The 212,917-nt window shown below is 32.2% G+C and overlaps 10 protein-coding genes and 1 long non-coding RNA gene across 19 annotated transcripts; 6 read left to right on the forward strand and 5 right to left on the reverse strand.

Moving 5' to 3' along the window:
- Window positions 1-3,331: 3,331 nt before the first annotated feature.
- Window positions 3,332-15,830, reverse strand: LOC108079886 (myogenesis-regulating glycosidase). Of its 4 annotated transcripts, none has more exons than XM_017174406.3 (7): window positions 15,388-15,830; window positions 11,539-11,708; window positions 7,307-7,475; window positions 7,129-7,224; window positions 6,290-6,793; window positions 3,758-5,099; window positions 3,332-3,694 (listed from the first exon to the last, which is right to left on the reverse strand). In XM_017174406.3, exons 1-7 carry the CDS (start codon window positions 15,784-15,786, stop codon window positions 3,558-3,560), a joined length of 2,817 nt encoding a protein of 938 aa, XP_017029895.1. In that variant the 5' UTR covers window positions 15,787-15,830; the 3' UTR covers window positions 3,332-3,557. The 4 variants fall into 4 exon arrangements, with proteins under 4 accessions (XP_017029895.1, XP_017029896.1, XP_017029897.1 ...); XM_017174407.3 differs by lacking the exon at window positions 15,388-15,830 and adding an exon at window positions 12,003-12,186; XM_017174408.3 differs by lacking the exon at window positions 15,388-15,830 and adding an exon at window positions 11,999-12,081.
- A 3,644-nt stretch (window positions 15,831-19,474) lies between these two features.
- Window positions 19,475-21,864, forward strand: LOC108079717 (uncharacterized). Its single transcript, XM_017174126.3, has 2 exons — window positions 19,475-19,870; window positions 20,400-21,864. The coding sequence occupies exons 1-2, from the start codon at window positions 19,702-19,704 to the stop codon at window positions 21,287-21,289; spliced, it is 1,059 nt and encodes a 352-aa protein (XP_017029615.1). The 5' UTR covers window positions 19,475-19,701; the 3' UTR covers window positions 21,290-21,864.
- Window positions 21,865-22,140: 276 nt separating this feature from the next.
- Window positions 22,141-24,943, forward strand: Flad1 (Flavin adenine dinucleotide synthetase 1). Of its 3 annotated transcripts, none has more exons than XM_017174426.3 (3): window positions 22,141-22,372; window positions 22,753-23,430; window positions 24,468-24,943. In XM_017174426.3, the coding sequence occupies exons 1-3, from the start codon at window positions 22,355-22,357 to the stop codon at window positions 24,768-24,770; spliced, it is 999 nt and encodes a 332-aa protein (XP_017029915.1). In that variant the 5' UTR covers window positions 22,141-22,354; the 3' UTR covers window positions 24,771-24,943. The 3 variants fall into 3 exon arrangements, with proteins under 3 accessions (XP_017029915.1, XP_017029916.1, XP_017029917.1); XM_017174427.3 differs by having other exon boundaries at window positions 22,142-22,382; XM_017174428.3 differs by lacking the exon at window positions 22,141-22,372 and adding an exon at window positions 22,526-22,678.
- A 1,191-nt stretch (window positions 24,944-26,134) lies between these two features.
- Coq8 (ubiquinone biosynthesis protein COQ8, mitochondrial) lies at window positions 26,135-29,281 on the forward strand. The gene is made up of 2 exons (XM_017174429.3): window positions 26,135-27,848; window positions 28,504-29,281. The coding sequence occupies exons 1-2, from the start codon at window positions 26,383-26,385 to the stop codon at window positions 29,054-29,056; spliced, it is 2,019 nt and encodes a 672-aa protein (XP_017029918.1). The 5' UTR covers window positions 26,135-26,382; the 3' UTR covers window positions 29,057-29,281.
- Window positions 29,282-31,193: 1,912 nt separating this feature from the next.
- Window positions 31,194-168,190, forward strand: Pde9 (phosphodiesterase 9). Its single transcript, XM_070288729.1, has 11 exons — window positions 31,194-31,947; window positions 44,931-45,032; window positions 62,309-62,351; window positions 113,066-116,062; window positions 140,737-141,077; window positions 147,923-148,074; window positions 148,729-148,836; window positions 164,033-164,159; window positions 165,946-166,241; window positions 166,342-166,780; window positions 166,889-168,190. Exons 4-11 carry the CDS (start codon window positions 113,884-113,886, stop codon window positions 168,188-168,190), a joined length of 4,944 nt encoding a protein of 1,647 aa, XP_070144830.1. The 5' UTR covers window positions 31,194-31,947; window positions 44,931-45,032; window positions 62,309-62,351; window positions 113,066-113,883.
- On the reverse strand, window positions 79,427-81,531 carry LOC138929179 (uncharacterized). 2 transcript variants are annotated; one of them, XR_011445625.1, is made up of 3 exons: window positions 81,331-81,531; window positions 81,092-81,226; window positions 79,427-79,913 (listed from the first exon to the last, which is right to left on the reverse strand). It is a non-coding gene; the product is annotated as an uncharacterized lncRNA (long non-coding RNA). The 2 variants fall into 2 exon arrangements; XR_011445624.1 differs by lacking the exon at window positions 79,427-79,913 and adding an exon at window positions 80,919-81,027.
- On the reverse strand, window positions 152,758-155,055 carry Nep6 (Neprilysin 6). Its single transcript, XM_017174444.3, has one exon. The coding sequence runs from the start codon at window positions 155,002-155,004 to the stop codon at window positions 152,896-152,898; it is 2,109 nt and encodes a 702-aa protein (XP_017029933.1). The 5' UTR covers window positions 155,005-155,055; the 3' UTR covers window positions 152,758-152,895.
- An 8,726-nt stretch (window positions 168,191-176,916) lies between the features above and the next one.
- On the reverse strand, window positions 176,917-178,670 carry LOC108080542 (mitochondrial adenyl nucleotide antiporter SLC25A24-B-like). The gene has a single exon (XM_017175345.3). The coding sequence runs from the start codon at window positions 178,628-178,630 to the stop codon at window positions 177,008-177,010; it is 1,623 nt and encodes a 540-aa protein (XP_017030834.1). The 5' UTR covers window positions 178,631-178,670; the 3' UTR covers window positions 176,917-177,007.
- Window positions 178,671-180,801: 2,131 nt separating this feature from the next.
- Window positions 180,802-196,854, forward strand: LOC108080543 (uncharacterized). 2 transcript variants are annotated; one of them, XM_017175346.3, is made up of 6 exons: window positions 180,804-180,933; window positions 181,232-181,306; window positions 182,746-183,278; window positions 192,223-192,371; window positions 193,835-193,915; window positions 193,980-196,854. In XM_017175346.3, the coding sequence occupies exons 3-6, from the start codon at window positions 182,876-182,878 to the stop codon at window positions 194,103-194,105; spliced, it is 759 nt and encodes a 252-aa protein (XP_017030835.1). In that variant the 5' UTR covers window positions 180,804-180,933; window positions 181,232-181,306; window positions 182,746-182,875; the 3' UTR covers window positions 194,106-196,854. The 2 variants fall into 2 exon arrangements, with proteins under 2 accessions (XP_017030836.1, XP_017030835.1); XM_017175347.3 differs by lacking the exon at window positions 181,232-181,306 and having other exon boundaries at window positions 180,802-180,933.
- Window positions 196,855-198,602: 1,748 nt separating this feature from the next.
- On the reverse strand, window positions 198,603-206,203 carry Agpat1 (1-Acylglycerol-3-phosphate O-acyltransferase 1). Of its 2 annotated transcripts, none has more exons than XM_017175356.3 (4): window positions 206,064-206,203; window positions 204,298-204,678; window positions 200,082-200,215; window positions 198,603-199,935 (listed from the first exon to the last, which is right to left on the reverse strand). In XM_017175356.3, exons 2-4 carry the CDS (start codon window positions 204,477-204,479, stop codon window positions 199,262-199,264), a joined length of 990 nt encoding a protein of 329 aa, XP_017030845.1. In that variant the 5' UTR covers window positions 204,480-204,678; window positions 206,064-206,203; the 3' UTR covers window positions 198,603-199,261. The 2 variants fall into 2 exon arrangements, with proteins under 2 accessions (XP_017030845.1, XP_070144598.1); XM_070288497.1 differs by lacking the exon at window positions 206,064-206,203 and adding an exon at window positions 205,582-205,597.
- A 1,227-nt stretch (window positions 206,204-207,430) lies between these two features.
- Window positions 207,431-210,643, forward strand: Paics (PAICS bifunctional enzyme). The gene is made up of 5 exons (XM_017175354.3): window positions 207,431-207,655; window positions 207,780-207,983; window positions 208,845-208,989; window positions 209,322-209,434; window positions 209,495-210,643. The coding sequence occupies exons 1-5, from the start codon at window positions 207,628-207,630 to the stop codon at window positions 210,295-210,297; spliced, it is 1,293 nt and encodes a 430-aa protein (XP_017030843.1). The 5' UTR covers window positions 207,431-207,627; the 3' UTR covers window positions 210,298-210,643.
- The last annotated feature ends 2,274 nt before the right edge of the window (window positions 210,644-212,917 follow it).

Genomic DNA, 212,917 nt, shown 5'->3' on the forward strand with positions numbered 1-212,917 from the left:
TAAATAGCAAAATAGCTAGATGAGCATCACTGGCAGCTAGTGAGATGCCTATAATTTATAAAAAAGCCCCATAACTCGGCCAAATATGCATGAAATTCAATTTTGAAAGCTGTTCTGAGTTGCCCTTTCTAAGCTTAACAAAACTGCATACTAGGTTTTGAGTTTCATGCATTTTTGGCCGAGTTGTGTGTTTCACATTTTTATAGGTAAGGAATTTAGCAAAACTGAGTATGCAGTTTTGTTAAGCTTAGAAAGGGCAACTCAGAACAGCTTTCCGAATTGAATTTCATGCATATTTGGCCGAGTTATGAGGGTTTTTGTAATTTTTTGCTTATATTTTTAATAAATTATAGGTAAGTATTTTAGCAAAACTGAGTATGCAGTTTTGTTAAGCTTAGAAATGGCAACTCAGAACAGCTTTCCGAATTGAATTTCATGCGTTTTTGGCCGAGTTATGAGGGTTTTTGTAATTTTTTGCTTATATTTTTAATAAATTATAGGTAAGTATTTTAGCAAAACTGAGTATGCAGTTTTGTTAAGCTTAGAAAGGGCAACTCAGAACAGCTTTCCGAATTGAATTTCATGCGTTTTTGGCCGAGTTATGAGGGTTTTTGTAATTTTTTGCTTATATTTTTAATAAATTATAGGTAAGTATTTTAGCAAAACTGAGTATGCAGTTTTGTTAAGCTTAGAAAGGGCAACTCAGAACAGCTTTCCGAATTGAATTTCATGCGTTTTTGGCCGAGTTATGAGCTAAATAGCAAAATAGCTAGATGAGCATCACTGGCAGCTAGTGAGATGCCTATAATTTATAAAAAAGCCCCATAACTCGGCCAAATATGCATGAAATTCAATTTTGAAAGCTGTTCTGAGTTGCCCTTTCTAAGCTTAACAAAACTGCATACTAGGTTTTGAGTTTCATGCATTTTTGGCCGAGTTGTGTGTTTCACATTTTTATAGGTAAGGAATTTAGCAAAACTGAGTATGCAGTTTTGTTAAGCTTAGAAAGGGCAACTCAGAACAGCTTTCCGAATTGAATTTCATGCATATTTGGCCGAGTTATGAGGGTTTTTGTAATTTTTTGCTTATATTTTTAATAAATTATAGGTAAGTATTTTAGCAAAACTGAGTATGCAGTTTTGTTAAGCTTAGAAATGGCAACTCAGAACAGCTTTCCGAATTGAATTTCATGCGTTTTTGGCCGAGTTATGAGGGTTTTTGTAATTTTTTGCTTATATTTTTAATAAATTATAGGTAAGTATTTTAGCAAAACTGAGTATGCAGTTTTGTTAAGCTTAGAAAGGGCAACTCAGAACAGCTTTCCGAATTGAATTTCATGCGTTTTTGGCCGAGTTATGAGCTAAATAGCAAAATAGCTAGATGAGCATCACTGGCAGCTAGTGAGATGCCTATAATTTATAAAAAAGCCCCATAACTCGGCCAAATATGCATGAAATTCAATTTTGAAAGCTGTTCTGAGTTGCCCTTTCTAAGCTTAACAAAACTGCATACTAGGTTTTGAGTTTCATGCATTTTTGGCCGAGTTGTGTGTTTCACATTTTTATAGGTAAGGAATTTAGCAAAACTGAGTATGCAGTTTTGTTAAGCTTAGAAAGGGCAACTCAGAACAGCTTTCCGAATTGAATTTCATGCATATTTGGCCGAGTTATGAGGGTTTTTGTAATTTTTTGCTTATATTTTTAATAAATTATAGGTAAGTATTTTAGCAAAACTGAGTATGCAGTTTTGTTAAGCTTAGAAATGGCAACTCAGAACAGCTTTCCGAATTGAATTTCATGCGTTTTTGGCCGAGTTATGAGGGTTTTTGTAATTTTTTGCTTATATTTTTAATAAATTATAGGTAAGTATTTTAGCAAAACTGAGTATGCAGTTTTGTTAAGCTTAGAAAGGGCAACTCAGAACAGCTTTCCGAATTGAATTTCATGCGTTTTTGGCCGAGTTATGAGCTAAATAGCAAAATAGCTAGATGAGCATCACTGGCAGCTAGTGAGATGCCTATAATTTATAAAAAAGCCCCATAACTCGGCCAAATATGCATGAAATTCAATTTTGAAAGCTGTTCTGAGTTGCCCTTTCTAAGCTTAACAAAACTGCATACTAGGTTTTGAGTTTCATGCATTTTTGGCCGAGTTGTGTGTTTCACATTTTTATAGGTAAGGAATTTAGCAAAACTGAGTATGCAGTTTTGTTAAGCTTAGAAAGGGCAACTCAGAACAGCTTTCCGAATTGAATTTCATGCATATTTGGCCGAGTTATGAGGGTTTTTGTAATTTTTTGCTTATATTTTTAATAAATTATAGGTAAGTATTTTAGCAAAACTGAGTATGCAGTTTTGTTAAGCTTAGAAATGGCAACTCAGAACAGCTTTCCGAATTGAATTTCATGCGTTTTTGGCCGAGTTATGAGGGTTTTTGTAATTTTTTGCTTACATTTTTAATAAATTATAGGTAAGTATTTTAGCAAAACTGAGTATGCAGTTTTGTTAAGCTTAGAAAGGGCAACTCAGAACAGCTTTCCGAATTGAATTTCATGCGTTTTTGGCCGAGTTATGAGCTAAATAGCAAAATAGCTAGATGAGCATCACTGGCAGCTAGTGAGATGCCTATAATTTATAAAAAAGCCCCATAACTCGGCCAAATATGCATGAAATTCAATTTTGAAAGCTGTTCTGAGTTGCCCTTTCTAAGCTTAACGAAACTGCATACTAGGTTTTGAGTTTCATGCATTTTTGGCCGAGTTGTGTGTTTCACATTTTTATAGGTAAGGAATTTAGCAAAACTGAGTATGCAGTTTTGTTAAGCTTAGAAATGGCAACTCAGAACAGCTTTCCGAATTGAATTTCATGCGTTTTTGGCCGAGTTATGAGGGTTTTTGTAATTTTTTGCTTATATTTTTAATAAATTATAGGTAAGTATTTTAGCAAAACTGAGTATGCAGTTTTGTTAAGCTTAGAAAGGGCAACTCAGAACAGCTTTCCGAATTGAATTTCATGCATACTTGGCCGAGTTATGAGGGTTTTTGTAATTTTTTGCTTATATTTTTAATAAATTATAGGTAAGTATTTTAGCAAAACTGAGTATGCAGTTTTGTTAAGCTTAGAAAGGGCAACTCAGATCAGCTTTCCGAATTCAATTTCATGCGTTTTTGGCCGAGTTATGAGGGTTTTTGATAAATTATAGGCATCTCACTAGCTGGCAGTGATGCTCATCTGACTATATTGCAATATTGGGACAAAATGGCATCTTACTACATGCCAGTGATGCCCACCTAGCTACTTTCCACTGTTACCCCCAATTTTAAGGCATAAACAAAGGATTTCATATTCTTTCTTTATTTTAATAAATATTTGTTGATCGTACAGAAGTTCTACATATTTTTTATTGAGCAAATTAACTAATCTAACAAAAAAAAAAAAAAAGAAAAAAAAGGCTAATGTCTTAGAAATTACATAATATAGATGGATTAAATGAGGAATGATGGTCTCTCTCTCTCTCGCCCGTTCATATCACATGGGAGAATGGTGGATGCAGTGCCTCCTAGAAGCGGGTATTATCCGGCATTTTACGGAAATAGGCAATCTTATCCTTGGGCACGCGGTAGCCGTGCATCCAGCGGCTGCCTTTGCGCAGGGAGCCATCGATGCCATCCTTCCACACGCCCTGCGGCAGGTAAACTAAAAAAATAAAAGTAAATTAATAATAAAATATTACATAAATACAAAATAAAGACGCCTTACCCTCTCTCTCTTCGCGACCAGCATGCAGGATGGGAGCCACTATGAGCTCCTCGCCCACGGAGAACTCATCGCTGACAATAAGGCAGGCAGGATCGTGGGGGTCCATCATCCACAGGGGACGGACCAGCGGCAGGCCCTCGTTCATCGACGGATTGAGATACTTCTTGAGCAGGGCTATCACCACCGTTTGGCGCACATCCTTCAGCTCCTGGGCCACTCGGGTGACCAAATCATTGCGATACTCCGATGGCAAATGGCTAAACTGCATGGCCGGCATAAAGGTGGCCAGCTGGAGCCAGCGGATGAAGAGCTCCGGATCCGGCAGCGGCGGTTGACCCAGCGAATAGAACGAAACCATTTTGGAGAGCGGCCGCTGCAGCAAATAATCACCGCCAATGACACCAGGCAGCACGAAAGGATATCCAATGACTCCATAATTTAGCACCGCAGCCAGGGTCTCCCTCAATCCCTCCCAGGTGGCATTCGCCGGCGGTGTGCTCAAGAAAGTTGGTGGCTTGGGAACCACACTTGCCGTGGACACGGCCATTAGGCCGGCACCCTCCAAACTCTCGGTGAAGAGCCGGGCATAGGTATCCGGGTTATCCAAAGTCTGACGGCACTGATAGTAATGCGGCAGATTGTAGCCAGTGCCCAGATCCAAGTAGAAACTCTGCACTCCGTACTCATCTCGCAGGCGCTGCAGCTTCTCGAGGAGCCACGGCACTGAGGCATTATTGGTTATGTCCAGGACACCGGCACTGGAGCTGCTCTTGTAGCGCGTCAATGCTGGTATGCTGCGCTCCGAATGCCGCTCGTAAATCAGCAGCTTGCGACGCACTGCATCCTTAAAGTTGGCACTATCCGTGCTGATGAACGGCTGAATGGTGAGCACCACCTTGAAACCGCGTCGATGCAGCACATCGATGGTGTCCTTCATGGTGGGAAACCGGGTCTTGTCCACCGTAAAATCACCAATATTCTCCTGCCAGAATTCGTTGATCAGGATGTGGCCAAGACCCATGGCAATGGCACTCTCCGAGTAATCACAAATGGCTGATTCATTCAGGGATTCGGGGGTCTCGGCGTGCGGTATCCGCCACACTGGCTCCTCGAGCAGCGAATGGAGAACTTTGAACTCCTGCTCCTTGAGGCCGTCCCACAGGCTTTGCTGGGTCATCAGCATGTGCAGGCTGCGCATGTCCTCCGTCGTACAGATGCGGTAGTCTAGCTGCGGCAGGGGGGTGAGGCGGTTCACGAAGGTGAACTCATCGTTGGCCGCTCGCAGGCAGAAGCGATTTTCGGTGCGGTTAACGCCCAGCTGGAGAGGCGTCCGTTCGTTTACCTGTAAGAGGGGGAGAGAGAGAGTGTTTAAATTGGGGCATATAATTTCAGTCAGAAGCTAAAAACTAATGGAAGGAGTCATTTCCGACCCTATAAACCATATATATTCTTGATCAGCACAATCAGGCGGGTAATTTTAGCCATTTTTTGAAAAAAAAAAAAAATTTGGCCATTTTTCGAAATTTTGATAAGGGGTTACATCATTAAAATCTTGAAAAATTGAAAAAATTTTAATTTTTTTAAATTTAAAATTAAGTATGCAGATTTGTTAACAGCATAAAAACTAAGATAAACCCGCTTTCCGAATGAAATTTAATGCATTTTTAGCTTAGTTATGAATTTTTAAAGTTTTGCTTTTTGTCCCAAAAAATAATCAACCAAAAATGTAACCTTTTTTTTCAATTTTTAAAAATTTACAGAGAATAAATTATTAAAAACCTTAAATTTAGTATGCAAGTTTTTAAAAAAACACAAAAATGTTTTTCGTATTAAAATTAAAGTTTTTGACTTAGTTATGGGTTTTTTTAAATTTTAAATTGTTAAAAAATTTAAACAAAAAATAAAGACAAATATTTATTTAAAGAATTCAATTATTTCTGGTCTTATTTGAGGGTATTTTAGTTATAGTTCGTCAAGAAGTCATTTCCGACCCCATAAATCAACAGGCGACGCGATCTAGCATGGCATATAAGAAAAACAATTTTTTTCAAAAAAATCAAAATTTTATAAGGGGTTACATCATTAAAATCTTGAAAAATCAAAAAAATTTTAATTTCTTTAATTTTTAAATTTAATATGCAGACTTGTTAACTTGCTAAAAACTAACTTAATGCAGTTTTCCAAATTGAAATTAATTAATTTTTGGCCAAGTTATGAAAATTTTAAGTTTATAATATTTAAGTATTAGAAATAATAATAAAAAAAATAAATAAAATAAATATCTTTAAACACTGTGTTTGATAGGGCCTTAAAATATTTAAAAAATATATTTATATATTTAATATATATTATAAATATATTGCTTCATGATCAGCATCAATTTATTTATTTATAATTTTATTTGTTTTAATTTTTTTTATTTATTTATAGTTATATTTTTTATAATTTTATTTTATTTTTTATAATTTAATTTGATTTATTTTATAAATTCATTTGATTTATTTATTATTCTACTCCTCTCCCTCCACTCACCTGCATGGCCACTCCAATGGAGTTGATAAAATACCGCTTCACTCCATTCCCAAACTGATGCACCTTGCTGTCCCCGGAGGCATACGGTGCAAAATCAAAATTGGCATAGCTGAGGGACCACTCCTGCCCCTTGGTCACTCCCCCGCCGAACCACAGGCCATTGTCCCGCTTGAGTTCATAGCAATCGGTGGGCAGGAGACCCGGGGTAAGGGCCTGCCACTGGAGTGTGTAGCACCGGAAGACGCCCTTGTCCTCGAAATTCAAATGCAGCCGGGCAATGCCATTCCATTCGATGCACACGCTGCCATCGGAGCGACGCTGCTCCTCCAGGCAATGAAATGGTGCCGTATCGAAGCCCAAAGTGACGCCCAGTTGCCCGGATATCACCTCCTTATCCTCGTGGCTCAGTATCCGGAAGATGCGATCGTGTGAATTGAATTTGATCTTCTGGAAGTAACTACGAGTGAGCACCTGCTGGTGGTAGGCCACATAGGCGTAGCCAATCTGGAAGGTGGAAGAGGGGAGATTTAATAAAATATATATATTTTTTACTATCTTTAAAATAAGAATTCCTCTAGACAAAACTATCTTATCTTTTAAGAAAAATAAACCTAGGTTTAAAATGCCAAAAAAATATTTGTTTGACATGTTTGAAGGCTTTTTTTAAGGGAAAGATGAAGACAGAAAAGTTGAAGACCGAAAAAAATAAAGACATTTGATAAGCAAACTCAAAAAACCAACTCAAGGCCTCCAAACTTAACAAAGAATTATGTCAACTTTAACTATTAATTATAGACCTTATAATCTACTTAATATTATAAAACTTAGCATACACTCACCAGAAAAATGATAATGAAAAACATAATGATAACAAAGATCTTGATCTTATAGTCCTTGGTCTCGCGCTTCTTTTTTCTTATCAGCTGGGGAAAGGCCTGCAAAAGAGAAGAAATATTATTATTATATATTTAAATATTATAAAATATTGAAATATATTTATTTATATATCTTAATCACCTGCATCTTCTCCCTCAGTAAGCTGGCCAAGGAGTTGACACTGGTTATGGATGCCTGATTGGAGGCCAGACTGTGGCTATCAAAGTCGCTGGCCAACATCTCCTTGCTGTTGAGCCGCAGAGCAGGCAGAGGGGCAATTGAGGCGCGTCTTCGACTTCGAAAGCGATCGCTATGGGGAAAATACATAAATATTTAAATTAAAATTTACAAAAATTAAGATTTCATTTGAATAAATAGGAAAATTTATAACAAATTAAATTAATTAAATATAAAAACATTAGAATTAAATTTTAATAAATAGGAAATTATATAAATAATAAAATTAATTAAATATACAAGAATTAAGTTTTAATTTTAGTGAATATATATATTTAATAAAATTAATATTTTTCTATTAATTTATTTTAATTAAAAATATATATTTATTATTATTATTATTTATATTTATTTATTATGATATTTATTTATTAATTTATTTTAAATCACAATAATATATATTTATTGTTATTATTTATATTTTTCTAAATTATAATATTTATTTTTATTTATTTATTTTATATTTATTTGATATATGGGAATATAATAAAAATTATACAAGCTGAGCAGACAAAACATCATTTATGAGCTGGATGATAAGCAGGGTTTTCGGTCTATGTGTGTATATTCATATATATATATACTGCTCTAAAGTCAGCTGATGAAAAAATATAGGAATCACTTAGAAAACAAAATGTATTTACACTTTAAAAATTATGTGAAAGTTGAGACATTTTTTTAAATATTAAAAATATATATTAAATAATAAAACGATTCTTAAACTGTCTTTGTTACAGACTAAAAATATTTAAAAAATATTTTAAAAATACTTTATATATCAAAAATCAAACCAAAAAATATTAAAATATTTTAAATGAATTTTAACCATAAAGACTCCACTAGAAAATCCCCCCGTGAACTTGCATTGCCTTCAGGGCCAGCTTATCGCATCTTATCGAAGCGGAAGACCCCCTTTCAGAGCTTTGTTTACATAACACACTTAGTTATTTTCCCTTCTCTCAAAATGCAAATCACAGAGCCAAAAAATAATATTATTTATAAAAACAAAAAACCTTAAAAAACTCAAATCTCAGCATTGCCACTCTCTATAATTATATGGGACTTGTACTTGCTTGGCCTGATTTATTTGCTAAAGTTGATAAGCCTCGACACGGCTGGTAAACACGCCTATATAGCCGATATATATATACGTATATTTGTGGGTTTATATTGTAACTGAAGTGTTATTATTGGTATCTTGTACGGGTTACACGTTACACGTTGCTGGGGATGTGCTATCACGCCTAATCACGACCATCAACTGAAAGCTGTAGAGGTCCGTTTATGTGGCACTCGCACTTACTCCCAGATTCAGATACAGATGCTCAGATACAGATACAAATACAGCTACGGATACATATAGCCCCAGATCTCCTCCTCCTCCTCCTCCTCCTCCTCCTCCTACGAAAATTAACTTATCAGATTGGAGACCCCGCCGACGTACTGCCTCTGTAATTCCCTTAAGCAGTTAAATTGCTCCGATCGCGTGTGTGTTATGTGTTGTGTGTGTGTTTTTGTCGCTGCTATCTGTATGGTACGGAGTTTTTTTTTTTTTTGAGTAATCTGAGAGATATCAAAGGGGATTAAAATATCTGATGGGTTGATGTCCTGAGAAAAAAATTAATAACAGGGTTTAAGATCTCTGAAATTAGGGAGGTCGTGGTTTAACTTCTCATTAATTTTGCTTTGTAAAATATTTTAATGTGACCTTATTTTCTATTTAATTTTTAAATTTATAAACAAATCAAAAGCCCAATTATTTCCTTTTAAATTGTATTAATACCTGGGTTTTTTTATTTATTTAATTGTTTATTTAAATTCCAACAATCAAGGTTTTAAGCATTTTAATCTGACCATATTATTTATATATAAAAACATATATATGTATTCTTTTTTAAATAAATGTTATTTAATAAAAAATATGAACAAAAACCCCAAAATGTTCTATTAAATTTTTATTTATTCTTAAATTTACTTTAAATTATTTCAAATCCAATCTTTAAATACATTTTGAAATTTTAATATTTAAAACGAAATATACTTATATTTTAAGATAGCTAGTGTGAATCAAGCATAATTGACACGAAACTTAGGCTTTCGCTTATGCGTAGATCACACTTACAACAATTCTGAGAAAAAAAAACATAATTTAAATAAAATGAGCGGCTAAAGAATCTAACTTGAAGTTGCTATGCATTTTTTACAATAATAAAAACAATAAAACAAACTGATAACACAAGGGTTCCTGAAAATAGCTGGTTTTAACCAGCTTTAGGTGCTATCGGAAGCGGTTAGTTTGTTTATAGTTTGAGTAGGTTTTAATTGTTAATTTATAAAATATGTTGTAGTTACTTAGTTATATACATTTAGTATTAATTTATTTTCTATTTTAAATATTAATTTTCCATATTATTATTATTAAATTTAAAAGAATATTTTAAATTAATTATTTGATTTTTTTTAATTTTTTATTTAATTATTCTAATTTTTTAAATTTCTTGCAATATAAAAAATATACAAAATAAATGTTTAACGATAAATATTGTCTATAGCCTTTATAATATATAAATAAATAATTTGTTTTTTAATAATAATATAAAAAAATAATTAAAATTCTTTAATAAGTTTTTTAAATATTTTTTTTTTCTCTAAAATATAAATAATTAATATTTTTAAATATATTTTTACTGAAATTCTTTACTTATTCCAACAATCTTTGTTAAAAACACCTATTTAATTATACAAAAATATATTTAACATTTAAATAAATACCTAAAACCACTATTTAATATTTAAATATTTGTAAAGACAATTAATATATAATTTAATTTGGGTTTTTCTCTATATGGTCAAGTGTTTTGGTCGCTACCCCCACGAGATTGTGTGCCGTAAATTACGTTTATTGAGCCAACACTTTCCCGATTCCATACAAGTTGTGTGCCAGGTGGAGGCGGGGTAGAACAAATAAAAAATTGAATGAAAAATCACAATAAAATTAGCATTGGGCGGCAGTAACTGTAACTGATAAATCCCGGCTGGCGGGGAGGGGCTTATCACGGGGCGTGGAATGTGGCGGGAAAATAACGAATAGCACGTATAGCCCCCCCAGAAAGTAGAAGCGCCGACACATTACAATTAAATTACTGTCAGAGCAGAGCAGAGCGACTTTCAATTAATTAATCTAATTGCTCCGATGAATCAAGAATTCAAGAATTTTTCATTAAACAAGATCCTGTCGGTGAGTGTTTGAACTTTAAGGAATCAAAAGATTGACTTTAATGGGGCTTTTCAGTAAATTAATAATACAAATAATGGGGAAATATTAGTCATTAAAGAATTGTTTGTGAATATTTAATTTTGGGAAATTATATTTAAATTAAATAATAAATTATATTAAATAAAAAAAAAATAGTAAAAGGGAATTATTATTATTAGATTATAGGAAATTATTTTTTAATTATATTATATCGAATATTTAAATTATAGATAAATTATATTAATTAAAAAAATAAATAAATAAATAAAAAATAATTATAATAGTGGGGAATTATTATTATTTGATTTAAGGAAATTATTTAAAATTATTATATTATTATATCTAATATTTATAATAATTTATATAATAATTTTAATAATAATAAATGTATTTAAAATTAAAGAATTATTTTTCAAAAATTTTTGTTTAAGGAAATTATTAAAGGAGAAGTTATTTTTAATATTTTATATTATAATATATATTTTTTTATAAACTAAAATATATTTTTTAAATTTCTTTTAAAATTTTTAAATTATGTTTTATATTGGTTTGCATATTTTATATAATTTATTATCTTTTTTATATATTTAAAAATATTGTATAATTTAATGTTGCCAAAAAGCTTTTAAAATTTTGATAGAGTTTTTAAAGATAAGATTTAAAATTAAAGAATATTTTTAACATTTTTAAAATTATTAATTAATTAAATTAAGGTTGATCTTTAATTTTACATGAAAATATTTGTTTGCTTTTGTAAAATATAAAATAAAAAAATATTTTAAAATACCCATATATCTTAATAATTTATAGATTTCTTTCTATTATACAATTTTTTTGTATTATTACTTTAAATGCTAATTAAATTTTCTAAAAAACTCACCGATGAACTGGTCGCCTGGCATTCCCAAACTCATCGTCGCTGTCATCGTTGGCACTTGCATTGGCATTGGCGAAATTGATGGAACTGCTGGCCTTATCCGGCGTATTCAGCGCCGTGGTTGTGGCCGTTGGCGTCGGTGTGCCCAGGCTGGAGGCCCCATCATCGACTATCTGGGGGAAAAAAAGAATAAGCAACACTTACATTATTATTGTTATTATATATTATACACTATATATACTATAGGGATTTTAGCGCCTTTAGCAAATTGATAAAGCAAACAGCAAACAATTGTAACTGAGCTGCGGACTCTGGTCTGCTTTTGGCACCTGCCAACAAGGTAAAGGTGAGTGCAATTAGCGCAAAAGCGTCACTCGAGCCAAGGTTCCACTTGGCTCTCCATAAACCGCAAATCGGTGTATATATTATATATAATATATAATATCAAACCGTTAAGTAGTACCTGCCTTATCCTTATCCAAATCCTCACTGATATCCACAATTATATCGGTGTCAAAGTCTACATTTTGGGGGGTTTTTTCGGGGGAGGGAAGAGGATCAGCTTTGGGGACACTCGACAGGATAAAGCGACTGCCGTTGGGTGAACTCATTTTTGTTTTTATTTAATTTTTAAAATAATTTTTTTAAAATAATTTTTTATAATTTTATATTTATTTTTTATATTTAAACTTTGGTTTTTAATATCACAGGTTTTTTTTTAAACTAAAAAATAATAAGAGTAAATATAGAAATTATTTGGAAGGGAAAGCTTCAAGCTTAATTATATTAAAGGGGAATTATTTAATTAAAATATTAAAATATTTATTATTATTTTTTATTATTAAAAAAAAACTTTGTTATGTAAAATATAACAGGGTATCAAGAAAATCCACAGATTCACAAATAAATTAACTTTTAAAGTCAATAAATCACTTGTTACACTGTCCTGGTTTTTGCCATAAATATTAAACAATTTTTTTAAAAAAATTATACAGGGTATCAGGGAATAAACACAGAGAGAAAGAGAGAGAGAGCGAGACAGGGACTGACGCTTGACACCACCGCGATCGCACTGTTTAACCGTCGATAATTGCCGGATCGCTATTGCCGGAATATTGTTTTTGAAGCCGCAATTTATGCGTTTTAATCGCAACGCTCTCTCTGTGCCGTCGTCTCTGCCTCAGTCGACGCTGGCAGCAGCAGAGCGAGCACACTCGAAGAAATAAACAAGTAGGAAAGTTGTGGAAATAAAAAGAGATATCAGAACGAAAACAAAGCAAAGAGTCGCTCTCTATCTCTCTTTAGCTGTGGGAATATCATTTTGATTTAGATTCGGATGGAGATTGTGATTGTGATAGAATTACCCGACAGTCGTAAATTAATTGTAGCTGCCCCTTGCTGACCCCCCCCCCCCCCCACTCCCCTTGATTGGTTGGGTTTTCTTTGAGGCTTTACGCGATTTTTTCCCCGCTTAAATTAGGGTTTAATGGTGACTAAAAATATTTATGCATGCAATTTAAATATATAAAAATTTTAATATTTTATATAAACATTTTAAAAATTAAATACAAAATATCTATTTATTTTTAAATAATGTAACACTTTTTTAAATTTGGAAAAATTAGTAAACTATTGTTAAAAATTTTAAAAACTAAGTCAAAATATCATCAAACTAAAAATTTAATAACTCGGTCAAAAATTAATGAATTTTAATTTGGAAAGCAGTTCTGTGTTTGTTTTTAACAAGTTAACAAGTCTGCATATTATATTTAAAAATTTAAGAAATAAAATTTTTTTGATTTTTCAAGATTTTAATGATGTAACCCCTTATAAAATTTTGAATTTTTGGAAAAATTTTTTTTTCTTATATGCCATGCTAGATCGATTGGCTTGTTGATGCTGATCAAGAATATATATGATTTATGGGGTCGGAAATGACTTCTTGACGAACTATAACTAAAATACCCTCAAATATAACCAGAAATAAATGAATTTGAATTTGTTTAATTTTTTGAACAAATTAAAAATATTTAAAAACCCATAACTAAGTCAAAAATATATTAATTTAAAAACATTTCTAGACTATTTTTTATAGGGTTAAATAACTGCAACGATTGAGTTAAGTGCTCTTTCCTTTTAATACAGAAAATATTCATGCATAGCATACTTTTAGGCTGCTGACCATATAAGACCACACTGCGTATGTGTGTTATTTTAGCGCGACAGCTTGGCAAAATCACACATACGCCGCATTGGCCGCCCGCCGTCTTATTTGCAGCTCTATAATTAGCGCAAGTCATACACTTATTTCACTTCATCTTTCTTTTTTTCTTATTTGATTAATTTGCTCACCAGCCGTCACACTGACAATGATGTTTGACTAGTTACAAAATAATAGATAGAATCTCCCACGCGTGGCTGAGATGCGATAATACCTGATGCGAATTGGTGGCCCATGAATAATGTAAATTTATATATGTATATATAGTACATATATACCTGGAATCAATCACTCTATAGCTTAAAAAGATCTTGCTCTCTGAGGCATATTTATTCACAATTGTTAACATATTTTATTTGCAGTCTTGTCAGAAAACCAGTTTTAGGCTTTAAGTGGTTTTTGAACTCAAATTAATTAAGTTATTTAAAATGATAACACAATTTGTTGGCATAAATATGCATAATGTTAAAATGATACAGAAGCTTATAAATTGAATTTAGAGCATTTTAAATGGGAATTTTTAATGAAAATTTATAAGATTATAAATTTTTAAAAATTAAAAAAGAAGCTGTACTTTCTAACTTTTTATTAAAATTTTTATTAAATATAAATTTGTATCATCTACTTCAAGGAATTAAAAGTCATAAATCTGTTCTAAATTCATTATTTTTATCGTTTTATTTTTTACCCATTTAATATTTTTATTAACTCAACAAAATTAATTAAATGTGCTAAAATTATGGGAACCTTTCTGTACCTATAACATCATCATCATGTGATGGCACTGTTTTTGGGGTTTTGTGTCACATGTGAAGTGTTTGCAAGCGTACTATAATTAAGGCTCAATTAACGGTTGAATATATGAATATTTATATATATTTTGGTGATTTTTTTTTGCTGTAAGAGAGAGAGAGCAAGACTAGACGCTACGTTTAAGTACACATTGTATTTTAATTTCGAAACTGGTTTGCTGCAATTATTAAATATATATATGTATATATTTATAGCTCAAAAAAACATTAAGAACACGTGCTGTAGGTGAATGCCCCGACCTTTACCTCAGCCTGTTGCATACAGGAAGTATTTTTGAGATGAACTTAAGCCTATATATCTAAAAAAAATTCCTATTAAATATTTTTAAAAAACTTGTAAAGCTTCTAAAATTATTTATTTCTAATAAACAAAATTATGGTATATTTAATTTCCATAAAAGTGTACCATTAATTCCCTTTAAATTTCCTATTAATTTCATATTAATTCACTATTAATTCTCTATTTTTTTTATATTAATTCCCAATAAAATCCTTATAAATTCAGTATATATTTTTTAGAAGTTCCTTAATGATTTCCCATTAATTCCTTATTAGTTCTTAAATTATTTCTTATTAATTTTCTATTTATTCTGTATAAACTCCCTTCATGTTCCCTAAAAATTTCCCATTAATTCCCCAATAATTTCCTATAAATTCCCCAATAATTCCCTTAAAAATTCCCAATAATTCCTTATAAATTCCCTATTAGTTCCCTATAAATATCTCATTAATTTCCTTTAAATTCCCCAAGAATTCCCTATATATTCCCTTTAAATTGTGTCCAGTTTAACCCCCTTAAAAAAAAAGCAAAGAACTCACAATCTCCTCGTGCAGGGCATCCTGTGGCTGCATCTGATGCCTGAGACGCAGTGCCTCCAAATCCAGGGCATTAATGCCCGATGGCATTGATATGGAATTGCGTCGCAGTCCCGGGGCAAAGGCCTCCGAAGGTGACGGTGTACCTTTGTCCACAGGTGAACTCCTTTCCTCCGGCGTTCGTTCATTGATCATCCGCAGGTGCGGCAACTCCACATTCCTTCGCTCGCTGAGAGAGAGCTTTCTGTCCAGCAGCTGACGCTGCTCGGGTAGCTGCTGTTCCTGCTGGGCTCCTGGCAGTTCATCCTCCGAGTCGGCATCCGCGTAGGTCAGCTCCGGATGCTGGCCATTGAGCGCCTGCGCGGCGGCGCCCGAACTAGAACCGGGATGTGCCGATGACATTCCCTAAACAAATTATCCGCTTAACGGCCGCGAACCTGACGCGATCGCGCTCCACTGGCGAATGAGAAAGGGTTTGAAGCGTCGCCGCGAAACCCAAAATCGAGAAATCGAAATGGAAATCGGCGGTGAAGGGGAGGATGGAGGCAGGAGGGGAGGTTCGATTGCCATCGCTGTTTGCTTTTAATCAGCGCTTATCATCGCGGACCAACGATAATCGCACACCGGGGCGAAAAAAGCGAGTAATTAATATAGGGTTGATCGATCATTTCAGGCTTACATAAAGTGTTGTTTTTATATAGTTAGTATATATAATATTTAGTTTATATATTTTGTTTTTCATGTAAGGTCTGGTTTTTATTTTTATGTATTATTATATATATTTTTTACCTTATATATTTTGTTTTTCTTATTTGTAAATGGGGTTTGATTTTATTTTCTATTTGTAGAGAAGGGGGGAAGTGCTTTTTTTTCGAAATTTAGATTACAAATTCATCTTTAGTTTTTTTTTTAAATGTATATATATTGAGCTACATATTGTGCTTATAAATATATTAATATATAATGTTAATATCATTTTATGATTGATAATCTAAAAAAATGATTTTACTGGAAAAATCACTAAAATGAATACTAGAAAATACATATCTATTTTTTCTAAATTTTTAATTTTTTTTTCTAAAATTTTAAGTGTTGGTTTAAAATTAAGACAGAAATATCAATTGAGATTTCTCTTGTTAAATAGAATAGAATAGCAAATTTATCATTTTTTGTATGCTTTCTTTTTTAATATAAAAAAAAACAAACAGAAAATGGATAATATTTTAATTTCGGCGGAAAATCCATTCAAATTGAAAAAACTATTTGTGTAAATTAAAAATTTATTTTACCCATAACATAACATAACATAAAAAAAAACATTTAAAATACGTTTTCTGTAAATTTATTTAATTTTATTATTTAATTTTATTTTATTATTTTATTTTATTATTCTTTTATTATTTTCTATTTGTTTTATTAATTTATTATTATTTACTTAATTATTTATTTATTTCTTATTTTTTATTCATTTATTTTGGTTTATTTACCCCTTAAATCAATTTAAAACTCTTTTTCAGAGTGTATTTATTTATTTTCAAGCCTTTAGCTCACTGTTATGATTACGCAGATATTTTCTGATATTTTGGATCCGCAAAAATCCCTTTCTTCTGCCGCCGTTTGAACTCTGCGCCAGCCCTGCTCTCAGCCACTCCTATTGATTCAGTTAATTAAATTCGTTTTTTAGCCGCAAACAAAATCCGTTGATCGCATTTGTTTGCCCAGCTAATTAGGCGCAATCTCTGGCTCTCTCCTCTCCCATTCTCGCTCTCAGTCCCAATCTTCCCTACAATTCTCGACCTTGTTTCAGCAATGAGCATACAGTAAATATATATACAAATAAAATTAATCAACTGACAAGAGTCAAGAGCTAAAAACTTGTTCGTCTGCCGATCCGATCGATTCCAGCGACACAACAACAACCGGGAACAAGCAGCAAGCGGTTTTTAATAATTACATATGTTACCTGATAAGGTAAACAGAAAACCCAAACAATTCCACCCACCCACCTTTCCCATGCCCCACAATCTTCCAGTCCCCATCACGGGGCTGAATAATAAAACTAATTCGCAATATTGTTTAACAAATTGCACTCATAAAAACTCTCTCAAAGTGGGCAAATATTTGACGATACGATGGCAATATTTATGATTAACGCAACAGGAATAGGAAGAAGAGGCGGCAAGTGTTTGGTACTGGAATAGCTGGAATAAGTGAACGCTTCCGGCTAAACGTTGGAAAAAAAACAAAATAAATAAAACGAATGGAGGGGGGAGGCCTGGAAAAAGTGAATACTTCCCGGTTGGAGTAGGAAAATACAAAATAAACTATTAATAATATTAATGACTAATAAATAAACTAAACTAAAACTTATGGAAGAATGGCACTAAGTGTTTAAAAGGTTAATAAATCTGCATACTAATTTTATAAAATAGCACCTCCCAAAATTTAATAAATTTGTATATAATATTTCTTAGCTTCATAAACCAGTATCTACTGTACCCGAAACAATCAGACTGAATCACATATAATAAAACGATTTAATGAAACCGGCATAACCATTCAACATTTACGAGCTACTGATAAAAATCCACTACAGTAATGTTAAAAATAAAATCTAATCAGTCAAATCGAAAGGAGATACTCTAGTTTTTGCCTGAATTAATCTAAAAATCTATAAAAATATAAAGATTTTAAATGAATTAAAATCGAAATTTATGTAAATAAATATTTTAAAATTCAATTTTGATCACTGAAATTAGCAATCCAGAAAACGATGTAAAATCGGATTTCGATTGCGAATAAAAACAAATAATAATTTGTAAGCCAGGCACGAATCGTGGCCAAAGTCGATAGCCAAAGTTGGTCAACTCTCTGAACATGATATTATTATAATGCGTCTTGATATGGACAGCAGATACAACCATTATATATATTATTTATATTTATATAAATATATTTAATATATATATAAATAATATTTAAAATAAATATATTTAATATATATATAAATAATATTTATAAATAATATTTTTTAAAAATACTATTTAACCTGAAAACTTTTTAAGACAAATTCAGCCTTATTGCCTATCGAATTTTTCATAATTTCCCAATTTTATTTTTTGAATACTTTTACAATAATTAAATGTTCCCTTAAAAAATATTTAACATTTTTAAAATATTTTATTAACAATGATAAATGCTCTCCAAAAGTATACTATAAAATTTCACATACAAAATGCAGCAAAAAAGCTGTCGTTGCTGAGATACTTTTGTGCTTTTGCCTTTGTAACCTCTCGGCTTTGTCTTTATTTGTCTTTGCTTTGGCTTTGCTTGCTTTCTATCGCATGCAACAAATGCAGCCTGTGACGTCATCGCCGACAAAATGCAAAAGCTTTTGTATTGCAAACACACACACACATATATATGGAAGCACATGTACAATCGCGTTGCAAATGCTGCATTTGAATAGCATAGCTTATACAATTTTTATTGCAATTTTTGCTGCAGCTGTTGTGTTTGCTGTTGATTTTTCTTTTTGCGATACCCTGTATGCGACAATCGGTTGGGTAAACGGGGTGTATAGGGATTTTAAATCAATGGTTTTTTAATAATAATAAAAAAAAAATAATACAAAGTAATAATAAAAATATATATAATAAAAAAAGAATACTAATACAAATATATGTAAAAATAAACTTATTTAAATGAAAAAGGACTTATAATAGAAGGTAACAAGTACAAAAGTACACAAGTCATAGCATACTTTTTCTACATATTTTGTATTATATTATTTATTATTTTATTTATAAAAAATATATTTAAATATCTAAAGAGATTTATATTTAATATAGTTTTCCATTTTCCAAATCATAAATATTTCTAAATCATTTTTTTGTATTTTTTATTATTACAGGGTAACAATTAGTCATCACACCCTGCTCAAAACCCACCGCCACTTGTTGTTGCTGCTGCCTGCAGTACGCTTAGCTGACTGGCGTGCCAGCATAAAGTGTTTGCGCTGCAGCTTTTGTTGCTATTTGCTATTTGCAATTGGCAATTTGCGCGCAGTTGGTTTTTCACGCTCAGTTTTCGTTGCGCGGCCGCTGCGAGCAGTAGTAGTTTATTGCTGTTGCAGTGCATTATCCTACACATTTTTTTTTTTTCATTACCCCCGTTTTGCGACGCCTCTTTTGCCTTGGACTCACGTACCCGTGCCGCTCCTGTGCTGTGATTTACCGTTGCATCAAGACAGATCGCGACAGAAGGGCTTAGTAAGAGAAAAATAAAGAGAGAGAGTGAAGCACTCTCTCGAAAGGCATGTGCTGGGCCGCAATGGCCCGCAAGGACGATCCCGTTTTCAATGTGCGCTTCGTTCAGTTCGTCGAAGGCGAACCTTGCCTGTGGAATTACACACACCCCGGCTACAGCAAGAAGGAGGAGGTTCAGCGTGCCTGGCAGCAGGTGGCCAATGAGATCAAGGACACGGGTAATAATGGGGAAAGCTCTCTACCTTACCGCAGAAACTCTCCCTCCAATCGTTTCCTCTGCTTCCTACACGCTTCCAAATTGCGTGCTCATTTTGTGTTTTGTGTGTGTTTGAGTGTGTGCGTCTATGATGCAAGCTTTTGTGCATTTGTGACTGTAATTTTTTGACGTCTCTTTTTCAACGTTTTTCTTAGTAGCTGTGTGTGTGTGTGTATGTGTCACTGTGTCGCGCAGCCTTTGCTTTTGCATTTTGCATTTGCCGCAGTCAATTAAGTTTTCAGCAATTGCTGCACTTGGCAAATACACTGTAAAGAAAAACATGAGCAAAAACAACTAAGAAAACTGTTTTTAGCCCAGTCTCAAACCAGCAAGGGAGAGATGGATGAACGACTGAAACTTCTTTTTTTAATAACTCCCATGTTTATCAAGGAATTATCTTAAAATTTAAGGAAAACCTTCGTAATTAACTAGTAATAATTAAAATAATCCATTTTTTTAAATCAATATTTTTTTGTTATAAAATTTTCTAGTACGCAACTGCCGCGAACGATGGCGCACTATCCGTAGCAGTTTCCTGCGATCCCTGAAGCTGGCTCGCACACAAACTGGTCGCGGCAAGCGCAAGTACTACCTGTCCAAGTATCTGCAGTTCCTCATACCCTACACCAAGTCCCGATCGTGTCACAAGCAATTGACACCCACCTCCCTGACCACCACTGGCTCGGCTGCTGGGATGGTGCTCCGGAAGCCAGGTAGCAATCCGTTTCCCTTGCCGGCGGACCAGCTGGAGGATAACGAGGAGGAGGAGGAAGAGGAGACCAAAGAAAGCGGGGACGAAATGCCATTGGATGTGCAGGTTTCCGAGGAGGAAGAGGAGGTGGCAGTCAACCAGTCTAGGGAGGAGCATCATCAGCAGCAGCAGCAGCAGGAGGATCAGCAGCATCGTGCCCCTCCCACCGCCTGTTTGCCACTGCGCCTGCAAGCCATCAAAGTGGAGCAGCCCTCGCTGCACCCCCCACCCAATCCCAATGCAAATCCCCAGCTGGACAAGATCGTGGCCCATCAGTCGCTGGTCACTGTGCCTGCTGCTGCTTTGGGCAGCCACATGGACTGGCAGGATCTGACGCATTGGCTTAAGGGCAGCACCACTGCCGTGGGCAATCACCATCATCAGCATCACCATAAGATATCCACGCCAACGCCACCACCACCGCCGCCAGTGACGCCAGCACAGGGAGGACTGCCACCGGGTTCTATGCCCATGGCCATGCCCATGTCTATTCCCTCGCCCGACGCCGACTACTCCTTTCTGATCAGCCTGCATCCGTACCTCAAGGAGATGAGCGGCAAGCAGAATCGGCGCTTTCGCCAGAAGGTCGTGGGTCTCATCGACAATGTCCTGGACAACATTGATGTCTAGGGATTTTAGAGGGAACCAGGAGAGCACAGAGGATAAACGTTTAAAAATTGGCTTATGTGAAAAATTAATACGCTTTAAAGGGAAAAGTTAATTATTATTTAAAATGTTAACTAAAATCAGCAACAAATTGCTTTAAAAAAATAGATATGTGTATATATATTTAAATATATATATATATATATATATTTAAATATGTATATTTTTAAAATAATTTAATTAATATTTATTGGAATGCAAAATTAATTAAAATTTTTTTAAATATGCCATAAAAGAAAATTGCTTGTGAAAATATGCCCAATTTAATTAAGTGTTCCCTCTGCAAAAATAATAAAAAATAAGAAATTAAAAAAAAATAAATAAATAAAAATATTTAATAAAAAAAATTATTAAAAAAAATAATTTAAAAAAAGAAAAACACACCCAGAATAACGCCAACAGTGCCCATTTGTTATATGTATGTATGTATGTCTAGTATGTAAATTTGTATTGTGCTATTTGTTGTTAATTAACAAACAATAAACACAAAATTGTTAAATGTAAAATAAAATTATTAAAAAATTAAGTAGCAAGTTAAATTATTTGAAAATGGTTGTTTTAAGAATTATTTTTCTTTTTAATTTTATAGCTGTTTTTATTTGCTTTAATTTTTAAAATATTTTTTAAATATTAAAAATTTTTATATTTAATATATTTCATTTATTAATTTCCCTCTTATTTTACGTATATTTTAAATTAATATTTAATATATTCCCACGATAAGCTTTTGGCTATTTCTTTTTTCTGTTCAACTCTAGCTTTTTACCCGCTGCCCGCTAGTGCTATCGATAGGCGATAACCGTGCACAGCTGATGACCGATAGCCAAACGGCGAACATTCGAGCATTTGTTTTTGCGGCTATCCCTTTTTCGAAGGAAAAAAACACACAAAACAAAAACAACAAAAGACAGTCACACGGAATTGGAATACTTAATAGCAAAAATGGAATAATTATAATTAAAGCTGGCAGCAGACAACAACAACAACAAACAAGAAGAGTTAAATGTGTCAATAATTGCACATATACATATGCAACTTCGCGGTTGGGTGAGTCGATGTGAGTGGTTGCCATGTGCTCGACGTGCGTGTGCGTGTGAGTGCTTGTTGGGTTTTTGTTTTTGCTTTTGTTTTTTTTTTTTGTTGTTGTTTTTGGCTTATTTCTTTGCTACGAACGTGATGTAATTTCGGCTCGCGCTGATAAGCCGCAAGTCAGTTGAACGGCGACTGCTGTGCCAGTAGCAACGCCAAATTACAAACTTTAATTTTGATTTTTGGTTACATAAAACAAACACACACTAAGACACACACGCACACACACGGTTTCCTGCATTTCTTTTTGGAGATTTATTTTAGGTGAAAGTTCTCCCCCCCAGTTGAGTTTTTTCAGTGATTAATTGTAGACCTTTTTCCCCCAATCTCAACCACAGGTTGTGACGTCTTCGTCGCTGCTTCTGCTGGCCCGGACCCGGCCGCATCGTAACACTCGCCTTTCCACAAGCACAATGAACCAATGCCAACGCCAGCTAACAACAACAACAGCAACACCTGCCTCAGTTGTTGTTCCCACGAAGAAATCGCCACATCTGTTTACTCTCAAAAAGAAGAGCATGTCGAGCAAGTGTCCAGAGGATTCATCGGATAAGAAGGATGAGGAGCATCCCCAGGAGCATCCTAAGGAGCATCCCCAGCATCATTCCAAATCGTTGCCCTTGGAGGTTAGACAACGCATCGAGGAGCGTCAACGACAGGCCTTCGAGTTCTTCTCACAGACCCTGCAAATCTATGGCGTGGAGGAGCTCATCTTTTGCTTTAACGGCGGCAAGGATTGCACTGTTCTCCTGGATCTGTTGATGAGGTATCTCCGCCAGGAGGGCATCTCTAGTGGTGACATTCCCATGCTGTACATCAAGTCCGGTGATTCGTTTGTGGAAATTGATGATTTTGTGGAACGCTGCGTGACCAGCTACCGGGTGAAGTTGGTGGAGTACGAAGGATCGCTGAAGGAGGCGCTCACCCATATGGCGGCGGATATGCCGCGGATCAAGGCGGTGTTTGTGGGCAGCAGGAATACGGATCCATATTGTGAAAATCTGGCGCCCATGCAGGTGAATATGAAGTACTAAAGGGGGACATGGAGAGGTCCAAGTCTGCTTTGAGGTATCGATTGAGGTTTTTTTTTTTATAGAAAATATTGTAAAGGTATCGATAAATATGCGATGTTATTTTATTTAATTTTCTGTTATTTCATACGGTAAATATCTTAAAGAGAATATCTTTTAATTGCTCATTTTTAAACCTCAACGTTATAATATTGATTTGTATGCAGACTTTCGAATCAAATATCGATATGGTATCGATATATATAGGTTTTTTTTTGTTATTTCTAAAAAGTACTTGCATTGTGTAGAAAGTAAACGGTTTTTCTATGATGAAATGAAAATTCAGCTTTTATAAAAATCTGCAGTATGCAAGACGCACTATTCGCATGCATTGCTCTAGAATTCTCAACTGGTTCTAGTCGTAGCTTTGCTAAAAAGGCATATACTGATGAAGAAAGGATGTCTTCCTTTCACTTTCTTTCTTAATTTTAGGTAAGTAATAATATTAAACCCTATTTTTTTATGGATAAAAAATAATTAAATAATAAGTAAACTGAGGTAGGTAGTGTAGGGTAGGTACAATAGGCCCTCCAATCAAAGTCATATCTCTATGAATCAATGTCCAAGCATGAAAGTATAATTTTTTTATATTTTATAATCATCATACTGATATTGCTTTTTGTCAATGTCACGTTGGTATGCCACAGATAACACCTTATTATACGAAAATGGTTTTTATTTTGATTATCTAACCACGCTTAAAAACTTACAAGTATAATTAACCACAATGTGAGCAAAAGTGTAATTATTATTATGATTTTTTAAATTATGAAAGTTGAGTTATATTACGAGGTATATTAGGTGTATTAGTTTTAAGAATTATTGGGGGTAAAATATTAAATTAAATTACTAAATTTAATTAAATAAATCCTTATATTATTTCTTTACTTTAAGTATTTAAATGAGTAGAAATTCCTTCCTATAAACCTTCAATTTCTGAACTTTTTTTTACTATTTCCCTCTCACTCTTTGCCATTTTGCAGCCCACGGACAACGACTGGCCACCGATGATGCGTCTGAATCCGCTCTTGGAGTGGAGCTACCACGACGTCTGGCACTATATTCATCTGAACGATGTACCCTACTGCAGCCTGTACGATAAGGGCTATACCTCCGTGGGCAATCGCTCCAACACGATTCCCAATCCTCATCTGCGACGTGATGATAACTGTGATTGCAACACCGTCGTCAGCGACTGTGATTTGGTTGAAACGGTCGGCTATAGGCCCGCCTGGGAACTGGAGGATCCCACCCTAGAGCGTGCCGGTCGCCTGCCCAGGAAATAGTAGAGTGTCTGTGAAATCTCCTCCAGAAAAAAGAAAAAAAAAAAAAAACACTAATAGAAACCCCCCTGTGCCTGTCGCGTGGCTGTAGCGCAATTGTTTGTATAGCTTAAATTCTAGTTAGTCACAAATTTTGTATATATACGTACTAAATAGAAGGTTTTTTATAAATATAACGATGACTTGATGGAAAAAAGTGCTTAAATTCGTGGGAAACCAAGATGTAATTTCGTTATTCCTCACTCTGTACTTAAGTGCGCTTTAATTTAACTAAATTAACTGATAATTTCATCATTCATATGTAAAATTAACGTATCCCAAATATGAAACTATTGTGGTGTTATCTATCGGAATATAAATTCATTACTGAAATGTGTACAAGTTCGTAAATACTTGTGGTTTTTATTTCATTTTAACACTATTTAATTTGTATTGTATTAACGGTACAATAGCTTTTTTGAAGAGTTTTTTTTATTATTTTTATTCATTTTAAACAAATAAAATATAATTTATAATAAAAATATTGATGGAAAAATAAAATCATGTATTTTATTTATTAAAGGTTTGTTAAAAAGTTATTTTAATAAAATCTTAACCACATTTTTTGAGCTTTAATTAATTATAAATCTAAAAATCCCGCTAAATCTTAATTTTATAAATCTAAAACTCCCGCTAAATCATGATCACTCCCAATTTTCTAGGATAACTCACAAAAATATAACGTTTTAGAAAGAAGAATTGATATATTTAAATTTTGAATTAACTAAAACTTGATTGAAATATAGCTACAAAAAATTATAAATTATAAATAAAACAAAACTTGATGAAAATATAACTAAAAAACAAAAGTACGTGCTTATAAAATATATGTATAATATATATTTATATTTATTTCAGCAAAATTTCGAAAAATTATATATAAATAATTTGAATAAATCTTTTTTTTTTTCAGTTCCATTATAGAAACTATAAATTTCTTAAAAAAAAATATAGTTATTAATTATTTAAAAATTATATTTTTACAAATGTTTTTATTTATTTATTTTTCTTTTTAATACAATTTTTAAATTTTAATTTTTTGGAAATTTTTAATAATTTTAACAAAAAATGTTGAAAAGAATAGGTACATTTTTTTCTAGCAGACTTGGCTAGATTAATTAGGCTGCTGATCAATAATATTTATCATTTATAGGGTCGGCAATGAATATTAAAAAAATAAAACCCACAAAAAACATAAAAACAAGCTATAAAATAGCTCACAAATAACAGACACTAAAAAAATAGCCAAAAACCGTCGATGTGGCATCACTAAGGTGGCATCACTGACCGGCCTGAACAGCTGATTTTGCCGCTTGCACGTAAAGAAGAAGAGGAAGAAGACAAAAACAACACTGGGGAGCAGCAGCAGCGGCAGCGACGTTTCCTCAAAGTCGTAACATTTTTCACTCCGCTCGACGCTATATTTTCTGTACGAGAGAGATTCCCGGGATTTACGTAACCCCAAGCAGACGGAGGCTGATCTCAGCGAAGACATCATCGAGTTTCGAGTGATTCACCCACGCCGAGCAGCAGCAGCAGCAGCGTCGTGGTGGTGCAGAAACCGGAACACAAAGCAATGTCGCGATCCGCTCAAGACATAGCAGCGCTGCTGCGCGGCCTGCGTCTGGTGGCGGAGGCATGTGGGCGCGATCAGCTCGCCCACGGTCGTCACCTTTGGAGCAATTCGAGCATACGCGACCTGATCGTTGAGAATGCCACACAGACGGCGGATTCATTACGCAAAACTGGCCAAAATCCTACCGAGGAGCTAAAGAAACTACAACAAGCTGTGCTGGAAACTGGAGAGCGTGGCTACGTGGTGGCCAAGGGATTGTGTTCGCTGTTGGAAACCCAAGTGAAGATGTCGCAAAGTGAGAGAAGCAATGAAAATCATCAGAAATCAACATCATCATCACCAATAGCTTCATCTGTAACTGGAAAATCTGTCACACGCTCCGATTGGGATGCTGCCAACCTGGATATATCCTCCATAACCCTTCAAGAGTTCGAGGAGATCCTCCAACGACGCCACAAGGATCGGAATGTGAGTCTACGCACTCCCACCACCAAAATCAGTCAGAGTCAAGCTCTTAAAACCCACGAGGAAGTCCCAAAGGAGTCTTTGAAGAAACCCAGCGAAGGACTCATTGAAGAGGACACTCAATATGTGGACAATGTCTTGCGATTTGTGGCGGGAGCTCAACCCAAAACCAAGGGAGAGACCTCTCCTAAAACCCAGACAGAACCCATTGATGTGCCCGAACTTAGCAAAGTGGCCAAGCAACGCAAAGTTCCTTCGTCCCGCCTGGGTCGCATGGCCTCTTTTGGTGGCCTGTTTGCTGGCCTTGGTATTGGCACCCTCAACGAGCTGACCAAGGGTGCTTTGGGTTTGGGTGGCTCCACCAGCATGCGTGAAGCTTTACTAAGTCCCGCCAATGCTGAACGCATTGTGGACACTCTGTGTAAGGTGCGAGGAGCTGCTCTAAAGATTGGACAAATCCTAAGCATCCAGGACTCTAGTGTGGTCTCGCCACAACTGGCCAAAGCCTTTGAGAGGGTACGCCAGGCGGCTGACTATATGCCCGATTGGCAGGTGGAACGTGTGATGAACACCCAGCTGGGTCCCGAGTGGCGTCAGCGTTTGAGTCAGTTTGAGGATAAACCCTTTGCCGCCGCCTCCATTGGACAAGTGCATCGGGCCACCTTGGCTGGCAATGGCATGGATGTGGCCATTAAAATACAATATCCTGGCGTGGCCCAGAGCATTGAGAGTGATATTGATAATCTGGTGGGCATGCTCAAGGTGTGGGATGTCTTTCCGCAGGGTTTCTTCATCGACAATGTGGTGCGAGTGGCCAAAAGGGAGCTGCAGTGGGAGGTGGACTACGATCGTGAGGCGGAATATACGGAAAAGTTTCGGGAGATGATTGCGCCGTATCCGGAGTACTATGTGCCGCAGGTGATACGCGATTTGACCACATCGAGTGTCCTCACCACTGAACTGGTGCCGGGCGTTCCCCTTGACAAGTGCTTTGACCTCAGGTGAGTGCAAGGTGGATGGAAAAAGCCTGCTTAAAATAGGTTTCTCCTCTGTTTTTTGGCAAAGTAAATACTAGGGATCGCAAATAAGAGTTATAAGTGAAAAAATGAGCTGGAAAGATGACAAATTTTAGGTATATCTTATTTTTTGAAGGAGTTTTCAAAAATAAGTTAAACTTTTATTAACAATTTGTATTTGTTATTTAAAATTTTAATTTTTAATATTTCGAATAATTATTATACTTTTTGTGTAAAAAAAGTTTTAAAAAAATATATATTTTTTTTAATTTTTATGACTTTAATTTTTAAAATAATAATTAAATATATGTTTTATTTGAAAATAAAAATTGACAAATACCTGAAATTTTGAATTTTTGTAAGTACAAAATTCAGAATTATATTTATTTTTAATTATTAAATAAATAAATAATTTAAAATATTTGTCCAATTTTTATTTAAAAAATTTGAGAATTATTTTAATTTATTTGTTTAATAACAATAATTAAATTCAATTTTATTTTATATGATAAGAAACTAACTCTTATCATATTTTTATTTAAAAAAAATTATAACTGTTACGATCCCTGGTAAAAACCATCTAGAGGAACCTCTCTACCCTATTTATGTCTTAAAAAAAATTCTTTTAATTTTCCCCCAGCTATGAACATCGCTCCCACATCGCCGCCTCTGTCCTGAAGCTGTGCCTACGCGAGCTCTTCGAGATCGAGTGCATGCAAACGGATCCCAATTGGTCCAACTTCCTCTACGATGCTCCCAGTCGACGGCTAATGCTCATTGACTTTGGTTCAACGCGGTTTTATCGGCACGAGTTTATACGCAATTATCGCCAGGTGATCATGAGTGCCGCCGATGACAACAGACAGGGCGTCTTGGAGATGTCCCGCCAGATGGGCTTCCTCACGGGCTATGAGACCAAGCAAATGGAGCAGGCCCATGTGGATGCAGTGATGATTCTGGGCGAGATCTTTCGATATGATGGGGAATTTGATTTTGGAAAGCAGAATACCACCGAGAGGCTGGCCGCTTTGGTGCCCACCATGGTGGCCCATCGTCTGTGTCCGCCGCCCGAGGAGATCTACTCCATACACCGGAAGCTTTCGGGGATCTTTCTGCTGTGCGCCAGGCTGAATGTTCGCCTCAACTGTGTGCCCTTCTACAAGGATATCGTGCTGGGCAAGTTTAAGGACTAACGTTGGGGGAGATGAATATATTGCTGAACAAAAAATTGTTAACCTTTGTTTTATTTTCCTAATTTTTTTTTTTACTTAATAAAAACATTGAAAATGTAATGATGGAACTGGTTAAGGGAGACCTAAGTGCCTTGTTTTTTGTATTAAATATTAAATAGTTAATCCTTGCAAATATTGTTAAACAAAGACAGGTTAATAAAAATTGTTTAAAGTATTTTATGTATATATGTATTAATTTTTTGTTGGGTTTGTTTATATTTCTATATCTATTTCTATATATATATTCTATATTTGTTTATACGGTTGTTAAAATTTGGTTTTTTTTCGCTTTTCGAAAAGAAAAAATAATATATGGAAAATGGCTTTCAGGCTTTATTAATTTTAATAATTCTATAAAAACTAATCAATTATTAAGAAATAAAAAATTAAATTAAAAAGAAAACGTAGACTTTGTTGACAGACGAAACAAACTCTACATCACAATAAGGTTTTGTTAATTGATATTAAATAAATAATAATTAGAATTTAAATCAAAGTTTAAGAAAAAAAAACTCAAAATATAAAATGCCTTTCAATAATTTTTCTTTTCTTTCTTTCTTTCTTTTCTTTCTTTTTTGTTAAAAAATTAAATCATAGTTAAAAAATGTAATAAAAATAATATCAAAGCAAACGCCTTCAAGAAAAAAGAGAACAAGGAATACCCTTACCCTGTTAGTCTGTTTGAGGACACTAAATTTTACGGGCTTTTAAATTTTATAGTTAAAAAAATAAAAATAAATCAAATCAAGGTTAAAAATAAAATAAAACGTAAAAAAAAACAAATCAATAAAAAACTTCCAAAGCAGAGACATAAATATAAGTTGAGTTCGTGGGGACTGCGAACGAGAAACTGAACTTCAACTTGGACAATTGACAGGATCTAGACACTAAATTCTAGAGCTGCAACAATATCGATAATTCAGTCGTTGTTATCAATATTCGATGTTTACGCTTTATGGGAATTTTTCTCTACTTTTCTAGTAGGCATTGAAAAAACCCTCAAATTTATTCATTTCTTTTGAGCCATTTCTTTTCCTTTTTATGAGTCCTTGGTTATTCCCTTTAAATTTAGCCAAGTTTATTAGGTCGAATTAGCTACTGATTAAAATTATAAATACCCTGTAAGGTTATAAGAAAAACTTAACCTAAATATCCCCAAGTTCCCTCTAAGCCGCCTTGAGCATAATCCAGAAATTGAATTTATTTCAATTAAAATTCTGTCTTGGCTTGGCCCTGACACTTGACACTGAATAGGACGACGACGAGCGGCAAGGTCAAAGGCAATGAATGACACAGGATATTGAAAGTCAAGTTCATATTTAATTTCCGGATTTTTTCCATCTTTGCTGCAAACTACTTGCAGTCAATTTTTAAATATTTAAAATATAAATATTAAGTTGTATACATCTACATTTTACATATATAAAATTTACATATTAAATTTTAAATATCTAAAATTTACATTCAATTTTAAATATTTAAAATGTACAGAGCAGAGAATCCTTAAAATTAAATTCTTGGAACAAAAAGCGAGTCTTTAAATTTAAATATTGGAAATGGAATGTGAAAATAAATATATGTAAATATTTATGAGATATTTTTTGGATAAGACAAGAGAATCGGGTCCTTAAAATGAGATTAAAAGGTAAGCTGCTTTATTGAGACTACGGGGACTTTTTGACCTTTTTATCAAAATTTGTATTAGGAATTGTTTATTTATTTATTTTTTAATAATAATTTTAGTGCATAATTTAATAATAACGTTAGTGCACCTTTCGTTCTTTGGGGTTCACCTAAGAGTAAGCCGTTGTTAACCCAAGCCGAAGAGAGGGCGTGGAGGCGTGCAAGAGACACAGAGAGAGGGAACGCATGAGAGAGCGCATTAGCCAGATCGGAAGAGTGCAAAGTGGAATCAGCAATAGTGCTGACAGAATTTCAATAGCTAGAAAAGTTAAACCCACAAATAGCTTTAAAAAAATAAAGAAAATTTTTAAAAGACTTAAAAAAAATTATAAAAACCTTAAAATATGTAATACTTTTTAGAGTGCCAATTAGGTGATTCTCTAAACATATTTCTTTCAAGTACTGATGTTTTCAACTAGCCAGGTCTGGCAATAAAATATCCAGATTACCAACACTGATCAGCAAAACCAAATTGAACGCACGCTTCATTTTCATTTTAATTTTCATTTTCATTCTGTGTTGGTGTTTTGCAGCGTGAATATCACACCGGAGTCGAACCAAAAAAAAGAATAAGAAACGAAAAGTAAAAAAACAAAACTAAGCCACAGAACATAAAATGCAAAACAAGTAAATGATTAAAAAAAAAAAATCGGCAAAATGACACAAAAAACAAAACGTGAATGTGAATTAATTTTAAATTAAATAATCTAGTGACCGCCATTAAAAACGGATTAATTAATCAATTAATTTTGTTTTTTTTTTCATATTTTTTTTATAAATTAATTAAATAATTAACAATAGTTAATTCTTTGTGCTAGTTTCATGTACATTGTACATTTTATAAAATTATTATTATTTTTTAAAATCAATTGACTTTGTTGTGTGTGTTCCTGTTTTTTTTTTTGTTGTATTTTGTGTTCCGTTGTTTTTGTTGAGAGTGCAACTGCCTGTGCGGGGCGTAGAAAGAGAGCAGTGCCTGTGTGTGTTTGTGAGGAAGTTATAGTTTAATGTTTTTAGCTTCAATTGTCGGCCAACAACAAATAAGAAGAATAAATAAATAAATAAAATTAAAATCAGCCGCAGCAGTAGCAGTGACAACAACAACAACAAAGCGATGCTGATTGATGTCACACACACACGCGCACACTTACGCACCCAGCGAGAATAAAGTAAGTAAAGTAGCTGACAATTGGATTTGCATGGCGAAGATTTAGAAGAGAGAGAGAGAGTGAGACACTCAGCAGCAGCAGAAAGAGAGCCGCCCGAGTTTATCAATGAAAGTGAACTTTTTCCAGTGGGAGTTGTTCACATTTTCCGAAATGTGCAAATGTATGTGCAAGGGGCTCGGGCTCGGGGGGGTCACAAGGGGTCAAAAGTTCTTCATTTTCACCTCACACCTGTTTTCGTTTCCATTTCAGTTTTATATTTTGTTTTCTTTCTTTAAAAATCTAATTTTTTTTTGTAATAAATATTTCTTAAAGAAAAATGTAAGTTTTTAGAGTTTAAAATTCATTAAAAAAAAATGTTACAAAATTGGTATTAAATTTGTAAATACGCTTATAGTACTGGCTTTTTTGCTTCCTTTTTTTCTGATAATATTTTTCTTACAAAATATATTAAAATTATTATTTATAAAGTTTGCCTTTAATCGAGGAAATTTCATTTAAAATACCTTTGTTTATTTTTCCACATTTTAGTTAAAGTTTATTCTTCTTAAATTTAAATAAAATTAATTTTTTTTGTTTAATTTCTTTGTCACCCAAAAAGGTAGCATAAAATATTAAGCAATAAAAACCCCTTTTTTTTTTTAATAAAAACACAAAAACTACGCCAGTGGCTTTGTGTTGCATTAGAGATGCTCCCATGATTGAGGAGGGGGGGATGCTGCACGCCCTGGGCCAGGGGAGAAGGGAAACGTGGAAAAAGTAGAGGAAAAAAGTAATGGGGAATAATGAGCGGGAATAATAATGATAACAAAATTCTGGGAAGCCGGATAGCCTGACCTTTGTTATCCAACCAGAGAAACCCAATTGAGTGTTTGAGTGTGTGTGTGTGTGTTTGTTCACTAATCGAAACTTTCCAGGAAAATAAATTAATTTAGGATTTCCAAAAAGAATAAGGTTATTCAAATTTATTTTATGCAAATTTAAATGAAGAATTTAAAAAAAATAACAAATAAATCCATTTTTTTCAAGAATTTTTTAAAGTTTTTATTTAATAATGAATGAGTAAAACATGAATTGACTTTTATGCATTCATATTTACTTATTTATTTCATTATTTTGTTGTTTGTTTTCGATATTTGTTATTGTTTTGTGGCCTGCTATCACAAAGCACGTTGGAAATGTCTTAAAAATACATACATATATATGTATTGGATGAATAAACTGTTCCAAATTCATATGTATCGATGCGGGGCTATGTGCGTATATATGCTTATATATATATATATATATATATATATATATATATATATATATATATATATATATATGTACATATATGTACATATATATATAACGAGAAATGCCGTTGCCAGCAGCCGCAGCAGCAGCAGCAGCAGCAACAACAACAATATACAAGAAACCTTTTGATAATCATATCACGCAGAGTCCACTGATAATTCGCATTGTATTTGTTTTGCTATTGTTGTTGTTGTTGTTGCTGCTGCTGCTTTATCAGCAAGCACACTCTCTCCCTCTCTTTGTGTACGTCTTTGGCCCCGCTCTTAATCTCTTTAAGCATTCTCTTAAGCTGGACGATCGACATTTAGCGGTTGTGGGAGGGGAGACTCTCTTTCGCACAATAATAATAAATAAATAAAAGCGGGCATATAATATATATATATAAATTTCGACTACAGTAAACCCACTCTATCGGTAATTTTTTAAAAATATTTTCTAGTTTTCCGTAATAATTGATCTCGGGGATAGCATATAGTTTTATTAATTTCCCTTGCCCAGAGCATTATATTTCGCCGTTATCTCCGATCGGCCGGACTAATGGAAAGTTTCCAGACTGTGTGTGTGTTTACATCGCGACTGGAGGGTATAGAGGGACGTGGGTGGGGGGTAGCGGGAATTATGATTTTTAGATCAAGCTGAAATTCAAGAATCGAAAAGTTTTGAATTCGCTCCCGATTATCTATCGACTGTTAATTCGATATTATTGTTATCTATTTTGTAAACCGATTCGGTTAATGAAATTTGAAGATAGCTTTAATTTATTTCCAGAACTCTACGATTATTTATTGTCTGATAATTCGATTAATACAAAAAATTCTGCTGATGTTGTTGGTTCTCTCCGATCCCACGGGAATCGGTAATTGTTTATAAAGTTTGAGTCCCCTTCTTTTTTTGTTTGTTTATTTTGTGGTTTGGCGCCGCCAAAGAAATTCAAGGGAAAATCTTAGATTTGGCTTCAAGGGAAATCTGAGATCAGCTTTTATATTGTTTATAAGCTGATTTAGGCTTAAGGTTCTCAGGGAAATTTGAGATCTTTTAGCTATTTTTCACTGATAAATAAATATAGCTCTTGTATGGGACTGGATCCCACCTTGTTTATAGCTTTATTATTCAATAATAATAAATATAATTTAAATAATAATAAACAAATTGAGGAATCGGAAGGAATTATGGTTGTGGTGTTGAGCATAAAAATATTTTGTAAATATTGAGGGAATTTTAAAGCAAACTTGGAGATTCCTCACAAAATATGAACCTTTGTTGATATTTTAATAAACTCTTTATTATTTTTTCTTTTAATTCATTGATAATTGCCATAATCTTAAGTATTTTCGAATCCAAAAACCTCTATAAAACATTACATGTTCATAATTAATATTTCCACTTTAAAAATTAGCTAAAAAGGATAAGAATTGTTTAAAAAAGAAAAGGAAATAAGAATAATAAGCTAAGAACACAAAAAAAAAGATAGAGAGAGAGCGAGAGAGAAGAAAAAAAAGTGATTCGAAACTATTGTGTAATTTACATTAACGAGCGGATGTCGTTGGCTTCTACTATATAATGAACCAATTACCCAGTTTGTCTCTTGATTCGATTGCTCTGCAGCCGCACAGATACACAGACACAGATACAGATACATGAACAGAGATACAGGTACACCAGAGCACTGAGAGCTGCTGTATCTGAATCTCTGGATATGTATCTGTATCTGTGCTGGTCTCGGATTCTGTACGATTCTGTTCTGTTTAGTGCTTTTTTTTCGCAAAGTGACTGAACGAGATTTTTGTGTGGCCGCCACTAGCTGCTGCTGCTGCTGCTACTGCTGCTCTTCCAATTCCGATTCCAATTCCATTTCATTCATGTTGAAGACACCCACTTGAATGATTATGAGGCACTGCAGATGCTCGCTGCGAGATACAGCTACAGCTATAGCCACAGATACAGATACAGATACAGATACAGATACGGTATTCAGAACTCAGAACTCATATTTGGCCATCGTCAAGTGACGCTTCCGCATTTGCCGGTCGGTCGGTCACCCACGTGCCAAATGCCTCAAGATACGCCATAAATTCCATTCAATTCGTAGTCCATATACCAGATATATGTATATATATATACCAGATTCAAGATTCCAAATCTTAGATCTACAAAAAATAAGCGATCATTGCTCTTCAAGTGGCTGAGAAGAATGCTATTCGCGGGCAACTTCAATCGGTTATATTAGTTTTTTTTGTTAAATGTTTAATATATTAATGCAGAACCTGCACAGCAAGTACAGTGAAAACAAACTAAATAGAACCTTTAAATTTAAATAAGATGCTTAAAAATATTTATCATATTAAATGTGTTCATTTTTAGCTTAAGTTTTGGGTGCTCATTTTGAAATGAATTAGTTATTAATTTAAAAAATGCATTAAAATTCAATCAATAAAAAAATTTTAATTTTAAAAATGAATTCAATTTTAATTAGGACACACATAAAAATATTTATCCTATTAAATGTGTTAATTTTTAACTCAAGTTCATCTTAAAATGAATAAAATTTTAATGTTAAACATTAATTACAATTCAATAAAAACTTGAAAAATTAATTAAAATTTAATTTTAAAAATTAATTAAAATTTAATTTTAAAAATTAATAAAAACTTTAATTAAAATGCCTAAAAATATGTGTCCTATTAATTATGTTTATTTTTTTCTCAAGTTTTGGATGTTCATCTTAAAATGAATGAATACCATTCCAAAACAACTTCTTTGGAATTATTTTGCAAAGTTTTCACTGCAGTTCGAATCTTTTATTTATTCTCAGTCAAAGACATAATAAAAGCAGCCATTATCGTACTGTGATTCGATCCCATCTGATGTGTAATTGTGCATATATCTTTGGGATATAATTGCCCAGCCTTAGTGGGCAATTTTCAATTGAAAATCTCAGCCAGCAATAACAACAACATCGCGCGTTGCCCAGACTGCATCCTTGGGACTAGTATTGGTTTATGATTGGAAAGAAAAACCAACTCTCTGGCTGCAATTTTCCTCTTGCATATTCATGAGGACGGGAAAATGATACACAGCACACACACGCACACACACACATCGTGTGCTTGTAGGCTTGTAATTTTTTAATAACACTTAACAAACGCCTTGGACTTGGCATGTAAATTGTTGATAAATTATGTTTTTAATAGTGCCGCAGTTTGCTGCCTGATGATGTTGTTGTTGTTCTTATTATTATTGTAGTTGTTGTAGTCAATGTTGTTGTTGTTGCTGGCTTATGTGGTCAGATAACTGGCGCCAAAGATACGAAAAAAAAATAGATATATGTACATATGTATGAACTATTTCAATGAGAACTCGAATTGCGCAAAATTGGCGCCCATTTGAATACCTCTTAAAAGCATAGTAATAATTGGTTAATAACTTTAACAATACAATCTAGTAAATAATTAATTCATAAAATACTAATCTTATTGGTTTAAAAAAATAAAGAAATATTTTAAATATTTGAAGATTGGTTAATAAGGCCTTATTAAATTATTTTTAAATTCCGAGAGGCCCTTAGATTACTTTTTATTTATAATAAATTTAAATAGTTTTTAAAAATTAATAAAATAACATTAATTTATAAAAAACTTTCATTGTATTATTTTAAAGATTTTTTAATTGTCAAAAAAATTGATTCTAAATACAGAATTGATTAATATTTATATTAATTTATATGTTGTATTAAATTTGAATAATAAATATTTAATTCTTATACTTCATAATACTGAATACTGTATTTAAGAATATATATATAATTTTATATAATTTTTTTTTTATATATAAACTAAAATAATAATATAATATAATAATAATAATAACACCAAAAAGATTACATCCACTTAACATATGCTATCTAAATTTTACAATTTAATTCCCATAAATATATATATATATGTATATGTATACATATATGTATATCTGCTATCTGCTGATGTGTGCTGGTTTAAATGGTAAATAAAAATTCATGTTTTGTTTGCTTTTAACCGCACAATGCTGGCCACCAAGAAAAACAAACAAAAACCTGGCGGCTAAAAACAAAACAAAAGCTCGAAATTATTCTCAAAATATTACTTAGTAATACTAATAACAATAAATTGTTTTTTGTTACGTTTTTGTTTTGTATTTATGTACATATATGTATGTATTTTTTAGTTATTGGTGCCGCTGTTGTTATTGTTTTTGTTGTTATATTTTTGTTAACTGCACAAAACAAAACAAAACAAAAAAAAAAATAAAAAAAAAATTTATGTATAAACAATGAAGCACTCTTAAAAAAAAAATATATATATATATATATATATATATATTGGGCAAATATAAAAGAATTCGCCACAGGCACGTAGGCTAAAAATCATCTGTTTGATTGGGACGCCCCACTTCTATATATATATATATTTTTGTTCTTAGTCATCCAGAGAACTCTCAACTTGAGTCAAAAATTTTGGAGTAGGCTTCTTACCTTACTATATTTGTAGTTAATTAGGAATCAATAAACAAACATATATAGGGGCACAAATAAGTGTGATATTCAATGTGTTCATTTAGGTGTTCATTCTGAAATGAATGAATACAAATTAATCTTGGTTTATAAAAGGTTATTTTGTTTTCTATTACCTAAATATATCAGCAAAACATATCTTATTTTTTATTAAATATGTTTACTTTTTATTACAGTTTTAAGGGTTCATTCTGGTATAAATGAACACCCGTGGAAGCTGTGTTCATTCAACATTTTTTTTAAATTAAACTCTAGAAAACAATTGCAAATTTTATGATTAAATTTCTCAAGAAAAGTCAAGTTCAAATGTATAGCTTTTCGAATCACCATAATGATCATTGTGTTCCTCTATATTAAAGTACTGCCTAGAGCAGTGATCTTTCTCAACCTAAACCTGATTTCCCGCCTCTATGTACTTGGCTTAATAGACTGTATTAGCCTCAAAGAGAGACAGAGCACACAACAACAGATGGCACACACATTACATTCAGTCCACATACCACCACCATATCCTTCGATCCACACCTCGATCCTCCTCCTCCTCCTCCTCCTCCTCCTCCAGCTCCTGGCCGATCTTGGATGAACTTGAGCGCATTGCAATGTGCTCACATATATTTTGTTTTTTGTTTTTTTTTTCTGGAAACTCGTTTCTTCGCGCATTCGGTGCATTCTTCGGCCGGCCGGCGTCATCGATGATGCCTGAGATAGTGCTGATGGCGATAATGATGTTAATGACGATGACGATGATGATCAATATAATAATGAGCATGATCATAATAATAATAAAGATGATCATCATTGCGATCAACGCATTGCCAAAGCTGTTGTGCCGGTTGCTAGCCAGTTTTTTTACTTCTTGTATTTCCTTATATATATATTTTTTTATTTTTATTTTTACTTTTTTTTTTTGTTTTTAGTTTTTTTCTTGTGTTTGTCCGAGTCTTGTCTCCGGGGTTCCGTTCTACAGACGACCTTAAGAGGGGTGAATAGAGGAGGGTGCGTAAATGAAGGAGGAGGTGGGTCTGGAATGGAAGATGGGGCCAGTTTTCGTTGGGACTGGAGCAAAGCTTGTTGTTTTTCTTATGTTTTGTGTGTTCCCCAATGCACCGGGGGGAAAAGTCAGGGAAAATGGTTTTTTCTTAATTAATTAAATAATTAATTTATTAATTCATATAAATAATAATAGGCTCTTACATGGCTTTAATTTAATATTAATAATATTTTTCTAAGGATTTTTTCAGATTTCTCTTGAAATTATGTTTATTAGTATTAATAAGTAATTAATAATATTTTCTTTATAACCTATTATTATAATTATTATTATATTTTTATAAAAAAGAAAATTTTATTAAATGTATACATACATAAAAAACAAAGAACATTGTTTGTTAATTAAATTAATATGAAACAAAGAACTTATTTATCTTAAAAAGCAAAAACAATGTCATTGTATCTATATTTCTCTCTCTGTAATTGTTGCTTTTGAATTGCCAAGCTCCGCATTACAGACGGGACCTGTTGCCGCATAGTTTCATTATAATTTTTTTTTTATTTATTTTTTTTTTAATTTTTTTGTTGCTTTTCCTTTTTTCCTTTTGGTCCAACCGGTTCGGTTTGGATCGGTTTTTGGTTGGTTGCTATTTTCGAGGCTCTGGATCGGTTCAGTACCCGCTGGAAAGGCGGGACTTACAACAAGTGAATTCCAATTAACACCAAAAACCATTTCCATAATTTTAAAATTAAATGAAAATGATTAAACAAATAAATGAATAAAGAAATATATTAAATATATAAATAAGTACATAAATTAATAAAATAAATAGATTACAAATAAAATATAAAAACTGTCGAGACAATACATTATAATTATTATTTTCCAAATATAAAAAATATAATAAATAATACAATAAAATAATATAATAAAATAATATAATAAAATAATATAATAAAATATTATAATAAAATATTATAATAAAATAAATATAAAAAATATATTAATTAAAATTTTTAAAAATAGTTTTTTATGATGGAAATCAAAATATGTTTAAATTTAATTGACTATAATTTAAAAAATTAATTAAACAACACAAAAACTTGGGAAAATGTTTTGAATTCCTAGAATTTTAGTATTTATTTTTTTTTTTAGCTTTTTGTAAGTTTAAAGAATGAACTTGTTTAATTGTTAAATGGTTCGTTTTTATAGATATTTTATTTATAATATAAATTAGTGATGACAAAGTGTAAAATCTTCGATGAACTTTAGCATCAATCGATGGACTTTGCCCTAGCTAAGCGAGAACACCAAACAAGTCTGCCTGGTCATGCCCATAAAAGAGCATTTCTTTCTCTTTCCAAAGAGAGTCAGAGATGGAGACGCAGATCCAGAGAATTCCCCAGAGAAATCCGGCTGCAAGTGCAAGTTGCACGTGCTGCCAAAATTAAGTCAAAGAAGAGACAAGCTGACTTAAAAAAACAGTAAATACCAATTTTTGGGTGTGAAAAATAAAAATAAAATTAAAGTAACGCTTCGATGAACTGACAAAAAATGAATTCTAAATTTAGAACTAAACTCTACGAGGCCGCAGGGTGTCATTCGAGTGTCAGAGACCCCAAAAGTGCGATAACGTTTTATCAAACAATTGTCGTTGTCGTCGTCTTCATGGCTGTTGGCCCTGTTTGCGAATTAAATTTGAACTGGATATAAGTTTAGTCCACAAACAAAATAGATTTGCGTCGTAAAATGTCTGGAGATTTGGTTAATTTAATTTCTATATTTTATATTCCTAGTTGCATGCTTAAAAAATAAGCATTAATCATTTTATCACCGCCATAAAGTGAAACATAAATCCAGTTTCGTTTTACGAGTCATCATTAATATTAATGATCAATTAAGGTGTCAATAAATATTAATTAATACGTTAAATGATCAATTCTAAGGCAATTAAAAAAGTAGATGAATGATCTTTGAAGACAATATAAAATTTAGAAGTTAAATTAACAATTTTAAGGCAATAAATAAATTTAAAAAGTAGATAAATGATCTTTATATCCATTGAACAATTTTTAAGTTAAGTAATTTATTTCTAAATAAATTTAACATTTAATCTTAAAGATCTTTAAATGCAATAAACCATTCTCAGCATTTCTTTGTTTAAAAAAAATATATTAAAATAATAATAAACATATTCCCTAGATCCAAAATTTGACCGAAATGAAGGTGTAAATATTTACCGAATGTCACGAATTGTTGAAAATGAGTTAAATGAAGATGAGGAGGACTTTGTTTATTGTTCTTTTCAATGTTTACCCCTTTGGCTTCAAAGCCGCCGACACGGAGACTCTTCTTGGCCCAAGTGCAGGCTAAAGATACAGATACTAGATACGGATCTCAGATATACGGTTAATGTGGGAGGTGGCAACAGGTGATCTGCCTCCCTCTCCTTCTCTCTCTCTGGCATTCTTGGGCCATGTTGTTGGCGCTATTTGCCCGATGGCAACAAGTTGTCAACAGCTTTTGAATAACAGGTTCTATATGTCGGTTCTGTTTGAACAGAACTTAATTTGGGCCAAATGCCATGCCATGGGGATCTTATATTTCTTTTTATTTCGCGCATTGTTTGTGCCACACAAACAGCCCGAAAAAAAAAAACTAAGCAAACAGATAATGGTTTCGGCTGAAAGAGATCCGTGCCCCGATCGGTATTACTCAATATATATCGACGTCTCTTTAACTAACCAATTAGCACTTGGCCAAAACGATTTTGTCGCCAACAAAATATAATTATTATCAAATATTTGCACTGAGAGAATAATAAGTGAATATTAATCAAAAAATATATAGTAATAAGTAAATATTTTATAATAAAAAAATATTTAATAAAAAATAAATTAATTATTCATTTTTATTAAATGGGAAACTAATTTGAATCTTAAGGTTAGGAGTTTTTAAGAATATGACATTTTATAAATTAATAAAAATATATAACATATAAATATATAAAATATAAATATATAAAATATAAATATACTAAATTAAAAAAAAAAGATTTAACAATTTTTAATAATTATAAACAGTTAAAAAAACAGACAGAAAAGTTTAACAAAAAGTAATTTAGTTTTGACAAATTAAAAATTTTAAAATAACTAAAAATTTATTAAATTAATTAATTTCTCACAGTGTAAAACCCAGAAGTCGTCTGGCACATGTATAAGATGGATCACACATGCGGACGCTGAATTTATTGTGATCATTAACAATGAAAAACACACGGGAATTCGGCTGAGACGAAAAAAAAAAAAGTAATAAAATAAAGAAGCTAACACCTCAACGCTTGCTTTATCATTTCGGCTCAATTTGTCAACGGCTGAAAAAAATAAATAAATAAATAGCAGACAGTTGACGTCGCTACATGACTGGCATTTTGCAGTGAAATAACTCGCTCGATTTTTGGTCTTTTTTTTTAAATTGTATATTCAAATGCGCAGGCGCAAAGTCACAAAGTCGCGTGCCGCTCTCGGATCGGAGTTGTATAATACCTATATACCGAATATAATTCCGAATCTCCAGAGCTTTAAAATGCACAACATGGACAGACAACACAAGTGCCTTGGCACGAAAATTGCCAAGTGTGACATCGAGACGCCTCATTGCCGTTAAAAAAATAAAAAATAAAACAACTAATTAAATCAAATAAGATTAAGTAGAAGCAACTTAAAACAGATAAAAATAAATTCAAAATAAATTAATTACTATACAAATTGTTTATATATTTTTTAAAATTATTTTGTGTAATTTAGTATTTTCTATTAACTATTTAAAATTCAAAAACAGCTAAAACTATATTAAAAAAATCTTTACAACATAAAACCATATTTATGTTTTACCTACCAATTATAATTAATAATTATATTATATTAAATTTAAATTTAAAACCAACTAAACAAAATTTAAAATAATATTTAAAACATGAATTAATAATTTTTAAAATCATTTAGCTTGTTTTAAAGTAATTTTATTCTTTTAAAGAAATATATTTAACTATATCACCCAATTATTTGAAAATAAATTCCATTAACATTTAATTATATTATTTGGATCTTTATAAATTCCAGAAACATTTAATTATTTCACCCAATTATTCATAAACCTTTTCAAGTTAATTTTACCCAAACATGCTTAGCTCTAAATTACAGTTTCTGTTTGATAATCGGAATCCTTTTGCTTGGCAACGCCTTTGAATTAACCTAATATCCCCACAATTTGCACTGCCCGGTTATAAATACATATATATATATATTTATATATGCGATAAGCTCTGCCAATAACAACGACCAGAAGCAGAACCAAATGATGATAGTAATTATGGAAAATGAAAACGAGTTCGCATGCCATTCGACTCCTCTTCTTTGGCCACAACAACAGGATACCAACGTACAATGGCATGTCCTTCCTTTCGAAAAGTTTATTTTTCCTTCCTGTCTGTGTATGTCAGTGTGTGTATGTCTGGTTATAGAGTGTGCCAGTGTGTGTGTGTGTGTGTGTTGCGGTTTGTTGTTGCAGTCCGGAAATGGCAAGTGAAAACATCCAGCTCAATTTGCTAGCCTCGGGGATGCGATTGAGGTCTGGGGCTGGTACCCAAAGACAAGGATCCTAATATTCCTCTCCTCTGCCTGTTCTACACTGTCAAAAAATGGGGGTGCTTTAATATCCACACAACAGAAGCTGGAAAACTTTGGAAGCAGGGAATGTAGCTATCTTTTAAGGGAAAATTATTTAATTTCATATCGAAAATCTTGAAAAATATCGAATTTTACGATAAAATATAGATATTATCATACCATATGGATTTTTCGCACGAATCACAATTTTGAATACCATTTTTATGGATAACTAAATTTTATTTGCAAGTTTTACTTTTCGATATACATAAGAAATACAGTAAGTCTTATGTATATCGGAAAATTTGCAAATAAAATTGCAATTTATATCGGTTATATTTAAAATTAATTTATTATATATATATATCTATTTTTTATATTAATTTTTTATATTAAATTATTCTATTTTTCTTTAATTTCCTGTTAAAATTAAATGGTTTTAAATATAACTAAATTTTTTTAGCAAATTTAATAGAGCTTTTTCCAAGTGCATTATAGTTACCAACTCGACGACTATTTTGCTATTTACCTTGGTTTGTTGGAAGTGAGACAAACATTATGATCTGGCCTGGCATTTTGTTCGTTGTAATTCCAACTCTTAAACTCCCTCGATTTCTGTGGAAAGTGCAACTCACAAAAGGAACAATTTTGCCATTTACAATAAACCCTTTTGTGTGCTCTCCCTCAATGCTCAGGTTAGTTCAGTTATTTCGAGTTAATTGAACTGAAATATTTAGGTTTGATGATATCTGTACAAAAATTGTACTTTAGAGAACTCCCTGGCCTGGGGCTTACTGTATTTTTCAAAGGGGGAATTTTTTTTTGGGGTTTTTTATCGATCCTGAACTGGCGCTGCTGGCGTCCCCCATTATATTCCTCATATAAAACCCACAGTATCTCTATGGGCTGGGCCCATATAAATTTATGTACAATAGATATAGATACCTGAACGCTGGAGTGAGGCCACAACAATTAACAATTGAAATTGAAATTGATAAGAATTTTTTTTTTTTTTAATTACGCCGGCGAGTGCCACGATACTCGCCTGCTATGAGTTTGTTTTTCTCTACTCTTTTCTCTTCTTCTCTTTATATTTCTCTCTAATTTTTCTCTATATATTTTTCTTTTTTTTTTTTGTATATTTTTTTTTATATATATTTTGTTTTTAATGTTTTTTAGGCTTATTGTTTCTGCTCCCTGCTTTTGTTTAGTATTATCTACACAACCATAATAGAGGCCTTGCCATTTACATTTCCCATTTTCCCCGATCACCTGCACCAGACACCCCCATAACATATATGTATATGTATTTGTTATATATGCACATATCGAAGCGCGATAATCAGGCTGTTAACATATTGTTTACATTTTCGATTGGCTGTAACAATTAATCAAACAGAATCGATACCAATTTGCACACACTTGTTGCCGCCTGTTGTAATCTCTTTTTGTATACATATATTTTTTTTTTATTTTGTTTCAGCTCTATCACCTTGAGGGGGACGCTTATCAATTATTATTTCTTTTTTTTTTTTTTGTCAGCGAACAGAAAAAGATGTTATCTTGGCAAACAACAACTTGAAGGGTGAGTCAGAGTCAACTATTTGTTTACAGTTTACAAGAGAGATTTAATGGCTATTGTGGAATATATAATATATGAGATATGATAATATAAAATATATAAATTTTTCATTTTTCAGAGTAAGTGAAGACATTTTTATTTTAAATTTTAAAAAAACTTGTACGTATAAATAGTTTAAATTTGCTTTTTAAATATTTGTAAAATCTTATTTTAAAGAATTTTAGGATTTATTTTTATTTTAAGTATTATTTTTTTTATGCTTATGAATTAATTTAAATTTAAATTAATAAATTTCAATTGTATTATTTTATTTGAATTTAATTTATTAATTTAAATTTAAATTAATTCATGATAATACAACAATATTTAAAATAGATAATAATAAAATAAAAAATGTTTCACCTGCAATATTCACCCCTTTGATATATATTAATATTATATCGAAAATATTGTTATTGTTAAGTTGGATATAGAAATTTAAAAATTTGTTTAATACAAAATATAAAACATAATATACCATTTTATATATATTAATATTTTATTTCTATTTTGGATCATCTTTTTTTCTGTATTTATTGCTTTTACATACAAATATTTGTAAAGATTTTTTAAGTCACTTCTTTTTGTTTATTTTATGATTCTCCTGATTTTTCCACCTGTGCTTAATTTTAAATACACTCAAATACACAAATCGAACTCTAATATCTGCCAGAAAGTCTTTCTTAAAGCCAAGTTTCTGGCGTCAAAGTCGTCTTCGGGTTGACGGTTCACCGCCAGCATTTCGACCAGCAGTTAAATTGAGTTTTGCGGTTAAACACCTCTCACTCACTTTCTCCATCTCTCTCTCCCTCTCTTTCTTCCTATATCTCGCCGTTTCCCTCTTCGAACTGATTCTGTGTAATTGCTCGCCGACAGAGTCGGTAAGTAATTAATTAAGTTCAGCTAATGCATACGTTAAGTAAGTAAAACCAGCGTTTGACATATTTGTTGCGACAATAACAGGCAGGCGGGGCAGGGTGTTAATGCACCTTAATAATACCCATTTATCAAGGGCGTTTTCGAATATATACGCGTCTGATTAAGTCTTCAGTCCTCCTTTTGACAATGAGAGATGACAATCTTGATTTAGATAAAGTTGGAATGTGTCTAAACAATTATTTAAATTGAAAATAAACACAAAGGTAATGGTAAACAATTTGAGTATAAAAAAAAAATACACTATAATATTATTATTATTATTTGATATTTAAACTCAAGTATTTCAGTTTTGTTTAATTTTGTTTAAAATTTCAAGCTTAAAATCTTATTTTCTACATTATTAATTTTAAATTTTAATTTATTAATTAATAGTTATTTTATAAATTTTATATATTAATTTATTTGTCTAGCAAAATTTAAAATTTAATATTTACATTTTTTTTAAATTCTATCTTGATAAGTTTGAATTTATTCATATTTTTTATTTTTATTTGTTAAGGAAGTTTATTTAAATTTTTTTAATTAAACTTTTAATTTAGCCATTATTGGGCATTATTGAATAATCTCTAATTACGACAAATCAATGCTTAAAAAAATTATATTTAAATTTATCAATTTCTCTGTGTCTTCTAATTATTGTTTTTCTTGTAAGCTTAAGTTTAATAATTTTAAAATAAAACCCTTTTTGCCACAATTCGAGGCCAAAAATATTCAAATTTATTTAATAAGTTTAAATACTCCTACAAAATATATTATTACATTTTAAATATTTTGGCCCCATTAATTATTGATTTCCCTGAAAATCCAGAACTTCTTATCATTTGTTCTAAAGTGTTTTTCTTGTTTTATTTTTTTTAATTATTTCAAAGCCAGAGAAAAAGGGAACTCCGAGTAGTTGAAGTTTTCGTCAAGTTTTGCTAAAGGTAAACGAGGGAGAACTTTAAGCGAAACTGGCATTGTTTTGTTGTTATTTTTCCCCTATTTTTATTTTTTTTTTTATTTTGTTGTTTCCTTTTTTTACCCCAGTATTTAATCATTTGTCATAGCATTGCACTGAAGTTTTGCGCCATTGTGTTGTCGTTGTCTTTTGTACAATGTTGCTGTTGTTCTCTCGGCGCCCTGTGTCTGTTGCATTGTTGTTCGGGGTTTGCGTGTTCATTGACGTCACAGCCAACTGTTGTTGGTCGAAAGAGGGGGGGCGTTGCAGGAGTGCAGAATGATGGGGTGTTGCATGTTGCACGCACACAAACAAGCACAAACAGTGGCCCCCACTTTGTGTCCAAGCACTCAAGTAAGCAGGTCAGCGGTTCCTGCGGTTTAACTCACTTCGAATGCACCACCAACACCCCCCTACTCAGTCCACCTGAAAAGCAGCACCACCCACCTGGGCAACGCCCGCCGCCGCCTCCCAGCTGAGGACCACCCGCACTCCAACTCGGTTAGCTTGCGGTTTTACTTCAAGTTTTCCCAAACCCAAAGGTTTCCACCCGAAAAGTACAGGCCCCTTTCAAAGTCGCAGCGCGATTTTCAGCTTTAGCTTTACAATGTTTCAATTAGAGATGGCCTAAATATATCGATAGATATTATAGAAATTGAATTGATATCAAATGGACATCGATAAATGGGATATCTATCAAAATACTAGTATACCTATATTCAATTTTAGTTAATATTTTATAATTATTTATATATAAAAGTAACCGAATTTAATTGTTTAATACCATATCTTTTGTCTTAAATTAAATATATTTAAAAAAGTGGAATTTTAAGCATATATTAACAACTAAAATGCGTAAATATCGATATTTTTCATTAAACTTTTTACCCAAAAAATATTTAAGATTTTTTTTTTTGCTATCAACCGTTACACAAGGACCTTTCTTCCCTTATCTCCTTTTAAAGAAATATTATGCACTTTAGCTTTACAGTTAGCTAAAAATTGAAATTGATTTTTATGAGAGTCTCAGTCTCTGTCCAGGTGTTGCTCCCCCGCCCACACATATATATGTACATACATACATATCACTGCCCCCAAAAAGCGAGAAATCAATTTCAATTAACCGAATACATATGCCAGGGAGAGCTGAGTGAGCGAGAAAGCGATATAAATAAACAAATAAATAAATAAAGAAATAAATATGCATGAAACAGGAGCTGCACATGAAACCGTAGAGAGCTCCGGATGAATGAGAATCTGAATCAGGATTGTTGGTTGCTATTCATAATTTTTTTTAGCAATCGCGAGAATGTTTTGAAAAATAGCAAAGAAATATGAAATATACCATTTAAATGATATATGAAGGCTCATTAAAAATTATATTTCCCAATAACTTGCTTTGCTATAAAAGCTTTTATAGGCCTTGATCAAAATACATTCAATATACAAATTTTATTGTTTGTTCACTTACCTGTTTTGCTTATTTCCGTTTCCTTCTGTATATTCGTCTCTCTCACAAACAATACGCCAATGATCTCTGCCATATTTAATAGGCATTGCCCTTATATATTCGCTTGATTTTATACACGCACTTTAAAACACTTTTTATTTACAGTTATTACTTTAATAACGGTTTGTAGCAGCAGCAGCTCGTCACAGTTTTACATTTTGGCGAAATTCTCCGATCTCCTTCTTCTATTCTGTTTCGCAGCTCTCTCTGCCACAGGAGCAGTTTCTGCACATCCATACATACACGAATACGCATTGACTCCTACACATACATACACGCATGTGTACAGTTGCTGCAGCGTCTGTCCGCGGGAGTCTCAGTTTTTTATTCTTGACCCCGGGAGTCTCAGCTTTTTATATCAGTTTTGGTGGCTTTATTTATATATTAAACTTGAGAACTGTTTTAAAAATGTCTTATTTTTAGGACGGATAAAGTTATTTATTAATTTCACTTCGAAATTTGTACAATTTACTGTTTTTCGCATTCCGTTTCCCACTTTCGTAGTTCCAATTGCCGGGAGAAGCTTCGCTCAGTTCACATTTCTATAAATCTGTTCAAAATTCACTTTTTCAATGCGTTTTTCATTGTTGATCTATAAAACGGAGTTAGTTTAACTGTTTTAACTGTTTGTTAGGTATTGTTCAGCGTTTTTTTCCAACTAAAAACGTTATTTTCAGCAGCAGCAGCACGGCACAACTTTTCACTCCGCCATCTTCTTCTTCTTCTCTTTCATCCTCGCTCTCTCTCGCTTCGCCACTGGAAATCGTTCAGATCTTGGCTTGCACCACGCGCTCTCCGCTCACCGCTCTCCGCTCTCTACGCCAGTAAAAATCTGGGCCAATGGCAGCGCCGAAGAAAGAAGAGCGAAGGTAAAAGGAACAGAAGAAAAACCATTTTGGCGGAGTGAAAAGTTGAGCCGCGCTGCTGCTGCTGAAAAACATCGTTTCTAGTCGGGAAAAAACATATAATTATACCTCAAAAACAAATAAATCAGTTAAACTAGCTCCGTTTTATGGATCAACAATGAAAAACACATAAAAAAAGTGCATTTTGAACAGATTTATAGAAATGTGAAGTGAGCGGAGCTTCTGCCGGCAATTGGAACTACGAAAGTGGGAAACGGAATGCGAAAAAATCATTATTTGAACAAATTTCGAAGTGAAATTAATAAATAACTTTATCCGTCCTAAAAATAAGACATTTTTAAAACAGTTCTCAAGTTTAATATATAAATAAAGCCACCAAAACTGATATAAAACAACTGAGACTCCTGGGGGCAAGAAAAAAAACTGAGACTCCCGTGGACAGACGCTGCAGCAACTGTACACATGCGTGTATGTATGTGTAGGAGTCAAAGCGTATTTGTGCATGTATGGATGTGCAACAACTGCTCCTGTAGCAGAGAGAGAGCTGCGAAACAGAATAGAAAAAGGAGATCGGAGAATTTCGCCAAAAAGTAAAACTGTGACGAGCTGCTGCTGCCACAACTGCGTGTGCGTGTAAAAAATCAAGCGAATATATAAGGGCAATGCCTATTAATTATGGCAGAGATCATTGGCGTATTGTTTGTGTATGTAATTTTTTTATTAAGTAAAAGAAGGAAAAGAAAGGAAAGAAGTAAATTCGTGAGTGTTATTTTTAATTTCCGAATCAACACGAAAATGACGAAGATGGAGAAAAAAACGGAGATAAGAAAAAAGGTAAGTGAAAAAGCAATAGAATTTTTATATTGAATGTATTTCGATCGAGGTCCATTAAAGCTAGCAAAGAGCTGCTGATGGGTATCCCGTATCCCACTCCCGTTTCTCCCGGTGTGTGGGTGTGTGTGTGTGTGGCTTGTTGACTTGCCCCGCTAATAATTGCCAAGACCGCGCGAACGAGGAAAGGCAAACAAATTTATAAAACTGGCAGCCCCTTTCGCCGAGTCACTCTCTCTCTCTCTCTCTCCCTCTCTTTCTATCCGTCTCTGTGTCCGTCTCCCTGTCCGCCGTAGTCAGCAAGTCTGGCAGTTAGCGCCTCAGTCGACGGCTCGGGGAAAAGTCACGTTTTGCATTTTGGTTTTGCGACAGGGTTCCCCCCCCCCTGACTGCCGTGGCTCCCCTCTCTACCTCCTTCTCTCTGTACTTTCACTGATTTTCCGCCGTTGATTCTTGCCAGCAAAATGACAGATGATATTCAAGGGGAATTTATAAGTGTGTGTGGGTGTTGTGAATATCTTGTGTTTATATTGAAAGTACAAATATTATACTAACTACATAATTGAAGAGAATAAAAATATAAATATAATTTAGTTGTTATATATTTTCTTAGTTTTTTTTGTGGTGTTTACGTTTTTGAGATTTTTATATATTTTTATACCAAATATATTTGGATTATTATTTAACATTCTTAATTATTTTTTATTATGAATAATATTAACTTTGAATATTATTTAACATTTTTAATTATTATTTTTTATGAATAATATTAAATGTTTAATAAATTATTTTTAAATTTAACTACTGGCTATCTCCCCGTCGTAACCAATTTTCTTTTAGTTTCCTTTCCTGTTGTGTGTTTACCTTTTTGAGATGTCTGTGCATTCTGTTCTTCTTTTTTTTCGTGTGTTCGTTTGGCGTTGATTTTTCCTCAAAATATTTTATTGCACAGTTGGTTTGTTTTTACTGCTTTTTATTCTCTGTTCTTTTGTTGTTGTTTCTCTGTGCCCGCTCATCATGAACAATTGAAATGCATAAATGTATACTACGGTTTGTGTGTGTGTGTGCACTGTTGATAGCTATCTCTGCCGGTGACACAACATTGCGTATGCGCAATTTTTGTGCCACATAGAGAGATGCAATCTCTCTATCATCATCCGGCCATTTGATTGTGAATAATGCTGCTACAGCTGCAAAACAAACAAAAAAATAATAAAACACTAAAAAATGGAGCCAGAGAGAAGAGCAAAAAAGGGAAAGCGTAGGCGGAGAAATTTCCAAGGGGGCTAAAAGGAAAATGCAGAATGCAGCAAATATGTGAGTGTGTGTGTGTGCCTTTGACTTTTGTTTACTTAACCGTGTGTGTGTAACTAGGGGAGTATTTTTTTTTTTTTTTTTTTTTGGTTTTTGGGACTGGAAATGAGAAATTTCTATGGCAATTTCTGGGGAAAATATTTATCAAAGGAGCAGCAAGTTCTGATTTCCACTTTATTTCATAGTTGTGCTTACATATTTTTGGTTTCATTCTAAATTAAATATAATAGGGCTGCAGCACACACGGTGTATACGTGGTTTTTGCTCAACTTTTGTGATTGTTTCTGTGTTTTTTCATACATTTTAATTAAATAACAAAGCATATTATTGTTTATTTAATATACCTAATTTTTGCTTGATTTTCACTTGATTTTCACTTGATTTTCTCTATCCTTTTTGTGCCTTATATTAATTTTATTTTAGGTAAAGCCTCTTTGTGGCCTTTGTTGGTCATTTGTTGTGTCAGGTGAAACACAAGTGACAGCATTAATTGCGGACACACTTTAACACACAGGACTAATTCCGACACATTCAAGGATATAGTAGCCCCGGTTCTGGTTAATTTTTGCCATGTCCTGGCTGGACATGCAGAAAAGGTATTTTAATACATGTCAAAGTGTGTGTTCTGTGTGGCAGCAGCTCCTGGCCATGTTTGTTTGTTAATTGAGTTTATGTTATCAAAGATTTTCTGCTGCTGCTGCTGCTGCTCTGTTGTGGTTTTGACAGCGAGAATGTATGCTATATAAAATATATAAAAAATATATATATATCATAGTTGAATAGCAAAACAAAGAGTTGAACATAATTGTTTCTTGCGTCGCTGGGAGCGAGAAAAACGGTTTACCTTTGGGGGGAAAATGCAGCTAAGTTATTGTTTTATTTTGCAGATTATTTTTTATTTTTTAGAAAATTTATAAAATATACAGTTTTTAATATTTAATATTTTCTGCTTTAAAAACGCTGCGTAAACGTGTTTTTTTTTTTAATAAAACTAGTTTTTATACAGTTTTTAGTCGTTTCTTTTTTGCAACTTATAATTTATTTTTAATGGCTCCTTTTAGGATTTTTTCTCCAGCTCCCTAGGAAAAATTTTCCTACCCTTTAACATTTTCATTTTCAGACATGGACATTTTCATAATGAATAATATTTTGTTTGGCTTTTGTTTTTCGGTTTTTTCGTTTTTTTTTTTTGGCGCTTGACATGGGTAAACATTTGGCCAAGTCAAACATTTGTGTGGGGTTTAAAGTTCATTGCATTGTGTCAGGGTTGCTGCCTTAGGAGCGCTTACCCCGGATTCTTCCTTAGTTTTTCCCACACACACACACACACACACACAGAAAGTGGCCTTGTTTTTTGCCTTCTCCTTTTTTTTTTATTTATTCCTTTTTTTTTTTTTGGCCCTTGCCTTGCCTTACCTTAGTCTCTCTGCTATATGTATCTGACCCACTCGACGGCGGTGGAAACACTCACATGTAATGCATTTTTAAATTTGCATATATGCTGCTCCAACAGGCCCAGGACCCGGACAAACCGTTAGTCATAGGGTCTAACTAGTTAGTTAGTGCCACATTGAAGATCAGGCTAGGCCAAGCAGGGCCTTTAAAAGACTGTGGAAATCGGTTAAAAAGGGGGTGATAATTATACTAAATTATTGGTATTAAAAAAATATTGGATTTAATTATTGGTTTTTAAAGGAATGATTTTATTATGTAATTTACATTTTTTAATGCTTGGTTATTTGTTTCACTATTTTTTTATTTATTATAAATTTAATTAATAATTTTTTCATACTGCCAAATAATTATTTTTTATTTATTACCATTTTAATAGGTTTAGAAGCGTTTTGTTTTATAATTATTAATTAAAGTTCTTTTACAAATTGAATATTTGTTATTAATTTTGTTTTTATATACTCCCAAATTCTATATATTTTTTCAATTAATTTTCTTTAAATATATTAAGGTTTGTCTTTGACATATTCCATATATTTCTGTCGTTTGTTTTTGTGAATTAAAACTTGAAGTTTTCCTTGATTTTCCATCCATAAGTCCGCGGTGACATTATGCATAGCAAAAAGGAAGGGGAGGGGAGAGGGAAAGGAAGGAGAAAAGGCAAGGAAAAGCTAAGAGAGAAGCATTTAGGATGGCGAAAAGGGACTTACTTTCCTTTGTCTGTCTTATGCATTTGCTGTCATTTGCAACCACTGTGTGGGAGTGGGGTGTGGTGTGTAGGTTGTGTAGGGTGTGCGGGGTATGTGGTGCATATAGGGCTGGTTTTTGGGGGTGGTTGTTGCTGGTGGCAGCGATTGCATTTGTTACAGCCAGGCAGAGGCAGCAGCAACAACATTGCACTTTGACTTTAACGCTGTTGCATTTTACTAGGTCAAAAGCAACGTCACCGCGTGCAAAGGTTGTCCTCTCTCTCTCTATGTGTGTGTGTGTGTGTGTGTGTTGTGCCAAACATAAATATGGCGCAAAGGTGAAACTGTGGCACCTTTTTTAGCTCCTTTTTTTCAGCTCCTTTTCTGCTCCTCTGAGTCCTTGTTGGGGCATAAATCGGTATCTCCCTGTGTAGTATATGTGGCGTGCTAAATTTCACACAATTCCCCTGGAAACACACAACAAACCACACACCATACACCTTACACCTTACACACACACACACACCCTCACAAGTGCAAGCAAATAGCTAACTATTTCTAATTGGAGGTCGTTGCGGTGCTTGTCTGCGCCAACTTGACTTGTTGACTCCAATTGGCATCGCATTGCCTAGGTCCTTGCTATCGTTGTCCTTATTAAGTGTGTGCCAAGCTCCATTTTCGTTTTTGTAATTAAATTGTGCATTTCCTAGGTGGAGAATATTATGTGTGAAATTTTTTGGGAGGCAGCACAGGTCCTTGCCTACTTTTAAGCGCAATTCTCAGTTTATTAATTATTTATTTATGTAATATTTTTATTTATTATTTCATAGTTGTACATTATTTTATTTCTTTCTGTATTTATATTTATTTTATTATTTTTTTTTTATGAAATAAACCTAATCTTAAAGGTTTGATTTAACATTTGAAGTCTTTACCAATTTTATATTTAATTAAAGTATTGGAATATAATATTTTTATATTAAATATTTTGTTTTATTTTATTTTTTTTTAATTCTTTTCTATTTTTTATTTATTTAAAGCCAAACATTATTTTAAAATATTTTTTAATTGCAATTTTAAATTTCGTTGCTAAGTTAATTGTATTTTTAATAATTTGGTAATTATCATTTTATATGTATTTCATTTTTCATTAATAAAAATGTAAAATTTGTAGTTTGGAGCTTTAATTTTGTATTTATTTCTTAAACATTCTCTGGGAAAATCCATCATTATTAACACTTTACATACTTATTTAGCCATTTGTGTTAGTTTATAGGCTTGTTTTACATTCCAAGTATATAATAAATTATATTAATGGGTTAAATGTATTTTCTAAAATATTTTAAAAATCATTATTAGTATATTTTTTTATATTTTCATAATAAACTACTGCTTTTCCACAAACTTGAATCATAAATTAAAGGACAAACCTAGCCTGTTGGTTCATCTACGCATTTCGCATGCGGCTTGCGGTTGCCTGACTCGATACGGCGGCTTTTCCATTACAGATTCCAGAAATCGAAGGTGGCTATAGGCTTGGCAGTTGCATTCAGATTAGCATTCAGAACCAGTGTGTCCAGTGACCAACATCCGGAATTTGGATTGCCAAATTTCGAATGAGAAATGTATGTATGGAATTGGAAGAGAGAGAGAGATGATGATGATGATGATGATGAAGAAGATACGCACTTATGCCACCTGTTGTGCCGATGGGCCTGCTCTTGGATTCATTTTGTGGCCGGGAATTGATTCCCGAGCCGGCAAGGCCATTTCCATTACCACTACTGCACCTGGGCTTAATTCATGGCCATATCTCCCACACCCACTCTCAGCCACCTCCCTCTACCTGCAGTGCTTGCTCTTGACCAAGGCTTACCTTGAGAGTCTGGAGCGCTAACTGTTTGTAGGTCGAGCATTAAATACCTATTTTTTTTGTTATATACTAAAACAATAAATTATTACTTATAGTATTTAAATTACATAAATATTCCAATAAACCTTGCCTTAAAATATTTTTCATATTTACCATATATTTTCAACCAATTTTTTTCCCTCGAAAATACTGATCGCAATCCAATTACTTTACTTTGTGTATCGTCAGCTGCCTCTGTTCGATATTCGCGATATATCCCTTTGCCACCCCCTCCTCTCTCTCTCTCTCTCTCTCTCTCTTTAATTAAATCGAAAATGCACTCATGTAAAATTCAATAATTTCCGCCGACTAACTTAATTAAGCCGCCATTAAAGTTGCAAGAGTTGTTGCAACGGTATCTGACCATCATCAATATCAGCCAAAAGGACTCTCCTCTCTCTATCGAAAAAATAAAAAAAAAGAAAATAAAACCGTACCATATAGGTGATGTGTGTGTCCTGCATCCCCATTTGGTCCGGTCCTGGCATGTGACACTGAATATAAACGTAAAAGGTCAAAGGCGATATGCCACACGGATATGAGAGCATAAAAGCTTCCTTTTGCATTCAGTTCAGAGTTTTTCCCCCAAGTTTTTCCCTGAGTTTTTCCCCGAGTTTTTCCATGAATTCTTCCCCCCCCCCCAAGTTTCTTCTTTTCTCTACTTTTCCATATGTTGTTGTCCTGCTGCAAGTGAAGTAAGAAAAATGTTCATGGAAATTCTAGTTGCTAGTTGTGTGTTTGCGGCTCTATATTCTTATGAAATGAAGATGACAGGGACTTTTCTTTGATATATCATAAACAAGCAAATGGCGAAAACAAGCTCTAAAAAGTAATATATATTAAATTTATATATTGCCTAGAGAGAGAGAAGAATATCTTTAAATATAACCTAGGGGTTTTCTAAAGCAAATTGGAAAATATTAACAGTATAATATATATATCTTTTAAGATCAGGTATATAAATATAACATAACTTTCTTCTTAATTTCTATTTTATTTTTATTTCATGCCCTTTAAATATTTATGTTTGATTGTTATTTATTTATTTTTACATTTTTTTTTTCTACCCATTTCAACTTTCCATCTCCCACTAATCCGATTTCCTTTGGCGCGGGGATTTTTCTATTTGTTTAGGCCAGTGAGAGTCGCCTAGAGAAAGGGTGGGCAGAAGCACAGGGAAACCCAAAATAGAAGCTGGCAAGGCATCAGGAATTCAAAGCCAACATACCCTTGAATTTTTCAAAATTTCACCTAAAACAGAAAAACAATAATAATTATAAATAAATAAAAAATAAAATAAATAAAAAATAAAATAAATAAAAAATAAAATAAATAAAAAATAAAATAAATAAAAAATAAAATAAATAAAAAATAAAATAAATAAAAAATAAAATAAATAAAAAATAAAATAAATAAAAAATAAAATAAAATAAATAATAAATCGTTATTTTAACGTTGCTTTATATCTGAGATATGTGGATATTTTAACGTTTCTACATATCGATAAATAAATATTTTCTCTGAAATATCACTAAAAAAATATTTAAACATGTTTTTAAAATTAATTTGTTCTTAAAAAATTTGTTTGGCTATTTTTAAAAATATATATATTTATGTTATTTATAATATCGATATTAAGCGATAATTGTGATACTTTTCGATTATTTATTGTTTTGATATATTAAATTTTAAATAAATTATAAGGCCTACTAATATTATATTTTTCCTCTAAATATTTTAAAGTTTAATGCAAAATCTGTCGATACTTAATATTTCGATATATCAAAATAATCGATATTTTTAATGTAATATAAAAAGCGATAATATTTTAGTTTCAAATTTTTCCTCTAGACATTCATACTCTAAGAGTAGTTTCCTTTAAATCAAACATTCTAGATCGTTTTGTCTGGTGTTAATTGAGGCCTGCTGCCAACCCCTAGTCTAAAATGCCCTACAAAAAGGGATATAAAAAAAATGGAGAATAAAATGGAGTGAGTCACGATGTGTCACCAATCATTTGTCATATCAAAACTGCCGCATATGTGTTATGTAGGCGGTCTCTCTCGGTGTGTGGGTGGGTGAGTGGGTGTTGTGGTGTGGTGTGGTGTGGTGTGGTGTGTGTTGAAAGGAAGACATGATAAAATGGCCGCTTAGGCACTGTCAGCGCGGTACAAATGCAAATACAAACTCGCACACACGAACCCAGGACTGACTGACAAATGAGACAGTGACGAGCAACAATGTTGTCATGTAAATGTCTTCATTTTTTGCGCTTTTCCTCCTTTCCTCTTTTCGCCTCTACCAGTTTTCCCCTTTTTTTTTCCTCTCTCTATCGCTTTCTCTGTGTGTTTGTCGGTTTATTTTCAGGCCTATCAATCATATGCAAATAATAGCGATTTAAGCCAAAAGCTTCTCCTTCTAATTGCCATCGATTAGTTTTCACAAGCGACTTGCTAATTGTCCTGTCATTTTGCATTTTTGATTTTGAGTTTTGCATTTTGATTTACATTCAATTTAATTTACAATCTTACAATTATGTGTAGTTCTTAATTGAAATGCTGGGCTTTTTCATAAATATTGAATGGGTTTCATTGTTTGTTTTCTGTGTGGGATATATGGAGGATGATATAGGCTTGAGTTTTTGATATATAAACAAGAAAAGTTAGCTTTTTGTAAAGCGGAATTTTGTATACCCTTGATGTTTATAAATCATTTATAAGTTTGTTAAAAATGGTTTCATTTAAATTTGGAAAGCACTTTTATGTTCATTTTTATTATTTTAATAAATTAAAATTTTTAATTTATATAATATAATATGAATTAATTCTAAAAGAATTTGGAATTGTTTTTTTCATTCCCAAATGGTTAGAAAAACTCACCTGTTGATTCTAAATAATATTATATATTTCAATTTTTTTATTATTTATTTTTTATATTTTAAAATTTTCAAAAATTTGCAAACATTTTAAAATTTTTAATTTTAAATTAAATGCAGATTTAAATTATATGCAGATTTTTCAAACTAATAAATACTAAAATAGAACATCTTTCCATAGTGAAATTCAGGCATTTTTTGGTTTAGTTAAGTTAAGTTTCTAATTTAAACTTAATGTTAAATATATATATTTTTATATATAAAAAAGGGTATAAAATCTTTAGTTTGCTTTCTTGTTATATATATTTTTAATACGTAATTTTTTTTTAATACGTTTTACATATTTTCTCAGCTCATTAAATCAACTTGAGCTTAATTATTATTTGCCATTATTGACTTTGATTTGTTTTCGTTGCGATTTGATTGATTTATCGCCTGGCGCTTACCCTTAGCCGATAAGACCTACCTCTCCCCTCTCCTCTCTCTTCTCTCTTCGCGATGTCTTAAGTTTTGTATTTTGCTTTGATTTTGCTTCGATTTGATTGCATTTGGCGATAAGCCGATTGACAATTGACAACAACGTGATTAACAACACCTTTTTACAAGCTTTTATATATATATTTTTTTTATATTATTTGTTTTAGTTTATTTTTTGTATATTTTTTGTTTTAATATTATTTTATTTCCTAGTGGTATCTAAGGGTCCCCCCTTTTGATCGTCGGCGGTGGCTACTGTGGGTTTTGATGGAGTGCCCAACATCGTTGGGACATTTATTGATGACACTACTTAGATAGCAACTTGTCGGCATTTGTTGTTTGGCAATTGCGTAATTTTCGCAGTCGTCGTTTGATTGCCGTTGATTAATTGCCGTCGCCGTTGCCTGATATCAGTGGAATCAGATCGCTGGAGAGTGATGGAAGGGAGGTGCCTCCTGTAATTTCGAGTTTAAATTCCAGATCTCGCTAATTGCCAACGCACCAGCGGGCACATCATCATCGTCGTCGTCGGTCGGTTGGGGCATTCATCTTGCCACAATTTCCACACAGCTTCCATGGGTTTTCCTCTCACACACACACACCACACACAGTTTCCGCCATTTGCCAGCACTTTCCCCCCTCTCTTTCTCTTTCACTTCCGTTACCCGCTTTCTTTCTTCTCCGCTTTATTGACATTGCCAGCGTGCAAATATTTGGGATGAGCGCTAAAGGTGTCGACCACAAAACACTTGGGGGAAACCCAGCGGATGGGCGGGGGGGTTGGCTCCGAAAAATAGGGAATCGTTATGAATTTAATAATACCGTGTAAATTATTTACTGAATATTTTAATAAATTCAAACAATTTTAAACAAATACATAGGGAATTTAAGAGTTCATATCAAGTTCATAAATTTATAATCAAGTTTCACATCTTTCAACAATTTTTAGCTAAATTGGTTCTATTATTATATTTTTTATTATTATGTATATTTTAATTACTATGTATATTTTTATTACTATGTATTTTTTTTTTATTATTATGTATTTGTTTTTATTATTTTACTATAATTATTTGTACTTATTATAATATTTTATTTATTCTTTTGTTATATTTAATATTATGTGTTATTATTATAATATTTTATTTTTTTTTAAATTTTTTTATTTATTTTTTTTAATTTTTTTATTATTTTTTTTTAATTTTTTATATTTTTTTTTAATTTTTTATTTTTTTTTTTAATTTTTTATTTTTTTTTCTATTATTTATTATTAAAATTTGTTATAATTATTATATAAAATATTTTTTGTTGTATATTTTATTTAATTTTTATTTATTTTGTATTACTTTGCTGCTAAATTCATACTTGGGAATTATATAGCTAAGTTTGTTAGTGTTTACTTAATTTAAAACATTTTTTTTTACTTATTAATTGCTTCTATTTATTATTATTTATTTTTTTTATTATACATTTCCCATGCATATACCTCGCTTTTATTAGTCAAATTTCAGAGGAAAAGAAACCAAAATGCGGGGCAAGTGAATGTGTTAAGTATTTGCCAAATACACACACACACACACACATATACAGCACACACTTGTCCGTATGTGTATGCGTCTTGTGTGTGTGTGTGTGTGTGTACGTAAGCAAGGGAATCCAGTCAATGAAGCTTAGAGGGGAGCAACGCTTTTTACGGTTTCATAATCCAAAAAGGAAACGCTTGAAGTTGTAACTAGACCGCGATATTTCACGACATAGTTGATACCTTTTTCTGTTTTCCTTTTTCCTTTATTTTTGAGGTGGAGAAAGAAGGTGAGAAGGTTTTCCCGCGAGGGTGAAAATTTCCGTTTGCCGCTTTTGCGGGGGAGACCCCAAAATGCCATTTGACATTTTTGTCAAATGCGTTTCGCGTTTCGTTTCGTTTCGTTCTTTCCTTTTGGCCTTCTGTGATTTGCCTTTTTGTCACATTAAATCTTGTTTATGAAGCTTACGAACTTTATTTCCACTCGATTAAATGGCCATAATGGTGGATTTTCTCTTTGTTTTATTTTATTTGGTGGGGCTTTTTGGATGCTTGCTGGAAAATTAGCTGTAATAATTGGTAATTAAAAGGTGGAACTTAATTTGTTTAGTTACATTTTTTTGCTAAATGACTTTAGTTTTTAGTTGTTATTTTTGCTTTTAGTTTTTGTTTACTATATCTGCTTTCAATTTTTGCTTAAACTTTTTGCCCCCAAAGGAGTCTAGGGGAATCTAGGCAGACATTTTGGCATCATAATAATTGGCTGAAGTGCAAATGTATTGGCATGTTTTAATTAAACGAAATTGCTTGTATCGCATTGATGGCTTAATACGGGTCACATGTATGCCTATCGGTGTCCTGCCTGCCAACAAAGTGGCATTGTGTGTGATCCAGAGAGATGAGAGAGCTGTGTCTGGAATATTCACTTAAGTGGACAAGAGGACATGATGAAAGCCAGGAGCAGGCAGGAGCAGGCAGGAGCAAGTAGGAGCAAGCAGGAGCAGGCACAAGCAAGTAGCAGCAAGCAGGAGCAGGCACAAGCAAGTAGCAGCAAGTAGGAGCAGGCAGGATCTGGCCAATTAATTTGCTGACAATGGGAGACAAAAAGCTGAAGCATCAGATGCAAAAGCAAAAGTAGCACAAGCAAAAGCAGAAACCAAGAACAGAAAGCACAATCAAACCAATAGCGGTCACGACAATATAACGAATTGCCAAAATCAACAACAACAGCAAAACCCTTCGACCAAAACTAGACTTCAGACACTCAACTAAATTAGTCAATCATAATCAATAAACATATAAACATGCACAAGATAATATACACATATAAATGCATTTATTCAACTTAACAAATAATAGAATTATGCTGAAAATTTATGCATGAAAGCATATTATCAAATTCGATTATTAGTAAATTAGAAGTGGCATTTAATAAAGTTAAATGGGTTTCTAAATATGTGAGTATGGGTGAGTTTTGTTTTAATATTTTGTTATTTTAAATCTTTAATTAAATATAGAGATTTTGCTAGAAAACCAGAGAAAAAGAGAGAGAGAGAGAGAGAGAGATTTATATTCAGGTGTGATTTATGCATCTATTTCCTATAATTATTTAATATTATTAACAATGAAAGGTGTAGGCAATAATTATTGAAAAGTTTTAAAATTAAATTACAAATTTAACTGGTTTTTATTTGGACTTTTTTAAAAATTGAAACAGAAAAATAAATAAATAATTTAAAATTATTAGCCTCATATATTATTCAAATTGTTTTTTGTTAATGTTTAGCTAAACTCTAATAAACTATTAAGATTTAATTAAGATTTCCATACACGTAATTAATAATTTTATTAATTATTTCCTTAAAAAACGTACTATTATACCTAATTATTACTCATTTTCCCTATTTTTATTACAGAAAATTCCTGTAAAAATGCTGTCTTACTTTGCCAAGGATTCAGGTGAGTTCTTCTTAGTTTTTAGAAGCTACAATATCAACACAAACAATGGCCCTGGCCCATTTATAAATTATGCATTTACAACAAATAAATGTACATATATATATACATCCCAACGATTTCCCAGGCAGCCTCCCGATTTTCCGGCGGAGAGGAGAGGAGCCTGCGATGATAAGATAAACTTCTACACTCGCCCGGGCGTTGCTTTTGTTGTGCGTGTGTATTGTACTTGGGGCATTGTTGTAATGCCATAACAATCAAGTGAAATTACGCTAAATGACACGCTCATTACGGGTGGTTACCGGGGAGTGAGGGTGGGGTGTTGAGGGTTTTGGGTACTGCCAAGTGCTGGTTACTAGCTGGCCCGGCCAGCGATGACACACAAAAGTATCGAAATTTTTACTAAAACTTGGGAGTTTATTAATTATACTTGAAACATAAATTCGATAAATTTATATCGATATTTAGAAGTTGAAAATAATTTTTTAACAATTGCATAATGTTTTATTATGTGAATATATCGATAAGTTGTGCCTTTTTCTTTTTTTTTTTTTATTTTCCAACCCGTTAAGTTTTGCCTAATTAATATAGATTCGATATTTTATCGATAACTTGACTGGGAAAACGATTGCATATTGTATTTTTATCTTACGAATGTAATAATTATTTTTCGATCTTATATCGATATTTTGATAATGAAGAAGATTTTAATTCGATATTTTCGATAAACATATCTTTATCACCACACATCACTAGGAGGCTTGTGTGGGTTCTCTTCCTTTTTTTTTATATTATTTTTTGATTTTTTTTTAACAACAAAGCAAAAATCATTGCCTACTTATGAGCGCCGCCGATGAAAGGAAAGACATGAGAGAAAGAGGGAGTTATAGAGAGGACAAAAAGGAGAGAGAGAAAGGGATATGGCGAGCATGGGAGAGGTGAGCCCATTTATTATTTAAATGAAAACATACAAATAAGCGCTTGAAAAACACTTTTATAACACAGCATACGAGAAGCAGCCACATTATTTGCATATAAAAATGCTTATTAGGTTTTGTCAAATGAACAATAAATGTCTTTTAGCTCTTTTACTTTTTTATTCTCCTTTATATATATATATTTTTTTTTTAATATTTTTTTTTTTTATTTTGTATATATTTAGCCTCCTTATTGTTTGTCTGCGAATCAAAGTTGGCCAAGAGAGACAAGAGGCAACAGGGAGTAGAGTCTGTGACAACGCTTTAAACGGTTTTATTGTCTTTTCCAAATTGGCCAAAGGCCAAGAATATTGTACACAAAATAATAATAATAATAATAATAATAAAAAAAAAACGAAAAAAGAGTGTAGAGAGAGAGAGGGGGGGAAATAAGAAGAAAAACAGGAGCAGCGCGCAAAATTTATATTACGCAAAATATGCCAAGACGGACAAACTTTGCTTTGACCAGAAGCTTTTGAAGTTTTTCTCACCAAACTCGCCCTAGTCTCTGGTCCTACCTCTCCTTCTACCTCCAACCATTTCATTTCCCGATTTTCCTCCGATTTTCCCCCAGCTACCTTCAATTGGGGGTTGGGGGGATGGCTCCTGTTGCTGGCAAGTGAAAGTGGAAGTGAAAGTAAAGTGTAATTAGGTTTGTTTTGCGTGGCTGTCTGCAAATGAAATGCCTGATGGAGAGAGCAGCGTAGATTATTGTTATTTATATTAGTATTATTATTATTATAATAATTATTCTTATAATTATTCTACTTACGTTTATAACTTTTATGCTTGCAAATTTAAATTGAACTTGGCCTAAATAACTCAAGTTTATGAAACAAATGCCAAACACCATTAGGGCTTGAGAATTTCATGTATTTCCTTAAGGGTTTGAGACTAATAAACATCAAAAAAGTGTTTATTTTGAATATAAATTAGGTTATTTGAAGGTTCATTTAATTATTCACTTGTTAAAGGTGATTATTTAAATAATATAGTTTTTTTATATGAAAGAAATTCAGAAAATAAAAAAATATAATATATACTCAACATATATTAAGTATACATTGAGTATATATTGAGTATATATTGTGTATATATTGTGTATATATTGATTATATATTGAGTATATATTGAATATATATTGAGTATATATTAAGTATAAATTGAGTATAAATTGAGAATATATTGAGTATATATTGAGTATAAATTGAGTATAAATTGAGAATATATTGAGTATATATTAAGTATAAATTTGAGTATAAATTGAGTATATATTGAGTAAAAATTGAGTTTAAATTTAGTATAAATTCAGTAAATAATGAGTATAAATTGAGAATAAATTGAGTAAAAATTGAGTATAAATTGAGTAAAAATTGGGTAAATATTGAGTATAAATTGGATATAAATTGGATATAAATTGAGTAAATATTCACTATAAATTTGAATATAAATTGAATATATAGTTGAAGTATTTATTGAGAATATATTGATTATATAATGTTTATATAATGAGTATATATTAAGCATAAATTAAATAATCCTTTTTTTTTCTAACCTGTTAAGTGCGATTAGTTTCTCCTTTAACTTTCCCTGAATTTTCCGCCTCCACTTTCTACGTTTTTTTCTAGTTAGTAGCTCCTTTGAATACCTCCCTAGACTCAACTTGTTTTGCTATTTTTTCCACGGGCGCTTTTCATTTGCCCTTTTCTTGTTTTTTTTTGTTCATCCCATTTCGATGCAGCAGGTATCTCCTCCATTCAGAGTTCTTTTCCAGAAACTACTTAACAGAGTGTATTCTTCAATAGTTTTTCTTTGAAATTGGTATTTAAAACGTCAAGGCTTCTAAGAAATATTGCTAGTGTTTTTATTTTCCAAGTATAAGCTATTAGTTTGAATAGATAATTCGTTATGAATAAATATATTTTTTATATAAAAAACTTTAGGAAAAGGGTTTATAACTAAATTCTTTAAGTGGAATAAATTGGTATGGGGTCTACTGTTGCCTGGGCTGTACAATATACAATATATCCCCCTGCAAAGGCTTTAACAAATATTGAAATCCAACGTTTGTTGTCTGATGGCCAAGTGTCGGCAACTGTTATCGCCCCATAAATATAAATAAATATATATATATAAATATGAATACAAGTGAGCCCAAAGTGCTTATCGATACCATCCAAAAAGGGTATTAAAATCCCCCCAAGCACAAGTTCCAAGACAATGACGCCTGTCTACGCGGAATATCAAGAGGGGGGGGGAAAAGCCATACCCAACCCCTCTTCAAGGCAAAGTCAGTCAGTCAGTAAATATTGAGTGAGCATATAATCTGTTAATAAGCATTTTATATGCCAAAATAATTTGATTTGCATGTTGGGATGTCGATTTCTGTCGTTCCTATTCTTTGTCACGTGGCAGTAGGGGTGGGGTTTTTGTGGAAAATGGAGGATTGAGGGTGGCAAGTGCCTTTTTTGGGGGGGGTGGAGGAGTGAGACACTCGGGTGTCATGCTCGAGTTCATGTAATTAACACGGATACCAAATTTACGGTCGGGATGATCACAAATTTTCTTATGGTGACGCCGCTGCCTTATTACCGTATAACACTTACTTTCATGGTGTTACATGGTTAACGTCTATTATAGAGTGTTACGTACAAAGTTAAACTGTGTTTAAGTGATAAACAAACAAAAAAATGGTGAAAGTAGTAACAGAAAGGTTAGGAAAATTCTTGATTTTATGGTTAACTTGGTTTTTATAGTCTTGGTCAGTAATTTATTGTGTATTTAGTAATATCTAAATTTTAAAAATTTCTTTTCGCTTAAAAATGTGTCTAAAATGATGCTTTAAAATATGAAAGCATTTGCATTAAGTGCTTACAATTTTTGTGGCAATCTTTTGGACTGCCTTTTAAGAGATTTTATATTCAAAGCCAAATCTGTGTTATTTTTAAATACATTTTTAAATAATAATTAAAAATAAATATTATATAAAATAATTATTAAATAATAAATTAATAAATAAATTATTAATTATATTAAAAATTTAATATATTTGCATGATTATTTAATTTCTAACTATTAAAAATAATTATTTACTATTTTTAATAATTATTAATTATATAAAATATTTATTTATTACTAATATTAAGTTTTATACACAATAATTATTTAAGAACCACCTTAATTCTATGCGAAAATTATCATCATGATATCACTTAATGCTTATAATATACAAAAAAGGTCTAAAAGTATGCTAAACATTTTTTATGGCATACTTTTGTGCCGAATCTTAAGTGATTTTATATCCTTATGTATATTTTTAGTTTCTTTTCTCAATTAAAATCCAACTTGGCTTGAGCTTTCAAATGTTGCCAGGCAATCGAAAGATTGTTGAAAATTCCCCCAAATATGATTGCTTTATTAACCAGCAAAGTGGAATTGATTAAATGGGCACTCACAAAACAACCTGTCTCATATGTTAGGCTCAGCAATTTTCAATGGAGAGCTACTTTTATTTGAAAGTTAAGCCGAAGCTACAAATACTGAACTGACAAAACTGAATTGACCGTCCGAGGGTCCACAAAGACCGTTGGGATTGTCATCTGCATGCCAAAAAAAAATAAAATAAAAACTGACCCAACTGGCTTACTAACTGACTGAATGAATGACTGACTGACTGGCGAACTGACTGACTGAATAACTGACGAACTGACGAACTGACGAACTGACGAACTGACTGACTCGCTGGATGACTAACTCACCAACTGAGTGAGTACTTAAAGCAATGGCAAACATTAGCATAAAGCTGGGGCTATCATTTCTAAGTGCGTTGCTTGTCGTTGTTGTTGTTGTTGTTGTTGCCATGTCTAGTGTTTCTCCTTCAGCGCTTTTCCCTTTCTCAATTTTCCATTTTCTTGGCCCGCTGTGTGCGCTGTGGGAAATAAGGTAAATATCAGCTGGCACACGAGGACAGCTCCCAGCTCCCAGCACCCAGTACCCAGCAAGCAGCAGCAAAACCAGCTCCAAAGCCGAAGCGGTGTCCTCGCTCGGAGGCGTCCTCGCTAAATCACAGGTGTGCAACAATGGCCACAGAAGCGCCGACAACAAAACCGCCAACAAAAATGCCAGCAACAAAATCAAAAGCAAGAAAAGCTTTAAGCTAAAACAACGAAAGTTGATATACACTAACTTTAGTTGAAAGAAAATTATAAATATTATTCGAAAATTTCTTATTATTATTATAAATTTGAATTATGGAATTAAAATTATTCGAAATTTTCTTATAATTGATATGAATTCGAATTATGGAATTCAAATTAATTAAATTATTAAAAATTTTAAATAGTTAAAATATATTATTGTTTTCTCAGTTAATTTTTTTCTTTAATATTTAATTGGTTTTATTAATAAAATTATATCAAAAGGAACCGCTAATCTGCTTGAAAGTATGCTAAGAAATATCTGTGAGAATTATCAATATCCTTTTGTAGCCTACTTCTCTGCAGCATTTTAAATGTTTTTAAAAACTCGAATAGCCTTGGCCAAAAGGGTATTTCAACGGCTACAACATATCAGGAGCATAAGGAGCACAACGTGTGAAATATAAGCAGGCCTGCACCCCTCTCGCTGTCCCTGTCTCTCCCCGCATCCACTCTCTCTTTCGTTCGCGCAGTCGCCCAGAGAGAGAAGGAGAGCGGGAAAAGCTTTTCCGAATTTTCCGAAAATATATTTCTTTTTTCTTGCACATTTTCAGTTTCGGCTAGTTTCTTTGCAAAAGGCAAGAATATTTTTTTTTCTTATTTTAATTTATTTTATTTTATTTTTTTTTAATTTTTATGCATTCAATTTCCATTTTCCGCTTTCCCTTGGCGCCCTCGGCCAGCCTTGAAAGCACAGGATAAGTAAGCTTTCGCTCTCGGCCAACTCAGCTGATGGCCAAAACCGTTATACGCTGGCTTTTTGCAATTTTGGAAAACGTTCGGCTCGGTCAGTTGTTGCTTCACTTCAGTTCCGTTCAGTTCGGTGTTGTGGGAGTTCTGGGAAAGAGAGCACAAAGTTTCCACAAAATATTGTTTAAGGTTTAAAAAAAGAAAACAAACCAAACGTTTTGGCAGTTTGAGCGGGTGTGTGGGAGAAATAGTTGCAAAATAATTAGGAATTTACCACAATTAAAAATAAATTTTATTTAAATAAGTTGCTCATTTTTATTAAATTCTTTAGATTATAGAAATTGTTTGTTATTTTAAAAGTTAAAAAGAAAGTTAAAAAGTAACAATTAAAAAAAAAAACAATAGTTACATCTGAGGCTGGTCTTCTTTTAATTTCAAATCTTGTTGCGTCCAAGGCAACTGTTCTAATGCATTAAAACTGTACTAAACCTAAAAAACTAAACAAATTCACGAATTTATAACAAAAGTAATGATTAAGAACATTTTTTCTTTAATTTTAAATAATGAAAATACAATCAAAAACTTTAAAATATTTTTGAAACTAGAAAACAATGTTCCAAACTGTGCTAAATAATTTTATTATGACGCCTATGGGGGACACTAGAAAATGCAACTAAAAAATTATACATTTTTTTTTAATAAAAAAGTTTTAATATATAATATATTTTTTAAATGTAAACAAAACAAAACATAAACAATAAATATAAAAATAAACTAAACACTTTAAAAAGCTTATCAATTAAATTCTGAGAATATTTTATTTTGTATAACACTTTTTAACCGCTTTTCAAGCCTCTTGAAAAAAACTCAACATTTTTAAAAGCTAACCAAACGCAAACAATTAAATTGAAACATTTTAAATTTTAATATTTTATTTTGTATAACACTTTTAAGGCTGCTTTTCAAAACTGTTAGCTCGTTAGAAAACATGTAATTTCAAAAAAACGAACATTAGAAATCCATTTGCTTGTGAAAGCTTTTCGCACAGTCTCCTGATGTCTTCATTTATGACACTTTCACTTCCGGCACCTTGGTGCTTTCCCCGACTCGCCTTTGGCTCTGAGTTCGGCTTTTAGCTTCGGCTTTCGGCACAACCGATAGGACTTCGGATTTGAAATCGGGAGTCGTGTCGGTTGTGTCGGTTCAGTCTGTACGTTTTTGGGGTATGCAAACTCATTTTAGCTTTTGAACTCATTCAGTTCAAATTTACCAGCGGATTTGTGCGGATTACAGCAACTATTTCGTCTTCACACACGCACACACACACCAACGTACATATATAAATAAATATATATATGTATGTATATATTAGAAGGAGGAAGGGGATTGGTGGAAATCGTAAAACGTAAAACGAAGTCGAACAAAAACAAATCGTCGGCAAAGCCATGATAATGATAATAATAATGCCATATAATAAGCGTGGCAGTCGAAATTCTGTCTAAAGTCGCGGGCATATTTCAATTGTTGATTGTTAAACGCTGGTCGTTAATTGCGGTTACAAGTTTTTTTATATATATTTTTTTGCGAATTATTTTCTGGTGCAACCACAGTGCGTATGTGTAATATTTGAAAGCAAAAAAAAAAAGATAGAAAGAAAGAGCGGAGAGTGTGAGTGTTGATCGCTGGCGAGAAAGAGAGAGAAGAGAGAGAACGTGAGAGAGAGAGAGACAGAGATCAAGAGAGAGACGCAAACAGGACGAGGACAAGGATCAAGTCAAGGCAAGTGACCACACTGCGTATGAGTAATATATATGAATAAAACTGCATATGTGCACATTTCATTCACTTTTCACTCATCCTTTACGTTTTTTTTTTGTTTTTTCTTCACCTCCTTTTGGCTTTTACTTTTCTCTGTCCTGTTTTTTTTTGTTTTCCCTTTTTTTTGTTCGTTTTTTTTTTTTGGCTTTTTGTTTTGCTCGTCGCTTTGTTTGTTGGGGTTAAAGGCAAACAACAGAAATTAACAAAAGGCAAGGAGGGGCGCAAACACAAAAAGCAAACAAGAACGAGAACAAGAAATTCAAGTCAAGTGCTGCGGCAGTTCCAGATTAAGTATAAATGTATATATATATATTCTGTACTATATATGACAGTAAATGCAAGAAAAACTAGATCTAGAAAAGGATACAAGCTGGGAGCAGAAAATTGAGCAAGAAAAGGAAAGGGAAAATAAGCAATATTTCAATGAAAAAATTACAAAAATATAAGAGAATTATATTTCACTACTTAAATTTATAGCTTATAATTTATACTTGATTTATTTTATAATATTTCCTTAAAAGAAATGTTAGTTTTCTTTTTTTTTCATAATTTATTTATTAATTTATGCTTATTTATTTGATTTTAACCTTAAAATAAATATTAGTTCCCTTTGTATAAATTATTTAATAATTTATTTGATATTATTCCCTTGAAAATAAATACTAGTTCCTTTTTTTTTAGCTGAACAATTATTATTGGAAGCTAAAAACATTTATAAATAATTACCATTTTGACGAGTAGACTCCCCTTTTTTTATGGAAATATTTTTGATGACTTCTTCAAACTTTTTTCTTAATATATATATATATTTTTTAATGGTTTTTCCACACTCTTGTGCTGGCACTGACAGGTCAAATGAATTTATATAAAAAAGTTTTGTACAAAATTGATTTAATCAGAGAAAAAAACGGAATCTATTATGTCTGCTTTACCGCGCTTTTCCTCATCGCAATTTTCTATTGTGTTCCGGGGAAAGTGTGCAATGCATGGCGCATGAAAGGCTATGATTACGTTCTTAAATCCATCAGGCAAAAAAAAAAAAAAAGAATTACAAGGAAAAACGGAGGAAAAGTGGTGAGGAAAAAGTGTTGAAAAGGGGGACACTTTGAGCCTTGTGTGTGTGTGTGTGTGAGGGTGCTATTAAAGGCCGCAAATTGTACATTAAAATACACATCATCATTACACACGTTTTGGTTCATATTATTTTTTTTGCCTTGTTTTTTTTTTTTTTGCATTTTTTGTTATATTTTTTTTTGGGGTCAGCGCTGTCAAGAGCAATCAGAGACAGAGGCTTGGCTTGGCCACTAAATAATCAGAGCACACTGGGAAAAAATATATGTAAAATATATAAAATATATAAAATATATAAAATATATAAAATATATAAAATATATAAAATATATAAAATATATAAAATATATAAAATATATAAAATATATAAAATATATAAAATATATAAAATATATAAAATATATAAAATATATAAAATATATAAAATATATAAAATATATAAAATATATAAAATATATAAAATATATAAAATATATACATTTTTTTTTATAATTTTCATCAATTTCTGGCCAAGCTCCCCCTTTGTGAAACATCCCCCTCTTTTTTCTCCTACTGAAACCCCTTTTTTTCGTCCTTTTTGGACAAGAACAAGAAGCTTTTTGGCAGGCATGTCATTTAATGTGCGCCTAAGTGTAGGCTATAAATTTTTTATATGCATTTTAACGTATTTCAAGTTATGATTTTCCATCGCACACACACACATACGTTAATGCATAAATGATATAAATATGTAAAATATGTCCCAAGTGTATGTGTGCTCTATATTTAGTCTAAAGCTTAGTTTTAGTTAAGTTTTAGCTTAATTTTAGCTTAGCTTCCCCTTTTGTTTCCCTTTTGATTGGCTAGAAAAATGTTAAAATTGAAATGACACAATTGCCAGGCGGCCCAGAAATGTCAAAAATGCTATTAAAAATTCGAATAGCAATTTGACGATACTTAAAACACACATTTGATGTGGATTTTCTGTTTTACTAATGCAAGTAATTGTAAAATGTCAACAGGAGAGCCTCTAAACTATTTTAATTTTTTATTTAAAGAACTTAATTATAAATAAATACAAAAATAAGCTAAAGTTAAAGGTTTGTTAGGGATTAATATATAAAATTCCTTTACTTTGGTTTTTTTTTTTAAATTTATTTTTATATTTAAATAAAAAGCTTGATTTATACATTTGATAAGAACTTGGCTTAAACCCTAAATTGGGTCCTTGGAAAATCTATAAAAAGAATTTAATGAGATCGTAAAGTTATAGTATATATAGTATCAGTGGAAACAGGTATATATAGGATGTTATATATATATATATAATACTATTTGCCGCTCTGATCTGACTGCCCTGATACCACTTACTCTTTCTACTAGTAGTTCCTGGCTTAAACTAAACTCTCTGTATATATATAGGGATTTTTAGGGTGATTTTCGGGGGGGATTTTCGGTGGGGATATAGCTGAACATATTATACATATGTACTGATGCTTACTTTAGCACCTATAAATTTTTATGCATAAATATTAAAAGTGAAAGCGAGAGGTGAGAGTGTTGTCCCGAAAATTCCACTTTACGGCCACTGCGTGTGTGTGTGTGTGTGTGTGTATGTGTATGGGTTTTCCTGGGGTTTTCCCTGGTAGCTGGCTTGTACTCTTGTCAAGCTCATAAAATTATGGAAATTTTCTTGCCCTTTTCCGGCCATTATCATTCCACACGAGGGGGCAAGGGGGGGTAAGAGAAACCTGAGGCAGCTGACTGACCATTGAAATTGAGTAACTTTGCTAGGCATTTAATGTTATGCCCTTCGTGGGTGTCACTTTTCCCAGGCTGTAAACCCAAATGGAATTGGATGGTGTGGAGTGTCTGGGTTATATTTATATATATATGAGGGAATCGACGTCTTTCCTTTTTTTCTGTTACCTTTTTTTCACATGCACCCGTCTAAAGTTGCGGTCGGGGTCCAAAAACTTTTACAAAAAAATAAAAGAAAAACAAAAAAAAAAACAAAGGCAACTGCCAATCAAAAGTTTTGCATTTGTTTCCACTTTGCGGCTCACTTCGATTCGCCACTAAAAAAAAAAAACAATAAAAACTAGAAATGTATGGGTTGTAAATAAAAAATAAAGAAAACACTGAGCAGAAAAAATAATAATAAATAATTCTAATTAAAAAGGCTATTTTTAAAATATTTTAAATAAAAATTAAAAAAAATGTATAAAATAAATAATACGAATTAATAAAATAGTCTTAATAATTTCTGGTTATAAATATTAATTTAATGTTTCAAAATTAATTTTATATTAAAAAAGATTTTTAATATTTATTTTTTAATATTTTACAAATTTTTTAACTTTTAAAATCAAGGAAACTAAATTTCTAAATATTTAAAAGAATACAAAATTTTTCTTTTGATAATAATTAAAATACATTAAATAATAATTAATAAATAAATAATTATGAAATGTTTTCTATTTTAAAAATATAGAATTTCTTGATAGGCTTACATTTTGATGAATTACAATTTCATAATACTTAAAGTCTAGCTTTTTTTTTTCGCTCTGTGCACTTGTATGATTATTGCACTGACAGGTGGGCGTCACCGGGAGGCGTGTCAGACTAGGTGGGTGCTGAGTAGCATTGTCATAAAGTTTCATCGCCCGATTGGTTGGTTGAATGCAAGCGACTTTGGTCCTTCGGTCCTTTGCCTGTCAAGCGTGAATTTTCATGCCAAAGATGATAAATGACAAAGCCAATAAGCAAAATGAACTTAAAAAAAATATATAAATTTATAGAAATATATATCTTGAAATATTAAATATAAAAAATAATAGTAAAAATAACAAAAATCAATGAATAACACATTTTATTTATTTTCAAAAATATAAAGATTATGGAAACCCCTTCGTGTATCAGTAACCTAATTTCCACACATCCAAAACCCATTGGGAATTCTAACTGAAACCTAACTAGGACACATTTCTGCATTCAAATCAAGTCCATTTCTTAGGCACACATCGCCTTAACGGTAATATTTTCTCTTTCAAATGACAAGGACATGCGAGTCCTGCATATATAGCTTATATACACACACAACGTATCGTCAACGTTCTCAGTCTCTCACATCAGCATAGATCTGCATAAGTAGAAGGCGAAGACCCGCTTCAAGTTAATTACATGCATCAAAAAACAAAAAAAAAAAAAAAAAATCAACAAAAAGAAAAAGAAACACAACAACAAATGTGGACTCTGTGGGAGCAACATGCAAATTTTCATGACAACACACACACACACACAGGGAGGTAGGGTGTGTGAGAAGCGTCATGCTTACATTAATTTGTTGATAAATTGCGCAAAAATGGGAAAATAGGTTAAAAGCTCTCAACTGACGGCGACGACGACGACCAAACCATAAGTTTTCCTTTAAAAAAAAAATTAAGCCGCCAAAAAATAGACAAAAAAAAAATATATATGTATAAAGCGGAAGCAAGAAACCTAAATCCAGTGCAAGTCTTTCAGTAGATACTCTATAATTGGGAATTTTCTGCTAGCTCTTAAAATTGATTAAATAATTTCTAAATTAAACCAGGATTGCTTATAAATATATGTATATATTAAAAAATGTATATAAATGATAATGAATAAATAAAATAAATAAAGGGAGAAAGGAAGAGGAAAAGAGAGAAAGAAAAGATCAGTGTGACCAACGATTACTCGCATTCAATTTCCTGTTCACTATGGGCCGTAGGCATTTAAATATTCATTCATATTTAAAAAGAAAATAAACATAATAATGAATAAATAAAATAGATAAAGGAAGAAAGGAATAGAAAAAGAGAGAAAGAAAGAAAGAAAGAAAAGAGCAGCTGTTTGACCAGTGTGACCCACGTTTACATGAATACAATTTCCTGTTCAGTGCGGCCGTAGGCATTTAAATACTCATTTATTTATTTAAAGTCTTTGGTAAATATTTCAATGTAGATTTTTTATTAAAATAAATATACAATGTGTTCTTTTTATAATTTTTTCATCACCTTTTTTACGGCTGCTTGATATTAGTGTGTTCTTTCATTTGGCTTTAACTCTAAGCCTTAGTCTTTCTTAACCAACATGGCTGCCGGCTAGGGCTATGTTTATCTTTTTTTTTTAACCCCCCCCGCTGTTGTGTTGATGTTGGATTTTTTGTTTGTGTGCGTGTGTGTGTTATTATTATTATTTTTTTTTTACTTGTTTTTATAATGCGCGAAATTAGCAAAATAATAAAAATGGCACAAAACAAGGTCGCGCATAAATAATGGGAAAACAGCGCAAGTTGTTCGCTTCGCTGGCTCTCCATGTGGTTGGTTGGTTGTTAAGAGAGAGAGAGGGAGCTGGGTCACCGGCAATGGCGGGTTAAGGGTGGGTGGCAGTAGTATATGTACATAGGATGGATTTGTGCACTCGCATGAATTTATGTTGATTGTGGATTAGGCACTGCCATTGTTTATGGCTCTGATCTGTGTTAATTGTGAGTTTGAATTCCACTGAGAGAGACAGTTTTGTCTGAACTCTTTTCGTTTCTAATTATTAGCAAAATTTTTAATCAATAAAGTGTGTTTCCTTATATTTATATTTAAATAAAGACCAATAAATATTAAATTTAAATGTTGTATATTTTATAAATAATTAAAGTGAATTTTTAAAATTTAAGAAATTTATCTGATAATTAAATAAAATTCATAAATTAAGAAATTTGTATAAATATTTAAAATTTAAAAAATTTTCTGATAATTAAATAAAATTCATAAGTTAAGAAATGTTATACTAAATTAAATTTAAATATTTAACAGTGTCACAAGTAGCCCATTTTTATTTTTTTACATTGTAAGGTTATTAATTAAATTTAAATATAAATAAATAGTGGAAGAAAAATATGGCTTATCTTTTCAATTTAATAAAAAATTCCCTAAAAGCTTAAATAAATTGTGGTAATTATTTTGAATGAGCCGTAAAAATGCAAATAAATTAATAGATAAATATGATAAACATATTTTTAAAGCCAAGTTAATTTCTCTTATTTTTGATTGTTAATTATTAAACTTAACATCAAGAGGAGGTAAGAAAAAATAAATAATAATAAAAATGTAAAATGCAAAATGCAAAAGGCAAAATGTGAAAATGGAAAAAGGGAAAATGGGTAAGGCAAATGGCATTGCATACTTAGCGGCGCTGCTGTTCCTGTTCCATTTCCACAGCAATCCCATTCCATTCCATGTTCCTTAATGCTAATAACATTTTCATATTTTACGCTAAGAGCATTTTTGCAGAAACACAAAAAGAACAAAAGGAACAGAGGGGACCTAGGGGGGTAGTTGTAGATAGAGGTCTTTATTTAAAATGTCATTAGCTCTGGCGAATGGCAGCCATGTTTGCCATTTTAGCCATTCTGTAAATAACGTACGAAACGTAACCAACATGCAAATGTTAAAACCGCATTTGCATTTGTCACACACACACATACAGAAAGTTGTCTTGTAAGTTGTATATAATTGTTATATATATATATATATTATTATATATATATATATTAATATATATATATATATTATTATTTCTTTTGACATATATATCAATAAAACCATTTTTATTCGTCACAAGCTTAATATATGGTTTAAAATGAAAGATATTAACTATTCTTAAATAAATAAATATTCAAAAATTATTTAATTTTAATTTTTAATACCTAATATTATTTTTTAATTACTTTAAACTATATATATATTTCAAAAATTTATTTATTTATTTATAAAAATATTTAATATTTATTTTATTTATTTATTTATTTTTATTTTATTTATTTATTTTTATTTTATTTATTTATTTTTTTATTTATTTTATTTATTTATTTTTTTATTTATTTTATTTATTTATTTATTTATTTTATTTTTTTTTTTTATTTTATTTATTTATTAATTTTATTTATTTATTATTATTTTTATTTATTTATTTATTAATTTGTAAAAATAATATTAATTTTTAATATTCAATATTATTTTTTAATTACTTAAAAAAAATTGTTGTTTTCAAACACGACTCCTGCCTTTGCTGTAAATCATTCTTTATGTGTGACGAATGGCAAGTAACTCTACTCGAATGTGTAAAATCCAATGCCCATCTATAGGTACTATATATCCCTCTTGGGTATATGGAAAATGTGTGTAAGAACATTTTGAGTTTTCAGCAGAAGCACCTGCTCCTGCTCCTGCATCCTCCTCCTCCACCTGCATCCTTCTCCACCTGAAGAAGTGCATTAAATTCGTATGCACACACACCGCAACGCAACGCAACGCAACGCACAGTGCATAATGGCATTGATTCTGAGGCGAGAGAGCATCTCTGGCTCACGTTCGTACATTTGCACATGTGTTTCTTCAACGTCTCTGTTTCTGTTTCTGCTTCTGCTCGGCTTCTAAATTATTAAGCACCTTGGACGTATGCATGACAGAGGAGCCAAGTCGCCACGCAAGAAACACTCAAATTGAAAGCCATATAAACCCCGGACTCAATGAAGGCCAAATGGGCCAAGACGAGCTGGTGTAATGGAGCTTAGGAGCTGTAAGAAAATAGTAGAAAGAAAAATATATAGAGTAGAGGAAAATACTTGAGCTTTATTAGGAAAATTATTATTGAAAAACAAAGAGTTTTCTTGAAGAAATTAAAGCATAAATTTTGGTTCTTTTTAGGGTTTATTTTTAGATGAAAATATAAATAAATAGTTTAAGAAAAATGTGGGTTTTTTAAGGGAATTTTTATGCCAAAAAGTGCTTTTATTTAGACTAAAAATGATCAAAAATGTATTTATTTATTTAGATATTTAGGTATTTAAATATTTTTATATTATTATTATTTAAGGGGGGATATACATGTAAACCAAAATTTTTTGGGCAAATTTTTTTTTTTTGTTTAAAAAATAGTTTATTATTTAAAGAATATAGTGTGTAAGTTTCATTATCGAATTCCAACTCTAAGTGCCTCAAATCAAGTATGCACGCAAGGTTCACAAGTGTTAACGTGGGCGCATCAAAAACTTTAAACGTCTTTTTCTCAGCTTCTAATTTTTGCATTTCTACCTATGCTATGGACACGATTCACAAAAAACTACGTAACATATCGGAGTGAATCAAAAATTATTATGATCAGCATGAAATTATCTTCTATTTGAACCTACATGGTTGTTATAAAACTGAGTATTACTATTTTTTAAGAGGGTGGGAAGTGAAAGCTGATCACCTGAAAATGACATTTTTTCCTTCAAATCAAAATGTATATTTTTTGTCTTGATTTCTTTTTGGTTTTTTAGGTTCAAATAGAAGATATAGGTGTAATGAATACAAAAAAATTTAGTTTACGGATTTCGGACAGGAATTACGAGCTCTATCGTGTCCATAGCACGGCAACTTAAAGCTCGAGGCGCTACGGCATATTTTCCATAAGTCCGCCATTTTGTAAAATATTGTTTATATCTAATTTTTTTAATCATCTCTGATTCTACTTTTAACTATATCCAAAGTTTCACGACGATTGCTTGACTACTTCTTATAAAAACAAAATTCACGAAAAATGGCCAAATTTTGACCGCTTACATGTATATCCCCCCTTAAATATTTGTATATTATTATTATTTATATATTTATTTAATTATTTATATATTTATTTAATTATTTGTATATTTAATTAATTGTGTTATTATTTTTAAAACTATTTATTTTTTTATTTTATTATTTATTTTTTTATTTTATTATTTATTTTATTATTTTATTATTTATTTTTTTATTTTATTATTTATTTTTTTATTTTATTATTTATTTTTTTATTTTATTATTTATTTTTTTATTTTATTATTTATTTTTTTATTTTATTATTTATTTTTTTATATTATTATTTATTTTTTTTATTTTATTATTTATTTTTTTTATTTTATTATTTATTTTTTTATTTTATTATTTATTTAATTATTTTCATATTTATTTATTTATTATTATTTTTTTTGTATGTATTTAGTTATTTATTATTAATTATTAATTTAATTTCATGTTCATTTTTTATTTTTGAATATTTATTTATTTGTTTCACTTGAAAAATTCCCATTCTTAAAATAATTCCTTCCGTTTCCTCTTACCTTTTTGTTCCTTGTCCAAATCAATTGATTTGATCCTTGATAGTTTCCACATAGACAGGCCTCAATTAAGGGAATAATTAGACCTTTATTCATAAACATAAACACACACATTCACATTCACAATTACAAACACAAATACAATTACATAAATATTACATATTCAGTGCAGTTCAACGCCTTCCCTTTATTTTTATATATTTATTTTTTGTTTCCGTTTCCGTTTCGGTTTCGGTTTTAGTGTCCATATCCATATCCTTGTCCGCCTTCTTGTCTTGTTCAAATAAGCAATCAATGTTCATTATTTATAAATGTTTGTTTACCTTAGCATTTTACGATATTTTTCCGCCCCTTTTGCTTTATTCCCTTATCCTTGTGCTCCTTTTCTCTGTTTTCTGTGTGTTTCTCTTTGGGGTTTGGTTCCTGGTTTCCTGGTTTTCCCCTTTTTGTTTTGTTTTCACACTATTAGCCCTGGCCCAGTGTTTGCCTTTGGGGCTAAGGGCTAAGGCTAAGGCGAAGGCTAAGGGAATGTCCATGGAATTCACTCGAAAAGGATTGGCTTGAAACCTTTTGGGGGCTTAGCAACAGTTTACTCCTTTTAATGGGGTAACTTCCCTCAAGTACACAGATATCTTTTATATATTTAAGGAGCAATAAAGATGATAAAAAATAACTGAAAAGATATATACAATTTAACAACAAGTTGATATATAAATAAATATATATTTAATATCCTGTTAAAAGTCTGTTTTTAAAAGTTAATTGCTTATTTATTTGTTATATTATTTTTCCAGCTCAATTAGTAAACAAACAAATGACAATTCGAATGCCAAAAACTCTTTCGATTTTATTTATATATATATATAAATATTTTTATTATGATTATTTTTGTGTAAATTATGGTTTTATAATTGCCATCGGTATGCATCTACTATCTCTCCTCTATGCAAATGTGTAATTTAATTAATTTTATAATGGCCAGAATGCCAGTTACACACACACACACACACCGAAACCAAAGTCAAATAGTATTGAACATTTGAACATTTTCGTTTAGCCACGTTTTAATGAGTTTTTCCCCAGTTTTCCACAGTTTTTTTTTCCCCCCTATCTCTCTCTCTCATATAAAATAAAATCAACGAAATCTCGCATTTTCCAGCTCATTTGTTTTGGTTGGCTTTTAGTCAAAGGGAAAACTAGATATTTTATTGTAAATAAAAGCAAATAATAAATGGGAATTAATACTTATGTGCGGGCATGACTTTTCGGTTTAAAAAGTTAATTAAAATCTTGTTGAAATTTATGAGATAAATGTACAAAACAAATAAATTTAATTGGGGTTTTTTAATAAATATTATTAATTATTAGGTAGTATTTTGTTTTTTTTTTATTTAGTTTTTAAGGATCTACATAGATTTATATTTATAAATACATATTTGTTTATATATTTTATTTATAATGATCACTATTTATATTTAATATTATTTATTTATATTTATATTTTGTATATTTTTTAATAATTTTTTTTTATTGTTTTTTATATTTATATATATTTTTTTATATTAATATATATTTTTTATATATACATATTTTTTATATTTATATTTTGTTCCTGTAAATATATATATATATATATAATAAACTTTATTCATTAATTGTATTATTTTTGTTGCTGGTTTTTCCTATTTTTTCGTTTGTTTTATTTCCTTCATTAACAAAGTTAAGGTTAATTGCTGACCAGCAAAGTTAAGCCAACTTTTTGGCCAAGTTGATTGATTACTCGGGGCCTAATCCAATTTTGAAACAATAAAATAAGTTATTTGACAGCGGTAATGATTGGCTTTAACTCACCTTCACTTAGGAATCCTTTCTCTGTATTTTTTTCTATATCTTTTTTGCAACATTAACTAAGCCGGAATGCAAATTGACTTGTTTCCGTTGCCGTCGCGCTCTCGTCTCTTTTTTCAGACCTTTCCTTTGGCCCATCTATTATGTAGACAAAAAAAAAAAAGAAGAAAAAATAAGCAAAAAAGGGAAAACAAAAGGGGGCTTCTCGTCTGGTCTCGTGGCTTTGATTTTCCCTATTCTACCTTCACTTTTCTCCTGCTTCCCCTTTTGGTTCTGCTTCCTTTTGCCATTTTGTTTTTCCTCTTTTTGTGCCCCAGCATTTGGCTTAAGTTTTGCAATTTTGAGCTAATTCCTGCGACGAAGAAGCCGCCGTTACCGCCGAGTTTTCCTTGATTTTCCTTTCCCTACACTCCTCGTTTTGTATATCGTTCAGTTTCAGAGCATTTTAGTACACTGAAAGAGAAATAGTAGCTTACTGATGAAATGCAAAACGAAATACAAGAACAAGAAAGTATGCCTTACTTTTTGCTCTTTATTTTACTTTTTAGCTTGTTTTCGTAATACTTTTTTGTTTTTTATTTAAATTGTTAATGGCTTTATTTTTCCCAGTGTTGTTTAGCTCATACCTTCCTTGGATATTTCTAGAGAAATGCAAAAGGACAGACGGCAGATTTATGCATTGCCATGGTGCTCCTTCTCCTCACCTCGCCTCGCCTCTCATCTCCTCCTGGCTTCCTCCTCCTCCTGGATACCCTCTCCCCCTGGCTTCCCCTTCCTCCTGGATACCCTCACCCCCTGGCTTCCCCTTTCTCCTGGATACCCTCTCCTCCTGGCTACCCATCTGCCATTGCAATTTAAATCGGAACCGAATGGACGGATTCCCCTATATTGAGATTTATTGTCTCCCCCTGTCTCTTGCTCTTTCTCCCACTCTAATTACAATAAGGAATAGGCAGTGCCTACCACTGTGCGATTTCCCAGGACTATGCCAAGTCCCGATCCTGATCCCCGCGGCGTTGCGTCTGAGAAATTCAATTTAAATTACTTTTTAATGGGCGCTTTCTTTTCTCTCTTGCCTCTCTCCTGCCTCTCTTTTTCCTCTCTCCTCTCTCTTTTCCCTCTCTCCGTTCTCTCTGTGTGTGTTTGTGGATAAAACTGTTTGAAATTGCACTTAATTGGGGTCAAACGTTGTCCTTTTTAACGGGAATTCTGACCAGAAGCCAATGGGGTTTAATCAAAGAAAACTGATGGAATATAATATATATGTAATATAAAATATTTATATTTAATTTATTTTTTTAAATATATATTTTTAAATATTTATCAAAAATTCCAGTAGGCCTTGCCTTCTTTGTTTTCCCTCCTGTCAGTAGTAAATTATTTCCTTTCCTAACCGGTCTGGAACCCAATTTTTTTTTTCCTCTCTCTCAAAACGGAAATGGATCCAAAGTCCGGACAAAGCCCCAAGTCCAAAGTGGTATCCCTGGCTAGTACAATTGTCTCTGAAAAATCGGAAGCGAGGACTCCTACTTCGATACGATTACTTCCGGTTCGTGGCAATCGAACAGCATATAAACGCATCCAAATGGCCCATAGTTCTTCACCATCGATGGTCGATTCTGTACTGGATATGAGTTGGTGTCGATTGCCTTTAGTGCCGGAACCAAAGTTACCCGAAAAGAGGCTTAAGAAGCTGCATTTCCTGTGCAGCGATCAACAGGTGATCACCGTATCCTGCCTACTAATGTTTCGCTATACGGAGGAGTTGCGACCGTTTCGGGAAGAGGATATGCCCATTAAATTGCCGTCCATACATTCCGAGACGCTCCTTCGGGCGATTAGCTGGATGCGACAGCATAAGCTGGATGAGGCCGCAGGATATTGTGCCAATATTTATAGCCGATGGGAGGAGGATCTGCTCGAGGGTACGGGCGATCTCTGCCAGCTAATGGATCTCATTATGGCCGCCCTTCATCTAGGCCTGAATGTCCTTGCGCGGCATGCCTCCGACTATATGCAGGAGCGGTTAGCCGCAAAAACCGAGTCAGAGATGCGTCTCATGACTCAAATAAGCAACAGATTGGCCTCGGACTAGGTGGAGCTTTATCCGTTTGTCGGTTGACACCATTTCTTCCACCGTCTCCCATTCAACTTTTCCTTAATCTTCGTATATATCGTACATGACTTACCTTTTGGCCGATAAGAAAAAACCGAAGTAAAAAAAAAAAATGAAAATAAAGTGGAAAAGGACGAATCTCTAGGGCTCTGGTCAAGGCAGCTTTAGAGGACGATCCGATTTTTTTTTATATATATATATGTAAATCAAGGATATAATAAATGTACTTAGATTTTTACAAAAGCACATTACTTCTACAAAGTTATTGGAATTTCTGTCGAATAATTAAAACAAAAAAAATATAAGTTTAAAGGCAAAGCTAACTTGGGCTTGGGTAATTTTTAATTTAAATTAAAAGGAAGACATGAAGCTTCTGATATCTTTACAGGTTTGGTAGTCAGATCGATAAGGTTTAATTTAAATACAATGCGTAAATATCGGTATATTAATATATATAATAAAAAGCGATATAAAATACTATTTCAACTTTTAGAAAGACAGGGGAGAAATTCTGTATAATCGATAATTAAATATCGATAGTTGTACTCATTTACAAATTGATTGTTTCAAGTTTAGCAATGGCATGAAAAGGGAGTTACTATATTTATAAAAAATACTATATTAATGGGTTATGGGTTTACTATCGATAAGAAATGTACTTAAAACATTCACAAATATGTGTTTCGAAGCTTAGAGATTAAAAATATGGATAAAACTTACCATTTGACCGATATTTACCTATCATATTTATAAAAATTTTTGTATATCGATATTTATCGATTAAAATAAGTTTAATAATAAGGCTAGTACCATTTATTATAATTTTGTATATATTTATTTTATTATTATTATTTTTATACCCTTGCAGGGTATTATAATTTCAGTCTGAAGTTTGCAACGCAGTGAAGGACTCATTTCCGACCCTATAAATCATATATATTCTAGATCAGCATTAAAAACAGAATCGATCTAGACATGTTTGCAAGAAAATTAAAAATTTTAATTTTTTTTTTAAATTTTATGTTTAATTTTATTGTTTAAGGAGGTAAAGAAAAATCGAAAAATTTTAAATTGGTTAAATTTGTAATCTTTATATGCAGATTTATTAACCATAAAAAAACTAACTCAGAACAGCTTTCCAAATTGATTTAAATGCATTTTTGGCTTAGTTATTGAATTTTTAAGCCCAAAAATGATCATATAAAATTATGAATAAATATTTAAAATGTATTACACCTTAAGGAGTATAATAATTTCAGTCCGAAGCCCAAATATCAGTGAAGGACTCATTTCCGACCCTATAAATCATATATATTCTAGATCAGCATTAAAAACAGAATCGATCTAGACATGTTTGCAAGAAAATTAAAAATTTTAATTTTTTTTTTAAATTTTATGTTTAATTTTATTGTTTAAGGAGGTAAAGAAAAATCGAAAATTTTTAAATTGGTTAAATTTGTAAACATTATATGCAGATTTATTAACCTTGAAAATACTAACTCAAAACAGCTTTCCAAATTGAATTTAATGCATTTTTGGCTTAGTTATTGAATTTTTAAGCCCAAAAATGATCATATAAAATTATGAATAAATATTTAAAAATTAATACACCTTAAGGAGTACAATAATTTCAGTCCGAAGCCCAAAATTCAGTGAAGGACTCATTTCCGACCCTATAAATCATATATATTCTTGATCAGCATTAAAAACAGAATCGATCTAGACATGTTTGCAAGAAAATTAAAAATTTTAATTTTTTTTTTAAATTTTATGTTTAATTTTATTGTTTAAGGAGGTAAAGGAAAATCGAAAAATTTTAAATTTGTTAAATTTGTAATCTTTATATGCAGATTTATTAACCATAAAAAAACTAACTCAGAACAGCTTTCCAAATTGAATTTAATGCATTTTTGGCTTAGTTATTGAATTTTTAAGCCCAAAAATGATCATATAAAATTATGAATAAATATTTAAAATGTATTACACCTTAAGGAGTATAATAATTTCAGTCCGAAGCCCAAATATCAGTGAAGGACTCATTTCCGACCCTATAAATCATATATATTCTAGATCAGCATTAAAAACAGAATCGATCTAGACATGTTTGCAAGAAAATTAAAAATTTTAATTTTTTTTTTAAATTTTATGTTTAATTTTATTGTTTAAGGAGGTAAAGAAAAATCGAAAATTTTTAAATTGGTTAAATTTGTAAACATTATATGCAGATTTATTAACCTTGAAAATACTAACTCAAAACAGCTTTCCAAATTGAATTTAATGCATTTTTGGCTTAGTTATTGAATTTTTAAGCCCAAAAATGATCATATAAAATTATGAATAAATATTTAAAAATTAATACACCTTAAGGAGTACAATAATTTCAGTCCGAAGCCCAAAATTCAGTGAAGGACTCATTTCCGACCCTATAAATCATATATATTCTTGATCAGCATTAAAAACAGAATCGATCTAGGCAAGTTTGCAAGAAAATTAAAAATTTTAATTTTTTTTTTAAATTTTATGTTTAATTTTATTGTTTAAGGAGGTAAAGAAAAATCGAAAAATTTTAAATTGGTTAAATTTGTAATCTTTATATGCAGATTTATTAACCATAAAAAAACTAACTCAAAAAAGCTTTCCAAATTGAATTTAATGCATTTTTGGCTTAGTTATTGAATTTTTAAGCCCAAAAATGATCATATAAAATTATGAATAAATATTTAAAAATTAATACATCTTAAGGAGTATAATAATTTCAGTCTGAAGCCCAAAAATCAGTGAAGGACTCATTTCCGACCCTATAAATCATATATATTCTAGATCAGCATTAAAAACAGAATCGATCTAGACATGTTTGCAAGAAAATTAAAAATTTTAATTTTTTTTTTAAATTTTATGTTTAATTTTATTGTTTAAGGAGGTAAAGGAAAATCGAAAAATTTTAAATTGGTTAAATTTGTAAACTTTATATGCAGATTTATTAACCTTGAAAATACTAACTCAGAACAGCTTTCCGAATCGAATTTAATGCATTTTTGGCTAAGTTATTGAATTTTTAAGCCCAAAAATGATCATATAAAATTATGAATAAATATTTAAAATGTATTACACCTTAAGGAGTATAATAATTTCAGTCCGAAGCCCAAAAATCAGTGAAGGACTCATTTCCGACCCTATAAATCATATATATTCTAGATCAGCATTAAAAACAGAATCGATCTAGACATGTTTGCAAGAAAATTAAAAATTTTAATTTTTTTTTTAAATTTTATGTTTAATTTTATTGTTTAAGGAGGTAAAGAAAAATCGAAAAATTTTAAATTGGTTAAATTTGTAATCTTTATAAGCAGATTTATTAACCATAAAAAAACTTACTCAAAAAAGCTTTCCAAATTGAATTTAATGCATTTTTGGCTTAGTTAACACAAAACTGCTTTCCGAATCGAAATTAATGCATTTTTGGCTTAGTTATGATATATTTTAATTGTTACCTGCAAGGGTATACAAACTTTGGCTGGCCAAAGTTAGCATTCTTCCTTGTTTTTTTGTGTTTTAACTTTTAACTATCGTATATATAGTATTTTTTTTTTTCGATATTTTTCCACATTCAAAACTTAATTATTTCAAGTGCAACATGGCCATAATTAAGCCAACGAAGCTTCTGGCTAAGTAATAGTTGGACAAAGGGGCCCAGGTGAATGATGTTGACTGGGCAATAGCCACTCCTGCACCCACACACACACACACACACACTCAGAGACATACACCTGTGCCCACACAGCAATTAAGCGATAAAATATGCAACAAGCCAATTATACGCACATTAAATGGCCAGCAACCTGGACCAGAACCAAGAGCAAGCTGATCAATGGGCTCAGGTAGAGAGCCTTAGAGCCACTCATTTGTTTTCGCTTTGCTACCTGGCACCTCCACCCTTTGGCAAAAAACTTTTCGTACAAGTACAAGTTGTTTGGCTTTCGCTGAAAAGGTCATGCCGCATTAATTTTAGATGGTGGCATTGCCTGGTGCCGCCGAGTTTTCAAGTTTTCCAGCGACTTTGGCACATAAGCCGTTAAGTAGGAAAAGGAGCGACAGGACATTGCTTAGAGGAGAGTTGGTTGAAATAAAGAGAAAGGAAGAGGGAGACAAAGAGAGGGAGAGACAGTAAGAAGAAGAGAGGTAGGTAGGAAGAGAGGGGTAGAGGAAAATAACTAATATTTTCCTGTGGAAAATGTAGAAAACTTTTCTTTTCTGTCTATTTAAGTGTTTTCTCTTTTTTACTCGCACTTTTCCTTGATTCTTGTTAGCATTTATGGCCTTTGTTGACTTAAAGTTGTTTTTCAAATATTTCTAGGTTATATAGAAAATATTTAAAATGAAATAAATGTATAAGATTTATAACAAAATTTAATAAATAATATTTTAAGCAACTTTTAATACCAAATTAAAATTAAAAAGAAAAAAACGCTATATAAAAACCACAACAAAGCCAAATTTAATAGACCTAAAGACGCCTTTGTAATGAAGCTATGGCTGACACACACACTCTCCTACACACACAAATACCCCTAGACACACGCGTCTTTTTAAGCAGCCATTTTTATTTTTGTAACACGCATACGCCCCTTTGGTCTGAGGTGTTTCTTCTTTTTCTTTATTTTATTTTTCCTTATTTTCCCCCCGTCCAAATTTTTGGCTCGTCTGCTGACGAATCGCGTGATCAGCTTAAATGCTATAAATTTATTTGTATGACCCGCAGCAAAACTAAAGCATGAACTTCGATTACTTTTTAGGGGGAGGCAACAGGTTCGTCTGTCTTTGATGGGTTTTCTTGTTGTATTTTTTTTGTCTACTTTTATGTATTTTTTTTTTTGGCTAATGAAAATCCTCACGAAACTGTCAGACAGACGTGGTTTTTTTTGTGTACTCATTAGGGTTAAAGGGTATATGGTTTATTTTGGGGTTTGTTAGGAAATTAATTAAAAGAGAAAATCGAAGAAAAACTTTATTACTTAAAAAATTTACAAATAAAAGAAATAATAATTGTTAAATTTAAAATTTTAGAATTAAAAAATTGAATTGAATTTAATTAGTTATAACAAATTTATAATAAATAACTAATAATAATAATTAATATTAAATTTAAAATTTTGAAAATTTTATAAGGTTTTTCGGTGAATTTTTTTTTGTCTGCGCTTCAATTTATTTATAATTAAATATGTTTTTGTGAAAAGTAAATCTTTAGCTATTTAATAATAATAATAATTTATAATTCGAATTATTATGATAAATAATAATATTTATTATAATTTACTTAAAATAATTTAATCAAAAAACTAAAAACTTGCCAGGTTTTTTCTTCTCTTATTTTTTTTTTATATACATATATATATATATTGTATATAATTTGTTATTAATTTAATATTGTTTATTTAATATTATTATTTATTTAATATTATTATTTATTTAATATCATTATTTTTTTAATATCATTATTTATTTAATATTATTTATTTAATATTATTATTTATTTAATATTATTATTTATTACTATTTATTTATTATTATTTTTTGTTTATTTTTTTTTTTATTATATTATTTATTTCCCTTATAAAAGTATATAAGTTTGTTTCATTTTCTGTAATTTAAAAGTTAATATATCTTACGTTATCCTTACCACAACTTGTACTCCTGGTTAGTACCTCTCCCGTTCTCTCTTCCTCCCAGTCAGGGGGCTTCCTCTGCTTTCCACAAAGGCGAAAAACTTTTGTCTACCGCAAAAAGCAAAATGAAAATCCGTCCATTGAACCGCTTGGGCTTGGCCCGGCGTCTCTACATCTCTCTACCACTCCTGCTCCTTCGTCCTTCGTGTCATTTAATCCATTTCAAAAGTTTTCTGTTCCTGCCGCCACATTCAACAATGTGTTGGACGTGGCCTCGCCTCCAAAGTCCAGCCATGACGTCTCCAATCAGCCTCATACCCAACTATATATATCAACAGTGAAAATCTAGTGGATTTTCATTAGGAATCGCTGGATTATCCAGTTTAATTTAGTGACTTTTTCTTTGGCTTAAAGATATAGAAATATATATATCGAGCACAGCTCATTTCTTATGATTTATTGAGTGTGCTGTATCTCTCTCTCTCTCTGATTTTGCTCTCCCACATTAAGTATACGCCCCATGTGGTGGTCGAGCAACAATTGCATATTGTACTTTAATATGATGAATATATGTACATGTACATACGAAAATTATGTACATAATGAGACTGCGAGACAGGGAGAGCCATTGTTGAGCCTGGACAAGTGGCACAAATGGCACAGTAACAGGGATATATTAATAAGAACAACGAGGCCAGCAACAAAAAAAAAAAAGAGAAAAAAACAACAACACACGCACACAAGTGAAGCCAATCAAACAGTCAGCGGTTGTCAATTAAACTTAATTATGTTGTACTATAGACAGAGAGACAGACAGAAGGACAGGCACACAGACTTTTGGCAAGATGTTGCCTACGCAAGCAGACTTTTGCTGACAACTTTTACTTGAAATTTTGCCAGGAAAATGGCTGAAAGGGAAACTAAAAAGCAGGTCATATTGATTTTAATCTAATATTTTGTATAATTAGGCTACTAATAATTTTTTTTAATAAAAAAGGCCTTGAAAACCCGGCATTTAATAAGTGCTTACATTAATTAAAAATTTTTTGAATTTTTTGTTTATAAAAAAAGGATTTTAGTAAACAAATAACATAAAAACATTACACAAATTAAATTCAATTAAAATTTAGATTTTTTGTTAATGAAAGGAATAAAAAAAAAAATTTAAAATAAATGACATGTAAACATAAAAAAAAATTAATTAAATTATTTTAAATTTAATTTAAAGTAAAATAATTAAATAAGTTTAGTTAACAAAATATGCATGATGAATACGAAACAAGCAACCAAAATTATATATGCAAACATCAGTTCCTCAAAGCGGTTATCCTAAATCAAAAAGGTACTCGGGGTCCAAAATCTGCATTCATTTTAAATTTCTAACATTTTTAAAATAATCTATACTTTAAAGAATTTTAAGCTTTAAAATTTTTAAAAAAATGTAGATTGTGTTATTTAAATTCAGAAGAGCTTAAAATTTGTATATAAGCATATAAAAAAATTGCAAGTTAATACAACAAATTCCATAGCTAGTGTTTACCCCCCAAATGGCCACCTTTAAAGGGTAATTTTCGCTCAAATGGCGCCACAATTATGATTATACATTTAAAGTAGTCATTATAATTTGTGGTTCTCCTCTTTTGCTGGCAGTTTCAAATTGACAAACGATTTGAAATCAATTATTTAACCGATTCACTTCCCATTCGCTTTGCCGGTGTGTCTGCTGTGTCACTTTAGTGCCCGCGTTGCCTTACCTACCTGCTCATTCCTTTTTCACAGGTAAAGGTAAGCCTGCACTCGGCGCAGGGCAAGGACTCGCATTAATTAGGTGTGGGCGCAGTGTAAACAATATAAAATGGGGGGAACCCCCAAGTATAAAAGAGGCAGAGGTAAAGAGATAGGATAAAAAAAAAGAAAAGGGAACGTGGGTGGGGGACAATAGGTGGAAAAAAGAGGCAGGAAAAAAAGCAGCAGCAAAAAAAAAATAAAATAAAGTATAATGGAAGCGCATTTGGCTCGACAAACAGAGGGCGACGAGCGCATAAATAATAAATGGAACACACAAATCCATGGCGCATAGCCTCATATGCATTTTACATGCGATTGGCCACTAAATAAATAAATCAATTGATTTTATTTTGCTGCCTTAATTGATACACGCACACACGCGCGAGTGTGTGTGCATGTGTATGCATTTGATTTATTTATTCCACACTCTCTCCATGCCTCCAATAATTGCCGTAATTGTATCTATAAATTAATTTATCTCACTGTTTCGTTTACGCGTAGGATGGACTGACAAAACAGCAATTTGTTTGTAATTAAACAAACAGATATGTATATATATATTGAGTTTATAAGGAGAAAGCCTGCGAGAATTCTATGTAATTCATTAATTTATTTATAATTAAACAAACAAAAGGAAACAAAAAAAAAAATAGAAAAAAATAAAAAAAAACCTTTTTTTATAATAATTTATTATTTTTTATTAATTTTTTCCATTTATTTCTTTTTTTAAAATTCATTAACATTATTTAAAATGAATAAAAATCATTATTTAAAATCATTTAAAATGAATCAAAATGAATGAAAATAAATAATGACTTTAAAATGAATTCAAAAAGTAGCAAATCTAAATTTTAAATAAATATTTCCTATTTGTTTGTTATTTATTCATTTTCTCCAATATTTTCTTTATTTTTACAAATTAATTAACATTATTTTAAATCATTTAAAATGAATAAAAATGAATGTAAAATGAACTCAAAAAGTAGTGAATCTGAAGTTATATATATATATATTTTTTCTCAATATTTTCCCACATTTTTTAAAATTTTTTTTTATTTTTTTTTAAATTTATTAACATTATATTAAATCATTTAAAATGCATAAAAAGGAATCCAAAATGTATAAATTTAAATATTGACTGTAAAATGAATTCAAAACCTTTCAAAAACCTTGGCCCCTGTCATTTGCTTATCCATTTTGCTTCTTTAAATGTTTTTCAACTCTGACTTATATATATATTTATAATACATTTGATTAATTTCCATTACTTCCCCTTGATGTGATTTACTAATCAAGCTCCTGTTTACCTTTCTTTTTCCTTGCAGGTAAGCACAGCATTTTGTCTGCGAGAGAGAACAGCCTCCCCTCGTTTACACGTAAGAAAAGAATCGCTTGGCGACTTGCTCGGGGGCTTGAATGAAGTGTCAACCTAGTTAAACATCCAACGAGGCTTATACCTTAGAGCCAAGTCAGTCACACCGCCTCCCTCCCCTCCTTGTCACTTATTGCTGGCCGCAGGCAGCTTCCCTTGAATTAGCTGCCATGCAAAAATTGACGTTTATTGTTTTTTAGAATTTTTATAAGCTCCTCTGAAGCGTACAAAAAGGGAGGAAAAAAAATAGCAAGAAAAGAAAGCAAGAAAACAAAATAAGAAAAAAGGCAGAGATCAATGGGGCAGGCTCCATTGACACGTTCCACAAAATCACGCATACGCCCGGGGGTTCGGTTTACATTGTAGCTAAAAATGTGTTTTAAAAATAGATAATAGATAATAAATAATAGATAAAATAAAGAAGTACTAGGTAAGGTTGAGATTAGGCAATGGAATAGATTATATAAATTATATGGAAAAGAAAAATAGAGAGAGCAATATAGGGAATATTAGAAAGCGAGAGGATTCTGCAGCTCTTATGCGGGATAATCCATAATTCTAGGCATTTCTTAACTAATAGAAACTAAATAAATTAGTTTAAAAATATAAAAAATTAAGGAAATTAACAAATATTTATTAAAATAAATATTAAAAAAATAAGAATAATTTATAAAAATTAAAAAAATAATAATAATTTATAGAAATTTAAAATATAATAATATTTTATAAAAATTACAATAAATAAATTAAAAAAATATATATATATTGAAAAAATATACAAAAATCACAAGGAAATTTGCTTAAGTTTAATATTTACATTTTTTACTGAAATTTAAAATAAATTTGCCATTTAAATTTTCTTGATTTTCTTTAAAGACAGACCTTAATTTTAGTGAACTAAAATAAATCTAAATATAAATATATCACGCATACGCCGTGTGTGTTCTTTGAAGAGTGAAAAGCATTGCCTACTTTTTAGGGCCTACGCTTAAGCTGCTTTCCTACAGCAGCCGTGGCTCTGATTTAGTTCCAAACAAATACACATATAGGAGACACACATATAGAAGGCACAAACAACACACAACACACACACTCATGGATTTTGCAAGCCGAAATTATATTTCATTTTTATTTGCAAGCATTTTTTCATCATTTTTTCTTCATTTTTTTTTACAAGGAAAGTAAGCAGAAACCCTTTTCGTTTTTCTCTCTTTTTTTTATGATTGTCTTGAGGATTTTCGTTTTACATTTGTATGAATTTTTAATATTGCCAAGAAATAAAACAACAATGCAAGCCAAGAAGCCAAGAAAGCATAAATATCAAACAGCCAAAAGCGAAAGGGAATCGGGGAATCGGAATCGGAATCAGCATCTGAGAATCAGAGAGCAACAAAAGGTGCTTCTCCCAGTCAGAGCAAATATAAAGATAAAAAGGAATATCAAGCCAAATAAACCTTAAGGACACTGTAATATTAATTCAAACGGACATATACACAAAAAAAAAGAAAGGAAGAAAAAGAAAACTCACAGAGAGAGAGAGAGAAGAACTTGAAACGGTCTTAAGGCCTTCGGTTGCCTTTTATTTTTATTTCTTTTATTTCTTTTGTGGCTTATAAATGCTGCTTCAACACACATGAAAAGGGAGTCCTTAGATTATCAATGGCCTCGCCAGATCCTTTTTTGTGCCTAATACTAAATTTCCAAATTCTTTGTACAAATTTAATTTGCTGTCAAATGTATGTGAATGCCTCTGCCCTAGGTGTAGATATCCATTTTTAAAGTCTGTTTAGCTTTTTTTTTATGTTTGTTAAATTTAATAAGAGTGTCCTGAGAAAATTCCTTTATTATTAGCCCGAAAGCAGCCAGAAATGTATATTTAAATGCTTGTTATACATATTTTACAGCTATATATATATAAGCGTGTTCTTTACCTGATTTTATTTATGAGAGGGAGAGAGAGAGAGAGGGCTAGGGAGAGTGGGCGGTAGGTGGAGCTCAGCTCAGTAAGCGAATTTTAATTGCCGCCATTAAAAAGGGCAAAGGCGGCAAATGCTTGTGTGTGTGTGTGTCTGGCCTGGCAACAGGATCTAGATCCTGTCTGTTGTTTCTATTTAAAAACTGAAAATATAACTTTTTAAAACAGATATTTTGGGGTTTTTTTCTTTTATAAATTCATCAAATGAACTTAAACTTTTTAATAAATTTATGATATTAATTAATTTGTGTTAAAAAAAAAAATAATAATAAAATAAAATAATAATATATTTGTTTAATAAAAAAATTATAATAATAATAACAAAATATAATTAAATATTTGTCTAATATTTATTTATTTTAAATTATTATTATTTATTTCTTTTTTAAATACAATTTTTTTTCAATAAAATAAATTCAATAAAAATAAACTTTTTTTTCAATGATGAAGTTATGATATTAATTATTTTGTATATAAAAAAAAAATTAATAATAAAATAAAATAATAATAAAAATATAATAATAATAAAAATATAATAATAAAAAAAAGAAAGTTTCAAGTAAAAACAAATATTTTAACTCAAGTAGTTAAATTTTTCAGTTTTGATTTTCTTGGAAACTAGCTTTGTCTCAATATAATTTCCTTGAGTTTTTCATGTGTGCAATGAATTTTCTTCTTTTTCGCCAAGGCAACCGTTAGTCAAGTCCCTGAAAAACGTAGAAAAAAAGAAGACATTGTTGCCAAAGTATGCAATAAGGATAACCATTTCCCCAGATGCTTAAACTGACCTTACTCAAGTGCCAAAGGAAAAAGGGCCTTGGACTTGGTTTTTCTTTTTTTCTCTACCTCTAGCTTTTCCTTAACCTTTATTGATATAGAAATTTTCCCAATTATATTATTTACACATATCCTTGTTCCGATGATTGACATGTCCTTAAAATAGTTTTATTTTTTAGTTCAAACGAAATTAACATTTATACAGGTTTAAAATAAAAACCCTATACTGTCTGTGCCATTTTTTTTTTCTCATTAGCATCATTGACAAATCAGATTTAAAATAAAAAAATACAATATATATATATATATATATATATATATATATATATATATAAAAACCCATTATAAATTCATTCCATTCAAATGTGAAATGCAATCAGCTGCAAATTGCCAATTGGCATGCAAATGAAGGGCCATCAAGCCGAATAAATTGAAACGAACAAGTGATTGACTTGATTAATATTCAGATTTCGTTGCTTAAATAATATGTGAATAATTTTGGTATTAATTTCTAGTTTTTTAAAGGTTTTTTTGAAGTTTTTTTTAAAGTTTTTTTTTTTTTTGTTTAGTTAATTGCTGCACACGAAAATCCTGTGGCCACCGTTCGTCCTTTTGGTTCAAAGTGGTTTGTCTTTTGCCACCCGCTGGCTTCCATTTTCCGCTCTCACCCCCTCCCCCTACCCCCCTGCCTCCCCCTCTTGACTATATTTTCCACCAGAGAGTTTTCGATCCACACGAAACTGAATTGAAGCAGGGAATCGATTGGAATCTCACCCGCTGCGTTGAATTTTTGCTAGCCTTAAAGCGAGCTGCATTTTCCACAAAACACACACTCACACACACACACACATTTTCCAGCAACTCGGGGAAAATCACACTAGACTTGGAGATTTAAAGAAAATCTTGAAGAAAAATTTGGAATTTAATTTTGGTTAATAATATTTTGGGTTGTAAAAAATATAAAACAATATAAAATAATATTAAAAAAATATAAAATAATATAAAAAATATATAAAAAAAATAAAAAATAAATATAAAAAATAAATAAAAAATATATAAAAAATATATAAAAAATTTATAAAAAATAAATAAAAAATATATAAAAAAAATATAAAACATATATAAAAAATATATATAAAAAATATTTAAAAAATATATAAAAAATATATAAAAAATATATCAAAAAATATATAACAAAATATATACAAAATATATAACAAATATATACAAAATATATAAAAAATATATAAAAAATATATAAAAAATATATATAAAATATAAAAACAAATACAAAAAATTTAAAGAAATATTTAAAAAATATAAATATTAGGAAATACAGAAAAATATATAAATAAATATAAAAAAAGATTTATCTTTATCTTAAAAAACATTTGTATTTCTTGGAAGTAAAGAAAACCCTTTTGAAAATTCATCTAAACACATCTCAAATGTTCCTTCTAGTTTTTCCTCTCAGTGCACCCCTATTGAATGTAACTGAGAAGCTGGAAAATTCTTTTCTTTTTAGTGGCTAGTTTTTCCCATTTTCCTCCATATAATATATACTATATTTTTCTTTTTTTCCGAGAAGGCAGGACGTCTCGCACGAATTGATTTTCCATGTAAGCACATTAAGTGTGTTTTGGCGCAATTTGCCTGTGGCTCAGTTAGCCAGTTCATCAATCAGTCAATCAGCCAGTCAGCCAGTCGAGTCAACCAGTTTTCATGTCTGTTATTACAGGACAACATAAAAACTTTCGTTCAGGGATACCAGGATACATGGAAAATCGTTTACGTTTTACGTTTCTCGTTTACTTTTTACCCAGAGCCTCCTGGTGTGATTTTTTGTCAAAGTTAAATTGAGGATGGCAAAAGATGCCGAACCGAAGGAAAATATAAAATAATATAAAATAAAATACAGCTGAAAAACTGTAAAACAATCAAAAGGACATAATTGAATTGCATAACTTTTCCGAGCAAGAAGGAAAAGCGGTAGCGGAAAACATACCACCCCTGCCCAAGCCTACCCATTGCTTCTGTTAAACTTTTGTCATTTTCAACATCCTCAACATATCCGCGGCAAAAGTTGTTCCTTAAAACCAGGGACCGTAAATAATTATTATGAGTTTAAAAAAATTGAAGCCCAAAACAGTCTCCAAAAAAATTGGAAAAAATTGTCATAAGTTAAATTTTCATGGCGAATTCAAAAACAAGATAAATGTTTTTTTTTTCAATTTTTGTATAAAAATTACGCAATAACTTTTATTTTCAATTTTTATTATATAAATTGAAAAATAAGAATTATTCGATAACTTTTATTTTAAAAATTGAAAATAAAGATTGAATCTATATATCTTTTGATCCGTAGAAGCCAGATCCAATATATATGTATATATATGATCTACACATCAATACCTTTCAGATGGTATATAATAAATATGTATATATATATATATATATATATTGGATCTGGCTTCTACGGATCAAAAGATATATAGATTCAATCTTTATTTTCAATTTTTAAAATAAAAGTTATCGAATAATTTTTATTTTTCAATTTATATAATACAAATTGAAAATAAAAGTTATTGCGTAATTTTTATATAAAAATTGTGAAATAACTTTTATTTGGTAATTTTTTGCTTTTTTAATTATAACCGTTACAGTCCCTGCTTAAAACTATACACGACGACACGGAATGTGTGTGTGTTTGCCGAAGGGGGAAAAGGCATTTAAAAAATGTTACAATTAAATATATAATATTTAAAGATGTTATATTTGAAAAGGTTACATTTCAAAATATTTAATTTAAAAATATTCAATTAAAAAAATATTACACTTGAAAATATAACATTTAAAAATATTAAAAAATATTCAAAATATTGTATTTAAAAATACAACATGTAAAAATATTAAAAATTATTCAAAATATTGTATTTAAAAATACAACATTTAAAAATATTAAAAATTATTCAAAATATTGTATTTAAAAATACAACATTTAAAAATATTACAATTAAAAATATATTATTTCAAAATATTCAATTAAAATATTACATTTATATATTTTTATATATTTTTTATATATTTTTATAAATTTTTATATATTTTTATATATTTTTATATATTTTTTTATATTTTTATATATTTTTTTATATTTTCATATATTTTTATAAGTTTTTATAAGTTTCTAATGGAAACTTAAAGGTTTCTTGTTAGTTTTGACTTCTTAATTATCCTTGAAATATTTATAAAATATCTTAGACTTTATTTTAAATATATTTTCTATATCTCTTTATTTATTCTTTATTTTAACTATATTTTCTTTATCTCAAAACCCTTTCAACAATTATTATTATTATTGGCAAAGCTATTAAAACTTAATTAATATGAATAGCATAATTTTAATGACTTGCCCTAGCTAATTAATATTTTTCACCGAACTTACTTTATATCATATATAAATTTTAACCACATTTGTGGTTTAATTACAGCTTCAAATAGAAGGCTAAAAACCAGGCTAAATGCAATTTGCAACCGCTAACAACCACTTAATATGTTTAAAGCTCTCTCTTTCTCTCTCTATTTACATTCCCAAAAAACCTGTGTTGGTCATAATTAAATAAGTGGCCAAAGGAATGTATACTTTGCTATATTTATTAATTAAGGGAAATCATAAAAAATACAAAAAATAAAAAACAATATAGAGAGTCGACGATATTGAATTTTGAGTGCCACGCTCTCTTGGATTTTATATATATGTTTTTTTTTTGTGTTTCTTCATTTTTCTTTTCTTCACTGATTTTATTATTATTTTTTGTTGGTTTTTGTTTCGCCTTTTGCGACAATGTCGCTGCAGGATATTGTGCGTTAAAATCTGTCAACAGAAATTCAATTACAGTTTGTACTCGGTGCGTGCGTGGCTCCTCTACTTGAGTTTTTTTTGTTTTTTTTTGTTTTTTTATCTTTCCTCTCTTTCGTTGGCCATATGCCTGTCTCTGTCTCTGTTGCTAGCCCCGTCTCTTTCAGTGTCGTTGTCATTGTCAGCTTACAACTGTTACAACATGGCGCGGGTTGCCTTTTTATGGCTGCAACTGCTGTTCATCTCCTGCCTTATGCGCTTCTTCATCGCCTTCTCCTTCCTCATCCTCCACCTCCTCATCTACTCTACAGTTTTTCTTGGGATTTTCCCTAGATTTCCCTCGCGCACAGCACATTGCTTAGTGTTTTTAACTGCTTTCTGTTTAAACATCGCCACAGCCGTCGACAGGCGGATTGAGTCATAGACTCCCCTTGTTTCTCCTACTCTTCCCGGGGGCCCTCGTTATCCTTGTGGGCAACAGGACGAGCACAAGTACAAGTGCAAGTACAACTACTACCACCATCACCATCACCAGCAGCAGCACCACTACAGGCACAAGTGCCTGCTGACACGAGCGGGCAATGAATCCGTCAAGTGCTTGGGCGGCATGGAGACATTTAATCTGTCTATCGATTTACCACACAGATTCCAGTCTCGCTCGGAGTCTCAGTCTCAGGCACAGATACAGATACAGAGACAGAGAGACAGATACAGATACAGAGACAGATATAGAGCCCACGCACGCAGTTCTCACTGTCAGGCTGGATTTCGCAGAAGCATAGGGCTTTGAGCAATCGATGAGTAACGATATCATTTCGATAGTAAATGTCTAATGCTAAAATAACTGCCGATAGTTACCTAAGAGAAATTATAGTTGATAGTTGGATATACAGATATACCGATTATATTGATATGAAAGACCTAATTCGATAAGCAATAGATGTAAAACAATCGTGCACATGTTCGATATACCGATTTTATCCATATTAAATTCTCAAATTAATAAGCAATTGCATGTCCAAAATAATAACATATTACAGATAATTCATACACCGATTGTGTTGATATTATATCATAAGCATCGATTTAAGTTATCGATATTTTACACATATATTTTTTTAAGATCACCTAAGTTCCTACCTAATTAAACGCAAAGATTTGATGCCCTCAACTTTTGATTCACTTAAACCAAGTTATAAAGTGGCCTAGATCCCTGAGGATTGCACAATTCCCTTAACAATAAAAGTTATTATGGTTTAGGGAAAGTTATTATGGCAAAAGGATATACAAAATAAACAAAATTCATTGCCAGGCGAGTCGATTTAGTCAATACTTGATGGTTAAAAACTATTTCTTTATAATGAAATTTATTTGTTTATTAGTTTTAAAGGTTTTGGTTTAAATATTGCTTGTGTGAGTGTCTGACACACTTACCTACACTGAACTTGGCTTAAATGTCGTCTTCGTGGCAGGACTAACCTTTTCCGCTAAGCTCGTTCTGGCCATACTTTAAATTAATCCCCCATTTTAGTTGGTTTTCCGCTGAACTGAACTGAAAGAAAGGCGTGCCGTGGCCCAAGCAAGGCGGGGGCGTGGCTTAGTGGTTAAGAGCCTTGGGCTGCTCGGCAGCTATATATCTGTATATGTATAGATCTATATATATGTATATATATCTGCACGTACAGGCCCCGATTATTTCCGCTGCTAATAGCGAACAATGCATTTTTTAGCGGGGATTTGGTTTTGGATTACACACAGGAAGAGAGAAAGAGAAAGAGAGAGCGAGAGAGTGTGGGGGGGGGGGACCAAGACAGGACGAAGACAGGAAGTTGCCCTTCGATAATGGGGAGGTAAAGAGAAGGATGATGATGATGATGATGATGTTGCTGGTAAATCAATGCCACGATATTGTGATTTCCGAGCTGCTGTAATCGATTTTATTGCATTTCGCTCACAGCTAAGAGGATTTCTAATCCTTTTGCAACCAAAACTAAGCCCTCAAACAGGAGACTATAGAATTAGAAAATTTGATTTTTAATAAGCCAAGATTTAGTTTTTTTTTGTAAAATATTAAGAATAAATTATAAAATATAAAGAATAAGTTATAAAATATAAAAAATAAATTATAAAATATAAAGAATAAGTTATAAAATATAAAAAATAAATTATAAAATATAAAGAATAATTTATAATGAAAAAACTAAAAAAATATATAGGATTATTTTCAAAATAAAAGAAATAAATTATAAAAGACAAAGAAAAAATTTTAAAATATAAAGAATAAATTATAAAATATAAAAAATAAATTATAAATTATGAAGAATAAATTATAAAATACATAGAATAATTTATAAAGAATAAATGAAATAAATAAAATAAATTAATTTAAAAAATATATAGGATTATTTATAAAATATAAAAAAAAAAATTATAAAAGACAACTAAAAATTTTTAAAATATAAAGAATAAATTATAAGATATAAAACATAAATTAAAAAATAAAAAGAATAAATTATAAAATAAAAAGTATAAATTATAAAATATAAAAAATAAATTATCAATTATTAAGAATAAGTTGTAAAATATTAAAAATAAATTATAAATATACAAAAAAAAAATATATATATATATATTATTATAGAACAATTTACAGCCCAGGATGGTCCTGTCTTGTCCCTAAATCATAATCGAATCCCGGCTAAAGTCGTCCTATTAATAATAAGTCAGTTTTAGCCAAACCTTTCAGCTTGGCCAAGTCTTAGATTGATAGATTGGAACAATGGCCAGGCAAGGGGTAGGGGCTAGAGGGGAGGAAAATTCAATGAAAAGTTAAATTAATAATTGAATTTGAATTTGAGTTTCGAGTTTTAGTCCTTTGCCCAAGTGCTTAGTGCTTAAAGTTGGCTATTGGATTTGCGTTGGACCGTTCACACTTTCGACTTGGCTTTGGCCGGCCTTCTCCTCCTCCTCCTCCTCACCTTTTTGGCCCACCTGGGGCCCCGAAAAGTTTTTAATCAGTTATGTAAATTTGTTTTTGTCCTCCTCCTCCTCTTGGCTCCAGAACCCGTTTAATTGGCTTTCACAATTTTATGAATTGTGCAAATATGTGCAACTTTTATATATATATTTTTTATTTTTTTTTATTGAGAGGCCTGCAAGTGGCCCAGGACCATTGATATTTGGTTATTGGTTATTGATTTTCCATTTGCCATTTTATTTTATATATATTTATGGCAAAAATTAAACAAATACAAATTAATTGGAAATGTCACTTGTAATGTTTATTGTATGGATTTTATTGATCCTGTTTTGGGTTTTTGCTGGCTCCTGGGAATGCATTTTGGTAGTGGAGGTCCTGCGCGAGCTTAAACCCTCACCGCAATTGCCGGTTATCATCTGCAAGTGCCGCAGCTTGAGCTTCTCCAATGTCCTGCCAGCAGATGCAGCTGTCACTTGTAGTCCTGCGGAATGCGCCTGACATGCAAATATGCGTGTCCTGACCTGTCCTATCCTGTTCGGTTTCAACACCGTTAACACCGTCAGCATACAGAATCTTAGAATTCAATTGTACTAAATTCAAAAAAAAAAAACCTTAATTAGCTTTGGTTTTTGTTATATTTCTTTTCGTTTTGTTACAAATAGATTTGTTTAAAATTAAAAAATAAATCAATAATAAAAGAAAATAAAAAAATATTACCAATGAGAAAAATAAAAATAATGCCAGATCAATACATAAATATCAAAGAAATAGAACAAAAATATAAAAATAAATAAAAACAAATCAATTAAAGAACACAAAGAAAAATCAGATGTTGAGTTGTAGGTGATTTGATCACAACTGAGCTCGTACGGTCAATAACTCGGTCTTATATACAACTTTGGCCAGTATGACCATATTCAAAATTTTAACAAAATACCAAAAACGCGTACCATAATGTATTAAAAAATACCACAATTTAATTAAAATATAAAGAAACGGTCGCACTGTCGGAAGAAAATCTATAACTCGTCTGCTGATTACTAAACCCTGATTTTTTCCAGTGTACTAGCACACACACACACACAACCCATAGAGCCGTGCCAATTAATTGCATCGCCTGCAGTCGCAGGCGGAAGTGCAGGGATAATGCTGTTGTGGGAAGTGGCAGGACATTGTTTGGGACTTAGCTGGCAGCTTAATGTGACTGAAAAGGTCCTGTGATTGGCTACGGCTAAACAGGTAAACAGCTGTGATAACCCAAAGACATTTCATTAGACCATTAACCGTGTCAACTGCATGTGTGTCCTGCTCCCCCGTCTGGTTATCCTTTGAATGCCGCCAGACAAATTGATACGAAAAAAGAAAAAATATTATTTATGGCCATTCCACCTTGGACTTGGTCCCTGCTCTCCTGCCCAACTTTTATTCGCAACTCTCCTTTGAATGAATCACCATCATCATCATCATCAGCATTGTGCTGTTTCCATTCCCTCTCTCTCGTTTGTTTTTTTGCATAAAATAACATATTTCGTTTTTTTTTTTTTACACCTGAACGATTTCAATGGAAATTCATTTCAATTTCATTTTCAATTCTTTGGTTTTTTTTTTTTTGTTTCTGTTATATTATTTGTGTTTTTTTGCTTGGTTTTTTTTGTTCCTTTAAATAATGCTCTTCAAGTTTTTATTTATTATTGAGTGAAGAATGGTCTTTGAATTGAGTAGTTTCATGCTTGGTAAATGTGTATAATAATATGATATTTATTTAAGAACTAACAAAGAAATTTTTAGGGATTGAAGTAGCTTGTAGAGTTGTATAAAAGTTTGCTATAAAATCTGTAAGATACTTTTTAAAGCCTAGATAGGGACAATTTTTTGAAGAACCTAATTTAAATAATATTTAAAAATATATATATATATATACTATATAAGGCAGTCTTAAACCTAAAATGAGAAACTTGTTGAGCCAAGGACTCTCTCAGGTCATAATTCTCCTGTAATCACAAACCATTTTCAGCAGGAAAATGAATAGTAGAGAGAGAATCCTGTAGGCGAAGGAGTCTCTCGTAATAATTGCTCGTTTGACCAAAACAAATGACCGATTTAGGGCTATATAGCACACACCCACTATATACTATACATATATATGTACATATATATATATATATATCAGAGGAAGAGAGTCCTGGGCTTTGCATTATGCCAAAACAATAATTTAAATTGCCAGCAAGCACAATCTCCATCTCTTCATTTGCATGTTGGCCTGTAACTATGTTGTAGCTGGTAACTGTCAAATTGGCTGACAGGGAAAATTGGGTGGGAAACTGGGTTGGAAAATGTGAGGGATGAAAGGGTGAAAGACCAGTCGAGGCAGGACCCTACTCATATATATATAGAATATATATATATATATATATATATATATATATAAGGCCTCTCTCTACGCAGGCTGGCAAACAAATAGTTTGCTTTTTGTTGACTTGACTGGCTTTCTGGCCAAGACGTTCCAAATGTGTGTGTGTGTGTATATATCTCTGAGTTTCTGCCATATCCTGTATCCTGTGTGTGTGTGTGTGTGTGTGTGTTTGCCTGTGTTTGTGACTTTTGATTAGGCCAACTGTTTGCTCGGCGGTTACAACCAACCAACCGTCCTTGGCAAATATGTATGTTTTTAACCCCATCAAGACCCCAGCCTCCGGTTTGCGGCCTCATTTCCACTTGCCTTTATATACACACACATATGTATATATTTGTATGTATATATGTGTGGTATATTCCCCAATTTCTGGCTTTGTTCAATTCAATTCATTGCCTTTGGCACTTGAAAAAAATATATTTATGTGGCTAAATATGCAAAAAGTTGTGAAAAATAGCATTTTCAGCAGCTCAAACTATAATTGAAATTGTACATTTTAGATGAAGATAAATTTTTAATAAATTATATGATTATTAATTATTATTATTATATTTATTTAAAATTTAAAACATTTTTATATATTATTTTAGTTTTATTATTTTTATTAAATTGAAAAAAAAAAAAAAAAAAAAAAAAAAAACATTTCAAGTCGGGAAAAAATTTGTGAGCCCTATTTATATAATTCCTAATAATTTAATTTAATAAAAAAGTAACAAAAAGTCAGGAAAATAATTTTTGAAATATATTTTTCAGAGTTAAAAAAATGTAATTGTTTGTAAAATTAAATTGTTTTATTTTAACGTCTAAAATAGGCAAAAAATGTTTTCAATAACAACAATAAATTTAAATAAATTGTTTAAGTTCGATACAAAAAAAAAGGCCCAAGGAGAAAATTAAGAAAATATTAAAAGTAACAAATATATATATATTTTTTAAAATATATATTTCATAGTATTTGGACTACAATTTAAATTTAATTTCAACTTACAAAAGTCCAAAAAAAAAAAACAATAAAAAAATCACAAAAGTTACACATACATTTTCCACCTTTTTTTTAAGACTTTATTTTGAGGAAATATTACCTTAATATTTTTAAAATATTTTTCCTGTAGTTTTTACACCACAACTAGCTACACTTTTCGTCCAATGTTCAATCATCTGCATCTTTACAGTTTCACAATTGTTGGCAAAGGGTCGCCGCTTCTGGTTCTAGTTTCAGTTCTGGTTGTGAGCCCCATTTCCGTGACCGTATTCTCTTTTTTTTTTACCCACTTCCGGCTCACGTAGACGTGTGTGTGCTTGACAAATATTGTCTTTATTTTCTGGCTGCTCGATTTCTTGCTGTTATTTTTATTATTTTTATTTTTTTCGCCTCATTTTGCCAGGCTTTTTTTTTTGCAGTTTGTTTTTATTTTTATTTTTTTCTGTGGGTTTACTTGGTCCTTGTGGACATTTCATTTGACTCGCAGTTATCATCATTTGTTTTGGCCGTTGACACCACCACACCTACGCGCCAGGACATGTGTGTGTGCGTGTCCTGATTATTGTTATTTGCACACGTGTGTGCCCACACACATGGACACAAACTGCTTACCTGTCATCTCCGGCCATCTGTCTTACCTGTGTCCCAGTCGCAGTCCCAGTTTTACCATTTTCTTCATTTTCACCATTTCCCCGGTTTTTCTCCCCCTTTTACCCCCGTTTTTCCCCCAGAGGCTCCTTTTGATTAATTCTGCTTTTATTTAATTGAAAGTTTGCGAGAAGATTTACTTGAATTAGTTACAAATGCATTCAATATGGAATGAGCCAAAAAGGGTGGAAAATATGGGAGTGAGGAGGTCCTTTTGTGATTTTTTTTTCAGAGTTGGGAAAATATATATAAATCAATTAAAATTATAAATAGAAAATTTATTTAATAGATAATATTAAAAAAAAATATAAAGAAAACTTAAGAAGTGTATATTTATTTAAAAGCAATTTTCCAGCTAAAATTAAAAAAAAAAAAATGTTTAATATTTGAGAAAATTCTAGAGCTACTACTTTTCAGTTTTTTTTTTTCAATTTTAAATTCTACAAAAAAATAATAAAATAAAAAAAAAGCAAAGAAGTAAAAAAAAAAATAAAAATCATGATATTAATATTTGAGTGTTCACCAAATAGTTAAAAAAATATATAAACAATTAAAAATTGTAAATTTTTTTATTAAATGTAAAAAGAAAATTCTAAAGATACTACTTTTACCTGTATTTTTTTTTTTTAATTTTAAGTTATAGAAAATAAAATAAAAAATCGAATTAAAATTCATTAAAGTTTAAAAAACTGTTATATTTTATTATTTACAAATTAAAATGTACTAAAAAAGTAAAAAAAAAAAAAAAATTATTGAGTAACAGATTTTCCTAATCTATAAAACCCTTCTCCTATTATTATATTTTCTACAAAAGTTTAGTAGAGTAGACTTTCTTTTTCTCAGTGCATACTACACCCCAGGCACACACACATACACACAGCCCCCCTTCAATGTGTAGATTAAAGTTTTTCCAGCGCTTTTCTCCCCCTCTCTTGTTGTTTGCTAAACTTATTTATAGATTGGCCCGCAGAGGGCTCTGCACATGCCATCAACTTGGCTTAATAGCATTCGTCTTGACGTCAGTTGCTCAGTTGGTCAGTCAGTCAGTCAGTCAGTCAGTCAGTCAGTCAGTCAGTCGGTCATTCAGTCAGTCATTTAGTCAGCTGGACCAGAGTAATTTGCATACTTATTTGAGCCACGAAAACTCCTCCTCATCGTCCTGCTCCATGTCCTCCTCCTCCTCTTTCCAGCCAAAAAATCAAACAGAAAGCGTGTAGCCATAGGTGAGGAAAATTGTCACAGAAACAGAGTAGGCGGAGGAGGAAAAGGAGGTGGACAGCAAACAAAACAATGAAGGAAAAGCCTGAAAGACTTGGGGGGTGTGGGTTGGCATTTTCTAGAGAAAACCCAACTCTGACTGGAAAATAAAAGAAAAGAAATCCGGGAGGTTGCCTTTGATTTATCACCATAATAATCGCCGGGAGGAATCCTTGTGGGTAACATTATTTACAACTATGTTGGCCCGGGGAATGATGAATGATTCTAAACAAGCACCAAGGTAACCAGGACATGGGCATTGAAATGCACACACGTGTCCTGAATCCCAAAATATATGCATGTGCATGGTTCATAGGGAATTATATTTTTAGAAAACAAGAAAACAATAATATGCTAAGTATATAATAAAATATATAATTGATAATTTATTATTAATTTTTAAATAATTATATTAATTAAAATAATTATAATAATTAAATGAATAATAGAAGCAGTTCAATTTTTGAATACTTGCCGCTTTTATAGCTATATAACTCTCTATATACAATTTTTTAAAATTAAAAATACCTACAATCATTAATATTAAAAACAATAATTAATTAATTTAATAAATAATAATTCTAATTAAATTTTTAATTTATTATCCTAGACCAACAAGCTTACACTTGAAATTGTAGCGTAAGTTACATGAAAATGAATTGTTTATCGATATAAAAGCAATTTTTTATATTTATTTTTAAGTTTATTTAAATCATTTATCGAATTTCTATTTTGTATATAATGTAATTTATTTATACACTTAAAATTGTAGCCCAAGTCCCAATAAAATTAATAGTTTATCGATATAAAAACAAACAATTACTAGAATATCAATCGACAATCGATTTATCGACATAAAAACGATAATTTCATTGGTTTCGCTTGTAATTTTTGATTGGACAATCAAAAAATTAAAATCACAATGGCAACACAACACACACGCACACCACCGGCCAACACTAATGTGCTTAGGGACACCCACACTCCTACACACACACACACTTATGTAGAGGCGGAAAATCTGAAAATCACTCGCTTAAGTAAGTTCTCTCTGCGTGCGTGTGTGTGTGTGTCCCATAACCCAACACACCTCCAGCTTAGTCTCCTTTTTTTGGTCCTTCGAGCTTCCCACGCTTTTGTTTATTTTCGTACGCTTCGTTGGCTCGATTTTTCATCTCTTTCTGGTTTTTGCCAAGAGCCTCTCTTTCGCACATATGTACTACTCAGGTTCGCCTGGTCTCCATGTCCCGCATCCTGTTCAGGTCTCCATGTCCTTGTGTCTCCATGTCCTTATGTCTCCATGTCTCCATGACTCTAGGCTTGTTTGCGCTTAGTTTGATTGAACGCTCCTAAGTATGTGCCTTCTTTCTCTCTCTCTCTCTCTCTCTCTCTCCCTCTCACTCTCACTCTCACCCTCTCTTTCTTTTTTTCCCTGTGTGTGTGCGTTCCATCAAATCAAAGGATCAGACATGAAGTCTGGGTCCAAAATCCTTAGTCAATGGCCAGCAAAACCACACACACACACACACACACACACACACACACCGAGAGTTTGCCTAATTTTTACACACTTTAACTTTTTGTTATCCTTTTGGAAACTTTCTTTTAAAATAATTGTTAACTAAGCTTTCTTACTTGCCCAGAATTTAGGGCAAAAGGATAAGGTATCCTCGGATATATCCTTTCCTTCTTTTGCCCCAAGCCTCTATTATCCATTATTTAGGGCTGTTAAGCGATTTCCGTGCTGAAATTGAATGTCTTCTCATAGTCGGCACATGTGTGTGCGTGTTAGTGCGTGTCCATGCATGCGAGGTCCTGGCATATTTCTATTTTTAAGCCAAAATGCAAAAGTGCAAAGCAAAAACGTAGCGGCGGAGTCAGAGTCGTCAGAGGCAACAAAGAGGGACGAAAAGTACCCACGAGCAACGAGCAAATAAAACGTTGCTAGCCACACGCCATTTTCATGTTGCATCCTGCCATTACACACACACACACACACACACATAGAGAAGGGATATGGGGGGGGGGTCTGAGGGGTGGCTAGGTCCTGGCAAAACTGCTCGTTTATTCAACAACATAAACATTGTTGTGCACATAAATTTATACAAAGTTCTAGTTTGCATACCGGGTCTACAAGGGAGGAGGGGGAGGCGGTGGACTCTGGTTAGGTTGGTGGGGTTCCCCCCCAAAAAAGGGGACAGGGGCTCTCTCTGCATGCTGGCACAGTTAAGGGGTCGAATCGATATTCATATCAACCGCAAAATGTGTGTCGCTGTCGGTTGTAGCAGCATTTTTATTTCCTCTTCTAGCTTGCTCTTTCTCTCTCTCTCTCTTTCTCATTTTCTCCCCGTCTCTTTCTCTCTCTCTCTCTCTGAAAAAAACCGGGTGAAGGCCTAAAAGTAGGCTGCACAATTTGATGCAGGACCTGGTCCAGAGGCAATTTCAACCTGATTCTATTTACCTTGCAACGCCATTTTGGCCATTTTGTAATAAACTTGACTTTTAACAAAGCATTCAAAAATTTCTAACGGGTTAAACACACACACACACGCAATTACAGCTATTAAAATAAATACAAAATAATAGAGACACAGAAACGGTTTCATTAGCAAAACACATTTTCTAATTGTCATAAGAAAATGTGAGAAATTTCATTAAAAAAATCTATTAAAAATTATTTATTAATTATTTTTACTTATATTTATTATATTTATATTTAAAAAAAAAAGTTTTTTTTTTCGTTTTAATATTGTTTCATTAATTTATTTCGTTAATATAAAAATAAAATAATCATTTAAAGTTTTTTTTTTTAATTTATTTATTTTAAATTAATTTCAAAGTATTAAATTATATTATATTTTTATTTATTTTCTTAATATTATTTTTTAAACTTAATTATATCATTTTATAATACCATTTTTTTAATTATATGCTTTTAGTTATTTTTTTGTATATTATTTTTTTAATTTAATTTTTTTTTTAAATAATATATATTTTTTTTAAATGATATAATTTTTTTATAATTTTATTTTATTTTATTAAATTATTTAATATTATTTTATTTATTTTTATTTTTCATTTTATTTTATTTATGTATTTAATTTAATTGTAATTTAGACTCAATTAATATTATTATGAATATTATTTTATTTTTTATTTATTTATATATATTTTTAATTATTCCTTGACTTTCCTGTGGCTGTAAATAAATAAAATCCAGGACGCCATTCAACAGTTGGTGGCGGTTGTCTTACTTTGCTTCGATTCTCTTTGGCTTTGGGGTTTTCTTTTTTTTTTTTTTTTTGGGACCTTTGGGGTTTGTTTTTTTTTTTTTTTGTTTATTTGTGGGTGGGAAGTTTTTAGAGCGGGTCGATGGGAGGTGGGAGTTTTGGGACAAGGACGCGGCCGCGGCGGCGGCAACAGCGGTTTCTGTTTGCGTTTGCGTTTTGTCAGCCATGACAGCGTCGGCAATTGCGCCACCTGCGGCTCCATATTGACACTTGTGTGTGCGTATGTGTGTGTGTGTGTCTCAACACAGAGAAAAAAAGTGGCCAAAGCAGAAACCATATTATATAATATGAAATCCAGAAACCAAGACTTCAAAAAAATATAAAAATAAATAAATATCACACAAGCTTTAAATATTTGAAGTTAAATTAAAATTTAAAATTTTTTTCCCAGTGTACTGTCTCTGTGTGTGTGTGTGCTCCCTTGTTTGTTTATGAGCCCCTAATCAAATTGCCCATAATTAGATGCAACAAAGTTGAATCTTTTTGAAGCGTTTTTCGGACGATTTCTTGCCTCCACTTCCCACCTTGGGTGTTTCCCCTTGTTTTCCATAGGGTTTTCACGCCACCATTTTAAGCATTTCCAGCATTTCCACCATTTGCCACATCCTGTCGTGCCGGAATCGTCAGCATACCAGAAACGCACGAACGGATACGCCACGTTAGCTGTTCGCAATGCGTTCGGAATTTGCCAAGAACACCAAAAAAAAAAAAAAGAAAAAGGGCTCGGCTTTGGAGAATCGGAGAATCAGAGAATCTATTTATCCCTTTAAAAGGAAGGTACAAGGAGAAAACTAGCAGGAAGTGGGAATGAAAATGAGAAAGAGTAGGGGGGAAAGTTGAGGAGTTTTGCTTTTAGAATATGAAAATGAGAATTAAATTTGAATTTAGGTCACAAAAAAGCCTTGCATTTTATTTAAGAATTTTGTAGTATTTTATTATTTACTATTTAATTGTTTTTTTTTAATAATTATTAATGATCTTATTGTCTTGTTCGTTTTCTTTGGAATATATTTTAGGTATATGTTTTTAATGGTGAATAAAATTTTTAATGCTTTTGGTAGTGTTGTAAAGGGCTTTTATTTCTTTAAATATTAAGATTGGCTGATGTCGAGTCAATTTTCTTATTTACTTGATTTAGAATTTTGTCTCATTTTTTTAACCAATAACGTGTTGTTGTATAATTAAAAAATTAAAAATAGTCTTTTCGGCTGTTTAAGTATTTAGTGTTGTTAAGGACATTTTTCAAAATTTTTTTATTACTTGTTAATAATTTTGATACTTTTCTAAACTATGACTCATAATTTGTTTAATATTTGAAAATTAAAAATAGTGTTTTCTGCTACTGCTGTATTTTATAAATATTTTAAATATATTTGGTAGTGTTGTAAAAAAAATGTCAGGACACACAAAAACTGTTGAGTGGAATGTTATGCTTGAAAGACTTTCTAAACTAAATCTTAAAAAAATATAGTTTTGTTCTTGGTTTCTGTTTGAAACTTCAAATATTTAAATCCCAATCCCTTAAAGACCGTTTTCCTAGTCCAGATTCCAAGTCCTAGTCCGAGTTCCTTGCCACCTCCTCGTGCCACGCGTAATGATGATGCCACCACAGTCATGTTGCTGCCCTTTGTCTTAGCCGGCGCATTGTGGAAGTTGCACACACGAGTTGCTGCCGACGGACAAACAAAAGAGACAGATAAACTGATTGACAGATGAACAGGGCGAGCGAGATGGCGACACTGCACTTAATGGGGTGGATCTCAAGGGAGGGTGGGGGCTGAAATAGTGAGAAGGGGGCGGGGCTGTTTGACATTTGCTGTCATTGTCACAACGTCGGCGACAGTTGCTGATGTTGCAGTGGTGCTGCTGCTGCTGCTGTTGTAGTAGTTGCTGCTGCTACTTCAGTTGACCCACCAACCGACCGACCGACCGACCACCTGCCCTTGCTTTTGTGCAATTGCTCGTTGTTTGGGTACACTGGAAAAAATATTCTGAAAACTCAAAATAAATGTATATCTTATTTTTATACTCAGAAGTTTGCAAGAAAGAAAGCTAAAAGAGACATTTAAAAAAAAAAATTATTTAAAATTATGAATATATACTTAAATAAATATTTTTATTTCCAGTATTTTCGGTGTTCATTTTTTTTATTTAATTTTTAGTTTCTAAAAAATTTATATTGCTGATTTTATATTTTTTCCCTTTTTTTTTGTAAGTATATTGTGTAAATGATTTCTCTTTGTGCCAAGAAGCTTCCACCTCTTCCATGTGGGCACTCGGGTTGACCGCCGTTGGGTAACGCCTTTGTCTCTGCGGTTGAGAGCACGGCTGCTTATTGGGGATTGTTGTGGAGTGACCGACCAACCACCTAGCCCACCTATCCACCTGTCTCCACCTGTCAGCCAAGCCTGCTCCCTGCCTTCCAGCTTCCCTTGTTTGCTGCACATTCCAATCGATTGTCACAACAAACAAACAAACAGCAGTAGCAGCAGCAGCAGCAGCAGCAGCAGCAGCAGCAAGTAGTAAAAGTATTTCATAAAATATTTACATTGTTGTGCTCCTGCTCCTTCTGCCAATACATTTATCCATTTGTTTATTTGCTGAACCTGCTCTGGTGTCTCCTTGATTGATTTTGTATTAATTAAGGCCAAGAGTTGGTGTTTTTCTTTGATTTCAATGAAGAAGTAATTGTCTTGGATCCCTTGGAAAATAATAAAACATAACAAATTTGTAATATAAATATTTATTAACAGTATTTTTAAGAAATATAAACCTATATTATTATTAATTCAAGGTATATACTATTATAGCAAGAGACTCATGGAAATTTTCCCTTTTCCATTATTTTCCATTGCAGATTTGCCAGCGCCAAAACGGAAGCGGAAGTGACGCTGCTGTGAGAGCCTAGGCAGGCAGGAACAAGTCGGGACAGGCGGACAAACGGTTGAATAATGCAAATTAAAACACAATAAAATGTAAAACACACACCAAGGCGCCAACTGGAGCAAAAAAGCAACAAAAAAAAAAAAGTAGGCGAAGCGGTTAACATGCCCCAAAAAAAAGAAAAAAAAATGAAAAGGGAAGGAAAACAATGCGCGTGGCGACAACTTTTCCACTGAATTTGATTTGATTTGAGCGGCCAGACACGGAATATAAGTATACGCTGCGTATGCCCTATACATACATATATACATGCATATATATATAGAAGATATATATATATATATATATCAGAGAGACTGACTGAGTTGGAAAAAATTTGCATAACTTTGCTGGCGTGGCATAAACATCAAAAACAAATTGCAAGTAACAAAAGGAAACGGTCATAAAAAGGCGCCAGCCTCGTAAAAAATACAAAATACAACAACAACAATACACACACACACTCCTCTCTATACACCTCTCCTCTCGCTCTGTCTCTCTGTCTCTGTCTCAGTCTCTCCTGCGTTGGTGAAATTAATTTATGCAGCGAATCAAATACAAATAGAAAAAAGATATATAAAACAATTAAGGACAAAGCTGAAAAAGATCCTGAGAAGTTTAGGAAATCTACTTGAAGACGGGCCTCTGGGGCATCCCTGCTTCGCCTAAAGAGAGAGAGAGAGAGACAGATAGAGATAGAGTTGGAATAAAGACAAGACTCAGGATAGCCGGGTTAGCCAGGGTTGCCTATAAATGTACCAAGACAGCGGCTGCAACAGCAGTAGCAGTCGACGCGGCAGCAGCAGTGCAGCATCTACAGCAGCAGCAACTGCAGCAGCAACTGCAGCAGAAGCAACTCCAACAGCAATTCCAACAGCAACTCCAACAGCAACTACAACAGCTACTGGCACTAGCAGCAGTGACGAGGACACCCTAGAGACCTTAACGATCATAACCACCACCATAACCGAGACCGAAATCCATGCGGCTGCCACCACAGCAACCACCACGACCACAACGGTTATAGCCGGCGGCGGAGGAGGTGGAACAGCCAGCACAGTGACCACAGGAGCAGCAGCAGCAGCAGCAGCAGCAGCAACAGGTAGTGGAGGCACAGCAGTAGAAGCAGTAGCAGCAACAGCTTTGCTACTTGCCACCACCACCACCACCAGCGACGACATCGAGGACAGCAGTCCGGTGGAGAGTGAGGATAGTGAGGAGTGCGAGTACGTGGAGATACAGGAGGGTTCTTCCCTAAGCAGCAGCACCAGTGGCCATGCGGCACTGCAACGCAGTGGCCACCAAGAACAACAACTCCAACAACACCAACACCAACAAGTGCAACTCCAATTGCAGCAGGCGGATGTGCGACTTTTACGCAAAATCGGTTATATTGCATCCCGGGTGCGTTATTTATCCAAATTTTATGGTGACTTTCGTCTGGTGAATCCATACAGTGCCAGAAGGCAGCGGCGGCAGCTGCAGGAGATCCTTTTGCGTCACTCGATCTTTGATCCGGGCAAAGAGCATCAGAGGGCCATTGTTTTGGCAGCGGCCACGGCGGCCATAGCAGGGCCCCTGGCAGCTCTAGCAGCGGGAGCAGGAGCAGCAACAGGAACAGCAGATTGTGCCAGCAGCAGTAGCAACAACAGCATAGAGGCGGTGAGCAGCAGTGAGCTGGAAGAGCAAGATCAAGAACAAGAACAAGAGCATTTACCTGACAAAAGCCCTGAAGATCAGGATCAGGAGCAGGAAGAAGAGGAGGAGCAACAGCTAGAGGAGGCAGAGCAACAACAGCAACAGGCACCCGTTATTGCTGTGACCACCACATCGACCACCGTGCGACATAAATCCTCAAGCAGCTCCACCATAAGCGGCACGGCCACAGTTTCCGGTTCCGTTTCGGTTTCGGCCAGCGCCTCGCAATCATTTTGCACCAACTCGCCCATAGCACTGCTAGAGGAGTTGCTTATACAGTTTTACGAAGAGCAAGAGCAGCAGCATCGCATCAGGCAGCAGCAGCAGCAGCAGCAGCAAGTGCCACCTAGTTGCAGCCTACAGCTGACAGCCAGCACCACCACCAACAATAACAACAATTTCAAAAATAATATCAACAACAACAACTGCAACAGCATACAGAACAACAACAACATGTCCACATCCATGTCGAATATGACCAGCAGTGTGGCCACCAGCGATCCGCAGCCAACAGCAGTCACACCCATAGCATCCAGCTCTGGTTCTGGGTCCGTTTCCGGCATAGCCTCAACCCAGCCCCAGCCAAGTATCAATAATCCAAGTAGCAACCAGCAGCAACAGCAACAGCAACACCAACAACATTCGCTGCAACACTTGGCATTGACAGCCCCCGATGCCGGGGATAATCCACGCCGACGGCGGGCCAGTGACTGCTCTGCGGTTCAGGCAGCCCTCCAGAATCAGCTTCACTGCATCACGCTAAAGAACAACAATTGTGCCGCCGGTAAGGTAATGCCGCCCTTCCATCGCGGCAGCTGTGGGGCAGCCGGAGAGCATCTTTTGGCCGCCAATTCGATAGCCAACAGGGCCACCATCATATTGAGCAAATCCTGCAGCAATGTGGATGGAGATGTGAGTGGATTGGGTGGAGGAGGAGTAGGAGGAGTCGGAACTGGTCACAATAAGCTGAGGGCCAGTGCCACCGATATCGAGTCGAATGCTCTGAATGGTGCCAGAGATGCCATGGCCATGGCAGCTGCCTCGAATAATGGTAATGGTAACGGGAATGGCAACGGTAATGGCAACGGGAATGGGAACAATGGCAACAACGAGTACAGCATCCTGCAGCTGAACAACACGATCATTCAGTGCCACTTCAACGACGACGACTTTCGCGCTTTGGTCAAGGATCTCAAGCGCAAGGTCGAGTACACGGAGCGCATGAATTGGTTATGTGAGTAGAATTTTGAGTATATATTTCAACTATTTTATGGCTATATAGAAATCTATTTACATCTTGATCTAAATTAGTTTTGGGAGTGATCTAAACATTTGAATCTATAATTATTGGTAGAATTTCCTTTTAGCAAGGTAAATAAAATCGTAACGTTACCTTTTTTAAATCATCTAAAAATTTCGATACAAGTTTAATCAAACTTTTTAAACCTTTAAATACAATTATAACCAAGAAACTACCTTTTCGAGTGATCTAAAAATGTAAATTCGTACTTTTAAAGGGATCTCAATTTAAGAAATATTATAACCGTTATATTAAATGGTCTAAAACAGCCTTTTTGACAAATTTTATTGTCATGGAAGAGATTTTAACCGATAAATTATTCTATTTAATGATCTAAAAGTGGGTTTTATAATTATAACCATAATTAAATTACTAAAACGCGATTATAACTGGGAACCTATAATAAAGAGTGATCTAAAAACTACTCTCCCAAGTGATCTAAAAATTGGGATATATACTTGTATTCAGTTTTTAATTTCATAAATATAAAAAATATAATTCTCAAGGGTCTTTAAAAGTTAGATATAACTCTTTTGACAGATTGTTATCTTACAATTACGATTGTAACCAAGAAATCACTGTTTTAAATGATCTAAAAGTTGAGATACTTACCTACAACCATAATTAAATTTCAAAAGACATTATATTATATCAATATATATAGAGATATATATATATATTTTGGGAAATATAATCCATAAAAAAACCCTTACCCTTAACCTGGTAACTTTGAAACTGATTAAAGCTGCCAGCTTTAGTTTGAATTTGGAGTTCTTTTCCTCTTGTTTTTCTGGCCCAAGTAATTCGCTGTTTAGTTAACTAATTCGATTACATTCCGCCTAATTCGCTTAACGTGGTAGCATTGCCGCGAAAACTGCCATGCGGCAATTACTCACTCTCCGGGAGATATTATTCCCGGCACTTATTTGACCGAAATAATTGATGGAACCCCCTGGAACCCCCAGGAAAACCCAATTAAACCCCCCCTAAAACCCCCTGAATCCACTCTCCCAACAAATGGGCCAAATGGTCAAGTGCTTTCACATTTGACGTTGGCTTTTCCAACCCCATTATTTTGCCGTACTTTTCCGACTTTCCCTGTGTAATCGCCTCAAATGAGGCATGAGCGAATGCAACAATGGGATGGAATCAAATGGACAAATTTAAATGCAGCTACAATGGAATGGAAAAATCATTTCAAAACGCTGCACAAATGGAGGGAGTGGGTTTTCCACCCACCCACCCCCGCCCCTTCGTCCGGGAAAAAAAAACTGTATCCAAGCGGAGGGGGCGTTGTGAAATATTTAATTCAATGGTGGCAGAAAGCAGTTTTCAGTTTTCCATTTACCATTTTCTGTTTTTTATATATATACCTATATTATATATATATATATATATTGTAGTTCATTTTGTATATTTTCCATTTCGCAGCCAAATAAATGCTGCAAATGAATATCTTATGAATGCAACTGGATTAGAATTTGATTGGTTTCAGCCTCTGTCTCTCTTACTTGTAATAATCTGGCCTAAACAAATATGAGATATATATATATACATGTATATAATACGGTATATATATATTTATATATATATTCACCAAGTGGCAAGGACACAGATACCTTGGCACAAGCCTCTTCTACTGTAATATTCCTTACTTTCCATGTCTCTTTTCGCTTGCGATTGCTTCAACGCCTTTGGCCCTTTTTTTACGGCAATAAATACGCCCTTTATGTGTACCGTGTGTCCTGCGAAATACAATAAAAAAAAAAAAAATCGACAAGTACTTCTGCACTGAGAGAAATGAGATATTCTAGATTTCTTGAAAATATTTTCAAGAACAAACTCGAGTTCAGCCTTTCTCTGCGCTTCTCAAAATTTGTATTTCTTCTCTTCTTAAATTCTTAAATTTCTTAATTATTTTTACCTAAAGATGTATATATATATATATATATTTTTTAATAATAAATATATTTAAGTAATATTTCTTCGTCTTCTTATGGAAATATTTCTGTTAGAGCCTTTCTCTGCGCTTCACAAAGAGCTTTCTTAGAGCCTTTCTCTGCGCTTCTCAAATTATTTACTTAGAGCCTGCGCTTCTCAATTTTTTAATGTACTTACCTTCTCGCCGGTTTTTTAAAAATTATAAAAATATATTTTTTTAATATTTTATACATTATAAAACCTATATTTTTCTGGCTGTGCACAGCAACTATCACAACTTTGTTGAATGGCATTAAAACAATAAAAAAAAGCAAAAGAAAACGTTGTCTTTTGTATGGACGTCGCGTTTTCCTTCGCCTTTTATTTCGCTTCTCTTCGCTTCGGTTCGGTTCTGTTCTGGAGGGCTTCTTGCATTTTGCCTTTTTTAATATATATTCTTTCTTTTTTTTTTATCCCGGCTCTGTGTTTGGCTTTTGTCCTTGCTTGCAGTTGTTGGCTTAGCACATATACGCAGGTTTTCCCAGCCGTCTCCTGGCATTTTTCCACGCTGTCGCATTTTAAACATTTCAATTAAATTCGAACTGGGCGAACAGCGGTCTTTTGCCACAATGTGTGTGTGTGTGTGTGCACACACGCCTGTTGATTGCCTTCCGTTCAATTGGTTGCTAGGATTTTTCTCCCCAGCATTTTTTATCATTGTCCTTTTTTTAAAGGATTTTTTTTACGGAATTTTTTTCAGATTTTGTACAGATTTTTGATAGATTTTTTTATAGGTTTTTTTGCAGAATTTTTACAGTATTTTCTTTAATCTTTGCTTCGCTTCAGCTAACTTTTCTTCTTTTTTGGGAAACAAAAATTCTTTAAAAATATCATATAAATTTCTTTTAATTAATTAAAGAATAAAAATTAGTTTTAAAAATTATTTAAATTAAATTTAAGGGATGACTAGTTTAAAAAAAAACAAAATTTTTAAATATTTAGTAAATTTTGTAATTAGAGCAAGTACAAACACGATTACAGCCTTTCTCTGCGCTTCTCATAATGTTTACTTAGAGCCTTTCTCTGCGCTTCTCAAATTATTTACTTAGAACACCATTTTAAAGCTAGATAGATGTTGTCTAGTGTAAATTGGCTTTAACAGATTGTAAATCAAACCAAGGAATCACTTTGAAAGAAAAGAAATGTCGCCAAAAAAAAAAAAAAAAAAAAGTGGCCAAGAAACATAAATTGCCCGAAAGCATTTTGTGAAGAAGCCACAAAACGCAAAATGGTCATAAATTCAAAAACCTAAATGGCTTTGGCAATACCGGAATCAAAAGCCTCGACCGCACGACACACACACACAGACACACACAAAACACAACAAAAGGGAAGAAACCGGGAAGAGAAAGGCCACAAGAAAGGGCAAGTGGATGAAAGAGGAGGAGGAGGTGCAGAAGAAAGCGCCAAACATAATACAAATGACATATAACAAGAGTCGGGAAATATGTCGGAAATCTACTTGAGACAGTCGCCGAAAAAAAAGCCAAGCCAAGCTGAACGGCCAAAAGCCATGTCAGACAGAGACAGAGAGAAAAAGAGAGAAAAAGAGAGAGGGAGAGCGGCTCGAAAGGCACTTAAGGCCAAGGAGTTGGGATAAGGGAAAGTTCTTCTTTCTTCTTCTTTTTCTGTCCAGAGACAGAATGGGAACCGCAAAGGACGAAGGAGATGTGACAAAAGGAAAATGGTAAATGGAAGGAGGGGGGGAGGGGAGGGGTTCACAAGCAGGCAGCAAAAATCTAATAATAATAAAATACTTTATTGTTCAGTTAACAATTCAATTGTTTCACTCAACAAGAGCCAAACGACAGAGAGCGACAGATTCAACTTGAAAGAGGCACTGTGAGAAAAGTTGTTGAATTTCATGAATATTACGAATTTTATAAATTTTCATAAAATTTAAGAATTTTATGAGTTATATGAATTTTATGAATTTTTATAAAATTAAGAATTTTATGAGTTTTATGAATTTTTTTAACTTTATGAATTTATGGAATTTTATGAATTTTTGGAATTTTATGAATTTTTATGAATTGTATGAATTTTGTAAAATTCATAAATTTTATAAATTTGATGAATTTTTATGAAATTTAAACATTTTATAAACTTTATGATATTTATGAATTTTTATGAATTTTATAAATTTTGTGAATTTTATGAATATTATAAATATTAATAATTTTATGAATTTTATGAGTTTTTATGAATTTTATAAATTTTATGAATATTATAAATTTTTTTTAATTTTTATGAGGTTAATAAATTTTATGAAATTTATAAATATTATGAATTTTACAAGGTTTTTTTTACAGTGTCTTGTTGAAACGAACATTAAGTGATAAAGTGTTTGTGCAAATCAAAACGATTGACTGACTGTCTGACTGATTGAATGAATGAATGAATGAATGACGTCCAAAAGACATTTTAGGTTTTCGAAATCGAATCAAAATTTAGCCAACTTTTTGGCTAAATCAATCGATGATGTCTTGTTAGTTGATGGACGCACTGCATCATCATCATCATCATCATCATCCTCATCATCATCATAATTACCATAATCATCATTCATCATCCTCATCATCATCTCTATGGTCTCCTCTGCTGCACTTGACATTTTAAATGTCAAAAGTTTTCCATTTCATTCTCAAAAGTGAGTGAAAAATATTTGCCTAACAAAAGCTGGAATTTAATTCATTTCTATTTTACCTTTCTGACTTTTTCTATATATATAAATATATACATATATATCACATATATTTATATAAATACTTGCCATATATATCTGTCTTGCTAATGAGGCGAGGTCGTGTCCTAATTGAAATTTTCTGCACATTTTTTGAATCCAAAAAAGTTATATTTCTTTTTTTTTTTTTGGTTGATTTTTGCTCCTTCGTGTTTCCATTAATTATAATAACTCACTTGTCGCCAAGTGGCTAAGGAGGAAGCGTTGGGAGGGGAGGGGAGGGTAGGTACTGGAAAATTGGCAAAGGAAAAGCCAGAGAAACTGCACGCAAGGAGACAAGTTTATTTTTGAAGCAACTTCAGAGAACCACTTTTGCCACAAGGCTGACTACTTTTAAGGTTGTTATGGATTTAAATAGATAATTTAAGGTGTAGCTGAAGACTTGTTAAATGTTAATTAATTTAAAATGATTAAAATATTTTTAAAAATTATTTTATTTAAAATTATTTAATTATTTTTTAAAAATATTTGATTTAAAATTATTAAACTATTTTTTAAATATTTATATATCTATACATTATATATTTATATATTTCATTATTAATTAATTATTTTTTTTTTATATTTAATTTAGATTGATTTAATTATTTCTAAAAATTGTTTAATTTAAAATGATTTAAATATTTAAAAATATTATTTAATAAAAATTATTTAATTTAAAATGATTTATTTATTTTTAAAAAATATTTAATTTAATAATTTTTGTTTTTTAATTTTTAACTCAAACTGATTTTATTTTATTTTATTATTATTTTTTTTTAATGATTTAATAATTTTTTTTTTAATTATTTTAATTTTAAATAATTTAATTATTTTCAAAAATATAAGTTTAAATAAATAATGTAAGGGTTTTAAGGTGTAGCAAAGGCCTTTATTTAATTTAATATATATTTATTTTTTTTTTTTTAAAAATTTTTTAAAATATTTATAATTTCTTAATGAAAAATATTTTTTTTTTATAAAATAAAATAATTTTTTAATTTCAATTTAATTATAAAAATTGTTTTTATGTATTGTAATAATTAATTTTAAATTATTTAAAAGACAATTAAGGCATGACAACGCTTTCTTCTTTTTTTTTGGCTCTCACTGAGAGGTGACAACCCTGTTGTTGGCGGCCCAAGAGCTGCACTTCAAGTCTGGTGTAACTGCACAGCAGGTGGTGGTCCCTCTGGATCCTGCTGTGTATATACAGCATATATATATATATATATCTATATGTATATATATCTTTATCTTTATATTATATATATACTATTTGGTATCTGGCAAATGCAGCCAGGAGGGGGAAAGTATTTTATTAAAACGCTGAACAGCGGGAAAATGTCAAAAATTATTTGATATCTTGCAGCTATTCCACCAGTGTTTGTTTCTCTTTTCCTCCATTTTGTTCCCCCTTGTTTGCCAGGAAAAGCTCTGTGGAAAATGCGGAAAAATATATGGGAAAGAAGGATGAAGGATGAAGGGTGGCTGGTATATGCGTCTAGTTCGCTATTTAGGCAGCCGACAAGCGAACAACTTGTCTAAAGTCAAATGCAAAGCAGAGCCCAAGTAGCAGCAAAACGGGCCACATAAAAACAGACAAGTTTGTCGTTGACTTCCTTTTCTTTTTGTGCTTTTTTTTTTCGTCAATGCAGTAGAGCAAAGTGGAAGAAAAATTCTAAAGGATGGTATTTTTTTTTTAATTTATTTAGTTGAATTATTTATTATTTATAGGTTGATTATGGAATTTACAATTTTCCTTTATTGTTATTTAATTAGAGCCTTTTTCTACGCTTTTAAAATTTTTTAATTTAGGTCTTTCCTTGCTTCTCTGAAATTGTTTACTTAAAACCTTTCTCTGCGCTTCTCAGTTTTTTACTTAAAGCTTTTCTCTAAACATTTTATAAAATATATAAAAATATACAGAAATATATAAAAAAATATATAAATAACATATTAAAATATTATAAAAATATATAAAAATAAAAATATATATATATAAACATATAAAAATATATAAAAAATATTTTAAAACAAAAAAAAATTTATATTTAAAAATATATGAATATATAAATATATACAAAAATATTTAAAAACCTTTAACAAATATTTAAAAATATTTAAAAAATATTTAAAAATATTTAAAAACATTTAAAAAATATTTTAAAATATTTTAAAATATATAAAAATATTAATAAATATATACATACATCTATTTTAAAAAAAGCTAAATATTTTATACATTTTTGATAAGTTTTAGGCCTAAAAACTTCTTCCTGTGCATGTTGATAAATGCAAAAAAATAAAAAAAAATGAAGAGAAATATAAAAAGTGAATCTATTGGAATGAAATTCCGTCTGACTTGTGTCTATTAAGCGCATTAGCCTCTCGCCCTATTGCTGTCTCTTTTCGCTATTCACTCTTTCCTATTCCCCCTCTTCCCTCTCGCTCACCTTGGAATGTGCGAAAGCGGATTGGCGATATTAACAGATTGACAGACCAGGCGGATGGGATTATGGGAAATATGGCTATAGATGGTAAGTCAGGCGTCTGATGATAGCCAAAGGATATATATATACGTATATATGTCCGACTGACGTTGGTGTAAGTGCCATCAATCATGTTTCTATTCGATGTTTCGATGATTAAATCGAATAAGGCTAAACGGTTTTGTGTTGTGAAAATGCAATTGAAACAATTGAAAGCCATTAAGCACTAAGGCTACTAGTTATAGGTATTATTAGTAGATCCCTAAGGATAATTTACTGATTTCTATTGAAGGAAATTGAATGAAATTAAATGAAATATTTATTGGCCAAATCACTGTGTCAAGTCTACCTCCCTTTTGGTAATGTTTTCTCTTTTTTTGACCCACTTGAGTAGCGGGCGTGTCAAATGCTTATACACCCGCATATCCTGTGAGCCTTTCTCTCTCTCTTTGTGTGTGTGTGTGTGTGTGTGTATAAGCAATCATTTTAATGAGCAATAAAGTGTTGCATACTTAAGAGGGCAAACGTGGGAATTTTGGCGGCTGCCACAAAAAACGACCGCAAGAAGGCGACAAAACCAAGACGGAGAGTGTGAGCAAAACCGGAATAAGTGTGACTAAAAAAAAAACTAGAGCACACATCATGTGTATATAAATATAGCCAAGGCTTAAAGCTCTAAACTTGCCAAAAAAGAAAAAGGAAAACAATAAGCCAGAAAAAAAGCGCTTGAAGGCTTCCCCCTTTCATTGTTTGACTGTTGATAAACCGGCATTTAACTTGAATTATTCTTTTGAAAAATGAGCAAAACTTTTTCTCCTCAAGGAAAAGTATAAGCCCCACAGACACAGAAGGTGACTCTGTGCGAAATTCTAGATAAATAATTATGTCAATTTTCAGATTTCTCACAAAGAGAATTTAATTTGTGGCACTACACTCTGCACATCTCCATCGCAGCCCTGACAGCCTTGAATAAAATATGTATTTAAATCTCCGACCTCGGTGTCACATTCCCTTTTGTCAGTTTTTGAATAATTATTAACTAAGAGTGCAGTTCAAGTGTCAAAGAAATGAGAATAAAATGGAAGCAAAAGGGAAATGTATTTTAGTTGGAATATTTGTGTGAATATTTCTGAGATGTATGTATTTGTAAGGTTTCTTGGTATTTATTTTTTTCTGGCTAAGAAAAATGAATAATTTAAGGAGAATTTAATATTAAATTACTACAAAAATATAGCTAAAAAATAATAACAATAATATAATAATACAATAATTATAAGAAATATAGCAAAACGTTAACAAACTCGAAATTCAACTATTGAATAATAATGAATATCGAAGAAATCATAACTATATATAAAATGAATGAATAAATGAATGAATGAATGAGTAAATGAACGAAAATGAATCAACGTCTAGAAAATAAAAATTTAACTATTTGAATATCTAAGAATATCATAACTATACATAAAATTAATGGATGAAATAAAATAATAATGAATAAATGAATGGAATAAATGAATGAATGAATGGAATAAATGAATGAATGAATGAGTAAATGAACGAAAATGAATCAACGTCTACAAATTAAAAATTTAACTATTTGAATATCACAGATTCATGAATATAAATATGCCTTTGAGAAAATGAATCAAAATCGCCGCTGGCATTTTATTAATCAGATTAGTACCTGTTGAAGCAGCTCGCTTGATCATTTGTATCCTCTTTTTTTTGTTGTATTTTTTTGTAAAATTCAACTGAGTGTACTCACGGGCATATTCATATCCGGGAATGTCAGTTATTTTTAATATTTGCTGCTCGTAATATGCGTAAAGTGAGTATTTATGTTATATGCACGCACGGAGCTACTCCCCCTCTCCCCCCCCCCACTCTCTCTTTTTTTTTTTTGGTATTTTTTATTGCCTTGTCATGTTGTGTGTGTGTGTGTGTGTGAGTATGTGTGCGGCTTACCTGCCTCGCAAGAGGAACGAACACTCACGGCTCATACAAGAAATTTTATTTATTATCATTTCGTTTCTGTTTTTCCCCTCCCCTCCCCTCCTTTTCTCTTTTTTATTTTTTATTTATTTGTTTTGCTTCTTCTTCTTCTTTTTTCTCTTGTCCTTCTTTGAGTTTTGTTTTATTCATAAACACACTCACACTCACACACACACACATGACGTATGATTGTTGGTGTTGTAATTTATACGTGTTGTTTATTTTATACCAATTTAATGCAACTATATATGCATGTGTGTGTGTTTTTTTTGAGCTAAAACATTTGACATGTAGTCACGTCCATTCAGGAGGCACAGCTACAGAAAAAGATACAAAAATAAATACAGATACAGATACATTTGCCAGATGAAGCTGCAGAAAAAAGCAAGCTCTCCTTGCCTTTAATTTTCTTACCTAAAAAAATGCAACAAATTTAAAGGCATAAAATAAATAAAAAAATTAAATTATATAAAATAAAATTAAAAAAAATAAAATAAAATAAAAAAGAAATAAAATAAAATTCCAAAATAAAACAAAAAAATAAAATAAATTAAAATAAAATTTAAAAAAAGAAACAAAAATAATTAAAATAAAAAAAAAAAATGATAATAATAATAATAATTATAATAAAATAAATATAAATTAAATTTAAAAAAATAAATAAATAAAGTAAAAAAAAATTAAATTAAAAAAAAATTAAATTAAATTAAATTAAATTAAATAAAATAAACATACATTTTTTATATTTTAAATATTAATATGGTATATACATATATATTTCCAAAAAATAACCTTTTAACAACTCACCAAATTAATATAAATTAAAAAAATATAAAATCTAGCCTTAGACTCTCTTAGATTTAAGTTGAAAATTAGAAAATAAGTCACCAACGCACCAATAATAAATTCAAATGAAAGTCAAAGTTGGGGTTTTCCCTGGAAAATGCTCTAAATAAATGCAAATTAACCTCTGCATATCTCTATATCTCGGACGCGCGGTCCTGCGTCTCTCGGAAGATGCTTCCCAAAGCATTCCATTTTTATCAGGACAGCGAAATCCACACACATTTTAATTACCTTTCCTGGCGATGTCCTGGCAACGGATGAAATGGGATTCACACGCACAAACACAAAGAAAAGCTAAAAGAAAAACAACAAATGAAAAAAAAATAAAAATATATAAAAGAATCTGAAACAAATGAAAGCGAAGCGAGGCAGAAGCAATAAGGCAAAGCCGCAATAAAACTTGAAATTCGTAGCCGCCGTTGCCTAGGTTAAGGGAAATAATTAAACAAAAAATAAAAAGAGAGGGTGCCTAAAAAATAAGGAAATTTATATATAGAGAGAGAAAGAGAGGGAGAGAAAGACAGCCAAGGACATTGATATCAATCAAAAGGATTATGAATTGGCAAAAACTGACTTGGAAAAGGTGAAAAATTTACATATTTCCTGAAGGGAAAAACTTTTTATAGCAGCAGCTGCCAATTGCCAGCTTGCCTTTCCGTTTTTTTGCTTTTTTTTTTTGTGTCTCGAAAAAGGAAAAGCCCCGAATTTCCCTTCCCCCCCTTCGCTTTCAGACACTTTGAAGATGTCAACGGCAAAAAATTGTTTGCGGTCTCTAAACGTCGCGGGCTTCAGGTGCTCCCGCCAAGAACGGTTTTGAATTTAAATTTTGCAAGCTGCCTGCCAGTCACCCTGTCACCCTGCCACTCCCCCTCACCCTCTCACCCCCCTCTTTCACCTTTCTTCAAGCCAATAAAATCGTTTTAGTATATTAATTAAAAGCTCTGGGTAAATACCATCGCCGCCGCCGCCGTCGCTTTCCCACCTTTTCCCTCGACCGTTTTCCGCTTTTCCGCGCAGCTGCTTGGATCCTGCAAATTGGATGTCTCCTTCGCGCGAGGTCCTGGCAAATTATTCAGGCTGTTGGGAGAAAGAAAGGATGGTAGAGGGGAAGAGAGTCTACAGAAGGGTTCAATGGGATTCATTCGGATGCAGATTTAGCTAGGGATTTTTTAAGAGTTGGAAATTGATGCAATTAACAAAAGAAAAAATATATATATTTTGTGGAGAAAATATATAAAAAATTTATAGAAAATATATTAAACAAAATTTAGAAATTATTTAGCAAATTTATAGTATTTAGAAATTTAAAAGAGAATATTTAGAAAATATATAGTGAGTGTATAGAAAGTAGAAAATAAAAAAACTTTAAAAACTAAAGAGTAAAAAATATATAAAAAATTATACAAAAATAAATAGAAAATATTTTGAAAATTTTAGAATGCTTAAAATATATATAAAATATTTAGAATATATTTTTATTAAAAAAAATTTATATATTAATAGAGAAATTATATAGACAGTAGAAAAAAAAAGGAAAATCTATACAAAAAATTAGAAAAAATTTCAAAAAATAAAAAATATATATATGGAAAATATAAAACTTTTTTTAAACATTTTTTTAAGTATTTAATTTAATATTTTAATAATTTAATTGTATATATAAATGTAAATTATATATACACAATTCTAATTTTTCATTATATTTTTATTAAAAATTTAATCAATTTATTTCAACGGCAACCAAAGCCCAACGTTTAATTTAAACATCCAAGAAAGGAAACAAATCAAAGAAAAACAACAAAAAAAAAGAAACAAAACGAAAGACAAAGCAATGAGAAATCAAATTTTATTTTTTACAGGTATTTACGCCCTGGGCATTTTTCATGTGTGTGCGTGTACTGTGTGTGTGGTTATGTATTGTATTTTTCCCCCCCATTTTTTCTTTCCTTTTTTTTGAAACCCCAATTGTGCTCTGCTGTGTGGCTTATGCATTTTATTTTCTTTTTAATTTACTGCTGCCACAAGCCACGCCCCCTTTTACGCAGCCGGAAGGCAAGTCAATACGTTGCCAATTACTGTAAATGCAAAACAACAAGAATACACATACACACACACACACACACTTACATTGGAGGCAGAAATTTAGCTAAAGGCGGCAAAAAATATGCAGGTGATTGTTATCGATCGATGGCAGAGTTATCGATAACATATGCTCGCTAAAGTGACAGAAACTTGAGACTAAAATGTTTAATTTTTGTTGGATTTTTGATGGAATCCTTAAAGTAACTCTTAATAAACAATTAACTGATATTATAGGTTAAAAATTATTATAATATTATATTATATATCGATAACTCTGCCTTCGATCGATTACTTATGCTGACAGAAACTTGTAGCTGACTTGTTCCTTCTTGTTTGATTTTTAACAGAATCCTTGAAGTAACTCTGAATAAACGATTAAATGATATTATAGGGTACAAATATACATATATCTATTTACCTGAAACTTTAAGAGGCTTACCTTTTGAGTAATCCTTTGGCCTGCATTTTAGTTTATAAATCCTGATGACATCCTAGGCTTGCCCGGGGGGGAGGAGATAGAGCCCTGTAATTCCGGCAATGAAATAAGCCAGGCCCTCAACTTTTCTCTCTCTCTCTCTCTCGGTCTCTTTGCTTCTGGCCACTTTTGGCCTTAGCCTTAGTTGGCAGTTATCCTGGCAGCAGCAGCAGACCTGCTCCTTCGTACAGTTTTTGTTTTTATTAACTGCTGACGAAGGATTTACCAATCATCTGCTCTTTGCACACACATGAAGAAGGAGGAGGATGAGGAGGAGGAGGGGGATTTCCCCCAAACACACAGGAAAAATAATAATAATGCGAAAACGAAAATCAGGCGAAATTACACAGCCAAGAGAGGATGCGTGTGTGTGCGTGTGTGCTTGTGTGTATTGATTGCTGCCGGAAGGACATTGCAAAACATTGCGATAAAAATCCATTTAGATGCGCAAATAGGCAAAAATCAACAAGGAAATTGACTTTGATGAGCCGCCGACAACAGGACACAAAAGGATGCCAAAAGAGAGAGAGAGATAGAGAAGAGAGCGGGATAGCTATATTCCCTTGTGGAAATTCGCGCTAATTTTTTCCACATTTCCTCCATAACAATCTTCCTTTTCTTTTTTTTTTTTTTTGACTCACATTCGTATTTAATAAAAACAATTTGTGTGCGTGTCCCCCGTTGGCGCAACACGAACATTTTGACAGCTGTCAAAACTTGACTCCGAGCTCCCAGAAGCGTCAATAATTCATTTACTGACAGTTAAAGCAATTAAATTGGATTCCACAAGGGACTTCAGCCTGTCTAATACGTTTATTTGCATTAAATACGATTTGAGTTGGAGTTGGAGTTTAATTTTAGGAAGTAGTTTTGAGGAAAAAATCCAAAACTTTGCACTTTAAAAATAGCTTAATAAAAAAATATATATATAAATACATAAATAATAAATAGCCAAGAAAATTTTTCTATAATTTATGAATGAAAATATCTCAAAATATTATTATAGAAAATTTTATTTTATTTTATTTAAAATTTAATTAAATATTTATTTTATAAAATTCTTAAAACAATTACCTAAATAATCCAAATATTAAACAAAAATAGCCCAAAATATATTTATAAAAATTTCAGTTAATTTTACATCTAAATTTTCATTTATTTTAAACAAAAATTTTAATTTCCCTAAAACTTACAAAAGAAAATATCCCAAAAATAAAGCAGATAATCAAAATATTAGCAGGGAAAATTAAACAAAAATTATTTTTAGAACTAAAAGACAATAATAGGCCACAATAATATTTTTAAAAATGTAGGAGAATTTTTCTAAAACTAAATAAAGAGAATATTCCAAAAAGCATCTAAAATAATTAAAATATTTACTAAATAAATTGAGAACAAAAATTCTTTAAAACTTAAATACATAAAATACCCTTTTTCTTTATTTTTCTTTTTGTTTTTATAATTTTTTTTATATAATTTTTGTTATAATTAATTTTTCTCAGTGCATTGTAATCCCAAAAATTAAATGATTTTTATATTTCTTCTTGGCATTGCCATTGAATTATATTAAACTTAATTTAAGTAAAGCCATTAATTTATTAAAGCGAGAAAGGGGAGAAGAATAATGAGAAAAGGGAGAGGAGGCAATGAAAATCTTCGAGGTTAGCTGGAAAATGTCAAGGAAAAACTGCAAAAGCTTTCTGTTCAAACTCATTTATTCAACCGCAAAGCGTTTAATTCCACTAAACACACGAAACATATCAATCAGGGTAAAGCAGGAAATATGTATATATAAAATATATAAGATTTATAAGATATATAATATATATAAGAAATATATAATATAAAATATATAGTATATATTTTAAAAGTATCTGCAAATTGTTATAATGTTATAAAGCAATTTAAAGGACTCTTCTTGGCATTGGGTTTCGTTTCTTGATTCTCGTTTCTCGACTCTCATTTATCATTTTGTCTCTTCGATTTGTATTCCCCTTAAAAACAAAAAAAAAAGGTAAATAATGACAAGCATGTAAAATGTATTAGTCCTGGCAAAAGGAGCAATTTACACAAGTCAATTGAATATTTACAAAGGAGTAAAACACAGAGAGAGAGAGGTAGTTGGGGAAGGGGGAGAGAGTGGGGGAAAATGGCATGGGAATGGCATCCGGAAAATCCTTGGCTGGCATTCCGGCCAACCAATGCGAATGACATCGCACAAATCGCAATTCAATCACCAAATATTCACAACAGAAACGCACAGCGGGGGGGAGAATTTTAAAGGGGGGAAAGGGAAGGGAAAAAGGCTTAAATAAATAAATAAATATATAAATAAATACAAGGAAAAGAAGGTAAAATATTTTATAAAATATTTTCCAGGTTTTTTTTATATAAAAAAATGAAAAATTCCATACAAATTAATAAATAATAATAAATATAAATAATTAATTAATTGAAGTAGATTAAATATTTTACATTTAGATAACTAAATATACAAACAAAGAAAATAAGTATAAAGTATTTTATAAAATATTTGCCAGGCTTTTTTTTTATTGATTTAACAATTAAAATAAAGTTATAAAAAACAAGAAATATAAATCTATAAAAGTACAGTAAATATCTTACAACAATTATATTTATTTTAATATTTTTAAATTAATGTTATACTTTGATACCAGCTTAAAAATATTTGCAAGACTTTTTTATGATTTAACAATTAAAAAAAAAAACAAAATAAATAAAAGTACAGTAAATTAACTTGCAAATAATATATTTATTTTAAAATTAAAAAAAAATGCTAAAACCAAATAAATAAAATATAAATATAAAATACAAATAAAATACAAATCAAATAAATAAATAAATAAAATATATATACTATATTTAAGAGCTCACAATTACCAAACAAATTAAACACATTACAACCTCTGGGACCTTTTTTTGGCCACTTTCCCCCAACTGGCCATGCCGTGACCCAGCCGGCACCCGTGTCTCACCCATTTAATCTGCCACAAATTTTTAATTGACCTCCGTTGACGTGTAATTAATATCTGATGTTGCCCCCGGTACGACCGGTCCGTGTCCGTGTCCGGGTCTAGCTTGGCCTTGTTGGCATTGGCCAATCCAATGATCCCCATTAATGCCAGTGGCCCATAATCGTGATAATGATGATGATGATGATGATGACGAAGTCTGTGTCCATGTCCATGTCTTTATGTCTCGCCCTCTCATCACGGAGGGGAAATGGTCAACCCTTTGGCTATTTATAGGCCACATTCGTGGTATTTATTTATAGCCAACATTTTGCTTTCACAATGTATTTACCGGGCAAGTTCAGCAGTTTAGCCAGTTGGTAGTTAGCTGTGTGGGCCCAGTTAGCAGCTATATTGGAGTTATGTTTGCTGCAGGAGGACCGCGCATTACGCATACGACACGTTGCACGCGGCGACACAATCCGCAGGCAATTCGGCTGCAGCTTGCAATCCATTTTCGGACTGCGGTTGGGGGGGGGAGAGCTCCCACCCACCCGAAAAGCGTTTTGCGGTTAGTCGTCAGTGAGGCGGGGAAAAATGGGGTCTAAAGACTTGAAAATACCCTATAAAAAATTATTAATAAAAAGAAAAGGAAAGCAAAAAGAGAGTAGAAATTTTTAGAAATTTAAAAATTAAATTTAAATATTTATAGAAACTTACAAAATTGAAAATAAATATTAATAGAAAGTAAAAAAATTAAACTAAATATTTATAGAAAATTACAATAATTTTAAAAATAAAAATAATTAAAAAAAAAAAAACCTAAAAAATTAAAAAAAATGTTCGTGAAAATTAACAAATTAAATATATAAAAAATTTATAGTAACTAAAAAATTATAAATAAATATTTAACGAAACTAAAAAATAAATATAAATATTTAAAGAAACTAAAAGAGAATTAAATAAAAAAATTTATAGATATTAAAAATTATAAATAAATATTTATGAAAAAATAAAAAAATTAGATATATGAATATTTACAGAAATTAAAAAATAAAACATTAATATTTACAAAAACAAACAAAATTAAATATAAATTAATCTTTAAAAAAAATGAAGATAAATATTTACTTTGAAAGCTCTCTTCAAGCCAATTTTGTAGGATATCCAAGAGTCTTAATCACTTTGCCAGACAGGTGAACCAAACCGATGGACAATCAGCAGCAGGTGAGGCTGAAGAACTGAATTGGGAATGTGTGGGAAAATGGAAATGTGGAGCAGAAGCGCAAAAACCCGGTTTTTGGGCAAAATGGCGAAGCGAATCAGCAGCCAAAACTACGATTGCCAATTTTAGGGGGGAGTTTGTCTGTCTGTGGGTGTGGGTGGGTGTGGGTGGTGTGTGTGTGGGTGTGTGTGTGTGGGATGTATGAGCCCCTAATTGAAACTTGTTCCAGCCAAAATGGCCTTTAAGCCATGAGACATGTGATTGGTTAGCCTGATTTTGAAAGTAAAAATAACTAAGAAATTACAAGAATAAAAATAAAATTAAAAGTGGGATGTAGAAAATATATAAAATATATGTGAAAAATATAGAAAATATATAAAAAAATATGTAAAAAATATAGAAAATATATAAAAAATATATAAAAAATATATATAATATAATAAATATATGTAAAAACTATTTAAATTATAATAATAATATTTAAAAAATATATAACATTTTATATATATTTCATATATATTTTATATATTTTTTATAAATATTTCATATATAGTTTAGATATATTTTACACATTTTCTAAATATAAAATATATAAAATATATTATGAAAATATATCAAATATTTCCAAAACATATATAAAATATATAGAATACCATATATCCCCAAAATGTAAGAAAAATAAAAAATGAAACAAAAAAGAAATGGAAACTTCTTATTTATTTATTTATTTTTTTTAATATTATTATTTAATTTATAAAAACTTGTAAATATTAATGAAACTGGGTTATAAAAAAAATTTGTATTTAAAATATATAGAATATATATAAAAAATACATAAACCCCGCAAAAGAATAAAAAACAATTCTTCGATCGAATGAATAATGGAAAAATAAATAACCATTTCCCAGGAACCACTTTACTCAATTCTCTTCTTCTCTCTCTCTCTCTCTCTCTTTTTTTTTTTAATCATTAAGCAAAGGCAGATAAGCGATGGCTAAAAATTAATTCACTCGGCCTCCTCGGCCTCCTGATCCTTTTCAGTTAATTATTCCCGATGCCTGCAAGGAGTGCAGCCATTAATCTCATTCTACTTATTTGCATCCTCCAGCCTTCAGCCTAATCGGTTCCTTGGTTGCTTCTTCCCTTTAATCCTGGTTTACCTCCTCCCCTCCTCCCCATTTTATTTCTACCGCCGACGTGTCGCATTGTGGCCAAAATTTGTCATTTGCCGTGTGTTTAACATGCATATTGAATGGCACAAGTCCTGCCCTATCACAAAAAAAAAGAAAAGAAAAAAAAAACACCATAAGAGGCGGGGTCCTTGTACAACACACGTACGCACGGGACTCTGACTCCGGGAGCATTGTGTTAAATAATTAATTACAATCCATTAATTAATTAGACAACGCAACGGGGGTCATTAGGCTAAGCAGCAGCAGCGAGGGGAAGAGGGGTAAGGAGGAGGAGGCCAAGGGCTAAGGACCAAAGGCCGAAGGACAAGGGAAAACCAGAAAATAAACCAACTCGGTAGCAAGAAAGGAAAAAAAAAAAAAACGAAAACATTTTGATGCGACAGCTTGTACACATAATGCGACCATAATCAACAGCCTTTCTCTCTTTTTTTGCTGGCCTTTTTCGGTGTTTTTCCCTTCGTTTTTTTTTTATTAATATTATTATTATTTTGAGTAGGGCAGTTCTCATATTTTATTGCATACTGTTAGGCGTCAAAGAGTGTCATAATTAATGGCATTTTTTGGGCGATTTTTTTTCTGGGATTTATAGACTCAAGAATATACGAAATTAAGCTTTACTGGAGTTTATTATATAATTGCTGAAGTATACATTATTAGGAAGTTTATATTTAAACTATATGTTATGTTATATTTATTTAAAATTTAAATAAAATTTAAAAAAGATTCTATAATTCGATTTATCCATACATATTTTTAGAATCTTTTTAATAGTAAAAATTCTACTATGTGAACTCAAGGAAAAGTTAAAACTTATAAATTTATAAACTATATATATTAAATATTAATTTATAATTTTAATTTTCTATTTTAATTGATCTTCATCGATTTTTTTTTTCATTTAAAAAGAAAAAAGTTTCATTGAAAATCGATTTATTTATTCTTCTGATAATTATTTATATAATTTTAAATATATTTTTAAAATTTAAAAATCAATGAAATTAAGTATCTGTAATAAATATAAATGTAAATTTGGAATTATCGATTTTAATCGATTTATTTTTAGAATTTTTAAAGAAAAGACAAATTGAAAATCGATTTATTTGTTCTTCTGAAAATTATTCAAATAAATTGAAATATTAAATATTTTTATAATATATTTTCTTGATACATAATACTATAAAAACCCCCAAATGTCATTATTAAATTCTACATGCACATAACATGCACATTTTAAGGACACTCATCCTGCCAGAGTTTCGGCTTCCATCTAATTTCATTCACATCAAATTGAATATTTATTAGGTTCACGGAAATACTCTACCTCTTCCTGCTGTCTGTCTGTTCATTATGAATTCATGCTTTCGCCGATGCACAAAAATTTTTGCCAGGACACTTGTCAGCAGGACACTTGTCAATGGGACATTTTTACCTGGACATTTCCTTCGTTTTTTTCTCGTTTTATTTTCGCTTTGCCGCTACCCTTTGGCATTTGAGCGAAAGCTCACTGGTATTTTCAGGATCTCAGCAGGATCTCCCGCATCGATTATGCATCAATGTCTTGTCGTCCTCCGCCATTAAATTGAATTTTGCTATAAAATGGAGGGTGGCCAAACTTGGCCAAGAAGTAGTGAAAACTTTTGAGTAAAAACAATTGCATTATTGGCCACAGGAATGTGCGTCACTTGACCAGAAAGGGGGGATAGCTGAGGGGCGTAGCTGAGGGGCGGCCTGATAAATGACCATCAAGTGATGGTGGTCTGGAAATAGACCCCGAAGATGGAGCTCTCTGAAAGCTGTGGAGTGCAGCAAGCAAAATGCACTGCAGCTGCCACACACGGCGTATGCGCAATGTGAGAAGGCGAAGAAAAAAATACAAACACTCCTTCATACCCTCTCCTCTCCACCAACAATTGCAATATTTGGCAGCAAATTTTATAGCCCCGACTCGGCTTGGCACGAAATATCGAGTTCATTTATCAAGCCCCAGCAAATGTCCTGTGCGGTCCTGCGGTCTGTTTTCTCCTGCAAAAAAGCAAATTGGCAAATGAAACTGCAAGAAAAAAAAATAAACAGAAAAACCTGAAAGAAAACAAGGCAAGACTGTTGAAGAATCGAAAGGAAATACCCTAGAAAATAGGGAAATATTTAACATTTTCGATATTTGTAGATTGATATCGATTTTAATATTTAGATAAATTATTTTAAATCAATAGTTTTTTATATATAAAATTTTTTAAAATTAATTACAATATTACAATAGTTTTAATTTAATTTTCCATTTTAAATCGTTTTTTTAGTCGATAATTTAAATTTTTCTTAAGTATAGATAAATTAGTAATTTAACACTTAACTTTTTATATAATATTTTAGTACACGAAATAGAAAACTATCATATCGAATACCCTAATGTATAATTGAATTGAAACATAAATTTAAATATAATCGATATTTTCTAGGTTTTTTAAAACTGATATTTCAGTTGATGTTTTAGATACATTTTTTGGTTATCAGTTGCCATTATATTTAAGATATTCTCTTTTTCTAATAAAATATAAATAAATACCTCTAAAAATACCCTCTAAAAGCTGTCATGAAAATTGCAAATAAAACCCTCTCGACTTTCCCTCGATTTTCCCCAGTATTTGCCTTGCACTTTTGCCACAATTACTTTGATTGCTAATCAACTGCAAATGGCAAAGTGTTTGCAGAAAATAAAAACATAAAAAGAAGTAATAAAATAAAGAAAAGTAAAAAAAGAAAATTTAAGAAAAGAAAAGAAAATGAAATAAAATAAAAGAAAAGAATGGCAAGCAAGAAAAGAAAACTATCAATATGCGTCTCTCTCTTTTCAATCAATCATTTTCATGGAAAGTGTGTGAAAAATATATAATTGACAGCTAATATTTCGCATCTGCGACTGTCAGCACCGGAAAAAGCGAAACAAACAAGAGAAAAAATAAAAAGGGAAAGCCCCAGTGACATATTTTCGAATGCATCAGAGTTGCATCAGCTTGAAAGGAGCAAGAAAATATTTTTTTTCCTTTTTTTGGGTTAAGTCTCTCCGAGACAAACTCATCGATCAAACTGTGATAAAAAAATTTGATATAAAAAAATATTAAAAAATAAATGAAGTGTTAAGAGAAATTGTTATTAAGTTTATTTTATTCAGAGATTTATTTATTTATATATTTCATATTTTATATATATTTTTTATTTATCTATATATTTATATATATTTTTTTTTCAAGGTTTTTTTAGGCTAAATAAATATTTAAAATATATTTTATAGAAAAAATGTATCTCTATTTCCCCCCGAAATTCATTGAAATCTCCCCTTTCATAGAAATTTACAACGATTGAAGAGAGATACCAAAAGCCAAGTTCTTTTAAGGCTTCGGCTTTGGCTTGCTTTTGCTGCTGATTATTTTCCTGGTAGCCAGCGACAAAGCCAAGTCCTAGTCAAAGGACCTTCCAACACAGGCCTCCTTCATTCATAGCATTTCCAATTTCAACGAGCCAGTCCATAGGATCGCCTATTTTGCTGATGAGGGGCAAAACATTTTTGGCCAAGATTTCATTGTAATGAGAGAGAGAGTTGACTTTTCCAAGGGTACAGGCAGGATGAAAAAGTAAAGGACGAAGGGTGAACTCTTCCTCTCTCTCTCTCTCTCACTCTACCTCACTCTATTTCCCTCTCTATGCTCTATTCGCTTTCCGCCCACATCACAAGCGGTGCCACTCTTCGAAATTTGATTAAAACGCTTCCCTTTGAAGTGCACCCACACAGGATACTCCTTGGATCCTGCCAGCACAGATACACAACACAACACACATACACACACACGGCGACACAAAGTAGTGCCTGTGGTGGGCAGTGGCACCACGCCCACATGTGCTGCAAGCCAAACACTTTTGCGGGCCCACCGATTATAATTAATTTACTGCCACTTACAATTTTTAATTAAGCCGCCGTCGCGTTTCTGATATGTTGTATATATATATATGTAGGGACTATGTGCACTGAACGAAAAAACTGACAAAAGATGAAAGCCAAAATATATATTTTTTATTTAGTTGATGACGAGGAAAGCTTTTGCTTTATTGTTTATGCTGTATAGATTTTTGAAGATTTTTAATAGAGATTTTTAGATTTTTTTAAGATTAAATTTTACCAAAACAACATTTTTCACCAACATTTAACTACAACACTGATATTAATGTTTATACAAAGATTTTCAACAGCATTTATTTCTTTACAAAAATTTGAAGAAGCATATACACCAACAGTTTACTTATTTTACAACAACAACACCAACATTTTACCAATTTTACAACAACAACAACAAAATTTAACACCAACTTGTAAGGCCAAGAATCATTTACAACACGTTCCACACCAAATTTCCATAGCAAAATATTACACCAACGTAGAAATTAATATATAATTTTGATTTGTATAGCAGCATTTTTACACCAACGTTGGAAAAACTTTAAAAATATATTTTCGATTTGAATAACTTATTACACCAACGTTGCAATATTTTAGATATTTTTACACCAACGTTTCTCACCAATATTGTAAAAACTCCTAATACCAATATTTAGGAGTTACCATAGCTCGCTTTATTTTTTTCAGTGTCATTTCCTTTTGTTGCTCGTTCGCTTTTCTATATTTGCACACACTTCTCCGCGGAGAAAGTCGTCAGGGGAGAGAGGAGCGTAGAAGAAGAATCTGCTCAGAGCGAAGGGGTAATGAAAGGTTGCCTCGTTATTAACTGACAGATTGATTTACAATAGGGTTCTCCCTCTGCAATTACACACGATTACAGACGGAGGGAGAAAAGTATAAAGAATAGTGATTGATTGATTGATTGAGCAAGTGAGAGGTAATTGGAGATTTGAGATTGGTAATTCAATCATCTAAATTGGCCTGCTGCTCGGAGGCTAATTGCATAACCCACTCACAATCGAGGAGAGACTCTTTTTTCAAAATGAAGATATTAAATTTGAGAAAAAGTATCTTAAAGATACATCAACATTTATATAAAGTATATAGTTTATATATCTTTTAAGCAAATGGAAAATGTTTGCAACCCAAAAAAGCCTTTGAATATTTAAAAAAGAATATTATTTCGATACAACTACTAGCCCTTTGGGTATGCCAGAGAAAAGCGAGAAAATAAGAGAAAATGTGGAGAAAATGTAGAGAAATGTGGAGTGGAAAATGGAGAAAATTGACCACCAGTTTATTAGTTTGGCAAAAAAAATAAAGGAAAGACTAGGTTATTTCCCGTTTCTCTCTCTCTCTCGGCCGCAATCATAAAATGTTTTGATTCATTTGCAAGCTAAATTGAGGCAAAAGCATTTCAACTTTTCCTGGATTCCTGGCCCCCGAGGGCCAACACACTGGATGAAACGGGAACGGGAATGGGAAGAGGCCTGCCTGCCCAGCTTCCGCCGAGGCCAGGTGCAAAATGTTGAACTATCACTGGGTTGTGTGTGTGTGCCTTGCTTTTCGGGCTTCATTTTCAGCCATTGAAGCGTGCCAACGATTGAAAATTTAATTTCCCGCCTATGGGGAGGCTCTCTCTCAAATAAAAAAAAAGAAAAAGGAAAATATGAAAAATAGCAAGAGGGAATTGTGAAAAGGAAGAGCAGGCCATCGTATTTCCGTGGCAAGTGAGTTGAGTTTTGAACTCGAAAGCGGAATCGGAATCGGAATTGGAATCGGACTTGGACTCGGATGTGAATGAGCAGCGAGAGAAAGAGAGAGCTGTGAGTCCTGGGAGCTTGATTTTTTTTGCCATAATCGAAATTGGAATCATCAGACTGTATTTCCTGTGTCAACTGATTTTGTTTATTAAACAAAAAAGAAACTATACTCAACAAAAAGAGCAATATAATGTAGAAAGAAAGAAAGCTTATTTATGTGTTAATTATATATCCTTATGGGCCTTGACTTGACCTTCAAAGATTAACTTTTTAAATTAGTAATAAGGCCTTAAGGTAACCATCAAAGGATAGCTCTGAAAAATTAATATAAATAAATGAAAATAATTTTAAAAAAATACTAAAAAAAACTAAAAAATATAAAAAATTTATAAAAAATGTATAAAAAAAATATAAAACAAATATAAAGAAATATAAGTAACTAAAAAAAAAATTATAAATAAATATTAATAACTATAAATAAATATAAATAAAAATAAATAAATATAAAAAAAAATTAATAAATATAAAAAATTATACAAAATAAATAAATAAATATAAATAAATATATATAAATATAAACAAATCTAAAAAATATATAAATTAATATAAATAAATATAAAACAATATAAAAAAAATATAAGTAACTGAAAAATAAATTCAAAGAAATTTAAATAATTATTAAAAAGTATAAACAAATATAAATAATTGTAGATATATATAAAAAAATATTAATAAATATAAAAAAATATAATAAATATAAGCAACTATAAATAAATTATAGCTATAAACTATTCAATTGAACTCGCCTAAAATATAAAAAAAATATTAATAATGGGTTAGTTTATATAAAAATTTATATACTATATCCTTATATTCTCCATTTTTTTTTATATTCTTAAAAATATTAATCATAGATTATTATATTGCAGGCCTCTCAAAACGGCCACTGGGGCCGCCGCATCGTAAAAGCAGTCTACCAAAGCATCAGGAGGTTAAGCGACGCTTCCTGGAAATTTGTGATACGACCTTCTCGGAGGAGGTGAGGGCCGCCCTCCGATTGCCGGCCTTCGACTCATACGAGTGGGGCGACGCGGACGTCATCCACCTAATGCAAACGATGTTCGTTGAGCTGGGATTCATCGAGAAGTTTAGCATTCCGGTGGATACACTGCGCGAATGGCTCTACGAGGTCTACAAGCACTACAACGAGGTGCCCTTCCACAATTTTCGGCATTGCTTCTGCGTGGCCCAAATGGTGAGTGCATTTTTTTAAATTTTTTTATTGAAATATAAAAATATATCTAAAAAAATCCAGGGACAAGGCAGTAAATAGTGAGATATCGATACAAAGACCGATATATAAATCGATATTATAGTCATAGAGTCATAAAATATTGAAAATAATTATAAAGAAGTTATGAGGGGATCATTCATAAGGTTATATTTACAAAATAAAATATTCCAAAACATGAGAAATCCAGGGCTATGATGAAAAATAGTGATATATCGATACTTTATAGATATTTTAAGCTGAGAAGTAAATATAAATCGTAGTAAAAGTCATAATATATACAAACAAAATTTAATTTAATTTTTAAAAATTTAAAAATATTGTTGTTAGGTTAAATTTTAAATAAATTGCGTATAATATATTAATAAATACATTTTCTATATCTTTTTTTTTATATATAATTTTTAGCGCCATAAAAAATCGATATTTTTACGTTGCAATACAAATTTTATAAATCAATTTAATGTATTATTTTTTGGAATTAATATAAAAAACTTAATATAGTTTTAGGTAAGATTCAAAATTTAATAAATATATAAAATATAAATGAGATGAAAGAATAAGTTATCTAAAATTTATCGATAATATTGATATTTACAGTATTATTATAAATAATTTATTAAATACCATATTTTTCAATTTTACAATATTTTTGATACAATATTTTAAGAAATATTTTTACAGATATATCGATATTTTCACATAAAATTCTATTTTTTCGATATTTAAATTTACTTATTACAAGCGAACCCTAAAGGTCTTTAAAGAAGTCTCTCTCCCAGCCAGTGAAATCGGATAGGTTCTTAATGGGCTGCCCTGGGGGGCAACATTGTTGGGTCTATATTCCCTTTTTTCTGATATTTACTATTGAAAATTAAATCTCTTGTGTTTTTTTTTTTCTCTCTCTGAAATCGGATATGCCAGCTAGTTGTAGTTTCTGCCTTAATGGCTGTGCCGCATCTTGAAAGAGCCATTGTGTTTGTGATCTAATAATGTTGTCCTGCACATTATTAATAAAATACTTGAATGTGCACACAAAAACACAATAAATGTTTGCTATATATGTTTGTATATATGTATATATTTTTATATATATAATTTCATATAATATATGCAGGCTCACAGAGGCGGCAGACTCATAATGAATGCATGCTGAAGTAGGAATAAATGCCAAGAAGCAACCTTTCAATCGATATAATGTGAGCAGGACATGTGTATGTATATATATATATAATATATATATGTAAATATATGTATATGAATATATATATTCCATATCTCTAAGCCAGAGTCTTTTTTTTTCTCTTTTTCTTTGCACAATGCAATGCAAAAATAAACCAAGGCAAAGGTGTGTGTTTGTGTGTGGCTTAGGACAAGGCCTATTTTTAGCTGCCCAAAAAGATCCGTCCAAGATACAAAAGATATATACAACAAAATATACAAAGCTAAAAAAAAAAGATACAAAGATATATACTAAAGAAGAAACCAAGAAATTTGTTCCTCTTTTAAATAGCAAACCAACCAACACTTTTTTTTTTTTTGTGAGGTCAGGCCACTGGTCACTCACCCAGTGCAGTCCGAAAAAAAAAGAAAAAATAAATAAATAAAAAAAACGAAATACTAACCGAAAAAACCACCCCAAAAAAACCGCCCTGGAAAACAACCTTACCACCCACCCGGCGAGGACGAGCACTTAGGGCCAGCGACCCACTTGGCTGCTCAAGTGCCAACGGAACATTTTTTAACCTACATTTTTGGCAAATGAAAGTTGCCGCGGTGTTGTTGCATCTTTTGGCTACATTTTTTACCATTTTCTTGTATTTTTTTTTTAACTGAAAGATACCCATTAAAGAGAGGGTATATTGTTTTTACTGAAAATATCATAAAGATTAGAAAACCTTACTTAAACCTTTATGTTTTTCTAACTTAAATTTTGTTAAAACAACTAAACTAGCCGGATATTTTATTACCTGTTTTTTTCTCTGAAAAATAAATATTTTTTATTATTTTACTATTTTTCTAAACCCGAAAATATCCTTTAAAGAGAGGTTTTACACGGTTTAAAAGGAAAGTTTATGCAGACAAGGTTCTTAATTTAAGAAAATGTCTTTTCTTTTGGCTATTACTTTTTATTTTTTATAATATAGTTTTTTTTTTAACTCAAAAATACCCATTAAAACGAGGGTATAATGTTTTTACCTAAAACTTTCTAGAGATTAGAAATGCTTTTCTTGTGGCAACTACTTTTTATTTTTCATAAAATATTTATGTATATTTTTCTAATATTTTTAAAGACTGAAAATACCCCTTAAAGACAGGGTATTAACGGCTATATTCAAGTTAAGGAATTCTTTTGAGATAACTTTTCTTCTACTACTTTTTAATTTTTCCTTCACAAAAAAAGAAATATGAACTAAAATAGGATATTCTCCTTATTGCAGGGTATCCCTTATTCGTTAGTTTTACTTATATAAATATACCCAAAGCCCTTGGCATTATTTTTTTTGTAAGCTGTCTAATTTCCCTCTCTTTGTGGCTGCATAAAAATGAACTGAGAGATGAATTCAAATGCATTTTGCAGACAACGAAAACTTTTGCCACAAAGCGAGTTGCACTTAGGCAGGCTTCACTGTAAGGAAAACTCAACTTTCGATGGGAGGACTTGAAGACAAAAGACACAGAGACAAGAGAGAGAAACGTAAACGAAACGAAACGAAACGAAACGAAAAACTTTAATAAATTATTTTTTGCCAGGTAAAACAACAACAGGTAAAGGGGCGGGTAGGTGGGGGAGGAGGAAGAGGAAGAGGAAGGATGGGTTGTGGCAACAATGGCTGCCAATGCAAGTTGAAGTCAACAATATGTGTAGCTCTGTGTGTGTGTTTGTGTGTTTGTGTGGCAGAGAAACGTGCAGAAGGCGTGGCATCAAGTATACGCATCAAGTATACGCATCAAGTATACGCACGGTTGGCCAGGCAAAGCAACAACAAAAATAATATATATATATATTGCAGCCACAAGCGCAACTATGACAATCGCATTATTGCCTCTTTTTTTTTGAAGCTGCTGCTGCTCCCTTGTTAAATATGTTTGCCATAAACCGCAATATGTGCCAAACAGCAGCGAAAAATCAACAAGAAAACACAGGAGAACTGAGTTTACAAAACTTGTTTATTTTTTTTTATGAATTTTTATGGTTATTTTCGACCATGTTCAGGAATTGAATGGAAAAAATGCACTTTAAAAAGTGGGAAAAGAAATTTTTTGAAATATTTATTATTATATTTATATATAGAAATATTTTTAAAAATAAAAAAACTAACAACAACAAAGTATAAAACAAAAATATAATAAATAAAATAATAAATAAGAAAAATAAAATACAAAACTAATTAATAAAAAAAAGAATATAATAAGAAATAATAAATAAAAAAATATATAATAAAAAAAATATAAAAAACATAATAAATAAAAAAAACTAGCAACTAGCATATAAACATTAATAAAAAACTAATGTGATTAAAAATATATAAAAAATTTTAATTTTAAAAATCGATTAAATATCAAAACTTGACTCAAAAACTTATGTGAATAAAAATATAAAAAAATATTTAAGAAATTAATACCAAAAATGCAAACGACCCTGTAAATAGTAATTAAAAATGTAAAAAATATTATAAATATATAAATATTTTTTTTTATAAATAATAAATACATATTAAGAACTTTAACAGCTTGAAAAATTATGCTGAATTTTGATTTTCCAATTGATCCTGTGGACCTACCACAAACTAAAGTTTCTCCTATAAAAAAAAGCTTGAAGGCTCAAAGGATATTGGCCTTCAAAAATCCTTAAAAATTTTCGACCTTCTGCTGCTTATTCCGTTATTCCTTTTTTAAGTTTTTCTTCTCTTTTTTTTTGTATTTTTTTTTCTTCCATTTTTATCGCTGCCCAGCGATCCATATGCGTTGTTGCGTATTTTACAATTCAATGGGGGGAATGCCCATTTGCATAGGCGAGTCATGTCCATAAAACTAACAGCTGCGGTTAAAATAATAGAAGTGTTACTTTGGAAAGAATAAACCCAGTAAATAAACATTAAAAACAAAGTTATAAACAACAAAGTACTTGGTTTAAATTGGCTATAAACAAAGCCACAGCTTGGTTAAATTTCAGTTTAAAGGAAAAGGTATAAGAAAAGGCTGAATTTTTCTTTAAAAACTAGTTTTTTGAATTGGGAAACATTAATTTTAATATGATTAATATATTATTTAATAAAGAGAAACATTATAAAGAAATATAAATATAAATCTCAATTAAGTAAATAAAATAAATGAATTAAATTCAATTATAATATAATAATTAAAAATAAATAAATAAATTTATAACAAAAACCAATATAATAATAAAATAAGTAAAAATTTATTATAATAAAAATTAAATAAAATAATATATTACAATATAATATTTAAAAATTAATAAATTAAATTAATAAAAATAAATAAACAAAATAATAAAAATAAATTATAAAAAAGTGTATAATATAATAATATAAAATGAAAAAAAAAAATTTATTATAAAAATAAAATATTATAAACTATAATATGTTTGTATAAATATATATAAATTAATACATAAAATATATAAATAAATATTATCTAATATTTCATATATTTATTTATATTTAAAATTTAATTTTATTTAAAATTATAAGATTTTCCCTTTAAAATTATTTATTTACTTGCCGTTTTATAAACAAAATAATACTACAATTTCCACCACATTTATTTCTGCTGTATGCTGAGTAAGTGTAAGTGTATGTGTATGCATGTATGTGCTTGTGTGTGTGTGTATTTGTAAGGACTCTGGGCTCGCAGGACATGACAGTCAAGCCGTTAAGCGGCTTTTGGGCGCAAACCCACAAACAAGCGAAACAAAAATCCGGCGGCAATCAAAAAACAAAAAAAAAAAAAGAAAAACGAGCGTAAATTTAAATTATTGAACGGAAAACTCCCCCAGCTCCATCTCTCTCTTCCCCCCACTGCATTTTCCAGAGGGAAAGGCAGCCTGACCAAACACTTTGACTAATTTCCATTGGCTGCACTTTTCATCTAACGCTGCCGTTGATTTCCTTGGTGTATATTTGTTCGCTGAAAAGTTTTCCAACAAGCGGAAAATGCAAAGGAACACACGTCCCCCCCCCCCAACCTCCCTTTGGGAAAATCGGGGAGGTGTTTGTGGGCTGCGTTGTCTGCGTCTGTTTGTTGACAATGAATTTAGATAAACTTGCGAAATTCGAAACGCAAACAGCATTTGCATTTGCATAAATTTATAGCACCACAGCACCAGCGCGCCTCCCTCCCCAGCTATTTCCCCAGTGAGATTTTGTTTTTGCACTACATACACACATATATATATGTATATGTATAGTATATACCCCTTTCGTTCGCACTTAATGCCAAAGTAAACGCAATGGCGGCAGAAAGTTGTGCAACAACTTTTACGACCAGAGACCGCCCCCCCGAAAAGTCTTTCCGCGAAATTCTTGTCTCAACTGGGTATGTATGTGCATAATCGAAATAAATATCGATAGCTTAATATATCGAATGTAATCGTTTTTATAGGGGTTTGCCGAAATAATTTAAATTTATTTTTATTTATTTATTTATCTAAAGCTAACAAATAGTATTAAACTAAGAGCTAACAATTGGTAAAGAGCCATAGCATCTAAGGCCTTCGGCTCATAATTTAAATTTACTGTTCAAAATATTATACAAAATTAAATAAAGTAATTTTAAATTAAATATTTTGATATTGCCTTTAAAATTACAATGCAAATAATTATCAAATTAAATATTGAATAGGAAAAATCGAAAAATAATATTGAAAATTATTTAACAAATATCGTAAATTCAGAAAATATCGATAAAATATCGAAAAACTCTGAAATATTAAAATCGGCATTCAAATCACAAAATAATTACACGATAAATATTGAAAATTGCTACAAAGAAATATCGACAAATATTTAAAGTTTTTTATCAATAAATATCGAAAAATATCAAAGAAATTTTTTTTTAATATTTAAAATCAGCTTAAAATTCATAATTTATTGATTTTTATTGATCAAATATCACAAAAATACCCAACAAAAATTAAAACTTAAAGCTTCAAAAATATATTTTATATATTTTCGATATTTCTCGACCATCGCTAGACCTGGCCACCATCACCACTGCAGTCTTTTTTGTGCAACTTTAGTGCCAAGAGCTGGGCAAAGTTTGCTTCGCTTCAATTGAACGCTGTTGAAATTCCTTAAGGGGAATCCTTTGCCAAACCAAAAAAGAAAAAAAAATCGAGAGGGGGTAGGAGGGGGTATATAGTAAGTGTGGCCTGGTGGTCCTTCCACTCGTAATTGCAAAGGACTTGCAGCAGACAAATTAAGTTCGCAGGCAGAAAGTAAAAGTAGGAGCACCAAGGACCACAGGCAGATCAAAGAAAGGGTGAACATTGAGGGAAATGTTATAGGAAATTTAATGAAAAATATTTAAGAAAAATTGTAAATTATGTAAATAATATTTTGTATTGTTTATTATATTTTAAAAAATATTTTATTTTTAAAAAATTAAGCAATTATCAAGGGACTATATAATAATTTACTTTAAAAATATATTTTTTAAGAGGTTTCCCCTGCATTATTTTTGCTTGTATTTAATAATTATTTTATATATTTAATAGTAATTATATTATATTTATAATACAGAAAATATTTAATATTATATATTTATCCTTTGGTTACTATTTCCAGATGTATGCCATAACCCGTCAGGCGAATCTACTGAGCCGCCTGGGCGATCTGGAGTGTCTGATCCTGCTGGTGTCCTGCATTTGCCATGACTTGGATCATCCCGGCTATAACAATATATATCAGATTAATGCTCGCACTGAGCTGGCACTCAGGTGGGTGTTTTCTTTTTTCCCCCCTTGAGGGGTATTTTTAATTGCAAAACTGCGAAGGAGTCGTATATTCTTGATCAGCATCAACAGGCGAATCATTGTAGCAATTTCTGGAAGAAAATAAATTTTTGAAATTTTTTTCAAGATTTTATAAGAAATTTAAGAACATTTAAGAAAAAATCTTGATTTTTTTTATTTAAAAATTTAGTATGCAGATTCATTAACTGCATAAAAACTAAGACAAACCCGTTTTCCGAATTGAATTTAATGCTTTTTTGGCTTAGTTATGCATTTTTTAAATTTAGATTTTTTTCCAAAAATAATAAAAAAAAATTAAACACTTTCAAAATTAAAACAAAATTGATTATGTATATTTTTTTTTTTTTATATTTTAAAAAATATTTTGAAAATCATTATTTATCTATTTAAAATTATTTAATATTATCAAAATATTTTATTTAATATTATTTAAATATTTAATTAAATATGAACACAATATTTAATATTTTATTATTAATTTTATATATTAATTATCTTTTTTAAATTCGGCGAACTTCCAGGGTATTCGAAATTCAGCTTCCCAAAGTTACCTTTCTTGCTAGTTTTTTGTTTTATATTTATAATAATTTTAATAATTTGATTATCAACTTTTCACAGATACAATGACATCTCGCCGCTGGAGAACCATCACTGTTCGATAGCCTTCCGCCTGCTGGAGCATCCCGAATGCAATATATTCAAGAACTTTAGCCGCGATACCTTCAAGTGAGTTAAATTTTTATGATTTATTTAATATATGAAATTATTATATACGATTATAGACTATATAAGAAAGAGACCCTGACCCTATCCCCGATTTAAGCTTATATTATATATGGTATGTGAGTGTGTGTGCAGTTTCTGGGGCAATTTTAGTGGCTCCTGGTGGGTCGTCGCTCGTCGTCGTGGCTCAATTAATTGCCAATTGCCGGGCTTGGGCCACTTTATGCACCGCACGTACAAAATGGCGTTGCAATAAACGCTCGCCCCATTGCCGTGGTAATTAACAGCTATAGCTACCAGCTGTAACGCCCACCTTGCACCGCCCACATTTGCCCACCACCACCACCCACCCACTTGACCCAGTCCCCGAAAAACAAAAGGAGCAAAATAAGTGCAATCCTTGCCAAGGCACGACTGTGAAATCTATTGATTTGCTATTTAAAAAGAGAAATTCCCAGGCATTAATAAGGCGAGAAGAAAACTGTGGAGACTGCGTAAATACCTCGCAATTTAAAAAACATATACTACTTCCAACAAATATCCCTTCGAGGGTATTCCTCGCGCATAAGCAGAAAAGTTGAAACAAAAAAAAAAGCCAAGTTAAACCTTGAAGCTGGAATGAATGTCTTGGGTGTTGCTCCTGTTTCCTTCTTATGCTTTTCTTTGGGGGTTTTTCCCCAGTTCTCTTTTTTTTCTGAGTTTTTCCACTGATTTTCTTCGGGTTTTTCCCGCGCTGCCAGTGGTTGGTTTGCGAATGAAGATTAAGCTGTAATTGGCCAGGACACGACATAATCCCGGCGTTTCAGCCAGGACCTTTTGGCCTCACCTTTACCTTTGTTCGAGTGCAATTGAATGCCGTCGAACAATTACCGCAGAACAATCGATGTTACAAGTAATTAAATTAAATCGAAACCGATTCACTAGCTACTTAATTGACGAAAGGGAATATTTATAAACAAACAGAGAGCAGAGGGGGTTTTTTTGTAGTTAAAAAAATATATATATGGAGGTTTATTAAAGGTTTTTTGGCAAAGGGAAATATTGCAAAATTATAATTAAAATTAAAAGCTTCGAAAATATTAGTACAGCCAAAAAAATGAATTTACCACTTAAAATAAATTAAGATAAATATACAAATTGAAGATATATACAAAAAAAATATATTTAAAATAATTATAATTAAAATTAAAAGCTTTAAAAGTATTTTCAAAGCCAAAATTAATAAATAAACAAATTAAAATGAAGTAAGATAATTAAAAAGATTTAAGATCTTAAAAAAATTCATTTTATAAAATAAATTTAAAGATGTTTACAGGAAAAATAACTAAAAACACATTAAAAATAAAATAACTTATGTATTTTATTACAATTAAGGCTTAATTGAATTTTAAAACTTAAAAAAACTTGCTAAAAATCTATAAACATAAATAGATTAACAAATTAAAATAAATTAAGATAAATATTAAGATTTAAGATCTTAAAGAAATAATTTTTACAAAATAAATCTATAAACAAAAAATCTATAAAAAAAAACAATAGGAAACATTTTTTTAAGTAAAATTGAAAGCTTAAAAATATTTTTACAGCTAAAATAAATTAATTATTAAACTAAAATAAATTAAAATAAATATAAAGTTTCAAGATCTTGAAGATATTCCTTTTTAAAAATACATTTAAAGCTGTTTCCAGTAACAATAATTAAAAACTCATTGAACCCTAATTTATTTAACCCCAACTAAGCCTTAATTTAATTTTAAAAATTATAAAAAATCTAATAAAACTTAGCAAACAAGTTTTCTTGTTTTTTTTTTTTAATCTTTTGCCACAGATTACGCGTTTATATAATAAAGCTATTTTGATGGCTTAGCGTAGCTTTTTCCGCGCTTAACTTGACCCCCAACTCCACGAGCATTTTCCGCCTTTTTCCCGAGGTTTTCCAAGGTTTATTTTTTTTTTATTTCATTTTATTTTTTTCCTGCACACTCATTGCATGCATTTTATATTGGAAAATATTCCGCAAACACTAATTAAGTGGATTAGCCAGCGAAATGCTTTCTCTCCATCCTTTTAGCCATGACTTTGAGGGGGGTGGGGAGAGGGAAATGGAAAATGGGAGACACAGCGGGGTGGGTGATGAGCATCACAAGGAACGCAATCAGTGGAGAAGAGAGTTGGCATTTTCCACCTCCTCATTTTCCATAGACCCCCCCAAACACTGTCATTTTCCTTGGCAAGTTTTTGGCGTGCATAAACTATTGGGGGATACTTTTGGGAGTTTTTGATGGCAAAACTTGTCGGCATATGCCAGGCATCATCATCAGTGGGGGAGTGTAGAAGAAAATGCTAAGGAAAATGTAGAGGAAAATGCTAAGAAAGCTAGGAAAGCTAAGGCAAATGTTAAGGAAAATAGTAAGGATAAAGCCAAGGCTGAAACTGAGGAAAATGCTAAGGAAAACTGCTTGGGAAAATAGCTAAGGGAAAATTCAAGAGAAGGGAGGGGGGGAGGGTGGTGTGTGTGTCAGTGCCAACAATCTGCAAACAGTTGTCATTGCAATTATTAAGCATTATGTTTATGTTGTCTTCAGGCAGCCCAGACAGGCCTGGCATTTTGCAATTTCCCAATTTCCCATTTGTCTTTTGTAATTATTTCCAAAACTAAATAAGCAACTATTGTTACATCATTTTGGCTTGGTAATGCTTGGAATAATAGCCTCTAAGTCTTAGTTATTATGTCTTGGTTAAAAGGGGGAAATTTTAAGGAAATTCTAGAGAAAATTGCAGCGAAAAATAGTTGCAAATTTAAACAAAAAATTAACTTTTTATATAAAAAATATAGTAAATTATTTTATATTTTTATATATATTTTTTTATTTATTAAATGTAAAATAAATAATAATACAAAATATAAAAATAATAATAATGATATTTGGAGATAAATATAAAATAATAAATAATTATTTTAATTTAATTTAAATAATATTTGTACATTAATTTTAATTTTTTGGAATAAATAAAATTAAATTAAAGTAACACTTGTCATTTTCCGCCTTGTGAAATGCAGAGCAGCTGCCTGAACACCTGCCCCTTCAACCCACACACCTCTCCCTTCACCCCAAACACCTTTCCCACCCTCCCACTCTCCTTCCCCTTCCCTTGACACACAGATTTTCCACCCTATTTCCCTTCAACTATTCTTTTATTCATTTTTTTCTCCTTGTTTTTTTTTTTGTGCCTGCCTTTTGATTTTTTCTGTTGCATACTTTTTGGGGGCAATCTCTTCAATATTTCGGCAATATTTGATGTGTCTGTATGTTGTGTGTGTGTGTGTGTGGGGGGGGGGGGGGAAGGGAGCAAGGGGGCGTGGCCATAACCCCGTTAGGTGGGGTTGCATTTTATTTGATTGCGGCCAACCGCCAATTTCAGGACAAACCAAAACAAATATGCTGCACTTCTAGGGGGGATTTTTCCAAGGAAAATAGAAAAAAACAATAACAAATAAATAGGAACTACAAAACCAATATGAAAATACAGAAAATACAAATAAAAAAAAAAACAGAAAATAAAAGAAAATAGAGAGAAATAAAGATACTATAGCGCAAGAAATATTAAATACAGTTGGTTTTGCATAGCTAAAGTTATTTTTATTATTTTTACTTATATAATTATATATATACATTTAACATAGAATTTTTTTAATATTTTTTAAGGATTCCTTTTCAAAATTTTTCATATAAATATTAATATTTAATATTAATAATAATTAATATTTATTTTATAACAATTTTTTTATGTATTTATCAAATTGTTATAATAATAGTTATTATTATTATTAATATTAGTTAATAATAATTAATATAAAATTAATTATTGTTATTTAATAATTAATATTTTTACAACAATTTTTTTTTTATAAAAACGCAATAATTAGACATTAAGATTAATTCATTTTAATCAAAATTAATTAATTATAACTAACAAATTTATTAAAAATAATTAACATTTTTACAACAATTTATTTATTTATAAACAAAAAAAAAACAATATTTAAACCTCGAAAAAAGATCACCAAATGCGACACTTGTCGGCGGGATTCATGCGGCTCCCCGCTTTGCACTGAAAGGCCTCAACGAACTCGGGCAGATTGCCCAGGACATTGTTGACCCTCTCGGCGTGTCCTGCGTGCTGCTGCTGCTGCTGCTGCTGAGGCGTGGTCCCACCTTTCGTCCCCGTTGCCGCCACTCCACACCAATTCTGGGCAAAGGCCACAAAGAAACTCCGCAGATTCTCCTGCTGGCCAGCCTCCTCCTCCTTCTCCTTGCTCCCTCTCTTCGCCAGATGAGTGTCCAATGCCAACCGTAGACCCTCGCTATCCGCTATATTCTCGTTGACCGTCAAGGTGGCATTGCTGTAACGATTGCCCAGGTAACAGATGGCCCTCAAGCCAAACCTGATGATGGCTCTGGCCGGCCACTGGCCATTGGCCAGCTGCCCTCCAGCATCGTAGTTAATGCCATCATAGTCAAAGGCATGAACCATCTCATGGGCCATAATATAACCCAAACCGGCGGAGAAACGAGCCTGGAAATGCTCTAAATCCTGGCTGCACTCCTGCTGCTGCAGCAGCGTGGAGACCATCAGCCCCAGCGGCAACTCGATGCGATTCAGTTTGAGGCGATAGTAGGCATTCACGGCCAGAGGATCTGCAGGAGCAGCAACCACAGGTTCACCAAAGACCTGCCGGAACTCGATCCGAGCCTGGTTGAGGGACAATTGCATCAGGGTTTCATCCCAAGTGGTGGTATTGGTGGGTAAACCTCCTCCTCCTCCGCCCTCTTGTAGCCTAGGTGTTACAAGCCTCATGGCTCTTAGCTTCTCCCTGGCCAATTGACGGGTTTTTTGATCCTGTTCAAACACCTCGGTGGCATTCAAAGCCAACTCAAATTGCTGTTTGAGATCCCTAAACATCAAGGTTATCCTCTGGACAGCTGTATCATATTCCTCGCGATAATTTTCACCCAAAACCAATTCCATTTGTAGTCTACCCAAGGCACCGGGCATCAAGCGACGCAACTGCTGAATGCAATGATCCCGCTGGGAGCTCAAATTCTCATCGTCATGCATCCGCAGCTCAAAGTGAGCTGGAAGCTGGAGTAGCAGCCAAGTAGACAGGATCAAGGGATCTATTCTATTCGAATTTAAGATCCTCTGAAGACCTATTAAGTACTCCTTATCGGCCACAATCAGCAGACTAGATTCATCCCAATCCAAACCTTGAAGCAGGATTCCAAAGTAACGTTTAAGTTGGAGTTGAGGCACTTGCTGATCCCATTCCCTCAAGACTTGAGGCTCTCGTAGGACCAGTGTTTGCTCCACATCCTTGGGCAATAGATGTCGCAGACTCTGTTCGAATTCAATAAGACGTTCGGCCAGAAGGGCTGCCCTTCGCACTCGTAGACCCATTTCGATGAGCAGGATTTTGAGATAACGCTGGTAGAGGAACTCACTCATGGTGTCCTCGCCCAAGAGATCAAAGCGGGGTGGTAGGAGGTAGAAGATTCTTTGCTCTGCCGACTGCCAGTTGTCCTGGACGAGGAGACGCCAAAGGCCCTGGGCACCATGCTGACGGAGGGCGGCATTGGCCAGGACCCAGTCGAAGGAGGGGGAGGAGGAGGATGTTGACGAGGAGGAGGAGAAGGCTGACGTCGATGACCTTGAGGAGGAGGAGTAGTCCGAGGCTGATCTCGAAGATGAGGAGTACCCATTTCCCATCTCAGAGGCCGAAGAATTCCTCTCCAGCAATGGAAAATTAGCTCCACTCCTGGCCATTGCCTCGGTGTAAGAGCTTAGGGTTTGACCAGCCGCCAAACAGCTTCTGTAGTAGTTACCCAAATGAGGTCTAGATCCCTCCATAGCATCTCCTTTCTCAAAATAACGAATCAACTTGAGCTTTAGGTTGGCCTTCCACTGGGAGTGCTTGTCATGGGCACCCAAATTCCTTTGGAAAACATTTGCATACCAATTGCCGCAGGCATGCTGATAGAAATTCTCACACGGTGACTCCTCCGTATCCATGTCCTGCTCCTGAAGCTGCCGACAGTCCTGGGTATTCACAGGCATCCCCAAGAGTGCCGTTAGGAGTAGAGGAATGATCGTGGCGTTGAGGAGCTCCATAGCATCGGCTTTGCTTTTTGTTTACCAACTGAATCGCACTCTCTCTGTGTCCAAGTTCCAAGTTCTAATCCGCATCCAAGTCGGGGGGCTTTGGTTCGATGCTGATAAGCTGCTGGGAATGATAACCGTGCCTGACATTTACTGGGGTCAAGTGGGTTTTTTTTAGCGAGAGTTGGTTTAAGAATTTCTGGGAATTAATTATAAAAAAAAAACATTATATATTATTAGGTCTTGAAAGGAATATTTTCTTTCGCATATGGCTAAATCGACTCGCCTGTTGTTGCTGATCAAAAGCTTGCCAAGCCGTCAAGGAGTCATTTCCGACCCCATAAACCATATATATTCTTGATCAGCGTTAGCAGGCGAATCTTTCTAGACATTCCCAGAAGAAACTAAAAATTTTCAAAATTTTTTAAAATTTTATAAGGGGTTACATCATTAAAATTTTGGAAATTTTGCAAAAATTGAAATTGAAAATAACCTTAAACTTGGTATGCAGACTTATTAACTATGTAAAAACTAAAGCAAAACCGCTTTCAGAATAGAATTTAAAGCATTTTTGGCTAAGTAATGGATTTTTTAAGTTTTGAATATTTCCTACTTATAAAAAAAAAATTATAGGTAAATATCTAAATTAAATTTTTAAAAATTGTCCGCTTCCCGAAATTAGTTTTCTTTCTTGTTTTAGTTAATTAAATATTTAAATTAATTTTAATATAACTTTTTTTATTTTTTAAATATTTTTATACATTTTTTGAGTTTATATTTCTTCTAAAATAATTATTAAAACATTTTTTAATATTTGATTATTTATTAGATAAATATTTAAATTGGTTTTTTACATAGTATTTCTTGTTAAAACATTTTTAAACAGATTTTAACTTGTATATTTTGTCAGGAAAATATTAATACAAGCTAATATTAATTATTTTTGATTCGAAAAGTATTTTAATAGGTTTGAATATAATATTTCTTGTTAGAAAAATATTTATACAGATATAAAAATTATATTTCTTTTAAGCTAAATATTTAAAAAGGGTTACAAATTATATTTCTTGTAGGATAAATATTAAAATGGTATTTTTAATATATATATATATATTGCTAAATACTTTTTTTAAGGTTTAAATATTTTATTTTATGTTAATTAAATATTCAAGTCAATGTAAATATAATATTTTTAGTTATATAAATATTTAAATATGTTTTAATACTATATTTCTTGTTAGAAAAATATTTTGACCGTTTTAAATATATATATACAAAATATTTGTAATTCGAAAACTTTAATTTCCACTCAATGAAATGAAATGAAATAAAAATCAAGAAACGTGCTCGCTGCCTGAGCGCGTCGCAAGGCCAAATCGTTAAGATGAAACCCGAGATAGAAGCCCCCTCCCCCTCCCTCACACCCAGATTCCTGGCTACCGTTAAATCACAGAGCCCACGCGTAATCAATTAATCATCTCAGACTCGCTCTCTCTCTCTCTCCCTCTATCCCTCTCTATCATACACTCACAACCAAATTAGCCGGCCACCTTCAATGATTTGCCCTTCACACAGACACACACACAAAGATATAGCCAGTGCACTGAAAGAAATAGCAAACAAAATCTAAATCAAATGCCAGAAAATATTTTATTCATACACGAAATTCTATAGGTAAATCGATATTTTAACATTAATTTACTTATTCTTTTTAATAAGTATTGTAGTTATTTACAATTCTAGATATAGACTTAAATATACAATATTATATTTACAATTAATATTGTTTTTTATATCAAGATTTCAATTAAGTTCGATTTTTTTCTATATTTAAAATTTGAATTTTAAAAATCGATAAACCATTATATAGATATTTTACAGATATATTTATTTTATATATTTATATAAATTTCAATTTAAATTTTGTTTTTAATTTAAAATTTCTCACTGTGTATTGCCATTGTATCTCCTGAGCAAAAAGCTCGCTGCGATTGCCTTTTTAGTAAAGTTGAGAGTCAAGTTTACACAGGAGATAAAAAGTCACAACGCTGAGCAAATGAGCGAATGTGCAAGGGGTGGGAGGGGGAGGCAGCGGCTTATCTCTGCTTTGTGATTAGCTTTTCAATTGATTAAAGTTCGATAATGCTCGGGGAAATCAAAGAGCCTTAAGGTCTTTGAGTTTTATTAATTCACATAAAATCGAAACCAAAGAAAAACCTAAAGCCAAGTTTGGGTTTTCATTTAAAAACAAAATATATATTAAATATATATTATCTTTTCTAAATTTATTTTAAAAATTAAATATATATTATATATTTTCTTTAATTTATTTTGAAACAAAATAAATATTATATTTATTTTAAAACAAACAAAAACAATTAAATTATTATTATTAATATTATTTATTTAAGTTTAATTTAATTTGCATTTATTTTAAAACAAATTATTTATTTTATATATACCTATATATTATATATATTAAATATATTTTCTTGAATTTCTTTTCCCCTCCCTCCCCCACAAACCTCAGCCTTGGCTTAAAGTTTTCCCCTCATTTAGTTATTTGGTTAAGTCTCAAAGTCCCATTGCAATTACGAGGCTAACATGCATTTACAAATTGTGCAGGGAAAATTGACGGTGGGGTTTTCTCACAAGTTTTCCTCTCAATCGCCTAATTGCGATTTTCTCAAATTGTTTATAAGCAAAACTATCAATATATAAACACAAATGTTTGCTCAAGTTCTGACCCAAATGAAGATATAAAAATTTAATTAAAACTCAACAAAACACACAAGAACTGAGAACTGAGAACTGAGAACTGAGAACTGAGAACTGAGAAAGGATGTTGTGCTTGGTCCTGCCAAAAGGATGTGCAGGATGTGTAGGCGGTAAATTTGAAACCAGCTGCTGCTGCTGCTTATGCTTTTGCTGTTGCTGTTGCTTCACTTGAACCAAAAATAAATCATCAAAGTAAGCAAAAGGGCGGGGAAACGGTGGGGAATAGTGGTAAATGCACTGAGAGAAACCAAGAAAATGCAGTAAAATATGGAAATTTGTGGAATTTAATAAGTAAATTAGCGAGATTATTAAGAGAATTATTTTTATATATATTTTTTTTTAATTTTAAAGGGGAAATATAATTATATTCTTAGCAGAATTATTTTAAATAAATATTTACTTAGGTTTTTATATTATTTATTTTTATAGTTACATTATTAAATTTGATCTTTTTTATTTTTTATTTAATCAGAAGCTTGTAAAAAGTATTTAATAGGTTTTATTATTATATTTCTCGTTGGAAAAATATTTATACAGCTTTAAAAATTATATTTCTTGTAAGTTAAATATTTTAAAAAGTTTAAAAATCATATTTCTTGTTAAAAAAATATTAAAATGGTATTTTTATAAATATTATTATTAAATATAAATTCATCTATTCCCCCTTATAACTTTTTAATTTTTTGTTGCTTTTTTTTATTATTTATTGCTCATAATTTAACAAAAAATTTCTGCCAGTGTCAAGGATAAGTGGTGAAGGATCTGCTGGCGGCAGATTTGGCACTCGACGCTTTTGCAAATTAGTTTCGAGTTGAGTTTTTCGTTGGGGTCTGGGGCTCGCCAGAGCTCAACGCTTGGCGCTGGGCGCATTTCATGCAATTATTTAGTCATAATTAGCGCATAATAGTTGCCGTTTTTCGTCGGCACAAAACTTTGCTCATCTGCCAGTCCTCTGGATTTTCCCCCTCCCCGTCCCCCTCCCCCTTTTGGTTTTTCCCTTCACAATTCATCATCATCATAATCATCATCCTGCCGGCAAAGGATAATCACTGCAGTTGCCACATTAATTGGAGTGAATTTTTGAAGCCAACGAAAGCTGACAGCAGCAGAAGCAACAGCAGCAGCACTCGATTTCTTGGAAAATAATAAAACGAATCATACACACACGCCCGCGCTTAGGAATCCTTTTGCATTCCAAAAGCGTTATCCTTTGCCGCTGCAAATCAATTTCCAGCTAATTCCCTACTCCCTCTCGCTATCTCTCTTTTGCTGTGTCTATTAATTAAATCCCAGGTATTAATTTATCGAAAGCCATCACAAGGTGCTGCTCGTTGCACTCACTTTCTAGGATGTGTGGTGAGCGGATGTGAAGAGGTTGAGGTGGATCACCGTCCTGAGGAGGAATAAGTGGCATTCCATTCGGAAAGCAAGCACTTTCATTAGGGAAGAGTTTCCCAGGCAAATATTATTACATTCTTCCTATGACCACAAAAGTTCAGTGAATATTAATTATGTGGCGTATACGTAATATTGATGAGCATGTTAATATTGGTTTATAAATCGATTGGTTTTTATACATTGGCTTTGGGTATTAGTTTCCTTGGGATTTTAAGGGTCTTAAAATGCTATTATAAGTTAATTTTATATTTTTAAAAAATATTACATTGCGGATACTTAATATTTAGGCAAGTAAATATCAAGTATACGTTATGCATTTTTAAGTATTTTGGGAATATTAAGAAAAATTAATTTTGAGGCATTTTTTGTACGCTTTCTTCTGCTTTTTAAACCCTGAAAATACCTTTTAAAGTTAACTAATTAAAAATTAAATGCTATTGTATGTATTTCTTTTTATAAAGTATCAAAATATCACGTATACGTAGCCTTTTTATTATAATATTATAAGTACAAAGTAAAAACTAGTATTAAAAAATTGTATACAATTTATATGTACTTTAAATCAAAGTTAATTAATTTTTAATTTTATGAATTCCAAATTTTTCGATTTTTTAAATAATTTAAATTGAAAAAAAATCATAACTCGTCAAAAAATGCTTTTAATTTAGTTCGGAAAGCTGTTCTTAGTTATTTTTTAAAAGTTTAATAAGTCTGGATACTTTATTTAAGTGTAATATTAATCCCTAATTTTATATGCAAATTTCAAATATAATTTTAGATAAAAATATTGAAAAAAAATAAAACCTAAAAATATCATAACTCCTTCAAAAATGCATAAATTTCCAAACGGAAAACAGTTTTTTGCTAATTTTAATTAGCTTAATAAATCTGCATACTAAATATAACATTTTAGAAAAAAAAAATTTGGTCAATTTTTGCGAATTTTAATGATGTAACCCCTTATCACATTTCGCAAAAATGGCTCAAAATTCGATTTCCTCCAAACATGGCTTAATCGATTCGTATTTTAATGCTGATCAAGAATATATATGGTTTATGGGGTCGGAAATGACTCCTTCACTTTAAAAAATATTAAATAAATATAAAAAAAAGATCCCCCAACCCCACATTTGACTTATTTTCACTCCTTGAAGTAACCAAAAAATATTCCAAAATTAGCCAAAGGGAAAAACTATTTTTTTTTTTAGGGATTTTGTATTTATTTTTTATTTATTTTTTATTTGTTTTAAGCGGGCAACCAAGGTAAACCCGTCCGGCTGTCAGAAATTGTTTAGTTATTGATGGATATGCAATTTTCCATTCAATTTTCAGCGGAGTTCTATTCGGGGAAGGATAGAAAAAAGAAAAGCTGGCGTTAATACGACGTCCGATGGGCGCCTCAAATGGGAAAATAATAATAATACACACATACATATATATATATATATACCTTTATATGGATTTTCTGGCAGGTGAAAAGTAAAGTGTGCAAGGTGCAGGAGGTGCTGCTGCTGGTGCTGAGTTTTTCCCACCAACGAACGGCCCCATGTCAATGCTGCTTGACATGAAAAATTCAATTCAATTTCCAGCTGGCACGCATTTTTTTTTTTTGTTCACACCTCACCTCGCCTCGCCTCACCTGGACGCTTGCCGATGCTTTTCCGGACGCTTTTCCGCCACTCTCTTTGTCGCTCTTGTCTTGGGCTGCCTCAATTTCAAATAAAGCGAAATGCAATTTGATATTTTACGCGCTGCATTTGTCAGTCTCCCGGCCATTTTTCCGGGAAAAGCACTTCATTGGCCTTGTTTTTTCCCCGTAAACACTTTTCAGTGCCCGCACGAGAGACATGCTTTTCCTGCTTTCCTTTTTTCCCCCCCTTTTTTTTTGTGAGCTCCGCTTGAAGCTAACAAAATTTTTAGTAAAAGGAAAAAAAAAGAAAACAAAACACGAAGGAAAACTGTTACATCTTTCTCGGTAACCAAAAATGGTAACAACATTTAGGACAAAAAAGAAAGGAAGCTTAGAAAGGCAGCAAGTGAGATGAAATCTTGATTTATGGCAGACTTTCAGAAAGGGTGGGGGTCTTCAGCAACAACACTTTTACAAGAACAATTATTACAACAATAAAATTTGAATTTTTAAATAATTTTATTGTATTTTTCTATTTTTTAAATAATATTAAAATAAAATTAAAATAAAATTGTAATAACCAAAATTATTATAAGAATTCTAACCGTGAAATTTGAATTAAAATTTAAAAGTCAACAACTTTCCGCCATCTCGCGCAATAATATAGATAACCAATTTTACAATAGGTTAAATTTGAATTTAAAGTCAAAGTTCCGTGATTTTTTTTAGATTTTTTAAAAATATTTTAAATATTTTATAGATTTTTTAGCATATTTTTTAATACATTTTTAACACATATAATTTGAAAATTAACGGCCAAATATGAATTTTAATTTAACTTGCAGTTTTCCTGATTTTTTTAGATTTTTTACATATTTTTTTAGATTTTATTTTAGCATATTTAATATATTTAATTTAAAAATTAACGGCCAAATTTGAATTTGAATTTAACGTTCAATTTGAATTTAACGACGATCAGTTTCAGTGTGCCCAGGTGCTGTTAAAAAACAACACCTAAATTTGGATTCAAAAGGTTTGAGTCTCCGCTTACTTGCGCCGGCTCCTAAATGGTTCGAATCTTGGACTTTTTATAACAGTTTATACCAGTTTTCAGTTGCTTGCTGCTGGTTTCTGTTCGCCTGGTACCCCAGTTTGGGACACGGGCAATTTGCATGGAAATTTTTGCTCACTTGCATCAGTGATGCTCATCTCCATCAGTGATGCTCATCTGGCTATATTTCAATATTTAGGGGCTATAAAGTCGGGCTTAATGGCAGTGATGCTCATCTGGCTATATTGCAATATTGGGAGGCTATAAAATCAGACTTTGCATCAGTGATGCTCATGTAGCTATTTTGCAATATTGGGAGGCAATATATCAGGCTTAATGGCAGTGATGCTCATCTAGCTATATTTCTTTATTGGGACAAAATAGATAGATGAGCATCACTGATGCAAAGTCAGTTTCAGTGTGCCCAGGTGCATTTTAGCAACATTTTAGCCAAAAAATTTACAATATGGTCACATCTGGTTTGAGTCTTCGCTTACTCCAAGATCAATGGTTCGAAACTTGGACTTTTTATAACAGTTTATACCAGTTTTCAGTTGCTTGCTGCTGGTTTCTGTTCGCCTGTTACCCCAATTTGGGAAACGGACAATTTGCATGGAAATATTCGAAAATTTGGATGGGCTGTTGAAGGGATGTTGTTGTAAAAAGGTTGTTGTTGCCAACAAGCTGTTGTTGTCGGCAACAAATAGGTATAAATGCATAAAATGAAATATAACAGTTTATACCAATTATTATTTTTGCCCAAAAGTTTTTATAACAGTTTATACCAGTTTTCGGTTGCTTGCTGCTGGTTTCTGTTCGCCTGTTACCCCAGTTTGGGAAGCGGCCAAATTGAATGGAAATTTTTGCTCACTTGCATCAGTGATGCTCATCTCCATCAGTGATGCTCATCTGGCTATATTTCAATATTGGGAAGCTATAAAATCGGGCTTTGCATCAGAGATGCTCATCTAGCTATTTTGCAATATTGGGAGGCTAATGGCAGTGATGCGAATCTAGCTATTTTTTGCATTATTAGAAAATGGCATCGCACTGGCTGCAAGTGATGCTCTTCTAGCTATTTTGCTATATGGCTCATTACTCATAACTAGCTAGATGAGCATCACTGGCAGCTAGTGAGATGCCTATAATTTATAAAAAAGCCCCATAACTCGGCCAAATATGCATGAAATTCAATTTTGAAAGCTGTTCTGAGTTGCCCTTTCTAAGCTTAACAAAACTGCATACTAGGTTTTGAATTTCATGCATTTTTGGCCGAGTTGTGTGTTTCACATTTTTATAGGTAAGTATTTTAGCAAAACTGAGTATGCAGTTTTGTTAAGCTTAGAAAGGGCAACTTAGAACAGCTTTCCGAATTGAATTTCATGCGTTTTTGGCCGAGTTATGAGGGTTTTTGTAATTTTTTGCTTATATTTTTAATAAATTATATGTAAGTATTTTAGCAAAACTGAGTATGCAGTTTTGTTAAGCTTAGAAAGGGCAACTCAGAACAGCTTTCAAAATTGAATTTCATGCATATTTGGCCGAGTTATGGGGCTTTTTTATAAATTATAGGCATCTCACTAGCTGCCAGTGATGCTCATCTAGCTATTTTGCTATTTAGCTCATAACTCGGCCAAAAACGCATGAAATTCAATTCGGAAAGCTGTTCTGAGTTGCCCTTTCTAAGCTTAACAAAACTGCATACTCAGTTTTGCTAAAATACTTACCTATAATTTATTAAAAATATAAGCAAAAAAAAAGCATCTCTGGCAGTTAGTGAGATGCCTATAATTTATAAAAAACCCTCATAACTCGGCTAAAAATGCATGAAATTGAAATCGGAAAGCTGTTCTGAGTTGCCCTTTCTATGCTTAACAAAACTGCATACTCAGTTTTGCTAAAATACTAACCTATAAAAATGTGAACCACACAACTCGGCCAAAAATGCATGAAATTCAAAACCTAGTATGCAGTTTTGTTAAGCTTAGAAAGGGCAACTCAGAACAGCTTTCCGAATTCAATTTCATGCATTTTTGGCCGAGTTATGAGGGTTTTTTATAAATTATAGGCATCTCACTAACTGCCAGAGATGCTCATCTAGCTATTTGGGATTATTGGGACAAAATGGCATCTTAGTAACAACCAGTGATGCTCATCTAGCTATTTCTTTTTGTAATTTCCAGCACCATTCGCGAGGGCATCATCCGGTGCATTTTGGCCACGGACATGGCCCGTCACAATGAGATCCTCACCCAGTTCATGGAGATAACCCCCGTCTTCGATTACAGTAACCGTGCCCACATTAATCTGGTAAATAATACTGCAAATTTTGCAGAAAATATAAATTTATTGATTTATAAATTGATTAATAACTATACAGTTTTATATATAAAATAAATTAAAACAAGAAAGGAAGCTAACTTCGGCACGCCGAAGTTTGTATACCCTTGCAGATTGGTTTTTATGTTTATATTATAGATTTAAATGCTGAAAACACTTACAAAAACAGAGTTTCATTACATTTTACCTATACTTATTATGTTTACAGTTTGACAGTTACAGTTTTACATTCCCAGCTTTACATTTTCTCTACATTTACAGATCGTTTATATGGCAGCTGTATGATATAGTTGTCGGATTTTTATGAAATTTATACCAAAATTCTAGAATAATAAAAAAAGCTTATATCTCAGAGTAGATAAACATACGATGAAAAACAACGAAGCTATAATTTTTTTCCTATTTATTTCTCGATCGTTCCTATGGCAGCTATATGATGTAGTCGGCCGATTTGCATAAATTTTTTACCAAAATTCAGAAATAATATAAAATGGCCATATCTAAAAAATGGAGCAAAATTTTTGAAAAACAGCAAAGTTATAAATTTTTTTCTAGAAATGTATCGTACATTTGTATGGCAGCTATATGATATAGTCGTCCGATCCGGCCCGTTCCGACATATATAGCAGTGAGAGTATATAGAAGACTATATGCAAAGTTTCATTCAGATAGCTTTAAAACTGAGGGACTAGTTTGCGTAGAAACAGACAGACAGACAGACGGACAGACGGACAGACGGACAGACGGACAGACGGACAGACGGACATGGCTAGATCGACTCGGCTGTTGATGCTGATCAAGAATATATATACTTTATAGGGTCGGAAACGTCTCCTTCACTGCGTTGCAAACTTCTGACTGAAATTATAATACCCTGCAAGGGTATAAATATATATTAAATTTAATAATTAACAAGAAAGGAAGCTAACTTCGGCACGCCGAAGTTTGTATACCCTTGCAGATATTATTTCATTACATTTTACCTATACTTATTATGTTTACAGTTTGACAGTTACAGTTTTACATTCACACCTTTACATTTTCTCTACATCTACCGATCGCTCCTATGGCAGCTATATGATATAGTTGTCCGATTTTCATGAAATTTATACCAAAATTCTAGAATAATAAAGTAAGCTTATATCTCAGAGTAGATGAAAATACGTAGAAAAACAACGAAGTTATAATTTGTTTCCTGTTTATTTCCGGATCGTTCCTATGGCAGCTATAAGATATAGTCGTCCGATTTTCATAAAATTTTTACCAAAATTCAGAAATAATATAAAATGGGCATATCTAAAAAATGGTGCAAAAATTAAAAAAAACAGCAAAGCTATAATTTTTTTTCTAAAAATTTATTGAACATTTGTATGGCAGCTATATGATATAGTCGTCCGATCCGGCTCGTTCCGACATATATAGCAGTGAGAGTATATAGAAGACTATATGCAAAGTTTCATTCAGATAGCTTTAAAACTGAGGGACTAGTTTGCGTAGAAACAGACAGACAGACAGACGGACAGACGGACAGACGGACAGACGGACAGACGGACAGACGGACATGGCTAGATCGACTCGGCTGTTGATGCTGATCAAGAATATATATACTTTATAGGGTCGGAAACGTCTCCTTCACTGCGTTGCAAACTTCTGACTGAAATTATAATACCCTGCAAGGGTATAAAAACATAACAGGAAACCCTAGCTAAATAAATAAAAATAATTTAATAAATATACATAATCCCATCGTTTGCAGCTCTGCATGATCCTGATCAAGGTGGCGGACATCTCAAACGAGGCCCGACCCATGGACGTGGCCGAGCCCTGGCTGGATCGTCTCCTCCAGGAGTTTTTCGCCCAAAGTGCGGCCGAAAAGTCCGAGGGTTTGCCGGTGACGCCTTTTATGGACCCGGACAAGGTCAGCAAGCCGGGTTCCCAGGTGCGTTTCATTGGTTTGGTGCTCCTGCCGCTCTTCGAGGCTTTGGGTGAGCTTGTGCCCGAGCTGACGGACCTCATCATTATTCCCGTGCGCATAGCTTTGGAGTATTACAGGTGAGAAAGGGGGAGATTCCTATAAATTATAGAAAATTAAATTAATTTAAATTTAATAAATAATAATATTTATTTTAATTGATTTACCTTTTGTTCGTAGACGCCTCAACGATGCCCAGACAAAGACCCGCAAATCTGTGGCCGACAGCAATACCTCGGCCACCTCGGACAGCAACAGCGGCACCATTGACTCCAATGCGGCGATGGTCAGCACACCGGGCGGGGCCAGTGACAAGCTAAGCTTGGACAAGGCCCAGGGTAACTTGCAGGGAGGAGCAGGAGCAGGAGGAGCGGGAGGAGCAGCCACAGGTTCAGGAGGAGGAGGCGGCGGTGGAGGATCTGGAGCCAACGCTGGCAGTGTATCCCCACAAATGCCACGCTCAGGTTCCGGCATCAGCGTCAAATCACGCCGCAGTATACCCTCACAAAAGTCCGCCTCCAGGACATCCGTGGATGAGCCAGGAGGCATGGCAGCAGAGCTTCACGATCTGCCCGAGGGCAGCGAGAGCGGGGATTCGGAAACGGCCACCGAAGTGGATGTGAGTAGGAAATCTAGAATAGAAGAATATTAAATATTAAATATTAAAATATATAAAAATATAAAAAATATATTTAAATCCTTACCCAATCCTTTTGACTTCTTCCAGGTGGCCGAAAAGACCTCAAAATTCAAAGTGGACACCGAAGGCAGCAGCAATCGCAGCAAATCCTCGCACTCCACCTCCCGCAAATCCTCCCGCGAGAAGCGTCCCTCCATGATTGGTGAACTGTGCAGCAGCGGCGGTGGCCAACGCATCCGTAACTCCTATGGCAACATCCATGGCTATCATAGCAATCGCTGTCACTTTGGCAACAATCGTGCCGTCAGCCTGGATCAGTACAGCAGCGGTGGCAACAATCGAAGGCTCTCGGATGGATTGCCCCAGGTGATCTCCGACAGCAATGTGTTCTACGGACGCCACAATCGCAGCAGCGGCCTAGCAGAGATCACATCTGCAGGAGGTGGCGGTGGTGGCGGCTGTGTGGTTGTAGGCATGCCGCAGGATACCAATGCCAATACGAATGTTGTACCACCACCAAAGGGCAGCTGTCAGCTGAAGGAGCTGCTTGCACGCACCGAGGCTGGGGATTCCGAGAATGAGGAAGCCAAGCCAGCCAAACCAGCTGCTCCAGTTGCTCCAGCTGCTGCTGCTGCTGGTCAGGATCCTTCCATAAAGGCATCAATTCCAGTGCTGGCCTCCTCCTCGAATGGCAATATATCGCCGCCCTTGGTGGTCACCGAGCAAATCCTGCCCAGCAATGGCAGCACACGCAGCAGTGCCAGCAGTGCTCGAGGTGTAGGTGCTCCAGGTGCTCCAGGTGCTCCAGGTGCTCCGGGTGCTCCTGGTTCTTTGCCTGGCCCCTCCTCGGGCAGCAGCTCCTGGAAATCCAGGCTGCGCCAGTTCTCCGACTATTTTAGCTTCAGCTTTGACAAGGGCAACAAGCGCTTTGGCAGCACCCGAAGCAGTCCCTGCTCCAGCTCTGGACGGGCCAATAATAATGCCAATGGTTTGGCTGAGGTTGTGGGCCAGGATCAGGGCAAATCCGGTGTGGTTATGTGCTGCAATGTGGTGCATGGTTCACCGGGAAAGAGTGGAGGAGGAGCAGCTGCCGTGGAGGTCTTGACTAGCCAGGGAGCCGGTGGAATAGGAGTCGGAGTAGGAGGAGTAAGAGGAGGCGGTGGTGACTCTCACCAGCGTCATCGCGCCTATAGCCTGGATGTGCCCGGCATGATGCGTTATTCCTCCAGCGACAGCAGTCGCCATCCCAGCAGCAATACCCTGCAGAGTGGCGGTGGTATCACCGGGCAGGATTCCACTGGCGGTGGCGTTTCATTGGTGCCGCCCAGCTTGAGTGTGGAAATGGGACTGGCTAGTGGCTCATCCTCGGAGGCGGGGCCAAAGATTTGACACAAGGGGTGCGCCAGGGATTTGGAGGAGCAGCAGCAGGATGACGACGTCGACGATGAGGAGGAGGAGGATGGCGAGGAGGACGATGGTTTACGCTTGGAGGAGCGAGAGGATCGGGAGGAGCGACGGCAGCTTCAGCAGCCTGCGGATGCCACATCCAGCTGCGAGGTGTCCTCCATGTCGATGACCGTTTGGTCGGCCATTGGTCAGCGTCTCAATGCCCTGGTCTGCCATTGCTGTGAGCGCAAGCTGCCAGAGCCGGAGAATGTCTAAAGGGAAAGAGGAAAATCGAGGAAAATCAAGGAAAATCGAGAAAAACTTTGAAAAATCAAGGAATGTCTAGGAAAACCTCGGAAATCTTAGGTAATTCTTCAAAAAAAACTTTGAAAAATCTTTAAAAAATCGAGAAAAATCCTGGAAAATCGTGGGAAACCTTGAAAAATCTTCGAAAAACCTCATTCAAACCCTGTTTATTCCTGTTGCGCAATAAAAAACAACTGTAGACAACAGTAAAAAACCCTAAAATTTAGTAAAAATCTATAGGAAGCTGAAAAACCTCGTGAGAAGCGTTAAAAATCAGTCAAAATCAGTAAAAATCAGTAAAAATGAGTAAAAATCCTGAAAAATCAGTAAAATCCCCATTTAAGCAGCTGGGTAATAGCCACACACACAGACTTGGTCTAAGTTTTAGCTTGTAAAACTTTTAACACTATTAGTTTTAAGTTAACACTGACTTTTACTCTTTTGTTTTCTGTTTTTTTTTTTTTTTTGTTTACTTATTTTTCTGACTATTATTACCTAATTATTATTATTATTATATTACTATTAATAATATTATTATTCTATTATTATATATTATTATTATATATTTTTATTTTTATTAATTTTATTATTATTAATATTATTATTTTGTATTTTTGCTTGTTTACCTCGTAAGTATTTTTATTTATGTACACCCATACCCACACACACACCACAGCAAATATAAGCAAATACATATTAAAATACATATTTTGTTATTATTTCTTTATAATTTTAAAAGGAAACAAGGGAAGAAATTTAGGAAATGAATTTGGGAAATTTAGGGAAATCAAAATTCCGAGAATTCCTCAAACCATTTGCTTCAAATTGAGAAAGAGATTATCAAAATGCCAAAAGTTTTTCTGTCTAGATTTTTTCAACAGAAAACCCCACAAAAGATTTTACCTAAAAACTACTGAGAACATTTACTCGGATTTACTGGTATTCTCTGTAATTAATTAAAGCTCATATTCCCCCATTTTATTCGGATTCTATTCCATGGAAAACATTCACTAAATTACCGAGCAAAAGGTTTTGAAATAAATGGCAAACAGCGATGCATTTAGTGGTTTCCGGCGTGGGGAGAGAGAAGGTTTCGGTTTACCAGAAACATGCCAAAATGTACACCCAAAAGAAGGGCACAGTGAAAAAAAAAGTAAGCTACCATTGATTTAATTATAAAAAAAGTGAAGATTTATTTGATAAAAATATTAATTTAAATATTATTTTAAAATAATATTTTAAAACAAATATATCAAAATATTTAAAATAATATATATTAAAATATTTAAAATTATATATTAAAATAATATATTATAATAAAAAAATAAATATTCACCTGTTTTAAAATATTATTTTAAATGTTTTTTAATTTACTTTTTTATAATTTCAGCAATGATTTTTTCAAAACTTTCATAAATCCAAAAATTACAATATTAAAATAGCGATAAATACCAATTTAAAAAAATCGAATATTTGTGGTTTTTTTGAAGAGAAATATAATTTTATTCAGTGAATGAAACATTTCCGACCCCATAAACCATATATATTCTTGATCAGCATTGAAAGGAGAATCGTTTAAGCCATGTTTGGAGGAAATCAAATTTTGAGCCATTTTTGAGAAATTTGATAAGGGGTTACATCATTAAAATTCCCAAAATTTGGCCAAAATTTTGATTTCTTAGAATTTAAAAATTTAAAAGCAGATTTGTTAGCCAAGAAAAAACAAGCACAAAACTGCTTTCCGAATTGAATTTGGTGCTTTTTTGGCTTAGTTATGGGATTTGAAAATATTGATATTTTTCGAAAAATCATTTTAATCGTTGTAATTTTTACAAATTTGCTAAAATTTTAATTTCATAAAATTTAAAATTAAGTTTGCAGATTTCTTAAAAGAATTTTATGCATTTTGGACTTAGTTATGATCGATTTTTGTTTTTAAAATTAGAAAAAAATGTTGATTTCCCTAATTTTAAAATTTAGAATTCCGATTTTTCAATCTAGACAATAACGAATTCATTCATTCATTCCTTTCTTGTTATTTCTTCTCTCCCTCATCAAATTTACACTGAATCCTTGTCTCTAAAACTCTTGTTTTCAATTCGGTTCAGTGTCGATTCCTGTCTAATTACGCAAACCAAATTTTGGATTTCGATTTTCGGCCATGGCGTGGTAATGCAACAGCAGGACCCAGGGTCCCACAAGGACCCTAATTCCATTTGCTTGTTCATAGCTTTCTCTCACTCACTCACTCACTCGCTCGTTGCCTGTCGTTGGCCTTCGTGGGTATTCTCCTATTTTTCGCCGCATCTACATATATTTTCCTCTTTTTTTTGCGATTTTTCCACGGCAAGCCCGCAGGAGAGCTATGACCATGGTAAAGTCAATTGGATTTTCCAGCAGCCAAAAATGTGTTGCCGATGATGATGATGACGAGATGGTGATGGGCAACAGAACTCAATTAGAAGGCACTAAGGGACCCTACTCGCTGAAACCCAGCTGCTAAATGGGTTTACAAAAATCCTACGGGGGTGAAAGAAATTTGAAAACAATTTGCAAAAAGAGAGAGAGAGAGAGAAAGGAAAGAGAGACAGGCAACATATCTGCGACAAATTATGAAGAAATCCAAGTTAATTAATGATCTATGTAAATTTCTGTATGTAATTAATTAATGTTAAAAACCAGAAACACGAAGAGGCGAAGAAACAAAGCTTTCAAAAAGAACAAAAATACGAAATAAATAAATAATGAATTAAGAAAATGTATAGCAGCGGGTGGCGAATAACGAGAAGCGAGCAGCTTAAGGCAAGCAGCAAGTAACGAGAAACAAGCAGTTAGTAAATTAAAATCAGAAGCAGAAGCTAAAAGCAAGCAGCGAGTAGCGAGTATAAAGCAGCGAGAAGCAGAGATAAGACCCAAGCTGGTCCTTGGCTATAGCAAAAACAGTTTCCAAAAAAATAAGAAAACTTGATAGTTATTATAGAGAGAGATGTATGTATGTTGTTTATTTTTTTTTTTTGAGTGTACATTTGAATGTCTAGCAAAAATTACTCATAACTCGTAAATTAATTGTGCATTGTAATTGCAAAAGAAAAACATATACATATTTCCTCCACAAACATATAACATAGTATATATATATGTGTAAAATATAAAGCATAATTAAAGCTTAACTAAGTGGTTCTGTGTGTCGACCCCCCCCCCCACCACTAGATGTGTGTGTGTTTGTTGTAGTTAGATTTGAGAACTAGCCACGGCTAATAAGTAAGTTTATCGAGCAGAAGAAAATTTCAAGAAGAAATCAAGGAGAAATCTAAGGAAAATCTAAGCTATAATCAAGGATAATCCAGTGAAAAATTAAGGGAAAAAAGTAAATCCCCCCCTGAACTCCTAGATGTATGTATTTATGTATCTGTATCTGACCTAAAAAAACAAAACAAAACGAACCACTCGAAATTAGCTAACACATCAAATTGATTTGTTGCCTTACAAAATAAAAAATAAAAATAAAATACAAAACTACTACAACTAAAAACTAAAACTACTATGTACTACAGCTGTGTGGGTGCTTGCCCTGTTGGTCACAGCGTTTTATATATATTTATATATATATACCTATTAATATATATATATATATAAATATATATTATATTATTGTTCATGCCACCAACTTCCCTTGTTTGAATGACAAAACATAAAGACTAAAACTTGAATTTAAACAAAATCAACAAACAAAACAAAATGAAAACCAAAACAAAAAACAAAAACTTGAGTAAAAGAAACCACTATACATATATACATTAAAAATAAAAAATATATATATATATAAATAAATATTTATCTTAAAGATACTACAACTACAAAACCAAAACAAAAAAAATCGTAAAAAAGAACTCTAGGTGTTTTACAAAAATGTATAAAAAAGCTAAAACAAATAATAAAAAAAAAAACAAAGAAGAAGACAACTAACTAAGCCCAAGAACGAAATGTAAACAATTTTAAGAATAACTAAAATAGTTTAGTAAAAAGTAAAAAAACAGAAAGAAAGTGAAAATTGGCACGCCGAATAGAGTAATGTCCTTGCACTGGTGACTAGACCTTTTTTAGCTCAAATATATTTCACTTTAAAGAGTTAAAACAAAATATATATATAAAAAATAAAAAATATTGGGAAAAAAAAATCAGAAGAGAGACAATAGGTGAATATTTATACATGTAAACAAAAATAAATTAAATGTCTGTTTACTTTTTAAAAAATAATTTCCCCACAAAAACAAGTCCGTTTGAAAGAAATTTGCAATATCAATTTATCGATAAACCTATCGAACCCCTTTGCAGGGACATTTCAAACTACACACACATTTTTTTCGGCAAAGATACATAAATAAAAAAGGAAAATAGAAATACACTTAAAGGATATTTAGCATACGTTTTTGGCAGTCAATTAAATGCTTCCCCCTTCCCGTTAGTTGGCGATAAACAAATGCTAATCGATACAATCGATTGTTGATTGTGACAAGTTCCAAAAGAAAAGAAAAAAGAAAAAGGCAAATGCTTGTTTGTACCTAAAATCAAATATGTATTTTGGACCAACTGAGCTCCCCATGCCCCGCCCCCCCTTTCTCCTGACCCGTTCTATGTGCAACACGATAACGATAACGATAACGATAACAATTACAATTACAATATATGTACAAACACAGAGACACAGGATAACAAACAGACACACGGACACACAGAAGAGAAGGTCTTAGCATGCAAAAAAGTTACTTCAAACAATCTCGTAGGTCTTAACCACAACTACCTGTCGACTATAAACGATCTTGAACCGGATCGAGATCACCTATGTAATAGCGGAAAAGCGGAATCGAAAGAACAAAGTGGATAAATATAATGGGAGAAAATGGAAAATATGGACAACTGGATAAAAAAAAATGGCACCGCAGGCAAAATGCTTACTTTATACTTTTCTATGTGACTTACAACTCGGGCGATGACTAAAAACGAAAAGAAAACTAAAAGAAAAACTAAAGAAAAACTTCCAAAACGGTTTCCACGCCAACACATGCCTCTACTATCCCTCTATCTAACAATCTATCTCTCTTTCACACACCTACAGGCGCCAAGTGGGGAAAATTCGATTTATGAGATAACTTTTCTTGGTGAATATTATATTTTTAAAATTATTAATTTATTTAAAATAAAAAATTGAAACTTTTAATTATTTGAAATTATACTTAAACAAAATAATAGCAATGGGGAAAATTGATTTAAGACTTTTTTGGAATTTGTTATATATTTTAAAAATTATTAATTTATTTAATAAACAATTAATAAAATTACCTTTTTATTTAATTATTTAAAATTACACTTAAAAAAAAGTATACTTATGGGGAACATTAATTTATGATTTATTTGCAATTAAAAAAATTTTTATTGGTGAATTTGTAATTTCCTTGTTAATTAATTATTTGAAATTACACTTAAACAAAATACTAATAATGAAGAAAATTAATTTATAATTTATTTGTTATTAAGAAAACTTATCTTGGTGAATTTGTAATATATTTTCAAAATTATTATTTTTTAATATTATTAAGAAAATTTCCCTTTTAATGAATTATTTAAAATTACACTTAAAGAAAATACTAATAATTAATTAATGATTTATATGTAATTAAGAAAACTTCTTCTTTTTAAAATGATTAATTTATTTAAAAATAAATTTAAAAAGAAAATAAACTTTTAATTAATTTTTGAAAATTACACATAAACAAAATAATAATAACATCCAGGCCAGGCTAGACAAAGGCATCCAACCACCGATAATGGACCACTTCCCCGCTAGAATCCGTCACCGATATCGAACCTAAACTGCTTGATCCTTGATCTAAAAGGATAATTCTATAAAACAAAACTAAGAGTGTAATTACTAGAGATCCTCCTGAGCCTTTACTTCAAGAAGAAAATAAAATAAATAAAAAAAAAACAAATAAAACACAACACACAAAACAAATTACAAACAAAGACTACAATTTTAATATACAAAAAAAAAGGAAATTAAAAGAGAAAAAAATGGAAACTGGAAAGTGAAAAATTTTAAACAAGGCTTAGAGAGCCCATAGAAAAGGTCCTTGAATGGCATTCTTCGGCAGGCCGAAGCTAAGATGCTCTTTCAAAGCCCCAAAAAAAAAAAAAAAAAAAAAAAACACTCGGAAAAATCAAGAAAATAAAAGAAAAGATATATATAATATATAGATATATAAGCCTGGCCGCTTTTGCTCTTCAATTTCTTTTCCTTCAAGGATCAAACACACAACCGACAGAACCTTCCGACTCCGCCTCCCTTCACACGCCTCTAAAGTATATATATATATTTTCCAATTTTATGTCCATCAATCAAGTCAAAATATATGTATACATACACACCACATACTATATACTATATACATATACCAAATAGAATATATATATATATACAAATAGATGTAATTTGTAAGGGAAATCAGAAGGATATATCTCAAAAGAACACACACACACACACACACACAGAAATATATGCTGAAGAGCAAGTAATAGGTGTAAAAAAATAAAAATAAAAATAATGAAAATTCCAGCACTCAGTTCCTTGACCTTTGAACCCCTTTACACACACACACCCTAATGCTTAGAAGAAAACCTATATATATATATATGTGGAAAATCAAACCAAAGAACCGACAAGGAGACAAAGCAAAGCTAAGAAAATTCTATGTGAACAGAGTAATGAATAGTTAATATATACTATATATATATATATATATAACATACACTGGCCGAAAAAGAAACAAACATAGATGTAAAAAGCTCTTGGCACACCCTACCCTAAATACCCTACCTACCAAAAAGGAAAATTAAAAAGGAAAACAAAGAGAAAACTAAACGAAAAACAAATCAAATATCGCTGAGAAGAAAAAACCAATAAAAAAATCTGCTAAGAAACGAGAAATTCGATGAAACTTTTCCGACAAATGCATTTAAATGGTAAAAACAAAAAAAGAGAAATATTTAAATGAGATAAAACTCAACAACAAACTCTTGTATTTAACACCTAGTTATGTCCAAAAAGAAAACTCAGATAAATGGTATAAAACCACAGGAAAAACAGAGAACAAAAACACAAAACTCACACAATACCTACGAGACGAGAGCCCGACAAACACATACAAACAGACACACACATACACATACACACGCAAGCATTTTTGTGTAAAAGTTTAAAAAGAAAAACCGAAAATATGAACTAATGAATGAATATGAAATATATTGAAATAAAATCATTTCCAAACTACTTATTTAAAAAAAAAGGAATGCCTTTTATTATGGGGGAAAGGAAGAAAATTAAGGAAATCAGAAGCTAAAAGGTTTGTTTAATAATTAAAAATTAATATAAATTTACTTTAAAAAAAGAATATATACATAAATTTTGTTTCGTAAATTAAAATTAAAACAAATTTAATTAAAAAAATTTTTTTTAATAAATTAAAATTAATAAAAATGTAATTTAAAAAAGATAAGAAAATATCAAGTTAAAAGTTTGTTTATTAAAATAAAAATCTATAAATACACTCATAAAAATATTTTTCTATATTAAAGAAAAATCTCCCTGAAAAAAATCGACCTTAAACTAAGAAAATTCTTCTACAATAAGGAAAAAGTTTTCAAAAATCTAAAGCAGATACCCAAAAATCAAGACAAAACCCATAAATATAATTTTGTAGGATTACTTATTGAATTTGAATTGAATTTATTTTTGTATTTAACTTTATGTATCCAAAAAATTACCATTTAAAATATCGATAAATACCAATTTAAAGAAATCGAATATTTCAGGTCTTCTTAAAAGGAAATATTATTTTATTTCGTGAAGGAGTCATTTCCGACCCCATAAATCATATATATTCTTGATCAGCATTAACAGGCGGATCTTTCTAGCCAAGTCCGGAAGAAAACAAAATTTTAAAATTTTTTTTTAAATTTGATAAGGGGTTACATCATTAAAATTCTTAAAAATGGTCCAAAATTTTGATTTCTTAGAATTTAAAAATTTAAAAGCAGATTTGTTAGCCAAGAAAAAACTAACACAAAACAGCTTTCCGAATTGAATTTTGTGCTTTTTTGGCCAAATTTTGGATTTTTAAAATAATGATAATTTAAATTTTTTTATAAATTAATAAATAATATACTAATTATATGTTATATAATAATAACATATTATAAACAATAATGAAAGTAATATTTAATATTTTCTAAAGAGAATTTAGATGAAAACGCGATAAAATAAACCCCAAATGAACCCTCAGTTCAATGATGAACTTATCAATTTATTTAAATTAAAATTTTTTTGTTTTGAAAATGTTCAATTTTATTTATAAAACGTTTTGCCTACGTAACTTGGGATAATAAAAAATCATATTTATAGAAATCATCATCCAAAATCATTCCTTTTCCAACGCCAAACAAAAAATGAAGGATATCTCAGGACATTTTAATGCCCAACACAGTGCTGGAGTACTCGTAGACCACATAGCTGATGGACACCGCAGGCAGGACCTTGAGAAAGTTGGCCATAATGCCGCGATACAGACCCACCAGACCCTCCTTTCTGACAATCTTCCGGAACTGACCCCGCATTGTCATGGGGATCTGCTTCTGCCGTTGCGCCTCCTCATTGGCAATCGTTTCGGCGTCCTGCGCCTGCAGCCGAGTCCGGACGAGGGCCAACGGGTAGGAGCACAGCTGGCCCAAGGCACTCGATGTGCTGCCACAACCGAGGAGCACCAAAAAGTTAGGCTTCTCGTTGCTCTCATGACTGGCGATATACTGACGCTTCAGAGTCTCGTACAGGGCCAGATCGATGCCGGCATGCGGCAGGATACCCAGGATATTTGGGACAAATCCACGATAAAAACTCCGGGCACCCTCCTGCCTGTAGATCTTGGCCGCAGCATCGGCTATGCCAGTATATTGACCCGTTTTCCTCAATGCCAGACGGGTTTTCAGCACCTCCATGGGATAGATGATGGTCTGAGAGATGCCACCAGCAGCAGCACCGGCATAGAAACGCTCTGCTATGCTCATCTGACGGCCGGCATCCTTGCCTCTTATCAGTTGCTTTATCTGCTCGTAGACTGTAAATTTCAAGGCCGTTTCGGGGGCAATTTTGAGCACATTAATGCCATTGCCACGCCACATGCTCCGTGAACCGCCCTCCTTGAGCATAATCTGCATACATTCGGTGATGCGCATTCTATGGGTTTGCACCTGCAGATACACCTTAATCCTGTCCAGTGGGGCTGTGCAGGTCCTGGAAACGGCACCGGCTAAGCCGCCAGCTAGTAAGTGTCGCCACCACACGCCTGTTTTCAGATTCTCTTCCAGAAAATCATCGGGTATGGGATTCATTTCCGAACCAATGTCCAGGTAGGTAGAGTGTCGCCAAAACTGAATCAAATCCCTGATATCCTTGGACGGAGCCAAGAGCATAAAATCCCGCCACTCGTTAACGCTGATATTCAGGCTTCCGTCCTTGTCAATCCGTGTCAGCAGATTCTTTGCCTCGTCCAGGTCTATGTCCAAACCGAGATCCTTGAAGGCGGCTATCAATTCTTCAACATTCACCTGCCCATCGCCGTTCATGTCCAGTCGCGAGAATTGCAGTACCAGGTTTTTTTCATGCTCACGCACATAGTGCAGGAATTCGGCAAAGCTTAGGCCCAATCCTGTCCCGAAATCCGGTTGTTGTTGCAGGAACCTGGCGGCATAGACACCCGACAGGCCATGGAGATCGTGCAGGGCCGCCGACAGGTCATGGATATCGATGCGGCCGTCACCATCGCGATCCAGTTGCTTGAAGATCCTCTCCAGTCGCTCCTCGTCCTTGACGGGCATCGCTTTGAGAGGCGGCATGACGTTAAAGTTGGCCACCGTGTTGTAGGGCCTGGTAGCCACCAGGCGTCCATGGCCAGAAGCCAGCAGGAGGCAGCTCCTCCACGAGTCCAAGTTGGATTCGGTGGGATGTGGCTGCTCCTGTTTCTGATCCTGCTGCTGACTTTCCACGGGCTGCGTGTTTTCTTCGATTTTCACTCGCTTTCTGAACATTCTCTAAACTCTTTTCCCCCAAGTAGTTGAAGAATAAATGAAGTATATCCTCAAGGTTGCTTTGTTTTATACAAGTTTTTGTTATAAATTATTGTAAAAAATATCAAGAGAGAGCGAGAAATGAATTTTAAGTGAATTTCTCAGAATGAATAATAAATTAACCAGAAAGAGCCTTCTAAATAATAAATTATGAATTCATTACAAGTGGATTTTATTTTTTAAATAAATAAAAAGTGAACCCTAAAAAAAAATCTTCCTAAAACAAAGCGGTGCCAAGTTCCGTAAGATTGTCAGAAAGGAGGGTCTGGTGGGGCATTATGGCCAACTTTCTCAAGGTCCTGCCTGCGGTGTCCATCAGCTATGTGGTTTACGAGTACTCCAGCACTGTGTTGGGCATTAAAATGTCCTGAGATATCCTTCATTTTTTGTTTGGCGTTGGGAAAGGAATGATTTTGGATGATGATTGGTTTAAATATGATTTTTCATTATACCAAGTTACGTAGGCAAAATGTTTTATAAATAAAATTGAGCATTTTCAAATCAAAAAAATAAATTTAAGTAATTTTCTAAGTTCATCAATGAACTAAGGTTTTATTTTGCATTTATTTCACCGAGTTTCAAACGAAATTTTTGGTAAATTTTGCAAAGTTTTACTATACGCGAATTTTGTATAAAATTTACAAAGACAATAACTAGAAGGAATCTCCACAGTGCATCCCGAATAAATACCTGTTCATTGATAAACATTAACAACAATAAATTGCAAATGAACCTCTCACAATGATTTAAAAACAGAGAAACACCCCACCCCTCAAATCCTGAATATAACTAAGCTGTTAAGAATACGTATGAATGCTTTCTTGCAACTTTATGTGTATAGAATAATAGTTTTGGCTTTGACTTACCCGCTGATTTTTCCGATCACTTTTACGGTTTATTCGCCGTAAAAAAACACTCTTTTGCCTTCCATCTATCATCCATGATTCATTCCTTTAAATTCAGAGTTTTTTGTTGTTTTTGCACGATTTTTACAAGAACTTAAACATTTTCAGCTAAGTTATACATTTTCGCTGGTCATCCAGATGGGTTGATATGCACACGCACACGTTACAGGTAATCACGTGAGCACTGACTGAAGCTGCGGAGGCGTAAGCGCATATATTAATAGGTAGCTAGAGGGAGAGAGGTTGATCGAGAGGAAGAGGTTGATTTCACTCTCCCTCTCTCTCTAACACGAACTTTAATCGGAGCAGAGCTGATAATTTCAGAGCAGCGAACACTCACACGCACTAATATGAGAGCGCGCACGCTGAGACCTGAGCTTAGCTTATCAGCTCTGCTCGCAGCTCTGCTCTCGGCTCTGCTCTCAGCTCGGCTACCAGCTCTGCTCTCGGCTCTGCGCTCAGCTCTGCTCACAGCTCTGCTCGCAGCTCCTCTCTAAGCTTCGCTCTCAGCACTGCTTTCAGTGTGCGCCCGGCTAAAGTCTATCTACCTCTCCCTCACTCAACCCACCTCCCACGCACTCTCGATCAACCTCTCTCCCTCTGGCTACCTACCTATATACAAAGGCCTCTCTGCCGCCGCAGCTTCAGTCAGTGCGCGCCTCCCTCTCTCCCCTCGGGCCTCCTCTCGCCCTCACCTGTGACGTGTGCATACCAAACCATCTAGATGACCAGCGAATATAAAATAAAGGAGGAATATAAAATAAAAACTGTAGTTTTATTTATTACTTTAAATAAACAGTATATAAATAAATAAATATATAAAAAATATTTTAAAAATTGTAAATAAGGAAAATCTAATAAAATATTAAACTGAAAAGCAGAAAATTTATTTCAATTTCAATTTTGGTGTGCAAAATGGGAACATTATATTTTTTATATTCCTGCAGGATATTTAAATTTCAGAAGTGTCGTTTCCTTTCTGGTTTTAGTGATGTTTTCCGCCCAAAAGAAAAGCTTTATACTTTTTTTAAAACCTGAAGACGGCTGTCCTTTGGGTTTGTAAAATTGCTACCCCAAGAAGCTTGCCAAAAAGTTGCTATTTAATCAAACAAAAGCTTGCAGCGGCAACGTGTTGCAAGCAATGTTGCTGCTGCTGTTGCTGCTGCGGGGCAACACGCAACATCTGATGGAGCGCAGCAGCCTCAGCGAACGGCATGTCAGTTGGCCCTTGGCGCTCTCTTGGAATCCACGCTGCGGATTCAGAATTCCGGATTCCGGTTTCGGATTTTGGAGCACTGAAACACAGCACGGCAATCGACAACGCATCTCCGGATTCTCGGGAAAAACGGAATCCATTCAGTGCGTTTCGGTTCCAAAGTTGACACTCTCTCTCACGTCTCGCTGCAGCTTTCTTTGCGGGGGAAAAATCAACAAAAGCGGCAATAAAAAAATATACAAAAACCAACAAAAAAAAGCAATCAGCAAACAAAGTTGACAGTTGTGAAAAGGACTCGCTGAAAATGGCTGGAAAATCGGGTGGAAATTGGAGGCTACTATGGCCATTGCTGTTGCTTTGAATTTTCCCCCCGCACAGAAGCTTGTGTTTGTTGTGTTTTTCGCCTGCAATTTTCTTTTCATTTTCCTGCTTTTTTGTTAGTATTTTTAGTGCTTGCGTGCGGATTTTCTTTTATTTTTTTGTTGGTGTCAAAAGTTAAACAATTTCATGTGAGATGTAAGTAGCAGAAAAGCTAAGAGAAAACCTTGAAAATAGTCAAAAAAGAAAGGAAATATAAAGGGAAAATCAATGCGCGTATGCGTGTGCTCCTGTGTTTGTGTGTGTGTGTGTGTGTGTGTGTGTGTGTGTGTGTGAAGAGGAAAATCCATAAGGCGGCGCGTGAAGTGAAACTCAAACTCCGAACTCAAACTCAAACTCAAACTTGTCGTTTGCAAAATATAATTTATAATTTATACAAGAAAAGGAGTAAAATCTAGGAAACTTTGTGTGTGTGTGTGTGCAGTTTTCCTGTATTTTATTGCCTTTTTTTTAATTTTTTGGCAACCGCAAAGTGCCAAAAATCCGTTTATCTGCAATAACAACAAACTAAAAGAAAAACCCACGGCCAGAAGATTTTGTAAACAAGCCAATTCGGCTGCCAAACACGGAAGCGGGGAGCCAACAGCTGATCCGCCCAGCAAAAACGCTACCAAAAAATATATAGTAGCACCCACCCACCCCCACACACACACAGAGAGAAGGAGAGAGAAGAATACGAAGAAGGTGCTGCCAAAAAACTATCTGTCGACACAATGCAGAAAACTTTTCCACACACACAGAGGCAGCACAGTGGTTCGAGTTTGAAGAATGCACTTTTCTTTAGAAAGAAAATCAAAGAAATGGGAAAGAAAACTTGAAAATGAATATAAATACAATTTTCCAGAGGCTCTTCTAAGCATTTATCAAACTTAAAGTCGATTTTTTATATATTTAAAGGGGAAAACTAGTGTCAAAATACTTCAAGTGATTAAAAAGGAATTTAATTAATTTCTTAGATTATATTTTTTTAAATTAACAACAAAGAAATAATTTATTAAATATTATAATCATTTAATAAATGAAGAATACATTTTTAAATATTTATTTATTGATTGGTGTAATTTTTACATATTTATTTTAAATTTCAAACAAAATAATATTAAAACAATTTCTCAGAATATTTATAAAATATATTAATTGATTAAATTAAAAGCGAACATAGTTTTAAAGAAAAATAAATATACCACAAGGTTTTCACTATATTTTAAATTATAAATAAATTAATTTTTAAATTTCTCTAGCATATTTTAAAAATATTTTAAATAATTAATTTATTTAAAACCAATTTTCATAGATAAATAAATATATCTCAAAGTTTTCCAATATTTATTGGTTGCAAAAATTATTAAAATCATTGGTACATTTTTTTTCTTTTAAATTAAAAATTTAAAATTATAAAAATGATAAAAATTAATATTTAAAATATTATAAAATTCGTCAACCTTGGATATTTCCATTTATTCCATTTATTTTGCACAGAAATTAAAGCCACACTGTACTAGAACTTTCAAATTGATTATGTTTCCAATAATCTGTCACCTTTGTACACTCACACACTCTCACACCCACACAAACAGTGCAAGGACACTCAAGGAAACCGTACAGCGACAGCAACAGCAACAGCAAGGAGCAGGATAAGCAGCAGTTGCAGTTGCACCAGCAATATATTTTTGTTGCCAGCGCCAAGTTCAAAATCAACGCCTGACAATGACAACAGTAACAGCAACAGCAGCAGCAGCATGGCGCCCTAGCAGCCCAAAAATAACACCAACATCGACAGCAACATTGCCTGCGGCAGCCATAACAACAACAACAACAACAACAGGATCAACAAGGACACTGGCAGTAGCAACACCAAAACCAACACCAATACCAAAAGCAATAACAATCAATGGGCTCGACACGACATGGCGACGTCAGCTGGCAACACCAACAATGCAACAACATCAACAACAACAATCGCAACAACAACATCAACATAAATTGCTTTGGCAGCTGCAACAACCATTGCATTTGCAATGCCTGATGACGTCGATCCGTCTGCCATCGGACGCAATCAGCCGGTTCTTTTTGGCTATTTGCCTGCTGGGCTGCCTCAGCCCCTATACAGGTAATTAGCAATAGCATTTGTACTTAAACTTTAATATAATATATAAATAAATATATTATAAATATTATTACTCACTTTGAGGGTATTTTCACATAGTTGCTTTTGACTCCGTATTCCATTTGTTCTTCTTATTATTTCCAGTTGCTGTTCATTTAGATGTTTTTTACTCTGTTGTTCATTCTTTTGTTCACTTTGTTCTTTTTTCCATTGTTGACTCTGTTGTTTACGTTTTTAATCACTCTTCTATGGTTACCATAAGTTGGACTCTGTTGTTGAGATATTTATCATATATTTGTACCTTATATGATTGATTGATGATTGATATGACACTCTGTTGTTCACTCTCTTATTCATTCTCTTGTTCATCCTCTTGTTCACTCTCTTGTTCACCTTATGTTTCGTTATTAAAACTCTAAATATCCAAAAATAAGAAAGTAAAGTATTATAAAAAAAAAACCAAAGGGGGCTTGCATACAATTAAAAACCACCCTCCCCAAGAGGGACACCCATGAAGAACACCCATACTCATTTTGATTTGCTCGTTAGCGAAATTTCTCTGTTGGCACCTTAATCGAAGCGAATGACGCGATTATACAGTATAACAATTGCGTCCCGTTGCTTTTTACACAAAGCTTAATTTTGTTGTGCCAACACACACACACACACACACATTGGGAAAACTGTCAGAAGTTTGTCAGTGCCTGCCGTGGCTTTGATATTTCTTTTTCCTATTTCTTCTATTTTTTTTTTCGCCATTTGCATATATCGAAGGTTGCGAACACCGAAAGCCTATACAACCGCACTCCACTTTCAAAGGCGCCGGTGAGTCGGCTATAAATCTGCCTATTACAGTGAAGTCTGTCAATGAAGGGAAAGCTCGAGTTTGAAAATAATGAAATTACTCTAAGAAATAACAAGGAAAATCAATTTATTTATATTATTTTAAATATATTTTTATTTTTTATGGAGAAATATTTAAAATTGTTAGCGAGTGCTGTCTGTACCTGCCTCACCTGCCCGGTGCTCAATCAAATTTGATGATTCTGTTTTCCTTTTATGTGCCAGCCAGAGTCGAGCCATAAACAATTGCCAGTAGAATGAGAAAAAGTCTTGAGATTTTCAACAAAAGAAAATCAAGAAAAGGGGTAAAAGATGCACTTTACAAAATAAAATTTTTAAATTATAAAATAAAAATAATAAAATTCTTTAAAAAAAATCTTTTTTTAGCCAAAAGTGACTTTAAAATTCCAGAATAAAAATTAAAAAAAAAAGCTTGAAGCTGAACTTTACAAAATAAATTTCTCAAAAGAAGTTATTATAATTATTTAAACCTAAAAGTGACTTAAAAATTTTAATTTTAATAATTAAATACAACAAAAAATTAGAAAACTAATTTAATTAAGGGAATTTCATATATATATTTTAAAATATATATATTATATAAATTTTAAATATATATATATATATTTTTAGATATTACAAATAAAATTTTTGGTAATTTCTATTGAGCCTTTTAGTGTTTGTTAGGATCCAACCTTGACTTTGCACAACATGCAATGTTCACTACCGCGGAAAGCCCTGTTTCCCCCCTTTTTTCCCATTTTCCTCTATTTCCCCTATTTCTTTCCCCAAACCCTCGGGCTTGTTACACAAAATTTGAATGTTAGAAACAAGAATTGTGGAAGAATGGAGGTAGATTGAAACAAACTGGAACATGTGGCAAACGCTGCTCAAGGGCCCAAGGAGATGGAGATGTGTATAGAAATATATATACATATATATATGTACATGTATATATTGAGCTATTCGAATGATTTGGCTTTCCATCAATCTTGGGGCATTCTGTAGCATACTTGAGGGCGCTTGAGGCTAATTAATTGCCTGCTGCAGTGATGGACAGTGAAGCTTCCTGAATAGGTACCAGCATTATTTATTTATTTATTTATTAGTTAAATTTTTTAAAATTAAAATTCAAATGAAAATTATTATTTAAATTTTAAATTAAATTAAATTTCTGGCTACCTTTTTTTGGGTATTTTTCTGTATCTAGGTACAGTCTCATTGTTAGGTACATTATAAAAAACATTTTAAAATATTTAAAATCAACAAACTTGTTCTAAGAAAACAAAAACCAAGAATCAAATTGAATAGGACTTAAAAAGCCTTAACAAGAATGGTCAAGGCTTTAAATCCTTGTACCTAAAGGTACTTATATGCATATTCCCTAAATGTATGCTCTTTCTAAATAAAACATATTTTTACATATTTAAAACCTGTTTGGTTTTTCATGTACACAACTCTATTGGTCAGTATTTGTATCCCCAAAAGCAAAACAATTGAGTATCTTGGCTTTTCTTGTACCCTCTGACCGCATTAGCTTACATAAAGTACCCCCGTCGATCGATGAAAAGCGTTGCGTTACAGCTAATTACATTTTCTTTTACAATTACATTTACATTTCCCTACTTCAGTTGTTGTGTGTGTGTGTTTCGATAACGATAACCGGTATATAATGATGATGAAGATTGAGGTGGCGGTGATGGCGATGGTGCAATCAATCGAAGCTCAAGTGGCCACAAACACTGAAGAGCCCAAGAAGAGCCCTGTGATTATGGCCAACAGCGATGCAATCGAGCCATCATCATCATCATCATCATCATCATCAGCCACTGGACAATCTATCGGGGCCTGCAAGGACCAGAGAGTCAGGGCCAGTCATGCCTGATGATGGGGCTCTCGAATTCCCCTAGAGAAGCACTCATTATCGTATAAAATATGAATTAAATTCAAACTGAGAGGCCGCCCTCATTTATGGAAAATCAATTTTTAATTTTGGGAATACACGAAACCTAAAAGTAGTTGAGTGAATTACAAATGAAATGGGAAAATAATGCGGATAATTGTTTATGAAGGTCATTAAATAATATAATAATAATAATTGTACAATTTTTAAATTAAAGATATTTAATTATATAAATAATAAAATTTATGAATTAAAGAAGAGAGAGAGAACCTAAAACAGGCTCAGGATATTCTTTTCTTTATTCATTGGGGCATTTATATGTTCATTCTCCTGTTCATTTTATTGTTCATTCAGTTGTTCATTTCGTTAAACACTCTGCGTTTCTTTATTGACACTCTAAATAAGCCAAAATAAACAAAGAAACATTATTTAAAACTAGTTTTCTAAGGAATTTAATAAGACCAATAAACCTACAATAAATATTATTAAAAAAATCCTAAACCGTAAACAAAATAAATTTAAGAATAGTTGAAAGCATTTGAACAAACTCTAAAAAATATTATTAAAAAAAAAAAACCCCAATTAAATTATAAACAAAATAAATAAAAGAAGAGTTACAAAGACACTTCCCCTTGTTCCTCTCCACACACGTTCTGTGAGTTTTAAACAAGCTTCCCTGGCTTACCACTTGTCCCATTACGCATACGACACGTTGACAGGCAAAAGACAAGAGACAAAAAGCACACTTAAAGCGTACACATTACATCAGGGGGGGAAAAAAGGGTGGCGCACTACGACGTGACCGGGCTAATTACATTGCACCATGGCATTCAAAATGGTTTTATAATCTTTGCTTCCGTTGGCAATTCGCCGCCAAAACAAATGTCCACAAAATGTTTCAGCCTCACGAGCCAGGCCAAGCCAGCCATTCCTGGCTTCCTTCTTACCCATTTTCCCCCCGCACTTGGCAAAGTCTCATTAGTGATGGCCAATACACAAGGAAGCTCAAGTGCACAGTGAAAAATAAGGGGAAGAAATTGGTTTATATAAAAAATAAAAGAAATAAAAATTTTTTAATAAAAATTAATAATAACAATAATAAAATTATAAAAAAAAGAAAATAAAGCAAATGAAAAGGATATTAAAAAAATAAAAAATAAATATTAATATAAAAAAAAAATTTGTTTAATAATAAAAAAAATATTAAAATAATAAAAAAAAAAATATTAAAATAATAAAAAAAAAATATTTAAATAATAAAAAAAATATTTAAATAATAAAAAAAAATAATATAAAGAAATAAATAAAAATTACAAAAAAAAAAAATAAGAGAGCGAAAAAGTTGATTAAATTATTTTTTAAAATTAAACGAAAATATCGTAAATTTAAATTTAAGGAACTTTTAAATAGTAACAAATAAGTATTTTTTTAAACAAAGTATTCAATAAATTTTAAATATTTAAAATCAAATTTAATATTTTTTAAATAATTTTTAAATATTTTATAAATTCCTTTGACAACTTTGATATACAAATTTTTTGCTCTCTGCCCCGGTAGAGTGGCGAATGAGAGCCACAAAGCAGGCTAGAAAAGTGGAAAACTTGATGGCTGCACTCACTCAACGATGCCACCAGTGACCCTGCCACTTTTCCACTTTTCGAAAGCCCCACCGCCACCCGCTTTTCTTGGGTTTTCCTCGCCGCTTAAGCATTTATGAACTGCTGTGTGTTCGAAACAAGGCTGCAACACTGGCAAGTGCATTTGATTTAATTTTCCTTCCTTTTTTTTACCCATTCGCTCTCTTCCTTTTTTTTTCGAGTGAGTGGAAATTCTGTTTAGCATTCTCCACGTCAAGTGGCAGCCCAGCCCGTTGACATTGAAAGTAAACTTGCCGCAGAAAATTGATTGGGGTCCAGCCAGGAAAATACCTTAAAAGCTTTTTAATGTCGCTCTATAAATATTCAAATGCTGCGATTTTAAATCAATTTTGGCCGAGACAATCAATATTACATTTAGCTAAATGAATAGAATATTTATTTTTGACCAAAAATAAAAATATACAAAAATGTCATGAAACCTAAAATAATCTATGCCAACTATTTCCCCCAGACTTGAAATAGAAAATCAAATAAAACAAAATAAAATGTGACATGAATTGCAATCGTAAACTAAACGTATAGAAAACAAAGTGTTATTGACATAAAAACAAGCAAACAAATAATATATATATATATGTAGTATATATATGTAGTATATATATGTAGTATATATATGTAGTATATATATGTAGTATATATATAAATTGAGGACAAACAAGATGCAATCGGTCGGAAAATCATATAAATTAAAGCCAATTGAGAAAAGCAATAGAAAATAAATTGCAATAAATTAGAAAAAAATATCCTATAAATAAACAAACAAAATCCAAAAATAATTGGAATAAATATTAAAAAATCCTAAAAACAAAAAAAAAAAAATTAATAAATTGTCATAAAAATATAAAAATAAATATTTGAAAAACTCTAATTAAATAAAATGCTAATAGAAAATTAGTTGCAAACAAAAAATTTCTATTCATAAAAAAACTATCTATAAAAAAATTCTATAAATAAAAGAAAAATTCTATGAATAAAAAAAATTCTATAAATTTTAAACAAAAATAATAAATGATATTTGGAAAACTCTAATTAATAAAAACTTTAATAGAAAATAAACTGGAATAAATTAGAAAAACAAAATTATATTATGCATAAAAAAATTGCTATAAATTGTAAATAAAAATTAAAAAAAATATTTTTAAAACTCTAATTAAATAAAACTCTAATTTTAATAAATTACAAACAAAAAAATACTATAAATTTGCAATTAAAATATTAAAAAAAAAAAACATTTAAAACTCCAATTAAATAAAAGTTGAAATATAATAATTCTAAAATTATTTCCCTTACTAAAAATTGACTGCATAAAGCACAATTTCCTCCCAAAAAAAAAAAATTGATTTTTTTTTCCGCGAGAATAGAACAAAGGACGCATTTTGGTTGAATTCTTTCCACTCGAGCAGGATGCCTTCTCTCGAGGTGAAAGGAAGAGGAATGTCAACAACAAAAAGCTATTTATAAGTAAGCCGCGACCCTGGGCAGCACACCCTGGATATACCCAAAGCCCCCCGGAAAATCTGCACCGGGTCAGGTGGAAATGAGAAAAATATAGCAATGGCAGGCGGGCATTAAAAAGTAATAAACATAATTGTAAAATAATGCGGCCGCTGGCTTTAGCAGGCGCATTTCTGCCATTAAATGCAGTTTGGTCAGTGCATGCACTGGAAAAAAAAAATACTACATCAATATTTTCGATATCAATGTTACCGTTGCGATATATGTGCGATAAATCAATCAAATAATAATTTTCGATAACAATGATATTTAAATATTAAAAAATTATTATAAAATATGAAATATTTAATTGTTATTAATATTAAAATATATTATAAAAATTATTAATCTATATAAAAAATGTTATAAGTCAAAGTTTAAAATATTTTCGATATAATATCGAGCTTGATATTTTTGTAAATATTTTATGTATGACTTTTTTTTCTGGAAATGTAATTTTTTATATCCAAAAATTTAATTTTTATAATTCCAAAAATTATTTCAAGTTTATACCCAAAAATCTTCCTGCAGATCAAAATCAAAAGACCATACTCCAGAGTATCGAATATTTTTGGGCATTTTGGTGTTTAATTTAGTCATTTTTTCCCCCAGTGTGCATTACTCACCGAGAAGGGCGAAGGTTAACATGAAAGGCGTACCGATGGGCGGTGGCAAGTGGGCGGTGGCCTGCTAAACTTTGACCCAGGACACAGCTAAATTGTTTGGACGACAGCTGGCGCACGAAAGTTGAACGCTGGCTTTTAATTATTCAGCGATCTTAAGAAGAAGAACCTGCCACTGCAGAAAAGGACCAAGGGAATGGGCGGGGAGAGAGACAGGTGGGGGGAGGTAGGAAAAACCGGCACCAGATAAAGGAGAAAAAGCACGTGCACGTGCTTCTGTATGAGTGTGTGTGTGTGTGTCAGAGTGTGCGGGGTAAAAAGAACACGTTGCAAGGCAAACAAACAATGTGAACAAACAACTGCAGCATCAAAAATTACAAAAAGCAAAAAATCCTACCCGATTTCCCAGTAGCTTCTCCCCTCCCCTTCTCTTTCTCCTACGAAAGTGAAAGCGGTGCCAAAGGGAAAACGAACAAAGTAGGTGGAAAACAAGCAAAAGAAAGAAAAACTTGACAGCGCCACTGAACTGTACCCTAAAATTCAGAAGTAGTTGATCTTCTTGTAAGATTTTATAATATTTATTGTTTTTTATTTTTTATTTTTAATTTTTGTATTTATTATTTTATTTTATTTTTTTAAAGTTATTTTAATTTTCTTTTCTGTATTTCCTTTCGATTGCTTTTACATTTAGTTTCAACCGCAAAAATCAGAAACGCAAAGCCTAACACGAAAGAGCCAGGGCGGTAATAAAGAATTGAGAGCGAAAGAAGAGAGAGAGCACAGCAAATGATATTTGTATATGTGTGAACCGTAACACAAATACAAATATCATTTGCTCTGCTCTACGTGTGCCAAATAACGGTGCATAAGAAAATGGGCAAATAGGATAAAAACGGAGAGAGAAACAAAAAAAGAAACCAAATACTCAAGAAAATGGAATGTATGATCTTTACTCACTCTGTATTTTGTAATCTGTATTTTCGCCACTCAAAACCGGCAGACAAAAACTACGCAGAGCGTAGATTTTTCCGGTTTTCACTCGGATTTTCGAGCGAAAAAGAGTAAGCGATCCCTCCGGAGGGCTAGTTTTTCCGACGGGACGACATTTTCCCGTTTTTCCAAACGATTTTCACCGTTTTTTCCGCGTTTCCATCGGAGCCGCGTGTTTTTCGACCGATCGAAGTGAGTTGCGCATGCGAAATGGAGAGAGAGAATGGCGGAATTCTGGAAGATGGCGAAATACATGGGAAGCTGTGAGCGAAGAGAGAGAGAGAGAGAGTTGACACTCTCATTGAGCTTGCGGCCGATATTGGAAGGGCCAACGAAGGAATGGCGTCCTCTTGTAATCAGAAGTTAATTCTACCAATTTCTACCTTCCGCTTTATATTCATTATTAATTGTGGCTGAGTTTCGATTGAAACAGGCAAAAAATTAAATATTTTCCTTTTTATTATTTATTTTTATATATTTTTTGTATTTATTGTTTGTATTCTTTTTTGCTAGTACCAAGCTTATTCAAAATTTCTCCCCTAGGATTCCCAAAATGTTCTCTCATTCCCCTCAAAAAAAGCATATTACTTTGCCTCGAGGCCACACTTCTTTTTCCTGCGTGTAGCACGCGACCCATTAAAGCTCACCCCAAGACCGCATCCGTATTTCGTGGCCGCGTCCGTACTCGTGTCGCGGTGTCCATGTCCGTATCCGTGCTCGGAAGTGTCTTACAACCGAGGTTTGAGTTCGAGTTTGAGCTCTAGTTTGAGTTCTAGTCTAGGTTCGAGTTCGAAGCTTAGGCCAGAGCCTACGTCACTTGCAACCCAAGTGTGCTTTTTCGAGTCAATGAGTGTCCGTGTCCCGTCGTCCCGGTGGTCTCCGGCGGAAAGCCAAAGTTGGGCAAGAGCATGAGACCGAAACCGAAACCCCCTCCTGACCCCATCCATCATGATGGCTCTGGCAGCTGGCTCTCTGTCTGTCCTCGCACGTGTCCCGCCTGTCATGGAGTCGCCTCCTTGGGAAATTACATTTCTAGCATTTCCCTAGCACTCTCTGCCACAGTATTTAGTTTATTATTTATGCAAGAGTCATATGTTAACATATCACATTTACCATTTATAATGGTATTCATTCATTCATTAAGTATTTAGAATATAATAATAATATTGCCTTGAGTGATATAACCGATCGATTAGCGAGTTAGAACCGCCTCAAGTCGCAAAATCTGTATTATCTCTGGCTTTCCAGAGTGATCCCGCGGGTGAATGAAATTGATAGTCGCTGAACCCTGGGGTTCAGGCGGCGGATTAGCCGGATTAAAGTAGAGCATAGTCTCAAAATTACACTGTCTATATATATAAATTATTATAAATATATTTATATATATATTTTTTTTTTTAATAAAATAAAATGTACTATAATTTTTTTTTTGCTAGCTGCTTTGGAGGAGGACTGCGTTGACTTTCAGGGCAACAAGGTGAACCATGGAATGCTGTATGTACCAGGGCCCGGTGTCTGCAGCCTGTGCGTTTGCTATCACTCCGAGCCACTCTGGTGCAAGGCCATTTACTGTGATCCGCCCTATGTGAGTTACTATATCGTATAATATTCAAACAAAAATTAGAAAAAAAAAAAACAATCCCTAGAAATCAAGTTAATATCAAAAATTTTGAAACCAAAGCCACAAAACTATTTTGCAAGTAGAAAAAACCTAAACATCGTTATTTTTGGTGAGAATTAGTTGGGAATTTTAATTAAAAATTACTTGAATACTAATTTAAAGCTAAAATTTACCACTATTACTAGTAATGAAGTGATTCCCAGCAAAAATTCCCTCCTTAGTCTAGCAATTCCTGAATTTTTTGCTAGAATTCTCAACTAGTTCTAGAAGTAAAGTGAGCTTTTGCTGTAATGCCCAACTGATTTCAGCATTAAAGTAATTTTCACATCAAATTTTTAACTGCTTCCATTATACTAGTAATTTTTAGGTAGAATTTTCAACTGATTTCAACATTAAAGTCATTTTCAATTAGAATTCTCAACTGATTCAAGCTTATATAATTTTTTTAAATATATTACTAAATTTAAAACAATCCCAATTTAGTTTCAATTTTCCTATTTCCTATTTTTAATTAGAATTCTCAACTGATTCAAGCTTATATATTTTTATACCCTTGCAGGGTATTATAATTTCAGTCAGAAGTTTGCAACGCAGTGAAGGAGACGTTTCCGACCCTATAAAGTATATATATTCTTGATCAGCATCAACAGCCGAGTCGATCTAGCCATGTCCGTCTGTCCGTCTGTCCGTCTGTCCATCTGTCCGTCTGTCCGTCTGTCCGTCTGTCCGTCTGTCTGTTTCTACGCAAACTAGTCCCTCAGTTTTAACGCTATCTGAATGAAACTTTGCATATAGTCTTCTATATGCTCTCACTGCTATATATGTCGGAACGGGCCGGATCGGACGACTATATCATATAGCTGCCATACAAATGTTCGATATATTTGTAGAAAAAAAATTATAACTTTGCTGTTTTTCAACATTTTTGCACCATTTTTTATATATGGCCATTTTTTATTATTTCAGAATTTTGGTAAAAATTTTATGAAAATCGGTCGACTATATGATATAGCTGCCATAGGAACGGTCGAGAAAAAAATAGAAAAAAAATTATAGTTTCGTTGTTTTTCAACGTATGTTTATCTACTCTGAGATATAAGCTTTTTTTATTATTCTAGAATTATGGTATAAATTTTATAAAAATCGGACAACTATATCATATAGCTGCCATATAAACCGATCGGTAGATGTAGAGAAAATGTAAAACTGGGAATGTAAAACTGTAACTTTCAAACTGTAAACATAATAAGTATAAGTAAAATGTAATGAAACTCTGTTTTGTGAGTGTTTTCAGAATTTAAATCTATAATATAAACATCGAAACCAATCTGCAAGGGTATACAAACTTCGGCGTGCCGAAGTTAGCTTCCTTTCTTGTTTTTAAATATATTACTAAATTTAAAACAATATTTTCAACCCCCATTTAGTTTTGCAAAAACTTTCGGGTTGGCGAACGTTGCTGCGAGTTCGAGTGCCTGGATCCACCCGGCGAGGACAAGCTGTACCAGGTAACCTCCAAAAAATATCACAAAAAAAAAGCCAACTCAAAACTCATCTTTATTCTTATCCCAGGAACGAATGCGAAAACGTGCCGAGATCTTGGCTGGAAACAGCACCGCCTCGAATGTACGCCTCGCCCCAATAGCCATGTCCACCATAATGCTGGGCTTTCTGGGCAACAGCTTCCTGAATTTATAACTTGAAGTGAAATAGCCAGAGCTGGATGGAGCCAACCGATCCCTATAATTTTGTTACTTGTTGCTGTCTCTCTCTTTCTCTCTATCTCTATCTATCTATCTATCTTTATCTCAGCGAGATTATGAATACAGTGTGCACTAACCAAGTGGCATAGGTTTTCACGAAATATCCCCAGACTTATATAGGTACAATAATAATTTCATTTACCACAAACCCGACAGCCCTCAAATCAGAATCGTTGGATATATATAAAAATATATATATATAGCAGATATATGGCGTATATATACAGAGAAACCATAGTAAACTCATCAAGCGAACGGATAAGACAGTCTCTAGCTCCTAAGACTCTATAGTAACAAGATGAATATATATAAAAAGGGAGATATATAGAGAAGATATATATATAAAGAGAAGATATATATATAAAGAGAAGCTATATATATAAAGAATATATATATATATATATATAAAATATATATAAAGAAGCTATGTATATCGATGTAAGAATATTGTACACGAGAGCCTTTAGCTCTGTTGGATCAAACAAATTGTTGATTAGTGTTTAGCTAACTGGAATGAAGAAAGGTTTTAGTTTTGATTTATATATATATTTTTCAATCGAAAATCATGCTGCTCCTAGTAAAAGTTACTTTTTGTTTTCACCAAAAAGAAACAAAAATTAAAAGCAAAAAAAAAAAAACCTAGATTAAAACCTTGGGAAAATACACTGCAGTAAATTACACATATCTTGGCAAAACATTTTTTCAAAAAAAAAAAAAAAAGTAAAAGCAAACTATTCTAAAAAAAACATGAATCATTATTATCTCTTGCATTGGTGCTAATTTTATTGTAGGCTAAAAAAGCAAAGACATTGCACATTCACAAACACCTCAATCCATTTGAATCAAATTCTATATAGTATATATCAAAGTAGGTTATCGTTATCGAGAAAGGAATATGTAACGAGTAACGAGTAAAGAGTTACAAGTAGCGAGTAACGTTTAAGTGAAAACCTATGTTTCGTATAAGAAATTTTGCCCAAGGTAAAACCTAAGCCCCTTTAAAAATCTAATAATAATTATAATAATAGCCGATAGGTTCTACTTTTCGATATAAAAATAAAAACAAAAATCGATTGCATAATCAGCTGAGAAAAAGCTTTGTAGACACGTATGAGAACGTGGTAGGAAAAACAAAAAACCCTTCAAGAAACTAGTTATATAGATCTCTCTCGTTTCAAACTTTAGGCTAAAGACTAATAAAGACTCTGAAGCCATCTCCGTCTCTCTTTCTATATAAAAATAGCAAATCCAAGCCCAATGATTGTAGCAATTAATTCTAGATATATATATAAAATATAGAGCAGGACCAGCAACAACCAAAACTTAAATAGAAAACAACTCAAATCGATCGTTGGTCGACATTTTTCACTTGATAGCACATCAAAAACTAATAAGAAATATATATATATAATATATATATATATAAAAAAGTGGGAAAAAATCCAAGAAATATGAGGAGTACGGCTGTGAAATTATGTTTGCTTTAAACACGCAACTGTAAATAATAAAAATGACGATAAGTAAACAAAAAAAGAAAAAATCGAAATTAAATCGATAACTATTCAAATTCCAGCAGAGAAAGCGAAAAGCAAAGTTAAAGCTCAGAGGAGGAAAATAAACTAATTAACTGAATGTACAATTCAAATATGCCACAACATCTGACCAATTATGACCCATAAACAGAAAAGCTATATATACATACATACATCCAATCCAAGTAACTGATAAGACAAATGACAAATTTTAATTAAACAAAGAGAAGAATCGATAATTATCGATCACTGATAATCGGCAGATTCGAAGCGCGCTTAAACAAATTTTTAAAAAACATAGACTCAAACTAAACAAATGCAAATTGGCTTTAACTAAGAACTAATAACGAACGAATCACTTGAATATAATAAATATATTATCTAAAAAAAAATATATATATATATATAGACAGAGGTTTTTTTATTTTTTTTCCCCCTGATCGACCTTAGTTTTAGATAGCAGTGTTGTAAAACAACCGAAAGAGAAAAAAACTTCTTCCTAAGCTTAAGCGCTTAAGATCCTCGAAAAAAATATACGTTTTTTTGTTTACCTAGGAATATAAAGCCCCTTGACTCGAGTTTCTTTTAAAATATTTTGGATGTAAAAAATATATTTAAAAAATAACAGTGTTCTTCTAACACTTTTTCATACTGCAAATAATTATAAAAAAATCCTTCTTAGCTTCTCCAAGACCTTGAATATGAAAGAGATGGAGAATACACTTGACTAACAAAGTCAAGGGGCTTTATATACCTCTGGCAAATGTTTCTACTTTATTATTAAACTTATATATAAATTCTTATATAGAACAGGTAATATTTTAAATTTCCTAACACAAAAAAAAAACAAAACAAAACAAAATCAGAATCCAAAAATTGTAAAACAAAAGCTATTAACAAAACTTGAAAACTTTTCAATGTAATCCCAAAACAAAAAAGAAAGCAAAGAAAGAATGTTATAACAAAAAGTTAATAAATCATTAACCATAAACAAAAATGTAACATGAAAATGTTTAACAATAATTTAGCAAAAGAGGACGCAAATCTAAAATCATGTAATATGCATATACTTTATAATAATACTACTAATAATAATAATAATTCTAAATACCAGAAAAATTTTAACAGAAATATACAAATATTTTCACAATAGCTTAAACCATATTGTTTGTATTGTTTTATAGTGATTTTTTAATTATATTTTAAGCTGGAAATTTTTAATGGTAATTGTGACTTCCCAGGTAACATTTTTGCCATTCGCCACGAATGGGTACTGAAAGTATCATAACAATATTTATTTTATATTTATATTTATTTACTTTATTGTCATGCTTTTAAAAATTAAAAATAAAAATATTTTAAAATATTTAAAAAAATATATTAAAATATTAGAAAAAAAATAAAAATATAAGAAAAAAATATTAAAATATTAAAAACAAATATTAAAATATTGGAATTTTTTTTTAAATATATAAAAAAAATATTAAAATATTTTAAAAATATGAAAACATAAAAAAACCTTAAAAAATATTGATTATTAATTAATTATTATTTATTTAAAATATTTTATACCCATAAATTATAAACTAATTTATCTTCTATGTACATTTACCCTTTAAAAAGTGCAAAAATTAGAGTTCAAGGTGAGAGTTTCTTCGAGAAGGTCCATAAAAATTAAATAACATTTATCAGGTAATTAAACCCGATCAATGTTACCCCCCAATGGGTCAATGGACAATGCCCTCTCCCCTAAATAGACCTCTAATAATAAACATTATCTGGATGCAATATCAACGATAAGATACTCCTCGTCATTGGGCATGTGCAATGTTTCCAGGCTCTTCAAGTTGCCGCCAACTTGCTGGATTTAAAGAGGAAGTTATTAATCTTGAGAGCTGCCTTATCGGAACCTATCTCAGGGAGCTCTATTAATTACCTAAAAAAAAATATAAAGAGTGCTTTGTGTACCTTGAGCAAGGTCACAAATTAGTGAACTTGTTAAATTTAAATTTCAAAACTATAACAGTTTTATAGAGATTAAAACCCATAGAACAAAAGCATATTTTGTTTTATTTGAAAAAAAAAAATATATATATATTTATTATATTTGCATTAAATTGTTTCAGTTTTTATTTTTGGTTTTTTGCTTATCGCTTTTTTTTTGATTTGTCTTTAAAGTAAACCGCATATCTCAATCGCTACTCCCCGACATCGTATTTACAAAGTTAAGTTATACAATTCACAGAAAAATACTTGGGTTACAAATACAATAATTATATTTATGGGTGTGTTATATTAGTTTTTTAATTTCGATTAATTTTCGATGAGGCCCTAACCTAAAGTCAGGGAATGTGTCTAAGTAAATAAAATACGTGTTTGGTTTTTCTTTGCTTTCTTGTAAATATCTCAACCCGGTTAACTTGGATATTTCGTTATTGACCGTGTCTATATTTAGTATAAGTATTATTTTATATTTATATTTATATATAAAGGCAAACAGAAGAGTTTTTTTTAAATCCTGTTGGCCAGTGTAGGTTTCGATTTTCCTTCTTTTTGATGTGTTTTTTTTTTTGCCTAAGAAGAAGTTAAAAGTCTGACAGTCGCTGTTCCTAATACTCAATTGGTGCCTTGAATTAGCCAAAAACTATTTGTTGTGTGTAAAGTGAGTTAAGTGAGGGTGAAATTTAGAAGGATTTAAGATTTTAAGGAAAGTAATCCCTAAATAACTTGAGAATTTATAGAGGAAATACTTTTTAAAAAATTATATAGAGGTAAAACAAATAAAAATAAACAAAATCAGAGACCGTAATCATTAGAAGTGAAAAATTAATTCATTTTATTTAATTTTATATTTATTAAATTTTAATTTAATTAATTTAATTAATTTAATTATTAATTTTAATATATTTTTTTAAATTTTAATATTTATAATTTTATTTTTTATTTAATCGCTCCAAAATTAATTAATATTATTTTTAGCAAAAAAAAATTATCATTATTATTTTAGTTTTAGTTTAGCTCAAAAAATAATTACTTTTTACGCTCAAAATTATTTTTTGTGAAATTAAATCAAATTAAAAAAATTAATTATACATTTTGTTGATTGTTTTTTTTTTAAGAAAACATTTATAATTATTATTTACGGTCCCTAATTTTAAATGAAATACCACAAAATTAAATCAAATCTAAAAAATTTAAATACACATTTTTTGACCAATCAATTTTTTTAAAATAAATTCTGGCGACTTTGAAATTCCTTTTTGAAATGACTAAAATTTATATTTGGCTTTAAATAAATAAATAGATAAAAAAAATACCCTTAGATAAGAGTACAAAAAATACAAAAAAAATATATATATAACTTAATTAATGTTTTTTTTTTTTCTTTTAGAAATTTTAAAATAACACGGAAATGATAAAAAACCAAAAACAGACTCACGTGAGTGCCTTCTTTGGATGTGAGTTGAATGTTGATTTGAATGTTGAGTTAAATGTTGAGTGACTTGAATGTTGAGTGAGTGTGTTGAGTGTGTTCGAGTGACTAAGATGATTGCAATGCCTACAATGTCTTGAGCATGCTGGCCTTGCCATAACCCGCTGGCTGGCTGCTATAAGCTGAACTGCTGCTGCTCCTGCTGGCCACTGCGGCTGCATCTGCCACTGGCGGTGTGATCGTTGTTGTTGTTGCTGCTGCCGAACTAATGCTATTACTACTACTACTTCCCTTCATCATCGCTGGCTTGTAGCGCTGCAATGCCTCCGCCGAGGTCAGCCTAAAGGTATCACTCATTTGGGTCCTGACCCGATCCATTAGCACATCGATATCATCCTTGGTAAGTCCCTCAGTGCTTACCGGCGGCAAAGTGGTGATCACAATGCGACCTGCATTCAATATCTTCTTCTTGTCGTTGAGGAATGTCCCATATGAGCTAAAGACAACCGGCAAAATGGGTATCTGCTGATCGATGGCCATGTGAAAGGCACCCTTTTTGAATGGATGCAGTTCACCGGTGTTGCGGCGTGTTCCCTCGGGGAAGACCCACAGTTTGATTCGTTGCTGTTTGATGCGACGATTGACATCGTTTAGGGTTTCGCGAGCCTTTTCACCGCGCACTCGATCGATGAAGATCAAGCCCGCCAGCCAGGCGGCCAGGCCAAAGGGCCAGGCATAGAAGAGTTCACGCTTGGCCACCACCGTGCATTTGTTCATCACATGCCAGATGTCGAACATGCCTGCGGGGGAGGAGAGCAGGAGAAATGGTAGGAAAAATAGATAAAGAATTTATAAAGTTTATAAAAGGAAAAGTCTTAAGGAGACGGCAGAAAATGGGTTCGTAGCCGCTCTCTTGAGATTAAAACAAGGCTGATTTTTTGCTTACCCAGCACATCCAGCGAGCTCTGATGATTGGCCACTATTATGCAGGCCTGATCCTTGGCCAGATGCTCTTTGCCACGCAGCTCCCAGCGCAGGCCGATTAGCGTGGAGATGCGATGACACCAAGTGCTTGCCCAGCTAAAAAACAAAAGAGAAAATACAGTAAATTCGAAAATATTTCATTTCAATAATATTAATTTAATAATTTAATTGAATTTAATAATAATAATGAAAAAATTAATTTAATAATTTAGTTGCATAATTTAATTTAACATTTTTTTATTTCAAATTTTTTATTTCAAATTTAATTTCAAAATTTTATTTAACTATTTAATTTGATAATTTGATTTAATAACTTAACTAAAAAATTGATTTTAATAAATTAATTTAATAATTTATTTTAATTTAATAATATAAGTTTAATAATTTAATTTCATAATTAATTGCATTATTTAATTTCATCCATTTAATCAAAAAAATTAATCTTAAAATTTAATTTAATAATTTAATTTATTAATAATATTAATAATAAAAATACTTTTAATAAAATGTATATATTTTAATAATAATAACTAGACTCTACTGATAATCCTTAAATATTCATTAACCTATGAATAATTTCCGAAAACCTGCCAGTGAATTTAGTCTGCCATAAAAATGAATAATATAAACATCTGTCAATTGTTTCTACAATTTTTTTTTTATTACCCAAAAGTTGTTTAGTCTGTTAATCAATGAACTCTTTAGGGATTAGCTCTTAAAAACCTCCTCAAAATAAATCATAACCATAATAAATTGACCATTATCCTATATTATCCAATCAAGTTGACAGCCAACGAGGCTTAGATATCAAAGAACAGATAATTATATGGCTAGAAAATTAATGATAGCCCAGAGACACCGAGGTTTCCGAGTCTCGTCTTAATTGTCCAACGGCAGCGGATCGATAAACTGCATTAAATATAGTTCTAATTGATTCAGTTTCGGATTCAGAACCCACCCTCGAGATCAAATATTCATGCGAATGGTGATTTGAGTCGCGGTCGGGCGGGGAAATTCTAACAAGTGCACTAACCGCAGACCGCAAGAAAAAAAAAAAAAAACACAAAAAAAAAACAATAATAATAAATAAATAAAAGCAGAACCGCAAATGGGGACACACAAGTCGCTTGGTTGGCGTGCAATGCAAGCTCCCTGCGGCCCCTGGGTTTTCCACCTCCCCTCCCCCCTTCCCCTGGTCGGCGGCCACACGTGTGTCGAATCCATGGCTCAAGCCGACCCCCACCTGTCTTTGCCAACACCCAACTTTCGTCCTTGGCTTGACACCCATGCAATGGTGGCCGCAGTTGAAAGACACAACAAAAATTCATATAAACAAAAATCACAGGTCGATAAGGTAAAGACGACTTGGCAATACACTTTGTGGGGGGATTTATCTTTAGTTTTTTTTTTATTAATTAAAGAATTTTCATTCATTAATTATTAATTAAAGAATTAAAAGTGAAAAAAGTTGTATCTTTATCTAAAAATTTTTAATTAAAAAATAAAAATATAATAAATTATCGTTTTACGAATAATAAAATTTTATTTATTTATTCATTTAAAAAATAATATATTTTTCCCCAGATAAAAATTTAACATAAAAGTTTTCAATTTTTAGCGTTAAAAAAATAATTTGAAATCGATAAAATTAAGTTTTTTTAATTTTAGAAATTAGTAGAGACTATGGTAAATCGAAGTTACCGATATTTTGGAGGGCAAAAATCAAATGTAATTAATCATAAAATAATAGTAACTAAAAAAAACTAATCGATAAATAAATTTGTAATAAACCTGATTTATTTTTGTATAACCAAAGGGTAATCTAATCTGTATTCTATTTTTTTCTTCCCTGCACGTAATTGTGCATTGAACGTACTATATAATACTATATATCTTATCGGAATCATTAGGTAATTGTTTGCCACGAGAATCGTCACAAACATACGCTAAATGCAAAGGTCCAAACAAAATTGATCAATTTTCAATACCGGAAGGTGCACTAAAATTTGAGTTTGAAAATGATAAGAATATGAAATCGATTGTAAACATTTTTGGTATCAAATCATAAATCTATATCTTTGAAATTATGGGCTGTGGGAAAATCGTAAAGAATCATAAAGTTACGTTTAAATGACTTGACAGATTATTTTTTTATTAGAATTTCTTTGAAATTGTGGAGGTTTTCCATTGAAGAATTTCCTAACTGCAAAATAAAATTAAAAATATATTAAATTTAATTATTTTAAACATTTAATTTTAGTAAATTAATTTAATAATTTTATGTAATATTTTAATTTAGTTTAATAGTTAAATTAAATAATAAATTTAGAAATTAAATGAAATTAATAAATTAAAATATTAATTAAATTAAACAATTGAATTTAATAATTTAATTTAATTTTCTAATTTATTTAAATAGTTTAATTTAATCATTTAATTTTATGAGTTAATTAAATAATTTTATTTAATAATTTATTTTTGATATTTTAATTTATTGACTCAATTAAACAATTTTATTTAACAATTTTATTTAATATTTAAATTTATTAATTTAATTTAATTTAATAATTTACTTTATTTGTTGAATTTTTCAATTTAATAATTTAATTTAATTTTATAATTTAATATATTTATTTAATAATTCAAACCCTTCCTAAGGATTCATAAAATATAATATCCAGTTAGTGAGCCCTGAATATATATATATATATATATATATTTTTTTTTAACTCGTAAATATTCCTGACCTGGGGCCAGAGTTTCAGGCCTTGACTGCCAGCTGTTTGGCCAGGACACTGCACTGCCCAGACACCTGCAGTCCAAAGACCACACACTCCTTGGCACTTTGAGGCCTCGTTAATATTGATGGCCAATTAAAGTTGAATGTGTCATTGATAGAGCCGCCTTGGGGGCGCATAATAAATGCAGCAACAAAAAAAAAAATCAAAATAAAAAAGTAAAGGCTGCCAGTCATCAAAATTATACCAACTCTCTGTGATCATTTCGAACAATTAAGTTATCAATACGGCTATTACGAGTCCCAGCTGGGGTCCTGGCTTTGTCCTCGCTCTATTCAAGCTGCCACTGCAATTTAATCCAGTCATGTGTGGGCGGTGGGCGTGGCAGTAGTTGGTGATTTAGAAAATGCTTACATTAAGTGGATTGATTTGCATACGGAATGGGTGGGAGGGGACTACTACAACAGTAGTTTTATAGCCAAACACACCTACAAAGTAACTACCTACTACCTATCGCCCAGGTGGTAAACAATGTGCTTTTGCCACTTAAATTAAGTCATTTTGCAAATGGGACTAAAAAGTCAATACCATCAAATATTCTCAATGACTCTTTAAAGGAGGTTTAAGAATGCCTAAACAGGATAAAAGTACAGAAAACTCTTAATTGAGGCTTGTTCCTGGTTTTAATAGTTAACTATTTTATTTAAGATTAAAAAAAAAAATATAGAAAAAGATTGATTAGGGTGATATATCGAGAGAATAGTCCTTTTTTTAAATATATCTATAAAAATATTAATATCCATTTTACAAGGAAAATATCTAAAAAAACAAATATTTGAAATATCGCTAATATTATAAATATTTTATATAATATTAATATTACAATGAAAATATAAAAAAAAAATCTAATTTAATTATGAAAAATAAAGCATATGTTAATACATTAACATTTTATATAAAAAAAAACTCATTTAACATAGATATATCAAAAAAAAAAAAAATCAAATTTTATATTAAAATATCGATATTTTAAAAAAATTCAAAAATTTTACTTTGTTTTTTAAATTTTTTTCTATAATTTTGATTTAATATGTAAAACATAATTTAATCATTTAAATTAATAATAATTTGTATTACATTTATCGCAAAATATCGATTTATATATCGATTTTCACTTTAAATTCATTCCTAATCTCTTAATGTTACAAAAAAAAACTGTTTAAATAATAAATTACATAAAAATTCTTGTAAAAAAAATACCTAATCTTTCTTGAAATAATGTTATGTAAAAATACCTAATCTTCCTGGAAATCATGTTAAATTAAATATTTGAATATTAATTTAATATTATAAATATTTCCCAAAAAATTAATACAGAAAAAACTTTTAGTTTCACCTTTCTTAACTAAATAAAAATAATGAAATTTTCTATAAACTTACAGCAGATTTCGCACATCGCAGGGACGCGTGAGGAAGGCCGGTATAAGGACAATCGAGTTGAACGAAACGATGCCGTAGTACATTAAGAATTTGAAATAATAACGAAATATATGATTCGTTTCGTACAGAAATGGCAGCATCAGCACCAGGAACAGTCCCAGCAGCTCGATGAATGAACTCATTGTGACAGACGTCCAGCTCGGATGGCTTTGAAACTACGCTCTGCTCCTCCAGAGATCCACAGATCCGGATCGTGCTGGAATCAATCTCAGTACTGATGGCGGGGCTCTTCCGTCCCCAGCTTTTTATTTTCTCCCTTTCTGTCTCCGTTTTTAAGGCAGATATTGCAGTCTTTTAAGGTGTGTGTATGTATGCTTTGCGCTGTAATTAAAAGTTATAAAAAATATACATTAAAAATTATAAAAAAATTATATACAATGATATACATTAACTTTTAACCTCCAAGTATAGTTTATGATCAAATACTTAAAAGGCAAGTTAGTATTTGACTTAGTTTAAGGTCTCTGAAAATTGCTGGCTATTAAAATATTTAAATGTATTTGAAATAATTATTAGTTTAAAAGGTTTAAAGAACAATGAGATACAAAAAAGTCATTAAAAATTAAAAGGTTACAAATAAATGTATTTTTTCATATTTAAAATATTTGTTTTTAATTTAATAATTTAAACTAAAAAAAAATACAAAAATAAATTATTTTGTAAATGTTCTAACTAAAAACGTCCCCTCTAGCGGGCAATCACTGCACTTCCACCAATTATTACAGTTTGACAGGCACCGTTAATTATGGTTTGTTATGGTTGCGGCAAACAGAAAGGATGCGATAAAGAGGGCTTCAAAGGAAAGGGGGCAAAACGAAGAGGCGTGGAAGAAATTGCCTTTACTTTTCTTGCCTTCATATTAAGTTTTCCCTTTTTTTATTATTAACAATTAGGCAGGCAAGTGCATGCATCAAACCACAACAACGTACAAGCACAGACACACACACACTCACTCACTCGGCGACACAGAGAGAGAGAGAAAAAAAAATCAATTGAATTTTGCGCCCAGCGGCGAAAAGAAACAACAAACAAAACAAAATAGGGAAAACTGCAATTGGCCAAACAGGGGAAAAATGCAAAATTCAAAACGGATAATAATAATATATCGCTTGATCAATCAACTGCAGTTATGGGTTTTCCTTTGCATAAATTCCATATTATTTAGAATGCAAATTGTTGTCAATTTCTTTGACTCTCTCTCTCTCTCTCTCTCTTTCTCTTCACCTTCTTTGTGGTCTCCTTGATTTTGGCACTTCTTCTCTTCCGTTCTTAATGTTACATCTGGGCACAAAACAAAATAGGGGAAAACAACAAAAAAAGAGGGTTGCACAAGGAGAGCTAGAGCCAAAGAGAGAGCAAAAGAGAGCAGGATTTGCAGCAAGGAAACTAAATTGCACCACAAAAAAACGCACTCACAAATAAATAAACGTAAATAAATCGAATGAAATTCAATGAATATGCCCGTAAATGCCACTGCAAAATCTTTACAATTAAATTTATAATAAAAAGCTGGCAATTTTAATACAATTGAGACTGGCGACGCCGGCAGAGGAATTTAGTGCGCGCACAACAAACGACAAGAACAATAAGGAACACACAACACAGAATCTCAGCTTGCTCTCCTCGCTCTGTTGCTCTTTCGTTCTTACTGTCTACCAATTTGTTGTAGGTTTTTAGTTTTGTTTGTTAATGAAACGGATTCTTACGTCTTTTTCACTTTCGTTTTAGTTTGCTGCCAAGTTTTCTTTTTGTGCTGCTGTTCTTGCTGCGACCGACAAAACGGATAAACGGATAACAAAAAGCAGGCAATTTTAATAATAATTTGATACACTCAAGCGCGCGACAATTTTAGAATAACAACAAAATGAAATGATGATGTCGTGACATTTTTTTGCCCAAATACCGAAATCGCGATATTTTTATTTGATATTTTTCGATATCTTGGTCACTCTGAATTTCAAAGCATTATTTATCAGGGCTTGTTAACAGAATTTTCTGTTAAAATGAGAGTAACAGAATTTTGCCTATGGAATTCCCCAGAATGAGAGTAACAGGGCTCGTCAACAGATTTTTCTGTTAAAATGAGAGCCTAACAGAATGTTGTCTATGCAATTCCCCAGAATGAGAGTAACAGCTCGTTAACAGAATTGTGTCTAATAGGGAAGATAAAGAGTGCCCATACTATTTGGTTTGTATCTTGGCTTTGAGCTTTTTAGAAAGCTGAAACTTTTTGAAAGTTTGAATTTTAAATTTAAAATTGATTTTAACTTATATTTTAATGTATTTATTATAAAATCTCTTCTAAAAATATATATGTTTTATATTGTTAAACTATAGGAAATTATCTTTTTATTTATTATATTATATATTTTTCTTTTCTTTTGTAACATAACCCGAGTTTTGTCACAGTCTACTTCCTTTTTTAAAAAACAAAGAACTTGAAATAATTTTCATAATCTTGGCAGGCTTTCTGACAGTCTGCTTGATGATTTAGATGCGATTTGTGCACTTGGCAACCAATGCAATGTAAAGTAAATCGAGCCCGAGCCCATTGGCCTGCGGAAAACGTGTGTCAAGATTTTCCGTTCTATATTTATTTAAAGTCTTCTTATGGCAAAAAAGCAAAAACAAAAATATTTTTGTTTACATTCGATTAAATTGATGACGCGCTAAGCTAAACCTAAAGCTGAACTTGTCGGAAACAGAACAAGATCTGCGATCGATCAGGTTGCCGCCTTCTATGACCGTCAGTCTGGAGGCTAGTCTATAAAAAACCACATTTATGAAATACTCTTTAATTTAAATTTTATAAATTATATAAATAAATGTAGCATATATATTTTAAATAATTTAAAAGTTCAGAATAATCTATTATTTCCATGAAAACCAATAATAAAACAAAACACAACAACTTTATAGGGTATTTAAAGTACCCACCATCACTGGCTTTTTTAGACCCACACACATACACAGATCTACTTGCAACCTGGGGCGTTGCGTGTGCTTATCAAGCTTGTGTGGGTTTTGCTGCGATAAGAAAAGCGAGCATAAAGTCGCGCCGCCTGTTCTTTTTCCTTCAGTTGTTTTTAAGCGATCTTCGCGACACAACGAACAGCGGAGTTAAAAGCGGCCAAAGAGAGAGAGGAGCCAGCGTGAGAGAGCAAAGCGAATATCGAGCACAAAGCGAAGCGCGCAACACGTGAAGCCGCAGCAACAAAGCCGCAAATTGGTTTTAATTTCGTTTCTAAAAGTCGAGCAAACAACATCGAGATGTCGACCGCAACAGCAACTACATCCAGTAAGTTTTCCAAAAAGATTCCCAGAGAGGATTATTCCCAGGCACCAGAGATTCTGGAAAAGAACGGGGGAAAACAGAGTGTTATTTTCGAGTATTTAAAATGAAACAAACAAATTTATTACAGTTGAGGGCTACAAGCTGGGCAAGATCCTTATCGAGGGCAAGACCAAGCAGGTGTACGATCTGCCTGAGAAGCCAGGACTATGTCTGCTCCTGAGCAAGGATCGCATCACCGCCGGTGACGGTGTCAAGGCCCATGATTTGCAGGGCAAGGCGGAGATCTCCAATACCACCAACGGTCAGGTGTTTCGGCTGCTCAACGAGGCGGGTGAGTTTACTTGAAAAAAATAAATAAATGAGTAAGTTATTTCTGTGTTAAAAAATATATCTTGAAATATTTATTATAAATATTAAATTACAAAAAATATTTAAAAAATTGATTACACTTATTAAAAAAAAAATTTTAATATTTATTATACTCATTAAAAAAATAAATTTTAAATATTTAAGACAGTTAATTGCATAATTAAAATATTTATTACAATTATTAAACCTAAAAAAATATTAAAAATATTTATTAAAACTATTAAAATGAAAAAAATGTATTTATTATAATTATTCAAATTTAAAATAATAATAAATATTTTAAATTAATATTTATTATTAATAATATATATATAATATAATTATTAAAATTAAAAAAATATATTAAAAATATTTATTATATTTATTAAAATTATATAAAAATATATAGTTAAAAATATTTATTAAAATTACTATTAAAATTTACAAAAAAATAGATTGAAAATATTTTTTACAAATATAAAAACTAAAATATATTATTAAAAATATTTATGATAATTATTAAAATTCAAAAATATTAAAAATATATATTATAAATATTAAAACTTAAAAAATATATATTTTAAAATATTTATTATATATATTTAAATTAAAAAAAATTATAAAAATACTTATTGAAATTAAAAAATATTAAGAATATTTTTTACAATTATTAAAATTAAAATATATTATAAAAAATATTTATTAAAATTAAAACCAAATATTTAAGATATTTATTAAAATTAAAAATATATATTTAAAATATTTATTATAATTATTAAAATTTAAAAATATATATTTAAAAATATTTACTATAATTATTCATTATAATTCTCACCTTTACCAGGTATTCGCACCGCATATGTGAAGCAATGCGGCGCCAAGGCCTTCATCGCCCGCAAATGTGAGATGATACCCATCGAATGGGTGACCCGTCGCCTGGCCACCGGTTCGTTCCTCAAGCGCAATGTTGGTGTTCCCGAGGGCTACAGGTTGGTATAACTACATAGTATATACTGGGGGGTTATCAACCAATCCGTTCCATATGCGATCTCCCTTATCTCGAGCCAGAGATGTGTTGCGGTAAACAAATTTAACTGCAATCGATGCACTGCCTCCGAGGTCAACGATCCCAGCGATAAGGCATTAGATTCTTGATCCCAAAAAACCCACGGAATAACATTGCTAAAGTCATTGGATTCTTTGGGGTGTGTAATATGAGACCGGATACGAGGCTATGTACCTATGGAGAGTCGTTGATATTTATTTGAATTTATAATTTATTTAAATTTTAAATATTTTCTGTTCTCATTTTTGTTTACAGATTCTCTCCCCCCAAGCAGGAGACTTTCTTCAAGGACGATGCCAACCATGATCCCCAGTGGAGCGATGAGCAAATCATTTCGGCCAAATTCGAGCTAAATGGCCTAACTATAGGTGAGTTTATAAAATAAACCATAGTTATATTATAAATTAATAAAAAATTATCAATTCCAGGCCAAGATGAGGTAGACATTATGCGTCGTACCACCCTGCTGGTCTTTGAAGTCCTGGAGCGTGCCTGGCAGACCAAGAATTGTGCTCTCATCGACATGAAAGTGGAGTTCGGTGTGGATGCCGATGGCAATATAGTTCTGGCCGATATTATAGACTCGGATTCATGGCGCCTTTGGCCGGCCGGTGACAAGCGTCTAATGGTCGATAAGCAGGTCTATCGCAATCTGGCCTCGGTAACGGCCAGCGATTTGGACACGGTCAAGAGAAACTTCATCTGGGTGGCCGAACAGTTGGCCGATATTGTGCCCAAAAAGGATCATCTGGTTGTGGTGCTCATGGGCAGTGCTTCGGATACTTCGCATAGCGAAAAGGTGGCCACCAGTTGTCGTTCGTTGGGTCTGAATGTGGAGCTACGTGTTACCTCCGCCCACAAGGGACCTGAGGAGACCCTGCGCATTGTCCGTGAATACGAATCGGTGATGTCCAATCTAATCTTTGTGGCCGTTGCGGGACGTTCCAATGGCCTGGGACCCGTCATCTCTGGCAGCACCAATTATCCGGTAATCAACTGTCCGCCCGTCAAGTCGGACAACATGCAGGTGGATGTTTGGTCAAGCCTGAATCTGCCATCGGGCTTGGGCTGTGCCACGGTCCTCTATCCCGAGGCGGCTGCCCTGCATGCGGCCACTATTTTGGGACTGGGCAACTTTATGGTCTGGTCGAAGCTGCGTGTCAAGGCGCTGAATAATTTTATTACCTTGAAGAAGGCCGACAAGGAGTTGCGCGGCGTTCGTAATGCCTAAAGGATATCGATCAGCAAGGAGAGTGGCTCTTGGAGAGTTGTTCTTGGAGAGTTGATCTTGGAGAGTGGCTCTTGGAGAGTGGCTCTTGGAGAGTGGCTCTTGGAGAGTGGCTCTTGGAGAGTGGCTCTTGGAGAGTAGCTCTTGGAGAGTGGCTCTTGGAGAGTGTCTCTTGGCCATATCTGCATTCTTCCTTTGTTGTTTATTATTCTTTCCTCTCTTTTTTTTCTACTTTTTTTATATTTTTATATTTTTTTGTAGTTTTTAAGAAAGCATGACTTGAAGTTGTACCCAGCATTGGGTAACTCGAAATATAAATAAAATTCATAATAAAACAATAATCTTTTAAGTCTTGTAAGACCTTTATCTTGGGAAATTCTCTGGGCTTTTAGAAAAAAATTAAATAATTAAATTAAATTAAATCCATTTTTACAGCTTTAAATAAAATGCACTGAAAAATAAATACCCTATTTTTTTAAATTTCAAAATGTAACCGCGCTGAGCTACATTTTCGCTGCATACTTTCAGGCGGAATAGAAATTTTAAGCACAAAGCAAGAGTGACTAATTGCTGGCAATTAATTCAAGTAAATACGTAGTTCTCTGCTCTACAGTTGAAAAAAAAATAATAATAATGTCAGTGAAGAGCTTACCTCAATTAGTGCTCTTTTCCCGTGAGCCACGCGCTCTCGGCTTAGTGTAAAAAATAAGAGCGGCTTACAAAATGCATGCGTCATTCGTATTACAGGTGTGCTAGCAAATATAGCATCTATTTCCACAAATAGATTCAAAATTTGCTAAAAAAAAAAGAGAAATAAATAAAAACTAAAAATAAATAAATAAATGTTTAAAAATGTATTTTCAAATATTCTTAAATTGCAATTAAGACACTAAGTGTAAATGTTCTTTGGTTTTAATGAATCAAATATTAAGAAAATGAAACATATAAATATTCCAAGGACTTCAGACAATTTCTAAAATAATTGTTTTCTATATATACTTCTTATTTAAAATTATATCTAATTAAATATTTATGATAATAAAATTCAATAAATGAAAAAAAAGGATATTAAAGAGTTAAAGATTATAATATTTCGAAAATAATATAATAAAAACCAATTCATTTTAAATTTATAATATTTTTAAATAATAAAATAAAATTATGGCAAACATTTTTTTAATGTATTAAAAATAAAAAGGTACCATAAAACTAAAAAATAATATTATAATATATACCATAATATAATATTATATTAATATATATAATATATACCATAAAACTAAAAAATAATATTATAATAATACATTTATTTTTACCTAAAGATTCAATTCAAATTATTATATAATTTAAATGAATGGGAATGTTGTTTTATTTAAAATTTTTATTTAAATTAAATTAAATTATCCAAGAAAATAAATATATAATTTAAATAATATAAAATTTAAATAATTTATTAAAATATATGTAATTTTAAATTTATATATATACATTGTTAAATATAGTATTATGTATATTTATTATTAGATATTTTCAATTATTATATTATTGGCCACAACTGTAACGATTTATATAGGCTCTATATATAACTCTTTTGATTGGAAAGATCGTTGGGTTGCCAAGGCAAATTAGCCGTACAAGGAAAAAAAAACAGTAACATTACCAGGGAAATATGTATAAATATACATACATATGTACATACATATACATACATATGTACATAATTACATATACATGAACATTTGAGCGCTGGTCAGCCTCGGGTCAATTAATCATACTTTTAGTGTTTAGCAGACACAGCAAACATTGACAACACACACACAATTCATAATAATAATAATAACAATAAGAGCGAGACGGAGACGGCGAATGTACACATTAAAAGTCAGGGTCAAAGTGTGGCCATTGTGTTGGGCATCGCCTCTGCCTCCCCCTTCTGGGGGCTCTGGCTTTCTGGCGCTCCCCTGTTTGAAACAACAATAAACAAAAAAGAATATGAATGGCAAAGCAAATGTAACATAATGTTAAGAAAACGAAGGAAACCGAATAAGAGAAATAAAACTAAAATTAAAACTGCAATTTTCATACTCTTATCAAAAATAAAAATAAACAAATATTAAAAGATCTAACATCGAAATTTAATCACATAATTCTTATTTTTAATATTTTCCAAATTTTCAATATTTACTGTAGTTCTAAATTATTTGCCAAACTTAATGAAAATTCGTCTATGCTTTTCGCATTTGTTGAGGGTGGGGGGTTAAAGTGAGTGAAACAACAATATTGACGCTGGAATCAACGGGGCCGCCTGGGGTCGCCAACAACAACAATAACAGGAGCCAGCCACTGCAAAAACAACAATTGCAAATACAAGAACAACGACAACAATGGCCGGCAATTGTTTTGCGGCCTCTGCCGGCGTCGCAGTTGGCGTCAATGACGCAGCGCTATGTTTGCGGTTGCTTTTATTGCCGCTGTCTCCTCCTTCTCCTTCACCATTCCCCATTCCTCATTCCACAACCACATCTTATCCCCCGCCTCCATCACCCTCCCACAAAAGCCGCAAGGGGTTTCTTTATTTCATTTGTTGTTTTTGTTTTCTGTTTTTTTTTTTTTTCTGTTTACT

Source organism: Drosophila kikkawai, chromosome X (genome assembly GCF_030179895.1).
Source record: "Drosophila kikkawai strain 14028-0561.14 chromosome X, DkikHiC1v2, whole genome shotgun sequence".
In the NCBI taxonomy this organism is placed as follows: Eukaryota; Metazoa; Arthropoda; class Insecta; order Diptera; family Drosophilidae; genus Drosophila; species Drosophila kikkawai.

What these genes read in the sequence shown, in the direction of transcription:
- LOC108079886 (XM_017174406.3), bottom strand. Translation starts at nt 15,786, where the DNA reads ATGTCATCGGCACATCCCGGTTCTAGTTCGGGCGCCGCCGCGCAGGCG. An exon ending in TTTTCATTATCATTTTTCTG is followed by an intron (nt 6,794 to 7,128) that starts GTGAGTGTATGC and finishes TCCACCTTCCAG; the next exon opens with ATTGGCTACGCCTATGTGGC. An exon ending in TGGTCGCGAAGAGAGAGAGG is followed by an intron (nt 3,695 to 3,757) that starts GTAAGGCGTCTT and finishes TTATTTTTTTAG; the next exon opens with TTTACCTGCCGCAGGGCGTG.
- LOC108079717 (XM_017174126.3), top strand. Translation starts at nt 19,702, where the DNA reads ATGTGCTGGGCCGCAATGGCCCGCAAGGACGATCCCGTTTTCAATGTG. An exon ending in CAATGAGATCAAGGACACGG is followed by an intron (nt 19,871 to 20,399) that starts GTAATAATGGGG and finishes AAAATTTTCTAG; the next exon opens with TACGCAACTGCCGCGAACGA.
- Flad1 (XM_017174426.3), top strand. An exon ending in AAAATCTGGCGCCCATGCAG is followed by an intron (nt 23,431 to 24,467) that starts GTGAATATGAAG and finishes GCCATTTTGCAG; the next exon opens with CCCACGGACAACGACTGGCC.
- Coq8 (XM_017174429.3), top strand. Translation starts at nt 26,383, where the DNA reads ATGTCGCGATCCGCTCAAGACATAGCAGCGCTGCTGCGCGGCCTGCGT. An exon ending in GACAAGTGCTTTGACCTCAG is followed by an intron (nt 27,849 to 28,503) that starts GTGAGTGCAAGG and finishes ATTTTCCCCCAG; the next exon opens with CTATGAACATCGCTCCCACA.
- Pde9 (XM_070288729.1), top strand. Translation starts at nt 113,884, where the DNA reads ATGTACCAAGACAGCGGCTGCAACAGCAGTAGCAGTCGACGCGGCAGC. An exon ending in ACCGTGCCCACATTAATCTG is followed by an intron (nt 164,160 to 165,945) that starts GTAAATAATACT and finishes CATCGTTTGCAG; the next exon opens with CTCTGCATGATCCTGATCAA. An exon ending in ATAGCTTTGGAGTATTACAG is followed by an intron (nt 166,242 to 166,341) that starts GTGAGAAAGGGG and finishes TTTTGTTCGTAG; the next exon opens with ACGCCTCAACGATGCCCAGA.
- Nep6 (XM_017174444.3), bottom strand. Translation starts at nt 155,004, where the DNA reads ATGGAGCTCCTCAACGCCACGATCATTCCTCTACTCCTAACGGCACTC.
- LOC108080542 (XM_017175345.3), bottom strand. Translation starts at nt 178,630, where the DNA reads ATGTTCAGAAAGCGAGTGAAAATCGAAGAAAACACGCAGCCCGTGGAA.
- LOC108080543 (XM_017175347.3), top strand. Translation starts at nt 182,876, where the DNA reads ATGACAACAGTAACAGCAACAGCAGCAGCAGCATGGCGCCCTAGCAGC. An exon ending in CTGCCTCAGCCCCTATACAG is followed by an intron (nt 183,279 to 192,222) that starts GTAATTAGCAAT and finishes TTTTTTTGCTAG; the next exon opens with CTGCTTTGGAGGAGGACTGC. An exon ending in GCGAGGACAAGCTGTACCAG is followed by an intron (nt 193,916 to 193,979) that starts GTAACCTCCAAA and finishes TTCTTATCCCAG; the next exon opens with GAACGAATGCGAAAACGTGC.
- Agpat1 (XM_017175356.3), bottom strand. Translation starts at nt 204,479, where the DNA reads ATGAGTTCATTCATCGAGCTGCTGGGACTGTTCCTGGTGCTGATGCTG. An exon ending in TGCGATGTGCGAAATCTGCT is followed by an intron (nt 200,216 to 204,297) that starts GTAAGTTTATAG and finishes TTTGTTTTTTAG; the next exon opens with CTGGGCAAGCACTTGGTGTC. An exon ending in GAGCTCGCTGGATGTGCTGG is followed by an intron (nt 199,936 to 200,081) that starts GTAAGCAAAAAA and finishes CCTCCCCCGCAG; the next exon opens with GCATGTTCGACATCTGGCAT.
- Paics (XM_017175354.3), top strand. Translation starts at nt 207,628, where the DNA reads ATGTCGACCGCAACAGCAACTACATCCA. An exon ending in TCGGCTGCTCAACGAGGCGG is followed by an intron (nt 207,984 to 208,844) that starts GTGAGTTTACTT and finishes CACCTTTACCAG; the next exon opens with GTATTCGCACCGCATATGTG. An exon ending in GGTGTTCCCGAGGGCTACAG is followed by an intron (nt 208,990 to 209,321) that starts GTTGGTATAACT and finishes TTTTGTTTACAG; the next exon opens with ATTCTCTCCCCCCAAGCAGG.